Source organism: Fonsecaea nubica, assembly GCF_001646965.1.
Source record: "Fonsecaea nubica strain CBS 269.64 chromosome Unknown Scaff33, whole genome shotgun sequence".
NCBI lineage: Eukaryota > Fungi > Ascomycota > Eurotiomycetes > Chaetothyriales > Herpotrichiellaceae > Fonsecaea > Fonsecaea nubica.
The window spans coordinates 10,555-276,960 of NW_019173706.1; the positions used below are offsets into that span (position 1 = coordinate 10,555).

Genomic DNA, 266,406 nt, shown 5'->3' on the forward strand with positions numbered 1-266,406 from the left:
AAGAAACCAGGTCAGGAGATGTTGATGCTCAGCTTACCTACCTGGCTAGACGGCAATACGGATATCCGGAAACCAATTACTGCGAACTGTCTTGGAGATTCGGTTCTATACTGCTGAGTAGCAAGTCCCTCTTCCCCCGCGGGGGAGGTCGAGATACCGAGGCTGGGTGGGAAAAGGGGTTGATCCCCCATATTATATTTGTGGAGAGGGGAAAACCATTTTGCGGGGGTCAACGCATGTGCCATGTCAATTCGCTCCTCCTTGTGACGCCTCGAAGCAGACGAAAGTTGAGAATATTATTGAGTCAATGACGTTCCATAAGAGCTGAATCCCCCAAGTCCGTTCGGCCTTTATTGCCCCGGTACCGGGACAACTTCCCCCATGTCCATGCCCTTGAATTGCAATCAGTGTGGACTCACAGGTCCCTGGCGTCCTCCATCTCCAGACCGCCAGCTTACTCGTACAGATCAACCTGCCTCGTCCTGGGCGTGCGGAGAGAGATCAACATGCATTTCCCTGAAAGAGGAGGATCAGAACAACCCTCCCACGCGCTGCGCAAATCGCTTCATCATTTCGTGCTTGGCCGTCTCCTCGCGACCTGCATGATACTCCTTTGCGACTCTGTTTTCCGGCGGATCATCACCCGGGACGACGGAACTCGCTCCCTATCCAGACGTGAGATAATGCGCCAAGCCAGGGAGTGGTTGCCATGGGGAGGCACAGGGTACTTGTCCAACCCATCGGTCGACAAACCCCATGTGCCCGCCGGGGTCTACGCCGATCCGGCAGACAGGATGGCAAGTTGGAGCTTTATGAGAGGGAGAGATATTCAAATACCGACAGTGTTTGCGCAAGGAGACGAGGGTCGTGAATCTTGACGCCTTTCCTCTTTTTCTTCTCTTGTTTTGCTCGATACTGTGAAGAGACACCTCTGGCCTTGTCGAGCATTTCTTTTTCGAGCAGGATCACCTATACACGATAGACGGCCGGCTGAGGACATTATCACACCATGGCGAGCACCACTACAACCCTCCCAGAGCCCATCACCATGTCAAAAGAGGTGGGCGTCGAGACCAGCGGCGTCCATGTCGAAAAGGTCTCGGAGCACGAGCAACTCGTCGCGAGACTAAACAACCTCGACCCTCCGATAACGCCAGACGAAGTCAAACGGGTGAGGAGGAAGATTGACCTGCGCCTCCCACCCTTCTTGATGGTCCTGTATATCTTCACCTGGCTGGACCGTGGAGCATTGGGTAGGTGATTGTCCTTCCCTCTGACGTTCCCCGAAATTCATATGCGTGCACGATCGGCACTAACACAGTCGGGATTCTAGGTAATGCTGCCCTGATGGACATCAAGACGGACCTCAACCTCTCAGGAGCTCAGTTTAGTCTCGCTGTCAGCATGTTCTTCGTGGGCACCTGCGTCGCTGACCTCTTCACCAACGTCGGAATGCGATATATTCGTCCGAGTCTCTATCTCTCTGGGGCAATGGTAGGTCCATCCGTGCCTTGGGACAGATCTCTGGACGAGTGTTCACGCTGACTTGACTCACATGTAGATCATCTGGGGTATCATGGCGACACTCCAGGCAGTCGCCGGTGGAGCTGCCGGGTTATATGCCATCAGGTTCTTCTTGGGCATCTTTGAGGCCGCGTTCATCTCAGGGGCGCCATATTTGACAACAGTGGTGAGTACATAAGTCTATGTCTGCGAGAGAGACAGACCTGCACCACTCGCTCAGCAATGGTCTATGTATCCATACTAATAGTGACCTACAGATGTATCCTCGAGCGGTAAGCACTCGTCTTCTACCAAGTCCACCTGACAAGACAGGCTTAAGAATCACCTACTTACTTCGAATACACACGTATAGGAATGGGGCAAGCGCATCTGCGTGTACCTCTCAGCAACGCCCATCGCCGGGGCCTTTGGCGGCTGGATCGCCTGGGGCGTGGCGCACATCTCCAACCCGCGCATTGAAAATTGGCAGGTCCTGTTCATCCTCGAGGGTCTGCTGACCATCGCCTTTGGTATCCTCTGCATCTGGGTGCTGCCGGACCGCCCACACAACACGCGGTGGCTCAGCCCGCGCGAACGCGACGTGGCCGACTGGCGGATGATGAACGACGGCAACCGCACGCACGGCAAGGTGCACTGGGCCGTGGTGGCGCGGCAGCTGCAGGACTGGCGCATGTGGGCCAACATCGCCATCTACATGTGCCAGGTGATTTCGACGTACACGATCGCAACGTTTACGCCCATCATCGTCAACACGATGGGGTTCGACAAGGTCAAGGCGCAGCTGATGGTCGCGCCGCCCTACTGCGTCGCCTTCGTCATGGTCTTCGTCGTCGGGTACCTGTCCGACCGGCTCAAGTCGTGCTCGGGCCTGCTGGTGATCAACTCCCTCGTCGCCGCCACGGGGGACCTGATGCTCGTGCTGCTGCCCTCGCGGTACAACCACGCCCGCTACGGCGCCACCTTCCTCACCCTCACGGGCATCCTCTCCGGCGTGACCCTCTCGGTCGGCAACGTCACGGGCAACTGCTGCGGCGACATCAAAAAGGCCATCGCCTCGGGCCTGTTCCAGGCCTTTGGCTCCACCATGGGCGTCGCCACGGGCTACCTCTTCCCCCAGAAGGACGGGCCCGAGTACAAGACAGGCTTCTGGGTCCTATTCGCCTGCACCTGTTTCACCGGCACGGGCGCCGCCATCGTCACCGTCCTCAACGTCCGCGAGAATCGCAGGCGCGACGCCCTGTACGGCCCGCCGCCCACGGACCGCGTCATCGACTTTGACGAGGATGGCTTGATGGAGAAACATCCTTATTGGAGGTATTACAGGTGATCGAACGAGAGTGTGAGCGGGCTTGCGAGGTGGTGAGCTGGTGAGCTGGTGAGCTAGAGGGCAAGTCAGCCACGCAGCAAAGCAGACGAAGAACCGAGGAGGGTTGAGTTGTGTGATGGTATAGGTGATGGATCCTCTCGCACAGGATTGTGTTGAGTTTGACGCGGCACGCGAGACGATGAAAGGGTAATTGCAGTAGACCCCCATCAATCAGTCAGTCTGTCTGTCTGTCTGGTACCTAGTACTCATCGGTCATCGGGTACGGACCTCGTGTGTGTGGTAGTGTAGACCATGGAATGAACAAGTCGGAATCAACCGATTAAACATGTCCCAGGATACCTGTATCACGGCCTCTCGACCTCTCGACCTCTCGACGAGACTTTGTTCGTCCAAGTTTGCACCGCTCAACTCTCGTTTTAATATTGATATCACTCTGGGTCGGAGACATACAATTCTTCTCGGGAGGTATGGACAGCCAGTCCCATATAATTCAATTCTTGTCCAGAGGTATGCATAGTCTCATCATATCGATACTACCGCAATGAAAAGAGGAAGACATGAGCCCAATAGCAACATAACCCGAGTCACGCTGGATCAATGGGAACAGCTGTTGTGATAATGGATAGATAAATAGATTGCCGGGCTTTACTGGATGAAATCGTGCCCTGGTCAGCGTCTCCATTCCTTCCTTACTGATGGTATATATGCATCACTTGAACTGGTCTTTACCTAACCCAAAATGCCACCACGACGATGCGATGAGCTGGTTGACATGCACACCTCTCAAACGCCATGATTGAACCCCTTCCCCCCTTTTATTCGTCTTGAGTCCCCCTAACCGAGTGACCGCCTCCGTGCATGCCTAATATAACTCCCCGAAATCTTCACTTGTGCGTGGAATAATGCTACATGGCACATTCGTGGATTCCGCCAGGACCGAGTTCGTTATACTCGCTCCGGCTCAGGAATCCCTTGCTGTTACCCTGGTCCACAATGAACACCACTTTAGCAGCCACTTGAGCCCCCAAGAACCCAGCTTCTTCCATGCCGGACATGGCTGGGGTCTTCCACTCGGGGAAATATTCGGGCGGTTTGACGACTTTGATGGAGATGGGCGTCTGGGAGAATCCCCTATGTTGGTGGGAGATTGTCGACATGGGGTTGTTTGGATCGGACCCGCCCATTGGCGTTGGTGTCCCTACCAGAGAAGGATTCATGCCAGGCACTTGAAGATGGTGCGGTTGCGTGTGAGGCTGCATCATGTTCTTGGTTGCGGCAACAAGCAAAGGGTTAACACCATGACCCCCCGGATTATGGAAGGCGTGGTTTCCCTGGCCGGGAATGGGTGTGTTTGTGCCGGGCGTGGCGACCGGAGTTGTGAAATTCGAGGGGAGCTCAGAGGTAAAAATGGTGGCAGTTGACGGAGACAACACATATCGTGAGTTGAGCACCGAGAGAAGGTTTGACGTGAAGCCTGTTGTCACGGCACAAGGCATGGTTAGCAACAGCGCTTTCTCTCAATCCCAAATCAAACCTACCTCTGATTCGACTTCCATTTCCCAATATGATCAGATTGTCCCAGAGTGTCGCCCGCTGGGGAATGTCTGGAACACTCGAGATGGTATGATGGATCGCCTCGGCAATTATGTCGATGATGCCCTCAGAAGCTCCTGGAGCGGGAGTTGTTGCCATGAATCGTTCCACCCCAACTTCAATCTCCCGTTTTCGTTTTCGACTCAAGGGCAGACCTCCTTCCGTCGACTCCTCCACCGGGACAAAGTCCACATAGGTGAAAGAAGCGTGTTCTCGTTCTGAGTTGCGTAGTCGGACTTGTCTGGCAGCATCAACGGCGCCACCTTTCTTCGCCGCGGCTTTTTCGGCCTTTTCCCGTTCGCGCTTTGCGAGCAACTCGGCAGCGTTGTCGCGCGCAACGATGGCCGCGACATCAAGAACACCTTCATTGTCCTCTTCATCGCCATTAGGACCTTCTTCACCAACCATGGTTCCCATCCCTGGACCTCGAGGTGCCTGTCCCGGTCTCAGTCCCTCGCCATCCTTTGCGTTCATGCCAGAATCCAACGCTCCTGTAGATGCCGCGGCAGCAGGATTGGGGGCAACAACAGCTGTGCTGCTGGTGATAGACTTTGGATAGGGCGTTCCAACAGGCAAAATCTCGCAGATCGGGCTCTTTTTCAATTGCTCTGCCATATCTTCGTCGAACCCTTGGCTCTCCAACAACTGCTGGAGCCGAAGTGTCATCGCGCGTCCGCCACAACCAGAAAGCGCCATGCCCCGTCCAAGTTCGTTCACCTGAAAATCTGTAACTGCACTAACATCACATTTCTCGTGCCCGACATCCAACACCAGCGCAGTCGGCACGCCATATGCATAGCACGCCGTCAACGCGGCGTCCATTAGACAGAAGGCTGGAATCTTCCAATGTTCAAAGACGTATTGGGTAATCATTTCATGATCTCTGGCGCTCCAACACGGCTGTGCAACGAAGAGGACCGGCATATGGAAGGGTGGGGAGATCATGTTGTAGATGTGCGAAAGAAGGGCAAAGAAACATGGCCAATTCTCAATGTGTCCTTCCTTGATCGGGTAGACAGCGCCTTCGGTAGACCAATGGTCGTCCTCGAAAACTTCTGTGGTTTCCTCTTCAACTTCGGCCGTGGCTTCTCCTCCTTCTTGGGGTGCTGCGGGTTGTGCTTCCTGGTCCGGCTGCGGAGCCATCTCAGTGTCCCCAGTCTCGGGTTTAGAGGCTTCCTCAGCTGCAGGAGCCTCTTTCATCTCGACATCCTCCAACGGAGCAGGTTCTTGTTTTGGCTCTTCAGCTTTAGCTTGCTCATCGGCTGGCGGTTCTTCCACCTTGGGTTGGGGTTCTGGTTCTCCATTTGGCTGCGTGGTTTGGGGAACTTCGCCATTGGTTTGCTCAGCCTCAGCCGCTCCCCCATTTATCTGGTCGCCATTTGCTTGTTCAGCCTTTTTCTCCTCGCCATCTGTAAGAGGAATATCTGGTTTGGCCTCGACCTCAATCGGTTCCGGCTCAGCAGGCGCAGGAGCGGGCGCGGGTTCCGGTCCGACCACTTTCGGCTTCGTCGTGATCTTGGTTCTGATCTTGATGGGTTCCCATTCTCCAGGGTTCGCGCCCGCGAACATGCGCGTGGGAAAGCGATACCTCGGAGGGGTAAAAGATTCGGGCAACCCGAGCTGCGCGGCGGTGATTTGCGAGCCAGGCGCAATGATCTAGGAGAGGGTCAGCAAAAGCGGTTCTTTGGTGTTGTCCTTTGCGCGCGGCAGTGACGCTTACGAGCACATGCTCATCTTTAAAAGGAGGCATCGCGGGGTTACGCGGTCACATTTATCTATCCTTGTCAATGAGGCTGGCGCGGCGGATCGCAAATCATGAGGGACATTTTTCTGTCGCGCCGCAAGACGAACTGCGCATTGCGACGCGAGGCTCTGCCAAGAATCAAGGCTGCGCTCAGGGTTGAAATGCTCTGCGGTATTATGTACATATGGTACAATTGATCCACCGGACCTGCGGAGCAGTCAGGCAACGTCGAGTTTGGTTGTCTGCAGGACATCCAAAACGCGTATTATTACTATCCTGTGTTCTAGCGGAGATGAACTATGGTAATCAGATACCTAAGGATGGGCCATGTCTCAATCATCACCAACCCATCAAGTTCAAAGGTACCCCTCCGTGACCTCCGTGTGCTTCGGACATGTGTGCATAGCAAGATGTGCGGTCCTTGAAGACTGCCATACACACCCAGCACAGGTGCGCCTTGCAACCCCCACATGTTATATGATTGCATCCATCTGTCTTCTCGATCGGTGTCGTACATTTAGGGCAGTCTTTGATGTTCAGCTTCTTCTTCAGCTGTTCGAGTGCTTCGTAGCCACCCGAGGCGATGTCTTTATATTGGGCACACGTGAGATCGTCGTGTCTTGCGTGGCAGGATGTGCACCCTGACTCAAGACAATTCGGACACCTGTAAGCCGGTGGCCTCAAGTTTGAAGCGGCCGTGCAGCGGTACACATAGTCGCAGTCTGGCGTGGAGCAATAGTGGAACGCCTCGGGATGACGTTGGAGATACTCTTCAAAGGATGATCTGAGCACACTTTCAAAGACAGAAGACGATAGTTGTTCTTTCAACTCTTGGAGCGTGAATATGGTCGAGCAAGTACCGCCGTTCCCTTGGCACTTGACTCGAAAATCGTTTTTGCTGGTCGATGCCGCGGATTTGCAGCTAGCCTCAAAACACTCGAGGCAGTAAGTGTGCTTGCACGAGGTCTGAACCGGGGTTTCCGCCTCACAGAAGCAGATCGGGCAGTCTCCTTCAGTCAGGGATTGACTGGCTGCGACGTCACGAATTTCCACAGCGTCTGCGCCATTAACGACTGCCAAAGCTATATCGTATTGTTGCCTTGTGCCACCGACTGTAAGACGCTTCGATATCACGTCGAAAACGGCCACATTCCTACCCAGAGCTTTTTCAACGGACTTGAAACCGCCTCGGACCATGCGTGAAAATTGTTCGGGACTGAGGTCGATGTGAGAGCTGAAAGAGGATTCATCTTTGAGCGCTTCTCTGATATGGGCAATAGCTTGTTGATATTTGGCAAAGGGTCCATAAAAATAAAGGTGACTTTTCGATTTGTCCCTGCGGATCAATATACCGAGTTCTTTCTCAATCGCCTTGACTTTCTTGTATGGGCTTCCATTAGTCTTGAGTGCGGATGCCCAGACGGGATTTTCGCCGTCTCGTAAGATATCTCCCTGCGATATTTCATCGAGGGCTTTGCGAGCTCGGACCACATCATTCGCATTGGCACCCTCAACCTTGATTGCTGTAAACCCTGGCACGGTATCCACGTACACACGCGAGGTGAGATGTTGCCCCGCCCAGATCTTCATTTCCTCCTCAATCCTGCTCTTGGATGCGAAGTAGACTGGCGTTTGGATCTTAACCTTGACAGACTGTACAAGTGTTAGAGTCAGCTTCCCCTGCTGCAGGATAGATATCTGCTTGTTGTGGAGCGAGCACGCGGATATCGCGTCTGCCTCGTCCTCAAACCAAGCGACAGCCTTCACTCGCCTGCCCTTGGATGTCGGCGGGAGATAGAAACTCTCCAGTCGGCCGTGTTCTTCCAAGAGGGAACGCACTTGGAGACCAACTTGTGTGTCTGAAGCGTAGTAGCTAACGGGCGATGGCTCGATGTGTCGTGGTCTGTCATATGGCGTGTGGATGCCATCTTGGACATCTTTGTTTGTTGCATCGCCAGGTACATCGCATAACATAACTGTCCAAGCGACAGGATTGTGCGAAAACCCACCTTTTGGCCCTCGAGGAGCACCTCCCTTCACATCGGAACATGTGACGGATTGACCTAGAACTTTGTAATAACCTTCGGCGAATTTCTGTGCAACGCGGTTCGCAATATCGCTACGGCCAAAGTTTAGCCAAAAGCTTCGGGTAGCTTTGTGCCAGGATATGTAGACTTTTCTGCAATTCGACCTCCTGCTATCAATTGGAAGTGGCACCGCGCTGACTTCAGTCTTTTGCTGCCTAAGCTTGTCGCTGAGCTCTTTCGCAAATGACGGGTTTTCCGCTTTTACTAGAGCTTTTGTCTTTGGCGGTGCGGTATCTCTCAAGATTCGAACACACTCAATGTCTATATTGAAGCCGAAGCCAAGAAGCATCTGAACCACTGTTTCGGTTTGGATCGTGGGTGAAAGACCGGTTATACATGCACGAGAGAAGTCGGTTGGGAGAGAAACTCTGCGAATTTGACCGATTTCGTTGAAGGAGACCAGGGCACCCGACAGAACTCGCGTAAAGTCGTCCTCACCCTTTTTTTCCTGTGTTACTTCGTTCTCATTCACCTCAGGAATAGCTGTCCTCCCAACTTCATAACCATCTGGCGCATGGAGGTACGGACATGGGTCATTTCGACAACCACTGGGGGCCCGAAGAAACTGGCAAGGAATTGTTGCGCGAGAGTCTTGAGGTATTTGAGCAAGGGGGTTGCTACGAGTCACCGCTGCTCCAGTAGTATCGAAGTGTTCAACCGCGGTGCGTGAAGTGTATGCGCCCGCCTTGACATGTTGCTCGCTGTTTATGGTCCGCTCATGAGAGAAAGTGCAATTGTTGCCCTTCATACATCGTCCCTTCGCAAAGTAAGTGCACAGTCTTTGTGGTGCCATGGAGTTTTGAATTTATTGGCGGTAGTTGCCTTGGACGATCATGGCTAGAGCTGGTGGGGATGAGAGTTCAATCACCCACAATTGTTATTACTGAAACTGCGCCCGCGCCGTTTTTAAGCCTCCAGTCTCACGTGACCGCAGTAACAACTCCATGCCAGGAGCGCGTTGTATCGTTCCACAGCTTCATGGATTATAGATTTTTTAAGAAGTTTAGGGGTTAAGAAGTTTAGGGGCAGACTAAACTTCCAGGGCTACAATGGCAAAATAAGTCATGGTCGTATCAAAGCTTTTCGGTTGATCTCATCTATGGAAGTTCGTTATCAATCTCAGTGGACCTCCTGTGCTGGCAACCAGCTCCCGCCATCATCCCTAGTAATCGTACAGTTGGAGCTCGCTCCTTGCCAGAGCTGTGAATTTCTGGCAACGGCTCCATAATCGACGCCCGCCATGACCTTTAACTCCGAAACTCCATTCTGAACAGCAGCACCTTTCTTATCCATCCAAACTCGACGACGGATTTTGCGATGCTCTCTCTCCAACCTCAGAATAACCCACTTGATCGTCATCAGACTCGACCACGTCCACCGACGGTCAGGGTCTTCGGCAAAACCTTCCTCGCTAACCACTTGCTGCAAAGCCCGGTCTGTCGCTGCCAGTAAGAGGCGCGCCATGTGTGGGCTGCAAGCGAGTAGTCGGCTCAGAAGCTTCATGCGAAAGACCGCTGGCCTGGTCGGTGTCGAAGGCATCGAAATCAAAGAATGAATTAGTGGGAAGTTGGTCAGGATGGAGGAGAAATCCTGTTCCGTCGAGGTCATTGACAATCGCTGTGCCAAAATCTGGAAAAGATTGCACATTGGCAAGAGCGTTGTCGTCGAGAAGGAGTGAAATATCGTCAAGGTCTGGAAGACCTGAAGCAGGTAACTGATCCCAAGGTTGTGCTTGAGACTCAATGGGAATGCAGGCAGGCTCATAGCCCAGGTCTCCGGCTGACACTGCAGGTCACACAATACCACAGCAGGATATTGTGTCATACCGGAGACCGAGGGGAAGCTTGAGAGCGTTGCCATCGAGTCAGAAGTGGTCTGTTCACCTTCGGGATGTTCATGGATGAGGTTGAGTTGGGGAGCGAGGACCGGGGATTCGTGTTTTAGAGGGGTGGAATCCTCGGATAGCACCAAGGTTGGATGGCTGGACTCAGAGTCCGAGCAGTCGTTGAATGACGATGGAGTGAATGGCGGTTGAGCGGAAGATGCGCGCAAGTCTTGACACGTTGCTGCATCGTCCATATCGTCAAGGTCTATCTTGGGGGGTTCAGCCGGGACTGGTAGAGGGAAGTCCTCCTGGACACCGAATCTCGACTGATAGCGACCAAGGAGTTCCCGAAGAGCGGCATTTTCTTTCTCAATCCGGATCTGCCGTGCTTCAAGTTCTGCCACGGCAGCCTTTTGCCGTTGTCGAGATTTGTCCGCTGCTCTGCGGTTTCTGAGAATTCTCTCATTCTTTCTCTGTTCCTTCTCCTCCGCGGTCTTGGCTCGTTTCCGAGGTGGGAGTATTTGTTTGATTTCAGGAACAGGTTGTCCCCAAGCCTTCCTCTTCTTCTTTTGAGGTTGCTCTTGGGGAGGTTGGCTGGCCTCCTTGTTGTCGTCTGACAATGGGGGTGGCGTTGGGTAGCTGCGACTGTAGCCCGCTACAGTAAGAGAAGCAGGGTCGACGATATCTGCCGGGCCAGCCATATTGGTGTGATAGGCGGGGTACTTTTCGTGCGAAAAATGGCAGGATTGATTAGGATAGATGGCAAGTTCGTCAAGTGGGATTAGGTGGCTGTTTATTATGGTGATGCCAAAGTGACCACGTATCCTCTAAGGCGGACTCATGGTTGCTCAGGCTGAGCCATGCCAGTATAAAGTGGAGTGAACCATCAAAGGACAAATTAACCAAGGAAATTCATTCACGAGTAGAAGAGGTGTGAAGAGGAGGGTTGGTGATGAGATCGAGTTGGATGGTTGAGGAACAGGCACCTGGAATTAAATAAGGCCAGAGTGTCGATTTCGGTGGACGCAGGGGGTATGGTAACCAAGACTCCACACCGCAGCCGCAGCAAGGGGGTTTCGGATCCAAGCCTTTGCGCGAGCCAGTCGCATCACGTCTTCCCACACATGATCCTATTTCTGGCCTCCACTCATGTCGCCATCATCGCGCCTTGAGCGCATCCCTTGCCTCAATCCTCCTCCATGTTGCCTCCTACGCGAAGTTCCCCCGTCCTCAGCTCAGCCTTAGACTCGCCAGCCGCACCTCCTTGTCCCACTCTCGTGCGCCGATGCTCATCCGATCATGCTGTTTTGGTCTATCCGTGGCTTCAGGAGACGCGGCAGCCTGTTCCAGTTCTACCAGGTACATAAGAGAAATGTCTCTCAGGACGCAGGGGAAGTTCTCCACCGGGGCAAGAAAGAGAAAGAGTCAGAAAGAAACCCGAAACTTGTTACCCCATGAGGATCTCCTACGTGTTGCTAGACCTCAGCACAATATCCCATCACAGCAGTATCATATTGCCGCAACTGTCGCGTTGCCATAGTGCTGACTGCAGCTTTTCGCTTCCTGTACCTCGTATAATCTCTATAAGCTTACTCAGTATTGCAGACGTCCCTTAGGGCTCGGACTATACACAACCAATCAAAAAATCGCAAGGTTTCCTCAATCCTCTTGTTGAGTGTTTGTCATGCTATTGCTATTTCCTATCTTCTACCTGGAGGGCTGATGCAGAATGGGGTATCACTGTAATCGACTTTTTCCCTTCCCTGACCGCCTATCAATCATGATTTGCCTTTCCGTTACACCTGCCCTGTATTTGCCTCTTTTTCTTCGAAGCTGCGAGCATGCCGTATCCTCCTAGATTTAGGGGCAATCGTCACCTCATGATCGTACACCTCAATGCGCGCCTCAACAGCCGTTTTGATCGTTCCAGATAGGGCCACGCCATTCTTTGCGCATATCCGTCAGACGAAATATTCCGAATGGTGTCCATGCCTAGTCTGTATCAGTTGTGCGAAAGACTGACAGGCGCATCCAAGACCCGCTTCTTCATCCAATCCCGGTCCTTGTAAAGCTTCTCCTGGTAAATCTCATCGACGAGGTCGTTGACCATGTCTTCAACGATCTGTTCTTGGTACCGCTCACCGATTGGGCGGGCGTCGGGGTGTGCAGGGCCGTCCTTCTCATAGCCGTACCACCAGGGCCCATCGAACTTGCACTCAATCGCTCCGCCAGTGTAGTGACTAATCGCTGGATAGTATCCTAGCAAGCCATCATCCACGTCGCCATGGCCCCCAGTGACGGCTCTGGAGCCCTTCTCGATATAAGAAGCTGGTGGGAGGAACGCGAAGAGATGTTCCCAGACCACGCCATGGTATTTCCCATTTACCCAAAGTTCAATCTTACTGCCAGGAAGGGTGCGCAGGTGAGGTAGGTCGTGGTTGGGATGGGGCTCGGTGAGGAGATCGTACTTTTTGCCGGTTTCAGGATTGACGGACTTGTTCTTTGTGTTCAACGTGGGCCGGCTGAGGTCGTGGTTGGGCGTGTATTCTGGACATTCGAAGTAGGTCATACCCTTGTGGAGGAATGGATTGCGGTCGCGGATGATGTCGTGATCCGAGGGCGCGGTGCACCCCAACATCGGTGTCAAGGCGGACCGGATAGCAGCTCGAGCGTTGTGCGGTCTGACAGACTCGTCCTTGCTCTTAGCCACGTCGCCATCCTTGGATTTTGGTCCGCTCTTAGCAGACTTTTTCCCCGCGCCTTGTTTTTTCTTCATGACCGCCGGACCGCATCTGAGATGCGGGTACTCAGCCGGGTTGTACGTGCCCTCGACGACCTTTTGGTGTACCTCCAGCGGCGGCAATGTGATCATGAGCCCTACAACATCACCTGGAGACAAGTCGTCGGGATCTTGTGCATCTTCACCCTGCATATGGTACATCATTGTGTTGAACCGCACGCTGCCATACTCTTTAGATCTTCCGCTCCTCAAAATAACGGCATACGAGTAGGCATTGCCTCCCAAATTCTCACTCCAGTGGTGTTCACGTCTGCAGAAGCCCACTCTCAGGCCACCTCGGCTCGTTGATGTTCTGTCGGAGTTCTGGGTGTCCGCAAGCGCGCGATCTGGGGCCTCTCGACCTGGCGGAGCAATGCTGATGACTTTGGCTTCGAAGAAAAATTGCCCTTCCCGAGCAAAGACATTGGCTCTCGTGGTGTAGCTACCGAACTCCCCACTCTTGCCCAGCATGTCCTTGGTGAAGACATTCTTGAGACTCTCGACGCCACATTGGGGGTGATTCTCGTCGCTCAGGCGGGCGTAACGCGGAGGAGGCTCGTCGGCGTGGAAATAAAAGGTGGTAGGATCTCGCTTCGCACGAATGTAGTAACGTTTCTCCTTACTCTCGACGCTGTTGCTCCAGGTTAGCAATTCCGCTTTCTCCACGAGAGATGAAGGAGTCTGTACTGTGTTCCGAGCGTGTAGAAGTCGGTCTTGTCACCGTTCGGGGCAGTTTTGGAGTGGTCAAAGAATTTTGGAACCTCCTTCTGGTCTTGGAGAAATTTGGGATCGTTGGGCGCAATGTAAGTGGGAAGGGCAACAGGTTTCTCGTCGTCAAGCCGGTCAACCTTGGCCGTAACCTGTTCCTTGAGCTTTTCGCTAGGTTTTTTCTCCCGATGGCCACGGCCTGAAGACTCATCCATGCCGAACTCAGACCTGGGCTGAGGCTTTACGTCTGGTTCAGGCGTTGCTCTCTTTCTACGGAGACAGGGAATGTTGAAGGTGACCTTGTCGCGTGTCGGCATTGTGTCGCTATTGTTGAATGGGGCACTAGTGGTTGAACGGATAAACTTCGGGCCGAAGTAATTTACAAGGAATATGGACAGGGCGAGAAAGGGTGGTCGAGAGAAGAGATGGGCTGGGTGCACATTTGGCTTCAAGCGCGATATCCACCAACACATTTACACCACTGCACGAGATTGAGAATGAATACCGTTAAGAGTCCAGAGTAGTGTCATAGAGTCTCATCCGTAGTGTATCCTGATCTATTCGCTCCCTTTCAACCATTCTCCCAGAAAGCGATACGCGGCCAGGACATCTCCTACAGGACCAGTATCTCGTGCCAACCCAATGAAGCTCAAAAACCAGCCTTCCACCATCCACCTCGCGACAAAACCAGAAATTGCCAAGCCAGTCGCAATCATATACCCGCAGTTGAGTAAAATCAGCAGTGCTTCGATATTGTTGAGAAGGACTGCCCATCCCACATAGTTTGTCGCGCGAAATGCAAAACCGAATGAGTCGCTTTCCTTTGTCTCTGTCGGCCAGATGACCAACAGGATGGGAAATAACTTGGTGCAGCTGGAGACTAGCAAGGCTGTGCTGATGGCGCTAGAGCTGGCATGGCTTGGGGCAATGGTCGGGCGAGTATAGGGGGTCGAGAAGGAGGCCGTTGTGGGCTTCGCATCTACGAGAGCCTGGTCTTTCTTTTCCTGATGGGAGACAAGCATTCGGACCATTGTCCGAATAATGCCGTGCTGGGCAAACGTCGCCAGGACATTCATGGTCAAAAAGAAAAGATACTGTGCTAGAATGGGCATCTCGCTAAGCCGGGAACCCACAGCAAGGCCACCATTTGTTACATTTGATTTCTCGATCCTTGCCCAGGTGATATAGACGTCGAAGAGGACAAGCAAGGTGCCCAGGCGCAAGATGCTGGGATCGAACTTGTCATCGGAGCGTCCCAACCTGTTGAATAAAAGATGGCGGTAGACCTACCCTCTGGTCAAACGAAGCATGAGATTTATAGACAATCTACTTACCTGTGGTTTGATCAATACCAGATCGATAAAGAGGACGACAAAGTCATGTTCGACATATTTGTCGGCGAACCGTTTGCAGTTGGGGCATTGTGTCAAGCGCACACCTTTACCCAGAGTTCGGTCATCTGCTTTGCTGTAAACAGTGTATAGCTCCTTGACCGGAGTACTGCATGTGATGCATATGGGCATGCCTGCCTTCAACGGGATTGAGAGATTGTTGGTGACGTTGCATCAGGGGAATGATGGGCAGAAAGGTTTGGGATGGATTGGCACCTGCACATAGTGCTGCGCTAGCGACTAGGTGCTTGGCACTGACGCTTTAGTGAACTGCGAAGGCAATTCTGCCGGCAGCAAGCGAAAAAGTCAAAATCCCCCAACATCAACTTTCTCACTCACTCTCATCGATCAATTTCTATTTTGTCTGCTGCCAGGAACTTCGCATAACGTATTCGCACAACGTGCTTGATGCGGTTTAGAGATGTCCGGCCCCTTGCTACCTTTAAACCTTCCACTACCCTCAGCCAAGAATGCGTTGAAGCGAACCTCTTATGCCCACTCATTCCAAGATTGGCTCAAATGATTGGCTCGAAGAATGTTCCTCTCTGGGAATAGTAGTAAAGCCTTTTTTCGCCTATACCTCTCTGGGCAGGTCGCGCGAGAGAGCCTCGCCGAATCGCAGTCAAAACGCAAAACGGGAAGAGGCGCGGGAGGCTGTGGTGCGGCGTGAAGGGAGGTATCGTATTCGCGTTCATTATAGTAGGTGTTCCAGGATTGTTTTCTCTCATATCACTGGATATAAGTGTTCTTGAAGATACTTTCTGCTGCCCAGATGTCTCGAGTTTCGTCTTCGATATACCTTGCTCTGAGATAGACCTCACATCACATCATGGTTTTCATATACACTTATCGCAAAATCAGAGCCTATCGTGCTCGCAAAACCCTTGAAGCCCAAGGGCAAACCCAAACATCAACGACACTGAGCTCCTCCGATGGCTCTGCAATCCAGCCGACTAACCTCAAGTCTCCATCGAATGACCCCAAGAAGAAAAGGCCATGCCCGCAATGTGCTCAGGAAAAGAGCAAAGCCCGCAAGTACAGATGGAAACTTCTTTTCTGCCTGCTCCCGGCATTCTTCGTGGCCAGCCTAGACTTGACCATTGTTGCGACAGCATTACCACAAATAGCCTCTCATTTCGGTCAGCAAGGTCCCCTTTCTCCCGGTTTCCCCATTGCAAGACACTGATGGAAATGGGCTGGCAGACAAGTTTAACCAGCTGAATTGGATCGTTACCGCCTTTACTCTTACGTCGACCGCCTTTATCCCCGTCTTTGGCCAATTAGCAGATACCTTTGGCCGTCATGCGACCCTACAATTCGCGGTGATCATATTGACAATTGGGAGCGTTCTATGCGCTGCGGCCCCGAACTGGGCCGTCCTTCTCCTCGGTCGCGCACTGCAAGGCATCGGCACCGCAGGAGTTTCGAATGTCAGCATGATCGTTCTGGCGGATTCGGTGTCCTTGAAGGAGCAGGCTATCAACACGAGTATCTTCCAATTGTTGAATGGGATTGGCTACAGTACGTATATTATCCCGTGCTCCATGACTGTGCCTCCGATTTGAGCCCCAAGAAAAGTGCCCTTCGTAACCTGTCTGACCCCCTCTCCTACCAGGCGTTGGTCCCGTTATCGGCGGGTATCTGACAAACACGGACTGGCGGTACTGCTTTGTTTTGGGTGCGGGCATTGCCGTAATAAGCATTGCCACTCTCTTCATCCTTAGAAACGACCTCCGAAAAGGGAAAGTCTCAATCTCGCTCCCTTCACCAAATACCAGCCGCCTCCAAGCTCTAGCAGGCGGCCTTTCTACGCTCGACTTTGGTGGCATCATCCTCTTCATTTTCGGGGTCGGTCTCATCATCTTGGGAACCGCCTGGGGCGGTTCGACATATCCCTGGTCCTCCTCTGCGGTGCTGGCGCCGCTGATCATCGGCGCCGTTCTCATCGTACTATTCGTCTTCTATGAACTGCTCATTTCCTCTCCCACCAGCTTCCTCTCGCGCCACCTACCCAAAGGCACAGTGCCGATGGTCCCCTCCATTATCCTCTCCTCGAAGGACGTGGGTCTAGTCTGCTTCATCGCGTCCGGCACTGGCGCCGCTCTCTACAGCGTCTTCTACTTCATCGGCATCTATTTCACCCTGGTTGAAGGGTACGAAGCTTCTCACGCCGGCACTCAGCTCTTGTACTACGTTCCCGGAATCGGAGTCGGTGTGTACCTCGCGATATTCATCTGCAACGTATACCCACGACAGACATTTCCGCCCCTCCTCATCGGCACTATCGTCGAAACCGCAGGGATCGCCGTGCTCGCTTACGCGGTGAAGGTCAAGCACGAGACCTTGGTCAACGTCATGATGGGGATCGCTGGCGCGGGCACCGGCATGCGCTTCATGCCTTCAAACCTGCACCTCGCCGGGATGTTCCGTGACAAGTTGGCGCCGGTATACTCACTGCTGAGATTCGCAATGCCGTTCGGCGGCACCCTCTCCCTCACGATCATGGGCTCCGTGTTTCAAAACCAGATGAGTCTGTACTTTGGCTCCAACGCCGTCAACTCCGGCAACAACAACGGAACAGACTCCACAGGAGGCTTCAACCTGCACAACCAAGCGTCGCTCGACCTGGTCAAAAACCTACCGCCGGAGGAGCAACAAGCTATCCGTTCGCAAGGCGCCACCGCGACCATGTGGGCATTCATTTCCATCCTGCCCATCCTAGGGTTGAGTCTAGTAGCCGGTTTGTTCTTGGGCAACGTGTGGATCTCGAAGAAGAAGAATGATAACAAGAAGAACAAGAATAACGTGGCTAGTGGTGACTCAGGAGAGGCTGAAAAGGCTCAAGGTGAAAGCGTCCAAGGCACTGAGGATGTGCGCGAGGACGGCTTATGTCACGACCACGCTGCTGCTGCTGCTGCCGTAGCGGCAACCTCCATCGCAGATGGCTCACAGGCGCAGGTGGCTCAGGCCGCACAGAAAGAGAAGCAGAAAGAGGCGCAGGAAAACGAAGTCGAATACCTCAGCGAGGTATACCTGCTTGCGCTGCTGCGCGGCGACGTACGCAGGCTGAAGAGGAAGGGCGCCTCAGAAGAGGCTAACGTTACCAGCCCGTCGATCATTAACACCGCGACAGACACGGATGGGAGGAAGTAAACAGCCAGAAGAGAGGAGACAACGTTAACATTGACACTGGATGAAAATGTGTAAAATAGCTGTTCGTGAGCGGGAATCGGTCTGGGTCTGGGTCTGGGTCTGGATCTCGCATTGAATGGATGGAGCGATTACAGTACTGAATATGTCTAAGTACGACTCTTTATTACTTTTCTGGAAGCACAGGTTCACGCGTTCACGAACGATAGCAGGCCATACCACACCATTGCATACCATAGCATGTCTGTCGGGGGCGGTGAGGTTGGCTGGCCTGCGCGCCTTAGAATTCTGTATCCGTAGAGAATCTAGATTGGCTGTATACATATCCAATCATATATACAGTGCCAAACTCTTCTGAAGGATGATTCCTGTTCCACATGATTCCTGTTTCACAAATCTAATCGGCAATCCTCTTCCCATCCGCCCAGGTGGGCTTCACGGACCGACAGACACTCTCGTAGTCGAGAAAGACGCGTGTCTTGTGGCCGTCATCATCGAAAACGCCCGGCGTCGTCCAGAACATGGTCCAGTTGGTCTCGGGGATCTTCCACGTGCCCCTCGACCGTTCAAAGTACCACTTGTTGACAGGGTTGTCCTTTCGACTGCGCCAGCACACGCCATTGGGGAAGCACGTGCGCACCATGGCGTTGAACACAATGTCGGCGACGCCGCCTGCGCCTTGGGATTTCTTGAGGACCGCAAACTTGTCAAGGTACGGCACTAGGCGGTCGGTGTCATCGTCAGAACAGCCCGGTGGGGTTTCCCACGTAAGGATCGCTCCGCCTTCGTATTCACCTGCAATGATCACGCCGGCGATCCGATCATTGACGCGCCTCAGATATGCTTCCACGTCGAGCTTCCGATTGAACGAGTCGTCAATGAGGTATGTAAGACGATCCAAGTCGATCCTGGGGTCGGTCAATTGTAGACGAGGCTTCGACGTAGCAGTCCAAGTTTGTGCGTGAGGATTTGGCAAGATAGTAAGTGGCATACCCCGTTTCACAAAAGTCGAGGTCGTCACTGGTGTTGAGGACGCATCGTGTGCCAGTCTGCTTGTAGGCAGCGATGATGAATATGCCGGCTTATCTGTCAAGAGGTTGTGGATTAAAGGGTTCTTTTGCCTCCTCGTCCCGACACCCGACCCTCTGGTGTCGTTCAACCTGGTACTGTTTGCAGCTTCAAGCGGCGTAGTCAGTAATCCGGACGAAGAAGGGGGAAGCATTTTCAAAGCATCTCGAAATAATTTCAGGTTCGAGGCATGTTTCTGAGAAACGTTTCCTTCAGTTGAGCTTCTCAGTTCTTCCTGCATGGCGGCATATTCCTGCTCCAGGTTGACGAACACATGCCGTTTGTCAATGGATTTTGTGCTTGGGATCGACCCAGTCTCATCGACAACGATAATTCTGTCCAAGGATATCTGCTTGCGCGCCGTCTCGAGCTGTTGGCCCTCTCGAGGGTTAGACTTGTATCCAGAAAGTTCTCTGGTCAAGGCCAGCACGGCTTCGTCCGCTGTGATCGATACAGCTTGTGACCATTCTGTGGAATAAGCTACTGGAAGGACGATAGGTATCCTCCCTCGCCTGAGAGGGCGGGTCAAAAGCTTTCGGAGGAAGACTTGTGGCCTGCCGTCAGTAGCGAAACTCAAGACATTGTCAAGTATTCTCGCTCCCGAGGGATGAACCGAGTCAATAGCAGCCACAAGTTTATCTGCAGCCTGAGCGAGAGTTGCTCGCGTCGCTTGCGGACTTTCATGTTGCGATTCCTCCAAGACAACGCAGGGTGCCATGCTCAGGCGGGAAAGAGAAGACAAGGTCTGCGCAATGCCCTTTACTACCTCGTCAGCCATGGCATTAATGTTGCTGATCTTGACGAGGGCCACATGCAAGGTCTCTAGCTCTTCAAGTGTCGAGTGTTTCCCATTTTCATACTGCTTGAAGACTGGACTTTCCTCAGAGGCTCTCGTTCGACCGAGCAGCTCTCCCGCATTGACCTGAGGTTGTGATCTTGGTGGAGCATCCTTCTGCTCCGGGGGTGCCTTTTCCGGGCTCTTAAGCCGGGATATATACGCCTTTGCATCTCTTTTGGTCGCCGCCGAGCTCAACAGGCTCGTGAAGAATTCTCTGTTTGCCAGACGCTGTTTGGCAGTGTCGGTAAAGGAGGCTTTCTGATCCCGCTCCTGGATGTCTGGGACCTTGTGTGAAGCAGAGTCATCTGTCCATGGTGCAGGTTGCGTAGAGTAGGGACGAGAGCTAGATCGGAGGAGGAGCGATGGGGAGCACGAGTGGGAGGTGAGGTAGGCCTTCAAGGCCTCAGCAGCGACGTTTCTGCCAGGGAATGGCAAGGTGCAATGACTCCGAACTGAACTCAGGGCGGTGTGGTTCATGTTTTCACACGACGGTCAACAAGAATGAGGCACCAAAAGACCAAACAAGTGCATGAGAACGTCACCTAGGGAGATATGCTGCCACAAGGCATATATTAAACCACCCTGCGCAGATTTTCATCACGCCTCTATTCATGGATCGAGGGAAAATTTGTGACGCTGTTGGTATGAGCAAAGCAAAGATACTGCCGCGTCGAGCCAACCGCAGGTCTTCACCGCCCTGATAAGCTGCAAATATGAATGGTCAGTCGCCTGACTCTACCCCTCGGTGCAGCCACAGCCACAGAGCCACACTGGCTTCCGGTGGGCTTCTTTCTCCAACATTTTCTCCCTGCGCTCCATGCCTCGACGCGTACGTACGCACCCTTTCTCATGCCTCAAGGGGATGGAGGATAGGTTCTGTTTGCCCATATATCATCGTAAATGCCTATCAGATTATATCTACACACCGGGGACCCGTGTTTTCCCGATGCTCAGAAGAAAACCAGCCTGATTTACGCGCTGTGCGAACCACTCGACGCGGTGATTGAACTTTTGTCAGCCTCCGGAAAGTCTCCGCATGTTCCAGGTACGATTTACGACGACCCTCGTCATAAGGGACAACGGAGAGAAACGGCAAAGGCTGGCTTCTTGTACGGTCCGCGTCAGTTGGGGTAGGTCTCAAAGATATAAATGCGAACAAACCCCTGTTGGTAGCAGGTGAATGAAATACGTGAGGACGTCTAAGCACACTGCGTTGCCCACCCAGAGCCCCTCACTCCTTGTACCCTCCAGCTCCAATTCCACGTTGATCATTTCGACAAGATGGCGCCCCAATTGGCCTGGCTAGGTCTGGGGAATATGGGTAGGGTCAGTATAACTAACTCAATGACCTGCCATGACAAGATACTAACACCCAAATCAAGGGCATGTGCAAGAACTTGGTGGAGAAAGGGAACCTAGCTAAACCTCTGATCATTTTCAACCGCACCCCGCAACGAGCGCATGACCTCGCCGCAAAGATAGGGCACGCGACCGTCGCTTCCTCCGTACAAGACGCCTCCTCAAAAGCAGACATTATATTCTACTGTCTGGGCGACGACCCAGCCGTGCTCTCGACACTTGAAGAGGTCCTCAAACCCGACGTCACGGGCAAGCTGATTGTGGACTGCAGCACAGTTCACCCCGAGACAACGGCCAAGGAAGCAAAAATGGTTGAAGAAAAGGGAGCCAGCTTCGTGGCGTGTCCCGTGTTTGGTGCTCCAGCCATGGCCGACGCCGGCCTATTGATATGCGTTCCGGCAGGAAAACCTGAAGCGGTGCAAAGGATGCTTCCATACTGCAAGGGGGTGATGGGCCGGGCCAATGTTGATTTCTCGGGTCAAGAGCCAAGCAAGGCGACACTCCTGAAGATCATTGGCAACACGTTTGTGTTGGGCATGGTCAACGCCTTGTCCGAGGGACATGTCCTGGCCGAGAAATCGGGTTTGGGTGTCGGTGAGCTCCACAAATTCATCGAGGTCATGTTCCCAGGGCCATACACGGGCTACTCGAGCAGGATGACGACCGGTGACTATTACAAGCGCGAAGAGCCGCTGTTCGCGGTGGACCTGGCACGAAAAGACGCAAGGCATGCCATGGATCTGGCCCAGAAGAGCGGGTGTCGTATGCGACAAGTCGAACTTGGAGACGAGTATTTGAAGACAGTCAAAGCGACGGTAGGTGAAAAGGGCGACATTGCTGGTATCTATGGTGCGGCGAGGTTGCAAGGGGGATTGAAGTTTGAGAACCAAGACTAGTTTGAGGGTCACAAGAGACAGAGGTATATGCGTCTTAGGGAAGGTCTGTATAGCAAGCTACTTCTGCAGGCAGGGAACTAGCTCCTACAGGAGGTGCAAATGATCTGCATCAGAGGTGCAACTAGTCGTGGTGCGCCGTCCTGCAAAGTACGAAAAGTGCAGCTTCCATTGCATTGCATTGCACTGCATCTCAACGTATCACGCCGCAATGGCACGTTTCACAACGTCAATTCGGCGTGACTCTGTATCCGATGCTGTCCAGCCGCCTGCAGCCATTTCTCTTGGTGTGTTGTTGACAACTGCGACGTACCTGACAACCACGAATTAGATTGTTACCCTCGATATCTTGATATGGTGGGTATGTTGATGTGGGAGAAGACGCAGCAAGTAAAATTCACCTTCTTCTCCTTGGCCACGGCATGTTATTGCGTATGTGTCAGGAGACATTTCCTGCCAGCAAAGATCTACTTACCCTTGTACTTGCACTTGTATCTATAGTTGTACTTCTATGTATACTGATGGAGTGATAGCCACAACTTACAAGGTGGCACCGTGGTGTGTATACTTCTCCCTATACACCCGCTGATTCGTCCATCCGGCTCGCTTAAAGATAGCGTCGACTATTCTCTCCCTTGACCTACCGAGTGCAGAACTTTCAGTTACAGTTCCGCCTAGAAGAGGATGGATCGAGACCTATTTGGACGGCTGGGCAAAGACACCATGGGGAGTGGCTATGCTTAGCATGCCTGATCGGGACCATCCATGCGAGAGTTACCTCCTACTCAAACTCCCCACGTAGTCGTCTTCCCTTTTTCTCGATACTCCAGCCGAAGCGAGGAGCTAAAGACGGGTTTCCATCAGTGGCTCAAGCCATTTTCTCCCTCTTGGTACCTAAGTGTCGACTTCTTGTGACGCACATCCTTCAACTCTATCGTTCTTGTCATGGCTGTGCCCGAATCCCCGTATTTGGGTTTGGAAACTCCCATACCTGTAAACTCTTATTGAGAGGCAGAAGGTAGGTCGCATCTCTATATATGGCTGATTCGAGACACGGTCGGAATCTCTAGAGAATCTTTTTCCAACCACCTACAAGCACAGTCTCTGTGAGAACATACCAAACAATTCACTGGTACAGACCAACCCAAGCGGAAAAACCATGAAAGTCATCGTCGTCGGAAGTGGGCTGGCAGGACCAGCAATGGCCCTCGCGCTCAAACGACACAACATATCCTGCAAAGTTTTTGATTTGCGCGACGAGGCTGCATTTGACGGCGGCTTCGTGGCCCTGGCGCCCAATGCGCTCCGCGCCCTCGACCGGATCGGAGTGTACGACCGAATCAGGACTCAGGGCTGGAACTATGAGGAGTTCCGCTTCCTGTCGTCCAGGAACCTGAGCCGCATCGGCACAGTGCTGAACGGCAGTCAGAGCCGATACGGGTACAAGGCGCTGCGCGTGTCCCGGGGCATCGTGCGGCAGACGCTGATGGACGTTCTTCGCGAGCGCGACATCGAGCTACACCTCAACGCCCGATGCGTGCAGATTGAAGAGACGGATCACGCGACCGTCCTTGTCACGTTTGCCGACGGACACACCGAGGAGGCCGACTTCCTGATCGGCGCCGACGGCATCCATTCGTGCGTCCGCACGTACGTCGCTCCCGACGCCGTGCCCACGTTCAGCGGCCAGATCGGCGTCGGCGGGTCGCTTCCCAAGGCCAAGCTGCTGATGCGGCCTGGCGAGGACATGTACATGCCGTGCTTGATCCTGGGGAAGTTGAACTCGTTCATGTTCATGCCCACATCCTACACGGGGGATCGGGTGAGCTGTTTCGCGACGGTCGAGGCCAAGGACCGGAGTCGCCAGGAGTGGGCGAAGCTGCAAAACGACCATGCCGCGCTGTACAAGATGCTGCAGTCGCATCACGAGAACGAGACGTGGCCCGAGATTGTCCGCGTCGCCTCGCAAGGTGTCGAACTGTCCTCGCTCTCCTTGTGGCCGTGAGTGAACTCCCGCTTCTCTCTCTCTCTCTCTCTCAACGTGTCAACTTTTGTAGGAAATACTGACGTTTCGTGTGGTGAGTAGGTACTACAAACTCCCCGAACTCACCTCGTGGACCAGCACCTCCGGCCGAGTCATCATCATCGGCGACGCCGCCCACGCCATGCCCCCCACCGGCGGCCAAGGTGCCGCAATGGCATTCGAAGACGCCCTGACCCTCGCCGACACTCTCGCCTCGCTAAATAAACCCGAGTCATCACGCGACCAAGACAATCAACACCAGCAAGTCCTTCGCGAGTGGCAAACGGCCCGCAGAGCGCGTGTCAAGAAGATCCTCGCCTTCACGTCCCGGGGCGGCGACATGAGGAAGTCCTCGACCAGCACGTTCCGCCAACTGCTCAAGGAGTGGGTCATGTGGGCGTACTTCCTGTTCGTGGGCAAGGACGCCGGGTTGTCGTGGATTTACGAGTTTGACCCCCAAAAAGGTGCGGGTGCGGGCGCGGGCAGGGGTGGTCGTACCTAGGACCTAGGACGTTAGTATGGGGGTTTTCTGGGTCTTTCTTTTTCATTGCCTCGTGTTTTCCTTTTTTTCTTTGGGGGTTTCGTCTGGCTTGTCTGGTTCCTCAGGGCCAGTATCAGGATCTTGGTCTGGGCCTGGGTCTGGGCCTGGAGTAGACTATCTTTCAGGTCAGGGCATTGTATTCATTGTGTACAAACACCAAAGGCTGGCGGGATGTCTGGATTGCATATTCATGGATCAATACCTAATTTCCTCGTTACCACCCTCCTAATCCAACCTAACCTAATCCAGGATCTTTATGTGTACATACATACATACCTACCTGCCTACCTTGGTGATGTACTTTATTCTTATTCCGTTCCAAGTTGCGAACCATATATCAATAACCATGAACCACATCACTCTATCCTGTCCTCTGTGGCGCCAACGCACACTTCGCGAAAGAGGTCTGTTGACAAAGGACATGGGCAAGGGATGGATTGACGAATCAACCACTGGAGGGAGAGAGAGATGAAAATGGCCAAGTAAAGCAAGCAAGCAAGGAGGGCTTTGATCTTCGATCTTCGATCTTCGCTCTGGCTTCATGTAGATAAGTACAGGGCATTCATGCATTATGCACCATGCACCATGCACGCACAAAGGCACGAAAGGCATTGCAGCAAATGAACGCAGCAAACGAATGCAGTGTACCTCTCTCTGGGTGTCTATGCACGGTACTTGCAGTAGTTTGAACCCCCTCGTCTCTCCTTGGACGCAAGGTACCTTTCCACACCAGACGCCGGAAGGTAGAAGCCGAAATCCGGTACTTTGTGCCTTAGTACGGCGATGCAGCGTGTAGCGACACAAGTGGCGATGGAAGCGATGGTAGGTAGTGGTAGCGAGAGTGGCGGAGTGGTTACTGCAGGTGTGTATACCTCGTACTGTCGGTAGGTTGGTAGGTAGGTTCTGTCTCTTGTCTAGCCGTGCCGTGCTCCCTGCCGCCATACATACGTGACTGAACGTAGGTCATGCGGTCGGTAGGTGGGAAACAGGCCATGAGTGATCGTACTGTGCTATACTCGGTATGTGCCGTACGTTCAACAGTCGACCACCTCCTTCCCTATCACCTGTTCTACTAACCTACCTACATACGCTGTCCATACCTACCTACTGTGTCCTTGTCCTCCCCTCGTCACGTTCGTCACACTCATTGAGATATCGACTCGTTGATCTTCGAGGTACATGCCGATCCACAACGTTGATCTCCACGTCGATCTCCACGTCGATCTCCACGTCTACACGGACGGTATCGCACTACACGAGTGAACCAGTCACCAGTCACCAGTCACCCAGCACGCCAGTTAACGCCGTCCGAGAGATAGAGATCTACAAGGCGACTTTACACTACTCGCAAGCTCGGTAGTGGGCGCCCTGTTCACCCTGCCCTACCAGCCTACTTCTCAAAACGCGCCCTACTTTCCCTCTATATGTATGGAGGTATGGACGGATGTATGTAGATCACCAGATCAACAGATCGCTAGTCCGTATCCCATACCTACCTACCAGTGCACCTATGTACCTGCCTATCGAACTGTCGAGCTGTGTAATCTCCTTCGCTACCTAGCCGCTAGCCTATGGTGCCTTTTCTACTCGCACAAGTACAAATCCGTCCAACCCACGACCCGGACCCCACAAAATGCCACGGATTGACACCAAGTACCTCGCACTTGTAGTCGGAAAGAGAAAGAAAAGAAAGCACAAAAAAAGACATGGGTGTCATGTGCCCAGGCACCACAGGAATACCTAGTACTACAAGTATTTGGTCACGCTGTTCTGTCACGCTGCCATGCTTCATACCTAGATAGGTAGGCACTTTTGGTAGAAGACAGATGCCTCACTTGACGCCTCACATCTCAGACTTGACACCACAAACCAAACACCACACACCACAGACTCTCAAACGACATCGATCGATTCAATCTATTCGCTCATTGAACCTCTCGTTAAGCCAACTCATTCGACCATCCATCCATCCACCAAAGTCTCTCATGTCACATCTACCTATCTACCTACCTATCTACCTACCTATCTACCTACCTACCCACCCACCACCCAGGTACAAGTACACACGAGTACTCGATACCTATGTATGCGGGTACTATAGGTAGGCCCTCAATGGTGAGTTGGTAGGGACTCGATAGGTGCATGGTGCACGGTATACGATATATCCACCACCTCACCACCTCCCTTCACCTCGTCACCTCGTCACGTCTTCCCCCGTCCCAGTCCTGGTCCCGGTCCTAATACCGGTCCTGACTTGGTGATACTCCAGATGCGACGTGATGCGATGTGATGCCCCCTCCCCGCGCCACCGACGTTGTCTGTGCTCCCAAGGCTCCCTACCGGCCTGTGCCACTGGTGTCACAGTGACTTTCCTCTTACCATTCTCAGCCTGCCTGACGACGTCGGTGGCGTTTTACTGTCTCTCCTCCCTCTTCGCTCGCATTCCCACGTCCATGTTTACACCCACGAGGCTCGTATAGGTATTTCTTCTTGTTCACGTTGTTTCTGTAGGTCAGTAGGCAGGCAAGTAGGTAGCAAGGGTATCTAAGATTGGTAGATAGGTGGGTTAAAAGCCCCTGCATCTCCAGTGGTAAATCCCCTGGGATGGTAGGTACCGGGTAATTCTTACTTACTAGCTCGTCACCGGCCGCTGGTCGGTCAAACACTCCGTCTCCATCATATAGAACAAAGCCTCTTTTTTCCTCTTCCTTCTTTGTCATCTTTCCTCCTCGAATAATAATCAGTCCAGGCCATGAAAAATAGATACCTAACAAAAAAAGAACGCTCAGAATGCCGCATGTTCACTCCCCGTCTCACTTTCGCCCTCGCTCCTCGTGTCGTCCCATTGCTCGTGTGCATCCCACTCAAAAAGGTCTTGTAGACGTAACTGCGAACTACTTTCGCTAGCCACAACCTCCACGGACCCATCGGGCTTGATGATCTTTTGCTCGATGGTCCATTTCCCCCTCTCCTGGAGGAACTGCTCTAGGTCGCGCTTCATCCCCTGCGTAAACGTGTGGTTCTTGCCCAGCATCTTGACCCGGCCGTCGACCACTTGCCAGTACAATTCCTCCGTCAGGTCGAGGTAGCCCTTTCGTTGGTACAGCAGCGCGAGTAGCCGTAAACTCTCCAGCCGTCGCGGGTGGTTGTCGCCCAGGGTATCCTGCGAGTCTCGCACCGCGCAACGCAGCACCGCGATTGCCTCGTCGAGCCGGTTCTGTCGCTCCAGGGCGCGGTGCAAATTCGTCAAAGCCGAGATGGACTGCAGGTGTTTGGGACCTAGAACTGTCGAGGAAATCTTGTAGACTTGACGCAAGACCTGTTCGGCCTCCTGAAGCTTCCGCTCGACATTCAACATAAACCCGTGGCAATACTGCGACGCGATCGAACGCGAATCTTCGGGCCCGTACCGCTGGACCATCTCCTCGTAGACCTCGCCGAGGGTGTCGCTGGTGATGTCGCAATTGCGCATCTGTCCATTCGCCACGTAAACCATCCACCGCACAATGGTCGTGATCGGGTGACTCGGCCCCAACGACCGCTCCGCCACCAGATACGCGCTCTGCATAATCGTCTTGGTGATGTCGCCCTGGTCGTGCATCTGTAGGATCTGTAACGTCTGGTTGAGGGCCAACAACACTTTGGGATCCTGGCGGGGGACGAGCATCTGTTTGAACTCGGCGTCCGCGTCGGCCAGACTCCGTTGCGATAACGTATGGTCGCCCCTCCGCAGATAGATGCACGCGGCGAAGCACCGCGCCACCCACTTCCATGAATGCTCATGGCCTCGTGAGCTGGCGGGGACGGACATGGTGCTCGCCGCCGACGAGTCCTGGCTGGCGTTGAGAATGTTACGAGGTAATTGAGGCATCTCCAGATTCGGCAGACTGATAAAGTGTTCGCGGGTGGACTCATGGCACGTGGGACAGATCTGTTCGTAGTCCATCGAGTCCTCGGATGAGCTGTCGTTGAATAATAGCGACCAGCTGCGAATGTCATCATGGCCGCAAAGAGACTTCAACGAAGGGGCATCCACCATCTGCAGCGCCATGTATTCTACATCTCGACCCAGTTGATTGCAAGACATGAGGGGGCTAGTGTCATATAGTGTGCCCGCATGACGCACCTGGTCTTCGATGGTGGCTAGCGGTTCATGGGGGGCAAGATAAGTATATGACAGAGCTGCCGACAGAGGGGCATCTTGGGGAGAAGAGACGGTACGGGCACGTGATGATGATGGTGAAGCATCCGATGAGTAGTTAGTATTAGTGGTGCTGTCCTTGGATGGAAAATAAGGACCGTGCCTTTGAGGCGGTGACACAGTCAGAGGGAAATATGGCGAGGCTGCATGGTGGGGTGACCATCTGTGCGAAGAAGGACTTCTCGTAGTAGGCGAGTGTTGGTGGGCGACAGCGGAGCTGTGGGGGGCGGTGGAACGCGAGGCTGGGGCCGGGACACTGGAGACTGATTCTGACACGGCTTCCCTCGGCGAAGGCAAATCCTTGGTTAGAGGGACATTTGCAGCGATCTCGGGGGGCCGTGCTCTAGTGGGAGCGGATGATGTCTGATGATGTAGAGGCGGTCCTTCTTCGGCCTCAGTCTCAGGCTCGGGGGTGTAGGCTCGGACATGAGGATATTGCTCCTGTTGTTGGTCGGCGTTGGCAAGGGCAGACGCGAGGAAATCCTCCTCGGTCATCTTTCGCCCTTTGATGTATTTGTGAAGGTCCTTGAGAGAACGTTTGTGGCCATGTATCACAAACGCCGTCAATCGTTTACCGCTTTTTTGCCGTGTGTGGTGTAGCACCGCACCTACGACGAGGTTGTTAGCATTGCATCACCACTTGTTGTGGTTGTCTTTGATCAGGCGTTAACGGCGAGACCATGGGGCTACATGATCAGAGGATACTTACATATTTGATAGTCCTTGTCCGAGTAGTTCTTACTGATTCCCCACTGCGACAGTCGGGCTTTATACATGCGCTCCCTGGATTTGTTTCGAGACCGGAAATCAGTAACAATGCACGGGACGATTTGAACCCTCGAGTGGCTGGGGAATTTCGGCAGGTCTTGCCAATACAAAAAGGACACACAGGACTCACGTTGCGCGGAAATTGTGCCGATCTAATAGTATTTTCCTGACATCCCGCAAGGGATGCTTCTCATAAAGGATTCGGATTTCCTCCTTCACCGCTTGCCACTGAGCGGGAGCGGGGCCTTCACGCGCCTCAAGGTGAGTAGAGGAGGCGGGCGCCTGGGTCGAAGTGGTCGTAACAGGAGGTGGTTGAGCAACATTCTCGACGGTCCATCCATGAGGATTGCCCAGGCTCAGGGCCATTGACTTGTTCTTGTCCTGCTGTGCTCAGCGGTCATCACTGCCTAAAGCGAAGTTAGGATTAAAATCCAGGAGAGAAAAAGGCCGAACCGAGTCAGCTTTCGAGGGCAGGGAGAAAGAGGGAAAAAGACGGGCTGGACAATTAACGAGGGGAGCCTTTTTTTTGTTGGCCTGGCCCTGTTCCCGGCTGGTAAACTCGGGTTGGTTCCAAGGGGCAAAAAAGAGAGAGGAAAATGGTAAAAAAGGGTAATTGTTTGCCTTGCGAGAAGCAGCCTGTCACAAAGGAAGTTCGACGGTCGACGAGGAGGAGGAGGACGAGGAGGGGTAATTTGGGATCTGGCTTTGGCTGGGGTGGCCCGTGGGCGCAGTGGCTCGTCTTCATGTGTCGTGGCCCTGGTTTTTCCCTGGTGGTGCTGGTCAGTTGGTGGTGCCCTGGAATGAGGGTATGAATGGGGGAATGAGAGACCATGCATCTCAACGCTACAGGCCACCAGGCCCCAGGTGGCTCAGGTGGCCCAGTTCCAAGGGCCCGTTGCATATGCAAAGTCCCTTCTGTAACCCAATCACCGCCCATTCCGGTGACAGCGGCGTGGTTTTAGCTTGACACGTAGCCGACAAAGTAAGATTGCGGCCAAAAAACAAAGGCTGAAACCCTGGGCCCCCCCTTGACCTTGGGACGGGAAAGCGGTAGGTGCCAGTGCCTCCAGCCTCGGGACGAGTGGGGGAGGATCATCATGACCAGTACGGGAGTAGAAGAAGATTGACAAGGTCAGAGAAGATGGACAGAGTGTGTGGAACTTGAAGAAAAAGCGCAGCCTCTCAGAGGGAACAAGGTGAGTTTTTAAATACTTGGAGGCTGCGTCACTGCGTCACTTGCTTCACTACTTCAGTACGAGTCCTTCACCATCATCGGGCAACCTCTATTACAGTTCTAGAGACTAAGGCCATGAGCCATGGCTTGACCGGCAATCTCTCTACAGGCGGCAATCACCAATAACGAGCTACCCCCCATCAACCTCGCCTACAACCAACGACACTTGGCAGCCCTCCGATAATTAAATATTCCTGTGGCTGAGAGCAAACAAATACCTCTTAAACTCTCAGAGAAGAGAGATCAATTGCAGGTACGTATATACAACGAACATGCTAACGAAGATTCGCAATTGCGGCAATGATACCACAGCTGTCACCAAGCTTGATTCTCCCCTCGAGCAGCTTCGCCCTTGGTTGACACCGTTACCATTCACTAACCACTGACCAAAGCCCCTTGGCTGTCCCCATCATATCGGTCATATCAAGACTTGCACAAACAATACGATGCACACGTGATGGCGTTTGAAGGATCCCAGCTTCATTGGCCGCCATCATATAATCAACCCCAAGGTTTGGCTTAATGAATGGGTAAGGCTCGGACCGAGATCTGACACGCACCAGCTGACCAAGCCATCCATGTTGTGATGTCCCATAAACGAAAAGCCTGATCTGTCTCGGCATTATATTTCTTCCAATCTGTCACACCCACGGGATGAGAGACGAGGACGACAGAAACCAGCCCAAACAATGGCCGCTAAGATATTGGCCGCCATATCAAAGGGGAGCCCCACGACCAAAAAGGTAAGGAGGACGAAGAAGAAAAAAGGATACAGCAGTCGAGCAAGATCGATCAACGGTAACAGGCAGCAAGGGGTAAGATTTCCCCCACTCTGGAAAGGCGATCAGCATGATAAAGGTCGATGAGAAACGTAGGTTTCTGTTGGTGGCATTTGCCGCTGAGAAGGCTAAAGCCTTTCTGCCGCCTTGTTCGGTCGAGACAATAGGCAGGGGACTGTTTGGCGTCCTCCTCGTCCTTGGTCTCTAGCAGTATCGAATCTATAGGATAAGCAAATCGCCTCTAGTGCGCTATCATCAATGCTAACGTCCAGATCTCCGTCCCGACGGGTCAAGCGTTGACGGTCGACGGTCTTGGGCACTCTGGGATCGAGGAAAGTCCTCTTTGGAGTCGGTCGAGCCTTGTCGCGTTGCCTGTGCAGGGAAATTTCGGCTCGTCCCCCCCGCCTTGGCCGCGTCAAAGGTGTCGGGCCCGGGATGTGACGGCGGTTGCGGGTTTGAAGGACCACGACTGATCATAGACTGCTGGTAGGCGGGCGGCGGGTCAGATTCGTGCTGGGGGGTATGTGCATATCCCGTGGTTTGATATGCAGTCGGCATGTATTGTCCAGGTTGTCCAGGTCTCGGCGCAAACGTGGCCGTGTTCACCGTGATGTTGAGACTCGGCGAGGCTTGGTCGGGTCTTGATTGACCTTGATAGTACGGACTGGGGTTCGGTTGCATGTTATGCGGCTGGGAATAACCAGAATATTGGCCGTATTGAGGTTGAGGTTGGTGGTACGCAGGTTGAGGAGAGCTGGCCGCCACATTTGATGTCGCTGTCACTCTCTCTTGTCGCCCGCCGTCAGCAGGCTCATTTGTTACGTCTCGTTTGACCCGAGGTTGCTGCGGTCGATTGGTGCCGCCTTCTGAGGGACCCTTTTTCGCCCGACGCCTGGCTGTATCCGATTCTCTATAATCGTACGGATCTTTTCTATATTCTCCTGCGACACAGAAATTTGGTCAACTTTTTGGCTTGTCATCTCTTGCTTCCCCAAGCGGAATGAGCCTACTGCTTTGTGTTTCCAAGTCCCAGTCTCTCGAGTCATTGATGAGATCGCGAATGCTAACCTAGACCATTCTCAGTATGGATATGGAGGGGTATCGCACGGTGGGAGAGAAGGCTCTTACGGCATTGAGTGCTCTTTTCGCTAGGACGCTGAAACCAGTCCGTGATTTATCCTGATAATGGGGTCAGTTAAAGAGGAACCACCAAACGTGGACCAGGTTGGTCCTCACCGTGGGATGTTGAGCCGATGTAATCTTTGCTGTGCGATCGACCCATCGTGTGATGTAATCAACCAGGACTGCGGCATTGATGTTTTCGCCGGGGACGAAAAAATGTATGGGTTGAAGGTCTTCGTCGCTATCGTCAGAGTCATGGTCGTCGTCCCGCTTCAGCCTCTTGCCCGACTTCGCGGGTTGTTTAGGCATGATGGATGGTAGGTCAGAGAGGGACGTGGGCTAGAGGGACACGGATCACGGGAGAGGCTGTTCGCAGCGACACTCCGGGTCGTGATGAACCTCGGTCGCAACTCAGGCTAGCGGTACAAGGGAGAGGCACAATGGGAAATCGAATGAGCATGCTTGAAGAGATGAGGCGGATCCAGACTTCGATGGAAGGGCCAGAGAGAGATTAACCTGCAACACTCAAGAGGTGACGAGATGATGCCTGGTTTGGTTTGCGGCAGTTCAAAAATGCAGCCGCAGCCGATACATTCGCTGGCAGGTTGTCAGTTGGCCGGACGGGGGGGCGATTGAGTGAGCACAGGCATGTGCAGTAGTAATGGGATGAGTTGTCAAGTAGATTAAGTAAGAGCCCACTGGGTTCAGAGGTTCAGAGGTTTAGCCAACACGGGACAGGACCTGATTGCATGGGAGAGCAGAGCAAATGAAAAGGCGAGACGCAAAGGCGGCGACTGAGACTGCGCACTGCGAGAGCACCTGATGCCTAGTAGTGGGCAAGTCAGTGGCAGTCAGTGGCAGGCAGCGGTAGGCCAGGGCCACAGGTCCAACTTTTTACCCCGCCGTCGTGCATCATCGTATTGTCTTTGCTGTTGCTCTGATGACTTGCCCTCCTGATGTTATTCTTGCTCCCGAGCAAAGTGTCCACTTCTCGAGTCCCTCCCAAGCTCCAAGCACCAAAATGGTTTCCAAGAACGTCACCCTCGGAGCGAGGTCCTCCGTGATTTACCGCGGCGTCATGATTGATGGCAGGAACGAAGTGGGAACTCTGAAATCTTTGGCGGGTGGTTTTAGCGATATCTCAGGAACCAATGTGGCAGCCGGTCGTTGGACGATGGAAGTTTGCAGACCAACCGTGAGGGGCAGTCAATCCCCAGTCCAGCAGTCAGAGACAAGAAGCAATCGGCCGATGGGGGTCCCAGGAGAAATAACCCGATGCAGTCAGTCACAGCATATATAAGCCGAGACGCAAAGCTCTGACAGCCATTCTCTCGCGTGTAGAGATGCAGCGACCCAGGATTCTGGTTCGCAGATTGGGAGAGACCTTTAGATGATCGAGCAGACGAGAACTCGGAAAGTCTCAAAGTTTGGGGTCAAGTTCTCTCAATGCGACGCCGTGGGATGGTCGCCTTCCTGCCGAGTGTGGGGCCGGATAAACGACCGAGCAAGTGGAGGACAGATTGAAACTAGGGAGAGATTAGGGAAGGGATGGAAGAGGGGTGTCACGGGGGTGCCCAACAAGAGCCCGCAGTGGTAACAGTGTCTGGGCGAGGCGCTGTTGAGATAGAAACGATGTATATATGTATGTCACAGGTACGCACTTGTTCATGGCCGTTGTCGAAACAAGGTTGTCGCCATGTCAACGGCCCGACAGGCACTACCATGATCGATCTCTGACTGACACACTGCAGCCAGCTACTAGTAGAAGCACTGAGCCTGTAACGTCTGGCTCACCGCCTCTTCTCGGCCGCAGGGCTTGTCCCAGAAATCTTGACTGGTTCGGCCGGAGTGTGACTGACAAGGTATTGACATAAATTGACACTAGCAATACGTGGATAGATATAGATGGAAAGGAGTGAGACTCATAACGTCGTGGTCCCTGAAAGGAGAGCCAGCCTCGTCCGCATCCCGAATACTAACCACCCACGCCACCTCTGTCTCCTGTGCCTCACCTCACATCCTCCTCGGCATGAAATTAGACCTGGGATGCCGGTAGCTGGAAGCTAACGTCCTGGGTCAAAGGGATACTGGTGTTGATTGTGACGGCCATCGTTGCCTTATCATACGAAAAAGTCGAGTTCGGAGCGCCAGCGATGTTGAGGCTCTGTGGTGCAGACCCAACATTACAAACGGTGATCCGCTCGATACTGACATTGACTGGATAGGCATAGTCGCCGGACATGGAGAAAGCCCCGTTGGTGTATGTGAAGTTGACAAATGTGGTGCTAGGTTGTTCAATCTTGAGCCCGTCATCAATGTAGAGCGATCCCTTAGCCGCCCCGTCCGTACCAGGTGCGATCAGGAGATGGAACCCTTTCTTCCGCAGCTCTGCTGTCGTGTTCGCACTCTCCACCCGAAGAGGGAGGATTGCGCCGCCGCGAACATGGAGCGGGATGGTCGTGTAGCTGACGTTGTTCAAGGTAATCATCGACTCATTACCTCGCACTGGGGTGAAACCATGGTTCCAGTCGTAGAACACATCATCAGGCAAATAAATACGCACAGTCGTCTTGTTCTCCGCCGTTACGGGAGACACCAACAACGAATCCCCAAAGAAGAATTGGGCGTCGACTCCAAAAGTCTTTGCATCTTCAGGATAGAGGTAGAACATGGGGTTCAAAACAGGTTTGCCGGTCTGTGTCTGGGTCCAGAAGGCAGTATAAAGGTAGTCGAGAGCACGATAGCGAATGTCAATCGCGTTTCTCGATGCCTGAGCACTCAGCGGCCAGCGATATGCTTCTTGAGGTCGGTTGCCGAGCTCATTGTGATTGCGATAAAAGGTCTGGAAAGCCCCCAACATCATCCAGCGCGCGAGGAGCGTCTCGGTTGTGTTTAATGAGAAGCCCCCGACGTCGCTTCCGACCATTGGCACTTGAAAGATGGTTGCAAAGTTCAGCATGCTTGAGATACTGATCTCGTACTCAGCCCAGGTGGCTTGGTTGTCCCCTGTCCAGTGGCCGACATGAGCACCGGCGCCAAGGAAGGTGCTGCGAGTGATAACCAGGGGTCGCTCATCTGGACGCCGATGGAGAAGTGCATTGCGGGAAGTCGACGACATCATGGTCCCATATATGTTGTGGGTGTCGTACTCCACCAGGCCATTGAAGTGAACGAGGTCCGTGTCCAATGTCTTGTTTGACAGACTACCGGCAGCATTCTGGATCATGTAAGGAGGATTGATGAGCTTCCTGCCGGGAAGGCCTAGCTTGTTACCCGTCGACGGTGCTTGTCGCTTTGAATTTGATGGTGGCTGCGGGAAATCAGCTGGAAATCCCGGAAGGGCGATTGCTGGACCAGTTCGCAGTGCCGCTGGCTTTGGAGGGAACCCCATCTCTTTGGCAAATGCGCTGGGGTCGGAACATGGATAGTTGCAAAAGCTGGGAAATAGTTAGCACACGCCCAAGCAAAATGACGGAACGACTCATACTTTGAGGCTTCGTTCATATCGATCCAGAGTCCCGAGATATCGACCCCAGTCTCCGGGCTGAAGAACGACGCAAACTCCGCGTTCCAGTAGTCTTGGGTATCTGGATGAAACCAATCTGGAAACACCGTTGGGCCGGGCCACACAACGCCCTCAAATGGAGACCCGTCGGCTCTTTTCATGAAGACGCCCGAGTTGTTGCCGTTATTGAACGCCGAGTAGTTCTGATATGCGACTGCGGGGTCGACCATGACGATATAATGTTGCTGATGTGCGTGGAGGTAAGAAACCAATTCGCGCATCTTGCGCAGAGGGAAGCGTTGTGGATCCAAAGTGAAGACTTTTCGCGCATCCTATCTCCCCGTCAGTGTCTTTCTGGTATGAGTCTGGCGACACTACCTACCATATAATCAATGTCCGTCCACATGGTCTGCAGCTGTTAGCACAAATCCTTGTCCACAGAAGGGTGTGCCTACCTCCAAGGGAATGTTGGCGGCGCTGTAGTTGTGCACAACTTCTGCAACCTCCCAGACGTCTTTGTACCCATATCTGCATTGGTGGAATCCAAAGGTCCAATACGCCATCATTGCGGGTTTACCCACAACTTCGGAGATTTGCTGGGAGACTTCAATCGGGGAAGGCCCTGCTAGGAAGTAGAAGTCCAGGACACCCCCGAGGGTGTTGTATTCAAGGTATTGGCCAGCAGTGTCATTGATCTTGATGTCCATACCATTGGAGTTTACGAATAACACCCCATGTGTGCCATTTGACCCTCGGTGATCAATGTACACTGGATGATTCCCGTACAAATTGGTGCCTTGGGGGATGCCATAGGCATCGCGAGACCAGAGAGTCCTGGTGTAATTGGACGTATTCAGCTTGAAGTGATCCGAGTGTTCACCAAGTCCGTACAGATTTGGGTGGCTGGGTAAAGAGGTCCGCAGTCTCAGATACTGCGACTCAAAGACGATTGGGGATCCGGACGTGTTGAACAGAACCTCTCCCGAAGGCCGAGACACAGAGAAGGTGAAAGGGTTCTCCGTGTAGTCAAACACAAGCTGAGCATTGGCAGCCGTCGTGCCTTCTGTGGCATTGGGACGGGGAAGAACGGATTCAGGAACTTGATAGACAGTCTGGTTCTGATCCTCGATGATGACATGAAGCCTCGAAGCTTTCCCAGTTGATCAGAAGCCATACTTGTATCGCTCACAGGACAACAGACATACCGGATTGATACTCCACAGTCAGGGTGAGGTTTCGCAGATCGGTGCCGTAAAGGTTACAAGCAGGGCCAGCGAGGTTGAGATCAGCTGTCAAGCCATTCGCAGTCTGTTGGACATTGCTGGCTCGGTAGCCTGGGCAGGCTTTCTGAGCAACAGCCACCCCAGACGCACACAAGGCCAACAGGACGGGAGTCACCTTCATCTTTCGCAGGAGGGGATTCCGTGCAATGGATAGATAGGCAAAGTCCAAGAGACGACTGAGCTCGAGCGAGTGCCCTGTTTAAGAGGCACAGAAAATTCTCCTCCGACCAACTGACCCCGTGGGCATTGTTCTTTTATGGGAGCTGCATGAGCTGCTGCATCGACCATCACCACTTGCCGACCACAACGTCAGAGCTCGAGTCAAAAACCGTGGAGCCCCAGAGGCAAAAGACTCTCGAGTCCATCCAGTCAAGCTCCAGCTTTACCCCACAGAGTCACATTTCGACCAACGTGGCGCGGAGTCGCGGACTGGGAAGGGCGGGTTGTAGATGATGGTATTCTAGGTGAGTGGCATCTTCAGAGTCCAATGGCAAGAATGCGGTGCCTGACTAGAAGCTCCCGAAGCTCCCATGGTCTTGTCAAAGGTGCAAAAATGGTTAAATTGCGGAGGAAGAGGGACAAAGTGACATTGGGGAGAGCTCGAGTGCTACATTGCCAAGCGGTGACATTGGACCAAAATTCCCCCGAGTATTTTAACCAGGCGAGTGGAAGGATTGGGGGATGCTGATCACCAGGCCAAGTGTTTCAAATGAGGAGGGGTCAGTGGAAGTGTGTGATCACAAAACATGAGACGAAAGTGTTGCTCCATGTGTTAAATCCTCCGCAAGCCACCTTTGATCGGTGATATCATGCCTTGACAGCCTTGTGAGCCTCGGGCAAGGCTGCTGTTCTTTATACCCGCAACTCTCATTTTATCTCCGTATTCAATCTATCTTCAGTACGAGCCCAGCACAGGAGATGTCCTCGCGCCAACATGGTCAAGACTGTGCCTAGTGACTAACTTGGGACATTTATCATAATCTCGTTGGCGATAAGGTGGGCATCTCCTCTTGTTAATTTGAGCTACCAGCCCGGCAGTTGGCCGGAAACAACAGACCCTTGACCGCAGTTTCGACTACATCCCACAGATCTACCGCCATATATAGTCTAACGGAGCTCCAACAACCATGAGCTATGATGATGAGAAGACACGCAGCACGTCCAAGTGCTGACGACGAGACCTGAACGATGCTACACCCCCTCAACCTCCTAGCGCTCTCTCTCCTTCCAACTCCCTCCATCGCGCAGACAGCCCCGATCGATGTCCGCGAAGCTACCATCTCGAGCATCCACAGCTCTCTGTTCTCTGGCTTCACAACCTGCCGAGATGTGGTCAGCGCCTTCATCGCCCGGATCGAACACTTCAACCCGGACATTAACGCGATCATCACCCTGAATCCGGATGCTCTCTCGATCGCCGACTCGCTGGACCAGTCCCTGTCGCAAGGGAATGCCACGGGGCCACTCTTCTGCATCCCCATCCTTCTCAAGGACAACTACGATGCCCTTCCGATGCCGTCGACAGGTGGTTGTTTGGCTCTCAATGCTTCGAAACCGACCCAAGACGCGCCCGCCGTGCGGGCCTTCCGCAACGCAGGGGCCGTGATCTTGGGCAAATCGAATCTCCATGAACTGGCGCTCGAGGGCCTGTCGGTATCCAGCCTGGGTGGCCAAACCATCAATCCGTACGACTTCACCCGCACGCCCGGCGGGAGCTCAGGTGGTACGGGCGCAGCAGTCGCAGCCTCGTTCGCCGTGTTCGGCACGGGCACCGATACCGTGAACTCGCTACGAAGCCCCGCGAGCGCCAACAGCCTGTTCAGCTTCCGGCCGACGAGGGGCCTGATTTCTCGCACGGGCGTCATCCCCATCTCCTACACCCAGGATACGATCGGTGCGATAGGACGTTCCCTGCCGGACATCGCGACGGCGCTGACTGTCATGGCCTCGATCGGCTACGACCCGGCCGACAACGTCACGTCGGCGATCCCATCCTCGGTCCTGGGCACCGACTATACGACGTTCGTCTCGCCGGGCCGACGGGCCAACCTCACGGGGATGCGGATTGGGGTGATCGAAGGGTTCTTCAACCGCGCATCGAGCAACGAGACCACGCCGGTCAACGAGGCCATGGACCACGCCATCGCGGTCCTGCAGGGCCTGGGGGCCAGCGTGATCGTCATCAATGACACGACGACGTACAACGCGACGGCCATCTCGGCGCAGATGGACGTGCAGACGTCCGAGTACCGCGAACTGCTCACGCACTACCTATCGAGCGACAACCTGACGGGGCCTCACCCGTTGACCATGCCCGCGCTCTACACGCCCAACCAAACCACGCCCGAGTTCCTGGTGATCCCGTCGCAGTACTCGTACGTGGAGACAGCCCTGGTCTCGTCGACGGGTAACGCGTCCTACTTCCGCAAGCAGGCGCTGATCGCCAACCTGACGCGGTCCCTGCAGGCCACCATCCTCTCCAACCAGCTCACCTGCCTCATCTACCCGGAGCAGAAGAACCTGGTCGTCCCCATCGGCTCGCCCAGCCAGTCCGGCCGCAACGGCATCTTGGCCGCCCTGACGGGCTCGCCTGTAATCACCGTCCCAATTGGCTTCTCACCAGCGTCGGCCACCGCCCCGATCGGCATCCCCATTGGCATGGAGCTACTGGGCCTGCCCTGGTCCGAAGGCACCCTGCTGCACGTCGCCAAGGCCCTCGACGACGTCCTGCACGCCCGCAAGATGCCCGTGACGGCGGGACTGAACGCCACCGTCGAGCTCACAAAGGCCTACACCCAAGTGCCGCGGGTCGTGCCGCTCGGGGCCAAGAATATCGACAAGGCCGCCTATCCGCTCGGCGTGTACTGAGTCACAAGAAAGGTCCATCCATGTACATACACACACGTAGTGACAATAGAACATAGTCTCGTTCTGTACAGAGAAAAGCAATTCAAAACAGCCGTGTCCTCGCACAAGATTCCGCGCATAAGAACGTGTGCATATGTGGGTTCCTCTCTCTTGTGTATATCGGGTGGGATTTAAAAAGCAAAGATTCTTTCGAATTGTCCAGACGCTTCATTGCTTGTCGTTCATCATCTATGTATGGATGCTCTCGTCATTGCCATGTGGTATCTCAAATTGCCATCAATCATGAAGAATGCCATCATCTGCCCGCTTAGCCCATGTATTTATTACCATAGTCCAGCATTTGTAAACCGCCAGGTATTCCATTCCGTATGTCGTTAACTCATCAACAGAGGGGAAATAAGGGAAGGTCATGGTCTGTCTTATCTCTCTCTAATCCCCTCACCCATCGTCTGTTAGCCTGCTACTCGGCTGCCACCGCGGTTCTATCACCCTCCCTTTGTTGCCTCAGTTGCTCCTCGATGAGGCTCTGCTTCTTGACATACTCAATCACAATCTCTTCTTCTGTTCTTTCTTTCGTAAGTTCTTCCTGTCGCTTCCTGTCGTCCTCCTCAGATGCGGTTATTGCCCGCTGCAGCTCCTTGTCATTCTCATAGCCGTCGGCTGTTGCTCCCGTATCGGCCGTAGCTGGCTCCTCATGTCCATTCGTAGCTGTAAGCGCGGCCTCACGTTCTGCAAGCGCTTTCTTCTTCAGTTCATTCTCTGTATGTAGTTTCTTGGTCTCCTCAAGTTTGCGCACGAAATCTTCGTCGTAGTCGGTGTCAATCCCTGAATCACTGTAATCCAAATGGTGGTGATCCTCAGAGGCTAAATCTCTTGTAGTTTTAGTCTGATTGTGCTCTTCCAGACTCTGCGCGAGTGCCCTTTCGAGTTCTGCGTCATGCTCTGCCTCCGGCTTCTCTGTGCTCTTGGACGAGGCATCGCGCTGTCGGGCATGCTCTTCTTGGGCCTTCTTGAATTCTCGAATGCTAGCTTGGATGGCTTGCTGATACGCTGCATCAGAATACTTGTTCGGGTCATGACCTGAACTGTGCAGCTCCCGGAGACTCGCTCGCAGCGCCCTTTCGATGACTGCATCTTCCAAAGGATTGCCTTTGCTCGTCGAACTCACGGAATGCTTAATTGCGTGCTCATAGTCGGCCAGGATGTTGTCTTGCGACTGCGACGGCGTACTCTCATGGCTAAGCGAAGATCCCAGACTGGAGAGAGAGTGGCTGTGCTTGAGATGGTGACTGGTGTCATGGTCGAAGGGACAAAATTTGCACCGGCTTTTGATCTTGCCATTCCTCCTCTCTTCCCTTTGAATCTCTCTTTCACGGCGTTGTAATTCCTTCTCTTCCTTTCTCAGCTGGTCCCTTCGCTCGGCAAGAGCCTTTCTTTCGTCCCAACTAAGATGTCTAGTATTTCGGAATCCGTGAATCAATTCAACGGAATTCGTGTTGGTCCTCGTGATAATGTGGCTTTCAATCGCCACCTTGCGATCATTCCCGTACAATTGTCCATGTTTCCGGGTTTCCAGCCTGCCATCTTTCCAGGCGGTAACAATTCGTTGTCGTTCCTCGGGAGAACTGTTTTTCCAGTCCTCGAATCCTTGCGCTGTTCGAGCCGCAATGATATAATTCTGTACGGAGCTTCCAAAGTGCTTGGAAATCTCGCTGTAGATGCCTTTTGCGGTGTATCCAGGGAGGCCCCAAATGCCCGCGGCCGGCTTGAGAACCAGACCACCGAGACCTTTGGCCGCCCCCTTGAAGAAACCAGCTGCGCCCTCTTTCTTCGCCCCTGCCAATGGCTGGGTGACGAGTCCGGTGATGCCGTCATAGAAGCCATAGCTGAACTCTTTGCGCGCCACTCGCAAGCCGGAATGAAGTCCCACGATTTTTTCGTTCTGTCGTACCGTGTCGTCTCCATACAGCTTCGGTGCATTGTGGAATCCTTTTGCCAGGGACAATGTGAAGTCCATGGGTGATTTGACGCCAGCTGAAATGATTTTACCCGCAGCTTTGGCTCCAGAGATTGCGGTGTCCAGTGAGACTTGCCCAACCTCTTCACCAACACAGGATTCGCGACTGTCATTGGCTGCTGGCGAACCAGAGCGAGATCGGGATCGATGGTGAGTCAGGCTATGGTGCCGGTGATGGTGGGGAACTTTGGCCGATCCATCTGCGCTTAAGACTGTCGACAAGGATGAAGGCGCCGGCACTGCTGTGGTTCCTGACGAAAGTGACGGTTCAGACTGGACAGGCGTGATCGCCCCAGAGGTCGAACTAGCGACTTCAGAAGAGCGTTCCAAGGGCGCAATAGGCGTGGATGTGCCACTATTTGAGCGTCTTTCGTGGATTTCTTTCAATTCTCCCGACGCTGTCTTCAAAGACTTGAGGATTTCGACGGGGAAGTCTGCGATACCCATGGAAAGGTTTCCCAGAGTCCCAATCAAGGCGGCTGCACCACCAGATATCGGCTCCCAGGGGCCGTCTTCTGTCTCATACTCTCGAGGTCGGTAAAGCTTAAGGTCCGAGAAGTCCAGCAGACCTTCGGTTCCTAGAACAGTGGCTGCAAGTGGTGACAGCCGGATATCTGTTCGTTTTACACGCCAGACTGCAATGCGTGATGGATCCAATGAGCATCGGAGATTCGACATGTGCAACTGCTTATGAAACGACTGTGCGCCAGCTTCACAACCATCTTCTGCCTTAATCTTCGTGCTCAGCTCCTTTGCGCGCTCAAGCGACTCAGGCTTTAATGCTTCCAAGATCGAGTGTGCGAGCTTGTCGGCATTCAAATTCTTGTATGCAATGGGCATGGGACCTGCTCCAGCTCTGGCGGTCATTGAGCCCCAGAACGGTTGATCACCAAAGAATGGGACCACCACCGTCGGCCGACCGGCTAATATACCAGCGGCAGTTGTACCTGCACCACCGTGATGCACGACGCACGACACATGTTGAAACAGCCAATCGTGAGGACAGTTGCCAATCATGAAGACGCCTTCAGGTATTCCCAACTCATTGGCCCCGAGCCCGCCCCAGCCTTTCGAGACTATCGCTCGCTGGCCCGTCTTCTTGATGGCATCAAATATCATCTTGGTCATGGCATTTGGATCGTCCACCACAATCGAGCCGAATCCAATGTAGACAGGAGGTGGCCCAGCAGCTAGGAAATCTGCCAAATCCTGTGGCGGTGTATAATTCGTGGACAGATTTAGGAAGAAGAACCCCGAAATGTCGATATAGCTGCCCCAGTCTGCTGGTTTTGGAATCAAAGCCGGCGACCAACAATACGTCCATGGGATGCGCAGTCGACTGACCATACCGGGTGCCCACATGATACTCACGGGTTCCAAGCCGAGACTCCTTTCTCGAAACCTGTTGATAACATCTCCTAAACCCTGCCAGGTCAACATATCTACCAAGGCGTAGGTGACAAAGTTTGTGATACTGGCGTCAGTATTTGAAGAGATGATGTTGGCGAGGGGGTGTGGGAAAGACTGCGTTGGCGACCAAGGCATGGTGAACATAAGATGAAGTGGAATGCCCAACTTCTCTGCAATATGCACATGGGCGAAACTTGGGGGGTTGGCAATGATTGCATCTGCGACGAAGGGCTTCAAAGTCGGATCTATGCCGAAAGACACGGCACTGTCAAAGCTGCGCGTATCCATATTGTCATCGCTGACCGGCATGCCCATGCCGTCCCCAGCTTCGATACAGGATCTCCAACAACCCGTGACGATTTCGTAGATTCCTTTTCTTCGCTTGCCCACATCTCCGCTTTTGAGCGAGTCCATGCCCGGCATCAGACCCGGATTCTTGACCATGAATGCCATGAGTTCGGCCGGGTCGCCCCCTATGCTGAAGAATTCCAGACCATTCTCAGTGACAAATTGTTTGAACGTGGGATGGGTGGCGATTCTGACGCGGTGCTTGTACTTGTTCTTCAGCACCTGGCCCAATGCCACAAATGGCTGCACATCTCCTCTGCTACCCACGATTTGAATCACAATGTTCATCGGTGGCGGAGGTAGGCCATCCACATCTCCCAATCCCTCGGGAACTGGGGGCTCTGGTGGCGGTTTCTGCCTCGACAACTCCAACTGACGGCGCAGCGCAGGCAAAAGCAAGCTCGTGAGCTTCCCCTTGTGCTGGTTGATATTGATATTGACTCGGCCATCACTGGCTATCCTCGCGCCCGTGTCAAGGCCGTTCTGACTGATGTCTAGTTGTCCATACTCAGCGCCATTATATGCTGGTGGAGGGACATCCTCCAGATGAGGAGAGACGCCGCCATGATGTCGTACATGCCCTTCCGGCGACGAATTGGACACATTTGATTGTCTTGCACCATCAGACGCCTCCTCTTGAGCAGCTGCAGCTGCAGCTTCCGCCTCTTCCAGGATGATGGGAGGGATAGGTTCGCCTTGTCGCGGCGGAGTAGCAGGTGGATCTGAGTTAGACATTATCGCACCTAACGAGACATTAAGGATGTGTTGGGAAGATACGAAGAGGTAGAGATACCACTTTGGGCACAACGAAGAGGAAAGGACAGCAGCAATCAGAGGACGCAAGAAATAGGCAGCCGGTGACGGTGAGAGAGACTGGGTCGTTGTTAGGGTCACTTGAGTCAGGTGGGCATGGGCGGTGACAGAGACGTAATCACTGCTATGGATGATGGCACAGGAAGGGGAAGATAGATCTTGAAGGTCGCCAGGTTAAAGAGTATATCATCATTTTTCCCTGTCTGTGTCCAGCGTGCAGGCGACATCATTGTCAGGGTTCTGCAACTTTGAAGCGCGAACCACCGCAGGAGGGATGTTGAACTAACGCCGGTTCGTAACTGGCCTGGAAGATACTTGACCGGAGCCAGTCACTGCAGGCTTTCAGCTAAGCTAGAACAGGGCCCTAGAAGGTTTAGTTTAGGTGGTTGAGTGGTCGAGTCTAGGGGGGTTCTTTACCCGTACGTAAAGGCGTCGGGACGTCGGGCCAGCCTATTACAAGTAGGGCAGCCCGAGCCAGGAATGGCCAAAGGGTTCATCCCCTCATCCCCTCATCTTTACTGTGGATTGCTGAATCAGCCACGATAAGAGTCAGCATCGTGTTTCTTATTCCTCTTCCAGCAATTAGTAGATGACTTTCCCCTACCGTCCCACACTTTTTGCGCACATCTATTCCGAGCTGCGTTTGTTCTTCTCCTCTGCCAATGCAAGTAACTCACATAAGGCTGAGAGAACTACTGGACGCCACCATCTACTCGCAGCCCGTCGCAGCCACTTGATCACCGCCCAGAGCTGAGGTAATGCTAGGTAATCGACACCTATACTCGGTATATTGACTTCAATATCCTGTCTAGGTTCCCTACGAGCGCTTCTGTTGCCAACTCTGGGCGACCCCTTCCATCGTCTCGAACGTGATCTCGCCGTCCCCTGCCGCCTTTTGCCGTTGCACGAGCTTTCCAATGAATCGGTCAATCATGCCCACGATATGTGCCCGACCCGCACTTTCAGGATGCCAGATCATGCTACAAAAGGTCGATCCTGTGATTAGCAAATTGCCTCTAGGGGGTTGGATCGCTTATGGAAGCAGCATTAGTGTCACTTACGGATACACCGCGCCGTAGCCTTTCCCAGGCCCTTCATCCAACCAACTTTCATTCTCCCATAGCCATTCGAACCTGTCCCACCACATCTTTTCGACTAGGTCGACTCCAACGTATCCTTGTGTGTTGGCAGCATAAGGGTAAAATCCAAGCTGATGAGAGTCAGGACAAGATTCATTACATGGGACGCAAGGCACTTACAGGCGTCATGTCCTCCGTATACCAGCTCGAGGGTATCTCCACTAGAGCCTTGTTGGCTTCAGCGGTGCCTGGCTGTGGCTGTTCGGGTATTTTGGTGGGGACCATCCAAGTGCTGGCCTCTTTCTTATAGTCCGGGACATGCGGTGGTTCTTGTGGAAAGGGGTTCACCAGGAAGTAAGGCAAAGAGTCGTGGGCGTTCATGCTACTGTCGTAAAGAAAGTCGTGGTCTTGGAGGAGCTTGACAGTCGTCTCACGGATTTGGTAAAGCGGTGCTCGATATCCAACTGGTCTCTTACCTTGTCTGAGCTCGCTTATCAGGCCGATGCATTTCTGCAAAACATCCTTCTCCTGTTGAACAGTCATTGCATATGCCCCCTCGTGGCTATATCCATGTATTCCGATCTCCGCTCCACTCTCAGCGATCTCCCGCGCTTGCAATGGGAACGTCTCAAGACTGTGACCGGGGACAAACCAGGTGAGTTTATCGGAGATGCCGTGTTTCTTGAACAGGCGCAGCAGTCTGCCCACCCCCACGTTGGCGCTGAAAATGCCGGCCGAGTAGTCGGAGAGGGTATTTTGGGGATCATGGCCTGTGCCTAGATAACCTGAAATGGCGTCAAAATCAACAGAGAGACAAATGCGGATTCGTCGTTTTCTTGTCGCTGGAGTCAAGGAGGCGGGTATGGTGGCCATCTGGAGCGTAGATTCCTTTTTATTGTTTCCCAAGACTTGCTCCTCTCGCCAGATGATCCGGCCTTCCATCCCACCGTCGACGGAAATGCATTCTCCGGAGATATGGCCAGCTGCACGGTGGCTAGCCAAGAATGCCATAGCTCGTGCTACGTCTTCGGGCTGTGCGATCTTCTTCAGCGCAACCGTCGCCTGACATTCTGCCCACATCTCCCGAGGATCGTCCAAGCGATCACCAATGAGAGAGGTATTCACCCATCCGGGTGCCACGGCATTGATCCGGGCTTTGGAGTTCAGGCGAACAATTTCGTTCTTCACTGTACGAACGAGACCGTATTGGAGGCCCGCCTTGCCAGATGCATATCTGCCAAAAGTTTAGCATCTTCTGGAGGAGCTTCTTGAAATACCTGTCGACTCACTCTGCATGTCCTTCTTGGCCAAACTTCCCGGTCTCGGAGCCAGTGATGACAATGGAAACATTGTCAATTTCAGCTCCCTTTGCCTCTTGTGCCGTCTTCACCGAGAGTAAGAAATGCTTGACCGTCAGAAATGTGCCCTTGACGTTATTGCCATTGACCTATCGTGACATGAGCAAAAGGTTCTAGGCCATACCCCCTCGAGAAAAATTCCAGACCTTGTCCCACAGACTCTCCTTTATTTCCCATATCGGCGGATGAGAGCTTTCATCCGTGATACCCGCGTTGGCTATCAAGATGTTGAGTGCGCCAAAGTGGTCGGTCGCAGCTTGGAATGCTTCAGCGACAGACTTTTCAGACGTCAGGTCACCTTGAGTCGTGAAGAGCCTGGACAACTGCTCCGGAGATGAGCAAAGCGTTGATTTATCGATCGATCTGCGGTCAAAGGCCGTGACACGACATCCAAGAGCTGAGAATGACTATCAACACGCCGTTTTCGAAGCATATACTTCTGGGGAGAGCTACCTACCGAGAAATTCTTTTACCGCAGCACCTCCAATTCCACCAGCTGATCCGGTGACGAAAACATGAAGACCCTCGAGTCCAAGAAACGAGCTCGAGCCTTCAGCCATGTTGGATTTGGACGTTTACAGCAGCCTGGATGATGATCCTCGTCCTCAGGCGCACAAAGGGCATGCGTGAATTTGACGCATATCCCATCAATGTCTCAAGCGGATATGTGCGTCTGGCACTCGAGGCTGAGAATGTGGAGATGACAAAGACGTCTTAGTCGTGGTCGTTGCCCCCCAATAATAACCTAAGATACCGCCATGGACGCCCATTTGATACGGCCCAATATCGAACGCCTTGTCGTCCACTCGGCGGGGAAAGTTTCTTCTAAGGTCATACCACAGCTGGTAGTGGTGGAGGCCAAATAGTCGGTGCTTGGCCTCGTGGATGTCCAGGATTAGGGCTTTTCCTCCTGCCTCATCAAATTTAGCTGGTGTCGAGAAAGAAAAAAAAATGGAGATGGAGTGCCTGACGATCGATTTCTTACTTGACATTATTTGGTGTCAGCTATCTCTCTCCGCACGATTCCCTATCTCGACTCCTGGTTCGAATTATCGCTTGTTTCCAATTTTGCCAATCGAATCCTGGAAGTCGTCGCCCTCGTGGCTCGGCTGGCGATTAAGAGACAAAGCACCTGGTCAGGCCAAGGATCGCGGACATGAGCTCCCTAGTGGCTATCATCCGGTATCTGTCCCCATGCGCAGATCCGAGTTCCCTTGCCATGTTTTGATGGCAGATGTGCTGGGCGAGATGCGCCTATCAGACTGACAATCTCCCAAGGATGCCGATAGAGTAGTCGAGTACCAGGTAATATATATCAGCCGGGAGTTTCTTGTTTCCTTTCTCTTTCTCTGTTATTTTGGCCCCCAAAGAGCCTTTCCAGTAAGTGACAAGCACCAACAATGGCGACCGTGGATGAAAAGAAAGACGCCGTTCCAAACGAGGTCGCGACTAGCCCTCCATCCGACAATACAGATCACCCAGAAGCGGGTGTTTCTGAACTTATCAATGCATCTGGTCATGTACAGGAACTTGAACGAAACTTCAGCCTTCTCGCCGCTGCTGGTGTGGGACTCGTCGTTGGCACTGTCTGGCCCGCTGTCGGAGGGTCAATCCTGGTCGCTATCTTCAATGGCGGGCCTCCCGGAGTCATCTACGAGTTCATCGCAGTTTCGGTCTTCTATTGGATAGTAGCGGCATCTTTGGCAGAGTTGGCTTCAGCTATACCTTCCAGTGCCGGGGTTTATCATTGGGCTTCAGTCACTCCAGGCAAGACATGGGGTCGCGTGGTTGGGTATGCTCCATCTTTAAAGAGTTGGTTGAACCAATGAGCTGACCGTCTGGGTGAACAGGTTCTATGCTGGATTCTGGAACTGGCTGGCCTGGGTGTTTGGTGCAGCCTCAATGAGTTCTATCCTTGGTTTGTGGTCCCTCCTGTTGTTGAACGGCATAAATGCTCATGCTCTCCAGCGAACACATTTGTGCAGATGTATGCTCTGGAACATCCCGACTTCATTGCGAAACGATGGCATGTCTTTGTGACATACCTCGTAAGTCAATTACTGCCACCAAAGCAAAGCCCTTTCAAGGCCAGCATCGGCTAATGATGGTTTAGATTGTAACGTGGATTGCATGCTCCTGCGTGTGTCTATTTAACAAGGCGATGCCGTATTTGAACACCGTCGGCATCGTCCTTCTCTTATGCGGTTTCCTAGTCACGATTATTGTCGTGTGAGTCTCGCTATCGATCTGAGAGAAGGGATCAAACTGACCATTTCCAGCGCTGCAATACCGGGATCGGGCAACCACCCACCACACGCCTCGTCTAGCTTCGTCTGGAGCGAGTGGACTGCAGATATAGGATATCCCAATGGATTTGTCTTTGTCGCTGGAATGTTGAATGGCGCATACTCTGTCGGCACTCCGGATGCTGTGAGGTTCGTTCAATCAGCATAGAGTACGACCATGAGAAATATGGGAAACTAATCTTACGCTGCAGTCATATCGCCGAGGAGGTCCCATATCCTAGCAAGAACATCCCAATCGCCATCGGTTTACAAATGAGCATTGGATTCGTCACTGGAATCTGCTACATTATCGCGATCGTGAGTTCTCGATCTACTTGGCAGTCTGTCGTCTGTTGTTGCTGACAGATCAATTGCAGATGTACGCAATAAGCGACTACGATGCTCTGTTCAATGCACAATTCCCACTTGCCGAGATTTATCGACAGGCCACTGGTTCGGCTGGCGGTGCCATTGGGCTGTTGTGTCCCTTCCTCTTCTGCATCGCAACCTGCTTGGTGGGAGTATACATCACGGCCGGTAGAACACTATGGACGCTCGGCCGAGACAATGCCACTCCCTTCCCTCAATACATTGGAAAGGTATCCAAGAGGTTAGAAATGCCTCTGAACGCAACTCTTGTGTGTGGTTGTCTGGTTACCGTGCTGGGCTGGTGAGTGTTTTTGTCCGCATTTCGTGATCCTAGCTAACGATGGACGATGCAGCATCTACGTCGGGAGTGCTACGGCCTTCAATGCATTCGTGGGGAGTTTCGTTCTGATGTCGTCGGGAAGGTACTTCAAGAAATCTACCAAATGCGATATGCGCGACCAGATTCACTAACACGAAAATAGTTACATCGCAGCAATCCTGCCTCACCTCCTGACTGGCCGCAAGAACATCAAATTCGGCCCGTTCCACCTGGGAAAATTCGGCGTCGCGATGAATACGATTGCGTGCGGGTACATGATCGTGTGGTTCGTGATCTACTGCTTCCCCTTTGCTCTGCCCACGGATGCGGAAACCATGAACTATGCCTGTTTGATCTGGGGAGGTCTGACGACTTTTGTCACGGCGTGGTGGTTGCTTGGTGCCAGAAAAGACTATGTTGGACCCAAGCCCGCTGGAGGTGTCGAACACGAAGTTGAGCACATGAGAAGACCTAGCAGCGTAGAGAAGCGAGCCTCAGTCTAGATGTTGGTATTGGTATAGATGGTCTTTAATCTTGTTGCATTACCAAAACGAGTTGCGTGATAAGATTTTGATCGTGGTTCTGAATGCTGTGAAGCACATAAGCAGGTGTGTGCAGCCACAGCCACCCAACAGCAGTGGCCTAACGATGCGTATCGTGCTATCCCACTTTCGACAAAGTGCAGATATGTCCATTTTTCACGTGACTAAGACATCTTGGCAAGAATTTATCCCACAACTAAAAATCGAGCCTCCACAAGATCGCAGCAGCACGAGTGATCCGTCTCAAACTCGACAAGTCCACACAAAATCAGCTCGTCAACATGTCCGACAACGGCGAGGTTGAAGTCGAAAACCCAACCTCAGGTTGGCCCGTCCTGCCCAAAGATGTCATGCAAGAGATTGGGAGCGTGAAGCTCTTCGGGCGCTGGAGTTATGAGGATGTCGAAGTCAGAGACATCTCATTGACGTACGAAAAGCCCATTTCCGGACACTGATGACAGCGCAGGAAAGAAGAGTGACTGACAAGATCATCTGTTGAACAGCGACTACATCCAAATCCGATCCCCTGTCTACATCTCCCACTCCGCGGGTCGATATGCCGCAAAGCGTTTCCGAAAGGCACAATGCCCCATCATCGAACGACTGACCAACTCCCTGATGATGAACGGTCGAAACAACGGCAAGAAGCTGATGGCTATCAGAATCGTGGCACACTCGTTTGAGATCGTACGTGTTCTTCTACAATTCCAGAAAAATATCTATACAGGAACGACATCTGACTCGAATTTTTTCGTCTCTTTAGATCCACATCATGACCGACCAGAACCCCATCCAAATCGCCGTCGATGCCATCGTCAACTGTGGCCCTCGTGAAGACAGCACCAGAATTGGCAGCGCCGGTACAGTCCGAAGACAAGCCGTCGATGTGTCCCCTCTCCGCCGTGTCAACCAGGCCATCGCCCTGCTCACCATTGGCGCCCGCGAAGCCGCATTCCGGAACGTCAAGAGCATTGCCGAGTGCCTTGCCGAAGAGCTGATCAACGCTGCCAAGGGAAGCAGCAACTCGTACGCCATCAAGAAGAAGGACGAGTTGGAGCGTGTGGCCAAGAGCAATCGGTAAAGCGGTTAATGGGATATGGATGGTTGTTACCTCAGAGATCCGGAGATCACACATGGTCCTACGACTTGCATTTCATGGCAGTCACTTCAAGCATGTCGATGATACTGTAGTCATCGTCCGCTTTTGGGGAAGGGAGGGGAGCATCAATCGAAAGTTTAGCACACGCGCGGCTATCCCATGGGATTAGCAGACTTGCAGATTCAGCGCATAGATGATGCCGAATGTCCACAAAAATTTCGAAATGGCATGAACGTTTTGACGATGTGGAGCTCATTTCTGTTTTACTGTTCGGCCCTCCTTTTTATTCGAGTAAACGATGACTAACTGTGCAGCTCTGTCCGTCTTTTCAGCTTTGCACGTGTTACAGCCACGTCGGGATTACAGCCTGGATTTCAATAAGGCGAGTGGAGGTGAGTTTTAAGACAGAAAGTACGACCGGCGATATGATGAAGACCCAAGTTCAGATCGCTGGAATTTCGCTATAAAAAAACCTATCTTTCGCCATGTACCCATTTGCTCTCAACACCATGCACGCATTCTTCCACCAGGTCAGAGGGTATTTCTGACAAGGTATATGGATTCTCTGAAACCGAGCAGGTTTCCTTGACTTGTTCGTTGCCGTTGTTGTCTATATTTTGACTTGTCCCTTCTCTATGCCGGTCGATCTTCCTTGTTTTGCTTATCACCTGGCACGAGTCGTCCAGGTGTTCTGCGTTGGCAAACGCGGGCTGGCGCTGAGGGGTGACCATCAGTTTGGAAACCCGTATGGACTTGAGGAGCTTGTTCATTATTATCCCAAATGTCCCATTTCTTGATCCTTTTCTCTAACGTCCCCGCTTCTTTCTGCTGCAAAGCCTCAAAGAAGTATCGGAAGGGGCCTGCCCTCGTGGTGTTGTACCGACCGGGTGGGGGTTTCATATCTCTCGAGGATGGCGATGTGAAGGTCTGACTTCCCCAAAGAGCTGCATCATGTTTCTGGAGCGCACCTCCCTCATATACGCTTCCTGCTCGGGTAGCTTGACGTTGAATTTCCCTTCGTTCGGATCTTGCCCACCGAACAGCCTCTGGAAGGCAAAGCCCATGGTGACGAAAGCCGCAGCGCCTATGATGACCAATAGGACGACAATCTGATCCGGGATACCCATGGTGAGTTTATTGGTTAGATAGATCGCGAGTCGAACAAAGAGGAAATAGGAGCAGAGTTGATTGCTTGTGATGTTGTGTTGGGCGGACTTTGGTCTTTGATCTCAGCTTTGCGCGAGTGAATGGTTTTGGGCTAGCGACAGGAGGTTTGTCCACGTATAAGTACAGAAAGAGATGGACTTGACAACTGGAGCGAGTGGAAGTATGCAACTGCAGAAAGAGAGAGAGAAAAAGAAGCCTGTTATTTGGACACCGCAGGTGTACCCATAGGATATCTCTCCTTCATATATACCGCTCGCAAGCGCAATTTCAATACGCGGTACCATGGCGAGTGCCATCAAGCGCACTGTCTCAGAGGGCGGCAACCACGTCCTTTTGCGGTCCATGCATTGACAGCCTGCAAAACAAGGTTGGTCACTTTCCATCTTCCATTACCATTCTTGCTGAACCAAGGCCCTAGAAGCCAGGGCCCGTTGATATCGAAAGCCTAAAACGGGAAAGCGCCTGTCCACGCACTAACCTGGTTTGATCGAGAACCCGAGCGAGTCGAATCGTCAAAGGTGCTGGAGATCCACTGAAGTCTCGGATATCCCACACGACCCCCCTTGGGAGCACAAGGTTGGAGGACCGCAAGTTCCAGCGCAGGTTCGTACAACCGGACCAACTGCGGATTTATTTTGGTCTGACCAGCAGTTTCGGCCGATTTCAAAGACGTTCAGGGGAAATTCATTCATGTCAGACTCTCCATTGAACGGGCTTGTGTGTTCCCACGTTTGGCGTTTGGGTTCTTTGTTCTCGTTCCTTTGACACCACAGCCATTCTACCATGCTGCTGAGCCAGCTGTTTCTCCTGTGATTAATTGGTCGATTGTTGTCCAGACTACGCACGCCACCCCGATGAGCTCTCGTCGAAACGGTCAATCAAAATCCAAGACTGGATGCTTGACCTGCAAGTAAGTTGTCATGATTGTAGTGTCGCGTACAATTTTTCTCGGCCAGGGTACTGATCCATCATCTAGGATCCGTATGTCTCCCTTTTCCATGACCAGTCGGCATATGGCGTGCAATCTTGCCGCTAGGACTATCAACAGCCGTGCAGACTAACAGTCGAGTTCCAGGTAAGATTAAGTGCGACGAGTCGCAACCATACTGCAGAAAATGTACCGAGACAGGTCGAAAGTGCGAAGGTCCTGTCGGTCGCCACATTCGCTTTGCTGAGGATCAGCTATCGCCTCCGAAATATCACGCCCTGCTAGCTGAGCTCTCCCTGCACACACCGCAGCGGAGCCATGCTGAACGGTGGGCCTTCAATTATTTCATCTGGCGAGCGGCTCCATTATTTGCTGGAATCGTCGATGGGCCATTTTGGCTCGAGTTGATCCCTCGGCTTGCCCAGTCGTATACCTTTGTCTGGGACATGGTCATCACGATTAGTTGGGCCTTTGAGCACGTCGAATATCGAGACCTGAGGCCTGTTTTCGACACAGGCGGCTTAACTACTACTATTCTCAACGCCGAACACCGCCGCGCTTTAAAGTGGTATTCTAAAGCTCTTGTAGGTTTTCGTCGCATGCTCGAGCAAGGCGAGGCGGATAATGTACATGGTCTTTTGAGCTGCATCCTGTTTGGCGCCTTTGAGTTCCAGCAGAGGAACATTGGTAACGCGCTACTCTTAATGGACAATGCGTACAAGATACTAGGCGAGAACCTCTCGAATTCTCCGGCCAAGCAGATTACCGGAGACACTCACCTCGACGAGTCATTGACGGCATTTACCTCGCGAAAGGCGATACTCATGGCCACCCTCGCTACCCCAGAATGGACGTTGCTTTCCGGACAACATATCTCAGGACGTACCAATGTCAGGACTTTATCTGTCCTCGATAAATTCAGAGAGCATCTATACATGCTCATGTTCAAGGCCTACGAGGTTATCCGGGTGACAGATATATTAGCCTACGATGATTATGAGATGCGGAAGTTGAGGCCGGCACAGCAGCGATATCTCCAAGAATTGCAACAATGGAAGGATGCCTTCGTACCCATCTTGGCTAGCTTGCGAGACACTGAGACAAGGTGGATGTGGATTTCTTCCTATCTCCTGATGTATTGGGGTGTCAGTCATGTTTGGCTATCCAGCTGCCTGAGTCCACATGAGGTGTCTTTTGACGAATACATGGACGAATTTGCGGCCATTATTCAAAACGCGGAAGACGTTATCGACCACCGCGCAGCAGACGAGATCAACGGCGCAATATTCACAGGAGAAGTCCAAGTCCTCCTACCACTGTATTTTGCAGCTACTAAATGCCGTAATGCGCTTCTACGCAGGAAGGCTTTACGTCTGATACGGAAGGTCCCTCCCCGAGAAAGTGTCTGGGCGGCCCTCGCATCCCCGCGAGTGGTCGAAAAGATGATAGCTGTAGAAGAAGGCCACGACGATTTCCTCGAACATCCTTTAACAACCTCGATCCTTTCTCTGCCACCGGAGGAGCGCCGAATACACTACGTGGCTATTATCGAGGGAAACGTGAACGAGGGCCGGCGGCACGTCAAATTGCAGTGGCATAAAGCTGTATTCGGCGTCGACGGATCATTAAGAATGGTAGACGAGAGTGTCTGGCTAGAAGACGTCGTCGAGAATCCTCAGGATCTGGCACTATCGGGCTCAGTGTGAAGATATGGTCGACAAAGAACATCCTCGCAGGGACTTCCTGTTCGAGGATCCAATTGCGCAACATGTCCTGCTCAGGGGACTTGCCCTCTCAGGCGTACGCTATGCGCCTCGGCCAGCTAACACATAGTCGTGCGCGATAGTGCGCCATTGGTGGCTTGCCCATTGCACACGTGTTTGTCATATGAGAATGGCCTGATAGTTGCATCGCTGGCGACTATGTGGGAGTTTGCTACCCTTTGTATCATCACTGGGAACCAATCTCCACAACAATTAGGAATATGGCGAGGCCTTACCGACACTGGCACGGGCACTGGCACCGGGTATACCCTCAGAGTGATGTGGATCATCATTGTATACCCTGCAGAGTGACCTGCCTCCCTTTCTGTCGACCGCACGCACAACGAAGTATGACGGGACAGGTCCCTTTTCCAGCAACACATTCGGGTCTGTATTTCTGATCTGCTGGAGGAAATGATGGTTCAAGGAATGTGTTTTTTGTTTTTGGGTAACGGCGATGAAACTTGTACATACGATTTGGCAAGACAGATATCTTTTCAGAGAATCAAGTGGCGTTTTTCGTGGGAGAGGAGGTTCTATTCTATGCCTAGAAGAAAGGAGGTATCAGGTTCTGTGCTACACCTGCCATTCGAGACAGTGGTATTTTTTGTTCTTGTTGGCTGTATTGACTATGTGACTACTACCTACATCAATGTCATCGGTGTCCAATGGCTGTCTCATTAAATAGTATGGTGGACGTATATTTTGTGTCAGACTGCACTGCCTAGCGCAGTTCGCATTTGAAATAGGCGTGACTTGAAGGGAGCTGTCATTGTCAGACGATATGATATGACTTATCGTTGAAAACTTGATCTAATCAAGATTAGATCTTCCCCAAAAAAAAGTCCGCAGACGAAAACCCCATGGGTTTGGGCGAGATTTTACCAGGTTTCATTCACTTCCCAATTGACTACCTACAGGCCGCAAGAAAGAGGGAATCAGGCAGGGAGAACATGGGCAAGCGAAAACTCGGTGCGCTCGAAAAGGTCGACGCAGACCTCGCAAACCTGCAGAACAAGATCAAACGGGACCCGAAATCCTACCACACCGACTTCCTGCACCAGTACATCCAGTATGAGAACCAGCGACAGATCTTCATGCAGGCGCCAACGTCGGCCACGGCCAGCAGCGGCGGCGTCATCTCATTCCGCGACCTGATCGAGTTCGTGGCGCACGTGGCCGATTGCTACAAGGAAGAGACGAGAGATTTTCCCAAACAATTGATCGAGATGCTGTCGACGCAGCATGCGACGCTGGAGCCCGAACTGCGGGAGAAGATTGTGGGCAGCCTGGTGCTGCTACGTAAGAAGGAGATTATCGACTCACACACCCTACTGCAGTGTTTCTTCCCAGTCCTCACTACCACGCCCAGCAAGTCGCTGCGGGCGCTGCTGTTCACGAAGATTCTGAGCGACCTGCGCTCGGCTAACTCTAAGACGACGAATCACAAACTCAACCGCAGCGTGCAGACGACGCTACATAACCTGGTCACGGACGACCGGTCGTCGCCCAAGGCCCTCTGGGCCGTCAAGATCACGCGAGAGATGTGGAAGCGCCAGATCTGGACGGACGCAAAAGCCGTCGAGATCATGAAAGAGGCGGCGCTCGCCGACAACGAGAAATGCGTCGTGGGGGGCCTACGCTTCTTTCTAGGCGGTGACAAGGAGCGAGAAGAGTTGGAAGACGAGAGCTCTGACGAGGAAACGGTCGACATTAGTAAGCTACGGCATCAGATCGGCGTCAATAAGAAGAGCAAGAAGACGGAGAGAAAACTAGAAAAGGCCGCCGCTACCGTCCGCCGCAAGGAGAAGAAGAAAGGCCAGCCTCATCCCTTGAACTTCTCAGCGCTGCATCTCTTACACGATCCGCAAGGGTTTGCTGAGAGCTTGTTCTCAAAGCATCTACAGAGCGCAAAGTCAAAGCTGAACCTCGAACAAAAGCTGCTGGCGTTACAGCTAGTGTCGCGACTAATCGGACTGCACAAGTTGACCGTTATTAGCTTCTACTCCTACTTTCTCAAATATTTGACTCCTGGACAGCCCTCGGTCACATCGTTTTTGGCATCGCTAGCGCAGTCCACGCATAATCTTGTGCCGCCGGATATTGTGGAGCCCTTAATACAGAAGATCGCTAACGAATTTGTATCTGAGGCCGCTGCTGGAGAGGTAGCCGCGGCAGGATTGAACGCCATTCGCGAGATTTGTGTGCGGCAACCATTAGCTATGAATGATACCCTGCTACAAGATCTGGTCATGTATCGGAAAAGCAAGGATAAAGGGGTGATGATGGCAGCGAAAGGTCTTTTGAGCCTCTACAGACAAGTAGGCGCCGAAATGCTTCGAAAAAGAGACCGTGGGCGAGACGCAACCCTAGGCTTGAAGTCTGGGGAACAGAAACAGCCGAGATTTGGTGAAGAGGCTGTTGGTGAGATTGAAGGGTTGGAGCTCCTGGAAAAGTGGAAGGAGCAGGAGAGGCAGAGAAGGAGACTGGAAAAGGGTCTTCCCGCAGCCGCTGGCTCTGACGACGAGGAAGAAGAACAAGAAAGCGACGAGGAAGACTGGAATGCTTGGAACATCGAAGAAGACGCAGACAGCGATGATTCAGGAGGGTGGATCAACGTCGAGAGTGACGACGAGATCAACATCAGTGATAGCGAGGACGAGCAACCCTCAGCGAAGAAAGTACGGTTTGCTCCGCCAGCGTCTGCCAGCGACGACAAAGAGAACGAAGGCGACGAAGCTGCTGACCTAACGACAGCACAGCAGAAGTCGAAACTGGCCACGACTCGAATATTGACGCCCGCAGATCTGGCCAAGTTGCAAGAACTTCGAACGACTGCCTCAGTCTCGTCGCTCATGAAGCACAAATCACATCACGCATCAACCACATCGTTACAGACTAATTCGCAACGACACATGGACGACCCTCTCACGGCCGCCGAGATCGAAGGTCTGGCTTCGCTCTCTCGCGGCAAAGCGACTCGAGCACAGAAGCTGGCCTTACTGCAGGAACATAAAGATGACCGCGAGGCACACAAATCTAAAGCCGCCCGCAAGAAGGAACGTAAAGAGTCTGAGGGCAAGAGCACAACAAACAAGGAGAAGGCTCGTAAAAAGAATTTCTTGATGACATTGGGAAAGGCGAAGTCCAAGGGGAAGAGGAGTTTAGTCGAGCACCGGAAGATCTTGAGAGCGCATGCTGAACGAGGGAAGAAGGGAGGGAGACGAGGCAATAGAGGATAGACACAACAAATGTCTGGCCTTGCAAATAATGAAGCCATCGAATCCTTCGTTCTGCATACCAAGAACCTCGTACAGCGCCCATTGTCAGCAAGGAAAAGGCCAGGCAGGTAAACGTGCCAGGCATATACATTGTGCTGGGAATATGGAGCACGAGTAATCTCATCCCAACCCTTTTTTCTCTCTCCTCCTCTTCCTCGTTGGATGGCTCAGCCCACTTTTTTCCATGAGAGCAAACTGTCAAACGTCGAAATTGTCCAGCCACGATGATGTGCCATCCAATGAAAAAGTGGTCGCGTAAAGTGCTTGAGTGGGCAGTGGGAAGTTTCGCGTCTGGTGGCGTCAGTTTCGTGTCAGCAACTTCGGGCGCAGGGATTTTCAGGCAGGGGACAACAACAACCAATCAACCGTCGGCCAACTGTCAACCATGCCAAAAACCATGCCAAAACCAGGGGAACACGAGTTCGGTCATGGAGGGGACAAGGGCAGAAAGAGTTGACTGCCCTGGTGTGCAACATCCAATGGCTGCTGCGCAAAATGCCCAGCCCTGCCCAGCCCCGGACTTTTGCTCTGGCGAGTCCGCACGCTAGGCCTGAAACTCGGTGGTTAGCGGCGGGAGCGCAGCCACTATTAATATCGCCATGCATGACAATTTTAGGGGGCAATCAAGCCCCCCAGCCTCCCAGCCTCCTTCAGCCGCCTCTCTCGCTGGAGGGGAAGGGGGCAGGCCTGACTGTTTAGGCCACAATTTCACCAGGGAAAAGGCAAAAAGAAAGAGGCTTGAGTGGGCAAAACGGGGAGACCCATGCGAACATTCTAACATTCTAACAGGGACCCCTGGTGGCCCTGGTCAGTGCTGGTTGCCTCGCACTGAGTTTCTCGCCTCCTCATAGGATACTGTAGGTTACCTACGCCCTCTCGCTCTCCTCCTCTCGCTTGAGTGCTTGACGATCCAGTCGCTCCGGAAACATCGATAAGCCGCCGATAAAATCCATCCCCTCTTACAGTAGTGGCAGTCGTACAAAGATCCAATTGCTGCACGGCACTGTTGCCGGACTCCAGAGTTGGTTGCGCATTCGCCCTCATTTTAGTTTTTAACTTTGACACCTGCATCTCCCTCATCTCCTTCTTCAATCAAGCTCTTTGCTCCTTTTCCTTTACTTTCTCAACTCTCACTGTCTCTCTCAACCATCTCTCACTCTCATTCTTCACACTTATTCTTGACCTTCAATCTTGCCCACCAGCATCAGCTGCCTTGATTCACATCGTTAATACCTAGTCCACCCCCCTCATCCCTTCGACGCCTTGCTATTCACTTAGTAGGGAGGGACCCTTTCGTCGAGCAATCCACACTCTCCATTCGCTTTCAATCTCACCGTTGACCAAGATCGACACACCACTTTATACCTGCACCTGTACCTGCACCCGTTAGCCTTGAGCTCACTTGTCAGCTCAGCTCCCCCTTCCACAGTCGTTTCTCGTTGGTGTCCTCATCACCACATCCCCATAACCACAAAATGGGTCTGCCGCAAGACTTTTCCATCCCGGTGCCTTCCATTGAGTCGGACTCACCCCTCTCTAAGCGTCGTCGCTTCATCCCCAACTCGCTGCCACCGATCATCCCTGTTACGGACAACTCGGATATTGAGCAACACACCTTTGACTCTCCATTGCTCTTGCAGCTTTGCGAACAAGCCCCTGATCAGGAGGAAATCGAGGCAGGTCTTCTCCAGGTCGGTATGCGCGTCAGGAAGGCCGTTGCTGAAGGATACAAGACCCAAAAGAAATTCACCCCTCGGCCCTTCTTCAACATGCACCGGCTTTCCCCCGAGACCCAAGCTGCCCTGTCCGCTGGCAACGCCGATACCACCAACGAGATCTCCCCTTATGCGGCGGGACAGGTCCAACCAATCAGCACGGCCACTTTTTGTGGCATCAGCCTGGCTTACCTCTCCCACTGCAGCGAGGACTGGTCGGAACCCTCGATTGCCCAACAGAGTCTCTGGTCTTATTCCACCAGCCACAAGCGTTCCTACGAGGCCGATTCCGACAGCGACGAGAGTCAAGACTGGCAACCCCAAACCCCGAGCTTGATGGGCGATGCGGGCATGCACATGCCGGTTGATTACTTTGCCATTGATGTTGACAACATGACCGATGTCAACCACGTGACGGAGATTGGTGACCGTGCCAGGCAACATTTCAATGGTCGCCGTATGGCTCTGCCAAAGAGTCGCAGCCGATTCTTCCAGCAACCCGAGACACCAATGCCGCCTTCCGCGGCTGCCAATCCATTCGCCAACATGATGGGTCAACTCCCCGAAACCAAATCCGCCCATCCTCATGGTCACAAGAGAATGGTGAGCTGTGGTATGGAGGCTGCCATGGATTTTGGTGAGGCTTCCTTCCTGCAACGACGAGAGGATGTTGAAATGGACTGCTCTTGAAACGCCCAAGAAAAGAGATTGCCTTTTTTTAAACCAGCATTTGATGATTGTGTTATTTTATGTTTTGCATTGTTTTATGAACTTTTGTCCTTTTTAAAAAACGAGCAGAGATGCGTCGACGGAAATGCATTCGGACGGCCGCAACTTGATATGGCCAGGACATGCGAATCGGACGAGCATGAGGAGGACAAGGCTTGAATGATGGTTGGGGACCGTCTTAACCATCCTGGCCAACGTTGTAACATATTGCGAACTGTTATCAATATTTGGGTGGGGATATGGGAATGAAAACACTGTATATACGGACAGGTATGGGGCTCATAACTCAACGTGGGTCGAGCCATTTAAGAGATAGAGGGGAGTGCGAAGGAGGGCCATGACCTCTTATCGCTGGGAGAGTGCTGGATTTTGCAGGAGTCGGCGCACACTGCAACAAGAAGTCTTGCATGCCTCGTGCCATACATGATGACACGATGGAAAATCGATTTAGCTAGATAATCAAGAATAAAAACATGATCGGAACTGACAGCAGAGTTGTTTCTTGTCTTCACCGCAGTTTAGAATCATCGCAGGTGTTGGCACGTGATGATGGGAAAAAGTGGAAAAGGTGGGAAAAACCCACAGGCGACGAACTGGCGGATCTCTTGGATTTACTTGGCTTTTGATGGTTTCTCATCACATCATCACATATAAATTCGCTCGTAGACTTGAGTGGGAAGTCTCGTCTTCAAATGTGGCGGCGAGGTCGACTCGCTCAGACGATCAGAGGACGCACTATGGGCTCAGAAACTTGGGAAAGAGGTCGGAATCCGTCCCACTCGTCTGCTCATCACGTTGCTTCGCTGGAATGACAGCCTTGGAGGTCAGGTGAGTGACAACAACAGGCAACAACACCAGTGGCGTTTCCAGGAATCGAAAGATGCAGGCATACCTTGGTCGAGAGACATGGTCGCTCGCAGGCACCCTGGCAGTGTGAATCACCATGGTGAGACAGGGGCTGGCCAGACGCCTTCAGACTGACCCTTTTCTATTGGCTGTATGCGGCAAACACTCTCGCCAAACAGGCCGTGAGCGATAAAGATAACAGGACTCCTGAATTCACGACTGAGTCGAGGTAGCACGAAAGGGAGCCAATTTCAAAGTCGTCGCCTTTCGCTTATCACCTATTTATCACGATGAGGTCGAACCTTTGTCGTCGTCGGTTTTTTTCTTTTAAGGTGTGTGTTTTCATGGGTTCGCTCAGGCTGCGCTCTCTTGATTTCCTAGCCGGCCATCAAACCATCCGGTCCAGACTGGGCTATTCTGCGTTGGCGAGATAGTCCTACGATGTCTACGATCACCCTGCCCGACTTCTCGCTTATTCTTCGAATGAGGGGGTCGCCCGCTCTTGACCCGGTGTACAAGTACACACCCTTACCCGTCGAAGGCTGGACGAGGATCTTGGTACTGCGCCCTGGATTCGCCGGTGATGATCTCTCGTGCAGTCTTCAAGTCTGGAAAATCGAGGACGCTGCCAGGGTAGGGTTCGACGCTCTATCTTACGTCTGGGGAGATGACAAGGGACCTCAAGGGGGACAAAAAATCCAATGCGACGGTGCTACTCTCCATATTCGGGATAATCTGGCCTGTGCACTGAATCATCTTCGTCATGATCGGAATGCAAGGTTCCTTTGGGTAGATGCCATGTGTATCAATCAGGAAGATCGAAAGGAGAGGTCAGAGCAGGTAAGTCAACTCGGTCGGAGTGATTGAGGTTTTACTGTCCTGGCCGCTTTCCTCCTGACACCAAGCGGTAGGTTCAACAAATGGGTCAAATCTACGCGAGCGCATCGAGAGTTCTCGTCTGGATAGGCCCCGACGTCAATCAAGAAGCAAGGGAGTGCTTTTCTCTGATACAAGCCACTGCTACCCTTCTCTCCAACATGGTTTCTGAACATGGCGACGTCAATTTGTTCCCACCTATTACCCGCGAGAGCCAAAAGATCTGCTCAGACACTCCCAAGTGGGATATGGTCCGACGGTTGATGGACTCGGAGTGGTTCTCCCGGGTTTGGGTGCTCCAGGAAGTCGGCTTGGCTCGATCCGCTGTTCTGCTCTGTGGCAACGCATCTATGAATTGGGCTTACCTGGTGGAATTGATGCTTATCGTCGCCTCGCGTGTCGATGTCGGCTCGTTGATGGGAAATGTCAAATCGGGCATGTTCTGGGACTTGTTTGATGACCTCTGGCGGACATATGGAAACGAGCTGTCCTGGAGAAAAGAATTGCCGATGTGCAAATCCTTGAGTTGCAACGAGGCTCACGTGAGCTTCATCAACATTCTGAACGACGGACGGCCCTACATGGCTACCGATCAACGGGATCGTGTATATGCCTTCCTCAGTCATCCTAGTACAGCATGCGGTGCTGCAAAAGAGAAAAGACTAGTGGTCGCCAACTACAATTTGTCCGTTGACGAAGTCTACTTTCACACCGCGGAGGCAATTCTTCACAACGACCCATATCCATGGACGGTTCTCACTTGTATTGATCATACTGCAGATTCTGCCTCACTCGGTGGTCTGCGCTCGTCCTGGGTTCCGCGCTGGGATGAGGGGTGGCGGGTGTATTGGCTGGGCTATCCGGAGATGTGGTATCGAGCTGGTGGATCCAAGTCGGCGCCGTTTCAATTCGTCGTTTCCCAGTCCGACTCGTCCCTACGTGTGACAGGCGTGATCTTGGATTCTATCAAGTGGACATCGAGGGTATTCGACTCGCAGGAACTTCTACTGGAGAACCAGAAGGACAATAAGCTCCTGCAGAAGCTGTGGCAGGACTTGGAGTCTGACAGAGGTGACAGCGTTTACGGTAGCAGTCATTACGAGCGAGAATACGCCTACAGCCTCGCCATCGCGGCTGGGCGGGCAGCCGACGAAGGCCCAGCTGAAGACAATCCCAGTCATCACCGTGCCATTTATCGGGCGTACAAGGAAATGGTGCTCGGTAAGGGCGGTAGTGACCCCGAGATATTACCATTGTCATCGACAGATGAAGAGGTTACGGTCCAAAGCGGGCAGGAGTCTCCAAAATCCCTCGAACTCGAAGCTATGACCTACATCAGCAGCAACCAGCGCAGAGCCTTACACAACCGGCGATTTTTCCGAACCTCAAAGGGATACTATGGAGTCGGACATCTGACTGTCAAGATAGGCGATGAATGCTGCGTATTCAAGGGCGCAAATGTGCCATTTGTTGTTCGGAGAATGTCAGCCGACAGTGGCCCGCGGGGCCCTACCTCGAGTCGACACTTGGTCGTGGGTGAATCTTATATCCAAGGAATAATGAAGGGGGAAATTTTTGAGATGATAGATGGCGGCAGGCGTGATGATCTTGTTGAACAGACAATTATCCTTGTGTAAACTAGAGAGAAAGGATGGTCACGCTGACAAGGCTGCGACATGCTCAAGGCTACCAGTTGCGGGGCCAGCAGCGAACATTTTGACTAAGCATTTCACGTGCCGATAGCCAAGATTGGCTTCTCCGTTTTGGGATGTAAACAAAAGAATCCCAGGACATGGGGCTTCTCGTAATCTACCTGCAGCGCATCTTCACACAGCTCAGGCAATAACCCTTGCGGTGGTACTACGCTACGTCGAATTGAAACCATGAAAGCTTTATGACAGTGATTCATTCCCTGAGACGGCTTTCTTAAAACCATGGACGCCGCTATCCTTGTCGATGACAATAATATGGAAAACCACAACCCTCACATCAGTCCCAACCCGCTCAAATGCCCGCCCGCTGCACCGCTGCACCAGCTCTCGCCAGAGCGGATCAATCAGCAACGCATCCCGCAGTCGCCCTCCCTACACAGCTACCTGGTCGAACATGACCGACCCGGAACGCGTGACTCCTTTACGTCGGACGTGCAGTCGAAAGTCGCCTTTCTGAACAGTCTGGCCGCAACCACCAGTCTCCAATCGTCGCCCACTCGACCCAGAAGACTCGGGGCTAGCCTGCAGGATAGCTGTAACGCCACCACCACACCTAATCAGAATCTGAGTACCAGCAATTCTCTCCAGCAGGCGGTCATGGGATACGAGGAGGCACAGGCGAGCCTGGCCACTTTGAACGCCGAGCTCGAGCGGGCCAGGGAGGAACTGGCGTCCAAGAAGAAACGGGAGAGAATGCTCTCGCAACGTGTCGAGGATCTGTTGGAAGAGGTGCAAGCGGAGAAGGAGAAACGGGGTCGGGACCAAGAGTCGTACACGAAGGAGATCAAGAGATGTCGCAAGGAGACATACCGTGCTGAGCTGGCCGTCGTGGAGGCGAGACAGGATCTGCAGGAAGTAAGGGCAGAACTGAAGAGATGCCAGGCTGAGATACAGCACGAGAAGGCGGAGAAGGAGAAGAGCCGTCAAGAAAGTTTTGAGAGGGCGTACGCGTTGGCGGGCATGGTGGGTGAGATGGATCAACTGAAAGACCGGCTAAAAGCCGTGGAAAAGGAGAGGGATGCAGCACTCTTGGAGGCAAAAACAAATGCCGTTGAAAAGAAACTAACTGTAGAGAAATGCGTCCAAACTGAAGCGCTTGACGTCCCTAACGAAGATTCGAGGAATCGAGATCACGAAGACCTTGATCAGAGGAATGTCGTTCGACAAGGCGAGAACATTCAGTCTACAAAGCATTCGGATAACGAGAACCACAGACAGCCCGCCTCTCAGCCGAGAATGGTGCCAGCGTCCGTGTCGACAAGTCACATTATCTCTGAAGCGCCTGTTCGACTGCTTCCACAGAAACTGCCAGATTTCGCCTCTGCCATATCCCGCCTAGATTTTTACGACAAGCAGTTGGGAGGAGAGAAGATCACTCCCGAGGAAGAAGTCGAGTTTCTGAAGCAAGAGCTTGCTTGGGCACGGAAAAAACATGAGGAAGATTCGGAGTTGATCCATTTCATGCATATGCAATGCCAGTTCAAAGCTTGTCCATGTCGACTGGCTGAATCGAACGGCGATCGCTTTGTTCATGATCAAGTTTATGATGCAAAGATGCAGCACCATCGCGCATCGAAGAAGAGGAAGATTTCAGATTATCCCGAGGAGAACAGGCCAGCTCTAGAGGAAAGCTACGAGAGATGTTCGCAGCAGCCACCCGCAAGCAAAGACATGCCTCCTCAGGAGAAACCGGAAGCTGGGACCACCTCGACAGAAGACAGTGAGCCAGCTTCACTCCCACCTGACCCCACGCCAGGATTAATGGGTTGGGCATCAGAGGAACCCATGGTCCTCGAACAAGCCATCGAAGTTCCTCTTCCGGAACCAGATCCCATGGAATTGGACTCGAGTAACAACACACTAGAGGCGACGGCGCAATTGGAGGATATCACACAAGTTTTGGTTGAGCCAGCAACAGGCTCGCAAGCGTTCCTGTTCTCTACGTCTGTTACAAGCAATGCTGGCGTTGCGACAACGGCTCCAGCACTTCGCTACGCTGAGAGTACATCGGCAATTCTTGACCAAGATCTCTTCGATCTCTCGCCGCCAAAACAAGCACCTCCGCGGCGACCTTCGACCGCGCTGGGTATCTTGACTGTCGACTCGCCTGTCCGACTCGTGCCAGACTCACCACGGTCGGTCAGGTCCTTTCAGCGTGAAACCGTGCGATCTGCCGCAAAGGGACGAAAGCACGCCGCTACACCATCAGTCACCACAACAACCACGACGAAAATTGCACTTAAAGATTCACCATCCCAGGCTAGTCTGCACAGGCGAGCACAGTCGAAACCCAATCTCCGAAGCCACTCACCTCTGGTGACCTCGGTCATGTCTCACTACGATGACGATACCGACGTGCGGTTGATGTACGAAAAGGACTCGTCAGCGTCGCCTGCAGCGAGCACTATATTTCCTGTGACACCTGTGCACAAACATTCGAGGTCAATGCATAATCTGGCTCAGCATGCACAGATGCAGGCTCAACAGGCTGTTATCCAGAGCCAAGCTCCGGCGCAAGACGCAGGGTCTGAGAGAAGTCTGCAGTCAATTTCTGCCACCACCACCACAACGACTACGACGCGAGTACCACTTCGAGAAGCCGTGGATGCCGATGATGGGATGAGTCCGGAGCACCACATGAGTCGAAATGGATACGATCACGCTCACACCGAGGTCTTGAATATCAGAATAGACCCCCATACAAGTAGAGAAGGTGTCCCGCAGGTCCAGTCCAGGGTGAACTCACTCGCGAGTTCGACCATGCTCTCTAATGTGCCGGGCACTCCGATCTCACGGGAGGCAGCCCTCGCACAGATTCGGGCACGGAGAGATCGAGCCAGGAGCGTCAATCTCAAGCGCACTGTCGAAGGCCACGGCAAGGGAGTTAACGGCACACGAAGCCCGACGAAGGGTCGGCCAGGGGTGTTGAATGGAAGTGGTGGATTGTTCCAAGTAGTCGGAAAGGAGAATGCGCGACGGGAGATCAGTCAAGCGAGTGCACCTGGACGGCTTGCTTTTTGAGCCCAGGACAAAGTGAGGTCTCTGGTCACATTGTGAGGCTATCTCAGGCTGTCTCGGCCAGTGTGTAAACAAGCAGGACATACAGACAGGAAGACAGACTTTATTAATCAATGTCTTTTTTGCGGCATTCTTGGATTCATTACCTTGTTTTTCTCGATATCGTCCTTCTTGTGTAAGGATTACAATTGACAGTGTGTGTTCTATATTGTATGGATTCGTCCCCAGTCTCCCTCTTCTCTCTCTCCCTTTCTCGCGGACCCCTCCATACACAGGAGACAACGAAACCAATCATATCAGCCCGTTTCCCTTTTCCAGCAACCAGAGCCTCGCGTCTCTACATCTCTTTATGTCATTAGCCGAAACAGACCTCGTCGTTCCCTATTTCCTCATCTAGTCCGAGCAACCACCACCAACCGCCTAGCCGGACATCTCCATTTCCGTCTCCCTCTCGCTCTCCTTCCTTTTTCGCTATTTTGGCTGTTTTGTTTGCTCGCGTTTCACTCTTCTCGTTGCTAATTATTCATTAGCCACTTTCGCTCTGCTTCGTTAAACACTGACTATTGACCATTAGATTCTATTCAACTAGATCTACGATGTTTTCTTAGAAGGACAACCTACCGATCCCTCATCAATTACGTATTTTCCTCAGCTCTATCATCTTTGTTTCTTTTTCTGGATTAGAAAACCCCCCCTCCCCCCCTCCAGAGATCCTCCACATCACTTTGCGTGAAGATATCCATTCCATTTGGCAACTGCTACAAGAGTCCTACAGAGGTACCACAAAAAAGGTACTACACTACAGTGGTGAATAACGTTACACTAGACAATACACCACGAGACATCTTATATACTGTATTGAAGTCACATTAAATTTCTGTTCCCGCGACAGATCGAATGAAAAAAGAAGTGGCGGCGGACACCAAAGCGATCAATCAGCAACCGTCAATCACTAACTCGGATATTGATCCGCTCGACGAAACTACCAACAACGTTGTCGATCTTGACGAAGTCACGCGGAGTATATGTGACCTCTGAAGAACCACGGGGGTCGGGTTATTACAGCACTCTTCGTCGATATACCAGCAACGAGTCTCGGGACTGCTTTTCGGTCAAGCTAGCTGTTGAGAGATTGTGAGTGAACGGGCCTAGAATATCCAAGCGGAAAACAGCGACGACGCCGGTGTCGGGTTGAGACGGGCAATAAGATTGAAAACTCCCCTGGTCAAGAAAGGAGGTGTGAAGGGAGGATATCGACACGCCTCATTCATTGTCTATCCTTCCAATTATCGATCGATATATCTGGGTCACCCTCACACATATCACGGGGACGAGAAAAAAGGCAATAAAACGTTACTACCTATCCAGGGTACTATTATTCTAGGCATACACCTGACGAACCCAACTCAACCCACTCCAACCTGATCAAAGAACAGACCAACCCCCCACCCCGACAACAATGTCTCCGTTACAGTCTCAAGATCAATCGCAATCGCAATGCTCGACCTCGTCAAAAACCGGCACTCTCTACTTCGCCTACGGCTCCAACCTCTCGGCATACCAGATGTCTCTTCGACTCCAGCACTCGCCCGCGTCGAGCGAACCAGTCGCAATCGCCCGGCTGGACTCGTATGCCTGGATAATCTGCGAACGCGGGTATGCCAATGTGGTCGCACTGCCCAGATCCAACGCGGCGTCGGCGTCGTCGTCGTCGTCGGACGACGATGAGAATACAGTCTGGGGCGTCCTGTATAATATGGACCCGGCGGACGAGGCCCGGTTGGACATGTACGAGGGCCACAATCATGCGAGAAACCCGCACCCAACAATTAACCCGGACCCGGAGACGCAGATGGTCAAGCGGTACTTGCAGGACGGGTGGGACTATAACAAGCATTACCTCCCCATGACGGTGACGAAGTGGCTGAAAGATCCGGCCGAGCTGGGCATCGACGTGCCACCATCATCTTCTCCACCACCTACCAACATGACAAACGGCGTCACGAAATCGCACAACGAAACGACCGTCCGCGCGCTCGTCTACGTTGACGAATTCCGCACGACGCCCGGAAAAATCGTCCAGGAATACATCGGCCGGATGAACAGAGCCATCGACGAGTCTGTCCAGCTGGGCATCCCGCAGCGCTGGGTCGACACGGTCATGAGGAAGTTCATCCCCCCGGGGATTTATGTCGATGAGGAAGGCTACGTCGGCACGGATGAGGGGTATGTCGAGGCCGAGGCGACAGAGGCGGAGGATCATGTCAAGGAGAATGAGCTCAAGAATAGAGACAAGGATTGGGACAGGGAATTGGATACCCAGGGGGAGGTGTGATATGATATGATATACTATGACTGCAGAAGACGTCAAATTTGAGCGAGCATTAAATCAGGTAGATCACGTACATCAATTGGGGCGAGAGAGAGAGAGAGAGAGAGAGAGAGAAGCGCATTTGACATGTGAGTGAATGACTGAACAAATGAATGAAAGATCCAGCCTGAGATCGGTTTCTGGCAATGAAACATTTGCCTCTCTGTATGATACGATATGACATGGGCTCTACGGGATCAACACTCCCCGTCATCTCTCAACATTCCCCAACCACGTCTTTTATGCGGGATTTTTGTTTTGAAGAGAAGACTCATCCCACATACACGGCACATCGCATAAACCCTTCGTCCCCCTTCAACCTCGCCAGATCATCCTCCCTCAGACACAACGCGACTGCGACCTCCCCGTCCGGCGCCTTGGGCATCAGATAGAACAGGCTCTCGACGGGCACGAACCGCGGCCTGCGCACGGCCTCGGGCCTGCCCAACCCCAGTTTATAGTCCAGGTCGTAGCAATCGTATTTGGCCCAGGAACTCAGCATGATGTCCGCGACCGGGTCCAGCCGCGCGGTGATGTTGAGGCTGGTGTCCCCTGGTGCGCGGTGCAGGCGCGTGGCTAGTACGCGCGTCGTATGCGCCAGGTTCGACGTCGTGGGGTCGACGGCTTCGCGGAGTTTCGAGGCGATGTGGCCCAGGTGTGTGTCGAGGAGTTCCTCCAGAGGAAATGTCGTGTAGGTCATGTTCTGAATCAGGCCTGGGTACGTGGCGGGAATGCCTAGGTATCGGCGCGGATCGATCGCTCGGGCGAAGGTCACCTCCCGCAGAGGGTCTAGGCGAGGACGACGGGCCCGGGACACACCCAGCCAGATGAAGGCGGATAGGACGTCGTCGGTCGAGACGAAGCTTGAACTGTTAGTGAGAGATTGCAGTGCGACCGATTTCAGGCTGGCGAGCGACGAGGCAGAGAATACAAAGTAGGACCAGCTGCATTTTGGAGGTGGAGGTGGAGGAGGTCGAGATTCAGCCTGAGCCTGAGCCAGAGGTTGTGGTGCAGGTATATCGACCACGGCATCAGACGCAGCCTGATCTGCAGAATGCTTCCCCGTCTGATTCTGATCCGGCCCTGGCGGAATATCAATCTCATCCAGGAGCGGGATGAGATTGCGTAGGTTCCCCGTGGCGATTTCCTCGGCGGTGAACACCTCCCCATCGTGACACGCCTTCGAGAGGAGGCGCATGATCTCAACCATGCCCGTCATGTCCATCGTGTTATGCTGTGTCACAAAGGTGAGCAACAAGCCGCCCGAGATGAAATTGGTCTGCACCGCGAAAACCGGCGCGGGTCCGTCGGTGCCCGCAGCGAGGGTGTCGATCGGTGCGACGACGGACTCGTCCAGGAGGGTGAATGGGAAGTTGGCCTGCCGCAGGGTATCCATCGTCAATGTCGGATGGCCTTCTCGCAGGTCCTTGACGACCAGACGAGGAGTCTTCTCAAAGGGTCGAATCTTGTAGAGTGTTGGAGTGTCATCACCTACAGCGGTGGTGCTCTGGCGAACAACCTGGCCGGCCACCCATGGAAAGCTAGCAGTCAGTCTCTCAAGTCCCTTGGTCAACGTGGCGACAATGTCTGCCTGTGAAGGTCCTTCGTCGCTCATCTGAAAGCACAGACATAGCTGTGTGTATAGCTTGTACAGGCTTTGTTGTTGCCCGAAGATGTCGAGATCGCTTTCGAAGTCATCCATGATTTACCACTTCGTTGACCACGAGACTTGTGGTTCTCGCACTTACTTGCAAACATTGCAACAGAGCAGACGGGGACGGGGACGAAGATTGTATTTGTACTCGATGTCAAAGTGGCCTTGAACATGCGTGTGCAACAACACTTGGGCGATCCTGCGCCTTTCAAAGTTCGGGCCATTCCAGCCGCGGAAAGTGGAAGTTTTTCTGGCCGATCGGACGGACAAAGTCTGTAATTGAGTCACTTGTACAAGAATCAATTCTCAACGAGTTATATTCCAGAGACGCCTTTTGTTTAGCCACTGTCATCGACACCCTATGTTACATGTGTCCATTTGTTATGCTCACGCCGTATACACTGTTCATACATTGGTCGTCCTGTATCGTTGCACCCCCCTTAACACTCAAAGCGATATTTCCGCATACCTATCTGGATGCGCAATCAGGGGCACGATCCCGCCCTTTCTCAGTGGTACATTGATTCCACACCGTGCCAGAACGTTTGTCACGGCACACACTTTGACCGAAGACAGCGTGATACCGTGCTGATTGGGTTGCCTGTCCGTCAGGAGGATCAGTACGTTGATTAGCTCTTGTATCTCATTCATGTCCAGAATCACTCGCCGCCGCCCGGGAGTAAGCCGACGTTCCTTTGCGAACATGCCCATTTCCTCGTCCAGCCATTCGGCGATTTTGGATCGGAGATGGGTCATTTCTCCAACGGATTGCCATACTTTGACATCTTTGCGGAGATGGGGTGCCGAGATAGATGCGTGCGTGAACTTTTGCTCGGATGTGCGATATCGTTCGTCAAAGAGGCGCGAAAAGATGGTGAGGTGGACGTCGCCCTCCACCTCGACACCTTGCGAGGGGCGTGGCGAAGAGGGATCAGGCTCAGTCGTGTCGTCGATGCATTCTGATATGGTCGCTGCGATCACGGCCATTCCCCAGACAAAGTTATACGCCAAAGAGCCAGGGGATAGCTCGCGCAACCGCCCGTCAATGCGCCAGGTCCAAGACATGCCCGAGGAGGGATTCAATGGGCCACTGTCCTTCAGCTGCAGCCACTCTGCCGCCTCGACTGCATACATCCTGTTTGGCGCGCCGTCGGATACCAGCTCGTCGTATCTCTCCGACTGCAGGGGCCAGATGGTGTGGATGTCTGTCCGCACCAGATCCCCGCGTACAAGACTGAGGTAGTAGTAGGCGTAGTAAAGCATCCGCGCCGTATCGCAGGACTGTGTGGTCCCTGTGCCAGGAGGAAAAGCAGGAGCGGGAAATGGTACGGCGTTCCAAAGCTGGCAGGTGTTGAGTGGCGCAAGGAGAGACTTGACTCTGCCTTGTAGACTTGCAAGGAGGACCTGTATCTCACGGTCAGTTTGGAGAGTGGTAATATGACGCATCCCCGGCAGAAGTCAAACTCACCTGCAAACTTCGATATATTGTTTCTAGCGACACCAAAGCCGAAGAAATGAGGTTACTCTTCTCCTTCAGCGCCTTTCGCTTCTTGGGGCTGTGAGAGGCGATGTAGGCCAGCACCGTCTCCTTGAACTCTTCATCCTTTTTGCGGATATCGATTTTGAGCTGCTCTAAGGCCCCTTTGACCTCGAAGATCTGCCGGAAGATGATCCTTTGCTCCTCTTGGCTGTTGCTTCCCGCGGCCTGCACGGCGCCTACCATGGCCATGCTGGTCTTGGCCTGCTCCTCTGCTATGGCTTTTCTGGTGTCGGCGGTTTGTGACTGGAGTGCCCGTTGCAGGATGTGCCGGTCGTTGATCATGGCGTCGACAATGATTTTGGTGTTGTCGCGCTGGAGGTCAGAGAGGCATAGCTGCTGGAGGGCGAGAAGGTCAACTCGTTCTCTGTACAAACCGGTCGAGAAAAGAGTCAGATACATGTCTACCATAAGAAAGGGGAACCGAGATCCGCAGCGGTGTCAGTGTCGGAACAGCTCTGGACCTACCTAAGGTCTGCAATCAGCCGGAGGTTGATCTCGTCTCGATACGTGTTCAGCCGCTTCTCAATGGCATATATCTTCTCTTTGCTCCATACACTTCGGAGGGCCTTTCTCGTGCTCTTCCATTTGCTGCTCTTCCCTTCCACCGTCACCTTGGATAGTGCCTCGAGAAGCTCCTGTGCGACGTCCCTGCAGCCCTGGCAGATGGTTTCAAGGGCTGGATCGTGTGATGCCCGTGGCTGCTCGTTCTCGTCCGGAGGTTTATTCTGCTGAAGTTTGCCCGTCAGTTCCCTGAGGTCCTTTGTCGTCGCCTCAATGTCCACGGTCTCGTTGTCTGCCCCGAATTGATGGACTTCTCGCGCCTTGGAGACCACGTTGATGCTGTGGTTGATCAGGTCAAAGACGTTCACCACCAGACTCACAGCACTGAGGGGGTCGAGCACCATGGTGCTCAACGCAAAACGCAGGATGTACAGCAACCAAGAGCATGATGGGCGGACAAGCCCTAATTAGAGACAGAGAGCTGCTCTTCGATTTGGGGCCCCTGTGGCGTCCGTATGCGCCCGCGGCAAGTGGCTTGCTTGTTACATGGCAGGGCAAGCCAGGTCATTGGTGCCATTGGCGTGTCCTGGTGGCCAGAACCCCAGAGGTACCATCTTCATACGATTCAGGGGTCAGGCTGAGATTCAACGAAACACATGGTCTAGAGGGGTTTTGACGTTGCCCCTGCTTGTTGGTTGCTGAAAAGCGACACATTCGACCAGTTCCACGCGAACGGCTTTGGCCAGACCTGGCTGGCAGCCTTGGCAGGGAACAGCTGCCATGACGTGCAGGAAAAAGAAATTATGTGGTATAACAAATCAGGACATTGTCTTCTTATCCTCACAGACCGTTCCAAGTACTGCATATTTGTCTACCACCGAGCGATGACTTTGGATCGGACCACCGAAATCAAACCCTGGGGGACAGCTACTGGGACGGATAGGCTCGGGCGGCTGGGCCTAGTAATGCGCAACCCAAAAGCCTTAGGGTCCAAGCAATTAATCTGCGGGAGGAAGGAATTCCGTCTATTGCCAGCCTTGCCAGCAGCTGGGGAAACCTGAAGTCTTTTGCTCAACCGAGGGATATACATACTGAGAAAGGTTTCGGGGAGTCCAAGAAAGTATATGTTAGGTAACGTAGCTGGTGGAGCTAGCTCGTTGATGATATCACATCATATACCAATCTCTACCGTCGTTTGCATTAAATAAAAATATAAAATGTGTATGGTTGTTTGAAAATTGTCAAAAGGTGACGCGGGCGATTCCTTGACTGCCGACGTGTCCATCAGCCCACCATCATATTTTGCGAGTATACAGTACATTCTCCAGGCGTCATCACAAAGCACCGCGCGTCGAAAACTCGGCGACAATACCATCGTTGTCGTCGTCTTCTACCAGCAGTTATCATGACCGGAGACCAACCACCACCACCAACAACCTCCTCAAAGTCCAGCATGCCTCCCCTACAACTGCCACCCAATCTGAAATTCGGCCCCTTTTCAGTAGCTGCACAGGTCTTCCACCTTTCGCCTTCTCGCCTGTCTTACGGCCTGGTCAACCTCAAACCCCTGCTGCCGGGCCACATCTTGATCTGCCCGGTACGCTGTGTCCCCCGGCTCACGCAGCTCACGGCGCCCGAAACCGCCGATCTGTTCAACACGGTCCGGCTGGTCACGTTGACCCTTCAACGGGTGTACCACGCCACCTCTTTCAACGTCGCGGTCCAGGACGGCGTCGATGCAGGCCAGTCCGTGCCGCATGTCCACGTCCATGTGATTCCGCGCCAGAGAGGAGATTACGACCACAAGGGTGGTGGCGACAGGGTTTACGACGATATGGACGGAGAGGAAGGGGACCTGGGCAAAGCTTTCCTCGAGATGCAGAGGTTTAGAGACGAAAGGGTCAAGTCCGGAAGGGAGGCGTTGGGTGGGCCAGACAGTACGAGGGAACCCAGAAGTGAGGAGGAGATGAGGAGGGAGGCCGAGTGGCTGAGGGAGGAGATCTGGAAGGATCGTGCTCAAGCACAAGATGGGGAATGATGGCCATGGCCACGGCCACTTGGGGTTTCTGCCGCCATCGATTCTTGTATCAACAATCCAACTGCTTGTGTATAGAGATAGAAACGCTGTGCCAGAGACGGGAGGCCAGCGTCGACACCAACCGCGGCAAAAGAGTAAAGGTCCAAACACGCCATCTATTGTTTTCTGGGTATCTCTGGTCTTCAATCTTCATGGCTCTCGACGCGCTGTCGAGCAGATCGCACTCTGTTGCAACATACATCGCTTCTCTCATTCTCATCGTCATTTCACATGTCCATTCATCTCGCTCACTCCGTTGCCGAACACCTTGCCATCGCCATTGCTGTAGTATTCGGCCTGTTGCTCCTTGATTGTCGCCGCCTGTGTGGGCTCTCGAGGTGCCATATCTTTGCTCTTCCACAACTCGGCTCTTTCATCCAAGATCTCCTGTGCCCATGCTTTCATCTCTTCCAGACTGATCCTCCTGGCCACCCAGCTGAACTCACTCAGGTCAATGGTGCAATTGTTGGCCCGCTCGTACTCTACCATCTGCAGTATTAGCTCCAACTTGTCCACATCATGAACAAATTTCGACTCCAGAGTCTCGCTGTCTTCGTATTCTTGCCAGATTGAGCGGAGATCCTTTCCTGGAATGCCGCCGTGGACCTTCCCAAGTAATGACTGAGCTACCCAATCCATCGTCTCGGCCTCCCTTCGGCTCTTTTCCACTTTCGGCACACCATCAACGGGCGTCAAGTCTCCAACGAGCCCTTCAGCCATGTCGTGAACCAACGCCATCTTGGTACACCTCGGGATGTCCAATCGTGAGCTCAGTTCTGGTGGGGCGAGCATGGTGATCATGGACATGCGATACATGTGGTCTGCTATTGACTCTCCGGTGGAGATACCAAACCTCCGCCATCCTTCTCGCTTCTCAATCTTTAGACGCTCAAGGTAGTGGAAGAATGGGACGGGAGAAGAGGAGCCTTCGGGCGGTGGATTCGGGAGATCGTTCAAGACAGCGCGCACGGACCAAGGGTTCGGTTTGGGTAGCAGAGATGTGTGAGAATTTCGGAGGGTGAATGAAGGTTGAGTTGGTGGTACTAGCGGGCATCAGCGTTGAACACAGCAATCAGGCGGGGCTCTTACATTCAGGTCTGTCTGAGGCCATTTTGCTGCAGTGTAGAGAAATGTGGTTGGGTGATGAGCAAGGCAGGAGATGCGACGACGAAAAGATGAAGAAAATGAGAGTAAAATCTAGAGATACCACCCAGTTTATGTTGCTGCGCCTCTAGTGCTTGAATGTATAAAGCAAACTTGCGCGATACAGGCAGTGCTTCAGTATAGTGACATGTTTGTTGGGCAAACACCGAATGAGGCTGATTTGTTTACCAAGCGACGCTCCCCGCCAAACAAAGGGGGTTTGGCTGCCCGTCCCGCCTCGCCCGCCTCGGCCGCAAGTGCCAAGCCAGATGAACAAGCACACAAGGCAGTTGACGAACTCACCTCAAGAGGCAGGTCTGCCGAGGGGAACTGCCTTGCCGGTGGTGCCGATAAGGCTGGCGTTATTTTTCTTGACCAAAACTTCAATTGCTTGGTCCAACGTCTCTTTCGACCCCCCAGCAGAACACAATGAGCGTTATCGAGACACAACCGCAGAGGCATTGCTACAAAGGCCACCAGTGAGCTTTGAAGGCACTAGTTTCCACGGTCAAAAAGTTCGACATGAGGGGTCACAGCACTGCGCGAGGAAATCTTCCCTGATTGCCGACCCGATCAATGCTGGTCCACTAACCCATGGGAAGCTTGAATAATGCCAAGTTGGAGAGCATGCATCTTGTTCTATATATAATCTTATCATGCACACTGAAAACCATGCAGAACACCTCCTTGGTTTTGTGCATGAGCGCATGTTCGGTCCTATACCAGGTACATATTATTTCTGAAACCCCTAATTCGTCGTCTCTTCTCTCAACCTCTCTTGACCGTGGATTTGATGCAAGTGGCAGAAAACCCGGGTCATATTCGTGCTCGGTTTGATGACGCCTTCTGTGTTTGTCTAGAAGGTGGGTGGTCCTTCGGCGAAAGGCCGAGGAGAATGCTCGGAGGCTGGCACGGCTAGGTCAGCGCTACAACTGAGGATACCTTATCTCATTTTCTAGGCTGGAAACTGTCCAATCTAATCAGATGCTATTCCATCATCTAATCTGATAAGTCCCCGACGACTCCATTGAGCTCCGCTCCCAGCTGCTCCTGCTCGAACAGTGGCATGCCTCGATGCAAACCTGCTATCCCACTTCCGATACCGCTTGCGGCGTGTGACCAATTGCTTGAGGGCTGAAGAAGGAGGAGGATTTTTGCTACTCGAAAGGGTCTCTCTGATTGACTGAGGAACATCGTCTATGCTTGCTTGGGAAATATTACCAATGCCCACTCGGGCAGCCAGACCCATGGGTTCTGAAAAATATACTCCTGCGCTGCCGTGGAACTCTACAACGGGTGGAATCTGCTTGACTCCATCATGGGTGTTGCAATTTTCTTCTGGACTTGAGTCTGGGAGCACAAAAGGAACAGCATCGTCCTTCTGATCCTTGTTTTCTTTCTGGCCAACCTCTCCCAAAATTTCACATTTCTGGACGTTCCCGTTGGCATTTCGAGTTGGAGAACTTCGTCCTATCCCACACCATGCAGTGGCACCAGAGGTCATTCTCTCTGCTTCTCGTTCTATTGGCTGGGGCTTGTCATGTCTTTGCAGCGTCAGGTTCTGAGATAGCTGCCCTGCAGGAAGGCTCCCTCCTGCCACGGGCTGCAGCACCGGCAACAAAACATCGCTCTGACAAGGTCCACGGCATCGTTATGGGAGTGACGGTCATCATTCTTTTCCCTTTCGCCTCGATCTCCTGGAGGCTGCTCGACCGTCTTGTTGGTGGGAGAACGCTCTTCAAAATCCACGTATGCTCCCAGCTCCTGGCTCTGGCGATGCTCATCGTCGGCTTCGGAACCGGCGTCTGGGTCTGTATTCTCCACAACGAGGTGCGTATGGGAAGCCGTGATTGGTGGGGATTCTACCCTGCGGCACCATCCTTCCAATATCTTCCCACGTCGTCCTATTTCTTGTCATGAAAGTAACCGACACGCGGCTACAGGTCTACAACGATGAATGGGGCCATGTCATCCTCGGCACCATCCTCACGGCCCTCTTCCTCCTCCAGCCTCTCATCGGGCAGTGGCATCACTACCTGTACAAATCGCCCAGTCGGAAGGTCAGGCCTGGGATACGTCGCGTCCACATCTGGCTGGGACGACTGTTGATGGCTGCGGCCATCATCAACGGCGCGACAGGCATCGTGCTGGGCAACAACAGCCCCGGTGGCGAAAAAGGCTACAGCGCCGCGGCCGGAATCGTCGGCGTGGCGTACATCGTGATCCTGGTGCTGTGGTACTGGAACAGAAGCAAGCAGAATCGTGAAGACGATGCTCAAGACATGGCGAGGGCGGGAGGTGCGGATGTCGAAAGAAAATCCGTCCCCGACGTCGCAGTCGACAGGATGTAGAACAGCTATAGTCGAAGCCGGCGTACGACACGAGTCTTCTCGGGCCGACGAGCAGAACGGGCTTGCGGACCATCTACGTCGGCACCGAGTCGGTGTGGTTCCTAACACAGAGGAGAATTATCAGTCACCTGTGCTGCCAGATCTGGGCTGTATTGCGAGAAAGTCAGTCAGTCATATCACCCATGAATGAGCCAGACACACGATACATAGATAGAAGGACATGAGAAGGGGGATAAAGATTGGTTGGAATGTGGAGAGGAACATTTACTCACAGGAAACCTTTAGAAGAACTGGTACATAAAATGTCGAAGATATATACATAGCTCTCGGACACTTGTACTCTACGTACTCTACGTATTCTGTGTACTTTATGTCTAGGTTTCGGTTTGTTACGTGGTAGATTGGTAATTGATGGCGTAGGATTGGTGACTGATTGAATCAAAGCCCAGCCCTGCTAGTCCAGCTAGATGGACGAGCATTTATCTAGTCAATTACGCCAAATCGTGCATACATGTTATATGGCCGGACTTGCAACTTGTAAGATGTGCCGCTCCATTATACAGACAGCTCTTGATGTACCTTTATCTATGCATACACGACACGGAAGCGTCCCCAAGGTCCGACAGTGTGAAGAAAGGTACAAGATACAAGATCGACGACGTATACGACATCTCATACGTCTCCCCCTCGAGGATAGGGAATTAGACGATGCGCATTGCAACCATCGTATCGGGCGCAACTCCGAGGGCCTTGTCCGATGCCGTTTCAGGCAAAAACGCCTCGCCTACCAGCACATACTCATCCTGTGGCTGCTCAGACATGTCTCCGTGCCTGCTGGGCACGGCGGGAGCCTTTCGCAGGACGTAGGGGAACGTGGCGCCTCTGAAGACGGCGATCGCGTCGCCCGGTTCGGCGTCTCCGGGCAGTAGGACGAGGGTTTTGTGTTTCGCGCAGATGCCCAGTCGTCGACCGACGCCGTATTTCTTCAGTGCGGCGCGGATGGGCCGCAGCGGATGCAGACTCTTCTCGGACGACGCAGGGAGGAGGTAGCTCTGGGCCAGTTTCAGATTCAGGCCGAGGTATTGCATTTGCAATCCCTCTTCGCGCTCGGAGAGGAGAGTGGCGCCACCGGGAGCGGTGTTGTCATTGTCCTGCGAGTACCGCAGATACCCGCTAGCCGTTCGGTCTGTAGAGAGGAAGTTGACCCAGAATGTGTCTTTTTGCCCTCGGAAGCCGTGTCTGATCCCATATTGACTTCCACCGACGTCAATCTGTCCGGCGGCTTCTGCCTCCTCGGCATAATGTTGCCACGCGCGGTATACTTGGTCAATCTCCCCCGTTGTGGCGCCGCGTGGGACGACGGTGTCGCACAGTGCGGTCACAGAGTCGAAGATAAACCCCTTCACCAGCATTGTGTCTTGGTCGAATGCGACGCTCTGCTCCCCCATGGAGATGTAGTGGCTCGCGTCGTCTGCCTGCAAGGGGCGATACTTCCAGTCATCAATCAGGTTCGGCACCCACGACGGCAGATCGTGGCGACGTTCATGGTTCTGGCACGCGCCCAAGAGGCGCAACCCCTTTTTCTGAGGCAGGATTGAACGGGCAGCTTCCTTAAGCACTTCGGTAAGAGGAAGTCGATAGTCTGCTCGGAGCAGGTATATCTCCGGGTCTGCAAGGCCCAGCATTGAATAGACCTTGTCTCTCAGGTCCGTGGCCTTGCAGTGGCGCGAGTGAAGGAGTAGGTCGTGGAGGGGCAAAAACATATGGCCTGCGTACGAGGCTTTCCTCAAGGCGCGGAGACTTTGTGCTTGGTGGTAGAAACTGAAAGCAGCTTTGTTATCCGCTGTCTCGTTGTCCTCGATACTGGAATGTTGACTGGGTATTTGGTGGCCGAGGCTGTCAACGTACTCGATCGCCATGACAGCTTGCGATACCACATCGAAGCTGACACTGTGGTCACCCCAGCTGACCTGTGTGCGAGATCCAAGGGACACTTCCTGACGGATCCCTACGACGAACCATCAGTTCTGAATACCATCGCAATTTTGCAAACGGGAGGGACTTACAACTTCGTTCCCACCAAGGTTGATCCAGCATCAAGCGAAGAGCCTGCCAGTGTTTGCGCACATCCTCCTCTGAGAGCGCTGGGTATTCGACTTCCTTCTCCCCCGGACCCCGGGTGGGAGGTTGACCAATCTTGCCTACGACATCTACGGCGAGGGCGGACCCCTCGATGGCATCGCCCAGCCAGACATGTACGGACTGCGCACCCCTATAGATGCGGCGCATCAACGCAACTTGATTGCCTCGTTCTTCAATATCCTCTTGATTAATGCCTCGAACAAGTCAGCGGGTGCACACGAGCATCATGTGAAAGCAAAGCGACATGGCTTACAGATCTGGTCGATCCACCAGAATGTGCTTGGAGAGGGTGTCCTCGCTGTGGCTGCTTCTTTTGTGGCTCTCTTCCTCATTTGGCGCAGCGCACTCTCCAGATTTCGTGTGATGGGAAAGAGGTGACCGTTGACGACAACACGTCCGTCCATCTTTGGCTCCCCCCAGCAGTATGACAATGCGTTGTACCGCTTTGATCGCGCCGCTTGACTGTCCTCGAGACTCAGAGGCACCAGAGAACAGCGGATTTCTTCCGAGTCATCGTCCGCGTTGTGTACAGCGAGCAGACGGATCTCGGCCTTTTCGAGGCTGAGCGCTTCGTACACATACGGCGAGTCAGAGATATGAGTTTTTGACGAGCCGTTAGGCTGGGGAGTAGAGGAAACAGGACTGGCATCTCCAGTCAATGGATTCAGACCGCCGGGTGGTGGGATGTTCAAGTGCTTCAGTATAGTATTGACTGCGAGGTTGAGCTGGTCTAGCTGTTGTTCGATGTCCTGTAGACGGTCCCAGATGGGCGCCACCATTGGGTGCTTTTCGAAGTTGGCCCCGAAACTGTGTGCCATGATGGAGCTAACAGTTAAAAGGCTGTTGATTCCGGGTAGAAAATTACGATATGATGTTCGGGAATTTCGTGGTCAACGAGAGTTGCGAGACCTGGCCAAAGCAGTGCGTGAAAGGGGAGGGGGGATGGGAGAACGAGAAGGACAAGGGCAGTTATATCGTTGCAGTGTCGAATCTATTTCTACCTCTTGAAACGAAAGCCTCGTATTCGTATCAGTCCTGAAGCTCCTAGCAAGCCAATGGTTCGTATTTTCGTCTCCCTGGGCAAGCCAGAATGTGAGAAAGCGTAGGGGATGGCCAGGTATATACGAGGTACTAGGGATCGTGGCCTCTTTAGAGCAGGAAAAAGGGGTTCTGGGCAAGGCTCGCCTAAACACGGGGTCGACTGGACAGGCGAGGCTGCCCTAAGGCCATGCCCAGGCCACAGCTGCCCAGCACCAAATCCCTGCAACAGATGCACTACCAATCACCTCCAACAAAGCCATTGCCCCTCAGTGTTTGAACTACCGACTGAATTCGACATGGATACATCGTCACAAGCCCAATGGCACCCTCGAACCAACACTGCAATCTTCGTCCGTGCCTTGCACCTCCTCAACCTCGACCTCCTCCCGGACTGGCCGCACATTTCAGAGTCGACATTTCTCCCCCCTTCAAAGGCCTCCTCTAATCCAACCACACCGGGAGCCCAACCTCAGAACCGCACAAAGTCCCTAGAATGGGCACTCTACCACCTCTTCCGCGTGTATTCGCCTTCCGAAGCGGTCTCGAGACTCTCGACGTGTTTCCCCCCTACCACACCCATACAGTCGAGGGATTTGAGGGCCGGGATCTACAAATGGCTCGCGGAACTGAAGCAGAGTGGCGTGTTGCCAAGGGAAACGGTGCTGCGGAAGACAATGCTGGATGAATGCAAAGGTGACAAGTTTGAGGAGTTGATTGCGAGGTTTGCAATGCTTGTGCTTAGGAAGACGCTGTCGCAAGATCACACCAACGCCAGCAGCAATAGACAACAAGTCAAGCAGAAGACGCGTGATGTTGTTGGGCGCCAGCAGAAGTACTCTTCCGAGATAACAGGCAAGCACCAGGATCCAGACTCGTTGGTTCCCCTGATCCTCGCCTATCGCGTTTCTCTGCAGCACTCTCTTCGCCAGCGCCAGGATCTGAGGGATAAGGCCACGGCCTATTCGCGTGCGCTGGCTCAGATACGCAAGGACGTCGCCAGCGGACTGGATGATAGCTCTCAAACCACGTCCAGCTCTGAAATCTCTCAAATCGCACTATCGGCAGCGGAATACAAGTCACTCAGTGAGCGAATCAATCTTGCCTTTGCAAGAGATCGTCGCTGGGCAAGATATATTCTCGAGGGTTACCCTCCTTCCTCGAAACCAGCTTCTGGCCGAGACCTGCCAGAATGGCCTTTTCAAGCAGCCGTGCCACCCACACTACAAACCGGGACCACCGATGCAGAAGACGACGTTGATCAACCGATCCAGCAACTGCAGACTTTGATCTCTCGGCACCAGGGACGAATCTCACGACTCGCAGCCGTACGCGACTCTCTGCTTTCTGCTTCTGGATCAATAAACAGTCCAGAAAAGCCACAAATTTTGCCTACGCTGTCTACGGCGGAGGCGGTGCCGAGCAACTTGCCGAATCGCCCAAAGCCACGGTTCAACCGGCATCAAGATCTCGTAATGGCCTAGAATTCCAGCCTCGACCCCCTAATCACATCTCACACAGCCTTCTACCGGCCACAGCATGTATGGCTTCATGGTTTATCGGTCGACGAATAACAGCTCCATTCAGACGAGGGGGAGTGCCCAACGATGAATGAATGGTTTCGTCAGACGGCAAGGCTCGACACTATTCCACCTGGCTATTGCTGGCCTGTCATTAGGCCATGGCTGAGACTGGCCCGTTGAGCACCCAACACAGCTCTGAGAAACATATCGAGACTCTACCCCAGTTGAACAAATCATGGATCTGCCACGCCAGTCTACCACCAGACGTCGACTCTTCTATGACATCTGTAAAGCCGCCCAAGATGTATATGCCCACGAGATGAGAGAAACTCTGTGGTACGGTTTACTTTATGAAATATGAAATTCGTTCAATTGGAGATTTGCCGTTAGGGGTATCATGTCTGACACTTCTCAAGAAAGGAAAAGAGATGGCACTCGAGGCAATATAAACAAGGAAAGTGGAAGGGGCAGGGACTGACCTCTCTGCCTCCATCCCTCCTAGCATAGGCACCGGATGTTGTGAGCTGCCCGTGCTCGTGTCAGTCCGTCCCCTCTGCACGGGTTCGAGATTCCTGGGCAAGATTCGTGCTCGCAACATCCTTCGACCCCAATGATGTAACAGCTCCACGATTCGGCAGGTTCATCAGTTAGGCCACATCAACAGCCGACACCTCACACCACTCCTCACCGTCAGACTCGTAACCACCTTGTCCCTCGTCCTCGCTCGCAGTCTCAGGAAGTGAGTCGCACTACGACCAAGCTCCTGGACCAGGCGTCATCCTATCATCTCGACTGTCCCAACCCCTTGACTCTTTCGACATGTCTCTCTCCAGGATTCCGTTGTCGAAGTACCCTTCATCGACATTCCGATCGTTCTGGTAATCTTCAACTTCAATCCGACTTCCCAAGGCTGCCTGCCCTTCCTTGATCATGGCCTGCAACTGCATGTTGAATCGGTTCATCGTCGCATCTTGCTTGGCCTCTTTCCGACGAAGTTTCTGTTCGAATTTGCGGATTTCGGGCGACTGTTTTGGTGATGTGGTAGCTGAGGCGGATGACTGCCGACGAGAGGTGGAGAGCGAGGCCCTGTGGGCACTGGGAATACCACTCGGGCGCCTTGAAAGTTTGTCTGAGCTCTGGCGTTGGTCTATCGCAGATGCAGTGGGGACCGGGATCCATGATTGATGTTGTGTTGGACCAGCGCTGCTGGTGCTTGCGCACATAGAAACCCGTGGTGACGCATATGACGCCGACGACCTGTGTGTCGATGATCGAGGTGTCAAGCGAGGACGAGAGACAGTGTGGCTTGGGTGGCGCAGAGCAGATGATGGTCGAGAAGCATAGAGATTCGCCGTGCTTGCCCTCGATTTCTTGCGTACAGGACTAGATTCTGTCAAGGGTGACCCTGGGTTGGCGCCATCAACCACTACCCAGCTATTGTAGCGGGAGATAGATGGAGAATCTTGATCTGGGATGGCACTTGGGGTTGAAGTGTTCTCCTGCCTGGGTTGAACGGACAGTCTGGACATATAGTCCTCGATAAATTCAGGACTGTTCCCAGGAAACCCCCCAGGAACTGGAGTCCGCTCTCGGACAAGTCGCATCGCGTCGTTAGAGGCATCGGCATTACGAAACACATCATTTTTGGCATCAATCTCTGTCCACATGCCGGAGGTACCAGCATCTGCAGGTCCCATGTCGAACGTATACCCACCGCCCCCACCAGCGTAGAAGCCCTTGAAGGTGGTGTTCCAGCAGAAATTGAAGACCTTGCCCGCTAAGCCACCGGTCAAAGCCCAGACTGTCTTTCCCCAAGTCTTCGTTGGCGGCGCTGGGGGTGACAGCCTCCGTTTGTTTCGTCTGCACCGATCTGGGGCTGGTGTTTGTGGGAAGTAGGATTCTGCCGGGTGGAGTGATTTTTGATTGGTATACCTGTTTGGTCTGCAGTCGGCCTCGTAGTCGAACTCATGGGCGTCTTCCTCTTTCTGCATGTCTAGCGCGGTGGGCGTGTCCAAGCCGCCCGCGATGCGGTAGTTTGTGTTGACAAGCGGGGGAGGACTGAGGGCTTCTCGCCAGGACGGATCTGATGTGGTGGTGGAATCGTCATTGTAGACTGACTTTGTGTCAAGGCGCGGTCGTTTGCGGCTGTGTGGCAGTTGATCGTCTTCTGACGGGTAAAGCGCGGCTCCTGTGACTAGTGGCTTGAGAGGTCGTGGTTGTGACCAGGCAGACGATGAGATGGACGTAGGATTGCTGTCGGAGGGAGGCAGAAACGGAGAGGCTTTGAATCGCGCGCAGTGGAGGGTGTATGAGCCTGGCACTGAGCCTGACGAGTCCATGACCGCGGTCATTCTTTAGTTTTATAGAGGGCGGCCTTGATAACGGTCTTTGATCACACGCGCGAGATCGTCGGCGTGATCGATTCAGCAGAGGTAATGGACTGACTAGACGTCGCTGGAGCACTTGAGATGTGAAGATGACATTGTCAGCGCGAAGGACGATGTGAAGATGGGGAGCGCAGGTGACGAGGGTTTTCAGGCTGCGCGGGATGAGCTGGCAAAGATGCTGCCGTGGTACGAGTGCAATCAGACCTCCAGGCTCCAGCTTGTCTGGCAGAATACGATACGAGAAAACAGCAGCGACTCAGAGCGACGGAGTGAGGGCAGCCAGTGAAAATTGTGGATCTGGGGTGGTTGAGCGTCATTGTTTACGCCTCACGGTTGGCGCGGCAATCAGCCAGTCAGTCAGTCACACGGACAGAAATGCCCCCCATCTACCCAGTGCCACCTCTGTTACGCGATTATTGCCTGCGCCCTGGCCCTCTCCCAACCCTGTAGTGGTGCCGAGCACTGACACATTCATGTCGCCCAACTATCCAAGGATGGTTGCTACCAGTCTTGTAACATGCGAATCGACCATGTCCCTCAGACTAACCTGCAGTCACAGATCCCTCTCAACTCTTGTCCAAAAATCACGAAATTGCAGGCTGGAAATATACCTGCAAAGTAGCCTACGCGGATCAACACACCTCGTGGTCAAACGGACAAGGAAGAAAGAGACAGGGAAGTACTGAGCACTACAAGTAAAAGCAGGCCCAGCAGCTCGAGACTTATCCATCCAGGACTTAGATAAAATATAACGCCGAAAAACATCTCAGCGGTCTCATTGACCTTGCCCATCCGATCAAGATAGAGGAGGAGCATATGCAAAGAGATGAAATCCCGACATTGACTTGTTCAAACTCTCCGAATCGGACAATCTTGAACTCCGATGATCTGGTTCGATGTGAAGCACAAGATCCTTATTCTATCAAGTAGACTACCAGAAGTGTCTCAAACACGAACGCGACACAGAACATCTGACTAGAGAGGTGCTGGATGAATGGTGTCGGATAAGAGATCCAGTGCATCCCAGTACAGCAGGATAAGACACTCTTGGCCTAGCGATAGCATCTCCTCGGCACCAAAGGCATACTTGTACCAAAGATGAGCCGGCCTCAAGTCCAACGAGCAGAAAATTATGCAATCAGTACAAGTATATGCAAAGCGATACCTTGAAGCAGGACTATTCAGATACCACCGAGTACTTCGCCCTTATTGTACCGAGTTCTTGGAGTTGTTCATGTTCCAGATGCAATTCCGAATCGAATTGTACCCAAAGCCTGTTTTGTGGGGTGACAAGGCCAGCAGCAGCGCGTGAGCTGTGGCGTGACCTGACATTGGCAAACTCGCTCCCAGCCAACGCTCTCTGATACCCGATCATGGCTTAACGTTCTTTGAATAGGAAATCTGACACCTGAATTCGCAATATAAGGTTCGTTGACACCCTCCTATGAACCGGTACTGGAACAATAGACTTGGCCTAGTCCTCGTATTTTCAATCCTTGCAGTCCTTGTCTCTATGCTCGCTGGTCGTCTTCGGATGTCGTCGTCCATTACGCGGAACACAGCCACGGCGCCTTCGCAGGTCATTGTTGTTGGTTCGGGTCTCGCGGGGCTCAGTGCCTCTTCCGAGCTCGTCGCCAGGGGTGTTCCGGTACAAATTCTCGAGCGCCAGCAGAAGCCTGGCGGGAACTCGATCAAGGCGTCGAGCGGCATCAATGGCGTCCCGACCCGGTTTCAAGTCCCTGGCTCGGACACTGTGGCGGACTTTTACAACGACACGCTGAGATCCGCTGGTGCGAGCTTCAGAGCCGCCAGGACAGAGGCGAGGCAGAAGCTCATCACCGAGCTTACCGATTCCTCCGCGTCGGCGATCAACTGGCTCGTGGAAGAAAAAGGGGTGGACCTGTCACATGTCGCTCTGTTGGGTGGCCATAGCCATGCGCGGACGCATCGAGGAGCAGGGCCAACTCCGCCCGGAGCCAGCATTGTCTTGACACTGCTAAAACAACTCCAAGCGAGTCCTCTTGTGACTCTCCAGACAGCTACTACCGTGACCAAGATCCTGAAATCGGATGGGGAAGTTGTAGGGGTGCAGGTCTCTCGCGATGGCAAGCCGGAGACCCTCGAAGGCCCTGTGGTTTTCACCGCTGGTGGATTCGCTGGCGACTCGACAGGTCTCCTCGCGCAATACCGACCAGACCTTGAGGGGTTCCCGTCCACCAACGAAGCGCTCCCCGGGTCGCAGACTTTGCTAACTGACGTTGGTGCGCATCTGGTCGATATGGAACAAGTCCAAATCCACCCGACGGGGTTCGTGGATCCAAAGGACCCTTTCAAGCAGACAAAGTTCCTCGCAGCCGAAGCCCTCAGGGGCGAAGGCGGAATCCTCGTCAGACAGGGCAAGAGGTTCATCAATGAACTGAGAACGAGAAAGCAAGTAACAGAGGCCATCCTGGCACAGGCCCCGAAAGACTCACAACCGACCAAGCAGTGGGATATCCAGATCTTGATGGACGAGGGCGCATATCAGGCCGCAAAATCACACGTCGACTTTTACATGTGGAAAGGGCTGATGCGGAAGACGACAATATCCGAGCTCGACCATGCCGACGAGGCTCTCGAGACGATGAAAGAATATGGTGCCACCGTTCAAGGTACGAGTGCCGATTCTCTGGGTCGCTCGTCATTTGGACAGTGGGCATTACAAGATCCAAAGCCCGACTCGACCGTCTATGTCGGCTCCGTCACTCCCGTCGTGCACTATACCATGGGCGGAGCTATCTTCTCGCCCGAGGCAGAAGTTCTTGACAGCGCCGGACAGCCGATCAAGGGCCTCTGGGCGGCTGGGGAGTCCACGGGTGGCATCCATGGCGACAACCGGCTGGGTGGAAGCAGTCTGCTCGAGTGTGTGGTGTTTGGACGCATCGCGGGTCAGAATGCTGCAAAGTTCTTGGGTGCATAGGACTTTGCCAACGCGCTTGTGGGTTTGACATTCGCGTCTGAGCGTGTATCTGGATCGACTTGACGGTGAAAGAATCCATGTGCTTGATTAGACAGAGAATGCTCGGTTTCTGGTCGAGTAGCCTAGATCGCCGCCGCACTGTGTCGAGTTACAAGACGTTATCGAGAGGATCCATATCTAGGTACGTAGCTACTGGAAGAAATACGAACCAACTCATAAACACTACCTGTGTACCTCGTGTTTCTGAATCAAGCAAATGCAGCCCTGGGCTCTCGCTCGAGCAGGGGGAGAGAAATTCGTACGAATTACCGGGTAGAGCACGTAATTGATAAGGATTAACTAGCTAATGATTGCGACCCTGTTGCGGAAATAGACAGAGATCTTGTCTTGGTTCGTGAAAGGCCGCACCGTTGAGCAGGATCAGATTCGGCCCCGGCACACAAAAGACGTTCGTTCCATCCGTCCCGTCCGGCTTGGATTCAGATTCCTGCGGTCTAGATCAAATTCAAGCCCAATACATACGTCACAAGCATGTATATGCTCCATATACTAGGTATCACTTGAGAATTCTCTGGAGCGGTATCCTGTAACGGAAATCCGGGGCTCCGTCGAGACACGGTGGAGTCAAATAACGGACGGGGTCGACCGGGCGGAGCGAAGAAATAATAATAATAATGGAGAATCCACGACGGGTGACTGAACCTCCGTAATCTACAGTACATACATAGTCACTACAGTAGCTTGTTCTCGGGGGCCCATGTCAGCGTCTCGTTGTATATTCTTAGTCAAAGGTAGATATACACATATGGTATGCAGTAATCAACTCCTCCGGAGAGAGATTTCGGGTGTGGCTGATCCTCCAAGGGGTTGAAATGCACCGTCGGGTCGTGACTAAAGCTGCGGAATCGTCGAAGTTGTTGGTTGTGAGTGTCTGTCTGTCTATTTATGGTACCTGTACAGCTGAAAGATGCTCGCGCGCGGGGATCCAGAATCCAGATAGCGTCGGTACTCTAGATCAGTGGGACGGGATTCAAGTGTTGTCTAGATAAGGCGTTGGGATCCTCAGAGGCGAAGCATGGATGCGTAGCAAACCCGCCCCATCCCCTCGGGGCTCCTCTTTCTGCTTAGGTCCCTTCGACTTGAGCCTAACTTTAGTTTGGAGGATTTCTTTTTTTTTCAGATTCTGGTTACGAGTACTCCGTCAACGGGTGTATATTTCAAGCATGACTGTATGTAGCGTTGCTTAGCCGGTTGGGGGCAATACCTAATTGAGCGATTCGAGTCTAGCGAGCTCATCCACAGATCGGTGGATCTGATCTGCCCTCTGTCTGGAACATCGTTTTGGCCCCCCATCAAACGAACAAAAAGAGCTTAATCTCACGGCCATCGAAAACACCCACACCCCAAACGTGAACGCCCCTGCAGAGTCCCACTGCCCAGTGTAGGTGTGGGGAGTTTAGTTAACCACGTCGTTATCCGCTTCTGAAGGTGAAATATCAGCATTAGTGCACAACTGAAGAAGACGAGCAAACCAAAGATAGATCAGTGCAGTCAGTTCCCGTGTGTAATCTGAAAAGCAGTAAACACCGTGGCTTGCATGTGTACCTGAAACTATGAACGAGTGTTGAGCCATGTAAAGTGTGATAAGTTTGAAATCTACGAAATACCCGGTTATTGTGTGCCCCATCGGGTAATATTCCCAATAGGGTTAGGGCAACACGCAAAAGCTAGCTATGTATGGAGGAGTATGTAATTGCAAAAGCCCCAAGTGCTACGAGCAAGTGCGAGGCTCGACAAGGGTCCAAGACGGGCAAGGCAGACACATGCGATGCGTATATGAGTAATCGATCAAAATACTTGTCGAACAGAAACATTCGTCTGCATCCTCCCTCGTATCCGCCCGCCACCTGGTAAACCCCAATTGTCCGCCCCCACCGTTGAGCTAAGTATCTCCCTCCAATCCGTCCCACCCCCGCCTTGCTGACCTCCTCATCCGTGCTAGGAAAGAGTTCCAAGCTGCGGTCCCTGCGTATACGTATCAGGTGCGATAGTTCCCACAGGTGCGGGAGCGTCACCAGGTGCTGTAGTTCCGTCAGGTAGAGTAACATATCCATCGGGGGGTGCATTGCCATCGGGAGGAGTAGTTCCACCAATAGCGCCAGTTCCACCAATGGCGGGATCTGCACCAAGGCCGTCAGTTCCATCAGGGGGTGCGCTTCCATAAGGAGGAGTAGTTCCATCAGGGCCAGCACTGCCAGCAGCGCCAGCACTTCCGCTAGGGGGTGCGCTTCCATAAGGAGGAGTATTTCCACCAAGGGCGGCAGTTCCACCAATGGCGGGATCTAGAAGGGGGCCAGTTCCATCAGGCGCTGCGCTTCCATAACGAGGAGTATTTCCATGAGGGCCAGCACTGCCAGGAGGACCAGCACTGCCAGGAGGACCAGCACTGCCAGGAGGACCAGCACTGCCAGGAGGACCAGCACTGCCAGGAGGACCAGCACTGCCAGGAGGACCAGCACTGCCAGGAGGACCAGCACTTCCACCAGGGGCGGCACCTCCACCAGGAGTGGGATTTAGAACAGAAGTGGGATAGTGATTTCCAGCAACAGGGACACCTGGATGAACGGTGGCACCCCCAGCAAGGTTGGGATCGTAATTAGAAGCCCCGGGTCCACCGAGGACGGTTTCCCCCATTGGCCTTGGCGGCGGCGTAGGCGTTGACGATGCGTTGTCCTGGATATTCCCTCTCATTGTACTCTGGGGGGCGATCGGGTGACCCGTTGAAGGGCCGGTGGGTTGTTGCACCATCGACACAAACCCCCCTTTGCTCATTGCTGCATTCCCTGACTGCCCATCGGTTACCGGTGGTCCTCCTATGCTCTGGCTCTAGAATCACAAGTTCAGCAGAGTGTTCTGATGGTTCATCCCCATGCGGAACCACCTACGGGGATCGGGATCTTGGACAATGCCATTGCAGGATCGGGAAACACGGATAGCTTCGACGGTGCGGTCGTCATGATTCTTCCTCGAGCGATATCTCGGATCACAGCCTTTTTGCAAATAAAATGTCGATATTCAAGGTCGTGACTCGTGAGGGGACGGCGGTTGCTGCTCTCGATGGTTTGGTTCCCTCTGATGGTCCTGCAGACGGACAATATATATCTCCTCCCCATACGTAAAGATAGAAGAGGAAGATCCATGCAGCCATGTTACCGCTGTAAGCTTACCATTAGTAACCGGGGGGGATTTTCCCTTTTGCATCTTTTGATGTCGGTTACGGCACTATATTGCGCGCAGCCCGTCCATTCCTCGATCACAAAGGAACTTGTGTTACTGTCAACTTATTCTTAGCGCAGACCAACAGTAGGAGTCAGCCACGTGGTTTTTGGTTACGCAGAGAAGAGAGAGGCGCGTGCACCTCTAAACGAGGAATATCAGCAAGTAGTAAATGGCATAAGAGAACGAGTTGACTAAAGATAGAAAGAGTGGAGTAGCATATGTAATCTGAAAAGCAGTGATTACCCAGTTGCAATGCATGCACCTAAAATTATGAAAGAGTGTTCGTAAAAGAAAGGAACTGATCGATGAGGTACCTACATATAAAGAGTAAAACTTAGACTTCCATTCCCCATACCCCCATCCCCATCCCCTATTGACCAAGAAACTGGAGTTTGGCCTGTGAGGGAAAGCACCGTATGCCACGCCCAATATTCCCTTTCCCCTTCCACTCCAGCTTTTCGGTCTCCTGATCCGGGGCTACTGGGAAGGTCCCGCTTGCGGTTGCGGCGGCGTTGGCAGTGGCCTGGTCGGCGCGCTCTGGCCGGGAGTTCCCGCGGGCGGCGTCGGCAGTGGCCTGGGCGGCGCGATCTGGCCGCGAGCTTTAGTGTCCGGCGGGTGAGTACCGGGAGTTCCATCGGGCGGCGTTGGCAGTGGCCTAGGACCCGGTTCCCGTAGTTTTGGGTTCAGTCTTCCACCACTCGACGCTGCGGGCGGCGGCCGCGGGAAAGATTCCATTTGCCGTGGCAAGGCTTCCGCAACACCTTCTTCTGGGAAGACTCTCGGCGGCGGCGGTGGCTTTCCAGCATCGAGGAATGCTTGGACATATGCAGGTGTCTCCGCCCCGCCTGTCCCAGTGTTCATTTGCGGTGGCAGAGATTCCGCGAAGCCCTCTCCGCCTGGACGGCCAAAAACCTTAGGGGGTTGGTGCGCCGGGACCGGTGCTGGACGGTTCGTCGATGCTTGTCCAGGCTCTGGCGTCTCTTGGAGTGTTGGGAGTGATGAGAGTGTTGGAGGTTGAGGGGGAGTTTGCATGCTGGGTGGAAGGTTACTGCCGAATGGATTGTTATTGCTGGTTGGAACATTATTGGGGGCTGGCTGCCCTTCGGCCCATCTGATCGCCTCAGCTTTGCTCATCGCCTTCTAAAATTGCATATTAGCAAAGCGGGATTTGATGTTCATCCAGACAGACAACCTACTGGGGGAGATTTCGACTTGTTCAACGCGTTCAACGCGGCGGAAGGGCTGGGGAAGACGGAGGGTCTTTTGGACGACATTCTGTTCCCACGGACTTTTCAGATCACAAACTTGAACAGACAAAACTTGAAAAGCAAGATCTCGATATGCAGGTGTAAGGGGCTGTGGTTGATGTTCGTAATGATCAAGTCCTCCTGACAGTCCCGCAGTGGACAATATATACCTAGTAGTGCCGGTAGAGACTCCAAAATAGGCACAGGATCTAATGTATTAGAAGGTAGTATTTATCTAGGCTATTCCTCTTCAAGGCCCCGCCTTTTTTTTTCTTTCTATACGTAAAGATAGACGAAAATGCCAAGTTAAACAAAATGCCCCGTGGTGGATTCCTACAGAGCAGTGCCACTACTGTAAGCTTACGGTTAACCAGACGATGCTTTCCCTTTTTGTATCTTTTGAATATTAGTCGCCCTATATTGCGCGCGATGAATATATAAATAAAAAAACTCTATGCGGGTGCTTTAGATCCATCTAAGCCTCGATTGAAGGAACTGGGGTTGCACGGTGCTTATGGTCAGCCGATTACCAGTGGCTACATATTCAACGTGACTCAGCGGTTCGATCATGATCAATCGAGTAGGATCAACTAGGTCTGAACCCAAATTAACACAAGCGGCCGTATAAGAAGACCGGTGTCTGGTATCTAGCTTGGAACCAGACAGAACCATCATCATCAGACACACCGAACCAGTCTTTGTTTTCACATCACACAACTTTCACATAACCTTGTCGAAATGGGAGACATCTCGGATCTCACTCACTCCTTACAAGACCACAGTCTTGGGGGTATGGGAGCGAGTGGACTTGGACAACACGGAATGCCTGGTTTGCCCGGGCACGATTCACTTGGACTTGGCTCGTCTGGACATGATCCCCTTGGAGGACTGGATATGCACGACCCTATGAGCCAGCTCGGGCACGGGCTTCCCGGCGGACTCGGAGACCCCGTCTCACAGTTGAAACAACATCTCCACGATGCCGTGCAACAATACTCACAGGACCATGACGACCCCAGTAAGTTGGAGCCTGTTTGACGCCGTCGTTGGTGCTCTCGACCAAAAGCTGATACTCTTTGTTTAGGCATGGATGAGGACGATCAACAGGAGAAGCTCCATCAGCACGCACATGTCATCGTGTCCATCACCGAGCAAATTCTCGTGTATGAGCCCAATGACCCAGATGTCTGTGACCTTCACAGCTGGTTCTCGCAATGTGCAAAGGGGAAATTTCGGGGCCACCCTGAATTACCTCCTGACAGTCACAAAGTCAAGCACCCGAGAGAAGATGATGAGCCGGATTCCGACGACGAAGATCCGGCCATGGACGATCCGAGCAGCCATGATATGGACCCGAGCAGCCACGATATGGATCCGAGCAGCCATGAGGATATGGACCCGAGCAGTCATGAGGATATGGACCCGAGCAGCCACGATATGGACCCGAGCAGCCACCATGATATGCCCAACCACGATGACCCGAGCAGCCATCACCACTCGAACAACCATCACGACCCAAGTGCCGATGAAGATCAGGGCTGCTGTGGTGACGACGACCAGCCTGGTGGCGATGACCAGTACGATGAGGATGATTATGGACAGTACGACCACCACAATCACCACCACCACAACCACCACGGTCATCAAGACTACAGCGGACAACACGACGATTACGGCCATGATCATCAACAAGGCCAGGATGAGAGCTATGGAGACGGAGACGGGGACGACTATGACGATGGCGAGAACTACGACGACGACGATGGAATGCAACATGAAGACGATGACGACCAGGGTCACGAGCACCACGGAGGTCACGGAGGTGGTCACTGGTGAACAGAACAACAAGTGTGATTCAGTGGAACAGGACGGGGTGTGCGACCGCGGCGCTTTTTTGCTCGAGAACAATGCGATGACTATTACAACAACAACAACAACAACAACAACAACAACAACAACAACAACAACAACAACAACAACAAGCTCTCTGCTATTTCTTGCACCTTGAAATTGAAAATGAAAGGGAAAGGAGCGACGGAGTTGACAAAGTGGTGGTCGAACGAATGGGCTTTTCTTTCTTCTTCTCCTTTTTAGGCAAAACTAAGAGAAGAGTACATATAACTATACATTTACACACACATTATATCTTCCCGGACGTGAGAAGGGGCGGCACCGTCGTCTCGAGAGTGTCTCCCGAGTGACAGCATGTCCTTCAATCCATCCCGGAGCTGGACCTCGCTGTGTCGGACCGCATCTATCTTGCTTGGTGACGTCCGCGAAGATACCAGCGCCTTATACCCTGTGGACACGCCTTCGCTCGACGCCCTTCAATCGGGCCAGCCATGCGCTCTCCTGGGGCAGTAGTCCTGCGACCTAGCCTTGCTGGGCGACAGGCGTCCCGGTGTCTCTTGTGGTCTGCCATGTACCGCCTGGACGAGATACCACTGCTGTCGATTGCGTTCGTGGCCAAGTGCCGCGACGACGACGTGAAGACTGTCCCATGTCCCGTCCCAGTCGAGGACTATACGAAGACTTTTCATCTCTGGATTTGTGAGCGTGGATAGCCTTTGCAAATGCTGCATCATACGAGTGAAAGCTTTTGCGCATTCCTCGTTGATGCATGATACATCCCATCCGATGCAACGCCGGCTCTTCTGTCCGATCACCCAGTTACGCCTTATAATAGGCGGCAATCCACCTGCGATAGAACGAGCTCGGCTCCCGGCCAGTGATACGCTGTTCTCGTCTGCCAGACGCTCGTGGGGGAGGTTCCACGGGCTCGCCATCGAGACCCGTGTTCGTGACGGCGTTTTGTTGCTTCCCGAGGTAGTAATCGGGCATGAAGAGCGTCGCGACCAAAGGCACGGCAGCCAGGACAAGGGCCGTGATGGCGATGTGGCCATTGACGTAGGCATAAGCGCGGATGGCGCCCTGCCTGATGGGATCTTCAAACTCGTAGCCGGTGCGTAGGCTTCTGATGCTACCGTAGAGCTTCCGAAGCGTTGCCTCGTCGACCCCAGGCATGTCTCGGCGCATGCGGTCGAGCATCTCATTCGTCCAGATGGCCGACGAGATGGCACTGCCAATGGATGACCCCAAGGTTGACCATAGCGTCAGAACAGAGATCATCGTGGCCATGTCCTCATGTGGTACCGAAGCCTGACTGCCCACACGGACGCCGACGACGTTGAACGATCCCAAGCAGAATATCAACTGGGCGGCGACCAATCGGGCCGTGCCTTGTATCATCAGACCATCAGCCCGAACCAGCAGGCCATACGCGATGAGTCTCGCCCCAGCCCCGAACAACATCATGGTCTTGTACCGATGTGTCCTTCGTTGGATGAGACCCACAACAGGGCCCAGCAGACTGAGTCCCATCGTAGTGATGCCCAAGAATATAGTCCACTGGTACGTCGTCCATTCCTTGATAACGTATATATACGACGAAAAGTAGGTATTTCGAACCGACGAGGCCATCTGGTTGAAGGTGTAGATGGCGACCGCGGCTCCAAACGTCCGGTTCTTTAGAATGCGCTTCGTCATGAGCGGCTTTGGGGCCAGGTATATTTCGAAGAGTATAAAGGTAATAAGGAGGACGAACCCGATTACCAGCATGGCGATCATGCTGGCGTTACCCCAGCCACCATCGGCGTCCTCTGCTAGGGTAAAGGGCAGCAGGATGAGCGCAAACGCAAACCCGAGGATAATGAGTCCGATCATATCGATTTCGTTGAGTCCTTCGAGCATAAGCTTCATCCAGTAGGTTGGGCTCGTCGAGGTTATCGACTCCTTCGAGTTCCCGATCCTCTCGCGCCTTGAAGCAGCCATTGTCACCATACCCAGTTTTTCTCCGCGTCGTTGCATCGAGTATAGCGTAAAGATGGCGGGGAGAAGTAGAACAGGTACAACGATTGTAAACATACCGAGACCCCATCGCCAGTCATCAACAAAGGCCTCAGCTATAAAGCCGTTGATAGGTACAGTGACAACAAAGGGTAATGATATAACCGCACCGAAGAAACCTCGCCACTGGAGCGGTGTCAAGTCTCCAACAATAATATCGCTCAATAAATCGAGGCCCGATTTCCCAACGGCGGTAAAGGAAATCCCAATCGTATAGGCCGCAAAAGTGCTCGAGCTAGCCGCGACGATAAAGCCGATCACGTAGAAGAAGAGGATAACGACGTAGGTGGTGGGACGAGAGGTAATGTCTGCTAGTTTACCGATAAAAGGCTTGCTAATGGCGCGGATGATCTGGCTGGCGGTACTGACGGCCGCGATCGAGGCGTGCACTCCGAATGTCGAACTGGCCATGGTCGTAAAGATGCTCGAGGTGATGCCCTGGTCGAGGGCGTAGGCAAACATGGTCAGGCCAATGGAGATGCCCAGCAGCCAGAGCAGTATCTTCCCCGACCTGCCCGACTCATACAGGACCTTGTTGAAAGCCTCGACCTTACTCACTCCGATTACAGGTTCACCAGTTGGCGCTTCCAAGTCGGAGGCGTAGATGCCTGTGTCTTTGGGAGGGGCGGTGGACTTGGATGGACCATGAGATTTTCCACGCGCATCAACGCTTTCTTGAGCTGATGGTGATAAAGATGGTTCCAGGTCTTTGTCGTCAGTTCCGACGGGATGCAAGTCTGAAGTTCCATTTGGCTTTGACATGCTGCTGGCTGTGGGAGGACGGCTCCAAAATGTGTTTACCAGGAAAGATGAGGCTGAAAGCGAAAGGGAGAAATGCTGGCAGAGGACTTGGCTTTAAACTGACCTGCTCGTTGCTGTAAAATTTGGTCTGATAGAATATAGCTCCTGTGACCATCAAGATGGACCCTGGTCGCAGCAGCGTGACAAACAAAGGGTCCTTAGCCTCGTCTTGGTACCAGCTAATGAGAACAGACCGTTGCATTGTATTCCAGTCAAACCGGACAGAGAGAGGCTCATTGGAACATAGGCTTCTCCTCCACTTTTCCACGCTCGTTGTCGCATGTCGGGTAGTGTCTTGGGCAATAGCTCCGATGTCGGGCACGTGCACACAAAATGAATAGATGTGTGAAGATGAAGCAGGGATGCTGAGAAGGCGAGAACGAAGAGCAGCTTCCAATTCATCACACAGGTATGGAGCAGATGGAAAATTCTGCTGGGAGTACATGTCGACATCAGCTAGTCAGGGTTGTCTTATCAGATCTTTCTCCAAAAGGGCAATGATCCAACATTGTCGTGGAGAATACCAAGACATCATGGGAGAATGTGAGGTCTTGGTGCCATGGCTCGGGCCCTGATTGACCCGGGAGCACCGCGCCAATGGAGGGTAGCAGGACCTGATGCTACCATGGGCTTCGATCGAGGCATTGTGGCTTCATCCCGACCACAGAGGAAGCAATTCAATTGCCATCCCAGTCGACAGCGAACTGGTGGGCGAGTACATCCGTGGGTGACGGTGGTAGCGTCGCGGGCCCCCGCGCACCTATAGCGCGCCTAGATATTCAGACTTGGAAACATTGACTATTTGCCAATGAAAATCAAATGTGTACGCGTCATAAAGAAGTAAAGGCCAAGAATACCAAGTCTGGGCTCTTTCTCCTGAGCCCCATTAACAGGTGATGGCTTGACCTTTTGAACTGGTAGCTCCTGTCATTATGACAGTAAATTATAGTACTCAAGTGTCAGGGAAAAGTGATAGGCCGCTCCATAGATGGGTATGCTAGTCCAAATTGTACAGCTTTCTGCAATAACAAGCCAAGGGGGAAAGTTGTGCCCATCCCTCAACAGTTTGGTTAGCACACGTCGAAGGCCAAGTAGGTCGTTGGCAGTTCAGTGCCTATGAAAACTCCTCGGGAAGTGTCCCAAGCACATCATGGGGTACTCACCCAGGGACACTGGCTGACCGTTGGTAGATCGCCGCCCCACACAATAACGCTACCTCGAAATCAGCTTAGTGCAAGCCAATCTCCACGACTTGAGCCGTCATCTAATCAGATCATCTGATACCCTGCCCTGTATTACATCTTATAAGTAGAGTGCCCATCAGCATGTGAGGCGTCTGAATAGCTTCCAAGGTTCCGATATCGGGAAGCATTGTTGGCAACAAAAAGCTCACCAAGTGTCCTGAAGCCCAACGTGGGAGCTCATTTTTGCCTCCTGTCTGAGTGATGACTGGGGACATGCCTTGCAGTCTGTGACTACAGGCCAAGACCCCAAGTCAATCAGGGGACAGGCATCATACACATGGCTCAAAGACTCTCGAGTCTTATGGTCTCACTGTGGTAGTTGAGAACAACAGCGGTCGAGGGAGAGAAGGATTGTCCTACAGAACTGGGGGATTCAGTTGACCCCGTCCAACGAAGGAGCAGGGAAGCTTCTCAGGGATCCTACCTTGCATCAGGGCCGAAACAGGCCGCCATAAATCTGATCAGGTGAAGTTACCACGAGGCTGGACATGCGCCATGTTGGAGACTGGAGCCTGAACGAGAGCCTACTGGCAGGTGAACGAACACCACAGGAGCGGGCCAAAGCCGTGAGAGAGCAGAAGCGAGTTGAAGGGGATGACGGGAGAGAGGTAGGGAGCGGAAGAGAGCCGCCGAGGGAGCGAATCAACCAAGTAGAGGTGACGACAATTCTGGGGATTATGTATATATTTCGAGTATATATATGTCTTCTGGCCTCCAACTCAATGTGGACCCAAAGCGTTCAAGCTAACCGAAGTAGGTATCTATACTCGGTGGTGCACCTCGTAGGTAATTAATTATATCCCCTACGTTGATGGCCGTAGTCAAAGAATGTCACTGCAAGTATTGTCTTGGCATCGCATACTCGACCCCGGACCAATTATCGAAAAACCAACATTTATTTCCATGCGGCGATCGCGGCCGAGGACGCACAGGGCCAGGCCTGTGCTTTGCTGACTCGGCGCCCCCCGCCCCATCCCAAGAATCCTTTCTCCGTACGCGAGTACGAGAATTGAATTATTCTCGTATTTGCTTTGACAGCCCCATATCGTCTTTGTATTACTCGTGTTACCTGGTGTGGTTTTTTCTCCACGCTGATTCTGACTTACATGGGATTTTAATTCCAAGAGATTCGGGCTTTCTTGTTGGCCTTAAGCTTTTCGTTTCTCGCCTCGCTCTTGGCGGCCCCCCCCCTCCTCCCTATCAGGGCCGTGGCCAGAAATACGGGTATTTTAGCTGTCATGCCTGTCTGTAAGATGTAACGTCCCTACCAGCACAATCTAGTCCAACGGTCTGGCCTGCTTGGGTGGCACTCTCTCGCGCAGGGCAGAATGAACCTCAAGTAACCCGCTCCCCACCCCGCAATGCCCCCCGTCACGCTTTCTTCTGTGCTCGAATAGTGTCCCGCTCTGTCGTCTAATCTTAGACCTATCTCACATATTGCGGTCATTTTTCTCCATTGACACCATTCAGGCGTTCTTAGGGTCAAGTCTGGTCCTTATCTCCTACGGCCCTCCATGGTCCATCACCTCGGCATCCCTGCTCCTGGCCCCCAGAGTCAAAAAAGAAGGAATGATGGAGGCCCATCTTGCCAGTTACTGAAGCTAACTTTATCCAAGAGGATCGATGCTTTGGCGGTTCGCAGGACTCGTGTAAACTGATCATGGTGAGGCTTCAGAGGCCCGCCTAAACGAGAAACCCGGGATGCATGCACGTTCAAAGTTTGAAGCACCGTCGTCGGGACGCGCTATACACGCTTCGGTTTGGGTCGTTGTTCGCCTTTCCAATTGAACAAGTCTCTGATATCGGCTGTACTTGTATATTTTCTCTCACTATAGCCGATATAAAGAACTCTAAGATGGAGACTTTTAATACTCATCGTTCGTCGTAGGATCAGGTATCCCAAGATCAGGGTGGACTTGTGCATCTGATGAGCGAGCAAGAGAGCGAACTTGACTTCAGCACCCCGTCTCCTTTAGGACACTTTGCCATGTCTGATCATTCAACTTCAAGACAGCTCTCATTCCCTCTTCCGCACGTTCTTTTAGTCCCTCCCCTCCAGCGAGGGACTCTTGGTCCGCGGTCTTCTGCTCCGCCTGCTCTTCCCTCTGCTGAACCAGACCCAGCAGATCCGTCAACGCGCTCGCTTCCACCCTCGTTCGCAAGTCCGCGCAGATCCTCCGACGCCAGTACATGACCTCGCCCTTTCCCAAACCCCGACTCGACAGGTTCTGCAGCGCCTTGTCGACCTTGTCGCCGGCGATTGCCGCCGAAGTCGAGAATCCCAGCAATACATCGAAGATGTCCAGCATGAGGAAGACGGTGTATATGTGGGTGGGGTTGTGTCGACCGACGAAGCGCGACGGGTTGACGAGGAAAAACACGCGGAGCACGTTCATCAGCGCTTCATCGAGGGCTCGGTACTTGAGCGCTTCGAGGATGAGTCGCATGGCCATTTCGGGGAATTTGCCCGTGGTGTACAATGAGGGTTGGTCGAGGAAGCGGTCGGATTTGTCCATGGCGGTGGCGGCCCGGCGGAAGGCTTCGAGGCTGCGCTTCTCGGGCGACAGATGGCGCGCGACCGACTCGGTCCACTTGTCAAACTGCTCTGGGAGACGCGGCTGCTCTGCGGCCAGGTCGGCGGCGGCCTTGATGTCCGCGAGGCACTTGGGGCACTTGCATGTGAAGAAGTAGTCTTCCATTAGCTTTGCTCTCCTGGCGCTCACCGATGCCGTGGGCACGATGTAGCAATTGAACAGCTCCTCGTCTGGTTGGATGTCTCGGAGCGGAATGACGTGGATGAATGCTCGCCGCTGGTCGTCCGAGAGCTGCGAGGAGGTCATCCAGCCACCCGTCATGGTGTGTTGGGGTCTATGGACCGCCAGGTTCGGTTCGCAGCTGTGGTTGAATTTCGCCACCAGAGGCTCCAGCATGACGCCGATCCCGCCCTGGATTGGGGTCGGCAGCTCGGTCGCGTTGGATTTCATGATGAAGATCAGCCGCTGGATCATCTCAGTCGCCATGCTGGACGCGGCCAGGTGTTTGATCCCCTCGGCCATGTCGGTCAGGTTCGACCGGCCGCGCGCAGCGAGGATCTGCTCATGCGAAGTCAGCTGTGTGATGCGGCCCCATTCGTCGCTCGGCAGCTTGTCGCGGTCTTTGAGGAGCACCGCCCGCAGCACGGCCCGGAGGATGGCAGGTGGCAGGTTGTTCTGCACCTTCTTGAAGATCTTGCATTCGTACTTGTGGTATGCGTGCCAGGCGTCGACCTGACAGCTCCTGCTGCAGAAGCGCGCGGCGTGACAGCCGTTGCAGATCTTGAGCTGGACAGAGGCGTGTCCGTACCCGGGAATGGGCAGTGGACTCTCGCTGACGACGAGGCAGTGGTAGCACGTCGTGTGTAAAAAATCCGAGTCGATCGCCATCATGGTTGGACAAGGTAATGAACAGATCGGGTCCTTTACAGACAAGAACTGCTTTGCAAATACCCCTTGGCCCTGTCCCGGTACCTGTTCGATCTTGAGGGTCTTTTCATGGTTACTGTCAATATACGACGCCTCTGGAGCCTTGCGTTGTTCAATGAGCGAGTCGAGGAGGGCATCCAGCTCATCCATGGCCGTATTCCTGCTCCACGGCCTGGGTTTGATATGCGGCACGCCAACTCACAAAAATCGATCAAGGCCGAAGGGGTGTGCCGAGGACACCACAACAATTATTCCCGCTGCTCGTTAGACTGGTTCCTGCATGCGCGTACCATGGATCCACCGATGTCAGCTTTGATCGACCCCGGCTATGCGATTGAATCATGCAGCATTTGATACAGTGGTGGGCATTCCGATAGATGTCGATACTTGCGGGATGCTGGAGAATTGTGACGAGGGATCTTGTCTGCAGGAAAGAAATGTGCGGCACTCCACACGGCACGCGCTTAGGATGAACATGGTTTGGCCCTATCACTGACCATTATTATGTACAAGGATCCTTTGGTACCCGCGGCAGGCGGGAAGTGGCAAGACGCGGCGACGGCGAAATCCACCCATTGAGAGTTCAGCTGCCCACAAAATCAGAACCTCAACCACATGAACTGATGCGGCTTCATATGGATTCCCGCATCCCGTAAGTTGATCACATAGCCACTCACCAGATCCGTCGTCTCTGCAGGCATCCCCAAGAACCTGTCCCGGCCGATCCACTGGGCTTCATCCGAGAAGTTGCAGAGACACAAAACGCTCGAGTTGACCCCTAGACGCTGATAGCCAAGGATGGCAGGATTGCCCGTGTAGAACCCAATCGCCCTCCCTCCTGCGAGTTCGTCTGTGGTTTTGCGCAAATGGATGAGATGTTTCATGCCCGCATATATCGCCCCTGAGATGGTGCTGCTGTCGTGTCGGTCGGCGTACCGCGATTCTGGATACCAGGGCCGATTCACCCATCTGCTGTCGTCTATTTTCGCGGGATCGTTGAGGTAGCTATAATCGTTGAGTTGGCCGACTTCATCCCCCAGGTAGATGAGTGGGATTCCACCCGTGCTCATGGCGATGGAATATGCGAGTAATATTCGCTCAATGGCATGATCCTGCATCGACTCTAACCCTGCCAATGAAGCCGTGGTGCCAGATATTCTACAGTCCCCTGTTTTGGGATTATCCTGAAACGGGACGCCTCGAGCAAAGCTTCCCGGATGGCGGTTGACGAAGAACGCGTTGAGGAACTTCCGATGGTTTCGACCCTCCTTACCAAGTTCAGTCGCATCCTCGTCAGAAAAGGTCCAGCCGATGTCATCATGGGATCGGACGTAATTGACCCAAGCACAGCCTCGCGCTATATTGTGTCTGCGCTCTATCGCCTGGGACAGCATTGATGCATCTCGAGTGGCCAATGCCTCCCACGTCAGGGCCATCTGAAGGGGGTTATAAGACAGTTGGCACTCGTACCGGTCAATGTATTGCACCACAAAGTCCGGATGGACAATTGCCTCGGATTTGAACAGGACCGATGGTGCCGCAATTCGACAGAGAGCATTGAACGCTCGGAGCAGTTTGTGGACCTCTGGAAGATTCTCACAGTCGGTGTTCATTTGTTTCCACATAAAGGCGACGGCATCCATCCGGAAGAAGTCGACACCCACGTTGGCCAGGTACAGCATCTCGCCAGCCATGGCTCTGAACACGGCCGGATTCGAGTAGTTGAGATCCCACTGGAAGTGATAAAAGGTCGACCATACGAACCGACCATCTGGCAGTTGGATAAAAGAACCAGGGTGATCATCGGGAAAGATTTCCCGCGTCGACCGTTCAAACGATGAGGGAACGTTTCGGTCTGGGAAGATCCAATACATGGCGGAATGCTCAGGATCGCCCTCGGCTGCTTTCTTTGCCCATCGATGCTCATTGGAGGTATGATTGAACACCAGATCAAGCACCAAGCTGATGCCAGCCTTTCTCAGCTCCGTCGCCAGATCTCTAAGCTCCTCGATGGTCCCCAGTTGGGGCTGTACGTCTCGATAGCTTGACACAGCATAACCTCCATCATTGAGTGGTTGAGGTGCCAGGAACAAAGGCATCAAATGGAGATAAGTCAACCCCAGCTCTTTGAAGTAGGGGATGCGCTTCTTGATACCGGCCAGATTGCCAGCGTAGCGGTCGACATAGCAGACCCCTCCCACCATCTGGTTCGAGAGATACCACTCGGGATCGACTTCCCGTTGCCTGTCAACCTTTTGTAGGTCGGGAGATCTTTCTTGCCAGCTTTTCCCACACGTTCTTATCAAATCGACAAGTTGGTCAAGGCAATCATGTCGGTAGCCGTATAGCTCTGCAAAGATGGCAAAGATGGTAATGAAGTTCGTGTCGAGCCTGGCACCAAAATCTTGGTCCTCGAGTATCGAATTACCATCGGCGGTCTTCTTTAGTTCCTGGAGTATGTAGGCTTTGGCGGCGCGAGCCTGTTGCTCAACAGATAGACTATTCATGGTCCGAGATGATCTGAAGAGGAGACAGCCGAGAGAAGCGACGTGCCAAATCCCTTTCGTAGGTCTTTATCCATTTCAAGGTCTGGAATGATCCAGTCCCCAGGACCGGCTCTTCTCTCGGTCAAATTGTGTCTGTTCCAATTACGCCGAGCGAGCGAGCGAGTGAGTTTTGTTCTTTGTATTTGCTCGAGCCATCAGGCCCTTGTAGATACTGGGAGCTCAATAAAATATTTGCAGAAATTAAAAAAGGGAACACGGGCTTGTATCCTGTCGACTGTTCCTATTCACTTAATTTGCTTATAGTCTCGTATAGTCTCGTATATACCGGTTCCGAGTATAGGCGGCAGCATCACGTCTACCTAGTCACCCAGTGTCTCAAGAGCCTCACTTTGCCAGACAGTCTACGAAATGATCGAGTTAGAATTGGATTCTGTGTTCAAAACAATACAAGAGATCTATTATGTCTCATGCTGATGATCAGCCCTGAGGCTCGTGGTTACACAACTGCCTTTTCCCTCAATACTAACAGGCCATCGCCTATTCCATCAACTTCCAGCGCCAGAATGAACCAAAACCCAAGGAAATGGGAACTCCAGCCCCACAGTCCCACGCTTGCGCCATTTTCAATCACCCGCCAAATGCGTACAATCAGAAAGCTGAATATATTCTGGTCCCTCAAAACGCCGACACAGCGACGGCAATCGCCTGGCTATCACTGTGGCTAATACTGACATTCACCGTTTTGACACCCACTTGCTTCGCTGCCTCGAGCGCCGCGCCGTGGAGGGCGACTTTGGGTGCTCCCTTCTCATCGACCAGGATCTCAATGTCCGACAAAGGGGCTCCGGCACCCTTGCTCGGCACGCCCAGCGACTTGAATACTGCTTCCTTTGCGCTCCATCGTCCCGCATACGAAGCTTGAGGAGACGGTGCCTTGTTGCAGTAAGCTCGCTCCTGTTCGGTGAAGTTTCTCTTCACAAAAGTCTCATTCTCAATGTTGATGGCTCGAATGTCCTCGACATCCACGCCGATTTTTGATCCTTCCGTGGCATTAGCTTGCGTCAGCGACTCAAGCATAGCCTTTGTCTCCAGGGCATTAGGGCTTGGTGTCTTCTTGGGCTGGGTAGGGTGGTAGATGAGCTCTCCGGACTTCTTATCGGCCACTACGCGCTGCTCGGGATTGAGGAAGACCTTCTGCATGATCTCGTCCGGATACGGTGCCTTGGTCTTGGCCACGAACACAGTGTTATTGATCATACCATTGTGGAGGTATCTGTAGGCCTTCTTCTGCCTCGCCTCGACCTTAACCTTATAGCGCTGGAACTCCGCTTCGTCCAAGGCAGCATAGAGGTATTTGGGGTGGATGCCGATTGCTTGGGCGCCCTTTTGACCGAAACCGAAGGATGTGACGGAGAATGCTTTGATGCCATCTGTCTGCAGTGATCGGCTGGGGTAAACAATGTAGTCGAATTTCTCCATCACCTGGTCAACATTGTCGGCATTCCGGTTCCCGGGAACAAGGCCGCTGTTGAGGACTTGCAAGCAGCCATTGAACATCCAGGCACCGGCTGCACCCTTGGGATGACCGGTTAGGTACTTCTGGAAGATACCAAGCATGGCATTGCCCTTCTTGCGGCCGAGATGTGCCATTTGCTTGCAGAGAACCTCGGATTCGTTCTTGTCGTTCGCAACGGTCGAGGTTCCGTGGAAGGAAGCAACATCAAGGTCATCAATGGTGAGACCCCAAGTAGCCAGGGCTCCACGAAGGGGCGCAATGGTGGGATCTTGCTTCCAGAAATTGTTGCCCAAGCTGAACTGTGCTTCCTTTTCTTGACGGATTGCTTCACGTTCAATGTGCTCGGCACGTTCCTGCATGTACTCGGCCTCATTGAAACCGAAGCCGGCCTGGGCCTTCATCGCTGCAACCTCCTCGTGGAGGTACAGAAGTTCAGACTCTTGCCAGTTCTTGATGGCACGGCGCCTGAGTTCGAGCTGTCGCCGACGGTAGTTGATGTCAAGCAGAGGCGAGGGGAATTTGCCGGGGTTTTCACGAGCCGTGGTCAAGACACCTTGACCAGGGGCGGGCACGGAGCGACCGATCTTGTCTGTGGCAGTAGAGACGAGGCCGAGAATACCATAGATGGGTGTTCCCATGTCCAGAGCAAGACGAGCCGACATGATAATTTGCATGCCACAGCCTTGAGATTCCATGAATCCATTTCGAGTAGTGGTAGTCGGACGAGACATCTCCTTGGGCGTCCGACCATGCGCAAATTCGTCTTCAGCGTTGCTGGTGGCTTTCATGTTCGCGAACTCGTAGGAACCCTCTTCTTGGAAGTCATCAAAACCACCGACAAAGCAAACACGGGCCTTTCCTTCGACAATGGTCTCGTAACCAATATCGACTGACTCGACAGCAGTAGCACATGCACCCACAGGGGTCTTGATCGGACCGGTCGATGACAAGAGTAACATGTTGACCCATGCGGCCATGGTGTTGATGAAGGACTCTTGGAGAATGTCCTTCTGAACGGGTTTATCCATGAAGCGATCCTTGTACATGCCACGAAGTGCAGTGGTGCCACCAATACCGGAACCGACACAGTTACCCACCTCAGACAGATGCACGTACTTGTAGAACTCATACGGATCTGTAACACCAGCTGACAGGAGAGCTTCAGCAGTGCAGACAAGGACAAACAGCGTGACCTGATCGACTTGGGAGATGATATCGTCTGGAACACCATAGGTCTTCGCATTCCAGCCCGTGGGGATTTGACCAGCAACAAGACGATCAAATCGAAGAGCTTTGGGAATCAAAAGAGTCGCGCCTTTCTTCAAGCGGACACTGTACTCTCCGGATTCGAGTTCGAAAACCTCAACCTTATCGCCATGCTGTCGCTTGAACTCCTCAGCAGTTTCCTTGGAGGACTCGAATTGGTCGAGATCTTCTTCGATCTGGATTTCCTGGAGCAACTGCTTCTTCTTTGGGTCATAACCATTGAACAACTCGGGCTCAATGAGACGAATACCAGAGTGTTCGAGGATGTGTTTCTCATATTTGGCTTTGACATCCTTGTCGTCGACAGGTTCGCCGGTCTTTGCATCAACCCAGCCAGAGTATGATTTGCCCTTAAGTGGTCCGTTGTGGTTCTTGATCAAACCCATCATCCAGGCCATCTCAACGCAGCCTTCCAAGGAGAACTCACCGTAGGCTTCCATTTCCCACCGGGTACGAGAATTGCCCCAAGGCCCAATCTCGGAGAAGCCAGTGACGACAACCACCTTGTCGAGGTCAACCATGCCCTTGAGCTTGGCATTAAGTGGCTCGACTTCCTTCTGCCAGTCAGGCAGCTCGGGGAAGTCAAATTTCAGGTTGGCTCTGGGCTCGATGGTAACCTTCTTGTAAAGAGCCTCGCTGTCCTCACCATTAACAACCTTGTTCTCCAGGGCGGTCTCCTTGGTAACTGCTTGTCGGATGGCGCTTGTCTCCATGATTTCTGCTCGAAGCTTCGTCATGAGGTCCTTGAGATCTGGCAAGAACTGAAGACCTCCGTTCAAGTCGGCGAAGACGGGCTCTTGTTGACATAGGTCGATAATCGCAGGGGACATCAGACCAAGTAGGTTGAATGCCATCTCCTGTTGGGAGAAGGTTCGGACGCCGTATTTCTCGACGCCGTCAGCCACAATGTTGTTGCCACTCATCAACCCGGTTCCACGAGTCCACCCAATGACGGCGCCGCAAATTGTGAGGTAGTCGCCCCAGCTCTCGGAAGACCAACGGTTGAAAAGAGTCTCGAGCGCAAGCTTGGACTCGGAGTAAAGACCATCATTGCCAAAGGTACCGTGGTTCGGCGAGAGAGGAAGCATGACTTGGGCTGGTCGAGTGTTGAACCCGTTCTCAAATTTCTTCGACTTGACATATCCAAGCAGACGAATCAGGTTAGTCAACATGATACGATGAGCAAGCTCGGACTTGGAGTCGATGCTGTCAATTTCGCGGCCGTTCTCAGGGATAGCGGCGAAGGGCACAATGAAGTCCAGATCCCAACCAAGGCCCCTTTTGGTGTCGTAGATGTAGTCAACCAGGGCTTCCACGTCCTGTTTGCTTCCTTGATTGAATGGCACTACGACAAGCTGAGAGCCACGGCCACCGAACCGAGCATACATTGACTGGTAGTACTCGGTAACCTCACGTGAGTAGCGGCTGGTCGTGACAACGACTTTGGCGCCACCACTGATCAGACCTTGTAAAACTTCCGCTCCAATGGAGCCGGCACCGGCGCCGGTCATCAGCGCCATTTTGCCCTGGAAAGTTAGGCCTGACTTAGCTGCGTTCTCAAGCCCTTCAAGGTAGACACCCGTCAACTTCTTGCTGTACTCCCAACCGTGTTGTTCTTTCTTCTTCAGATGAAGGAACGGGATTGTCTCCGTCTTGCCTTGCTTAACGTTTCCGTTCATGGTAGCTCGTGGCAGTCCATTGCGACCAGGTTTCTTGACATCACCATTCTCCTGTGGCATGATTTGTGACTCGTTCATTGCCAAAGCACGGACAACATCCTTGTACAAGGTGTTGAATTGCAACTGGGAAGCTTTTGATAGCTTGTGCTGTTTTCGAATCAACTTGTAAACGTTGCGCAGGTCATTCTGCACTTTTGTCCGATTGCTGTATTCAGAGATCTTCCCACCCTCGGCCATCTCACGCACGTAGTGCTCAAGCTTGCGGGCACTTTGTCGGGGGACTTCTTTGTAGTCGAGGTTGCCTCGCGCATCGATCGTGGTCTGAGGACCGGTCGGGACCATGACATCCTTGTAAACCGGCGCTTCATTTAGAACATCCTTGCAGTTCTCAATAAGTTGCTCTCCGAGCTCCTTGGCCAGTTTATAAGTCTCGCCTCGCTCAGTGGGGCAGTTGTCAATGTGATATTGCATGTAGGCGATCAGGGTTGGATTCGATCGGTTCATGATCCGAATGCACTGGCTGACGATTTCTCGGTCCACTGCCTTGAGACGGCCGAAAATGATGTCATAGTACATGCTGAGGGCATCTTGTCGGGCCCAGTTCCACGAAGAGTCGTAAACACGAGCTTTCAAAGGGCTGAAGGAAGGTTCAATTCCTGAAGCATAGAACTCGCCATGTTCGGTGTTCCAAAGATCGAGCTGGGCTTGGAGGGCCTTGTTGGCCTCCTGAGAGCCAACGAACGCTTTATCACCAGCACGTAGATCCATCTTGAGGTAACGGGCTAACAGCTCGAGTTGCTGTTTGAACAGTGCTCGTTGATCCTTGGTCAGAGCATCGATAGCAGCCGGATCCATCATCATGCCAGCGGCGGCACCACCGGCTGCGGCACCACCAGCTGAGGCGGAGGAAAGGCTGATTCCAGCTGCTGCTGCATATTTCTGGGCAACATCACTGAGATAAGCCTTGGCATCGCTTTCCGAGCCTAGACGTGACGCTGGCTCCATGGTCAGAGCGAGCAGAAGAACTCCATCCTGTCTACCAGGCCCGAGTCCGAAGCTGGTCTCGAGGTGTTTTCTGACAGCCGTAATATTAAAGCCACCAGGCATTTTGGAGGCAACCAAGCGGGCAATCAGTGACTGCGACTGTTTGCCGAGCTGGCCGTTGAAAGTTGATTGCATTGAAGCACCGAGTTCGTCCAAGGGGGTGTCTTCTGGTTTCTCCGGTGTCGAGCCAAACTCCTTGCCCAAATCTCCTAGAATCTCGTTTTGTAGGGTCGATTTTCCACCGACCAAGTCTTTGATTGCCTTGCTGAGGGGGATATCTGCAAGTGGTTTCTTCAACTTCTGAGCCACCAACGCCCGCAAGATGTCGACTGCTCCAATTGGAGCATCCGGCACTGCAGCCGCAGGGCCAGCGCCGGCTGCTGGCGGAGGAGCTGCGGCTGTGGCGGAGGGAGCAGCAGCAGGAGCAGGTGTCGATGATGCTGCAGCGGACGATGAAGCTTGAGCAGCTGCTGGAGCAGGCTCTTCCTCCACCGGATCGACATCATAGTAAATCTCTTTCAAATCCTTGTTGTACGCGAGCACCTGTCGCGATAATGAGGTGGCAGCATCGTAGGTCTCGTATTTGGAGGCAAGGGTTCTCTTGGCCATACCGCCCAGGGTGTCTGCAGGACCAATTTCAACGATTCTTTCTGTTCTGTTCTTTTCAAGGATAACATCTTGTGTCTCAATCCACCTGACTGGTGAGGCAAATTGATATGCTAGAAGCTCAACAAGGAGCGTATGAGCGAGCTCTTGCTCGACTTCGGGACGCATTTCGGCGGTTTCGAGGCTTCGAGGTTTCGAGGTACAATTATGAAGGATGAAGGCTTCTCTTTCTAGAGTCTGAGGTCGGATTGACCAGATCCGATTGCCTGGTGCTGGATGAAGTTAATCAGAGCAGGGCAATGGCGAGCACAGGTTGTGCAGTGAAGGTACTTGTGCTTGGTCAAACAAGCCAAATTGGTGGTTACAATGGGATGAAGGAAAGGATGTATAGGAGGAAGGAACGCGGAGGAGCTGGGAGGTTGGAAAGTGATGAAGTTGTTTCGAACCTCGACGTTCAGGTGTCCTGTGGCTTCGGGAAAGAAAAAGTAATCCGCAACAAGATGACAATCAGCCCACGGACGAGAGGGTTGAATTGAATATGGAGACGGAAGAGGTCAAGCGGCGAGCAAGATGAGTTTTTGCGACGTCGCTTTGGTTTTGGTTGGGAAGGGATCTGTCAAGCTGCGGATGGATGCTGTAACCAACTGCGGGCGGAGATGTTGAAAAAATTGGCCGCCGCCCTGTACATGCACGCATCAGCCTGATAGGCTTGAACCACCAACACCTGCAGTGTTTGTTGGAGACAACGAGAATGGGAAGGTTGAGAAAGGAGTGGGGACAGAGTGGGCACTGTGGATAAGCCGAAGTTGGCCGGCTGTGAGTCTGGCTCCCCCACGAAAAATTTTGGGGAGGCAAAAAATCCTTTAGGCAGGGTTTTTCCGTCGCCGGGTACCGCAAAACTTGCAGGGACCGAGCTAGGCACCTAGGGAGGTACCTATCTAAGGGGCCTTCTTCGTAAAGCGAAGCCCAGAATTGGAGAAGTATCTGCACAGCGACGTAAAGCTGAGGTCACTCACGAGCTCACTGGCGGTTCTAGTAGGTGCTTAGAGAGAACACAGTATCCTTTTTTTCTTGTTGGAGACAAGAACAATTAATCTGTTAGCGCAAAAGCTCATTCACTGAATCTTGCTGCCTACTCTGCCTAGCCACCCAGCCCAAGTTGATTTGATTAGTATGACCACTGTTGCGAGTGTTTTCCTTTCTTCCGTCAAGAGGGTTGAGGAAGAAGCGATGACGCCGTTGTACCTGTCCCTGCAGAAGCGCTCTGCCCACCAAAATTTTAGCGTGGCCTAGTCGTCTGAGGGGCCGTCGTCCGGGGATTACCATTGGCGCATATCTGCTGAGGACCGCCGGAACCAGGGATCCACAACGCCCCGGCCGGCGTGAGGCTGGGCTTGGATGGCCTGGAATGGTTGCGTTTTGGGGTTGCTGAGGTCTGAGTGATGGTTTGGGAGCGGCGAAGCGGGAAAAACTTTGTGCTTCACTCAACAGACATTCACAGCTTCGGCCATATTCGTATCGCAAGATCATCAGATCCATCCAACATTGGAAGACCACCCCCAATACATACTGCTCTTGAGTGCCTTCCATTGCTCCAGTGGCCACCTTGCCAGTTCCTCAATAACTAATCCTATCTGTTATCAGCTGTGTCTGTTCCTACTCCAACATAATTCTCAACTGACACTCCTTTCTATCTTCCTCACCCATTCCCTCAGGAACGCGCAAATTTTCAAGTGGCATTAGCTTGCTCACTTTGATAATACACACTACCTTTCACTATCGCACGACATAAGAAACATTCCATCTACACGGCAGCAACCATGTACTCCGGCGGTGCGACCGGCACTCACACTCCTCGATCATCCCAGAACCTCCGTCCTCTTATCCTCACTCATGGCTCTTTGGAGTATTCCTTCCTGATACCTACCGGCCTCCATTTCCAGGCATCTCAGCTAAAAGATGCGTTCAATGCATCACTCCCAGAACCCACAGATGAGCTTGCTCAAGATGACGAGCCTTCATCAAGTGCCGAGCTAGTTGCCCGCTACATTGGCTTCATTGCCGCTGAAGTCGATGATGATGAGGAGGCCGCTGGATTTGTTGAAGTGCTCAAGGTGGCTCTGAACGAGTTTGAGCGAGCTTTCATGCATGCGAATGATGTACATGCTTTGGCTGCAACCCTGCCCGGGATTACGGCGAAGAAAAATCTTTTGGTTCAGTGTTACTACGCTGGTCGTGCGGCAGTGGCACGGCCCATCAAACCCCACGACTCGGCTCTGCTTCGGGCAGCAGATGATGAGGAGGCCAGCATTTTTACCGTCTTTGGCGGCCAGGGAAACATTGAAGAATATTTTGAGGAGCTCCGCGAGGTCTATACCACATATCCATCATTCACCAAAGACCTGATTGAATCCTCGGCCGAGCTGCTGCAGACATTGGCCAGAAGTCCAAAGGCGGACAAGTTTTACACAAAAGGCCTCGACATACTAAGCTGGCTCGCCGACAAGGAAACACAACCTGACACCGATTACTTGGTCTCCGCGCCAGTCAGCTTGCCATTGATCGGACTGGTCCAGCTTGCCCACTATCAGGTGACCTGCAAAGTCCTTGGGAAGACGCCTGGTGAGGTCAATGAACGGCTCAATGGCACCACAGGCCACTCTCAGGGTGTAGTTACCGCTGCGGCTATTGCCACTGCAACTTCGTGGGAAAGCTTTGCAAGAGCGGCCAGAGATGCCATCACCATGCTCTTCTGGATCGGTATGCGGAGTCAGCAAGCCTACCCTCGCACAAGTATTGCGCCCTCGATCCTGCAAGATTCACTGGAAGCCGGGGAAGGCAATCCCACACCTATGCTTTCGGTGCGAGACCTGTCCAAGAAGCAACTCCAAGAGCACATCGACGCCACCAACGAGCATTTGCCCAAAGATCGACATATCGCCATTTCTCTGGTAAACAGTGCCCGTAACTTCGTCGTGACTGGTGCTCCAATCTCTCTGCATGGTCTCAATCTTCGACTACGGAAGGTCAAGGCTCCGACTGGTCTAGACCAAAACCGCATTCCCTTCACAGAGCGTAAAGTGCGCTTTGTCAACCGGTTCCTGCCAATTACGGCTCCTTTCCACAGCCCCCTGTTAAGTGAGGCATACAAGCAGATCCTCGAAGACTTGGCCGACACCAGGATTCCCGCGTCTCGTTTGACTATTCCCGTGTACGACACAAACACTGGTGAGGATCTTCGCGCCCAGCAAGACAAGGATGTGGTCCCGGATCTTGTGCGTATGATCACCCAGGATCCAGTTCACTGGGAGCAGGCTACAGTCTTTGAAGGCGCCTCCCACATCATCGATTTTGGCCCGGGAGGTATTTCAGGCCTTGGAGTTCTCACCAACCGCAACAAAGATGGCACCGGAGTGCGCGTGATTTTGGCTGGTGCCATGGATGGGACCAACACGGAAGTTGGCTACAAGCCCGAACTCTTCGACCGCGACGAGGAACATGCCGTGAAATATGCGACCAACTGGGTCAAGGAACATGGACCCAGACTTGTTAAAACTTCCGTTGGCCAAACCTACGTAGACACCAAGATGTCGCGCTTGCTGGGTGTGCCGCCTTTGATGGTTGCTGGCATGACTCCCTGCACTGTGCCGTGGGACTTCGTTGCCGCAACCATGAATGCCGGCTACCACATTGAATTGGCTGGTGGGGGTTACTACAATGCAAAGAGTATGACTGAAGCATTGAACAAGATTGAGAAGGCAATTCCACCTGGCCGAGGCATTACAGTCAACTTGATCTATGTCAATCCCCGTGCCATGGGTTGGCAAATCCCGCTTCTCGCCCAGCTCCGTGCTGACGGTGTCCCCATTGAAGGCTTGACTATCGGTGCAGGTGTGCCATCGATCGAGGTTGCTCAAGAATACATCGACACCCTCGGGATCAAGCACATTGCTTTCAAGCCTGGGTCCATGGACGCCATCCAGCAAGTCATTAACATCGCCAAAGCCAACCCAACATTCCCTGTCATTCTGCAATGGACTGGTGGACGCGGTGGTGGCCATCACTCTTTCGAAGATTTCCATCAGCCAATCATCCAGATGTACGGCCGTATTCGAAAATGCCAGAATATTATCCTGGTGGCAGGTAGCGGTTTTGGCGGATCTGAAGACACTTATCCGTATCTGACCGGTACATGGTCGCGCAAATTCGGCTATCCGCCGATGCCTTTTGATGGTATCCTCTTTGGCAGTCGCATGATGACGGCGAAGGAGGCCCATACTTCTTTCAATGCAAAGAAGGCCATTGCTGAAGCCGAAGGTGTTGATGATACCGACTGGGAGAAGACATACAAAGGAGCCGCCGGCGGCGTTATCACTGTTCGATCGGAGATGGGCGAGCCAATCCACAAGCTTGCGACTCGTGGTGTCAAATTCTGGGCGGAGATGGATCAGAAGATCTTCAGCCTGGATAAAAAGAAGCGCGTCGCAGAGCTTAAGAAGCAACGCGAGTACATCATCAAGAAGCTGAACGACGACTTCCAGAAAGTTTGGTTCGGCAAAAATTCTGCAGGTGAGACAGTCGACCTTGAGGACATGACCTATGCCGAAGTGATTCGACGTATGGTCGAACTTATGTATGTGAAGCATCAATCCCGGTGGATCGAGGTCACGCTTCGTAATCTCACTGTCGATTTCATCCGGCGAGTCGAGGAACGCTTTACTGTCGGCTCGGGAAAGCCCTCCCTCATCCAGAGCTACGCAGAATTCGAGAATCCGTTCCCTGTTGTGGACAAGGTTCTAGCCACATATCCCGACGCTGAAGCTCAGTTGATCAATGCGCAGGACGTCCAGCACTTCCTGCTCTTGTGCCAGCGACGCGGTCAAAAGCCTGTGCCTTTTGTTCCCTCTCTCGACGAAAACTTCGAGTTCTGGTTCAAGAAGGATTCTCTCTGGCAATCCGAGGATCTTGATGCTGTGGTTGATCAGGATGTTGGCAGGACATGCATCTTACAAGGACCCATGGCTGCTAAATACTCGACTAAGGTCGATGAGCCCATCAAAGAAATTTTGGACGGCATTCACCATGACCACATCAGAGGACTGATCCAAGATTTCTATGGTGGACGTGATTCTGCCGTTCCTGTCATCGAGTATTTTGGTGGGAAGATCATCACTTCTGCGGAGAGCGTGGTGGAGCTGGATGGTGTCACTGTCATCCCTGATGGCTCACGGACCACGTACAGGCTCTCAACATCGCCATCTGCTACACTGCCCGATGCTGAGGCTTGGATTCAGCTTCTCGCTGGGAAAAACTACTCATGGCGACATGCCTTCTTTACAGCCGATGTTTTTGTACAAGGTGCTCGCTATCAGAACAATCCTATCAGACGCATCTTAGCTCCCACCCGTGGCATGACCGTTGAAATCGCTCATCCAAAGGACCCTTACAAGACCACGATCGTCGTCAAGGAGCCCAGCCAATCTGGAAAGTTGGTCAGGACGCTCGACATTAGTCTGTTCGGCAAGAATGAGATCCTCATGAATATGTGGGAAGAAAGGACAGCAGAAGGAGAGCCCGTTGCCCTTCCTTTCAAATTTATTTACCATCCGGAAACTGGCTATGCGCCAATTCATGAAGTTATGGATGGTCGCAACGACCGCATCAAGGAATTCTACTACCGGGTTTGGTTTGGCGAGAAGGATGTGCCATTTGACACCCCTACCACGAACGTCTTCGATGGAGGCAGGGCGACTATTGTAACTCAAGACGTTGCCGACTTTGTCCACGCAGTTGGAAATACTGGTGAAGCCTTCGTCGACCGCCCTGGTAAGGAAGTCTTTGCACCCATGGACTTTGCCATTGTGGTTGGGTGGAAGGCTATCACGAAACCAATCTTCCCTCGCGCGATTGACGGTGACCTTCTCAAGCTCGTTCACCTGTCGAATGGCTTCCGCATGCTTCCTGGCGCTGAACCCTTGAAGGTCGGCGATGAGCTTCACACCTCTGCCCGCATCAATGCGGTGCTCAACCAAGACTCTGGCAAAATGGTAGAGGTTTGCGGCACCATCACCCGCAGAGGACAGCCGGTGATGGAAGTTACCAGTCAATTCCTGTACAGGGGCACCTACGAGGATTACGAGAACACCTTCCAACGCAAACAAGAGACGCCAATGCAAGTCACTCTGGCCACGTCAAAAGACATTGCCGTTCTTCGATCCAAGGAATGGTTTCACCTTGATGAGCCGGATATCGACCTGCTGGGACAAACTCTGACATTCCGTCTGTCAAGCCTCGTCCGCTTCAAGAACAAGTCTGTCTTCTCCAGCGTAGAGACTATGGGTCAGGTCGAACTGGAACTACCTACCAAGGAAATCATTCAAGTCGCATCCGTCGAGTATGAAGCGGGAGTCTCTCATGGCAATCCAGTGATTGACTACCTTCAGCGAAACGGCCAAACTATTGACCAACCTGTCAATTTCGAGAACGCGATCCCTCTCAGCGGCAAGACTCCTTTGACTCTGAGGGCCCCAGCTTCTAATGAGACCTATGCTCGTGTATCAGGCGACTACAATCCTATTCACGTGTCGCGGATATTTGCCAGCTACGCAAACCTTCCTGGTACCATCACTCATGGCATGTATTCCAGCGCTGCCGTCCGAAGCCTGGTCGAGACTTGGGCCGCAGAGAACCATATTGGACGTGTTCGAAGCTACCATGTCTCCTTGGTTGGCATGGTCCTCCCCAACGATGACTTGGAGGTCAAACTCGAGCACGTTGGCATGGTAGCTGGTCGAAAGATAATCAAGATTGAGACGACCAATAAAGAAACTGGCGACAAAGTTCTCCTTGCTGAAGCTGAAGTTGAGCAACCTGTCTCGTCGTATGTGTTCACGGGTCAAGGCTCACAAGAACAAGGCATGGGCATGGACCTCTACGCTCGCAGTCCCGTGGCCAAGGAAGTGTGGGACCGCGCCGATCGTCACTTCATGGACAACTACGGTCTGTCCATCATTAATATTGTCAAGAACAATCCCAAAGAATTGACCATCCATTTTGGTGGGCCACGCGGCAAAGCCATTCGTCAAAACTACATGGCAATGACATTCGAATCCATCAATGCTGACGGCTCTGTCAAATCCGAGAAGATTTTCAAGGAGATCAATGACAACACCTCGTCTTACACCTACCGCTCACCTACCGGTCTGTTGTCTGCCACACAGTTCACGCAGCCAGCCTTGACATTGATGGAGAAGGCTGCATTCGAAGACATGCGCTCCAAGGGCCTTGTCCAGCGTGACAGCAGCTTTGCTGGCCACTCGCTGGGAGAGTACTCCGCCCTCGCCTCGATCGCCGAAGTCATGCCCATTGAGAGCTTGGTGTCAGTCGTGTTTTACCGCGGGTTGACCATGCAAGTTGCCGTGGAGCGTGACGAGCAGGGACGAAGCAACTACTCGATGTGCGCCGTAAACCCGAGCCGTATCTCCAAGACGTTCAATGAACAGGCTTTGCAATATGTCGTGGAGAACATTGCCGAGACCACTGACTGGCTGGTGGAGATCGTCAACTACAACGTTGCCAACATGCAATATGTGTGCGCTGGTGATCTGCGCGCGCTTGACTGCTTGACAAATGTGCTCAACGTCCTCAAGATGCAAAAGATTGACATCCAAGCCTTGATGCAACAGATGTCTTTGGACGATGTGAAGGCTCACCTGGTTGAGATCATTGGTGAATGTCGCAAGCGGACGGAGGCCAAGCCGCAGCCGATCGAGCTCGAACGAGGCTTTGCCGTTATTCCACTCAAGGGCATTGACGTTCCTTTCCACAGCACCTTTTTGCGATCTGGCGTCAAACCGTTCCGTTCTTTCTTGCTGAAGAAGATCAACAAGACAAGCATAGACCCGGCCAAACTGGTTGGGAAATATATCCCCAATGTGACGGCGAGACCCTTTGAGATCTCCAAGGAATATTTTGAGGAGGTGTATCGACTAACAAACTCACCTCGTTTAGCGAAGATCTTAGAAGACTGGGATTCATATGAAAATGCAGGAGATTCAGGGGTGAGGCGCCTTTCTTCGGTGGCATAAGCATTCCAGCATGTATCTGTGCTCCTCGAAGGGGGGGCGTTATCTGCATTTGCGGAGGTGTTTCCAAAATTGGAGCGAGGATAGAAACATCAGGCGCCTGGTAAAGGGTTGACAAGATTTGATATGGGACAGCATGGTCGAACTACAGCAGCATTAGATTTCCCTTTCTTTTCCCGTGTACAGATAGTAGCAGGGACGACAGGTCCAATGCAACCTTTAGAGATAATGAAAGCGGCATTCATTTCTCTCAATCAATTCTAGTATTATTGTGTGAATTCTTTCACCTTCCGCTATAATTTTGCACCTATAATCGACAAGCCGCAGCTGGTTGAGGATTTGAATATATGTCGTGACAAATAGGCCAGCAACCGGTGCCGCGTATTGTACGAGGCACCGTGGAGGTATCTCGAACGGACCAACGAGTACTTGTAGGGAGGGGGGGATTGTTCTGTGGCCTCATTTGACGATTGATATGTCTGTTTGTTCGAACACAAGGGGTCGATGACTCGAGAATCTGAGGCTGAGATCGTGTCATCTCAGATTATGAGTTCTAATCTTCACCTGTTGAAGCGACAAGCAGAATCCCCTGGACCTGCGACGTTGGGAGAGGAGATAGTTTCGATGAGTGGTCTGATGATGGGCTGTCTCAACCCCTTTCTGAATCCTTACTATGTGAGTATTTGTGGTAAGTGGCGGCTCTTTGACTGGCACCCTCACCTCTCGGATCCCTCACTCAAATCTCATCCCAGAGTTCGAAGCGTTGGTCAGAGTGTGTCATGGATGAAAGAAGACAAACAATACTCGTAGGTTGCATAGAGGTGGACGGAAGGCCTGTATCCCAGTGGAGACGATTGAGGCTCTCCCAAGCATCAGTGCCGTGCCGTCGACGGCGAGTCGGGTACCTACATTACTCGTAGACCTGGAGCGCAGGGTGGGCAGCGGGCGAGGAGTGGCCGCCTATCAAATGACCCTATCCGCCTGTTCTCGGTAAGCAGGAGGTCCCCCGCCTACCTACAGGTCCTTGCTAGGCTGAGCCCTGGGCAGTGGGATCCACGAAACCCTTTAAGTGGGTGCCTGACGTCCCTCCACAACTTTGCCATCGTGGCCCCCGAGTTCAATCACAGCTTCGATTCGACCACACATTTCTTCTGAATCTCCTTGCTCAGTCACAACGTCCGCTAATGCAGGCCGATTCCGGTCCTGGCATTTGATCCACGTCTCTTCTCCCGCATGGCCCAACCAGATCCCCCTTCCTGGCTTCGAATTGGCTCTTTGCAACCGTTACAATCACTGCTCCGGCTGCTCAACATTGTCTGGAGGCAACACTGCGTTGTCGAATGGTAAGGCTACCATGGGAGGCCATCAAACGCGCCTGCGCCTGATCAACCGCAAAGTGGTAATGAACCTGACCCTGGCTATGGACTGTTTTCTGTTTCGCTCATTGCTTCTGCACCCTTCTCTCAAAGTCTCCGTCTTGGGGACGCGCTTCTCGAATGCATTGCGCTGTAGTAGAAATGCCCGCGCAGGTACTTGCGCCATGAGTTGACATCCTAACCCACTCCAGCCAGCATTTGCTCAGAACCCTCGTCTGAGAGTAATCAGGCTCAGATGGATATCTCATTACTCGTTCGAGCTGGTACGTCTTTTCTACCCCTTGGGGGGATGCCGTCTCTAACCTCAGCTACTAGTCATCACCGCTTTTGACGACGCCACGAAACTGGTACAGCGCATTCGTGACCAAAGAACGAAGAACAATGGCACGCGATTACCGGAAGAAGCAACTCGAGACCTCTTGGAATCTCTTGCCCTGGGGCCTGTTATCGTCCGTGGCCACTATGAACATGATCTTAAACGATTCGGGGAGCCTTATGCCTGCGGTGATATACAAGCACGAGAACAGCTGAAAGATGTCTTGATCAATTTACAAATGTCCCTGATCATCACCTTGAGGGCGGTGTACATGGACGGGATCGAACTTGACTTTGTTGCCCTCCAAACTGCGTCAGACGACTGCCGAGTCAATGCTGGTGTTTGTCTGGGTCAACTGTCTCAGCGACTTTCGGATGCTATGAAAGCGCAGGCATTCTACCCTCAAACGCTGTCTTACTCGTCATCCTCTGGCTTAATGCCTCCTCTATCTCCATCGCTGGGCTATTCAAGCAGCCGCAGCACCCACTCGTCTACCGCCTTTCCAGCTCCAGGGACTCCTGACGCTTTGGCGGAGCAGCTTGGTCAGCTTCGCGTGTCGTCCTTGTCACATCATCCATCAGGAGAACATACAATGTCGATTAGTTCTGGTGGCTCTCAAGAGAACTATCCATATTCTAAGTCCAAGACAGTTTATCGGCCAGCCGTCGCCAGATTTCATGTAAACGTACCGTCTATGGGAGTTCACAGGATTGACGAAGCCGATGACAGGAGTCTGCGACGGAGGTCATCCCAGGCTCTGCCGTCGGATGACAACATCCTCTTGATGTTCCCTCAACCCGGTGGCCAGCCTGTATTGAACCCTCCAACAAGTGCCCAAGAAATCGATCGAGACTCATATATCTCGACTGGGAGAAACAACCACACGCCCTCGTTACCTGATTTCTCTCAACCACCTAGCGATCGTCAAAGTCAGGGTTCTAGAGTTCGCTTTGGCCCAGATGACTACGGTGACTATGCTGCCCGAGGGGATGGTAGGCAGTTCAGCAATAGTACCATTTACGATATGTACCACCCAACGACTCCAGAAAAACAGGTTTCTACCTCTCATTCCTTGAGAGCACGATCTTCCACCCACAGCAGTCTTGGCCATGTGCAATACCTGCAAGAAAATAGCCGGCCGCCAGCTCGAGAACCGAGATCGCTTGGTGTTGGAAAGAAAGTAAACCGAAAAATCCTCTCACAACGACCATTTCGTTCTCAAACAGGCATTTCAACGGTATCGCGAGAATTGCGGTCCCGCTCGTCTGTCTCTGCACCCATTTCAATTGAGCCAGCTCGAACACCACCACCCACCGGACCTCTCCCGCAGCCCCCGATCTCATCCCATTCTCAAACCGTGGCTCCGATATCTCCTTTGCCCGTTCCTGGTCGTGCCCCTTTGGTTCATACCGTGCCCTCGTCCACTGTTCCCTTGCTCGCTCCCCTGATAAATTCCATGCCCATCATCCTTCCGTCTGACAAAAACCTCCTCGGTTTTTGCAAGGGAGCATTTCGACTTCAAGCCGGCATGGAGCGCAAGGCGTTCACCATTGCCAACCGTCCTCACGGCTTGTCTGGAATGACCGCATACTGGCGCTGCGAGAAGTGCAGTTTCGAGGGACCTGTTTATCACACTGTCAACACCTCCAATGACAAAAAGAAGAAGGGAAAGCCTGAGAGAGTCTTTGATCCTAGAATTCGTGTTTCGGATGGTGGCGGTATAAGGTATCGTTGGACGTTCCTGGCCAGATGCCATGTGTCTTTGAAGGGAATGCTACTTGTCGATACGCCGTCTGGTAGGGACGGAAGTTTCGGGAGTTTTGGGTGCATCTTTTGTTGCGCCGAGGGCATGTCTCGAGGATGGCTGGACTTATCGGGCAAAGGGAACAATCCTGCGGCAAAGACCAGGGACGTGGCACAGGCAACGACACCTATCTTTGGCAACGTGCAAAGCTTTATGCAACACCTCGAGGGCGTTCATCGGCACCAGGATGGCTGGCCGAACGCCGAGATGGTTGGTCGCTTCCACGTTGTGGTGGGCAGAACGGCACTGGCTGAAGAGACTGACTGGGAGTTGAATTTTGTTCCACCGTGAACAGGAGTGTTGTAAGTGGATGCGCCTGGTTCTCGATCTGGCCAAGCAGGCTTCATCTTAAAAACTCGTTATACCCGACAGTCTCTCAGCTGTGTACCTCATTCGTGGCGTTCCAGGACACTTGGAATCAGTGGAAAGTGTCTGTTTCCGATCCTATTCCTATCTTGAGAGACTTATATACTGGCTTGAATCTTTTGCCTAGCAGTCAAAACGCAAGGCAATGCTTGGTAGATCACAGCCTCGCCATATTGGTTCTACTGCTCCGAGTCTGCCTTGTGAGGTGGCAAGGCGCAAGCACGGCGCTTATGCAAAGAGTTGGCGAATGGGCCGCAATTGTTCTAGGCACGAGGGCAGGTCTTCCCGATCTCATGTTGTTCTATCGCAACAACCAAGTCATATCCTCGACCCTCCGACATCCTTTTAATATTTCATATCGCAGCAATCAACCGAACATCTTTTTATGTACATCCAGTCTGTCTAGCGAACCAGCAGCCTGCCGTTCCCGTCCCAGGAAACATCGCTAGAGTCCATCGTCTGCTTCACCCGCACAATTGTCCAACATCGCTTCGGCCCTCACCATGGAGGCTGTGGCCACACTAAGTCTCGTATGCAATATCCTTCAAGTGGTAGACTCATCGGTCAAGGCAGTGGAGATATGCAGCCAGTTCTACAAGTACGGTGCGACCATTGACATCGAAAACTTGAGTTACATCTGTGATCAGCTGTCCCAAACCTCTGCTGCTCTTGGCAAGGCTCAGACGGTCTCTCAACTGTCCAGCAGTGACACCGGGCTGGTCGAAGTTGGCAAGAAGGTCCACGATGCGGCAGAGTCTCTTGGTAAAGAGCTCAACCATCTCAAAAGTGCTCCTGGGGCAGGCCGGAGAGTCGCAGTTAAGAAAACACTGACCCTGAAATGGCGAGCTACCCGCATCGATGGGCTAAAGGGGAGGCTTGAAGGACTTGTTCAGGTTCTGAACACCAAGATCCTTGTGCATTTGAGGTCTGCCACAATATCTAAAACTGAATGGAAGCTCACCGCTAATGACTCTTTCACAGCGCAAAACTGAGTGTCACCATTCGCGACAATGGAGAAATCTTGAAGAAGTTAGACGATAGGCAAGAGAAGATCGCTCGAAGGATCGCAGAGGGGACCACGACTGTGGAGCAGCTTGTCTCATCAATGGGCGACCAGACAAGAGCTCACGTCACTGAGGAGCATATTGTCACCAGAACCCGCATACATGTAGTCGATGAGAAACTAGACAAACTTGTGGGCATTCAACATGACAAGGCCGGGTTTGACAAGTTTATGGAAAGCCTTCATTTTCCGGAGATCAATCTGCGACGGGACACTATCAAAGACGTTCATGAGAAGACGTTCGAATGGATATTCGAGAGACGCGATGATACACAGCAACGTTGGCACAATTTTCCCGAGTGGTTACAAAATGACCAACCGTTGTACTGGGTACTGGGGAAGCCCGGCAGTGGCAAATCCACATTCATGAACTTTCTCGTGCAAGATGGCAGGACGCTGGGTGCACTGGAATCTTCAGGCCAATCAACGACTGTGCTATCTTTCTTCTTCTGGGAAGCCGGCGTGGAGTTGCAGAAAAGCCGCGTTGGTCTTCTACGCTCTTTGATATATCAACTCCTCGAGGCTATCGACCAGCAAAAGGCACTCCGGGTGTGGTGCGATATTGTCCAGCCTCACGTCCCAGCGCTGCCCACCATATGGACCAGTAAGCAGCTACTTCGTCTCCTACAACTGATTGTCCAGGCCGTGGATCAACGCTTCTGTTTCTTTCTTGACGGGCTCGACGAATTCCGAGACGATGTTGACGGGACTACGGCTATCAGGGCCATACAAGATGTCTTGAAGGATCAAAACCGCACAAAGCTGTGCATCTCTAGTCGACCACAGACCAGTCTGGATGCACTATATCAAGGATGCCCGAAGATTATCATGCAGGATCTCACAGAAACAGACATCAGAAGTTATATCGAAGATAACCTCACTGGGAGTCCGTTGATCAGTCAGCTTGGTGGTACAAGCTCAATGCAGGCGTCTCAACTTGTGGATGAGGTCGTTGTAAAGGCTGATGGTGTGTTCCTTTGGGTCACTCTTGTTGTCAAATCATTGTTACGCGGCATCAAGAACGAGGACAACTGGGAGACCTTAATGGAACGTCTTGACCAGCTGCCGTCCGAGATCTTCGACCTCTACACACACATGTGGAAAAGGATGGCAGACGATTATCCAATATACGCCAAGGAAGCTGCTCTTTATCTGAAAATTATCCAGCGTTTCGGGCAACAGGACCTCTTCCAAATGACCATCATGGCTGACGACCATCTGCGCGCCCACTTCTCCAAGTCAACAGCCACCTGGGGGATGGAACAATTTGAGATGGAGGTGGATCACAACAAAACAGAAAAAAGAATTGCCGTGTGTTGTGCTGGGTTCCTGGAGGTGTCATACAAGCCACCCGATCACAATCTCGAGAGAGAATTAGAAGTGCGAAAGACACGGCTTGAACAGAGCGCCCTTAAGCTACAGCCTCAAGTTCTTCAGCGCTTGTTGCAATACTATCGCTTGGAAATAACAACAACCGTTGACTTCGTGCACAGGACGGCTGCCGAATTTCTGCGTACCCCTACTGGCAAAGGATTGCTGCAAGTTCGGCTGTGTACGGAAGAAGAGCTAGTTGAGCGGTATCTCAGCTCAGCTCTCATCCTACATTTTCTTTCTCCGCCGGAGTCGCCCACGGTGACTGTGGACCAGAAGTGGCCCTATTATCTGTCGCAAATGAGGTCTGATGCAGCCTCCGAATTCTTCTCGGAGCTGGAAGACGTCTTTAAGAAACTCTCCCACTGGCGTTGGTGGAATTTGGAGGACTTGGACAGTGGACCGTTCAGCCTTTTAAGTCGAAACTCCCGCAGCGACCCAGACTACATCAAGATCTTCATTAAATTCTGTCCCCCTCAGTACGTGTTGAAGAAGCTTACTGAAGGAGGGCTCGCAGAAGACCGGGATTATCTCACCGAGTTACTTGAAATGTGGACTACCGTTGATCAGTATGGATATGAAGATGATCTTTCTTTCCGGAACGCCCTACTTCTACTTCAACGTGGAGCTGACCCCAACAAGACGTGCCACTGGGATGTTGTAGTCAACCCGCCGCCCCTATGGTCAGTTGTCCTGTTGAAACTTGCATGGAAATACCAACCCCCAAGGTTGACAGACGTTATGACGGAGGTGCTGACGGCACTGCTGAGAGCCGGCGTTGATCCCAACGCCAGTGTTATGCGTTGCGTCAACATTTTCATGTGGCTGGAAGGCCGAGCACGAACGATGTCTTCGCCTTTGATTTTGTTCAAATGGAGCGTTTGGGATATCGTCACAAACGGCTTCAGTATCCCTGTCGATAGCATCAGCAGCCTCCTACGCAATGCAGGAGCGGTAAGCTCCGGGAAAAACTTCCTCTATTACAGACCCCGGAGGCTGTCATGGTGCGTGTATCCTACGCGGACTCTAAAAGGACGTCTCAACGACTTTATCGGTTTATTCCAAGCACCCAGCGATTTCAGCTATCGTGCGAATTATTTCAGCCTGGTTAATCTCCTAGATTCAAATGAAGCTGAGCCCTGTTTCTTCGACAGTGGCCTAGAGGTAATCCATGCTGCCGGATGGACCGACGAAGAGATCCGCACAACCCCAGGACTTGAGATGCTATGGAAGAACTTCGACAAAGCCCCAACGAAGGTGAAGAGGCGCAGTTAGCTAGGTTTGTGCCAGGAGACAGTTCCGAGGAGGGGGAAGACTAGAGCAGGGGTCCAACGTCCGGTGTTCAGCGTTCTCCAGTAGCATTCAGCAATCGACGATTGAGAAGCCCTTTATATATGTGTGTGTGTATCACAAAGGCAACCAAGTTCCTTGCGGATTTCCGGTGTGAGCACGAATCGATGGAAGGGGAAGTCCTTACAAGGTCTTGTACTGCTTTGACGAACGAGGGAGAGAGGAAGACATGCTGATTATGATACGATATGATATGTGATGATTATGATGATGAAACCTCTATATCTTTGTATCGTGACCAAGCAGGAAAATCCATCTCTTTGACGCCAGCTTGGGCGACTATACATGAAAACGACGCAGAGCTGTTCAGGGCTTAGTGGAGCATGTTACATATTAATGACCATTCAGCCATTTCAGAGCAAGACCAACGTCTCGCGCCAACGGTCTGCCGTGCTCCACGCCCGGTCCGTCACGCAGAGCACCGTGCTTCGAACCACGTACCCGTCCTTGCGCTCGATCATCATCGTCATGACCAGGACCTGGTTGCTGAGGCGGTGGAAACCCCTGGCGAAACCGAGAAACTCGCGTGGTCCCGGGGACTGGAGCTTTCCGCCCGACGCCGCCTCGGCGGGATAACAATCGGCAAAGAGCCCCGGGGCTGATTCGGCATGTCGTTGTTCGTCGAGGTGCCATGCATTTCCGCTGCTGGGTTTGATGTGCAATAACGCAACCTCGCCCGTGAAGGAGAGGGGTGGGCAGCCGCCAGCCCCGGGTGAGAATGTAGGAGGGAGGCCGGGAGTGGATTCGAGCTCCTCGATCCGCGCAAAGTCGGCTTCGAAGACGTCGAATTCGCGGAAGTAGACGGGCTCGGCGTCCCAGCTGGCCCAGGAGTAACTGGGGAACACGAGGTTCGTGCGCTTCGCGGGCTGCAAGTGTCGCCACATGAGGGCGCCCGCGATACAGCCCCATTGCATGGGCATGCCGTGCCAGCCGGAGATGCCGTGGCTCTCGGCGATGGTGTTGATGCAGCCCTGGACGGCGCGGATCTTGTCACTCTCCCGACTGAGGCGGCGGCGATGGTACAGCCGCATGACGTTGTTGAAGAGGCTCGAGATCCGCGGCTCCTCGAGAATCTGACCGACTCCGGCGGGGAAGCCGAGCTCGTGGGTCTGGAAAACCCGCGTGGCCAGCCCGTTGCGGATGTGAGGACGGCACGAGCGCAGCGACTCGCGACTGGTCGAGTGCGTGCAGCAGAAGAGCACCTCGTCGGCCGTGAAGTTGACGCATCGCGGCGACAGCCAGCCTTCCTGGAACGTCCACGCCCGAGTCCACCAGGCTGACTGTGTGATCAACTGCTTTGGGGGGAGGTGGTTTGTTATAAACTCTATGCCCTGGAGGCGCACAGTTGGTCGGTCATCCGTACGGGTTTCGGGACGCACACCGGGGAGTCCAGCATTCGCGTCGTCCCCGGCCGCGGCGATGATGGTGACCTTGGCGTTCATGTAGATCGTGTGCATCCTGTCGATGAGGAAATCTTTCATGTCTTGATCGTCCTGGTCGATACAGAGAGAGTCAACCCACAGGAAGGGAATACCTAGCCCGCAGCAGAAGTCGATCGCGTCTGAGATGGTAGGGGGGAGGTCCCGGGGGAGATCTGCACCGGGTGTCTGGTTTCCAGCGTTTGACGGGGTAATAATCTCTTTCAAGGATATATACTTGGGTTGAGCATCGCCCCAAACGTAGCTGAGGGTTGCATACTCTGCATTCTGATCGGCGAGGACAATTTTCCTCTCGACGGTGTCGATCAACCAGAAATGCTTCTCCGGAGCTGCGCTGGACTTGAACTCGCGCAACCTGCACTCTTCATGGTTCTGCAAGCACGAATCGAGCCAGGACCTCAACTCAGAGTACTCGACTTGTGGAGGAACGGTTCGTCCCGCCAGCGGTGCTCGCATCCGGTCTCCCAAGCACGGAACAAGGCGGTTTTGGCACGTAATCGCCATGCCCGCGTCGGGGTTTCCGAAGGCAGGTCCACCGCTGTGAACGAGAATTTCGAGCCACGTCGCGGTAGGCTCGTCAAGGTAGTCTTTCCAGGCCATCATGGGCAAGTCCTGGAGGTGTTCCATGTCGCCGCGGAAGCTTCTCAGGCTGACGATAACGTCGTCGGGCCCAAGCGTGTCCGTCCCGTATCTCCAGTGGTCAATCGGCGCGGGCATCCGGTGGGAGTGCTCCTTGTACTCGAAGTGCTCGGGCTTAACCGCCTCGGGGGAGATGACCGGGGGGGTTTGATCGACGATCAGGCTGCAGAAGGGACAGTGGCTGGCACAGTCGCGGAGGTGGGAGAGGGTGCCGAGGTGGACGCCAGGACGCAGTTCTCCTGCGACATCCTTTGTCGCTGGGGCGAGGAGAGCATTCACATCCAGTGACTCGCATACTGAACAGAGAGTGCCAGGGACGAGTTGGTCGTGTCGAGCCCGGCATTTTCGTTCAGGTAAGGTATAGGGGGGAACTGCTTGAGCCTCCTGAGGGGACTTGAGGGTGTAAGACTCCATACTCCGTACGGGATTAGCTGTCGGCAGTTCACCTCTGAACGACCTACCTACCTACCTGCCCGGTAGGTACCTATGTAGAGAATCTAGTAGTATCGACATCTTCTGAAAGACCGCCAGAGGCTCTTATAGCAAGTGCTGGAGGTTGCCTTGTCACCTCCTAGTAGAGCTTCAGCCCCGTTGCCCGAGGAGTTCGAACTCGGCCCAGTTTGCCTAGTGGGTCACCAGTGCGGCTGAGTCTGTCTTTCGGAGCTTGGCTCAATACCGAGTAACTTGTGCGTATCCATACCAAGTACATACCAAGAACCAAGAAGACACTTCCTCGGGCTGCTCGGGGCGACACAAGAAGAGATCCTCTCTCGACCTGTACTGTACATGTTGTTGGGGCGGCGCTAGCTGGCCTCTTGCTTGGGTCTACCGTTCCTATCTCCGCGCTTGATCATGAAAAGGTAGTATCAGGTATACTGATTCACAGAGGGCGCAAAGACACAAAGACACAAAGACGGGTCCGTCCTGGATTTCTCGCCAGCGGACAAAATGGGGGATGGGAATCGCCTGGGTAGTTTTACTCCCTCGCGAGTACTCTCTGTAAAGGCACTGAATGGACAAGTCTCACTTGTAGATTACCTATTCGAGACGTGACCATGATCCGAATTGAAATGACTTTGGCTTCGGTACCGATTCAAGTACTCTTGTAGGAACTTGGTATTTGCCCAAGTAGGTAGGTATGTATCGCTCTCTACGGACGAAATATCTCAAAGCTCGTAGGCGAGCATCGACTGCTTGAGACACTCTCCCCCGTCCTCTCTCTTGGGAGTCTGAGCTCCCGCAATGTTCTCCCAAGCTCGACTCGGCCAGCCGGCAGGCAGGCTGGGTGGGCTTTCTCGATGCTCTGTCACGGCCCTATTGCGACGGCCTCGCTCCCTTTCCCCTTCTTTCCTGAGTGAAATGGTAATCTGGAGGTACAGTTCGGGGTATATCTTTCGCATGGTTTTATGCGTCTTGTCGATCCTGTCGATTGGCGACCTTGCTTTGGGATGGTTGGACTGTGCAGCGTCTGTAATGGCCGGAAGGCTATAATCCAGTAATCCGAGTGAAATGGCCCAAGTCGAATGAACACTGCGTGTACCTCGTACTCGACAGAGACACCATATCTCCCTGGGAGGAAGAAACCGGATACCATGCCCCCGGGCACAAGCACGGGAACAAGACAGTCGGAGACTGCCTGTAACCATTTGATGTTAGGGGCCCGCGACCCACGACTGATGTAGTCGAGGTACACTGTCTTGACGACCGCTTCTTGGAATGGTTGATACTCGGATGCTGTCACCGCCGTCATCCCTCGTCGTCGCCATCTCGACTCTCAGACAGGGTTGCGTTGCAATGATATATGCCTTTTCGGGCAGAGGAGGTTTGACGTCAACCCCTGATTTGATTATAGAAGACCAGATGCCTGACTTTGTCCCGTGGCTCTGCCTTTTGTGATCCCTGGGACAACTTAAAGTTGACGTGGAGGAGTCCTTGACGGAATATCTTTCGCCGTCCGAGTCAACAGCCCTGGAATCGCAGGAGTCGACTTTGGGATCCGGACTGGTTGCTGGACAGGGCGACTTGTGACTGTCAGGCGTGATGTTGTCTGTGATGGCATCTTCGTTGAGTATCACTACCTCGATAGTGTACTGGCCAGCTAGACCGTCACGTCAAGAGCAGAATGGTCTGCGACTCCCGCAGGACGGTGCTCCACGAGACGTGCAACTCTCCCGCATCGCGTCGCCGCCACACTTCCTTCGCCACCATCTCTGCAGCCTCGGCGTTCTGGAACCCCGCCCACGCCGCGTGCCTCATGCAGAGGATGGCCCGGCGACGAAGACTGTCGCCCAGCGCTTCACACGCGGCGATGAAGCTGGGCCACACGGTGACGCCGAGCCGCACGCCGGGGAAGAAGCACTGTTTGCTCTCGTGGTGCATTTCGAGGTTGCTGAGGATGCTCTCGACGTAGTGCTGCAGGATGATGGGGTTGGTGCCGCGCACGAACCGGAAGAAGTAGACCATCAGTGCGTGGTGCATGGCCGTCGCGATGTTGGATTTCATCGTCTGCGAAGGGTCCGGGATGCTCTCGGCAGAGCTGCAGCTGAGCAGGTCAAACGGGTTATTGTTGTTGTTGTCGCCGCTCTCGGCGGGCCGTTGTGGTGTCTCCCAGTGGCAGATGTCTCGCTCCAGGGCCGCGGCCGCGTCGACCAGGCTCGCAGGCATGTAAGGCTGCGACGTGCCGTGGTGTTGTGGCGGGTCGATCTGAGCGACCATGTTGTTCGTCCGGGCGATCAGCTTCAGGATCGACGCCGGCATGCCGTAGAAGTCGTTGAAGGATTCTTCCTCGGGCCCGCTCAGTCCCAGGTCCGACCACGTCTCGTAGTTGGACGCGAGGGTCGTCGAGTAAGGGAAGCTGTCCTCGGGGATCTTCTTGACGAGCTCGACCTCGTTGGCGAGCATGGGCTTCTTGCCCAGCGTGACGAGGTACTGGTCCCGCGTCTGGACGAAGGTGGTCTTTTCAATCACCCTGATGTAGGCGAATATTCGATGTAGTTGGAGTGCTTTCTTGGAAAAGGCCTCCTTCTTCCGACCGATCTTGTTGACAATCTCTTCGCATTGGAGGATGAAAAGTCGCGAGTCCCACGGATCACCACTGACGATCTATTTTCACGACTATTAGCTTTCGAGTGTCTCCTCGAGTCTTGGAACCCCAAATGCAGGACAGAGACGTGAGGACTTACCCCGGTACAGATCAGGTTCATGGCGCTCACAAAGAGCTCTTTGTATTTGATCTGTTCTGGTTGCTCGGTGGACATTGCTTGCAAACATTTGCGAAAGGCGGTCCGCGCAATCTCCCTGAACTTGAGGCCCTGCGAGTTCCAGTATTGCAAGTTCGTCGCCTGGTCGTCGGTCGACAGGAGCTGCGTCGTGTCCGTTCCGCTCACCGTCGAGGCAGGCTTGTAGAGAGTCGCGAGGTGGTAGCAGGTCAACGACAGGAGACTGTACAGGAGCGACACCCTGGCGAAGCCCGACTGGCCCATGATATCCAGTTCTCCATACGCGGTCATGGCGTAGGGCACGTGGATACTCTTCCAGGGGGCTTCGTTCTGCGGTAACCCCGAAAGAGAGGATATGACATGGTTCATGTAGTGAGATAGCAGGAATCGGATATTCGAGGGCACGTAGGGCGATCCATTGGACAGGGACGACGCAGCAGGGTGTCCATATGTAGCGATGCCCGTAAATCGTGGCTGAGAAAGCTGGATATCATCTTGAAAGGGTGTGCCGGTGCCCGGTATATTTGTACCTGTTTGCTGCAGTTCAGCCACGGGCACGGTCTCCACAACCCGATAGGAAGATCCTTCCTTACCTTCAATCAGCGGCGTGTAGGCGGCGTTGGTGAAAGAATAATTGTAACTTGCTCCAGTAGGGGTTTCGGCAAAGAGTGCTTGAGATCCCACACTGTTGTCCGACACGGACAACGACCAGTCAATGCCGTCCAGACAGGCTGTCGCCGCTTCGCGATCGCCGTCGAGAGAAGACATGGACTCGGGCAGTTGAATGGTCATCTCCGACTGCTCGAGAGCTTCGACATTTTCAGCGACGGAGACGGGGACGAGGGCGGGGACGAGTTGCAAGACAGAAAAGGGGCCCTTATGGATTTGCCAGCCTTTCTTATCGACCCGCGAGTTCTTGGACTCCTTGACCTGTTCATCGAGGCGGTCGAGGACTTGGTCGAGGTGCTGTTGTGGGTTTTGGCCGGTTGAGAGATGCCGAACCAAGTCTTCGGAGAAGCGAGACCTCGAATGGGCTGAAAGGGAAGCAATCTTAGCTAGATGGACACGGGTATTGTGTTCCAGGCCACATAACACGCACCATCAAAGATCTCGGTTCGAGTGCGACGCCCTTCTCCTCCCGCTGCTGCCGCTGCTCCCTCGGTCGTCGAGTTGCCTGGCGACGTCGAGTCAGGCTGTTCCGGATCCCAGACGGGCAGCCACTGGAGCTGGACTTGATAACCCCGACATTGCAGACCCAGCCGGATACAGTTGTTACAGCTTGGACGATGTAAATCACATTTCACTTTGCGCGTCCGGCACGTCAAGCAGCCTGTAAAGGTACGCGTCCGCGCCTTCGGGGCTGAACGGCGCGCTTGAGCCATTGATGTTTGGGGGGCATCAGACAGAGTGAATGGAAAGAAAGAATGATTTTTGGGTCCCTTGGGAGGAGTTAAATTGGGAAAGGGAAGGCTTCGGCGACGACGAGGACCCTCTGGCTGTGGCTTCATTGGTCGATACTTATCGCGTTGTTCTCCGGAATCCAGATTGTGGCGGCGGCGACCAGAGTTTCGGCAATGCTTCGCTTGGGTCGACGGGCAGCTTGCATTAGCAATGAATCTTATCCAGGCAACCGGGACTCGCAGGACCCTGGCATCTTATTATCAGGTCATAGAAACAACTCCCGTGCCCCTCAGCCGCTCTTAGGATGGCTTGTTACAAGTTGATATGACTGTCCAAAATACATGGCCTCAAACCCTAATGCTAGGACTTTCCCATGGGCTTTCAGACGGCATTCGTGGCCGATTCAGGTCATGGAAGAAGGTTTAACAACGGAACCCAAGTAGTTCCGCTGGTCTGTATCCTGTGATCCCTTTTTGTGTATTGGATTTGTATCTTGGGACGTTCATTTCCTTTTGGTGCAACGGCGACGATGTTGTCCGAACAGGATGCATCCAAGCCACTCAGCCTTCGATCTCAGGGGTACGTATAGACTTGTTGCACGATACGTCGGTGTAGATGGTCTCTGATAAAAAGAACTTACAGTGTCAAGCCCCTCAACTATAATATCCGAATCTTCAATATAGAATTTGGGGGAGAATGGACCTACGAAGGGCGGGTGGTGATCGATGCGGAAGCAACTGCTCCTGCAAACCACGTCGTCATCAATGCCCGTGCCCTTGAGATATCTCGCTCTGAGGTGTCGTTCACTGACCTCAATAAATCTTCCTGTAAGTCTGCAGACTGATTTTGACAATGACACAAGGACTGATCGTCACCTAGCGACATACTCGGCGACGTCAATAGTCCTGGGTGAAGAGACTCAGCAGGCTCGCATATCATTCGAGGAGACCATCCCAAAGGGACCCTTGAGATTAGATGTCTCATTCAAAGGGAGAATCGATCATTCCATGGTCGGCTTTTGTCGTGCCAGATATGAGCCAGAGTCAGATACCAGCGCCGCGGGTGTCAAGGTCGGCAAGTATCACTGGCAATTAACCACCCACTTTGAGCCCTGCGATGCACGCAAGGCCTTTCCCTGTTTCGACGAGCCGCACTTGAAAGCGACCTTTGAGCTTGAGCTGGAGATCCCCGCAGAGTTGACGGCGCTAAGCAACATGCCTGAGACATCGGCGCGACTACTCGAGGGAGCCCAAACCGGCTTGAAGGCAGTGCGTTTCGAGAAGACGCCCGTCATGAGCACCTACGTGAGTGAAGTAACCCTCCAAGATATCTGGATTTCAATGCTGACGGGGCCTATCAGCTCCTGTGCTGGGCCGTAGGTGACTTTGAATACATCGAAGGCCTGACAAAGCGAGAACACGCGGGCAAGAGGCTTCCCGTGAGGATCTACACGACCAAGGGACTGACCCAATACGCCCACTTTGCACTCCAAGATGCCTGCGACGCCCTCGACTTCTTCAGCGAGAGCTTTGGCGTCGACTACCCCCTCCCCAAGTGCGACCAGCTCGTCGTCCACGAGTTCATCGGCGGTGCCATGGAGAATTGGGGATTGATCACCTACAAGCCGACCAAGATCCTGTTTGATCCGGCCACCTCGGACAACCGGCTCATGTCCAAGGCCTCGTATGTCATTGCCCACGAACTGGCCCATCAGTGGTTCGGCAATCTGGTCACCATGAGCGGCTGGAATGAATTGTGGTTGAACGAGGGTTTTGCGACCTGGGCAGGGTACCTTGCCGTGGACCATCTTCATCCTGGTAAGGACGACTGCTTGTCCACAATTTGGTGGCATTTGGACTAATCGACTATGTAATATAGATTGGAATATCTGGGGTCAATTTGTGGTAAGTTTTCCAGTCTACGGGGACGGTTCTGTTGTTCATTGTTGACCACGACACAGGGCGAAGCACTGGAAGAGGCCTTCACGCTGGACTCCCTGAACTCGACACATCCCATCGAGTCACAAATCCAAGGCAGCTCTCAAGTGCACCAGATGTTCGACAGCATTACGTACTGCAAGGGCAGCGCCGTGATCCGCATGCTGACCGCGCACATCGGCCAGGACGCCTTCCTGAACGGCATCGCCGCTTACCTGAAAAGCCGCATGTATCAGAACGCCACCTCCAACGACCTCTGGACAGCTCTGTCTGCGGCGTCGGGAGTGGATGTGGCGACGATCATGGATCCGTGGATCCATGAAGCTGGATTTCCTATTGTCACCGCAACGCCGACTGCTGATGGACTTCACCTGAATCAAAAGCCATTTCCCAGGCACAGCGTGCAGGAGAGGACTACGTGCTGGCATGTCCCTCTGGGACTGGATGGGGAGACTTTGACCACGGCGGATAACACCCTCACGACCGAGTCAGGCATTGTCAAGCAGAACCTCTCTCTGGCAAAGCTCAACAAAGATCACGCCGGCTTCTATCGCACTGACTATCCCCGTAACCATCTTCTGTCGCTGACGCACCTCTCGTCAGGCATGTCCTCTGCCGACAAAGTCGGAATTATCACGGATATCACGTCCTTGGTTTTCGCAGGGGTGAGACCTGCGGGAGAGCTCCTGTCGGTGATGAGCGAGCTCCGGCACGAGAAAGATTGTTTCATGTGGTCACAGATACGAAAGGCTGCGGTCGCGGTTGTCTCCTCCGTGTCTGACGACCCCCAAATCGTCAATGTTCTCAAGGCTCACATCCGACACTTGATGGCGGGAGTCAAGTCGGAAATCACCTGGACCGGCTGTGCGGACAGCTACGTCAAGGGCGAGCTGGAGAAGGCTTTGATCCAGCTCGCCGCTTTCGCCGACGACGACGAGGTCATTGGTGAAGTCCAGCGGCGCTTCTCCCTGTGGCAGAACGGTGACAAGGACGCCATCAACCGCAACCTCCAAACCCCCATCTTCAACGTCTCCGTCGCTCGAGGCGGGGAAGAAGCATACCGCGCCGTCAAGGCCGAGTACCTCCGCAACGAGACCATCGACGGGCGCGAACTCTGCATCGCCGCGCTGGGGCGCACGACCCTCCCAGCCCTGACGCGCGACTACCTCGACATGACATTCCGCACCGAGGACCACGTCACGCTGCAAAACATCCACTTTGTCGGCATGGCCGTGGGCAACGGGCCCTGCGCCGAGGCCCTGTGGGAGTACGTCAAGGAGAACTGGGACGCCGTCTACGCGCGGCTGCGGATCAACAGCATCGTCTTTGAGTGGTTCGTCGACAACGCCCTCTCGGGCCTCGACAGCCTCGCGCTCGAAGCCGACATTGCCCGCTTCTTCGCGGACAAGGATCTGCCCGAGATGGCGCATCCGGTCGCCGTCGTGAGGGACAACATTGCGCGGAATGCGGCGTTTAAAGCGCGCGTGAGGCCCGAGGTCGTGCAGTGGTTGAAGGAGAATGGGCTGTTGGGAGCAGAGAGTTCGCGGTTATAGACGACGAGTATAGATTTCCTTTCGGGAGTTGCAAGCCGTTCCAATCGACGTTGGTTGCACGAACAGACAGAGACGGATTGTCTTTTTGATTTACTTGTGTGTATGTGTGTGTATGTGTATGTGTGATGGACTGCACTTTAGGTACAAGCATAGCATGGTATCGCATAGCATAGCATCGCATAGCTGAGGAAGGTAGCTGGCTAAGCCACTCATTCATCCAATCGTGTCAAGTAACGCTCTGGCATAGCAAACCCCTTTTTCTTCCCCGTCAAAACGCCCTTCGTAATACATCTGACAACCTTGAGCTGGTGAGTTGTGGTTGACGAAACGAAACAAACGAGCATATCACCTGTTTCACATTCGCAGGCAGTTCCTGTGGCGTTGCCCACCGTGCTTGCTCGCTGCGACTTGTTCTCATTCCGCAACGCCTCCGCGAAAGAAGTGATGAGGCTGGACTGGATGACTGTCGCGTGATTTAAATCCCCGACGTACCCAGTATCAGCCCCCGATCACAAGACAGTTGGCGTGAGTCGGGCATCTGCGTCTGCGCACAGGTACAGATGGCGAGCAGGAGACCTCTTTGTACCATTAACCTGTTTGTGGATTGTCGAGTTGAGTCAGGTGTCGAGTCTGTAGTCTGGAAGTATCATATCCCATATCGCGTGTCCCAAGTGTAAAGTGTAACGTGTTCGCGGCAATGGCCACGCCTCGCCCACGCATTCCAGAATCGCGGGTGCGGTTATCTACGGAGCTTGGGAATACTTTTCACTAAAGAAAGAGATATACTTGTACTTGGAAGTATACTTACCTATAGGCCGATATCGCGGGTTGGGCAAGGGCTGATAAGTCCTTCGCTATATGTCCATGTAATGGTGAATGCAAGTATGCATTGCATATTGCATAGATAAAGACATACACACATACAGGCCCGATTGGGTCTTGATAAGGGACGGAGAAACCAGCCTGGGCTGGGCGGGCTAGGCTAGGAATGGCTGGTTCTGGGTCTGGGTTTTGGGTTTGGGTTTGGGTGGGTTAGGCTGGACTGGGCTGTAGTGGGCTCTATGTGAAGGTTTGTGACTCTTGTGATAGATACTCGGTACAAATAATAGATAGATACTAGCACCACTATTTACAAGTAGATAGATAAACCGACCACGTTACCTGCACACTGCACAAGTCGCTTATCTGTGGAAATATCGCCATGAGCCATATCACCTGTATTTGGACTTGGGACTTGATAGTCGGTAAACGTACCTGTCCACATTTGATATCTCTCCACGTACCGAGTACAACTAGCCACGCCCCGGTTCGGTATGGGTCTGGGGGCTTAATCACTTGAGATTAGAACCCACGTGGAAGCCAAAGTGGAAGTGGAAGTGGTCTCGTCTGGTCTCGCTTTCTGACATTATGCACAGTACCTCCTTGTACTTCCGTATCTACATCTTTCTGTGGCGAGCTCAATTCCGCTTCATTTTGTAGATATGTGGCAACTCCTCTTCATCATGGACATGGGATGGCAGATGGCTTTCTGTTTTATTGATCGTTGAGATCTCGCTGGTTCTATCCCGCAATGGCCAGTATGGTGACGGAATAGGCATGTCGGAGCAGTTGTTGGTAGTATTTGTGGTCATCTCATACAGAACCTGGAGGAGAGATCAAACGCCTCTTTCGTTCGGCGATAGCGTACTCGGTACTGTAGAATACGACAAATGGGAATCTTGATCGGCAGGGAGCAGTCATTGATCGATCCATCGCATTGCTTGCATAATTACTTGTACACATGAATTGCAAATGCACATCATTTGTATCTTGTCGTCGCATCTTTCAATCTATACCCCGATTACCCTATCCGGTCGAATTTAGCTTGGTCCGATGTTCAGTCTGTCAAAGGCCTCTTCTCCACCATCCCTTCCTTCACCAGCTCGGGTAGATTTTCCATCCCTCAAGCCTCAGAGGTCGCCTTGTCAGAAGTAGCCTTGGACTCTGTGACAAGCACGGTCTCGACGTTCTTGTCACTCGTCTCCGAGCCGGCATTCTCGTCCTCTTGACCATCGATAAGCGACTCGAGGAGGGTGGTCTGGGGATATTCATAGGGGAAAATCCAATGGAGCACGTAGGACAGGACCGAGGCTATAATAATCCCACAAATCAGCCAGAGGTTCGGACTGGTATACACAGACAGCGAGACTTACCAATGACAAAGCCTAGGACAAAAGACAGCGAGAAGATGCGAGTAGCGCCAGTCCCGACCTTGAGCGACGGGTTGACGGCGTGCACGAAACCGGGCATGCTGGGCACGACGGCGCAGACCCACGATACGCAGGTGCGCCAGTTGATCCCATACTTGTACCAGTACACCGACTTCTTCGAACCCTCGTACAGGTCCGGGATGTGGAATAGGCGCCGTTGGATGATCCAGTAGTGCACGCACAGCAAGCCGATCATGGGGCCGAGGAAAACCGCATAGGCCGAGAGGACGGACAAGAACCTGTAGTGCCAATCAGTGAGAGAATGGACATTGTGGCGGAACAACCAAGAACTCACGTCGAGCCGGAGGCCAATTGCTTCCACGGCACGGGGGCCACGCTGAGAACGGCGAGGATGTACGCCCCGCGGCGCAGGTTGATGTATTGCGGGAAAACGCTGGCGACATCGAGGCCACCGGCCAGCACGTTGCCAACGACGTTGATCGACAGCTGCGACACGATGAAGACGACGCCGAGGAAGAAGGCGGCCGCCCGACCGCGAGAGCCATGTTTGTCCTGGATCGCCACGAACAACGTCGAGGGGTCCCAGAGAGGTGTGCCGTTGCCGTATTCTATAAGAACAATATTAGCCTGGCTGGGTCTTTCCATGGCAATCCTGTAAGGCACTCACGGTTCTGTGTCGCTGCAGTCACCACCACACCCACGATGGCCATGACGGAACTTGTGAGCATGAATGAAAAGGCCTGCGTGTAGGTGACGTGGCTGGGTCGCTTTGCAAATCTGGTGAAGTCGTTCTGGTTCAAGATTCCCGAGGCAATACTTCCAATGACCGACATGACACCAGCGGCCATCTGCCACCCCAACTCGGTCGACGAGATGGTGGTCTTGGAGTTGAACACGCTCCCGTACCCTTTGCTGGTTCCCACAGCCCAGCCGAGAAGGACGAACAGGGTGATGCCCACCACGACAGAGCCAATGTGGAAATACGGCCGGAGTTGGCCGGGTCGGAACCAGATGAAGATGCAGCACAGCAAGTTGAAGAGGAAGTACCCCAGAAACTGGGCCGAAGTGATGCCCTGCGACAAGGGGATTTTGTTGGGAATGCGCTCGTCGAGGTCCAGCCAGATCGAGCGCAGGCAGACATAGATCATCTTGCCGCCAATGACGGCTTGCACGCCATACCAGGTGATGGATGTCAGGATGCGGTTGAGGACGGGGAAGTATGCCCCCCACATACCTGCACGGGCACGAGGTCAGTGATACGTTTGTTAAGCGGTCGAGCGGCAGAAGCACGAACCCCAGACACTGCGCGAGACGATGGGAAAGCCCAAGTGGCTGGCAGCGCCCGAAACCGAGTTGAGAACTGCAAAGGTACTGGCGAGGGCATTTCCAACCAAGATGACGATGATGGCTTGCCAGTAAGTCATGCCAGTCGCGATCAGTGAGGAACCGGTTTGATAGGTGCTGATGTTCAGGTTGACGAGGAACCACAGTTCGACGAACTGGAGTGGACCTGGACGTGAAGACTTAGCAACGTGCATGGACATAGCTGGCATCGACGCATTTCCATACCCCAGGTCTGGCGCTCAGGAGGCACTGGACGGATGTCCTCATTGCTCCAGCGATTACCCTGTTCTTCCTCAGGAAGCTCAATCACCCTCAAGGCTCGTTTGATGACAGACATTGTTGGTAGGTCGGGTCAGGACTTCAACTTGGGACAAGATCCGATGCTGGTACTGGATGAAATGTCCACCTCAGACCGCGTGGTATCCCTATATACCATATACCTCCCCTTTGGGCTGGGGGAAACGTTGATAACGATATCGAGGGTCTGGGAAGCCCAGAGTCTCGAACTTTGAGAGTTATCAGAGCCATCAAGATTCGCCTCCAACAACCTAAGGCACTTGGGAAAGCCTGGCCGATCCCGGATGGATATCCCCGCCACCGCCATGTGGATACTGGGGGGCCTTTTAATGCTCGGAAACAGACCGGCACAGTAGTCGAGATGATAAGTTGCTGAAGCAGGAAGCCCTCGCCGACTGGATCCACAATTCAGAGGGTCCTGGGATTCCGTCGACCAGCATTAAGGGCATGGCGAGTCTCGGCGGGCGGGAAGACTAACCATGAGTCCATGCCGTTGTCCATGGGTGGAAACTGGTTGTTATCTGCTCCACAGTAATATCGGGACGACCGCGGCAAAGTTGTCGTTGCCGATCGCCAAATAACTGTAGTAACATATCTCCAGTACCTAATGGCACGACCATGTTTTTAAAGTGACTTATCACAAGTCCTGTTCGTTTTGCTTTGAGACAACAGACCCTGTAGACCAGCAGCTTGTGCAACAGAGGATTCACCTGGCCGCAACAATGGCAATTCAAAAGGTCTACAGGATTGGCGTCGACGTCGGTAAGGCTCCCTTTCAGCCAATCAGATGGTATCCAGGACGACTCTGTTAACTGTGACCAGGCGGGACGAATACGGACTGTGTTATTCTTCGTAAGTCGACGGATTCTTGCTGTGGTCGAAGGCGGCGTGCCCTGACAAGGACACATGATAGACCCCGGCGAGGCGCATTTGCCCGATCGTGGGATTCGCAGTGCGTTCAAGACGCCAACCACCGCAAATGTCACCTTGGGCATCACCAAAGCCATCGAAGGGGCCATAGCGAAATGCGGCATCCCCTTGGAGGCTGTGGCGGCGGTCATGATCGGGACAACAGTGAGTCAGGCGGTCAGGATCAGACTTCTCCTTCCTCAAAGACTAACACTCCCTTCCCAGCACTTCATCAATGCTGTTGTCCAGGCAGACGACCGGAATCTCAGGAAGGTTGCCGTTCTGAGAGTCTGTGGGCCATACACGAAAGAGAATCCTCCTTTTATGGATTTCCCACCGATCCTGGAGCGCATCATGAACGGTCATGTCGGTTACTTGGACGGTGGCCTCGAATGTGAGTCGACATGGTAGAAGTATGGAGACAGTAGCTTATCGTGACCAGTCGATACTCGTGAAATCATGCCCCTCGACGAGGCTCAAGTGCGAAAGGAATGCCAGGCCGTCAAGGCAAAAGGGCTCTCTGACGTTGCCGTTATCGGAGTCTTTTCACCTCTCGATATTTCCGGTAAACAAGAGGCGAGAGTCAAGAAGATCATCCAGGAGGAGCTCCCAGAAGCAGATATCGTCTTGTCCCGAGACAGTAAGCCCGTGATCCAGCCCCAGGTCCTGCCCCTTGTGCATCTTCCATTGCGTGCTAATACATGGGACAGTCGGTCAACTTGGCTACCTCGAGAGAGAAAATGCCACCATTTTAAACACGTCCATTTTGAAGTTTGCTCGCAAGACGATTCGCGGCTTCAAAACGGCTATTCGAACATTGGGTCTTTCGTGTCCGCTCTTCCTGACGCAGAACGACGGCACCATCATCGATGCCGATGCTGCTGAGAAATGCCCCATCAAGACCTTCTCCAGTGGTCCGACCAACTCCATGTCTGGAGCGGCATATCTGGCTGGTCTCGATACTGAAGAGAAGAAGATCCGAAACGCCCAAGTAATCGTTGCAGATGTTGGTGGAACCACTACCGACGTGTGTGCCCTGTAAGTTTCAATTCATGTCTTGTCCAATCGACAGCATCTGACTACTTCCTCGCAGGTTGCCTTCAGGCTTTCCCCGCCAGGCTGGCACTTGGGTAGAGATTGGTGGTGTTCGGAGCGCCTTCTCAATGCCCGAAGTGCTGTCTGTCGCTCTCGGTGGTGGTACGAAAGTCGAAGAGCGGGATGGCAAAGTCCACGTTGGACCAGAGTCTGTCGGTCACAGACTTCTCACCGAAGGTCTTGTCTTTGGTGGCAATACATTGACCACCACGGGTATGCTCTTCGACTCCTTTCCAACTAGTCGACTCGCTAACACAGTCTCCCAGATATTGTTGTTGCCAGTGGCCACGCAGATATCGGCGACAAGTCCAGGGTCAAAGATGTCCCCAAGGATATCATCACAAAGGCGCGCCTTCGCGTCAAGAAGATCCTGGAAAACGCCGTTGATGCTATGAAACTGAGTGCAGATGACGCCGTCGTGATCCTCGTTGGTGGTGGCAGCATCGTGCACATGGAAGACCTGGATGGCGTGGGAAAGATCATCCGTCCACCGTAAGTGTGCCGCTGTTCTTATTGTGTACCATTTTCTGACCTTGTTAGATTCCACGACTGCGCCAACGCTGTCGGAGCGGCAATTGCAAAGATCTCAGGACAGGTCGACGTTGTCAAGGTGCTAGAAGGCCTTGATGAGGACAAGGTGGTCGAAGAAGTCTGCACGGATGCGAAGAACATTGCCATCGCGTCTGGTGCGGATCCAGAGTCGGTCACGATTGTCGCGATCGAGAACATGCCCTTGCAATACGTCCAGATGCGTGCATCTCGGATTGTCGTTAGAGCTGTACGTTGGCGAAACCCCTTCCTTTACAGACCTTGGACTAACTCCTTGGTGATCAGGCTGGAACTTTGAACCAGAAAGCCCTCCTCCATTATGTTCCGACCGAAAGCTCCGAAGACATTGTGGCACTCCAGGAAGTCCTCGAGGAGCGTGTCTCCGCTAAGACGAACGCTGAGAAAGACCCCAAGGACTTCCTGGTGAGTCCCTCAGCTTCGATCGACATTCGCCAATACAAGCCCGAGGTTGACAAGAACGGCGTATGGTGGGTGTCCGAGATCGACTGCGAGTTTTTGGCCACGGGTTGTAGTACCCTCGCATGTGGCGGTGGAGGACCCGGCTATATGTGCTACATGGCGGCCAGAGCAGCAATCAAAGCCGGCGAGCGCTTGCCGGTAGTTGACGCTGAGGCCTTACCTGATGACATTTATGTCCTCGGTAGTATTTCATACGGGTATGTTTCCGTCATTCTCTTTGCGGTTATCAAGGCTCACACAACGCTCTAGTGCCCCGACTGTTACCCTGGAGCGTATCCCCAGCGGTACAGAGTCCGTGGACGCCACCGACGCTCTCCTGAGCTGTTTCCCCGGAATCAAGATGGGAGCCCAGATTGCGGTATGAGCATAAATCTTGTATCGAAAATTCCCCTGGCTGACCAACGGCACAGCTCGAAATCGGAGGAATGAACGGCATTCGTCCACTTCTTGTCGCAAATAGCTACGGGGGTATCCCAACCATAGACGGCGATTACATGGGAAGAGCCTATCCACGGCTCGGCCTGGACACTCCTGCCCGTAAGCACCATATCAACTGCCTTTTGGACCATGACTGATCAGAGATAGTATTTGACTTCCCCCTTTCGCCCTGCACGCAGAGTGACGGCATGGGCAACGTCGTCACCGTCCACAAGGCGGCGTCAACGGAGAAGCTCGAGAAGATCCACCGCAAGGCAGGCCAGGAACTGGGTCTGTTCTCGCAGATGGTCTGGCCGCCCATGTCGGTCAAAGACACCAAGATAATGGGCACATTAGGCACCACCTCTTTGGCATGGTATATCGGCCGAGCCGTGTACCTCGCCAAGCAAGAGAAGACGGATATCATGAAAGCCATTGTAAGAAACATTGTCCTCGTCCGTGCATGAGGAGCAAAGAAGACTAACAGCGATGCTCAGATCGAAGCAAATCCTTCCGGACGTGTCTTGTACACGGGCAAAATCGTGTCCGTCAACCGATACGTCTCAGCGGGTGGCTACACGGAAGGTACCGTGCGTCTCAAGCCCATTGCCAGCGACGAGATGGAATACGGAGACACGGCCTCGGCAGAGACGCGCGACATGATCCTACCGTTCCAGAACGAGTATCTCTACGCCGAGCTTGTCGAGCCGGATGCGCCAAAGGGCACCAAGGGCGAGATTCTGTGCACCGTTCCCGACTTGATATCGCTTATTGGCACGGACGGATATGCGCTGGGAACCCAGGATCTACGATACGGTGTGCGAGTTAGTGTGGTAGCGTTCGTTGCTCACCGGCATTGGTAAGTCATGTCGTCCCGGATAGATCTTGTCTTGAAAATGGGAATTGCTGACACCATGACAGGTATACACCAAGAGGTATTGAAACCGGAGGCCCGAAAGCATTTGGTTACGATATGGACTTTGTCCCGCTCGGTACGCCATATTACGAGCCCAAGCGGGTGACCAAGGAGTTCCGCCCTACGTCATGAGCGAGACGCTTCGATAAAGCGGCTATTGTCACTCAGCAGCACCCCAGGTGATTATGTGAATTCGCGTCGACGAGGCACCTGGTGTGGACGAGCGATAAACAACATCGTAACCTCCGCTCACAACTTGTTGTTGCTCGGCCCGAAATTGCTCGGCATTCCCTTGGACAGAATCCAGCATAACCTTTCGGCCCGAGAAGGATGCTTCACAAGACACTTTCAACCATTGCTACGCATGTCGTGGGAATCGTTTCAAGAAACGGCGTTATCAGCTGCCCCTATCTATCCAGATTACGAGTAGATGTGCGAAACCAGAACGACAGCACGAGATTTATACACCCAGGGAAGGGGGATGGGGAGGATAAACTAGATGAAATATCAATAAACATATACATAAGTTATATATTATATACATAGTCTTAGCATAGATTCAAGAAGATGTCACATTATTAGCTTTTGTATGCTACAGCATGAACGTCTCGTGAATACACAATCGAAGGCCTCAAGAGGTCCGGGTGCGCCTCAAGAAGCGTGGTGGCTCTGCTCGCTATACGAGGTATACCTTACCAAATACGAATATATTAGGAGAAGAGAATATCTGCTCCAGCCTATCAGCGGCACGTAGACCAAAGTCCAGAACCACGAACCTTTAGTTGGATGCTTGCATTTCGTTGCACAAAAGTCAGGGAAGGAAAGGAGGATGTTGGTTAAGGATGCTGATAAATCTCATGGAAGGTCGGGGCTTGAACTGCTCCGCTGGAAAACAACAAAAGGCTCGTACACGACTTGGCTTTGTGGGCGTATAAGAGATGTCGAGTCCTGGGAGATGCTCGAGGTCCGATAGTATCGTGATCAGTCGATTCCTAGGAGGATACTTGTGGAGGTATTCCCCTCGAGGTATCATATAGAGAAAGCATGGCTTCCACAGCAATCATCAACGTCCGCGTTTTCGACGGCGAAAATGTCCTTCCAGCCACGACGGTGGTTGTATCCGGTGCGACGATAAATGCCGTGGGAGGAACCGTCCCGGACGGAGCGACAGTGATCAACGGCGAAGGCTGCACGTTATTGCCCGGCCTCATTGACTCTCACGTCCACACCGGCATTCCGCAGCTGGAACTCGCCCTCAAGTTCGGGGTCACGACCGAGCTGGAGATGATGGGCTACTGGGACGCGGAGTCGCGACGACAAATCGCTGAGCGCGACGACCTCGCGGACCTGCGCACAGCAAGTTATGGCTTGACAGCCCCAGATGGCCATCCGAACCAGTTGACCAAGCGCCTCGATGCGTCGGTGCCGCTGCCGCATCACCACCATCATGAGACCCCGACGGGTGAAGCGGTGCTCACGACCGCGACCACTCCCGACGAGGCGGTCGCTTTCGTCAGACAACGCGTCGACGAAGGGGCGGATTACATCAAGATCATGATCGAAGACGGCACGGTCTTTGCGTCGCCGGGGCTGCCTATGTTATCTCGAGAGACGCTATCGGCCGCGGTGACCGAGGCACACAAGCACGACAAGTTGGTAATAGCCCATGCGATGACTTATGAAGCCGCAGAAGTTGCCGCCGAGGTCGGCGTCGACGGTCTCTCTCACCTCTTTCTCGACCGGGTCGCGGATTCGAACATCCTGGAGAAACTGAAGAGCAAATTCGTCATACCGTGTCTCTGCCTCGACGCTTCCATCCTGGGCATCAAACCCACTGCATTCGCCAGCGATCCCCGCGTATCTGCTTCGCTTCCGCCAGCCTGGCTCACCCACCTCGAGGGCAGCATGGACACCTTCCCCAGCGGCGACTTCACCACCGTGCTCAAGACCGTAGCGGCCCTGCGTGCAACGGGGACCATCGACGTTCTCGTCGGCACGGACAGCTCCTTTCCCGTCCCCCATCTCGCGGGCATCGCCCACGGCGCCAGTGTTCACTACGAACTGCAGCTTTTGGTAGAATCCGGGTTCACGCCCGTCGAGGCATTGCGTGCCGCGACGAGCGTTCCTGCCCGGTGCTTTGGGCTCGGTGATCGGGGATTGATCAGAGAGGGGATGCGTGCGGATTTGGTCCTTGTCCAGGGGGATCCGACGGGGCATATTCGCGATACGCTCTCCGTGAAATCTGTTTGGAGGAGAGGGAAGATGTTGGCTTCCTCCGCTGGTTGATAATATACCTGCGTTTGCAGGTCTGACGGTGTAGAATAGGCTGAGGAGATCGGAAAGGGGATAGTGAATCCGGGTTGGATCCCTCATCAAAATATTTAAGTAAGACTGTCTGATGCTTAATCACTGCTTTGACGTCCATAAAGCGAGGTCTAGGAGTAAATCTTTGCTCAGACGTAAGTGATATCCCTCTCAACTAATACCTTTCACATTCATCGAGTGCATGGCATCCCGATGTTCGACTACCCCGTCATCATATCTGAGTGCGATCCAGCCAGAAAGCTCACTGTCGCAAGGCCGTTGGAGACGCCGCGCGCGTCGTCGAGTTGTTCGTACATCTGGGTGGCATCTTAGTTCGAGGTAACAAGTGACAGGGGAATGGGGGATGACTTACATCTGTGGGCACAGGTCCGGGGCCGCTGTGGGTGACCACTGTAGTCCGTACCATAAATCCCGGTGATCCAAAAACGCCCAAAACAGGAGAAGGTTAGAAGTTGCTTCGTTCCTCTGCCTGATCGCTTCAAATGATATCATCCACGTTGTCCAGATATTGCGATCGTACGCCGGAAGTGGGATGCCATCCTTCTTGTGAAATTGCATAAGATCTTTCCACCGGGTATTATATAGTCTGATATGCTCTTTGAAATCGATACCGGTCTGCTGCATGTACGCGGCGGCTTGAGTCAAGGCTAGTGGTAAGCCATCTAACAACTTTAACAAGTAAGTAGCATTGTCCTCGTCCTGCATTTCCAAGTCACAATGGGAGACTGCTGAGGATCGAGAGACATGGAGACATACCAAACTTGTTGTCCAAGCTGGCCTAGTCGAGTCGTAATCCAAATGGAACTGTGGTCCGCCCACGGGAAGTACCGTGCGACATCGTAGGCGCCTGGCTGGGTGTTTGGTGCACGGTATTCCCGATTGATATTGTCAATTACCATCAGCCAGCAATCGTTGTCGGATTGACTTCTTCGAATCCCGAGGTATAAGGCACGTGACAGTGATTTGCTTGTCACGTGCATGTCCAAGTGGAATCTAGTGTGTCAGGCAGATTGGAGCACTCCGTACGAGGTACTGTGGTGAACAGCCACAGGTGGATTCCTCTGGTTGCCTAGCCACTTCACACACCGCTTGGGATAAAATAGTTTGCCGTCTCATTCTGCTTTTTTGTAACGCCTACAGCAGGCACCGAAATTCATCCCTTACCCCGTACATTGCGGTTGGCGTTCAATTCTTCGTCAGGCAACGACTGCCCCCTGAACATTCTCTGGCTTGTACGAGGTATTTCGGGCAGTCATCTGGCTTCTGCAAGTCATACCACCCGCAATGGCCTCCGCAGCTCCGAATAGGAAGTCCATCGAGATCTTTGCTCGATGGCGACGGCTGACTCAGTCGGAATCTGCGCAGGACGAGGTCGTTCGGGAGATAGGTTCTGGAGATGGCCGTTCCCTGTTGTCAATCTCCGTAAGTCGGCAGGGTCAGACAGGAAACCAGTCGTGGACGAGCCCTGCAGCCTTCAAAGCCATATTCAATCCAGAACACGACAACGGCGCGATATTTGACTCCATCGTTGCGCCTGCTATCCCGCGAGTTCTACAGGGTGGGAACTGCAACTTTTTTGCATACGGACATACCGGCAGCGGCAAGACACATACAATCCTGGGTTATAATTATGACGATGAGAAAGAGCTCGGATTGACTCTCGCGGCTGCTCGCCAACTTTTTGAGGCAATCCACGTCTTAAATGAGGACAATCCTGCCGAAGAGAAGCTGGGAATTGGCTTCAGCTTGTTCGAAATGCGAAAGAAGTCGGCCTTTGATCTTCTCAATCGACGTGTAGAGTGCCACATCAGAGAAGGCGCCGATGGCAAGGTTTACATCCGCGGGGAAACTGAGATACTCCAGGGCGGCAAAGTCAGGGTCTGCCCAATCGTCAAGCAACCCTGCTGGACCTATGAATCTTTCCGCCGAGAGCTAACTCAGGCCCTTGGCCGCCGAGCTGTAGGCTCATCGACTCTTCACGACCAGAGCTCCAGGACTCACGCGATCTTGGAATTAGAAATTATCTGCCAATCGCTAGTAGATGCACGTCAGGCTGTAATAGAGCGGCAGTCAGAGTTGGTCCCCGTGGGAAAGCGTGCGACCGACGTCCACCTGGAGGAGCAGTACAAGGGCCTCATCGCCCGTCCGGAGGGTGGATGGGCATACAACCCAGATTATAAGATCAATCAAGAGCGCATTGACGCAGCCGAAGCCGAGAAGGCTGTCTGCGAGGAAAGGGTTGCTGCTGCAGAAGAGCTGGTGGATAAGATTCTCGAGTCGTGTGCATCTCGCTGCCTGGGTGCCAAGATGGTATTTGTCGACCTTGCTGGTGCTGAGTATCAACAAGAACAGGAGAGCGTTCGACCACAACTGGCCAAGCAGACCCCTCAAGAGCGCCAGGAAGGTCGTCAGATCAACACGGACCTGCTAGCACTGAAGGAGGTGATGAGGGCCTGGTCCAAAAATCAGCAGAGAATACCATTCCGGTCGTCGGCACTGACCATGGTGCTCCGCGAGCATTTCTTGAGTTCGGAAAAAGGAAATTCCGCCATGATCGTCACCGTCTCACCTGCGAGGGAACAGTACTCAGCCACACTGAATTCTTTGAAATACGGAAGTCTGGTTGGCGTTGCAGGCAACACCAGGTAGTGGCGGGTCGACATAGGGGGCCACGGAAGAGCCGACAGCCAAGGTAAGTCAAGGTAGGCGTTATGCTTAGAATGGGCTGTTAAATGAGTGTATGAACCCAGAACGACAGACGAAAATTAGAGGTTCTAGCTATACGACAGGCGCGGGCACGGTCACTACTGTACATCGCCACCCCATGTCACTTGCCTCGGAAACCACCTAGAATACCAAGTATGTCGCTGGGTGTTCAGCCATCGGTCTCGTCGCCGCACACCAGCCTTCTTTGATTTCCTGGGTCGGACTGATAAAGCTGATGGATCAACTGCTCATGAGTCAATTTCAGAGTCGTGTTGAGAAACGACCTGGCCTGGCAAAGCAAACGACATCTTCTGCGGTGAGCTTCAAATATCAACTTGAATTAATCAGTCTGGCCTAAAATTGGTTTCCGAAAGCCTCACCTCTGATTTGAATATATCGACCCCAGCTACCGAAGTCACGGAGGACAAATCGAAGAAGACTGGGACCTCGTCCAGCAGCGCCGATATTGGTCAAGGTTCCCAGCCCCTGGCCGCCCCTAGCCTTCCTCCCTGGGCCCGATACACACCTGATCCTTCACCTTCCTACTGCTTCGAGGGCGTCTCATCCGAATGGACCCAGTGTGCCGTGACAGTAATGGGATCCGTTGTTTTCACACTCCAGGGTTTTCAGTGAGTTCATCCTTTTCACCTGACATCGTCTTTTCACGGCGGGACGATCTAGCATGCTGATCCCGCAACCTAGACGGTGCTCTCATAGGTCTAGTGACCCAATATCGACGTGGTGAAGTGCCGCTCTCGTTGGAACGGGGAGAGTGACGTGATCTGACGGCGCCGACTGTCCCATCCGTGTTGATCGACTCGCTAACTTCTCTCTTTCGAAGCGGCCTCGAAAGCGCATTCTGACTCTGCACACGACAAGCCCTGCTTGACGCTTTGCCATTCGAGCTCAACGACTCCTTAGATGCCCTGAAGTGTTTCAGTGGAGCTCATTCCAGCGATGTTATTATATGCAGTGACCACCGTTGGGGTCTTGGGTCCCGGTGTGCCTTGTTATATTAGTGCTGGCCACGTGGCGGAAATGGGAAGGGGGATAATGCAAGGAGAGCTACAAACAAGGAGGATGGTCGGCATAACTCTGGTAGGGTGAGCATCGGCGAAATAAGGCGCCAATTGTAGGGATGTCATACCTGAAGAAGAAAAGCCTAGTGAAGCCTTCATTGATACCATCCATCAGCAGGCAAGTTATAATATTCGAGACTAGATGGGCAGATTTTCTTGCTTCTTATCGAACTCCACATTCAGGAGCCAGGCCATACCATCAAGAGTCATCTCTTTAATTTTGCGAGAATGGCTAGCTGGCCACGGTGGCGATACCCAAGCTGTGTGCCCCTCTCCCTCGAGCACGGTCGACTTGACTTGCACCCCTACCGACTCTGACAGCCACTTGGCGTAGATCACAGAATCGTCACGAAATTGGTCGAATTGTCCGCCATAAACGAAGACTTTTGGTGAATGATCCTGAGTGATCTTTGGATCAGTCAAGTCCAGATTGACCGGCGAGAACCAGGGAGAGTCGAGAGTAAGACGAGACTCGAGATCCAAACGTAGCGCTTCGTTAGCGGCCTTGTATTCGAAGTTGTCTTCTCTAGATCTAAATAGGTCTCGATATCGTAAAGGAACGATGTCTTTAGTGATTAAGAAGGGTAAACCTGAGAAAATTCCGGTGATGGGGCTTCGAAGAGAAGACAGTCCGACAAAGTCTTTGACGCCTGCTCGGGCTGCCCCAGGTATGCTTCCAATGACCGCAGCCGCCGTGCCGCCCGAACTGAGGCCGCCAACCACAAAGCCGCGACCTAGATTGACCTGAGCTCCAGCGTCTTTCAAGACACTATTGTTCAGGTTATCGCCATCAGACAACCACACGCACACATCCCAAGCTATCTGCACGGGTGCAGGAAACGGCTGCTCAGGGAGCTGATTCAGGGTTGGACATGCCACCACACAGTTAAATAGCTCTGCAAAGCCGCGAGCAGGGGCTAAAACTAGATCGGGGCTGCACACTGACAGCCCGCCACCGTGAAAGTAGACGATGAGCGGACACTGGATGGGCAACTTTGCCGGCGGGCTGGGCCACACCACTTTGGTTCTGTTCGCTTGGGCACCTGCCACGGGGATATCAATCCATGCCTCATGCAGGTGAGCTGGACATGGACCAATGTACTCGAGGCCAGCAGCCTCAGCTTCGGCCATAGCCTGACGCTGCTCGTCTACTGACAAAGATTTGTTAGACGCCATTATTAAAGCAATGAGAACAGCGTTTCCGAGATGGTAGATAGAAGAAGTGTATGAAAATGGACAGAATTTGGCTCTCTTGTTAATGTAAGAGAAGCCCGCGGAGGCTGTTAGAGAGGTCGATAGAAGGAATAAACTAAAGCTAGGTAGCGACGGCCTCCAAGGCACTTCCCCAGATCACGTGAGGGATCCCAGGCAAGGCTTGGCAGACCGTGACACTGCGGCTCTCACTCTCGTCTGGGAAGACGGATAGGCCAGACCGGGTATGGTTCCTTTAGTTCTACAAGAGCCTATAGAGCCAAGGCTGTAGCCCTGGAGACGATGACAATCATTTTATGAATGCACTCGTTATCAGTCAGCTGCGGCCACTTTCCGGTGTAGTTGCCACCAGCCGCCTGCGGTTCTGCGGTTCTTTTGCTGGCCACAGTGAACGCCGTTGGAACGCCGAAGTCCCACCCCACAACGTGCGTATCCAGAATGCTACGGCGACGATTAAGCGCGGAGATCCTAGTCCTAGACACTGATTAACGCTTTTCACGCGTTCGAGGTGCGGAGAGATTGCTCACTGGATATGGCAGGCTTCCTATTCGCTGAGGCCGCCTCCGCCAATATCGCAGTGTCTTTGCATTGATTGATGGCCATCCCCGTCGCGCTCACCTGCGAGAGATAAAGGTTCATAATGCCAGGCTAAGAGGGTGGGTGTCGTCGCCTTGTCGCCAGCATTCACGGTCGACCTTCAGATACTTACTCCTTCTACCATGACTACCATTGTGCCAGTCCCGAAAGATTATCCCAAGGAAATCATTGGTTATGCGCAACCTTGGATCGTGAGCCCAGGGGATAACGTCGACATCAAGGTCTCTTGTACCGAAGCCAGGTACAATTACCGCACCGTCCGCGTCATCCAGGGCCACGAGGGAGAGAAAAGCCCACGGCACAAGGAAGAGGAAATCACAGAGATCCCCCGCGGTTCTCGCGATGGTCGATACCAAGTGGCTCACATCGGCTCGTATGGCAAAGTCAAGGATATTGGTCTGACCGCAGGAGACGACGGGCTGAAGATCTCCGTCTACGTGCAACCATGGCTGATCCCATGCAACCACGTCCAGGCAATCGTCTCTACTTTGGACGTCTCGAGCAAGACTGGAATTGACGTGGTCCTCGATCAGCAAGGGCAGGTTGAGTTTTGGGTCGGATGTGGCGCTGACGTCCAAGTTGTTCGTTCCGGCTTCACTCCCGTCAAGCGGAGGTGGTTCAAACTCGACCTGACCGTTCGTGGAACGCAACTGGAGGCGGTCTTGACACCGAAATCTCGCATTACCGAACCGGCAGCAAAGCAGAGTGTGTTCACCGCTGATTTGAAAGGCGCATTCAAAGTCGCCGCGTGTACGCCATTGCTCGTGGCGGCCAGTCGACAGGCGTCTCCTCAAGACAAGTTGCAGACGGCCGTTCCGACAAACAAGTACAACGGCCGACTCGACTCACTCGAGCTGAGAGCAACGGGGGCACGTGAGCGTGTCCTCGCCAAATATGATTTCGCCATCGAAATCTCGAGTGATCGTTTCTTCGATGTCTCTCAAGCCAAGCGGCATGGTGACTTGGTCAACGCGCCCACCCGAGCGATGAAGGGCCACGACTGGGATGGATCGGAAACGGATTGGACAAAGGCAAAGTATGGTTACGGAGCCATTCATTTCCACGAAGACGATTTGGACGATGCCGAGTGGGACACGGATTTCACGATTCAAATCCCCAAGGACGCCAGATCGGGCGTGTACAGTGTCGTGATCCGCGGCACTGACGACGATGTTGGCGAGAACGTGGTCTTTTACGTGAGACCGACTCCAGAAACTACGGCCAAGGTGAGATACCGTTCGAAAGAATGATGCAAGACGTGGGAAAACCGAGGGCGCTAACAAGATTCTCATAGGTAGGGGCTAAGGTCGCCATAGTCATGTCCACCTTTACCTATCTCGCCTACGCCAATGACCACATGTTTGACCCCGACACACCCGCTCGTGCTGAAATCCCTGCTGGTCTCGACAACCTGGAATTCTACAAGGACGAGACGTTCTACAAGCAAGATCGACGCAGAGACCTCGGTCTTTCCCAGTATGACGTCCACAAGGACCACAGCGGCGTCGTCTTCTCTTCCGCCAAACGTCCATTGCTCAACAACCGACCCGACTATATCAACTGGTCGGGCCACCGTCCTCGCGAGCTCAGTGCCGAGTTGATCATGGTCGGATTCCTCGACCAGTCGGGCGTGCCGTACGATGTGGTCACTGACCACGACCTTCACACCTACGGCGCCTCCATGCTCGCGCCCTACACGACGGTCATTACCGGGTGTCACCCAGAGTATCCTACTCTACAGTCATATGCGGCCTACGAAGGATTTGTGCAGCAAGGAGGAAACATGATGTATCTCGGTGGAAATGGTTTCTACTGGGTTTCGGTGACAGACCCAAAACGACCATGGCGGTCAGAGGTCCGCCGTGGAGGCCAGGGAGTGCGCACTTCGTGGCAGGAGCCTGGCGAGCGGCATCACTCTCTCAACGGCCAGCAAGGGGGCCTTTGGCGGGATTATGGCAAGGCGGCGAATTACTTGGTGGGTATCGGATGCTGTGGAGAGGGACATGGCGCAGGTAAGTGTTTTTATCTTCAACATCCCTCTTTTCTTCAACAGTCTATCTAACACGAAGCCCTAGGTGTCGCATATCGTCAGACCGAGGATCTTCGCAAATCCCATCCCGAACTGACCTCGTGGCTGTTCCGTGACATTCCCGAAGACCAACTGATCGGTGAGAATTCTCTGGGCGAGTACGGTGGCGGCGCCAGTGCCGACGAGATTGACCGCGTCGACTTTGCCTATGGCAGTCCCGCCAACGTGGTCGTGGTCGCGTCCAGCGTCGGCCACTCTGACGATTTTGGCCTCTTCCCAGAAGACGTCAGCTTCCCCATCCAGGGCACGCTGGGGACCCAGACCAACCTGATTCGCTCGGACATGACATACTACGAGACGAGTGGTGGAGGGGCAGTCTTTTCCGTGGGCAGCATCAGCTGGTACTGCGGACTGGGATATAACGGGTACGACAACACGGCTGCGCTGGTGACGAGGAACGTGTTGCTAGAATTTGCAAAGGGGCCCAAAGGAACTATTATCCAGCAGTAGAAAAGATGTGACAGAGCTTAGAGAGGTGAATACTCGGTACAGCTTTTTCTCATTCCTGTGTCATGATTTGTCTATAGAGCTCTCCCACCCTCTGGGTTCTGTACCTCGGAAGCCAATCGTGCTCTCTCAAATTCGTATTATATTCATTTGATGCCCTCATGACAATGTCTATGCATTCCTACCACATCCTCCGCTCGTACTAACTAGGTGTACTTGTTCTTTTTGTGCGCGACGCGCTCGGCCTCGGGGTCGATCGTACTGCGGGGATCTTTGAACTCGAGCCATCCGAGCATGGGCTGGCGGGGGGGTTAGCAGGAGAAAATGGAATCAGGGAAAACTGAGGGGAAAAGGCGGGCTCACATCACTCAGGGCGTAGCCCATGATCTTCTGGATCCTGACGGGAAGGGTTCTGGCAATCTCGGGCGGCACCGCGAGGTACTGGTTCTCCTCCTGGCGCAGCCACCCGCGGGTCATGAAGCAGCTGAACAGCAACCGTTCCTCGTCGGCGGTGGTGTTGGCGCTGCCGCCGTGGTAGCAGCTCGAGAGCATGATGAAGCCGTCGCCGGGGTTGAGTTCGGCGTAGTGGGCGAAGCGTTCGTCAGGCGGGTGTTCGGTCGCCTCGAGGTGGCTGGCCGGGATGAACCTGGTGGCACCGTTGGCCTTGGACGTCTTTGTGCCGGCCACGAAGAAGCCGATGCCGTACTCGCGCGAATTGGTGCGCGGGTACACGTCGACCCGCGGCCGGTCGGCGTAGTGGATGTCGTCGTCGCGGTGTAGCGGTTGGTCGTAGCTGTTGCCTGGCCGCACGGAAAAGGCAATCGTGTTGTTGAGCTGCGGTGGCGACACGTTGAGTGTGTCACGGTCCCCATACCACGGGTAGCTCTTGGTCGTCAGGAAGCGCTCGCACACGGCCTGGTAGAGGTCGTTGCCGACCAGGTCGATGGCGAAGGTGCGCGATTTGGCGCACAGCCCAAACGCCCGCCGCGTGGATGGCGGGAAGAAGTTGTTGTCGGCCTCCCAGGGCACGTCAGCCTCAAGATACGGCCGCACATCCCGTTCAATCTGCGCAAGCGACTCCGGCGACAGGATTCTGCGCACCACGACGCCGCCCACGGCCCTCAGCCCTTCGACCACGTCATCCACCTGCGCATTGGCTGCGTCGAATTCGGGAACCGCGACATGTTTGCGGGCCGGCCATGCCTTTAGATCGCTCCCAGCCACCATGCGCTCGTACGAGATGAAAGCCTCTTCATGGCGCACCGTCGGAGGCGCAAAGGACGACTTCGTCCCGTAAGAAGGAGCCGCCGCCGGTGCGGTCTTCTCCAACACGGCCACCTGTGTGATCTCTTCCGTCCCGAGGCTACCCATGATGTGAGATAATCAGCAAATACTGGCCAGATAAGAGAGAAGCACTCGTGTTGTGTATCAACAACTATCAGTCCGACTAGACGCTTTTCCTTTTTATCTCACCCAGCGATAACGCGGATGATGCCAAAAAGGGAGTCAGCAAGTTGCCCATCGGCATGAGGAAGCAAAAGACAAATCAGCGAGGCAGATCATGTCTCTTTCATTGGTGCACGCAGTTTGTTCCTGCAGCAACGAACACGTCCAGCGACATGTGCCACGTCTGCCACGTCTGCCACGTCTATCAGTCTGCCCTGTATCAGGCTCGCTGAGTTGCTGGGACTTTGCTGGATAGTGGCAATTTGTCCGCTCCGAGACCGCGTCCTTGTCAATTCGCCGTCGAAACGCCCTCGAAACACCGAGGAAGATCGACTTCCCCACGACCTAAAAGTGTCTAGCGGTATTATAGAGAGTCTTCTTGCCACCTTTGGTCATCATCTATTCCCGTTTCATCATTGGATTCTCTCATCTTCGACCCAAGTACCATGTTGACCATGCTCCCCACCCCAACGTGGCGCTTCCGCTCAGTCGCCGATCCAGAGCCAGAGATTGCAATCCCGGCCGCAAGCCTTGCTCGCGCTTGTCGACAGCTAGATTGATGCCCCAGAAAGGAATCGCGTGGCTATCTCCCCGAGGATAGGCAAGTGGTCCGCCATCTAATTCAACTGACATATCGCGGCTGGGCAACTCTTGATCAAAAGATGCATATATATGGAGTCGGGGGATACATGAGAGCCAACCCTTACCAACCTCACCTGACCGTTCTGTTCAAGATTCATCCAGGAGGACGACAATTCTCGGTCACATACACTTTGGAGAGATGGCCAACTCGAGCGCCCTCAAGGGCAAGCTGCGGTTGAACCGCCCCTTCAACCAAAATTTTCTCATGGGATGTATCCTCGCTTGTCTGCCTGGGATATACCTGGCCTTGACGGGTCTGGGGGCTGGTGGAGGTCAACCCACTTCGCAGCACGTTGCATCCATCACAAACTCGTATGTGTCAGGGCTGCTTGTGAGAGGGGGTGTCGAGATCTGACGTTGGTATAGCATTCTTTATGGCGTCTACACCTTCTTTGGATGGTGTGCCGGCACGTTCCTGAACTACTTTGGCCCAAGCATCACCGTCTGTATTGGCGGTCTTGGCTATCCGTGAGTTCTTGTATCTGTTGTTGGAATGACAAAAGTACTGAGTTCTCTTGCCAGTCTATACGCCGGTTCCCTATGGGCTTTTGGAAATGGTGTTGACCAAGCGTTTCCACTGTTTGGTTTGTCACTTCCCCCTTTCGAGAAGAGAAACCCTTGCTAAGAATTATAGCCGGTGCCTTTCTCGGATTCTCTGCCGCCCTGCTCTGGACAGGTGCCGGATTCATCCAGTTCGCCTATGCAGAGGAGAAGGACAAGGCCAAGGTGAGAGATTGGGAGAACGAACCACGACGAGCTGCAGAACTAACGGACTCACACAGTACATTACGTATCAATGGTCTTTGTCGGCCGTCGGCGGCACCATCGGATCGCTCATTGCCTTTGCGGCCAACTTCCACAAGACCAGTGTCGATGGCGCCTCCGCCGCGGTCTATATCGTTTTCATCATCATCATGTGCATGTAAGGAATGCCACGAGCCAAAGCTGCAAGAAGCACTGTCTGATCTGTCTAGTGCCATTGTCGGTGCCTTGCTGCTGTTGGTCAAGCCCAAGAACGTGGTCCGCGACGACGGGCGTCACATCGCCGTGTTCAAACAGCCCAACATCAAAACCGAGATTGTGGGCGTGTGGAAGGTCATGTCAGACCCCAAGATCATCATTCTCCTGCCGGCCATGTTTGCCGGTGAGATGATTCTCGCTCCGGCGAGTAGTATCAATGGTGAGTTTACTTTACACACCCGCTTCTGCAGGGAGCACCAGTCAGATTGACAAAAGACCTGGGTTAACACTTTTTGGACAGGCTACTTCTTCAACCTCCGAACACGATCCCTGGCCAACTTGCTGTTCAACTTCATCATGATTCCGGCACCCCTGTTGCTCGCCTGGGTCATGGACAGCCCGAAAATCAAGTCGCGGAAGATGCGCGGCGTGGTCGGGGTGACGGCGATCGGGACCATCACCATGGCGTCGCTGGCGGGCGTGCTGGGCTGGATCTGCGTGCACGACATCGACCGACACAAGACGCCGCCAGGGGCGGACTGGACCGACGGCAGCGCGGCGGTCGGCTACATCTTCCTGTACCTGTTCTTCGGCATCGTCGACGCGTGCTTCCAGATCGTGGTGCAGTGGACGCTGTCGGCGCTGACCAACGACCCCGTGCTGTGCGCTCGCTACGCCGGCGCCTTCCGCGGCACCGTCAGCCTGGGCATGTGCATCGCCTTCACCCTCGACGCCCGCACCGTCAGCTACAAGAACCAGATCATCATCCAGCTGTGCGTCTACGCCCTGGCCCTGGCCTCGCTGTACTACGTCATCTTGACCTACGTCAAGGAGACAAACTACTTTGCCGAGGAGAACGTCATCGTCCCCGTCGCGTTCGAGGAAAAGGCCATCGTCGAGGGCCTCGTCGCCGACGATGTCATCCGCCGCGAACGCGAGCTCGAAAAGATCGCCCGTGGCCTCGCGCTTGACGAGGAGTCCAACGAGTCCAACGAGGCCGTGGCCGAGGCGGAGACCGTCCACGTCAAGGGGTAAACAGGTTGCAGTGTGGACGAGAGGTCGGGGGCCAGCAAGACGAGGTGGGCGAGGACGAGCACGATGTGAAAATAGAATATAGCGATAGTTCCAATGAGCTTCACGAGGCTATCATAAAAGACTTCTCAGTGGCTACACTCAGATATCGTCCCGGTTACCGAGTACATAGAGAGAGATGTGACCCAAATCAACCGCGTCCTAACCTCGTGGAATATGGTAAAAGTCAAGCTTGGCTTCTCATACATCTGAATCAATCAATTAAATCCTCTCGCGCATACTGTAGCACGTTACTGCCTGTCTATCTATCTATCCTTGGATCAGAAGAGAGGGACTGGGTTCCCCGGGTGCGTGATAAACACACATGCATCCATCCATCCATACATACATACATACCCTTCTCATAAGTAAAGTATCCATCCTGCATCATCGAAATTGCTGTTGATGTTGAAACTGCGCCTGGTCGTAATACATGTCCCAGCCCCAGCCCGCATTGTCGTCGTGGGCCATCATCTGCGCCTGGAAGAGAGGGTCGGTAAAGTACATTTCGGGGGCCCAGTCGGTGTGGGCGCCGTTGGATCCGGCCAAAGATTGCACGGTGGCGTCTTCGAACGGTTCTCCTACCTCACCGGCGGCGGCTACGGTGGCACGACCAGTAGGGGTTGGGATGGAGGGCCTTTGGCCGTGATCTGAGCCGTCCACGCCATCGTCGTGTCTTATCGTTGTTGTCGCAGTTGCCGATACCGGACGTCTTCCTGTCCGAGAACGCTTATTCATCTTCTTGACCAAGTCCTCGTAAAACATTTGAGCCTGCTGGGCCACGGACGAACGGCTCCCCAGCTTGCGAGCCCACGGAAGACCGCGCTGCAGGTTGCGCACGCCGGTACGCGAGGTGGCCGGATCGGAGCTGTTGGCCTGACGCGCGTGGAGCACCATGGCCAGGTCGAATTCGTGGATGCCAAAGTTCCACAGCGACCCCAGCAGGTCCTGCCGGTCGAGATCTTCACAGACATGTGAGATGTCTGCGGCCGCGCGGAACATGGTGTCAGTCCCCTCGGGAAGCAATGTGCAGAACCGCAGCAACGCCGCTTGGTAGGTGATGTGCAAAGTGGCTGTCCACAGAGTGAACCCCGTGCCTAAGGCACCCCCGCCCCCGCCGCCACCACCAGCAGAGCTTCGAGGTGGTTGTAGAGTCGTCGGTATGCCCTTGTGCCACTGTTGCAGCTCGGTGAGGAGCGCCAGGGCTCGAGAGTTGCGGTCGAGATTGTTGCCTCGTCCACCGCCCTGGTGGTCACGGTATCGGCAGGGTCGGAGTAGGTCCAACCAGCTAGATATTATAAGACAGAGGTTGACTAATTCCAAAAAGAACCGCGTGTGTTCGGCCGACGGTAGTGATCCAGGATATTCGGGCTGAAAGTCGGCCTCTGTCAGGTATTCGACGTCGCAATCAGCGAGGTTTCTGCAGAAAGATTAGACAAGAACTCTCAAAGGGACAAGGGCCGCGATCTCTCACATGGCTCTTGGACGACCCCACTCGAAAGAACACAACGTCTATATTGTCAGCACATATGGTCATGATCGCGGATCAGCACCTACATCGTGGACAAAAAGCGACCACCAGATACGCTTCCACTGTCTTCGCATCGGTTCGCTTGCATTGGCTTTGCCCAATGCACGGTGCATCCCTAGGCCCTGCGGAGGAGAGTCAACACAGATCACCCTGGTGAACGACGGGAACCACCTTACCTGTGCTATCCTCACGGCGGTGCCGAGACACAGCCACATGTTTTGCAGCGTGTCGTCACAGCTGTCCGAGACAAATGTGCTAAAGAGGAGGTGAGACTGGACCAGCACCAGACGGTCTTGTTCAAATCTGTTCTCGACCAAGGCCTTGGCTCGGCCGTACAGTCTCCAGGACACCTCCCCGTGAGGAAGTTTGAGATTGGGATGCTCGAATGTCGTTGATCCGGAGAGTAAGACGCTGTGTAGGAGGAGAAGGGACACGTTGGACGGCTTCGGCGCGGCCGAGTATCCTTTGAGAAAGGCGGACCTGTCGAGGATGGGCAGCGTGGCGTGGACGCGGTCGAAAAAGGCCGCAATGAAGCTGTCGGCCACCTCAGGGCTGGGGAGGGTAAATGAGCCGTACAGGTCGAGGACGGCGAGTTCGGACAGGCCCATGCTTCGGGGAATTCCCCCGTGGGCGCGTTTGAAAAAGGGGGCATCACGATAGTGGTAGACGTCGGTCTGGAAGCCGCGGCCGAATTCGTTGGCCAGCAGCCTTGCGACCGTCGTGTAGTTGTCGTTGAACGTGACCTGGTAGTCACTGATGGCACCGAGGGAGAAATCTTGGGCCACAAAGTCCACCAGGATCGAGGTCTCCTTGGAAATGTCGCCAAACCCGCCGGGAGACACCTCGATCCTTCGTGGGCTATCTCCTTCCCCCAAACTGCCAAACCGTGCTCGGATCTCGTCCAGCGCCGAGGGGACTGTGATGCGGTCGACCTGTTCGACCGCCTCCGCAGGACTCGACGGGTTTGTGGCGCTGGCGGTCTCGTTAGTTCTAACATCGCTCAATATCGGCGGCGTGCAGTGCCAGTTGTATACCTCGGCGCGCCCAACGTGGCTGCTTCTACAGCACGAATAGGCCGTCTCCGACGTTGAAGCCGGTCGCAGGACAGACCGGAATCTTCACACCGCGTACACGGGTGGCCTCGCGTGGACAGGTCACATCTCACCTTGCGGAGATGGCAGCTCGTACATGCCGCCGCCGCGGACTTGGAACCTGGATCGCAGTGAGTCAATCTTCCATGAGGCAACAAGCGCACAAATACCTGTCCGGCCGGACCGCTGCGGAGTGGTCATTGAGCGATTGTCAGGGAGGAGCAAGCGATGCCATGGATTTCAGGCTGGTAGATTGTCTCGATTACATCCCTCGTACGTTTTAGTATAGTGCATTGGGGGAAAGAGAAGTGAGGCAAAAGGGCGCAGGGTGGCACAGTGCTTCGTAGTAGGTCTTAATGGGGGCATTGGGGTTGTATCGGGTTGGTTTTTGGGGGTGAAGCTAATAACTAGTGGTGACTAAGGGAGACGCCCAGTGGCACCCAATGGATTACCGAGCGCCCAAGTCCTCCATTGGGTAGGCGGGGTTTCCTGGTGCGGGCAGCACCCTGGCAGTGTCACATGACTTCGCGTACTTGGCGTGCGACGCGGGTTTCTCGAGGACTTCGAATTCCATCTCTCATCCCTCCATTTGTAGCCTCCAGTCATTTCCTCTTGCACCCTCCCTCCCCACTCCCTCTCTGCTCACAATGTCGCCTCGGCCTGAATCTCGACAATCATTTCAGGAAAGCACAGCTTCGATGAGCCGACACACGTCCAGGTTGGCCGGTGACCAGGGCACCGCTCGCGCCAGATCTTCATCATGACGGGTTCAAGGTCGGTGTCAAGCATGAATGTCAGGAACTTGTGAACGCCCAGCAGGCCCTTTTCGACGCCGGCCTTTTTCAGCGCCGCCTCGACGCAGTCAAACGCCGCCGAGATCTGGGCCTCCGCAGACGTTGTCACCACCTTGCCCGTCTTCAGGTCGCACCCTGCTTGACCGGCCGTGATGACGATCTTGGCCGACGCAGGCAGTACAACAGCCTGGGAGAAGCCGTGGTTCTGGGAGAACTCGCCTGCGGGTCCGTCGTATTGATAGAAGCTCATCCTGAACGCGTTTAAAGCTTCTCGAGTTGTGTTGTTTGTGTGGTCTCCTGTATGTCATGTCAGTGAAGGGAGACGTGTATAGGAAAGCCTGAGAACGACATGCCTGATTGTATTTTGCGCGGCAACCTAGATCGACTTGAATCGAGCAACAGCAATCAACCCTGCAACTTTGGATGTGGACGAAAATCAAACAACGATCGGGAAGGTGGTATCATCTCGGGTTCCTTATAGCATCTCCAAGTGGAATAGTCTTCACATGGCTCTAATCTTCGATAATCTTCGACAAACAGCTTCCGATTCCCGCCAGGGACCCTCTTCAGAGTTCCACAATCCTGGGCACTTGAACTTTGGTCGGCCACCCTCCGCTAGAACATCGCTTCCAGTACCATTAGGACAAGCCCGCCGTCTACGCCACACCCGTCCGACCGATTTAATATCGGTGTTCCACACGGTAACTTGGCCGTTGAAACGCCGTGACGCCGCCGAAGCCTTATCGACGAGAACCCGACTCTTAGTTACGTGCGATGCGAGGCTGGAAGGCACGAAGACCTGGATTGTCCTGCAAGGCTAAGGACACATCTATCAGCACGTGGATAAATCGGGATACATGGCGGCTGAATAGGGATATGTCTACAATATACTTCAACTGGCTCCACCACGAACGCGAAATCAAATTCGATAGTTTATGGGATATGAAAAGTGACACTATCAACTTCCATAATGGTCAATCTTCTCCTTGGCCTGACCGCCGTTCAACAACAAGTTTCGCGGGTCGTCAAAGTCAACCCATCCAAGCCAGGGCATCGACACGGAATAGCCAATGATCTTCTGCAGCCGGGCGTCGTACTGCCTGACGCTGTCGAGCGAGTTTGCCAGGAACTGGTTCTCCTCCTGCCGCAAGGTGCCCTTGATCATGAAACAACTGAACACAAGCCGTTCTTCGTCGGTGGTGGTGTTGGCGCTCCCTCCGTGATAGGCGGACGCCAGCATTATGAAGGCATCACCGGGCTCTAGCTCGGCATAGTAACAGAGGTCCTCATTAGGCGGCTGCGTCTTAGCCCAGAGGTGACTGCGCGGGATGAAGCGTGTAGCGCCATTGGCCCTGGTCGTCTTCTTACCGGCGACAAACAGTCCCACGGCACAATCGCGGCCGATCGTGTAGTCGGTATGCGAGGCGAGCGCCGGTAGCTCGTTGTGGTAGTTCATGTCATCGCGGTGTAGCTCCTGGCGCTTGGCACCTGGTGCGATGGAGAAGACGATGGTGTTGTTGACCTGTGGTGGCGCGACCGACCGCTCAAGTTTTTGACCCAGCCAGGCATCGTGTGTCGAGGAGATGAGTCGATTGCAGACCTCTTGGTACAGCTCATTGCCGAGTACCTTGCGCGTGAACGTGGGCGACTTTTCCACCAGGCCCGTCACCCGGCGCGTCTCGGGCGGGAAGAAGTCGCCTTGCCACGGTTGATCTTTGAGGATGTACGGACGCACGTCGGCATCGATGTTCTTGATGTCGTCCCGGCTGACGAGGTTGCGCACGATACAGCCTCCGGTGCGGATGAGCGACTCGACGACGTCGTCAACGGTGGCACTGCTCGCGTCAAATGCGTCGACCTTGGCCGCCCTCGAGTCCTCGGCCAGGTGCTTGGGAAAGCCTCCCGCCGGCGCGTTGGGGAGTGGTTCTTCGAGACGAGACGGCGACATATCGAAGCTCGTTAGGATATCTTCAGGTTCAATCACCGAGCGATTCAGATGCTCAAGCAATGCCGCCTGACCTTTTTATGTCCGCGGCCTTGTCTCTTGATCCCACGTTGTAGGATTTTCAAAGTCAGGGTCAACGGCTGTGCCGCTTAGCTAATGAAATGAGACAGTATCGTGGTATGACACCCACCACCCAAGGGTGCCCGGACACGCCCCAGTCCGCCTTTTAGGTGGCAGAGACCACGAACATGGTAAAAAGCCGACATATGCGCGGGAGGAATACTTCGTTCCGTATGAGGCAGTTGAGATTGTGGGGTCAAGATGGGGAGAACGGAGAGTCGCCTCTCGAAAACATTGGCTGTGATGGTACCAACACTGAACCGTGCTGCCGGCGATTCAGCGGACAATGCGCGGCGCACAGGGGCACGAGTGGATCTTGGAGATACACACAGCATTTCCACTCAATCCCCAACGACAATCATGATGCCGCAGACAGGTCGGCTTCAAGTCCGTTGTTAGAGCGAACTGTTGTCCAGGTCCAGCCAGGTATGGAGAACGACCCTGGGCCCTAGCAGTCTGCGCAGTCTGAACATCACATTCCTGCCCATGAGACTGGGCATGCTTGGCTAGGATGATATCTACGGCTGAAATGATCTTGGCCGCGTCGAATCGCCGTCACTGCCGACCAACCTCCACAAACACGTGGCAAGAGAAGGACAAAGAGACATCGAAATTCCGACAAAATAAATGCCATGTAGATGTCAGATACTGAAGCGTCACGATCTATCAATCATCTAGACCATCTCCACGGTCTACACAGCCACAGAACATCAACATAGTCCCTTTCTCCCTGAACGAGGCCGTTGAATGGCCGGGGCACCGAGCAAGTCAAGGTGTTGGCCTATGGGCAAACTAGCAATGAGTGACCTGCTGCCCCAGGCAGGCCGAGATCGAGACCAGGACACCACAGACCGGCCGCGAAGCCAACCATCATGCGAGAGCAGATCGAAAGATGCTCATCCGAGATTGAGAGATGGAAATTCCGCCGTGCAGCCGAGAATCCCATAGTGCGTGTCGTGATATCGGCAGTCCACCAGCGCCAGCTCTTCTCGGCCACTCAACGGTCAGGACGAATTCAGGTCATACTGCGTACGAACAGGCACAGTGTCCTGTAAGAAACAGCAGAGTGTCGCCTCGTCCACGATTGAACCCTGTGTTCCTGCCTTGTAACCACTTATCCCACCACCGGAGGAAATCTTGTAAGAACCCGATCTGCGGACCAGATGTGGCGAAGTTGGGATACACATGCGTCCATGGTCCTGTCGAGCCCGTGCACGGGACATTCGAGGCGTTATAACATGAGGAACACCGCGTTCGAGTATCCCGCAAACCATGCACCGACGAGATAGACGCAGCGTTGGATGGCAGAGTAGTCTTCGCGGACTGAAGCGTGGTTTGCGGAACTCGTCGCGTCGCTGGTGCTCATGCCATTCGACCATCCAGTTCCAGCTGGCTTCCAGACAATTCATCCACAGGTCCCGCCACTTGTCACCGACTAGGGCCGGATCAGGAGGTGTCGAGGCGATGCTGAACATCGTCGCGCATTAGTCGAAGTCGTCGACCAGGAGACAGCCGTCCCCATAATGCACGTCGTCTACATAGCGGTCATCGGTTGAGCAGAGAGGATGGACCCCTTCAATGCAGGAGGGCGTCGAGCTGCCACTTGCAACCCGTTAAACGCACCCCACGAGACCCTGATCATGCCAATCGACCCGGAACGTCACTCTTGAGCGGCGATCCACTGTGATACCTCGAAGGGGATCGTCCTGTTCCTTCTGGAGATATTCGCCAGGGAAGATGCCATCGGAGCCACCACCGCCTCTCGCATGCCGACGCGACCACAGGCATATCCATACGAGGCGACTTAGGAGTGATTAACAACGTCTCGTTCTGCCTTTCCATCGCGCCTTCGGTAAGGTATGTACTAGAGCATGGCTGGCCCTAGGTTTAGTATGGTATCTTCTGGCTGACAGATCATGGCGGACAGGACAATGTTGTCGAACAGATGGATCTGAAGGACGATATCGTGGTCATGTTGCCCTATCGGACCTTCAAGAACCACGAACGGGTGTCCTTGTTGGACGCAATAAGAAAGCAATGGTAGAGAGGGTGTGGATTGAAGTTAAGACAACAATACCAGGAAGATACATCAGTCTCGTTGCACACAATGCCACATACGATAAGAGCAGGGACCTGCCACCACTGTCAGAAGAGACGTAAACAATATTCTCTCCCTTATCTGCAATGATCACTCCAGATCCTCAGCCCGCGGTGCCGCGACAGTAGCTCACATGTGTAGTATATCTACCGTTGTGCGATCTAGCGACCATCTCGCATCATTTCTCATCTCGCTGAAGCTTTCGTCCAAGATCCGACAAGTCTTTTGCCAGCCAAAGACCAAGGCTGGTTGGGTGGAGGGCCAATCTTATTCCCCTTCAATCCTCAGATCCAGGGACGGCGTTGGTACCTCCCAAATATTCCCCCTTTGGTCGTTGGTGGGCTGTTCGTAAATCTTGATAGGAATCGTCCTCCTCCACCAGACGCATGATACCCGTTCGAGTATCAAAAGGGAGATCGTGGAGTGATCCGCTCTAATCAGTCAGTCTGATCCTCACCCTCACCCCGCCCTTTCTCCTTTTCCATGTGCCATGCCCGGACCCATGCATGCCTTACAAGGACATGCGAAGTGTGCCGTCTCCTCGGTATCCTCGCGTCATTGGATCATCGAGCGGCGTCTAACCCGAGGTGTTGAAGTTCTGGAGCGCAAGCGTGTAGAGCCGAGGAGGGGGGTATGTGTCGCTCTGCTCGCATTGCTAACTACATTCAGGCATGGTGACCAAACTCTCGTTTTCTCCCTGCCTCCTTCCTACCTCCTAGTTCGATCGGATTCGAGGTCAATACGAGTGGTAGATAACAAACTATTAGTTAGTCTCGGGATTTCTTATCAGTGGCCAAGCGGCGAGGCTGTTCGAAGCACCAGTCAAGAGCCAAGAATGCCACGAATGCATATATTTACCGTAAATGGAACAGTGTGGTCGGTACAGTTCGACATCCAGGCGCTGGGAAGCATTTTGCAGAATTTGGCTTGGTTCCGGGCCTGGAACTTGTGACCCAAATCTTCCTCGCGGGGGGAGATGGATGGATCAATCTGCCTGTCTCGTACTGACTGGGGTACAACAACGATATCAAATTCTCCATGAATATACCTGATCGAGATAGATAACCATGCCGCTATCTGTAGATCCCCCTCTCCCGTCTAGTCTAGGCCTTCAGTGACACAGGAGACGGAGACGTGAATGTACCACTACTTCAAGGTCCAGTGTCAGAGATAAAGAATGTAACAAGCCCTTCGACGACACCAACTGCTCACACCATACCAATAAGTGAAGCCCATACAACCAACTCCTCATCTCAGTGACTACCCGAAATGGCAGCCGACATCGCAACTCCCCTGACTGCCATCCCCACGGCGACGGCGGCAGACGCAGCAACACTTCTCAATGACCTCGATGACCTCGACCTCCCCGACTTCGACCCAGCAATCCACCTTGCGTTCCAACCACCCGCCCAACGCCACACGTTTGGCGAAGTTGGCCTCCCCAAGCCGCCGCACAATGTCCCCGATCTGTGCTACACGGACCCGTTCCCCCTGTTTTCCGCCGAAGGGGTGCGCATCCTCCGACGAGAGATGCTCAGTAAGCCGATCTTGGACAGGTACCTCAAGTCGTGGGAGCGGGCTCCGGCGTATGTAGCTGGTCATGAAAAGGTTGGTTTTGATTCTCTGTTTCTAACGAGCGCACTCGAGAGAGATAGAGTTATAGAGAAACGGGGGTTTGAGGCTGATTCTGAGAGCGATAGTCGGCAAAGTTCACGCTTCAGGCATGGCAACATCCCGCCACTCAGGCTGCCATCGACAGAGCCGCTGGATTTCCGCTCCGTCGACTCTACAAGACCGGCGACATCGGCATGCTCAACATCCAACTCGGCCCCGAAGGGTTGGCGGGCGTCTATAAGCTCACGGAGACGCCCCTGCCACCACAATCGCCGCTGGATTTGGAAAAGTCCGTGTACGACAACGTCCCGATCGACTCGTGGCACAAAGACCAGGTCCCCGTCGTGTGTGTGGTCATGCTGAGCGACACGAGCGCGATGCAGGGCGGCGAGACAGCGATCAAGACCGGCGACGGGTCCATCGTCAGAGTCAAAAGCCCAACCATCGGCGGAGCTGTCATCATGCAAGGCGGGTGCACCGAGCACGCGGCCCTGCGAGCGACCAATGTCCCCGAACGAATCAGCATGGTGACCAGCTACACGTATGCGGATCCCAATATGGACGACCGGTACTCTTCCCTGCGGAGCGTCGACCCGGCAAACGACGACATGGCCCTGATGATCAACCTGTTCCTTAAGGACAAGCTCACCCGTCTTCGGGGTCGCATTGATCTGGTTTTGGCAGGCCTGGCCGAGAAGGAGAACACGGGAGAAATGATTCAACGGGACGAGGTTGAGCGATGGATCAAAGACCAAACGGAATTTCTGCGGCGCAGTGCATGGGAAATGTTTGAACGGGTCCCAAATTTCCTGCATAAGGATCCGCCAGAGGACGTTATCCAGGATTATCTCAAATAGAGTCAACAGTTGTAGATTGCGGGCGGAATTCTCCTGCCCAAACATGATTGATCAAGCAACGATTCCTCATGGTGTCTTCAACAAATTGTTTTCTGTTCGTTGACACGACACACAGACCAAACCAGCACATTGGGTCAGACGGCGATGATCGGAGTGCCTTTCTGTTCCCATTGACGAGCAAGGAGTGTCCAGTCAGAATTCGAACTTTGCCAGAGCTCCTGGAGAAAGATTGAGATGTTGGTATAGTGTTCAAATCGCGTGTTCGCCGATAACCTCTGGCAAATCCCACTAATGAACCCCATGCGGTTTTCGTCCCCTCGGCAAGAGGTTCCAGCGATAAACAGAGGCCATGCTAAGTTATGCAAAGCCTCGTTCATGTCCTCAAACTGGTCTAGCACTTTGAAAAGCTCATCCGTGTGAAGTACCATCTGTCGTTCCCCGTCGTTCTCGGAGGATGTACTCAGACGAGTCAACGCGTAGAGGATTCCAGCATGGTGGTACGCTTGGACGAGTCGAATAAAGTCCCTTCTGTGCAATGCGGTCAGCGTCTGTGTGAGCGTCCCTGCAGCCAATAAAGTCGAGCCGCTTGCAAGCTTGAATTCCGCTTCAAGATTTTCCACCTGTCGCGCATGCTTGGCACTATGGAAAGACGTTACGGTGATTTGGTGTAAGATCTTGAGGAAATCACCAAAAGGGACGTCCGGTTGTGATAGATGTGGCAAAATAGCGTGCTGAACGTGCTCGTAGTTGAACAATGTTGTGCAGCACAGAACATCGTAAATGGCCAACTGGTTTTTCAGAAAGATGGTGAGGTCATCATCAGGAGGTCGTTTCAGTGCCAGTGAATTCATCAGAATCCGGGCGGCTTGCCGGTGAGATTGTGCATGAGACAATTCAGACTTCACCAGCGAATGGTTTGAGAGGATGAGCATCGCGGCCAGAACGTTCGCAGTGACTCCTCCGTTGACGTCAATTTGTGGATCGTCCACATTGCGTTCTGTCATCTGACGCACTCGTTCGGTGATCATGAGAATCGCAGCTTCGCCCGTGGAATGGGAGAATCCAGGTGGCAGGGAGTCTTCATCTTGCATGTGTTCTGCGGAGATGGTAAGAAGTGCCAGACGGAGGATCACATCCTTCTCTGCCAGAGGAATGACCAAACGCTTATACTCATTCTTGTCCGAATCAAGCCAGACCATCAGTGGTGCAATGTTGGCGGCGTAGTATTCAAGTAGACGTTGTGCTGTGGAGGGTGGCAGCTGCTGAGCCAAGGCAAGACCGAACTGATAGTTTGGGGTACAGATTGCTTCATCATTGACTCTCTGTAGAGGTCGAGCATCCAGGTTCAGAGACTGAGTATTCTGTACATCAGGCGCGCCACGGCCTTTGAAACGACCACGGACAGCAATGGCATTCGTCCAACGGAATCTTGGTCCGTAGCCAGGGCATTCAACACCTTTTCGTGCACATTTCGTGCAGAATGGCAGGGTACGGTCGCAATGTATTCGCCTTCTGTTGCACACACGACAGTCTGATGAGGTTAGGCTCAGATAAAGCTCCAATGCCTCTAAGTCCTTTCGTACCTTTGGTTGCCAGTGTGTTTGATGGTGGGCTTGACTCTCCGGCCACCATCGTGGTGATTACGGCTCCATATTGCACTTGATCACACAGGGAGCCTTGGATGAGCTTCGAGTACCATTGGAAGGTCTATACGCTGGTCGATAAGGTATCCATGGCAGATTGGAAGGGTTCTCCTGTCTAGAACGAAAGCACGACATCGTGGATTGTGACAAGGCGACTGATAAGAACCGAAAGTGGAGCCTGGCACGTGCCTGGCAAAACAAAATGCCAAGGTATGGAAAGAAGCCCTTGGACGCCGAGACCACCTTGGCATCTGCACTCACGTAAGCAAGCGAGAAAATATCTGAGTATATATATCTCTTTGCAAATATGTCCTTCAACAATTGTCCTGTTGCGCAGTCAGTTGTATCAAACCATTCATTCGGAGAGATGGCCGAGTTGGTTATGGCGTCAGGTTAAGGCTTCAGTCTTGACACCACGTTTCCTGATGGGGCAACCCGCGTGGGTTCGAATCCCACTCTCTTCATTTTTGTTTTTTGGGGTCCTCAATCTACGACGATCGATGGACCTGTTTCAAGGGTCGAATTACTCTCTTCTTTGTTTGGTTGGACCTTTGTATTCTTTTTGGCTCCTGTAAGTAATTACAATGACTTCGAGCATCCTGTTGTCGAAGGAGTCCGTCACTTCTGTGCCTATCGAAATGGTTGTTTTCTTTGCTCTCCGAGGCTTCATTTAGCAACACCAAGCATCAAGTACAGTGTCTGAGGGTGCCTTGGGCTTCATTCAGTTCTGCAAGGCTTGCCGATGATGTTGTTAACAGACATACACGGCAGCGGGCCTGCCCCTAATCACTCTAACACTCTCATCGATCATCATGAAGCGACAGCTCTAGCAATGACCGCCAAAAACCTTTGCTTTCCTGCAGTAGTGGATGATACAGAATCCCAGATCTCTATCGACCTTGCGCTGAACCCTTGTTCGTGTTCGCCCAACTGAGGTGTAAGTCGCATCGGAAGGTCATGTCCCAGTAAGGATACTTTTTCCAGCCCTGACTGGAGCGACATGTTCACTGTCGCATGTTCCCAGCCGACGTTGCAACGTTGGCAATTCTTGAAGGGACTCCGCGATAACCAGTGGTGAGGAATGATTCGCTGAGCGCGAGATACGCCGCCCTTCAACAAGAAGCACCGATCTACGCACTTGTGGTTGACGGCGTCTCCTTTTCTTGCCCTCATCAGGCTTAGCTTGGACTCGACAGGGCGTGGACCCCATTTGCCGAACAAAGCACCGAGTGAATATGAACTCACGATCGCGCCATCTATTTGGTGGCCATCCATACTTACTCACAAGATCACGGCGTGCAAGATTGGGATATACTGTACCTCGTATGGGAAGATATCCAGCTCCTCTTGACGCTATCAGTGTTAACGGTCTTCTAGATTTAGCCTGACCTTCGGCAACGCCACAATCAAAGGGGTGATTTTATACCTGTGTGGGCGTTCCTACTGTACTTTTGGAGAGGCGCGGCATGGGCTCTATCAAGGACGCTCTGACTGGAGAATGCGCTTACAGCGTCTCCGGAGCCAATGGACTCGGACAGAGCAATCTTCCACTCCGAGACCTTGGTACACTGACAAGGACTCTGGCCCCAATCACAACAGCAGACCTGTTCAAAGCTGAATGCTATAGCAAGAGGCCAAAGTCGAGTATTGATGTCAGAAAGTTTCTCAGCCGCGAAGGGCGCGTCCGACAGCCATCGTCTCTGAAAGCCAGCGTGGCCGAGATGGGCGAAGACATGATCAGCTTGGGCACGGGCCGCCCATCGCCAGACACATATCCTTTCGAGAAGATGGAATTTGCATATTCACTGCCCGACGCTAGTGCCTGGAGTGGTCAGGCTATGAATGGAAATGGACCCCGAATCAAGCAAGAAACAGCGGTGGTATACAAGCAAGACGTGTCGGCTTCAATCGATCTATCAATTGCATTGTCCTACGGCTATTCGCTTGGGCACGAACAGCTCATTCAGTACCTTACCACTCACGTCTCCCATCTCCACAATCCACCCTATTCAGACTGGGAGATATGTCTTACGGGAGGAAACACATCGGCAATGGAGACTGCCTTTCGCAACTTTGCAGATCCCGGTGATTTTGTCCTGGTGGAAGAATACACGTATTCTGGGATGATAGAGGCGGCCACAGCATTGAACCTGATCCTGGTCCCTGTTGCCATGGACGAAGACGGTCTGTCTCCTCAATCCCTGGATAACATTCTGTCGACCTGGGACGAAGTCCATTTGGGAACGCGGGCACCGAGGCTGTTGTACACGATACCCACCGGACACAATCCCACAGGCATAACCCAGCCGCAGCATCGCCGGCAGGAGATTATGGTAGTTGCCGAGAAACACGACATTATGATTCTCGAAGACGACCCTTACTATTATCTGCACTTTCCACGAGGCCTTGGAGGGTCAGATACTGTCGCGCTGCCGTCCTACCTATCGCTCGACACCGCAGGACGTGTCATGAGACTCGACAGCACGTCCAAGATTCTCGCGCCAGGGTTGAGACTGGGTTGGCTGACAGCGCCAAAGGCCATTGTCGAGACATTCCAAGCCGCACATGACCTCGGTTTGGTCCATCCAAGCGGCCTCAGTCAGCTGGCTGTGTATAAGCTGTTGTCGGAGACATGGGGTCACGAGGGATTCCTGAATTGGCTCAAGGTTTTGGCGGGCAACTACCAGGAAAAAGCTACAGGGATGCTCCAAGCTTTGGGAATGGAACTTAGAAGGGGAGTATTGGCGGATATATGTTCTTGGGGCGACATCTCTGCGGGCATGTTCATCTGGTTGAAGGTTGACTGCAGCAAGCTGATAGACGTATCACGAACACAAATGGACGCCGAAGCAAGACACCAAGCACTGTTGGACATTGAGAACAGGATCTATGTGGAGGGCTTGAAGGAGGGGGTGCTCGTCTGCAAGGGCAGCCTTTTCCGAGCGCCCCTGTTGAAATCCACTGGTGTTGTCAATGGCAAGGGCCAGATGTCAAGTGAATATGAAAGGACTCTTGCGCAGGAGGAGGACGCTGTGTACTTCCGCCTGACCTTTGCATCTGCTGAGGAGGCAGCTCTTGCGAAAGCAGTTGGACGTCTTGGGACAGCACTCGGTAGGGTATTCACTGATGTCACCAGCAAAATAAGCCCAGAGACAGCCTCTCTCTGAGGGAGCGAGCATTATAATTTATCGACTTCTAATTTGTTACCGAGATTCTAGTGCCATCTGAACAGCTTCGCGTGCGCGGTACAAAAGTCCGCTACTGACATGCATCCACAGACACGGTAAACCCATGTGGGAGGACCATACAAGCGACAGAATGCCAAGTTAACCAACTTCGGGAGGAAGAAGTAAAGACGCAGGGCCAAGATATGCCGAAGCCTTTATCTTCGAGGGCTTGGGTTCGGCTGCTGATCTAGGCCCAGCACGACTGATAAGAAGTCTCCATTTATCAACCAGTTTTGGGCTGGACGGTGTTTCCTGGTTTCAAAGGTACGAATTCGCTCTGACCTATCGTATGGATTTACCTTGTCAGGAAGCTGGATCATTTTGGCCACGGTCTTAATCACGTCCGCAATCCTGCCCGTCTTACCATGGTCAATCGGCAGTAAGCATTGTTGGCCATGGTGTTCTATAAGATATTCTGGTGCCCCAGGGAGGGCCGATCCCATGTCTGTTACCACAGCTGAACATCCCCATCTCCCATGGCGTCCATCAAATCTTTACCCTCACAATCGATAGACAAGATGAGCGAGAAGCGTGGCTATGAGGTGCAAGAGGGCGAGGCGGCGGCGGTGATCGAAAACGTCGACTCCCTCAAGCGACGATTGTCAAACCGGCAGATGCAGCTCATAGCGATTGGTGGCTCGATTGGAACTGCGCTCTTCGTCAGCATCGGATATGGACTCATCGAAGGCGGCCCCGGCAGCCTGTTCATCGCCTTCACCCTGTACTCGTGCGTCCTCGGCCTCGTCAACAGCTGTATGGCCGAGATGGCCGTCTTCATGCCCGTCAGCGGCTCCTTCATTCGAATGGGATCTAAATGGGTCGACGAGGCCTTCGGGTTCATGGTTGGCTGGAACTTTTTCATCTACGAGGCTGTCTTGATCCCATGGGAGATTGCGGCGCTGAACTTGGTCCTGACCTACTGGTCCGACAACATCCCCAAGGTCGCCATTTGCCTTGGGTGTATTGTTCTCTACGGGTAAGCTGAGTCTTGCAGCTGGTCCTCCTCGATTGGTGCTAATATCCCAGATTGATCAATCTCTTTGCAGTCAAGTGGTACGGCGAGTCCGAGTTTTGGCTGTCGGGCGGCAAAGTAATCCTGGTCTTTATCGTCTTTGGCTTCACCTTTGTCACTATGGTATGCACAAGCCCTGGGTCTTAGATGCCGTCGCATTTGGATTAACAGAGTCTAGGTGGGAGGGAACCCGCAGCACGATGCATACGGATTTCGATACTGGAACAACCCTGGGGTGAGACATTCTCAACATCCACTACATCGGACTCTTACTTACCCATCGCAGGCTTTTGCAGAGTATGTCACAACTGGCGCCCTCGGCCGCTTCGAAGGGTTCCTGGGAGCCCTGTTCATGGCTGCATTCACCATTGTGGGCCCAGAGTATGTGGCCATGGTCAGCGGCGAGGCCATGTATCCACGGAAGCACCTCAAACAGGCCTTCAAGACAGTCTACTGGCGGTTCGGCATCTTCTTCATTGTCGGCGCTCTCTGCGTCGGCATCGTCGTTCCCTACAACGATCCGACTCTGAATGACGTTCTCAATGGAGGTTCCGCCGGCACCGCAGGCGCATCGGCCTATGTGATTGCGATGCAGAACATGGGCATCAGCGTGCTCCCGGACATCGTGAACGCTCTTCTCGTTACGAGTATCTTCTCGGCGGGAAACACCTACGTGTACGTTGTGTTCAAATTTCCGGTGACAGTTCCCAAGACTGATGACGCTCTTCTCTTCATAGGTACTGCGCTTCCAGGACGCTCTACGGTCTCTCGCTCGACGGGCATGCTCCGAAATTCTTGCAGAAATGCACAAAGGCCGGAGTGCCCATCTACTGCTTCTTGGTCACCATGCTATTTCCGCTCTTGTCGCTGCTCACGCTGGGCACGAGCAGTACGCAAGTCATTACCTGGTGTGCACCGTCCATACCCATGGTTTCAACGAGAAGCGGCTCTAACTTCAGACACCAGGTTGACCAATCTCACCGAGGCGTCTCAAATCATCGACTTTATCGTGATGGTAAAGAACCCCCTTGTGCATGCGTTTGATACTAGCCATATCGGATCAGCTAACAATCCGGATGTGGTGAACAGTGCATCATCTACCTCTTCTTCTACCGCGCGCTCAAGGCGCAGGGCTACGACCGCAACACCCTGCCATACAAGGGCTGGGGCCAACCATACGTGGCCTGGGCGGCCATGATCTTCATGATCTTCATCGTCGGCACGTACGGGTACACGACCTTCCTGCCCGGGTGGTGGGACGTCGGCGTCTTCTTCTCCTACTACACCATGTGCTTCGTCTGTCCGCTGCTGTACGTGGGGTGGAAGGTCGTCAAGAAGACCAAGATCGTCAGGCCCGAGGAGGCAGATCTCGTCTGGGAGCGTCCCGTGATTGACGCGTACGAGGCGAGCTTTGTCGACAAGCCGCTCGGCTTCTGGCAGGAGATTAGGCTGCATCTGCCCAAGCTGGGGAAGAAGGGGCGGGCAGCAGCTTGAAAATTGATATGGAGGGTTCGCCGTCGCTTCTCATGAGGAGCATCGTTCTCTGATCTCTACCTCTAACCAGATGGGGGCTACGTTAGTACATATGGTTCAAAATGGCAATATATGTGTGCAATATGCATTATACTGCGTATAGTTTGAATCCTAGGATCACAAGACTAAATAAATGCCCGAGTTTCTTGCTCAGAGTGTATATACACATGTGATACGCCAAGGTCCGTTCCCTTCCTCGAATGAACAGGAACGAGTTCATTCTCCTCCATTCCTAACAGTCTAAATGAAAAACCTTCGAGATAGACAGCTAGGAATCGAACAAAAAAAAATCGTATCAGAGTACCCTTTTATCGAGTGAGGTCTTACTATTCACTCGCTCCGCCCAAGGCAACTTTCCTCTCCTCCTGCAACAAATCCAGCAAAGGCCCCTCGAGCACATCCTCACGATCGAGAACAATCTCCACCATCCTCAACCCTCTCCCACTCGTCATCTCCTTCGACGCCAGCACCCGCTGCAAATCCCCCCAGTCGCGCACCGTAGCCGTAAAGACGTCGTCGTCCTCAGCCCCCAAGAAAGACGGCGCCTGTAGATACCGCCACGGGGCGACGTCATTGTAGCTCTTCCGCAACCCGTGGATGCAGCGCTCGATCGTGTACCCGTCGTTATTGAGGAGGAAGATGACCACGTCGAGCTTCTCGCGGATGATGGTACTCAGTTCCTGCACCGTCATTTGGAAGCTGCCGTCGCCGATGAACAGCACGGTGCGCGGGTGCGCCTGCTTGATGTGGCCGTTGGATCTGGAAGAGGCGGAGAGGAGAAGGTCCCTCTGCGCCAGGGCCGCGCCTTGCGCCGCGGGCAGCATGTACCCGATCGAGAGCCAGGTGACCGGCGCGAATGCCCTTGTGTCCTGTGGGAGGGACATCTCTTGCACACCGTAGCCGGCAGTGCCAGTCTCGCCGAGGACAATGTCCCCCGGGCGGATGGAGTTGGCGAGCACGCGCCACATTCGGTCCTGGGTGACTTTCTGTTTGCTGGTAAGTAGCGAATGGCACACCATCGGACGTTTCTCTGGCAATTCAGGCCCTGGTACCACGGGCAGCGTCGGGGCCAGGGCACTCAGCTCCTCACGCAGACGGGAAACGGCGGCCCTGGCCCGGACGTCGCGAAATATCTGATCGCCTATCCGAACCTCATTGTCTGTGTAGGTGACAGTGACGGCCTGTGGGGGGATGCTTGTCGAGTCGAAGGTGTTGGTAGTGCTGAAGTGGGGCCCAAAACATAACACGAGATCAGAGCTGTCCACGAATGCCTTTGCCTTGGGGTCATAGCTGCCCCGGTAGACTCCATGGACGTTGGGAACCGTCTCGTCCACAAGACCCTTTGCAAACACGGTGACCCAGGTAGGCCACCTTGTGAGTCGGACGATGTGCTGTACGTCCCCGGTGATTCCGAGGGCTCTGCTCTCCCCGTCAACCAGGATGGTCGGTCGCTTTGCCGTCTTGATCTTCTCCAGCACAAGCGACAGCACCGCGTCGTGGGCAGGTGTGATGGTGTTGTTCATCGAAGTGACAGCCGCAGATAGACACTGTGAGTATAATCTGTCCGCTCCGACAGGTGCATCCACCAAATCCACCGGCACCTGGATATAGACCGGCCTGCTATGTGAGAGACACTGTCTTAGCACCGCATCAATCTGCTCCGGCGCCGTGAGAGGATCCCAGAGACTCGCCTGCGCGACCGTAATCTGGGCGTGCATCTGAGCAAAACGGTCAAAATTCCCGTCCGCAAACGTGTGGTGGACCTTCAGACGGGAATCCTGGACAGATCTCTCGGGTGTGCCAACGACATGCACCACCGCTGAGCGTTCGCAGTATGCGCCAGCGATGGCGTTGATAGCAGAGAGCTCCCCGACGCCGAATGTGGTGATCAGTGCTCCGAGGCCGTTGATCCGCGCATATCCATCGACAGCGTATCCCGCGTTCAGCTCATTGCAGTTGCCCACCCAGTGCAGTCCCGACGGCTCGATGTGATCCAGGAGAGTCAAGTTGTAATCACCTGGGACACCGTGGATCGAGCGCACTCCAAGCTGATGAAGACGTGTGAACAGATACTCTGCGAGCTTAACCGTGGAAGAAGGCATTTCGGGTTCGGTTACGTCTCAGAGAACAGTCTGTTGCAAAAGTTTGGGATATTTTAGAGATTTACTGCAAGCCACCGCACATAAGGATGCAATGCCTTGACACAACTCCGCAAAAGAGGGTACAAGTAAGTCGGCATCTTTTGGAGGGGTAACAATTGTATCGCAAGAACTTGCTCAATCAAGAACAGAGATGAATAGACGGGTTTGCACTGGCTCCGGTGGCTCCATAGGACCAAGGCGACACACCACACATTACATTATAGAATTATCTGGGGCTCTGTCTACACCATGTGGAAGGATTCGCTCAACGTGCCATCGAGATTACTCTGCGTTGTGGCAAACATCCCCGTCAGTCTGAGCGTCTCCACATTTAACCCGTATTGGGTTTAGCTCTCCATTCTATGCCCATTTCTGGTCATTTTCCCCACGCCCTAGTCCGGAATAGGAAGACAATGTCAAGTTTTCATGCCCTCCAGAATTCTAGAACGAATCCCACGAGCCCACCTCGTTGGGACAGACACATGGCCTCAATTACAAATTGATACGCACACAGTGATCTCTTCTAGATCTTCCCTCTTTCCAGGAACGCTGTCGGGATCTCAACATGCTTGGCCCGCAGATACTCGGCGACGTTCTTGCCGAGAATGTCGTATGTGCTGCTACTCGCGACGCCACGGTCCAGGTGATCCAGCAACAGGAAATGAACAGCCCAGATATTTGGCAGCTCGAACCTCTCGACTAGTCCGCCCTTGTAATCTTCCCCGAGAAGCTCCTTGACCCTGGCGATGGTCAGCGTCGACCTGAGCCACTCGTACTCGTCCGCGTGGCGGACGTAGAAGCCGACATTGCAATTGGACGACTTGTCTCCAGACCGGGCATGCACGATATATCCCAGCGGAGCCGTGGTCGTGGGACCCCAGGACGTCAATGGGCGTGGATTTTCAGGATCATACGAAGGCTGGTGACGTGGGTAGGTTTGGGTTTTGGTCGGGGTGGGAATGTCGATCGTCTTGTCTGGCAAGTGGAGCTGGTGGGAGACGACTCCCTGAGGGATCAATGCCACCCAGAATTCCTGAACAACAGAAGTCTCAGTCAGTCGGGTGATTCTTTCATCACATACACATTTCACAAAGGGATATCCTCACATAATACACCTTCGGCGTGCCTTGGCGCATATCCAGGCTGAACTGCGCGCCAGGGTACGTCTGCATCACCGTGTCCACGACGGGCTGCAAGAAGACCGAAGTCGCCAGATCGTCGGCGTTCCGGGCTTGGGCAAAGACTCGGAGGTCGCACGTGGCGGACTCTTGACTTCGTGGGTTGTCAGGGCTCCTCCCATTCAGAGATACCCTGAAACAATGGTATTTGTCGATTGGAAGGACGTCTCGGATCTGCGTCTCGAACATGGCTGCTTTCTCCTCAACGTCTAGACCGACCACATAGAAGTGAGTCTCGGCCTGGTAGCCGCCAATTGCAGTGACGCCGACCTTGGTCGTGGGTGGTGGCGGGAGGCCTTTGACGCCCGAGACCCTGACACGGTTTGGACCGAGCTGCTCCATGCTGATATTCGAGAGCTCGGCGACAACATCCTAAAGGAAGGCCGTCAGCCCACATGCCCAAGTGCAGATACTGCAGGGCTCAAAGCTAAGACTTACCGAGTTGAAATACCACGGGCCCTGGATCTCATACAGAAGCTGGCTCTTGCAGGTTTCGATCGACACAACGCCGTTGGACCCCTGCTCCTTGGAAATGATGCACGTTCCATCCTGTGCAAGCTCTGCAATCGGGTAGCCCAGGTTGAGAATGCTTTTGCCAGTTCCGAGCGACTTGAATCCCGACCAGTTTGCTCCGCAGACGTATGCGCCGCATTCGATCAGATGGCCACAGACCAGGGCCCCGGCGAGTTCATCCAGCTGGTTCTCATCCCAGCCGTGCCACCAGATGCCAGCGGCAATGACGGGAGCTGGATCAGAGACTCGACCGGTAAGGACGATATCAGCGCCCTCGGCCCAAGCCTTTGCAATGCCACGTCCACCGAGGTAGCATTGGGCATAGATTGGGTCAAACTCCCAAGTCGAAAAGTCCTTGTCCGTGGTAAGTCTTTGCAACTTGTCTCCCTTTGTATGAAGGGCCTTGAGGTCCTCGATTGGGATTTCGTCCCCAGACACCCACGCGACTTTCAGGTTCAAACCCTTACTCGCGATCATTTCTCTGACATGTTTGGTGAGGAGTTCCGTACCAGAGGCCCCCGCGTTGGCTGCGAGCTTGATCTTTTTGGCCGCTAAGTGCTCCAGGGCCGGTTCCAGTGATTGAAGGAAAACCGATTCGTAGCCCAGTGCTGCCGGGTCTTGTAACTTCTCCGCGCCCCGAGTGGTCATGTTGTACTCGCTCATCCAGTCGCCGAAGATGACGTCGACGTCTTCGTTCTGAGCCATGCGTGCCAGAACTCCATGGTGGTCTGTGATGCCCCCTTCGCAACCTCCGATCCGCACAGCACGATTCTGGATGGACGGCATTGTGTGCTAAGAGGTGAATTGAAGAGATGATGCTGTTTTGGATCTTGAGAAAAGGAGATGAAAGGAAGGGGTGTCTCGTAATACACGTCACAACCTTTTTATATGCTACCTCACAAACTTCGAATGACAATGGTCCTATATGATGCGGCAAACCGGCCTGGAGGATTGTGAACCGAGAATTCAGCACCAACGGCACGAACCTGGTCTTATGTCTTCCAGAGACTTCCCCGCTGTAGGAATCTTGCGGTATATCATCTCCCTGTCCGTGAACCTTGCGTGGCAAGAAGTCGAGAGCTCGGAGGTCGCGATCTCCGAGCTTGGGAGCATCCACCCCAGCTGGCAAGAGTCTGTCCAATCAACTTGATTGATAGACACCTACTAGCAGATAGAGAGGAGGGACGCGTAGTGGGGGAGAACCTGGAGTATTACGAGTACTTCTGTGCATGGTAGCAGAAGTATATAAAAAGATGTGGGACCAGTGGGGATTTTACGGGTCGGTAATCCCCCGCACAAGCAGCCGAGGGTGTCAACATCAGTTCTTCTGGGACTCAGGACCGCTGTGAATCTCATTTCAGAACAGGTGCGGTCTTGGTGGTGTATCATAAGATCTGGAGCGTTCATGTTCGTGGAAAGATCCTGGCCCGACCTAGACTTGTCTGATAGCCTCCTTGAACAGTGTGGCAGATCAAGTGAATAGAGTAAGGTTCCTATGTTGGACCCAGCGTATCCTGGAGAACAAAGCAGCCTTGGGGCTATAAGAAGACAATACAGCCTGTCGCTCCTTCGACATTGCGAGAGTTGAACAGTTCATATCAGAATGAGCTGTACTTTTTTCAATTGGTTATGGGCATTACACGAACTTATATAACGACATCCAGTATGATATTTTCGTCTAACTCTTGAAGCAGATCAATAGCTCGTATTCTGGACCCATAGGCTCATGACAATAGTAGGATATTAGGAGTGCAAAGTAGAGATGTGAGATATAGACTATAGACGCTCATCTATCCTTCATAGCCATCAAGGAGACTGAGGTAGCTCCATCTCCCGCTTAATGCTTGCGGTCCAAACCTCCAACCCTGCGGCTTTCCAGGCATCAATTCTCCATGTTTGTGGATAATGCCAGTGGGGAAGGAGAATGAATACCGAGTCTGGGGAGTGGCAGAGCCGGGTGGAAAGCCAAAGGTCACCACATACACCTCTGAACAACTTGGAGAACCGAAGATGGCAAAGCATATCTCCGCTTTCATCGAGGGCCCTTCCCAATGAATATCCTTTTCTCAGTCGAATAATTTCGTCCGTCATTTTGTTCACGAAACCAACACAGTCTGTTGACATCTTCCACACTTGACCATGATTGTCAAAGAATCAAGATGGGACCAGCGAGGCAAGCGTCCGGCCAGAATCGCCAACGTGTCAGGCGCCAGAAGTTCGTGTTCCGAAAATATTCATATCACCCTGGCACCGAGGCTAACGTTCTTCAGCCGACCCCGGGTACCATATGCGTCGACAAGCAGAATGGGGTGACGTTGATTTCTTGACAGGCGACTATCTCGCGGGTAAGTGCTGAGCCCATGTTGTGAGATTCCGGCATTGTCAAGACTAGCACTGATGGATTCGCGCATGAATGCGGAAACAGAGATCAATCTCCCAGAAAACAAAAAGGGAATGGATGCCGGCCTGCATGACGGCTGGGAACCGACCTGCTGGGACGGCTTCATGCAAACCATTGATCTGATCGCTCAGAAGGAGCTGAAGGTCATTGTCAACGGAGGAGCTCTAAACCCTGGAGGCCTCGCAGCCAAAGTCCAGCAACTGGTAAGACTTTCCTACGTCCATGATGGCCTTCTTTTCTCCGAGACCATAGGAGCTCTCTCTGACCAAGACTAGGTCAACGAAAAAGGCTACTCCCTCAAAGTCGCCTACCTGTCCGGCGACGATCTGACCGAGGAAACAAAGGACCAAATCGCCCGCACGGGTCAAATCCCCGCTCATCTGGATTCTAACAATCCCGACGTCAAGGTCGAAAAGCTAGCTGTTGCCCTCCAGGACTACCAATCCAGACCCGTGATCACTTCGCACGCGTATCTTGGGGCGAGGGGGATTGTTGGGGCACTAGACGGCGGCGCGGATATCGTCATTGCCGGCCGAGTCGCCGACGCTTCTCCAGTGATTGCTGCCGCCTGGTACTGGCATCAATGGAAGCCGACAGACTACGACCAACTCGCGAGCGCCCTCATCGCGGGCCACTTGATCGAATGCTCGGCATACACGACAGGCGCCAATTTCGCCGGATTCGACCAGTTCGACTTGGACCTGTTGGTAGACCTTCCCTTCGGCATCGCCGAGGTGGCCAAAGACGGAACTGCGGTCATCACCAAGCATGAAAACACCGAAAAGGGCGTCGTCAACGCAGACACCATCAAATGCCAGTTCCTCTACGAGATCCAGGGCGCCATCTACCTGAACAGCGATGTTTCGGCCGACACGACCAACATCGTCATCAGGGACGTGGGCAAGAACCGTGTCGAAATGTCGGGTATCAAGGGCTACCCGCCGCCTCCGACGACGAAGCTCGCTGTCTTCTACGACGCAGGGTATCAATGCCAGCTTTTGGCCAACGCGGCTGGATACGCGACGGACAAGAAGTGGCAGTTGTTCGAGAAGCAGATGCGGTTTTTCCTCAACGAGAAGGGTGTGTTGGATCAGTTTGACCACCTCGAATTCCAGATGTGAGTGGGCTTCATTCCTGTCTTCGAGGCTCTTCGAACCTCTCCTGGGTGCCGAGTTTGTTTCTTCCAATCCTCGACGCTAACCATTCAACACCCTCTGCTAGTGTGGGCGTTCCGGAACACAATCCGCGAAGCCAACTCCGCAGCACGACGTATTGTCGTGTCTTTGCACAGGCTCCGACAGAGGAGCCAGTAGCCCAAATATTCTCTGCCTGGGCAGATCATGTAATGCAGCATTTTCATGGCAAGTATTCCCCCAAACCCCTCGGGATAGACCCTCTTTCCAACCATCATCATTGTCCGATCCATTCTGATATCAAATCCAGGACTACACTGGTCGCTCGACTACCGCACGGCGCACCCCAAGCCGTATATCTCCTTCTACCCGGGCCTCTACGACCAGACCGCTCTCAAAGAAGCCGCGCACATTCTCGGCCCCGACGGCAAAGTCACCCAGACCATCCCCGCGAAGCTCCCCGCCGAGTTCTACCACCTCGAGCGCCGGATCAACTTCGACGCCACGCCATACACCCCGCGGAACCCGGCCGGTCCCACGCGCACCGTCATGCTGGGCGACATCGCCTACGGCCGCTCCGGCGACAAGGGCGCCAACTGCAACTTCGGCATCTACCCGCGCAACCCGGCGCACTGGGACTGGTTCCGCGGGTACATGTCGCGGGCGAAGCTGCAGGAGCTGATCGGCGACGACTGGCGCGACTCGTACTTTATCGAGCGGATGGAATTTCCCGAGATCAAGGCCGTGCATTTTGTCGTCTACGGCATCCTCGGGCGGGGCGTGTTGGCCAGCACCTTGCTCGATTCCCTGGGGAAAGCGTTTGCCGACTATATCCGGGCGAAAACGGTGGATGTCCCTGTGGAGATTTTGGAGCTGTAGAAGAAAAGGGCGGAAAAAAGAAAAAAAAAAAGAAGCATTCTGGCTGATCTATTAGGGTTTTGCCATGGTCAGAGAGTGTCTGATCTATCTGTCTCGCTGGCTGGCTGTTTAGTCACGTCTCGTTGCGAGGTAATGCCTCCAGTAACAGGTCCAGGCTCTTGATCTTGGTCCAAGAGTTCAGCCATTGAAGCCATCCACTCTGCAATATCTCCTCTTCCGTGGAGGAACCTTTTCTTTGTTTTTAGGGTTACCCTCTTTTGCCCCTTAATCGTATCCTTCGTTTTGAGAAGACCGTTCGAAAGCATACGGACTCAGACCCCTGAGCGTTCTGTCCCAGCGCAACCTGTTATTGATGCCTGATCCTCTCCTTCAGCGACTGTACAGACGTGAGAACTACCAACTACCACAGACTGAGTGAGCATCACGGCGTAACTCAGCCTTGTACGCGAGCCTTGTGTGGGGTTAAATCAACTGGTTCTGACATGCTTTGAACGCCCAATGCCACCGTGTGTGATAGTATTGGGATCGAGATCGAGATGAGGACCTTTCTCTCGGGCGTCCGGGATATTTCGGAGAGTTGAGACTCCGGCGGTGTTGTAAAAGCGTGCAGGCTCGGAGATCAATCACCGAGTGGGACGGACCGGACTCGGAAGCGGATGGTGGAAGGTGGAAAGGGAGGGAGGGGATGCTCAAAGGGGCGGAAGAGGGTGTGGATTGGCTAAAAGGGTGTCCAGTGGCAGTGAGATAGTCAAGTGGCCCAAGAACTCCAAAATCCGAACACGCTGCGCACAAAGCCCCAGTAGACTTCTAAATACCCTTTTCCATGGTAGCCTGTCAGGTACAAATTGTCATTCCTCTGTTCCTCCTTGCCTTCGAGAAGTCCGTGCGAGCGCGAAAAGCATCCCTGACCAGTGATCACAAAGGTGATGGTTCAGTTGAGGGACAAAAATAACGGATGAGGAAGTAACGGGTCTTTGGTCACACATCCAACCCTCCTGTTCGCTCAACATCATCTTTGGGATCAAATTTCAGCATCAACCCTCGACGCTGTCACATTACGGCCGCTAAGCACCCAGTCCGAGACCGATCAGAGCAAGATATCCAATCAACTAGTCACACAGTATATAGATACCCCTTTGGAGCCCTGATATTTCTCTTTAAGAAGGACGCGTCCAGGGTTCCCGTCTCGACTTTGTCGAGGTGTAATGTCTCAGGAAGAGGAGGTACGGCCGCGGTCCAGCTTGGAGCTTCTTCACGGTTGAAATTGGTGTGTCTGTGCTCGGATTCATCCATCGATTTATCCCGCCGAAGTCCAAGTTCCAGACGCCAGTTGAACGCGTCAACCAGAGCCTCGACCATACTCGCAAGGATGGCATAGGTGATCGGATCTGGCTCTTTTGGATCCGGCATTTGGCAGAGTCGCCAGGAATGTTCGTTGTGGAAGAAAAAGTAATCGCACTCGTATCCCATCATGATCAGCTCAGCCGAGCAGAGATCTTCATAGAGACGATAGAGTGAGCGTAGCGGTGTGTCTCGCATTCGGAAGAGGGGGATGCGGCGGAGTTGCATGATGCCTGGCTGCTGTGAATCTTGTAGCATTCCCCCATCTCGCTCGAGCTCTGCCACAGTGGGTCGAGCTTCTAATCGAAAGTGCCATGGGAGCGGCCATAATAGACGCAGCAAGAGTCTCCATGGCCTACGACAGGTCGACAAGCGGCCGATGGAGGTGCGTACTTGGAGCGGAGATTTGCTGATGGTGAGAATACGTGGAACCATTATGCTGGGCTCAGGATCGAAAGATGCGATAAAAGAGGGTGGAGAAGGTTTGGGAAGTAGAGACTTGATTGCCCCTGTGAGTTGAGATGTCGGTCAAATATTCAGAGTGTTTGTAAGCTTTGGTGACACTGTGTAACAACTGACAGCGCGGTCGTGGAACAAAGGACGCCTGTGTGCCAAGGCGCTAAGTCGCTTGGGAGCGTTGATTCGTTAGGCTCTGACGCCAAGTAGCAGGTGTTGGTCAGGCTGGCTTTGATCAGGTGCGTCATGAAAGCCCTACAGCGGTTGCAGCCTATCATATTGAAGGTATGGCATGTTGAAGCGTTTGTTCTTGAATAGATTGATGAATGAACTGTATGTACCGAGTAGCTTGAACGGACGAGAAGCTAGAAGCTCCTTGGTGGGTGCTAAGCTTTGGCCCCCGCGACTTCCGCGACAAAGTTAACGACTCAAGCGGACTCTGCCGAGATCCCACGACGCGCTAGGCTCTTTCGAGAGAGATTCGAATGGCTACTGAACAACCCTTCAGATTTACAGCGGATGACTTTGCTGAAGGTTAGATCACTATTGATTATGTTCTACACATCGATTGATTAAACTCGTCTGACAAGCTCTCAGCGCTTGCTGACCTGGACGGAGAGATTGGGAAGTCCAGAAACTTGGGAAAGATTGTCCCTGTCAGGCTGCTCAGCGCAGGAGGCTTTGTTGCGGTCAGCCACCTGGGGAACCGTTCCGCTACCGAAGATATCGACTATATCATCGATCCAAATATCGAAAATTTAGGAAAGATCAAGGAGAAGCTCCAAAAAGCAATCCGTACCGTTGCCGACAAGAGAAAAATCAGCGAAGAATGGATCAACGCGCACATGGAGGTCTTTGCGGTGGGCGGAACTAAGATGAGACTTTTTCAGGAATCGAATCGATTGAACAGCAAGTGATTCTCTGGCATGGGAAGAATTTGGTCATCTACGCAGTTAAGTGGGAGTGGTCGCTCGCACGGAAATTGAAACGAATAGGATCTGAACGAAGAGAGATCGATATCAACGATGCAGTTGCAATACTGAAAATAATGATGGACCAGAAAGGGGGTCCTCTGGAGCGGGAGATGATGAAGGGTTGGAATACGATCGTACACACCTCGATCGAGGATTCTGTGCTGGACATAGTCGCTGCCGGTTTCTCAGCCAAGTAGGGAGTTCCAGGTATAGTTTGAAAAGTGTGTGGTACGCTAATCAATATCCCATCCTATCGACAATTTAACCTCGTATTCACGGGCAGATGGACCTCGAGTGAAGCAGCAATCCCAGGTACTTTTCGATCAGGCAAGGCAGGGCAAACACAAACACTCTCACATACATTCACGCACACACATCTACATACCGCACCCCCACTGCCTCTGTGTCTTATCATGTACAAACACAAACACAAACACACAATTCCCTGACTTTCTTTTTTCACTTTGTTGTTTTCCTTTCATTAGAGATACCCGGAAACAAAACCACGCCCCTAGCCATCTTTCTCACTTCCAAGAACATTTCAAGAACGCCGCAATGGACTCCACCGACGAGGAAAACAAGGACGTACCGCCGCCACCACCATCCTCACCGGCGACACCAAAGGCCGTCGACAAAAACCCTCCTGCACAAGAAACTGTGGACGGTAACCACGAAGACGACCACGACCAGCACAAGACCAATACGAAGAAGCAAATCCTCTGCCGCGTCGTCCTGAACAAGAGATACGCTGTCGACCCGTTCACCTTCCCCGCCGCAGACGCCACGACCGTCGAAGCGCTGCTCAACAAGGCGTGGCCGGTCGTCACGACGGCAGTCTCGCGCTACAGACTCAAGCTCAAACCCTTCACGACCATGTTCCTCAACCTGCAGGAATCCTGTGCCGAGAAGCCCTACAGCGAGTACCTGTGGACGACGGTCAACACCGAGCGAGATCCCCCGGAACAGTATGCGGAGTGGTATGTGCGTAATGTGGTGAATGGCAAGGGTGACGAAGAGAAGAAAGTCATGGTTGAAATCCACGTGCTGGCAAAGGGCAAGGCAGGGGATAAAAACCACGCCATCTTCGAGGGTGAGATGAGAGAGGGCGGCAAGGGTGGCGAGGGGCCCAGGAGTGTCATGGCGCCGTACATCCGGCTGAGACACTCGGTTTAGTCACTTAACCAAACCAAGAGGTTGACAAGACACGACACGACACGACGAAGAATGCGTCAAAGTATGTCCCAGTTCAGCATAGGCTCGCTACTCTTGGAAGCAGAAAGCTTGGAGGTTCCGTTTTGAACAGGCACAGGGTTATCTCAGGGACAAACTCGCGGGAGTCACACACATCAAGGGCATTCACTCATGTCGATTTCCTTCCTCAGCTTGGACGAGTGTGTGTGTCTGGATCAAGAGATGATGCATCGTCTATGAAAGAGTGCTGGTGGAGGTCAGATGAAGTAGTACCTTGCTGCTAGATAGCATGCAAACCTTCCATGTCAACAGATGATGTCAGGTCGTCAACATAGCTAGTAGGCTTAGCCAGCAAGCCCTTTACTTCCCGACCGTTTCTATTTCTTCTTCAGCAGACTCTCGTCGACATTGACCTCTACCGTCCTAGAACCCTCAGTCTTCTGCGCAATCCGCACAACAACATTCTCCAACCGCCACTCCATACCCGGGTACGCATCGCTCATCACGAGAATATCGACTTTCATTTCCCCCTGCCCACTTCTCAAGTTAAATTCCGGCGCTGGGATCTTGAGCTTGACGTTTGCAGTTCCTACCACCCTGCTTTGAGTTCCCTGTTTGGTGGTAGACCAATTCGCCCTTTTCAACGCCAAGATATCCATTCCTTGGGTGGTTGTCGCTGATCCAGGAGGCAGCACAAGTACAAAGTAGCCCTCTGTCTGTGGTTTGGGGAATTTCGGGGCATATATTCTGCCTTCATGGTCCAGTAGCCGATTGCTGCGTTTCATAGTGAGTTGCAAATTGTCCGTGTCGCCCGTAGCAGACAAAGTAAGGGCAGGAAGCGCATTCACAGCTTTGATGAATGCCGTTCGTGTATTGTGGCCTTTTATTCCGAACATGTTCATCAACCCTTCAATCGTCTTCGCTCCATGCTTTGTGGACAGCACAGCCGTCGTGACCAAATCCTTGGGAACTTTGCCCTCGAGCTTTTCGTCAAACACCTCATCCACACCGGGCAATATGCTCAGTGGATAGTCCTCCGGCCATCGAGCAGACTTGATACATTGCAGTAGTCTCACCATTTGCACCACAGCATCAAACCGGTTGAGCTCCGTCATGACGTCGATTCCGGCTTGGATGATACGAATGCCTTGGTCCAATACCGAAATTTGGTCACCGACATAATCGGAAATAGGGAGGTCGATACGGGCCATGAACGCCTGGATGAGAAGGAATGCTTTGACATGAGGATCCCACATCGGCAGATTCTCCATCAGGCCTTCGGTATCCAGAGGCAAGTTCTTGGCCAGCTCCGCATTGATAAGGTCTTCATTATGCCGTACAGGAAGATCATCAAATTCAGTTGCCAGGCTAATCCAAGCCAGAGCATCTGCGAAGGTTGTAGAGGTGGTCTTGCGGGCTTTTGACAAGAACTTGCGGATCGTCAAGTGGCTGAGATAGTAATACGACATGATTTTGCCAAATGGAGTGCTATCCACGTCTCCGTTGTTGTGTACCAGAACACAGTCGCTTTCTGCGAGGTCGTCGAGTGACTTGTCTACCAATGTGATCATGTAATCTGCCGCAGCTTGTCTTGCGGCAAGCTGATTCTCCTTGTGCTCTTCTGCTGAGATCTCAAGACCGTAGTATGTTGGGTTCTTATGAAGGCGGCGAAAGAAAAAAGTCCAGGTCAAGTAATCGAGGGCGTCTTGCTTGGTTGTTATGACTCCAGCGGAGACCTCGGCGCCCAGATGGTTGTCAAGGACTTTATGCAACGAGCTCTCCACGGGGAATCCAGTATGTAGGAAATGCTTGTAAAAGGCCTTCTTTGAGTCCTGGGTAAAGATCCGAGCGATACCTGAAGTGTCAAACTGTGGTCGTCCTGCTCGGCCCAGCATCTGAAGCACGTCGGTCAAGTCCATATCTTTGTATCCTTCGATCTTGGCATCGAAGAATTGTGTTCCCTTGACAACAACGAGGTGAGCAGGCAAGTTGACACCCCACGCAAGTGTTGAAGTCGCGACGAGGATCTGGATCTTGTTCGCAGCAAAAAGTTGCTCAGAAAGCGTTCGGTCGGACTCGACCAGCCCAGCATGATGCAGTCCGATCCCAAAGCTCAATGCTTCTTTGAGCGCAGCATCCTTGACAGCAGAGAGGGTATGCTGAAGATCATCTTCATTGTCAAAATGCAGGAATCTTCTTGGATTCTCTTCCATGCCACAGAAATTAATGAGATCTTTGGCCGTGAGACGAGTTTGTCTTCTCGATGCCACAAAGACAATGACCGGCTTGTCAGGGCTGTGGTTTTTAATGGCCAGGTAGGTTGGCCGGTTCATGCTCTGCATCAACGGACAGAATCCCCTCTGCTCAGGAAACCCGTCAATATATATCTCGAGTGGGACAGGACGAACACTGTGGCGAAAGTTGAAGAGCCCTTGGTTGTTTCCGGGTTTAACCCCAAGCCAGTTCCCAAGGTCGGTGGCATTTGCGCATGCGGTTGACATCCCCACCAAACGGATAGATCCGCTGTCTGCTTGCGATGCAATGTAGTTCATTCTTGACACGATGATCTCGAGGATTGGTCCGCGGTCACCGCCCAGCAAATGTATCTCATCGATGATGACAAGAGAAACTTGCCGGACATAAGACCTGGTCTGCCATGATCGCGATATACCGTCCCACTTCTCCGGGGTGGTGATGATAATATCTGCATCGCGAATGGTCCGGGTATCTGGTGTATTGTCGCCAGTCAACTCTACCAGTTTCAAGCCCAGTGGAACCGTGAGCCGCTTGCGCCAGTCTTGCACTCTCTCTCGAACAAGCGCCTTCATAGGTGCAATGTACACGACTTTACTCCCCGGTCTCTCACGGAAAGCCCACCACATGGCTAGCTCTGCGGCAACAGTCTTCCCGGAACCAGTTGGCGAGCCTAAGAGGACGTTGTTCGAAGTATGATATAAGGTATGGAAAATCTGAGTCTGCATCGGATTGAAAAACTGGAAGCGTTGTCCATAGAGCTCTTCTAGTGCTGGATTCTTCAGGGCGGTGATCGGAAGCGGCTGCAGATCTAGAAGATCGGTATACACACTCTCAGTGTCTGGTCGTATCAAATGTTGGAAAGAGACTGGATGCACAGTCTCTGCTCCCAGCCAACGATCCGATATGACTCTGACATATATCTGAGAAGGCAAAGGATCGGCTAGCGGGATGGTAAAGTTGAGTTCATGATTATCGTGCATCTTCTTCCGGCTCAGGATGAAATACTCGTGATGGTAAATTTCTGACGTCTCTGAATTTTCAACCCAGACCCAGTATGCCTCAGAGGTGCCGTGGTGGCGGTCATTCCAGACAAACTCTGGGTACAGGTATAACCTCATACGGAGCACATCTCTGTTGAGAGGTGCAGTTTCTGCCTCGACAGATATGGTAGGAAAATTGTCCAGCAACTTCGTCAGGGTATTACCCATTTTTTGATTGTGCACAAGACTTCCAATTTCAGCCGGCTCCATTTCTCGCAGGCTTTCAATATTCGATGAGGGGGCTTTGTCGTCCAAATTCTTCAAAACCGGTACCGGGAGATCAAATTGATGAAATGGATGTTGGAAAGGCCAGATTTGCTTCTCGATGGCCTTGCACATAGATAGCAGCACCTGGCACTGATAACCCCAGCCACGATTCAACGCAATCATGAACAAAGCTCGACAAATCCTGGCCGAGTTCTGTGCCACGTACGCCAGGTCTGATACTAGGGCAAAATCTTCAAGTTTCGCCCTCGATATGTACGATTGGAGCAGGATATTTGTCTTCGCGTGATTTTCAATGACTTTCTGCTCTTTCTCATCTTCGGAGCCCTTGGATGCAATCTTTCGATCTTGGATCTCACATATGACGGCTTCCTGGCGAAGTCGATGGAGCTCTTGCGCTTCATTGTCTCGAGATTGAATGTTATCAAACTCGCCGCTCATGCTGATCATTTTCAGAACATCCGCCTCGCTTGCATGTGGCCGCATCATGGTATTGAATATTTCAATACTGCTTTGGAGGACATAGTATTGGCTAGCAATCCGGCCAACATCTTTCGCCCGGAGTTCGTCCGTCCGTTCATTGAAGATGATCATTTGACTTCGATGCAGCGTTCTAGCAGCATCTATGATGAGCTTGCGCCGCCTCTGGCCCAGTTGAGGATCATCTTGGTGCTCGATCCAGTCTATACCGTAGGCTTGGGGGTTCCGCCGCATGCGAATGAATAAATAGGTGTAACCCAGCCACGTCACTGCCTCTTGGACAGTAGTCACTGTGCCCAGACTGATCTCGGCGTTGAGGTTATCAACCAGCTTCTGCGAGAACTTGGACTCAATCGGTTGTTGCTGAGTGACGGCCGAGAGATAATGCTGTAACTTGTCCTGGGTGGTACAAATGTATCCGACACCACTGTCTTGAAACTGGGGCCGACCAGCACGTCCAAAAATCTGAAGGACGTCTAATATCCCAAGATCCACAAACTTACCAGCTTCAGCACTATAAAGCTGGGTTCCTTTGATGATGACAGCCGCAGCGGGCAAGTTGACACCCCATGCAAGGGTTGCTGTACAGCAAAGTACTTTGATGGCACCGTCGGAGAAGACTCGTTCAACAAAATTCCTGTCTGATCGCGGCATGCCAGCATTGTGGCATCCGAACCCCTTGGGCACAATTTCTCGCAGTTCTCGGCCTCTGGTGGTTTTCAAATCTGCCATTGCTCTAACATAAGCGGGATTGTCGGCATCCGGGGCAAATAACTCCGCACATCCATCGTCGACAGCCATCTGATAAAGAGTGCGAGCAGCCAAGACTGTGTCTTTTCTGGAATGAACAAAGACCATGACTTGCTTGTCCTGTTTCAAAAGCTCCTTAACCTTCACGAAGGTGGTGTGGTCCAGGTTCTCGCGCTGAATCTTGCTTCCCTTACCTTTGACACCAATGAAGTGCTGCTCGAGGGGAACTGGGCGGAAAGAGGCGTCAAAGTAGAAGAGGCCAGAATTTCGATTGACTTTCAGAAAGTCTGAAACATCGATATAATTTGGAAGAGTGGCAGATAGTCCAACAATACGAATCAGTGACTGCGTACTTTCCACTTGGCGCTCTGTCCTAGCCACCAAGGACTCGATGACAGCACCTCGCTCGTCGTGAAGCATGTGGACTTCGTCGATGATGAGAAGCCGGACCTTTTGCACCAGTTCTGTGTCTCCCGTGCTTTTCCGAGTAACCACGTCCCATTTCTCTGGTGTGGTTACGATGATTTGAGTGGCAGCAATCTCCTTCTTGGTCAATTGCATGTCACCAGTCAGCTCTCGCACTTGGATGCCCAGCCAGGCCAGTCGCTTGCCCAGCTTCTCTGTCACCTCGGCAGCTAGAGCTTTCATTGGCGCAACGTAGACGATCTTGAAATCGTCTGCCATTACTATGAATTCTGTGGCGTTGGGCTCTTCAATTGGATTGGGAATGATATTCTTCGAAATCGTTTGCAGGATTGTGAGCATAGCAGCATCGGTCTTACCAGCACCAGTAGGGGCGCAAATCAGCATGTTCTCGGCGGTTGTGTATGCCACTGGGTAAAGGAGACTCTGCATTCGATTCAGGCTCTTATAGCCCTTGAAGGTACGTTGACAAAGACCATCCATCTCGGAGATGTTGACCAGTTTCTGTCCTGCGGCAAGAGAGCCTACCTTTGAAGCCGGGATTGAATACTCCTCATACTTTGGATGGTCATGGCGGGTACTGCCAACAGGGAGGGCATATCTTTTGCCAGCTACATCCAACATATTACCCGTGGCGGCGACATCAGACTTGAAGACATGCGGATACTTGGGTCCAGATCTGTCAAAGGCCGGAGCTAAAGCAGCATGTTTGTGGTCATAGTCTTGTCGTCTGAGTGTCGCTTCCCGCTCTTCACGAGTCTCCAGCGTCCCAAAAAGCCCATCGGTTTGCCGACTGGTTGCACTTTGGGCATTTAGAACTTCTTTGCGATGAGAGATGAGTTCAATAACAAAGTCAAGATCGTCAAATCCAATGATATCTGCGAGTGACATCTGCAATTCCTCGTCCGAACTGTCTGATGCCAACAGAGCAGTGATTTGATGTTCGATCTCGGTGGGATCGATGCCGGAGCTTGATGTGCGAGCCCAGGCAGCACATTTGGAACGCAGCCATGTCTTGTCAAAAACACCATTCGTGGCGCGGTTGGGAGTTTTGAACCCGTTGACCGTGTCGTCGACATCGTCTGTGAAAGGGCTCTCGTCGACGGCGCTCTCAGCATCCCAGATGTCATCATCGATGTCTTCACTCAGTTCTTCATCCAGATCGAGATCGGATCCATACATCTGCGACGCATCGTTGAGGGATGGCAATTTCAAATCGGCAATCGCCTGCCGCATAGCTGCCACTTGGGCGAGCCATTGTTCCTCGGACTGAAAAGTTTTGTCCACCATTTTGCGATCAGCTGGACAAGCGGAACTATGAAGGCTTCTGGGATATGCAGTGAGAGGAAATGTGGCAGCCTGTTCGGAAGGTTATGTTGTTACGAGAGGACAGATGAAGTGAAAATGTGACTTTTATGTTGCGGATGACTCGCACAAAAATCGCAGCCTCGCGCTAAGCAGAAGGCGACATTGATAGGCTCAAAGGTATTCCGGGGGCCTGAGTGAGTGCCTAGGCTGATTGGTTTGGGTGAAGAATGGGGGCCACCAGGCTGAAACTTGAATGAAGCGTGGAGGGGCTTTGGCGGGCTGGCACCTGCGGGCGCCGCCCGCAAAGCACAAAGGAAGACAACGGGGACCTTTCGTCCCGGCGCTACACTTTGTGACGTTCCCCAAGATCCTTTGCATGAACCCATTCGTATCTATCGTTTCTTAACAACAACCTCCCTCCCTCTCGGATTCCTGTCTTTCATAGCAGAATCATACCCGAGGACTCTCTCCTACTGCATTAGTCCTTCAAGCTGCTCTTTTACCTCGAGACACTTGATCCTCCTCGACCACTCACCCCGTGAAGAACAAAGAACACACACCGCCAGAATGAAGATCTTCTACATCGGAGTGAGCAGGCTTTGGCTATAGATCAGGCCGCAGTAGAGAGATGCTAACCTCTCTCCAGATCCTCCGGAACGAATCCGCCCCTGCCATCGAACTTGCCGTTGAGCGAGACTTGTCCTCGTTCTCCCGCTTCACTCGAGATAGGTAGGTTTCCGCACTTCCAACATCCCCTCGCCTCTTCCCGCCTTCGAGCGTGCTGACACGCGGCTTTTCTATCAGTTATGGCGAATTCATGTCGGTGTTTGCCAAAACAGTGGCCGAACGCACCAAGCCCGGTGTCAGAGCAGACATTGAAGAGAAATCCTACACCTTCCACGCCTACAGTACCAGCCTTGGATTGTGTGGTATCATCATATCTGACGGCGAATATCCGGCGCTCGTCGCACACCAGCTCCTCTCCAAGATCATCGACGAATATTCCGCGCAGAATCCGCGATCCTCGTACTCGACGAATCCTCCGAACACGAGGCCATTCCCACCGCTTAAGGAGTATATTGTGAAATACCAAGATCCGGGACAGGCGGATAGCATCATGAAAGTTCAGAGGGAGCTGGATGAGACCAAGATTGTGCTGCACAAGACGATCCAGAGTGTTTTGGAGCGAGGGGAGAAGATTGACTCCCTCGTAGCCAAGAGTGACGGTCTGAGCGCACAGAGTCGGATCTTCTACCAGCAGGCCAAGAAGCAAAACAGTTGTTGTGTGGTTATGTGAGCGCCGGGCTGGAGAGTTGCAAGGGACCAGAGCGTGTGCGGGACTTTCGGGATGTTTGTGGAAATCGATCGACGTTGGTCGGGTTATGAGGACGGAATGCAGCAACAAAGAATTAGCCTGTTGGATCGGACTGCCATGTTGGAAGTCGGAGTTAGATACTTGCGCAGGAATCGGGCAATGCAGGCGTTTAGGAGTTCACCATGGGGTGCGACAAGATTGAGACGAAGTGAAAGACCTGATATCGACCTTAAGGCAACCCAAACATATTATCCTTGGCCTTCTGTGATTGATGCCCCCCATTACACCTTTCTAGTTGCTGCGCCGGTTCTATGCCACATTATATGCCACAGATGCCGTTCTCATGACCGTGTGGTGATAGTTCTAGAACAGCCAAAAGGCCACTCATCCCTACCAGACCAGGACCAGGGCCAGAAACCACACCCATTTGCCTTTTTATCAATTCCCCTCGACCATCTTGCTCAGCCTCTCCAACTGCTCGCCTTCGACCCTCATGCCCACCCACTCCTCCATCCTCGTGGCACCGACGCTCCCGCCCTGGTAGAATTCGATGCTCGGGGTATTCCACTTCAAGACGGACCACTCGAGCCGGCGACAGTTGAGCCGGCGACATTCTCGTGCGAGGGCACGGATCAGCGCGGTGCCGTACCCGCGGCCGCGGTACGTCGGGTGCACGAACAGGTCTTCGAGGTAGATGCCCGGTCGGGCCTGCCAGGTCGAGTAGTTGTGGAAGTACAGGGCCATGCCGGCGACCTCTTCCTGTTGGCTGGCGTTATTGCCGGCGCCTGAAGGTGCAGATGCCGGACAGATGAGCAGCGTCTTCGCGTAGCCCTCTGTAAAGCCCTTGTCCAGATCCTGGGGGTCGACGGGGAACGAGAGCGACTCGCGCAGTGACTGCTCCGTGGCGAGCACCTCGTGCAGCGCCTTCTCGTAGATGGCCAGCTCGCGAATCAAATGGAGAATCACGGGGACGTCGTGCTCGGTGGCGTACCGGATCTTGTACGTTGATGTTGTCTGTTCCGCCATGGCTCTTTTTCGGCCAGCCTTTTCTCACTGTCTTAACGTGTCTGTTGTGTTCGGAAGTCGCCAACGGATAGGGGTTTCTCGGTGAAAAAGTGGGTGTAATTCACTTCGTCCCAAATCATGAAGAGGTGCTGGGTGAGGCGTGGTAATATACTTGGTACTTGTAGGCAAAGACTCTTTTTGAGGCCTGATTTGGCACAAGCACGAGAAAAAGCCCACTTCACGGGCGCCAAGCCGTTTTCGTTTCGCTCAATGACTTATAGTACTTGAAGATATATTGAAGTCCTAGTAGAAGAGTAATCTGAGGTAATGTGGGGGTATATAACATTGGTCGGCACGTCGAGTGGCCAATGTGTAAGTAACTTTATGTCCCGCAAAGCGATGTAACAGCGGCAACCGAGTTTCTAAATGCTCAAAGGGCGTGTCGTGTACCTTAGCCGTATGCATGCATGATATGAGATACTAGGTGTTCAGATCCGAGGGTTGAGATCTTAGCATACTCGTAAGAACCACGTCGAACCATATAGAATGACACCTCTCGATTTTTCCCGACGATTGTATCTCTGCCTGTTACTAATGGTATACATGGGAGAAATCCTTGGACAAAGTACTCTGATGTGAGCGAAGACATCGGGTACTTGTGGTTGATTCATCGGGAAGAGGACTCCTGGCGCAATACGAGGCTGAAGAGAACGCGGATAAGTGGTACACGATAGGTAAAAGACGGACATTATTCGTATGTGACTAACGGTGCTGCTTTCTCCCGCCGAATAACCTGATGTAAGTGAATAAGGAGGTGACTATTCAGAAGGCGCTTCAAAACAGTCGATAGCCTTGTTTTACAACTGCTCGTTCATGTGACCAACAACGAGCTTGAATATGAATATAAGCTTGACGAACAACAAAGAGGTTGCCTTAGACGGAAGTGGCAGCGTCCGATAGCGGTAAGAGGTGGTCAGGTTCTCTATCAATCACCAGCATGACCGAGAGTCACCGTCCGCTGGGCGTATTCGGCTGCACAAAGCCGGAGACAAGTCGAGCTGAGTCCCTGCTTCGACCTCCAGAAAGTACGGACGAGGTCCCTTGGCTCGGTCCTAATTTCTTCTTGAATGTCCTTCCCATTCAGACGGCGGCATCGACCAGATCTGACATAGTCAGACGGTTTTCAACCATATCCAGCAGATACAATCACCGCACGAGTCAGATCAGAGCCAGTGCTCCTTTTGGAGGATTTCTTCGACACTAGGTCTCGTTCCCCCTTATCCCCTCTTTCCTGTGGGTGTTTCCTAGAATGTTCTGATGATCCCTACATCACGTAACCATAACCTCATCACTGAGGACGAAACACAAAATCTCTCTAGACATAGGGAGACCTGCGTCCAACTCTTCGGAATGACGGGGTGCCTCCGACTGGGCTATCCGAGCAATGATGTTTGAGATTCAGGTACGAGGAGAAGCTCGATTTCGGGTGCAATAGCTGTTTGCCAGGTCTGTAGAGTCTGAAATTCTCCAATAGAACGTAGCTCGTTGTTCATTCCATACCCAAGGGTCGACTCAGATCCGGGATTGTCGAGGAGATCATCACCCGTGTCGCGTTTCAGCTGTGTAGGGTCTGAGGATATAATCATGACAAAACAGAATCAAAGACCTCCTTGCCCGGCTTATCATGTAGCAATCCAATCCACATGAAAGATTTCAAGACTGTCCGCATATCGTTCCACGACGTCACTTGACACCGGTCGATATGTTGTCGCAAACACTCCCTCAACCATGAGTGGTCGGATGTCGTGAATGCAGTAACAGCTCCAACCATCAGAAACCAAATCATGGTCTGAGGGGAAGCTGCACTCATGATTTCGGGATCCAGAAGACACTTTTTGAAAAGAGAAGGAAAGTGAAGATAGGGCAACCGCAGATACTGCCACTTTAAGAACATGTGATGGGTCAGTCCCAGGAGGCTGAGCCGCACCGCTTCGTCCACGGAGCCACTGTCAAAGCTCATATAGAGAAGCCGATACATGACCGAAGCTATAGTATCGTAGAGGAGTTGCGGGGAGAGCATTAGTTGTGTTTCAACCGCAAGATTGACAATTGAACAGAATCTCTCCATAACTGTCCAGACTTCATGGAGCCTCTCATCCAGCTTGGGGAGCGATTGTGCCCAGTTCCGCAAAGAGCCAGCCTTGCCGGTGCTGTTTCGAATTGACAGCATCTCCTGGTCGGGAAAAGGCACAAGAGGCTCTGAAACAAGGTCTTTGAAGAAGACGGGCTCTGATCCGCTTTGCATAGCCATGCCTATGTCGCACCTGTACCACCATCAGGTCTTCCCGAGGCCGACGTAGGTAGAAAGCAAAAGGACTGGTTGCTTACCTGAATATTTCTGTGAGAAGCTTGTTCCCTCGAAAGGCAGCAATACCTCCTCTCAAGTCGACCATCTTCCTAAGGCCGACCATATGATGCTTGAAGGATTCCACTTCACCCATGAAAAATGCACTTATGGCCAAGGTCAGAACCACGGCAATTGTAGAATTGGAAATTTTGCCGCTCTCATCTTCTAGAGAAAGCCTCTTGCGAAGGATACTGATCCCTTTCAAAAAATGTACGGTGGCGTATCGGTTAGTGGTGGGATATTGCCGACCTAGTATCCTGTCCATGAAAGCCTCGGCGGCGAACACTGTTACATGAAGATAGGCAGGGTCGAACCTGAGCGGAACGAACCAGGCCATATCCCTGTGGCTAAATCCAGTCACCGACACTAGAGGGAACAATGCCCTGGCTATCATGTCGAAGACTAGTTTCGCATCGGGTCAGTTTCTGGCATAATCGTAGAGCAAGGGTGAGCAGCCCACATCTTCCGATATCAGCAAATGCGGCCGTGTCCAGCTCAGCAGCAAGCGTAATGGAGGACAGCTCTGAGCCCACTCTGCCTGGTATGGAAGACTTCGCTGAGTGGTATGCGTCGATGAACGTGTCCACTGGCTCTGGCGGATCCCGTTTCAAATCGACCACGACGGCCCAGCTGGTCGATCTTCGTTGTTTGGCACGAAGAGACTTGCCCCGGTTTTTCCCCATCATCACCTGGCTACGGATGAGCCGCTGCGTCGCTGCATCCGCCTTCTTGACATTTGTCGACACGATGAAATGCATCCCTGCTCGTTTACGGGAATCCTTGAGAAAGAGATCGAGTTAGACGATGAAATAGCCGAGATCTTTGTAGGTATGCTCCTGGGCCGTGGTCAGAGGCAAGGGTCTCTGGCTGTTTCTGGATATGACAAGCACAGATCAATGGCTTGAGCGAGAATGCACAAGCTACCTCGTACTCGGCAGGTATGACCCCTCAGCCGCATTTTGATGCTTCTGTCTTGATTTGCCGTGGTGAAATCAGGCACCAAGGGAGAGACGAAAGAATCTCGCCTGGTGCCAAGTCTTGGCGGACGACGCGCGTGTGGCAAGCCATGATGCCAACGCGAGAAGACTAGGTCACGTGCAATGACGGCAGGCCCAAAATGGTTGGTACATGTTTATGTACCAACCTAAACACTTCACGGTTGACTGCCACGCTTTTCTTTGGAAGGCGATGTGTCGCCTCGCCCGTTCATCTTGTCCTCTACTTACGAAATAACCTCACTACTGCACGCGGCGAGTTCATTATGTCCTCCGAGCTTGATCGATTGCGTCAGGAGCTTCGGGAAGTGAAGCGCCTGCGGTTGGCAGAGCAACAACGGCGACAAGAGGACCAGTTTCGATTTCAGAGAAGAACAAGAAAGACAAACTTGGCCGAATTTCTCGACGCATGTCACCAGCACTTGTACCATAACTTAGCTATTCAGGACGCGTCTCAGTCGACACAAGGCACTCCCGTCAATGGCGATCGAAAGCTTCGCCCTCGTCGTATCGTGCCCTGGACCGACTTTCCTACGCATCAAGTGAATATATGGAACGTGTTGATGGAGTCGGATTTTGTCCTAGAGAGACACTTTACCTCTCGACATACGTTGGAAGAAAACGGAGAACAGCTACAGCGGCAGCAACTTAGCTCCGAGTTGGACCTTCAATACTTTATTCAATTTGCGATTCACGACCAGGTGACCTCGATCATCGAGCACCTTTCCCAGCATGCAGTTCTCCAGCAATCTCTTAATCTTCAGGGGACCATCAGATTTGAGAATCATGGGAACATGTTAACTCCTGTCGACCCTGCGACGAACCTGACCAATCTGACCATCTCCCAACCGCAGCCGCGACGTCGGTCGCCGCGCCTGCGAGAACAATCTCACCAGACATCATCGGACACGCGATACTCCCCGCCAAGGCCATCTCAGATCGCTATGCCTCGCGCCGATCAATTTTGCGTATATAGCGTATATAGCGTTACCAATGATGCGGGCGACGTGATCCATCGAACCCCGGTGTTAATTATGGAGTACAAGGCGGCACATAAGCTGACACTAGGACATATCTATACCGGGTTGAACGAGATGGATCTGGATGATATAGTACAAGAAAAGCTTGACGAGGATATCCCCCAACGATGTCAAAGGCTCGTGGCCGCAGTTTTAACCCAAGCCTTTGCGTACATGATCGCGGCGCGGTTAGAGTTTAGCTACGTCTTTACCGGAGAAGCTTTGATCTTTCTCCGTGTCCCGGAGGACGACTGCTCGTGCTTGCAGTACGCTCTCGCGGTGCCGCAAGGCGACGTAGGTCCCACGACCGGCTGGACCGAGGGATTGGAACATGATAACCGTTTGCATTTGACCGCTGTGGGCCAGCTTCTCGCTTTCACATTAAGAGCGATTCAAAGCCCGCGTCGCGACCTGCGCTGGCAGCGGGTGGCCGAGGCGCAACTCGAGACGTGGCAGGTCTTTCTGCAGGAACTGCAACAGGATATACCGGACGAAAAAGTTCCCGGGTCGGAATATCGGCCACCCCAAGGGGAATCGGCGCAATATCTGCGGGATTCACCCATTCGTCGTCGACTACGTCCGCGGGAGCCTGTGATAATAAATGACGAAGAGCACATGGCCAGACGAGCAGCTATAAGTGAGGATGACAGTAGCGACAACGACGGCAGGGGTCATGGCCAGACACCTAGCCGCCCTCCTGCAGATCTCCAGCGGGGGAGGGCACAGGGAGGGCTCCGCCGTGGACGCGCGACCACTGATGACGATCCATCATCCTCAACCCACCGGTCTCACCGACAGCGGGAGCTGGGGCCGTATTGCTCGGCTTTGTGTCTCAAAGGACTGGTGGAGAATGGTGATCTGGATTCGTCGTGTCCGAACGTACACCTACATGGCTGCGGTCCAAAGCACCAACTCCGTATGCAAGAATTCCGGCGTCTGGTGCGACAAATACTGCAGAAAGACCTCGAATACTGCGAAGAACTCTATTTGTGGGGTGCGAGAGGTGTCTTGTACCGCCTACGTCTTCCGCACTGGGGTTACACCGTGGTGGCCAAGGGCACACGTCCCGAATTTGTGATGGATCTCCAACACGAAGCAAAGATCTATCGCAAGCTAAGGTCGATACAAGGAATACATGTACCGGTGTATCTCGGGAGCTACACTCTGGATCGGCCGCTCCAGTATGCAGGGTCAGTGCCGATTGTGCACATGATGGTTTTGTCCTTTGGGGGATATTCCTTAAATCATCTTCGCACGACGCCAGCTACCACTGATACGGCCATTGATGGCTTGCTTGCCATTCACAAACTGGGAATTCTGCATCGCGATGTGGCACGACGGAATATGCTGTGGGATTCAATGACGGGACGAATTATATGGCATGACTTCGGCCAGGCCAAGGTCTATCGACCTCGCCTCAGGACTCCAGCTGCAAGATCTGTCGACCGCAGAGGCGTGCCCGACTTTGGCCAGCAGTACCAATGCGATGCTCATAAAAAGCTAGCGAGCGAGATTTCGAAAGCGCTCGCGGAGCTCAGACGGTAGACGATGATCATTACTTGTGCGGCAGTCCTACATATCCTTGGATAAGAAACATTGATAACAATGCTTATTTCAGCCTGATCGTTTGTCGCTGCATGCCGAGCAAGTACACACGCCCAAGACAAGAATGAAGTCTCACTGATGACGGTTTACACGTCTCGAGCACAACGAGTACGTTAAGTATTCTATTATTTTCTCATTTGCCGGTTTGGTTTTCGCTTTTCGAATAGCTGCGAAGTTAACATATTAGGGGTAGATATAGGCTATTACACTAGGCTAGGTTACATTACTAACGATATAGATATAGTACGCTTGGGGCACCGTAATATAAGTTATAACGAACGTATCCTAAAGATCTTTTTGCATAATACCCGAAAATCGACTAATCATCCTTTCCCCTTCCCCGTGGGTGCCCGACGCACGAAGCTTGCGATCTTCAATGACACCAACGAAAATCGCGTGAGTCAGATAATCACCCAATCTACGCAAACACTGACACTCCACGTAGAAGTCTCGACAATCCGAACCCCCCTTTCCGCACCCCTTCCATCACAAGCAGTTCAGGATCAGACTGCATATGACATTTTAGGATACGTGCCGTCAACTGAATTGGTCTTGTCACATCTCGACGGCACAAGGGTGATAGAGAGGGTCGTTGGGCAAGGCGGAACTGGTATTGTCATTGAGCGGGAACATCATGCATTCAAGCTCCTTCACATATCAAGATATACCAAGATTTATGGAGAGCCTGTGGAAGACCTAAGGAAGGTGACTACGATGACCGACCACCTCTTATCCAAGCAATCCAGATTGAGAAGGCGATTTACAAAAGACTGGGTGACCACCATGGAATCGTACGCTGCCACAATCTTGATTCGACCGATATCTCGATTCAGATGGATCGAATGAATGGTGGCGTCCGTCATTATTTAGCGCAAGATAGGCCTGATCGAAAGACACAATTCTCTTGGTTGACGAAACTGGCATATACTCTGGGATACATCCACGAGCATCGCATTATTATCGCCGACGTCCGATATGACAATCTATTACTCGACGACGCTTTAGACGTCAAATTCTGTGACCTCGGGGAATCGGCTATGATGCCTCTCGATTGGCATCTAGAGGGCACTGACGATCTTGGCTTCTCGATTTTGACCGATACTGGACAGTTTGGCAGAGTCATGTATGAAGTTATTGCCGGAGTTAGATGCAAATTCGATCTGACCCTAAACCGGAAAGAACCTGAGGATCTGTACTCTTGTCCGCCACGAGACAGTCTTCCGTCACCCAGAGATATATGGCTAGGCCATATCATTGACAAATGTTGGACTCAGGCATTCAAGTCTGCCAGAGAGCTCGCCCTGGAGCTGGACCAGGAACGACTTCCCTGAGCTATGGTTCGAAACGGGGGAAGTGTTTTGCAATACTGAGGTCGAAGCAGCTCCGTATGTGAAGCGCATGTTAGCCTGAGTACACGCTTTAGCCCCGCAGCCTTGCTATCCAACAGCATTGATCAATTGACATTGAGCATCTCTCAAATTTGAGACACCTTGAGGCTTAGAAATGACCAATGCGATCCGGATAAGTTGATACTTCTACAGGATCATCCACGTATGCGCAGTTGTCAGAAGATGGGAATAATGGTGGCGTTGTCCAAGGTGACTTGAGGTCTAGAAGACGAGCCCGGAAAGATACGACGAGAAATTGGACCGGGCACCCTGATCCATCGCCGAAAGATTTAATCCAGTGAGCGTCGACGTGCGAATGGATGGAGTGCCTTGAAGTGCCACCAGTGCCATGAATAGCTCCGCTCCTGGCCGCCAAGAGATCGATTGTTTTCCCTTTTAGGAAATAGTCCGCAGGGGTCTACAAGGCTCGAAGCACTATCGAGCCAGTCTACCCAGCAATTTGTCCAATGCTCGCGGAGTTACGGGTGCTTTCAACAGGCAACCGGCTTTGTTTTCGACCGCAGACTCCATATCTCCAGGTATAAAGGTCATGCTTCTCCCAGTGGTACCATGGCACACTATCCTGTCTCTCTTTCCCTGTGTGTTCTGGAACGGGAACGACCCTGATAATTCACGCCATCGAAACTCTGAAGAGCATCACGCTATAAATTCCCTGTCTCGCTGCTCCCATGGCTCTAGGTCTCAAGTCAGTCCTCATCACCGGCTGCTCTGCTGGCGGAATCGGTGGAGGTTTGGCAAAGGCCTTCCATGACAACGGCTATCACGTCTTCGCGACGGCACGGACGCCGTCCAAGATCTCACAGTCGCTCGCTCAAGCACCAAACGTCTCGGTCCTGACTCTCGACGTGCTGTCTTCCGAATCGATCGCCGCCGCTGTCGAAAGCGTTTCCTCCGTCACGGGTGGCACGCTCGATGTCCTGGTCAACAACAGCGGCCAGGCCATGGTCATGCCGGCGCTGGACACGTCGATCGCCGAGGCCAAGAAGCTGTTCGATACCAACTACTGGGCCGTTCTGGCTATGATCCAGGCGTTCGCGCCGCTGTTGATCAAGGCCCGGGGCTACGTCGTGAACAACACCTCGGTGAGCGGCGTGGTCCCCTTCGGCGCCTTTGGCAGCATCTACAACAGCTCCAAGGCCGCGGCCCTGCTCGGCAGCGAAACGTGGCGTCTCGAGCTGGCGCCCCTGGGCGTCCGCACCCTGACGCTCGTGACCTCGGCCGTCAAATCCAACGGCTTTGTCAACATGACACCCCCCAAAATCCCCGAGACGTCGTACTACCGCGTGCTGCAGGGGTACGTTGAAGAACTGTGCGACGGCAGACTGCAAAAGGACGGCATCACGGCCGAGGAGTTTGGCAACAAAGTCGTCGCACAGGTCAACAAGGGCAGGACGGGGAAATACTGGGTCGGTGGATCAGCGGCGTCTGCTCGCTTCGCTGCATGGCTGCTGCCGGATTTCCTAATGGTGAGTCTCTTCCCATCCTTTTTCCCGTATTTGTTTCAATCAATCCTTTTTGTCTTCATCGTTGTTTCCAAATTGATTTCCTCCTTACTGATTGCGATGTGATATGATTTGATCAGGACATGTTGATGGCATCCTTGTTCCCCTTTGCCAAATTGCTCAAGGCCCAATCCAGCAAGAAAGAGTGATATCCAGTGGCCGAGGAAGGAGAAGGAGGGAACGTGGTGAGAATTGTCCGTCCTAGCTGTCGAGACGGGTAGGTTCTACATGCTAGGCGCAACATAGGTCTCAGATATTTCAATGAATAAATAAGGCGCAGGGAAAACCCATCACAGACACATAGAGTACTTGTATGCATATGTATATGTATATATGTACAGGAGCGTAAGCTGCGGCCTTGCTGGTCTCCACAAGCACAACATGCTCAAGTTTGCCGCGCACCAGTGAGGCGCATCACGGCATAAAGCGACTGTCGCATGTGTCGCATCTGACCTTCGAATAGCTCACGCTCTCTTTGAGCAACAGGAACAAGGGCAAAGGAGCACAAGCTTAGGACATGAATCCTGAGAGTTCTTATCCGGTAGCGAGGCAAGTCGTTTTGCGAGACCATACGGCCCAGATTCAATCAAGGATGTTTCAAGAGTCCACATTTTGATCAAACCCCAAAGGAAATCCAAGCAGGGTACGCAATGTTGCCCACAATCTTCTCCGCCAGTCCGCTTCCTCAACTCAATACCCAGGAGAAAGAGAACTTTCCTTGAAGCGTCGGCACTTAGCTTGCTGCGCAAGTTATTCCATTGTCCACTTTCCGTCCCAATAAGCAGATCGCCATCCAACACCCCCATCGCTAGACGATATCCAATAGCCAAACACCAATCTGTGACTCGTCCAAACAATCATATACTTTCAGAGTTGAATTCTCTTCTTCTCTGGACTTCTGCTTCGTGCTCGATGCTCTTTACTGGGGCTCCGAGGATATTCCAACTGTTGCTGCCCGACGAAGCCAGGATCACCGTGCCAGCCCACATAAGGCTGTTGTGCATACGATGCAGCCGGGGGAAGTGTAAATTGCCCCATGTGTGCAGGATGTTGCTGTGGATGCACGTATGCTCCAGAGGGTGCTCTATAGACATTCTGGTTCTCTTGCTGGCGTCGATATAGGGTAAACGTCGCATTGTTGACCACCAAGCCCACCACAACCAGTGTGATGGTGAAGATCATGGTTTTTAAGCTGATGGGCTCGACGAAGCTGTTGAAGATTTCGGCGAATGTATGTGCACTCAATCTCGCCCGTTTCACAGCACTAGGATCCCGCTTCATGCACAACTCCCAATTGCTGCACACAGCTTCCAGAGCTGGTAGCCGAGTGTCGGCGGCACATCGATTTTCGATAAAGTTCTTGGAGCAGGCCGCCATTTCCGCTAGCACTTCGGCCATTGCATCCTCGCTGGCGCGGTCTACATCTGCCTGGATGGTAGCGTAGAATGCCCAAAACATATACAGACAACCACCAAGTATTGCAGCATTGAAGAAAACCTGGAGGTACTTGGCGATGATAGAAGGTGCGTCAGGATACGTGTGGATGAAGGTGAACAGGCCAGTGATCCATCCTACTTCTTCCACGGGCGGCTTTTTAGGCTCTGGTTCGGTCGGACTGGGGGCGCTCTCATCGTCACTATCGTCTAAAGAACCCTTTCTCCCGACCACCAGTTGTCTGTCAAATTGCTGAGCACGCCGGCGCTTCTTGTGGATTCGTCTCGCGACAGCATCACTCGTAGGCTTTCTGATCTCTCCTCTTCCCGGACTTGGTGCAAATCTGCCGTATAACCCAAACAATGAGTTTCGCTTGTTCTCCGTTTTTGAGGGGCTGCTTTTGAACTCTATGGGGAGCGGAGTTACATCTGGGGTGTCCTCATTCTCGGTCGCTGCCAGGGGCGAGGAATTCTCAGGAGGGGATGAAAAGTCGATGTCGAATGGTTTTCGCGGGGTTGTAAACGAGGGATTTCGAAAAGGGGACGACTCAGGTGGCGGCGCCGGGGCATCTGAGAAGAAAAAGGGCTGGTTGTTGGGTTCGCGGAGCGTTGGAATTGCTGGTTTCTCAGGGGACCCGAATTCGCTATGAGTTCCTGCAACTATTAGTACAGCAACACCTGGAGAGGACAGCGCAACTTACGCTTTTTGGCCTGCATCTCGACAACACGTTTGTGGTAGGGAGAGGTGGGATCAAGAGGACCGTGGCCTTGCCATTCAAAATCCATGAAACTTTCTGTACCGCGAAACGCCATTTTGGGGGGGGGGGGGAAGAGGCAGGAGAGTGCGAGGCCAAAATAGAGGTGGTCAGAGGTGGTCAGATGATTCTGCCAGTACCACTGGGAAGTGGGAGGCAACACAACACAGACTTCGATTCTGGAGATTTATTTCAGTAGGCCAAACACATGCGCTCCCGAAGAGGGAAAATAAACAAAAGCATCACAGCGCAGCGCAGCGGGATGTTTGCTAGCCTGGACAAGCCTGATTGGCAAGGGTCTGGGATCCATACACGCGGCATCCCCTCTCGCATCTCGGATTTCCAAGTCCCATCTACTCAGAAGAAGCTTTGATTCGTTCGTCCAACAGCCACCCCTACAAGTACTGTCGAACTCTCCTCTACAGTCATGGCTCGAGAGAAATCAGAGGAGGCCCAGTGGTGGTACGAAGCTGTATACTCAGCCATCCAGCAGATTCCCCATGGCAAAGTCACTAGCTACGGACACATTGCCCTGCTCCTCGACTTCCCCAAACGCGCGAGACAGGTTGGCGTATGTCTCAAACACCTCCCCACGTTCGATCGTGCCAATCCAGACTTATACTTCTTCCACGATCAAAATGTCCCCTGGCAGAGAGTCGTGAACTCCAAGGGCGGCATCAGCCCGCGCGGCGATGATGGAGCAGCGGCAAACAGACAGGCAGAAAAACTGCGTGCGGAGGGTGTGGAAGTCAACCCAGCCAGAGGCATTGAAGAAATGACAGTCGATTTTGGGAAATATGGCTGGTTTCCGACAAGACTCCCTGACGAAGAGAGCGAGGATGACATGCAGAGCCGGTAGGACGCAGCGAACAGGAAATAAGCCGTGGGAATAGCACAGCGCATCTGTCTCTTAATAACCGGAGAGACATTGCACAACAACGCGTACGCTCCTCAGCCGGTACCTTGGGGGAGTATTGTGTATCTCCCGTTGCTTGTCCTTTCACAGTTCGACCGCTGTCGAGAACCCTTGGGTGTCGACTAACTCCCGACCACTGAATCCTGCGCTTTGGAGCTGTTACTACCCGTTGCCGAAACACATCTCTGGGGCATCTGTTTTTTCCGGCAGCACTGCTTTCAGGCTAGCGGTGCACTCGAATATTTGCACTTCATGAGGATACCTACGATCCATACGATTCTGACGCCCTCCTGGAGCGCTATGCTTTGAAGAAGTCCGGAAGGCCTATGGTTTCTTTATGGTCGTCGACCCGCTCAGATACAGGGAGAGTTTGAATTCTGCCCACGATACCGTTTGGATCAATGTTTGCGCGGGGCCACGGAAAGAGTTTGGAGTCATATACCCTTCCCAAATTGAGAGAGAAGCATGGCATACGAGGTGCGGCAAGCTTGATAAGTGTGACGGGCCATTGTCCTGGCTGTTCTCCCTGTGTTATCGCTGTGGCCTCGGCATTCTACGAGGCCTATTCCTGGGCAACTGCCATCCTCGACTGTGGAACGAATTAAGGTCGAGGAATGAACCGGCGTTAGGAAGGTAGCTTGGATGTGTAGAATGCCCTGTTGGATACAAGTATGTGCTGGTGTTTGTCGGCGGCAAATTCAAGCTGGCGAGCGCATTCATAAGGTGCTGACAGGAAGTCGAGGAGCAAGACTCGCCCTTCTACGCGTCACAACAGGGCGTGGGCGAGTTTACCTAGCACTCAGCAATTTCCCGCAGACTAAAGCTGAGACGCTACTCACTGTTTACAGTAAGAACTGAGTTATTGGAGGCCTCCTTGGCTGTAGAGATGATTTGGGTTTGAACTGGGTGTACGACCAGTCAGCCATTCACGGGAATGACAGAGGGCAGCGATACGAAGGCTGGAGAGCAACTTGAGTCATTGGCACGGGAGTCATAGCCAGTGCCGTCATCATGGTAGATTGGTGTTGATCTGTGTCAAGGACCAGAGGTTGGAAACAAGAGGTGATGGATCTTGCGAAGCTTACACCGAACATGAGCACCATAGACTCATAGTGGCTGTGAGAATGTATCACATGGCCTGAGGCAAACAAGGAGCGGCAGCTGGTGTGAGGTCATGGTGAGGCTTCTGTCTAGGCGTCATAGGCAAGGTGGCCAGGGGGGTGCCCTCTGAGAGAGGTCCCTCGAGAGCACAAGACCCAAGGGGAATAGGTAATGACACACCTAGGCGGGGGTCCCAAGGGAGGCTGTGAGTCCCTGAGTCCCGAGTAGAATTTCCCTGCTTTGCACCTATCCACCTCTCGGCCTTTGTGATCGAGTGTTGTTGTCCTTGTTTTGGGAAACCCCCCTTCCCTCCCCTCCAGTGCCTCCCACGCTTTCCCCTCCTCCCTCCCTCGGTATCTTGGATCTCCGTCCTTGTGCTCAAGCTCCCGAATCCCCCAAGCCACCGAATAATAACATGCTTCCTGGTTCGTCAAATCGCTGACTGAGATTGTTTTTAGCACCTGGTGGCGTTGCCAAATGACTCCGTTCGAAGCAGCTGTACCAATCCCATGCTTGTTCCTTGACCACATGCATGATCCCCGTTCAACTGCCAGTCCAGCATCCCGCGTCCGGCCTCAAAGGGTCAAGCATGCACTGGCATGTTCATACATCAGCCCCTCTTCACATCACGACTATCGCCTGCTCATCGCCTCCACATCTCAAATCAACACCTGAGGCAGAGATAGCACATCGCGTACTCGGTACAGCCCTCATATCTACGAGTACCAAGCTTCGGGTGGGAGTCAGAAACCCATCATCTCGGTCCCTAACCGCCCCGCGTGCCAGCTTCTGAGCCAGTGGTGACTGCGTGTGACAAAACATCCTCCATCCTCGCTCCCTCATCATCCTCAGCCCTCCGATCGACTCACACGTCCGATTCAAATAGCACAGTACTCTCCTTATCTCCCGAGCCTCCCTCTCTCTTCTTTCATCTCTGTAACACCTTGGTTGTTACTCACTTCTTTGTCCACACTTGCCCACTACATAGTACTCATCACCTGCGATCTCTCTCCTTTGTTCCTTCCACCTACGGTCATCTCTGCACGCGTCATTCTTTGGCTCAGTTGGGACCTGACTAGGTGCCGTCCCTCTTTTGCATCCTCCCACCTCCACGGAACCTACGGCCCTTCTCCAGTACAGCACGCATCATCACTTCTCTTATCTCAACCTACACTAAGCTCCACCACCTTCCAAAGTCCATCCCAAGCCTATATCATGTCTGCCTCGCCTAACAACGACCTTCGTAGCGAAGCCAAACCGTACCTCCGTGAAAAGAACCACAACAAGAAGTGGGCAAGAGGGGCTCAAGAGGCTCCAGACCATCACTGCCACAAGCACACATATCCTGAAGACAACTGCCGCAAATGCATGGGCAGGCCAAATCGTCGAGATCAAGATCGGAGGGTTGGTCGGTCAGAGGCCAAATACAAGCATAACCTCCAGAACAAGCTGAGCGGCCACGCTGCGACCTTGGCTCGCAAGGCTTTCCGCAATGAAGTGGTCGATGCCATGGATGGCCCTCTGGCTCATGTCTCCGACACCTCTGAAGAGGAGGAAGTCCTAGACGCGTCTGAGGCCCCCGTTCCAGCTGAAGGAGACTTCATGTACAGCTATGACCACGCAACTGGCCCACGAGCTAGTGGAGATATTCTCAGTCAGGCTATCATCCAAGCTGTCCGACGATTCGAGAACAACGAGACCGAGAAACTGATCAGTGCGGAATACAACGTCATTGACGACAAGGAGATGGCCGAGGTTTCTACCGAGGACGATGACGACGATTTCGAGCTCGTCCACTACTCTCACTTGAAGTGAACTCCCGATCTTGTGCACAACTCTCTGTGAGGTTGGAGCAGACCTGGGATCGGCGTTGTCGGTTGCTTTTCACACTTGTAATGATTCTCAAACAGGGCAACCGAGTTGCTGTTGTTTATATGATTTTGTTTCGTCAAAGATACCCCAAGGACTCATTAGGGAAGCGAGGCTGTATCAATAGAGCTATCATCATGGGTACTACACGGCGCTTCTTGAGGATATGAATGACCTTGGAGAGGAGGAACACTGCCAACTGTTTATGAGTGTTCCTGCGTTGTTATTGGCGTTTGATTATCATACCACAGCTGGGAATGGGGAGCAACGGAGGATTAAGCAATACTTAGCATTAGAAATCCAGGCAACCAGTCTCATCGTCAGAGCACATGCTCTCACCCAACCTCTCCTCGGATTCTGAACTATGGGTAGCATGTGACGTGTTCGGCTCCAAACAACAATGACGTCTTTTGAAACTAGCAAACCGTGCAAACCTAACAAATATCACAAACACTGGGGAGAAATCACTCTCCAATATTATCGCAACTGCGTCTTTATGTACCTGCGCTCACAACCACGCCGTTTGCGCCCAATAACCAGATCCTGGTAGAGTGCGCGAACCAGAAGAACACAGCAAAGCAAAGTTCCCGGCATAATGCCCAGTGCAAACCTTGCCGCATACCTAGCGAAGAACTATCTCACAGCTTCCACGTCTCAGTCTCCTTCCCAATCTGCCTCGTCAGATTTCCAAGATTCGACTCGCCCAAAGAAGAAGCGGCGCAAGAATAAGGATGAACCCGTCGAAGGTGGACTGGTAATCGCTGACGATGACGAATCCCTGTCCCTCCGAGGCACCGCTTCAAGAGGAAAGTTTGGGGAGGAAGAAGAAGATGGAGACGTACCAATATTTGAAGCTGGCGTCAAGTCTGCAGAGTTCAGGAAAAAGAAAGGTGGAGGAAGCTGGAAGGTTGTCGCGACTGCAGCTTCGACGACTTCCTTGACGTCGGGAAATAGGGATGAGGACCAGGAAGCAGACAGGATCCTTGCTGAAGCCGCGGAAGAATCTCGACTGCGCCGCCAGGAGATCGAGGATGAAGACGCTCCTACGATTGTTGAAGAGAAAGACGGCGGCCCTCGCATGCAGTCTGGCATTCGGGCCGGTCTCCAGACTGCTGCGGACACCGCCGCCCTGGTCGAGAAGGAAGAGCGTGAAAAGCAAAAGGAACTTGAATCACTCAATTCGAGGACCAAATCAACGAAACACAAGGATCGACCAGTTAAGGAAGAGGAAACCATCTACCGTGACGCCACCGGCCGACGCATCGACGTCAGCCTGAAGCGAGCAGAAGCTCGAGCCGCAGCGGAGGAGAAGGCGCGAGCCGAAAGGAAAGCAAAGGAGGATGCCATGGGTGATGTGCAGCGGCGGGAGCGGGAAGAACGTAGGAAAGAATTGGAGGAAGCGAAATTCCTGAGTCTAGCCCGGGGCGTGGACGATGAAGCGATGAACGATGAGCTACGTGCTAAAATCAGGTGGGATGACCCTATGGCTGAGTACATGGCACAACAACAAGCGGAAGAAGCAACAACGGAGCGCGCTGTATCAACGAAAAATTCTGGGAAGGTGGCAGTGAGGAAGAAGGTTTATACAGGTCCTCCAGCCGCCCCGAATCGGTATGGAATCCTCCCGGGCTGGCGGTGGGATGGGGTCGATCGAAGTAATGGCTTTGAAAAAGAATGGTTCCAGGCCCGTTCCAAGAGAGGGAGAGAAGAAGAGTTGCGGTATCAATGGCAGATGGATGAGTGATCTGAGGGTGTTCCCGGGAGACAAGCACGGTGACGAGGAGGGCAACTGAAGTAAGATTGCCATGGGTTCGTCCTCACTGCCTACTCTTCCACGACCCGTTCGATTCAGAATATAATCTGCAGCCACTTTTGATTCTGATCAGTACTATGCATTGCCTCTCATTGCCTTTGATACCTCTACGAGGCATGTGGCGGGTCTATGCTAGTTTGCACGGAGGATCTGGCCAATCATCAGCGCGACTAACTCCAGGGCATGTTCTGGCTAACTATTTTCGGACATACCATAGATACTAAACCGCTGTCTTCTATTCAAAACTTTTTCCACCACAACTCCTTCTCCATTCTTTTCAAATGGAAGAAGCATCAAGTGGAAAAAGATATATAATACAGAAAGCACACCCATCCGTCCCGTGACTGACAACTCTACATGAACTCCTTCAGCAATGCGATCCTCCTAGGACATTGTGTGCCATTGATCCAGATCATCGTTGCTTGTGGTTGATTGACGGTGGGATCCGCCACCACTCCAGTCGACCTTTACCTGGTCATCCTCACTGTTCACCAGCCTCCCTCCGCTTAGCAGGCGGAATTTCAGATCGAAGCTTCCAGGAATGAGCCTGAGACGGAAATGGGCAAGCTCATAACGCTCTCCGAAATTCCACCAGTGCTTGTTTCGCACATGCCGGTCGACCAGTTTAAGATCGACAGTCACCGTGCAGAGTGTCCTCACATGGTCTTTCTCGGCCATGCTCTGTGGGAGGGCGTCTATAGGTCGTGTCGACACCACGAATTGCGCTTGCCATGGTTTTCGGTACTGTGCAGGACTCAACTTCGCCTTGAACATCTTCTCGAGGCCATTATCGGTGACTTTGTCACCCTTCGCTCGAGTCAGTCTACTTGATATTGTTTTTCCAGCAAGAGAATAAGGAGCGACTCACCTTTCGGATCAGCCATTCAATCTGGTCTACTGCCCACCTCTGTCCGTCTCTTTTATCTCGGACGACTCTTTGGCCAAAGTGTCTTTGTTGGCTGTATTTTTGATTGACAACAACGCCATAGCTGACAGGAGCGCAGCGCTGCTCAATTGGTGGACGACCTTTGCTTATTTCTTGGGCACGATAGCTGACGAGTCCTTGGACCACGGCAAGCTGCCTATCAATATTCGTCAGTCTTCATTCGCAAGCGGCATGATGGTCAACTGACAAGTTTTCGGCGAGAAGCATGCGCAGGCCGCGTATATTGGGGATCTCGGCTCCTGCTCCGGACTCAAAATGTGCCTTCACCCTGCGCTGGATGTATTCGGATGCTGACAGGCCTCCAGACATGATCAAATATGAGACTTGCTCTCCGGGGCGGTTTCTCTTGAGTGCATGCAGCTGCTCTTCTATCAGTTCAAGCAGGCCGTCGACTTGCTCGTCAAACAGGTGCTGGATGGTATCCTGATCGATCTCCATGTGAGAGTCTCTGATCCCGGCCTGCGGGTAGTCCAAGCCCGCAGGGAGCCCAACCACTGGTAAGAACAACTTTGGGGCCGTCATGCCTGGGCTTCCGAAACTGCACTTGAATCTCTCGAATCTGCCTAACATCATTCTCTCGGCCGTCTCTGGAGGGTGCAAAATCTCCGGAACCAAGGCCAACCGGCTGGCAAGATGCTGTTGTACCTTGATATCGATGAGTGCTGAGCCGACCTCTCGTCCTTTGCAATGAAATCAGCCAAGTAGCAGACACACAACTTGCAGCACTGACCTTCGACCTGAAGCAACTGCTCCAGTCTGAGTGTCTCTCCCATCTCAGACTTTACTTTCATGATGTTCACGTCCTTGTTCAGCTGTCAGCGGCATGACCACAGCGCGGTCAAGTCACTTCCATACCGTCGTGCCTCCGCCTGCATCGCACACCAAGATCACGTCGTCACGCTATGCGCGGTGTTTCAGCATCAAATTGAACCAGGCGGAAATGAAAACCAACCTTCAACATCTGCTTCGCAACACAAACAGCTGCTGCCTCAGCCTCAGTCAACGTCACCACCGAGGAATGGTACTGGCCATCTCTTCCAAAGCCAGCGAGTTTAAGAATCTCTAAAAGGTCTCGCACCATTCCAGCGTGCTTCCAAGTTGTGGGGACGCTGAAGTTCCACTCGACTCGCATTGTCGCCCATTGTGCATATCGAGTTTGGAAATACCGGGCAATATGGTCATGCACACATCTCATGTAGTCCAGATAATAACGTCGGGCGTCTTGGTGTGAGAGGAGTTTCCATTCTCCATATTCAGGGTCGAGATGGAGCTTGAAATACTCTTTGATGTCGACTGTCTTATCCGCGACGTCGGCGAAGAAGCCCCAAGACTTTATATTCGCCGTCCCATGGTCATATGCCAGACGCGACGGCGCCTTGTTGAAAAGCTCGGATGCAATGGTAGTCCAGCTCTGAAAAGTTGAAGGATTTGTCCATGGTGCAGTGCAGTATGCCACGCCTACATCAAGTCAATTGTTGTTCTACGTCGGGCCCGTTGGAAATACCTGTCTGTGACATGCCAAAGTCAACTCCAATGACAAGCTCGGGTTGGGCGTTGCCGGCCATGATTGATTTTCTGGAGACCTCTTTTCAAGCAAGTTCAGAGAAGTCTCGGGCGGCATAGGTTGGCCTCTTCAGGGAATCAGACCAACGGCAGTCCAACTAGTCTCTCATCCCTCTCGCTCAGCCTAAGAAGCTATCGTCACCCCAGCACGGAGGCTGTGTATGTCCACCGGCATCCTTAAAAGCAGCAAGTGAATGGAGGACCACCCTCTTCATGCACGTCGATGGGTCCAAAATGCATGTCAGTGAGACAAGGTCGTGGTGGGCTTGTTCTGGATCAGGCTGGCGGCCATGGTTGCTTGGTGCATGGGGGCTGTGAACCCACCCACCTCGTATTCATGAATCCCAGCCTCACCGTGTTCGGTGCAAAGGAAGAAAGGACCTTGACCAGGCAAAACAATTTCAAATGAATTAAACGGTTGAGCGTCCTCTTCTTGCACGAATTCGTTCCCGGACGCAGATATTGACCCAAAGAGTCGGCCACCATGTCTGAGAATCCCTCCCCCGATACTCAAGCGTCAACTTCAGACAATGCCTCTAATGCAGCCTCATCGAGCACCACCACCAGCAGTTCTCCAAGCGACTTTTCAGAACCCTCAGCAAGCAGTACACCAGCAGCCTCTACGGAGACTGACACAGACAACATACCGGCTCTCTTTACGAGCACCTCCTCAAGTCTTACAGCAAGCATCCCATCAAGCACTCTCACAACGACAAATGCTTCATCGTCACCTTCCTCCGGGGCGACAGGCACTCCACAGACCCTACAGCCGACGGCTTCAAACCACCTTTCTGACGGAGCAATCGCTGGAGTGGCCATTGGTTGTGCCGCGCTCGGTGCTCTTCTCGCCCTCATACTCATGATCCTCTTACGTCGACGCCAGTCAAAGTCTCCGTCCAGACATCACAAAACACACTCTCGTCTCGCCCACAAATCGTTCAGAAGTGACAAGGACCCAGGCAAGTCTCTGGTCCGCTCGAACATTGCTCCCGTTGCCGCGCAGGCCGACGTCAACATCGATGCTTTCCTCCCGCAGCAAACCGACGATGCCACGGTCAAGCAGAGGGTTCTGCTTCTGTTTGACCAGATTGAACTCCACGTCGACAACTACTACAGCGAGCAGCCCGTGCAACTGACGGCCGAGGAGCAGAACGAGCTCTCCAGGTTTGGAACCCCCGAGTTGCCCATGCCGCTGGGTGCTCTGCTGGAGACATCTCACCGCAAGGTCACCGTCATCAAGCACTGCCTCGCCTATCACGCCGTGCAGCTGGTCACTCCATCGCACTCCTCGGACTGTCTACTACCTTACGAGGTGTCTAACATGCTTCTCCTCGCCACGCCCAAGTCCAATGACCGCAGTACGTCTCCCCTCCCCCCCCACCCCCAAAAGTGTCCTGTACAACAGACAAAAAACTAACCAAAAGTATAGACTTCCACCTAGCCCTCTCTCGCTGGCGCATGCTCACGGCATACCTGCGCCCAGACATATTCGACGGGAAGGAGCTACCCGAGTCTACCGCCAGCGCCGCAACAGCAGACCAGGACGCCCACCTGTACACCCTCGCCCAGGCGTTCTCGGACCGCTTCGCCGCCTTCAGCCAGCCGCACAACGCGGAGCAAAAGGTCAAGCACCTGGCCGAAGTGCTGCGCACCGCGGTGCGAATGGCGCTCTGGCTGTACGCGCAGCCCGCGACGTTCCGGTTCGACTGGGGCCCGGGGCCCGCGCCTCCGCCGGACATGGCGGCGGCGCGGCGCGCGACGACGCCCACGGTCGTGACGGTGCCGTCGCTGGTCAAGACGCATGACGGGATGGGAGGGGAGATCCAGCCCGCCCAGATCATTCAACTCCTCGTCAAGAGGCGCGTGTGAGGGTATTCTCGTCTCCTTTGAGGTCTATTGAGATATGTCTTTTTCCTTTGATTAGTTTCTGACCTGAGGTAATATGACAAGGAACAGTGGCTGGTTCATTCACTTCATTTCATTCCCTGTCTTTGTTTTTTATTTTTCATTTACTTGTACTGTAGGAGGTAAAAAGCAAAACCCTCAACTACATACATGGACACATGCGTTGATATAACGCCTCCGGCCCCCACAGACCGGAGAAACTCTCAAAACTATGAATTTCTAAATCAAGTCAATAATTAATGAATGGCCCCTCCTTCTCGTTTTGGGGAGTGGTCCTGCTTCAGACCCGGTTTACTACCCTGGCCCTTCGCTCCCTGAGAATGCTGGACTTCATGGCCTGGTGCTCCAGCCATGATCTCGGCTGGTACTCGCCCGTCCCCAGTGTGGATCCGGTTATTGACCCGGTCCCTGTCGCCGAACCCGGTGCTGACGCCGTCGCTCTCAAGGGCGCCATTGGTTCGTCCCCACAGGGGGCCTCGACCAGAGTGCTCGATTCACTGCGGACGGGGCTCGGCCAGGGCTCGCTGATCGGACTCCGCTGGATTGGGACGTTGCGGAAGAACTGCGCGGGCACGTCGGCCGGCATCTCTGAGGGGAGTTCTCTCATCGTTGGAAGTGGTGACTGTGACTGTGCGGACGGTGGTGGTGATTGTGGTGATGGGAGAGGTGGTGATAGTGTCGTAGGTGTCGTTGGTTCGAAGTTTGGCGTGGTCTCTGCAAGGGGCTGTTCCCGCAGAGCACGGGCGCGGAGGTTGTCGGTGCTGGGCTTCGGGGTCGACCTGCTCATGTGCTTCCACTGGAGCAGCTGGCTGGTGTTGTAGCTGGGCGGTCTGTCTCTCCTGACACGGGCGGGATCACCCCCCGCCGTGCCGTACGACCGCAGAAGCCGCAGCGTCGAGATGTTCTGGGTGAGCGTGGTGTGGACAATGTTCAACCGCTTCAACGCGGCCGTGACGCTCGAGTTGTCGCTCAGCACCCACATGACCCGCGTCGAGAAGTGGATGCGACAGTCGGCGTCCTGGTCGACCCGGGCGGGCTCGAGGAGGAGAGCGACCTCCTCGGCCGCCCTCTTTGTCTCCTCCAACACGCGCTCATAGTCCCTGCGCTCTGACAGCGGGAGCAGATCTTGCTGGTGGCTCAGTAGCTCGCGGCAGGTCTTGATGTTGGTCCAGGCGTGCTGGGCGGTGATGAGGTATTCTCTCGTCTGTTGATCGACGGCCCTCAGGGCGTAGGTGACCTCGCAGATCTTGAAGACAAAGGTCAAGCCCGAACTGACGCCGGCCGTGATAGCCGACCACGGATTCGCGCTCATGGTTTTTTCTTTGTCTCTTTTTTTGGTGAAAGGTTCAAAGATTCAGGTCAAGAAGGGAATTAGAACCCCTCGCTCCGAATGATAGTCCTAGACTAGAGCGTGAGCGATTTTACCAGTCTTGGACCATCCTATCGCTTCCGATCGAAAAAAAAGGAGTCGAGTGATGAGGCTGAAAGGGGGCACACTTGTTCAGAAAAGAGGGGTTGCTCTCTCGCCAATATTCTCGTTTCCGAGTTTCTGGGCAGACAGAGGAGACTCGGTAGACACAGAGTCAGCCGACCACGAGGCAGAACCAGGCGCAGTTGTGGGTTGCGAAGCAGGGTGGTCTACTGGGCTAGTTGGACAGGAAAAGGCACTCGAGTCGGACAATCATCAGGTTACTCAACGTGCAGACACGAGGACGAGGTCCTGCTGGACCAGTTAGTCCTGCAAGGCAAACGGATCCAAAAAGCCCCAAAAGCCCAAACAGCCCAAAAGCAGCTTGGGAAGGGGGCCAGGTCGGTCTGGGCAATTTCTGGTCATGGATATGCAGCCAATGACGCTGAGGCTCAGCCTGATCGCGCATTGTCGAGGACGGTAAAAGCAGCATGGCACGCGTGGCAGCTGAGAAGTCGAGTTGCTCTAAATCGGCCCCCTGCAGGAGACTATTGGGCGCTATCTCTCGTATACCTTTCACAAATTCTGGCTGTGCATGATGCCATCAAAAGCCACCAAAAGCCAGACTGGGGGGAGGGGGGGTTGGGTGAGGGACTGTGGCGACAGCCGCAAGAGCACCATCAGGCTGCCGGTGGGAAGATGGTTTAATGCTTAAGAGGGGCCGAGGTCAGGGAAGAGATATTCTAGGAATAAGTCCTTTTTTATTTTCTGTCAATCCAAGGAGGGGGAAATTGGAAGGAAAAGAGCTCCTCCCTCGACGAAGAGAATAAGCGTCAAAGGACAAGATACTCACACCGCAAGTAACCACCCAGCACCCAACCAAACCACACAAGCCATGTTCTGTGCTGTCGTTGCCCTTTTCTGCCATGTCCTGGGTCTGGTGTATGCCCTCGACTATGCTGGAGCCATCGAAACTGGTGTTGTCGGCCTCGATCCTCGTGGTTGGTCACCAGTGCCGACTCCGGCGCCATACTATAATGTCTATCGCCGCCGACTGCAGAAGAGAGACCTGACCGACACATGTGCCTTGGTCAATGATGCGCCGTTGACATGTCCCTCAGGTGAATACTGTGCATACAATGCCGACCTGGGCTACATGGGATGTTGCTCTGTCGACGCCCAGGGCAACTTCGTCAGCGATTGCTACTACACGACCAGCTGTGTCGATGTGGCTCAAAGCTCATCCATCTGCGGTGTGACCAGTGGATGCCTGGGTCTACAAACCGGTGTCTGGTATGTTATTTACCGTCTCTTTCCTTGGAGAAGCCTCGCAAGCATGGGAAGGTTGCTGATATTGACGACTTCTGTCTCTATACAGTGGACGAAACACGCTTTATCCCGAATGCTTGACCATCGTCCTCTACTACGGCGCTGTCAACTCATACACGACCTACCGGTGCGGTCCGTCCGCGGCCTTTGTGACGGCAAGTGCAGCGCCCTCGGATACTACGACGACGTCAGTAACGACGACGACAACGACAACACCCAGCCCCCCGCCGACCACAACGCCACCCACCCCAGTTACCACCCCTCCCACCACCTCCTCAGCTCCTTTCTCGTCGACGACGACGACCCCGATAGAGACCGAGAAATCCAGTTCCAACCACACGGGCGCCATCGTGGGCGGCGCGGTCGGTGGCGTGGGAGGCCTCCTCATCATCGCCGGCATCATCGGCTTCATCATCTACCGGATCCGCGTGAAGAGACGCGAGGCAGAGTTTGCCGACGACACGCCCGAGATCCCTGGCACGGCTCACGTACCGAAATGAGATTATTTTCCCACCTCTCCCTTGTCTGTCTACAGTACCTACAACTTCCTTTACCAACATTGTGTTATGAGGTCCAAGCTCAGCTCGAGGGATTTCCATCTAGTCCTAATCCTAGTGTCTAGTGTCTAAGTGCGGTGGCCATCTCTCTCTCTCTCTCTCTCTCTGCATCTCCATCTCTATTTCTCAAAATATAGGTTATATCCACCCTAACCTCAGAGGCTCAGCCTGGGACGCCGTGGGGCCCACCCTGCACATACCGGGTTTGGCTAGCTGCTGGACACCCCAGTGAAACGGCGACTTACGATGATGAGAGCGTGTGTGTGGATGGATCGTGCGGAGTCATGTCTGTCTTGTGTGTCTGTCTGTGGGAACAAAGGATCCTGTTGTGTCTTTTTTCAACTTCAAGCTTTATAGTAGGGAGGGCCTTTTGCCGTTTAGGTGGTGGTGATTATGACTATTACTCGTCAAGATCTAATCAATGCTGCTCCTCTTTTTGACGGATGGATCTCTGCGTTTCATCGTGGGCATACGGAGTACCGATTAGGTCCGGGCGGGTACTCGCGTACGAGTGAGCCCGCCTCGCCGCCTACGGGGGCCCTGGGCCCCAACCCACACGGCCGCGTCTACTCGGAGAATAGATCTGTGGTGGAGCAATCCCGCGAGGCCGCCCGCATAAGTTGATTATTATCCCCCTTGGCGTGCCTGGCTAGAATGTATCTTTTATAGATCCACCCTGCAGTCTACTCGTACAAGTGGCTAGAATATGCCTGCACCGCCCATATGGATCTCGAGACTTTCACAAGGTGATACCTAGTGCGGGCGAATATAAAATTTTGCCTAAATAGCTCGATCAAGAATCAATGTCTACCAGTGGGTGATCAAAGTTAGACGGGTCGGAGCTTCCTGCTTTTACACCTTTGCCTTGGAAAAGCTAAGCTCCCTCAAGATCTTGTCATTGTGCTCTCCCACCGCGGGGATCGGGTCCATCCTTGCGTCCACATCGGCGCTCATCCCCGGTGGCAAGAAGGCTGGGATCGGGCCAACCTCAGTGTCAACCTGCCCGAAGCGTCTGCGCGCCGCGAGCTGCTCGTGCTCCCATACCCCTTGCATGTCGTTGACTTTTGCGTTGGCGATGCCGGCCTTCTCGAGCCGTCTGACGACCTCGTCGGCGCCGCCGCCCCACGAGGCGAAGATGCCGCTGATGATGGCCTCGAGTTCGGCGCGATTGTCACTCCGCGAGGCCGTGTCTTTGAACTTGGGATTGGTGGTCAGGTCCTCGCGCTCGAGGACATCCGCTGCCAGGATCTTCCACTCCCGCTCGTTCTGCACGCCAAGCATGACCTGGGCGCTCAGGCTGCCATCAGGGGAGATTCCGGTTGAGAATGGGCCATAGGGATAGATACTCGCATGAGCAGCTCCAGCTCGCTTGGGGGCTGTCTGGCCTTCAAACGCGTAGTACAGGGGGAATCCCATCCACTCGACCAGCGACTCGAGCATGGACACGTCAATCACACATCCCCTCCCAGTCTTCTGTCTTTGAATGATCGCTCCCAGAATACTGCTGTACGCATAGATTCCCGCGGCGATATCCGCTATCGAGCATCCCACCTTGGCCATCTCATCCTTGGTGCCTGTGATGCTCAACAAGCCCGCCTCCGCCTGAACGAGGAGGTCATACGCCTTCTTGTGTGCGTAGGGACCGTTACCTCCATACCCGCTGATCGATGCGTAGATCAACCTGTCGCCCCTCGCCTCGCCGGGAAACGCGGCGTTCATCATAGCTTTCATGTCTTCGTAACCCAGGCCCATCTTCTCAGCGTCGCCGGGCCTCAAGTTTTGAACAAAGACATCGGCCTTCTCACAAACCAGCTTCCGGAGCACTTCCATATCTTGGGGTTTCTTGATATCCAACGCGAGGGACTCCTTGTTGCGGTTCGTCCATACAAAGTGACTGCAGAGCTTCCCCCGGATGCGCTTGTCGTGGTGCCGGACAAAGTCCCCAGTCCCTGGACGCTCGATCTTGATGACTCGAGCGCCGAGATCAGCAAGATGGCGAGTTGCAAGAGGCATGGAGATGACCTGTTCGAGAGCCACGATTGTTATATCGGAGAGAGGTCGACTGGAGGGTGCATTGAACTGGAACGCTTCGGAGCTGGGAACGTTGAGCGTGCTTTGATGGCGGTGAGACGACACCACTACGCCTCTGTGCGAGGTCGACCTCGGATGGACATCCCAGCGAGAGAGTGGTATCCGGTTGTTCCTTGTTGTCCCTGTCTGGAGCGAGAAGGAGTAGTTCCTGGTACAACGGCCATTCGTCCTCCACCAAGCTTTTCTCAGGGAGCTGACCTGATAGAACAGCCTCGTAAAGTCATGCTGCACGGATCCCATCTTGATTGTCGTTCGTTCGTAGTGCTCCAAATATATCTGTGTGACTCCTCAGCAACTCGATGGGTTTTTTTTTCAAACTTCTCAAGTCCTGATAGCTAGATTGTCACCGCTCACCACCAGAGGGACAATCAGTAACGTGGTTAGATCTGGGGAATCTGCAGTACCTCCGGGCTCGGTCGTGGTTGACACTGGGAGCCTTTCCCCGCACGAGGCTGCTGCGTCGGTGATAGCAACCGGTGATTCGCCGGTGCGGGGAAGCACCGTCACGTGTCAGTCCACTCCCGAGGAGTATCTTGCTTGATTTCCGATTTCGGCCACATATTCTCTCAGCCTCGACGACCCGTAGGTTGTGGTATTGTGAGACTAGCGTTGAGGTGTGCCAGAAAAATAATGGGCAACTCTGTACAGAAAATGCCACTTCTGCTGGGACCACCCTCTGAAAAAGAGCCATGCTTGAATAGCGTCCCAACAGCCCATCGAATGAACCTAGGGGCTGGCCGCTGCGGCATCTCTGGGCAGCCAGTTCTCTGCAAGCCTCAATCAGCGTCCAGAATCACTAGACTACGCACGAGTCCACGGTAACCATGAAGACACCAGAACATCAACCCCTATCTGTCAATAACTCGCAGGAACACAACGTGGAAAGGCCTCGTGTCCTGTCAGAGGGCACGTCCCTGGACCAAAGAAGCTTCCTGCATAATCAATGGCTTCCACTAAGTGGTTAAGGCTGTGGGGGACGGTCCCACCCCCACCACAACCGAGCCGAACTTAAGCCTCGACCATGTCTGCAAGACAGCCAAGTCGCCGAGGCTGGAAGCGGTCTCGAATAATTGGATTCCGGATTGTTGGTATTACGGGGCAAAGCAGCAGCTGGAAGTTCCTCGATACTGGGGAAGGGTCTTGAATGTGACTGAAGGAGCTAAGGACCTCCCCAGCTACCAACAAGCGAGACTGTTAACAGCCGGCACCACCGGTTCTTTTGAAACTGCTCCTTCTCATGTCGTTACTCTACTTGTGTTCTTGGGCCAGCCAACAATTACTCGCCGAAACGTGCACCCACAGTTTAAGCAGAAAGGTATCCATAATCATCCCAACCGGCCCGTGCACCAGAGTGCAGCGGGTGAAGTCTCATGTTATCCACCGGCTCAGCATATCACTGCACCTTATGTCAGCAGAGCTTCTCCAGGAGAGAGCACTTACAGCGACACATGATCAAACGTAGGGCATTGCTCCAAACTCCTGTGACGAGAAGGCTGATTGAATCCTGGGGAAGATACGGAGCTGCGAGCATTCCGCTGTGATATATGCTCGCAAACATTCAGCAGAAGGTAAGTGACCCACTACTTCTCCAAGTTTGGTTTCGAAGGATTCAAAATTGATCCCGTTTGTGCCAGTGACGCTCTGAAGAGGCATGCCTCTATCCACCAGTTTCCGGAAAAGGCGTCTTCGTCCTCAACAACCTCCAGCCAGGGAATTTCAACCCGGTCAAAGCGAGCTTCTGCTGCTTGCGACGCCTGCTCCCGATCAAAGACGAAATGTGATGGGAAGTTCCCTTGTGGTCAGTGTCTTGCGCGGGGAAGACTTTGTACGTTGGACAGACCACATGTCCTCAAGCGGCGATGTGTCCTGCCGGGCCACGAGCTTGCTCGTCAGAATCGTGGCACTAGCACCGAGGCTCGTGAGGAGATCGAGGCGGCCGACGCCCGACCAGAAGATTTAGCCTGGCAAGGTCTGCGAGTAAGTGTTCCCACCATGATAGTCAAGTGCAACCGCTGACTCCTCGTTCTCATCAGTCTACCAACGAAAGCATGGCATGTGCAGCTGGCCAAGGTAAACTGATGCACGATGAAGAGGGAGGCTTGTAACGTCTAACAGTGACATAGACCGTGTTGAAACGAGCAGGCAGTCTGGCGACAATTCTTGCAGTCAAGTGCCCGTAGACGGGGACTTAGAACCCCCTTCTCAACAGCAGTTAACAGAGCCACTGGTAAACCCTGCAGACACGCAACCCCTGCATTCACTTGGTCTGAGTGATGGACCTATCTGGAACGACTTTACTTCACTCGACTGTCACAATCCATTCGAGTACGAGAACCTCACACAACTTTTCTGGTTTCCCGAGACCTTTGTTGTCGACGACCTGGCTCTAGCACAAGGGTCTGGCCAGAGTTCTGCCCATGGAGCACATGGGTCAAGCAGTGCGGACAGTGCGGTGGATCCATATGCGGATTGGGTTCATTCTCATCCTTTGAAAAAGGGACCTACGGTTGATGTGATCCGGATTTGTGACTTCTTGCACGATTCGAAGAGTTGGGCACAGATTAACACGCTCGAGGGCAGACCGGGGTTGAAGCGAACGCTGGGCCCGGTGGTCGCGGACGGACTGCGTGACACTGTTTCTTCTCGGATACACGTCATGGTGTCCAAGGCACTTGATCAAGATCTTGTCAGAAAGATTCCGCATCTATTTCCGCCTCTCCAGACCGTCCAAGGAATACTGGCAGAATACCATCGGAATCTCGCCCTGCTCTACCCGATGGTACATCCGACTACCTTCCTCGAGTCCACCTGGGGCGAAGATGAAGCTTATTCCGACATTGGCCTCTTCTTTTCCACCTTGATGGTCCTTGGCTGTGTCACTATACCTCTGGCAGAGGCTCGATCGTTCGCGATCCAGCTGGCCTTCCTCATCCGCAACATGATCAACGAGACCATGACGAGGGATGAAAATCAAATCAACGATATTTGGACCATGAGCACCGCGCTACTGGTGACGGTGTTCAGCGCTTGGTGTGGTAACAAGAGACATGCGGAGCTTGCAGAAGCGTTTCGGGGCACCTTTTCAACGGTTGGTGAGCCCTTGAGCCGCTGCTTTGAATTAATATCTAACACAAATCCAGGCGTTTCTCCGCCGAGGCTATTTCAAGTCTGCTGCTCCCGTTGATGACGGGGCTATCTTCGCCAATTGGGGAGCCTGGATAAACAGAGAGCGAAAGACTCGGTATGTGAGATCTCCTTCCATTCTCCTGTCTAACAAAGGGAGATTTCTTTCCCCGCAAACCCCACTGACATACAGCCTCTAGTATGGGATATGTCTGGTATATTGTGGAACAAGAAATTGGCCTCTTCCACTGTCTATCCCCTACAATCCACTTCTCGGATATGCGCAGCCCCATTCCCTCGGCGGATGAGCTCTTCTTCGCCGAGACGGAAGAAGAATGGAGTGCGTTGGTACGGAGCTACCGTCAACTCGAAGGTCCAGGAAATATGTCGAGACTACACCCGCCATCCCTTGCGGCGTTCTACGGCATGTTCCTTCGGCACAATTTTCTTGAGCGGCACTGCCACGTCACCCCGTTGCAGTTGAGGCTTTTGCTGTGTGCGATCCAGACTCAAGTCACCCAGTTCGTCCAGAGCAATCGATTCGTTAGTACCGAACAATCCTATGCCGACGACCCACATGTCGAAACCAGCAGTTTCGCATCCCTCCGGCAAGAAGAACTGCAGACCATGCTTGTAAAGTGGTACATTCTGAGACAGAAAGTCCTCGGCACTGACGGCGAGACTGAAATGACCCTTGCATGCAAGCTGATTTACCATCTGGTATGGCTGGAGTTGCTCATCTGTTTCAGTGACATCCAACTTCTGGCCGGCCGGGAGGGACCAGCTGGTGCCAAACCGCTGATACCACAGTTCCAACGCTGGTTTCGGTCGCCATTCTCTTTCAAGGCGCTGGCACACGTAGGCCAAGTCCTGGAAATCTTGCAGTGTCCGAGGCATACGGTCCTGCGGCCGCTCTGGTGGCCGGTCGCGTTATTTCGCGTTTCCTTGATCATGTGGGCTTATAGCGTCGGATTGAAACTCCAACCGAGCCGCGCGCAGCAGGAATACGAGCTGGAGTTCGGGTCTGCCCCGCGGATACCACTGAACGATACCGAACAAGGGACAGGACCCCACGGAAGGGTCATCCGGCAAGGGGAGGGTATCCCGTGTGTGCTTCACCCCACGGGGGCATTGATCCCCGTCACAGAATTCCACGACGCTTCCAAAATGTGTCTGGATCTGCTGGAAGAAGGGAGAGTCCAGAGTACCCCTATATGTGAGGATGTGTACCGCTTCTTGCAAGCCATCAGACAGTACGACTTTGTCGGCACGAAACCGTGATTTGGGCGATTTGCCTTCTGCCATGGTGGTGGTTCACAAATCACAGATGAACTTTGGGATTCCTGTCTTCGTCATGAATAGAGGTAGGACAGCACGGACTCGATCGTCTTGGTCAGTCCGCCAGGAGAAGGGGAGATGCCCACCGTGGTCTGGCTCCAAAGCACCTGGGATCTCGCCTGGTCTGGCCGGCTGGAGACTCCATAGTAATATTCCGTTCTCTTGACTGTCTTCCTCTTGGATGAGGAGTACCTCATATAGCTTACAGAGTAACAAACTTTCTTTGGGCGCATTCCGACCTCTTGGAAAGATTTTCAAGACGTGTGTAGCGTGGTTAAAGGTGTAAATGAAGTATCCTTTTCGGGCCGAAGGTTGTGCTGGGGGAGAATAAGGGGCCCGTCGCCCATCCAGCCATTTTACCCCAGAGCAGATTCGGGCCGAGCGAGAAACCAAGTTGCATGGCTTTTGCGAGCAGCTGTGCTTCGGCACTGCACACCCCATTCAAGCCAGACACAGCTCTAAACAAGTTCACCGCCTGTCATGAGAAGGTCAATATATCTCTCGATTCCTTTCGTTTCGAGGTTTCCTCCTTGACACCGCTAAAGAATACTTGTGTGGGTGTATTCTCGACTCGCCAGGATGTTTCTCTTACCACCAAGCTATCTGTATCTGGGAGCGATTGCCCTTGTGGTATATTTGGCTGGCTGGATCATCTATACGACGTACTTCCACCCCTTGCGACACATTCCTGGACCGTTTCTCGCGCGCGTCAGTCGGGCGTGGATCACATGGCACATACTCCGGGGTGACATGGACCACGAGCAGCGGAGGCTGCACGCGAGGTACGGGCCTTTTGTGCGCATCGCACCGGACGAGGTGGCATGCTCGGACCCCAGGGCCATCCCCGTCATCTACCCTATGAAGGCGGCGCTTCCCAAGAGCGACTTCTACACCATGTGGCAGAACCCCAACATCGGCAACTTCCCGGACCACTTCAGCCAGCGCGACGAAAAGGTGCACGCCGAGCGGAGGAGGATCGTCAGTCACGTCTACTCGCTGAGCAATATCCTGCGCTCGGAACCGTACATCGACCACTGCTCCGAGGTGTTTATGGAGAGGATGGGCGCGTACGCGGACGCCGACGAGGTGGTGGACCTGGGCGAGTGGCTTCAAATGTGCGTACGCAGGTTGTTCAGCTACTCTACACGCGCAAAACCCAAGCGTGGTAAAGGGGGAATCGTCTCATTCTCTAACTGACGGGACGGGCCCTGATAGGTACGCATTTGACGTCGTCGGCGAGCTCTTCTTCGGCAAAATGTTCGGCTTCATGAACGAGGGCCACGACCACGAGAACTGGATCGCCTCTCTGGACCTGCTCATGCCCTTTCTTACCATCACCAGCGTCATCCCCAGCTACCTGCGGACACTCCTGGCCGTCTCGGCGTTGTTGTTCCCCAAGGTGCGCCAGGCGTTTCAGGCCTTGAACACCCTCGAGGCCGCGGCTAAGAGATGCGTCGTGGAGCGTAAGGAGCTTTTGCAGAATCCCAACGCCGCCGCCGACGACAAAGGCCCGGGGCCGCGTCGCGACCTGCTGGCCCAAATGTTTGCCATTCAGCAGAGTAAAGGCGCCGACGTCAATTTTTCGGAGAAGGATATGACCAAGGAATCGTATTCTGCCATGTGAGTGTGCACGAGATCTCTCTCTCTCTCTCATCGCAGCTCCTTCAAATCAGTATTCGTGAGGTCTGACTCCTAGCCTCGCTTTTGGGCCTAAACAAACAGATTCGCAGGTTCCGACACGACCGCCATCGCCATGCGAGCCACGCTGTATTTCCTCATGACACATCCCACAACCTACGACCAAGTCATGTCCGAGATCGACCAGGCGACGGCAAACGGCACCATCCCCACCACCGGCCCGATCGCCTACTCCCAAGCGACCAAGCTGCCCCTGCTGTGCGCGAGCATCAAAGAAGCCATGCGTCTCCACCCGAGCGTGGGCCTGACGCTGCCTCGCGACGTACCTCCCCAGGGCCTGGTGATTGGCGACACGCCGATTCCTGGGGGCGGCACGCGAATCGGAATGAATGCGGCGGTGGTGCACTATGACCGGTCTGTGTTTGGAGAGGACGCCGACACGTTTCGACCAGAGCGGTGGCTCGTGGACAGCACGGCCCAAATGGATCGTTGCATGCTCCATTTCGGGGCGGGGACGAGGACGTGTCTTGGGAAGAATGTGAGTTGCCTTGTCTACCCAGTATTTCCTTTTTCTCTTTGCTTTTTGAGATATTCCTCAATGTCTGGCAATCGAATCTGGGCCCGACCAGCTAGCTCAGCGTGCAAAACGCAACACGCCCCGCGTGGGGGAACATTCATGAAGGGGGACAAGATCTTCTCAGAAAGGAGCACAACACCTGGACTGACTTGTTCTTTTTTTTCCGAGAAAACCAGATCTCCCTGAGCGAACTGCACAAGCTGATCCCGACTCTCCTGCGCGACTTCAAGCTGGACCGCGCCACCGAGGAGCCGTGGAAGACGTATAATTTCTTCTTCACCACGCAGAAAGGCCTGTTGGTCCGGTTGCGACGGCGGACGCCGAAGAGGGCAGAGACCGACACACCAGAGATGGGAGGGAGGCGTCATATTCTATAGTTTCTGCGGGCGAGGGTGGGACGTCTCTCTGCGCATAGTTGGGTTGGAGAGGAAGTGTTGTAAACTACGAAAATTGGAAAAGGATACAAGACAGGGCGGCTATATTGTCTGAGATGTCCTGATTTGTCCTGAATCTCGACAATAAGCAGACCATTCGATACACAGGACACAGAGGGACGGGGGGGGGGGGGGGGGGAAGAGACTCCATGTCTGGTTCTGGTTCTGGTTCAGCAGCAGTGGAAAGTGGCTTTCTGGTAACAGAGCAGAGCAGAGAACAGTTCTCCTGCGACAGGGTATCACTGCGAGGCGTCCATTTTGTTCACCTATCCCTATCTATACCTCTCCCAAGGGGGCCGCGGGTAATGTGTGAACCACGAACTCGAACAGTTCAACCCTGTGAATTCATCCATCAATCGCAATCGTCAAGACCACCAGGTCAAGGCAACACTCCCCGATATGGCCAGACGTGATGTTATCCATTTGACAACATACTGTGATCGAGGATGCCATGATGGCCGTCCATGGCCACACACCTCCACCTGCAATTCACCATTGATGTGATGGGACCTCCTTACCCAGCCGAGGAGACTAGTCATGCATGCATGCACGGTCCTTCTCGCGTAGCCCTCTGTCTTGGTAGAGAAGGTGGGGATCCCACCACACCCGAACCGAGCCTAATACACAACTAGCGAGGGAGAGAGAGAGGCAGTCAACAGGTATCAGGCATCTCTCCAGAGAAACTCGAAACGGTCCAACCCAGACAGTCACGCGGCATGCCTTGAAAATTAAGTTTCCTGTTCCTCTTATATTATTTGTAATTGCGGGATGCGGGATGGGGGGTCATCAAGCACGAGAGGTGAAGTCATGCTGTGATGTGATATACCTTTCCTTGAGCACTAGACACTTGGACAGGTGACAGGTCAGCACAGAAAACAAAGCAATACCGCAGGGTGATATCTAGCATATACCATACTTGACCACACGACGCACCTCACCATCGAGTGTCTAAGAGTCACTAGTGCCGCCATCTCCAGAGCAAAAAAAGTGATAATAGAGGAGATGGGCTCGACGACACGAGAACAACAACGCACCGCACGCGCCGAGATCACGGCAGTCATGCACCGCTACGCGTCTCTCGCGCGCGAAAACGCCGATTGGGACACAATGGCCGCGCTGTTTGCCCCGGACGCGCTGTATCGTCTGCCCAACGGGGTCGCCGTGGACCCCAAGCGCATGGTCGAGGTGGTACAGGGCAACGAAGCCAAATACATCCGCCACCACGTCACGACCGTCGACATCACCTTTGTGGGCGAGGCCGAGGCGCATTCAGAGGCGTTTTACCTGGCGGTCACGGACCGGGCGAGCCCGGATCACTGGGGCATGTGGAAGGATGTGTTTCGACGGAGGGAGGAGGATCACGTCTGGCTCATTCAGGATCGGACCATCTATGTCGATGGCGCCGCGCCGGGAGGGTGGTATGCGACGGTTTACGGCATGCCAGGTGCAACTGTTGATGGTTGAATTAGGGGATGGAGTCCCGTGGAAGAATTCTGTCACTCGACAGGGAGGGAGGGGGGTAGTCATGAAGACAACAATGTGCTCCCTGGGAGCAGAGAACTGCCATCTGTTTGTTTACCTCGAAAATCTGGATTGGATCCGAGAGAAGTAAAGTTGCTGTCTCCAGATCCCAATCAGGCGGGGAGAGGTCTTCCTTGTTTGATAGTGGTAACCCATTAGTCCAAGAATTCTTCTTAAGGATTCATCAGGAGATATTGGAAAAGTTCTGTCTTCCGACCATATCCATCTTTCTGACCTCGAAACATAATTTGAACCATTGGTAAGTAGGTGCGGGTGACGCATTGTGAGCCCGCTGTCAGATCAACAAAATCGGCTGAATCTGGCCCAGCATACCTCGTGCTTGGTGGCATCCGCTTCGTCTAGCCCAGCCAGCTGGTGTTCTGGATGTCACAATGTCTCGAACGAACTCTTGAGCAGTCGGCACGGAAGTGGTGGGTGACTTAGAGGGCAAAAGGCTGACTTTTCTGAGCAGTCGCCAGTAGTGGCAATAACAGTGGCCACGGCACCAGCGAAAGTCGAGGAACAACAGTCAGTCATCGTCCATATGACCAGCCATGGCTCCGTTCAAACCGCATATACTCCGATACATGACGTGTCTGTCAGGGAAGAACTGGGAGATTCCGCTCGATTGCCCATCTATAACTTCTGTCTTTCTGTGAGTTATCAAAGCCATAAAGGAGAGACACGAGAAGAATGGGCTCGTCAACGACGCAGACACCAGTTCTTATTGCAGGAGGGGGTCCCACTGGTCTCTTTCTGGCGTTACGCCTTGCCCGGGCGGGGATCCGGACGGTGGTGTTTGAGCAAGACACCGAGCTCTATCCCACGCCTCGTGCATTGGGGTATTTTGGCCCGTCACAGTTCGCTCTTCAAAACGCAGGGATCTGGGAAGAAGTTCGAGACAAAGGCTACCTGCTCAGGGGCCTCTCGTGGAGGAAGACTACTCAGCAGATATCTCCAGACATCCGAAGCTGGGGTCCTCTGATTGCTTCTTGGGACCTGACCAAAGGATCCGCCTCGAAGGAGGGTGAATGTGGTTACGGCATGACGATCCTCGGACAACATCGGTTGAGGGAGATCATCCTGGCCAATCTAACCGCCTCGGGGCTTTCCCACATCTATTTCGGTCACAAAGTTATCGGTGTTGGCCAGGACCAAAATTCGGAAAATGTGAATGTGACGGTCCTCGACGAGCAAGGTGGCCAGCGTTCCTTTGAGGGATCATATCTGGTGGCGGCCGATGGAGGAAAGTCCACAGTACGCAAACTGCTCGGCTTGTCCCTTGACGGAATCACTTGGCCTCAGGTTCTAGTGGCGACGGACACTTGGGTCGACCTTCCAATGCCCGACGATGGCCCTCCATTTGCGTATATTGTTGATCCAGTGGACTGGGCTCTGTTTAGCCCCATACAACGGCCGTCTGAGCATGGACCCAGCTACTATCGCATCACTGTGGCCATGTCTCACGAGCAGTGTGAACCAGACGTTCTCGACCAGAATCTGAGACAGAAACTGGAAAGGTTGATTCCTGGCCCGCGACCAGCCAAGTATGAGGTGATACGGTCGCAGAGGTACGAGACTCATCAGCGAGTTGTCCCATCCATGCTCTCTGGGAGATGTATGCTGATCGGTGATGCGGCGCACCTGAACAATGTACGTTGACCTCCCATGTTCTATCTCTCTCTTTACAACTTCCTCCCAATGAGCATATGCGTGAGAGAAGTGCTGATGAATTGGATACAGCCCTGGGGAGGACTGGGTCTCAGCACGGGCCTGCTTGACGCGGACTCCCTGGCCGACGCCCTAACACACGTCCTGAGTCAAGGTGTATCGACATCAATACTTCGACGCTGGGCCGATGCGCGAAGAGAAGTGTTTCTGAAACTCGTCAGCCCGATTTCTTCGGCAAACAAGCTTCGCTGTCATGAGACAGATCCAGACAATCCCAACTCCGATCCTTTCTTTGAGATGCTCAGAAAGGAGGATAACGAGCAGGAATTGGCGGCTTTGATGTCGGACATGTCAGAAATGGCTACCGATGTGTCGCAGCTCATAGAAGTTCAAAGTGAAGCTGCAGGGAGATCTGTCTGGAGCTAGCAGTATCGATAGAGAAACAAGCATCTGGCAAAGTTGAGCATTGTGAGAGCGTGGCAAGCTAGAATTACGCGGTTTCAAAGAGTCGATTCTCGGTGCTGACCAGTCAATGAGATCTGAAAACTGCGCACCCACAAGTCTGCATCTTCAGTTCCAATTCTGCCTCGCTCTTCACTTCAACCACTTCCTCGATGTCAATGATTCGCTTGTGGTCGCTTAAACTGTCCTCATTCGAGAAATTTCACTTTCCAAAGTCTAGCAGCCGATTTGTCCCAGCCTCGTATCCGCGGTCTAGAACCGAAGAGCCCGAGCAGCTGAACACAACCCATGGAAACGCTTCCTGGAGGCCGCGGTCCCAACCTCCGCCCTAGGGACAGTCTGACCATGTCTCGTCCTTCGCAGTCTCATTGCGACTGAATCCTGCTATGTCTCCAATGTAGGCCTGCGATCAAACCGCTCTCACAGTCGAGCTGTTGCACTGTCCACGATGCTCTGTGAAATCTGCGACCAGATCCCATTCGGAGAGTTACCATCAGAAGAGCAAGATGCTTTACCGCATCATGCTAGCCTCGACGCATTAGAAGCCTCTAAAGAGTCATGCGCGATATGCAGGCTCATCTGGTGGGCGGCAGGCTGCTCCTTGGTGGATATTGGTGGAATGGTGGCATTCAGACCTGGCGTGGAATACCCTTCGGGCCGCAGAATCATGACACGAGAGACCGAGAGCAATTATAGCTCCCTAGGAAGTTTACGTGCCATGGAGAATGGCGCATCCATGTTTGACAATTCCGACCCAGAACCTGACCTTCGCAAACCAGCCTTTCTGGATCCTCGACAGCGCTTTCCGGCTGAGGAGGAGAGCAGTGGCAAGATTCGACCATGGCTCTTTGGCAGCTGGTACATGTCCCCCTTCACAGATCGACCGCTTCAGTTGATAGGCCTCGGTGTGAGGCTGGGTACAGGACCTAGTGTGGAAGAAGCTGAAGGCAATAGTAACGAGGATGTTCGCATGAGAGGGACATTCCTCAGGATCCGTACAGACGACGGTACCATATCCCCTTACAAAACAAACTAATACTGTTCTAATTTCCTACCAAGATGCCGACCTAGCTATAACAGTCCCAGGCAGGCTTCGAACGAATCATCAAGGTTCTGCGATCGCGCTGCAGCGAATTAAGAAATGGTTGAAAGATTGCAATGACGGCCACGACTGCAATCGAAGTCATTCCTGTTCAGACAAACCTTCGTCACCACCATTACCGACTCGAGTCGTCGACGTCAATGGTCCAGGAGATACTATTCGGCTCGTGGAGACCAATGGCCGACACGGACACTACGTAGCCCTCAGCCATTGCTGGGGGCTCTCGCACCGCATTACAACAACAAAGAAGACATACGCAGACAATTGCAAAGGTATCTCGCTCGATGGACTACCGGCAACTTTTCAACAAGCTGTCACCATTACTCGCGAGCTTGGGGTTCCTTTTCTGTGGATTGATTCCCTATGCATCATACAGGATGACGATGTAAGTCTCTTTCGTGTCTGTTAGAATGTTTCCAGATCTCTACTTCCCACCTCTCCTTTGCCTCGGGCAAACCTAGGTACACTCACCTTCAAAACATGTTTTCATCGCTTACGACGTGCCAGTTTGACTGGGAAATGGAGGCTTCCAGGATGGGCATTGTCTACTTTGCTTCTTACCTGACACTGTCAGCTATGAGCTCAGCAGATGACTCCTCTGGCTGCTTTCGCGATGGGTCGAAGCCAATGGAAGTGACGTACTCCAGACCATACATCTCCGTCGATACTCTGTCCACAGGAAGACGATGCATACCGCTCGCGGCGCCTCTGGTGGTAGACTATACAGGTGATGGGGTTGTCTGCAGGACATTCAATAACATGTTCGGCATGCGTGGCACCCAGAAATCTCGGGTGTACATCACTCCGGAGTGGATGCCATCATCTCTGAAACAGAAACCAAGGATATATGTTGTTGGAAGCTTTGGGGCAACGGTCCAGCCATTGAAGCACGAGCCGTTGAACAAGCGCGGATGGACACTTCAAGAGCGACTGCTTTCTCCGCGAACGTTGCACTTTGGAACCGAGGAGCTCTACTGGGAATGCGAGCAATATGTGCTGGCCGAGGATGGTGCCCTTTTGCGTAGAGAGTTTCCCACGTTATCGAGGGTTGTCAAGTCATTCCCAGGCTCGAATTTCGTTGCTGACGGCTGCGTCTCCAAATCCGGATCGGACGACAAGGAAAACAATGCATCCACCTGGCCCAACGTCTGGCTACGTCTGGTTGAAGAATACACTTCTCGCAACCTGACACGAGACAACGACAAGCTGCCTGCTCTGTCAGGTATCGCGAATACTGTGGGCACTCTGACAGGGGACGAGTACCTCGCTGGTCTCTGGCGCAACGATCTTCTCCAACACCTTTGCTGGTCAATAGAGACGTTCGAGCCAACTCATCAGTGTAGTGACCCAGCACACGATGCGGCAATGCCTCCCCCGACCAAGTCAGAGGTGAGGTATCCGCCGAAATATCGCGCACCATCTTGGTCTTGGGCCAGCCTGGACGGGAAGGTGAATTTCCATCCTCTCAATAGAAAGAATCTGAGGGCTCGGTGTATCTGCGCACATGTTGATATTGCGGGAAAAGATCGATACGGCAGGGTCAAGAAGGGCTGGATCACGCTGGAGGTAAGGTCTCGCCACTGATATCTTTTTTGGGTTCCCCCTTTTCGCGCTCGACCACGTTGAACTGTCTCCAACTATCGTCCATGAGCCCTAATAAAGATCCATACAGGCCCCGCTATACCTCCTCCAAGCCGCCGAATCGGATGCAAAATATCGCAAACTCCACCCAATGTCGACCGAAGTGGACATTCTTGTTGCCGGCGACACCAAGGGAGCAGCAGTGCATGGCCGCGGCTCCGCAACCTTTGACGACAAGCCTCATTTCCCCAGTTTCGCCCTCATGATCGACGGTCAGCAAGGCCTAGTTCTCAAGGCTAGGGAGCTATGGGAGTTTGTCAGGATTGGGACAGTCATGTATGGGCCCATGCAAAGAGGTGGAAGGGCCGCTGATGGTAGTAACACTGTGGAGGATAACGAGTCTGCCGAGCTTGTGAATGGTGGAGGCTACTCGGCAGCGGAAATCACTGCACTATCGATAGCAAAGGGGATGGCGCAGAAGATCACCATCTATTGAGTCGGTTGGTCAGGTCGTATGCAGTGGTCGCGCAGAGCCAGCAACAACAGGCGAGTTGAAGAGATGAGATGGTAGTGGTGCGCACGAGCGATATTAATCTAATGTATAATGCTCTCCAGTAATCTACTCAGGCTTCGATGTGTTTTGTTTTGGGCCGGGAAGGCACCAGTCTGATTTATAACTCCAATTCCTTTCCTTTCCTTTCACAGTACGCCAACCTCTTTATTAACTACAGATTGTGAGAGTCCAAGCTTATTCCTGGCTGTAGGATTCTCAATTCACTCTAGAGAGACATGGCGGAGAGCTTGAGCGAGGGAGCCGCATGAAGACTGGGCCAGCAAAGGAAATTTACGGCCATTGTTGAATTTTCTGCAGGGCTGCAACCTTTCTCCGCGCATGCAGTCTTCGCAAGCATTGTGCAATCACATTGATCGGGTGGATGCATGATCTTGGACCTCCGAGCCAGCAGCGGCGCAAACCGCACACTTCGTGCAAGATTCTGATCATGGTGCTCAGCACAGAACAAGTATGCAATGCGAGGTGGAAAGACGACCTGGTCAATGTCTCCCTTACTCCTTCTCGCACTTCCCACTCCCATGCTTTGGAAAGCATCGCTCACCAGTCAACCGAGTACCTACGCAGGGCAGTGCCGCGAGGGCCGCTCGTCGAATTGTGACAAGCAATCTGCAGGCCGACCAAGATCGACGCCTCCATCTCACGCCAAACCCTTCAAATCCTGTTATTGAAGATATATCCACAAGCGAAATGTGGCTTCGAACCCGTCACCTCCCAGATTCTTTCACAATCACTTGTATACCACACCGCAGCACGCACAATGCAGGGGTCGACTCAAAGAGGAGGTGAACAAGAACCAGGCGTCTCTCGAAAGAAGACAATTTCAAGATCATTTTGATTCCTTTGGGGCAATATCGACGAACACCACCGAACATGCCTCCGTCGAATTCCCCGAAGCGCGCCAATAACAAGCCATGGCCACGCCATGGCCTCAACAATGCCCCAGCGACCGGTGGTCAGCAAAGATCTAGCGAACAGCGGCTCTAGTTGACGTCTTTTTCCCACAGAGTGGGGGAGCATTCGGCATCCTTCCTCCCCAGTAATCCCAGAATAAGGAGCCAGTCACAATCAAGAAGGCGGACTGCGGTCGGAGTCAATCTCTGCAAAGCTTGGAGCATGTGGTGGCGGCCCTTTGCTACGGAGTAGCACTCGGTACACATGTTTGAGGCCCATGTGTTTCAGGGGCAGCCGAGAAATCCGAGCCCAAGACGCCCACAGGTGACGAGATTACAGGACCGGGCACGAACTTGGGTGAGGAATCAAGCCAAACAGTCCGGCGGCAATCTTCGACTACTCTGGGATCACGAGAAAACCGATGAGGACGTCGTCGGCCTTTGACTCTACTTTGCTGCTCGGTACTTTACGACTGAAATAAGATCGATCCTCCTTCATCAGTGCGAGGTCTCTTAGGGGGATGTCTACATCTCGCGCGGCCAAAAGATCAATGGGGTTTTCTAACTCAGAGCCATCCCACCTGTCGGAAGATTTCTGACATGCGAGAGGACGCCACGCGAGAGACTAGGGAGAACCTGAAGCACGCCAGGCCCATAGGTTCCAAGCACCCGTTAGACGGCTGCATCTGTGAGTGGCTCCCTCGAACCTCCGCTCTCCATCTTTTCCCTGACCCTGTCCACTGCGTTTCCATCACCCTCAGGTCTGCAACGGCAGTCGTTCGAAGGATGGTCTCAAGCCTGGTGCCGCCCTCTTACAGACCCCCATCATCAATAATCTCACTGCGCCACAGCCGACTTGGCTGAAAGAAACAATGCTGATTCGGCTATCGAAAAAAGGTCGCATTGACGGCCACCAACGATCGTTGTACCTGCATGCCACCTCATCCATGCAAGTCATGCTCTATCCCGGTCTGTTCTGTGTCCCCTTCTGCAACCTCGTGTCGGGGTGAGCTTCTTTGCCCATTCCCCAGTCCCTGTCTTTGCTGGGCAAACAGTGGCACGGCGGTTGGTCGTTCAAATTTTTGTTGCAGTTTGTGCGTCGGATTTCGTCTTTGCTCTCTCCTACCTACCCACCAAACCCCCAGCCTGGAAACACATCGGACATCGTCAATCATAGTAAGAGTTGCAGGCGACAGACCGCCCGGGCGTGTCACGATGCTCACCTTGTAACTGTTTCATGGTGCCCTGGGTCCCAAACTTTGCTGGGGCGAGTTGCAAGGTCACCCGCCTCTCAGGTATTCCTTTTACAGTCACTCATTTGTCCCTGTTTTGATCGGTTTCCTTTTCCCTACTGGCTGGTCCGGAACTTTGAACATGCCGACGAGGTGGTTGTCCATTCGCAAACGGAATCCTCTTCTTCACAACGCGTCGACCGCTGAACCGACTGCGAAGCAGCAGGACTTTGATTTTGCCTTTGGGGATTCATCTTCGACCGGCCAGAGTGCTGCAGGCAGCGTTGGGCCCAGGCTGGTTCAGATCCGTCCAACGACATCCGGTGGCCCAACCGGGAAGCGGAAACTGCGTGTCGAGGTCCCCTCCATCCGACCGCAGACATCAGAGAATCACCGACCCTCGCCTCTGCAGAACGTGAATGGTGTATCGAAGTCAGAAGACAGCTTGATAGGCCTGGCTTTTGGCAGTCCTAGTCACCCTCCCGCATTCTTCTGTGTTCCTCCCGAACAGCCCGGCGTTTTCGATCAAAATCCTGTCCTCCGCCAGCATCAGGAAACCTCGAGCAATACCGCTCAGATGAACTCTAAGAGATGGAGGAAGCTAGGGACGCTGTTCAGATCTCGACAAGCCGCTATCAGACGAGATGAGGTCCCTTCGGGCCCGACGATAGGCCTTCCGACCGGCTTCGTGGTTTTGGACAAAGACACAGCCTCCGAGGCAACGAAAGCTGATGGAGATAAGCTGCGAACGACGCAACCAGAGCATCCCAGACGTGATGCACCGCCACCCCCATTCGAGAAGGATCAAAGATCCTTGACTGCGAAGACGACGGACTTAGTCATTCAGAAACCTGAAGACGACTCAATCTCAAGACCGTCAACTGCAACCGCGACCGATTCTGGGTCTGTAAGAGAGCCGTATACACGCCCGCCTCTACCGAAGCTCGAACTGGATATTCCTTTCAATCTTCCCGCGGCCAAGCGCTCTTCCTCACTTCTTGCAAGACGAAGTAAGGCGCTGGACAGTCTTAAATCCTTCGACGACAGTCGGCCGACAACGAAGGGAACCGGAAATGGTGAACACGACGACCACAAAGGTCCTGAATCAGAACCTTCCACGCCACTGATGCCACCGAGACGACTGACGACGCCAACCATGACGAGGTCGCCGGCAGCAAGCAAATATTCGCTCTTTCCAACCACTTCCCCTGCCCCTGTGAAGATTGTCGGTCGAGTCCCCGACTCAGGTTATGATTACCTGCCACCTACTCAATTACGAAGATCAGCCACTTCCCCAGCCCGTTTGTCTCCTATGCAAGACCACTTCTCCGTGCCAAAGCCACAACCTCTCAATCCGATCAAGATTGCTTCTCCGAACGATCAGACAATCAACAGCCCTGAGGATAATACGGCGTCGACGGATCGCGAGCCGCCTTGGAGCTCTGCTCACTCGCTCCAATCATCTGTTTCTTCCGCAACCACGGTCGACGAGATATTCTTCGATATCAAGTCATTTCGAGATTCCAAGGGCGTAGAGGACGGCCATTTCGTCATGACGAGACCTGATTCGGTCCAAGTAGAGCTTGCTCGGACACGGTCGAAACGGGCACCTCCCCCCAGCCACTTGCGGCACGTGGAAGCTTCAGCAACAGGCGCAAGTGGTGTCTCTGAGCGGCACACCCCGATTCCACCAGAGCCGCCGACGGCATCTAGCGGTGGCGTTTCTGCATGGACGACAAAGCACACGTCGGTCAACACGGCCTACTTCGACGAAGCAATTGCTGCAGTCGAGAGACTAACAGCACCCACGGGCGGTGGCACCTCTGCCGCTGAGAAAGTCCCCAGCGTCCCTATGCTCAAGATTGCAAACCATGACGAAAAATCGAATCAACCGCCTCCAATCGTTACTGTCCAGTATCAATGGTCGTCCGACCATCAGTCTCGACTGGGCAGCAAGACTCACGAAGCAGTTGGCCGTCTGATCCCTTCGCCCGTGGTTGAAATAAAGGAAGATGACTCTCCTAGATCGAACGCATCGACCGTGAAGGTTGCGAGATCACCATCAGTCCAGCAATCGCAAGCGCCGAAGAGTGTACCTCCTCGCGTGGCCGCGGTCAAGCGCGTGGATCGCCCCATCGACGACTCACCCACAATTCCACAAGGCCCTCCCAGCCCAAAGAGAACAGTAAAGTCGACGACAACATCACCAGCGGACGACAAGCCGCCCCCAGTCCCGAAAAAGGACGCCAAGTTCATCCCTCTCTCGAAATACGCGGCAAAGAGCACTGTGACGGCCATTGAGCAACGTTCGGGTGTCATCCCATCGAGACCTGTGCGTGCTAATACGGAAGACCTGGCTCTGCGGTCGGCGGCTCCTAGGGCGTCAAAAGAACGATCTGCGACGTTGCCTTCATCTCTGCAGCCCCATTCCCATGAAGTGATGCAGAAATCGTCGCTACGTGGCCTCGAAAAGACCGTCCCTCCCCGATCTAATCCGGTCGCCTCGAATCCAGTGACTGCAGAAGTCGCAGTAGCGCGAACTGTCTCGCTTTCTCGGAAGCAGTCCGCGCGCATCCACGTCCCTGGACCCAGACTCGCCGCACGCCGCGCCGAAGCCCAGGCCCAAGCTCAGGCACAGGCTCAGGCCCAAACATCATCGCAATCACATCTCCGAACAGGCTCTGCACAGAAAAAGCATGCGCGCAATCCATCGACCACGTCTCAGAGATCGAACAAATCACAACCCTCATTCCTCGGGGGCGGACACCGGCACAAACGCACGGCGTCTTCTGCTAAGTCAGCCTCGCGCGGCTCCAAAGACCTCTCCGGCGCCAAGAACACTCTTAAGGTCACCAAGCCGCAGCCAGACGGCAAGGCTGGGTCCACGTTCGGCAAGTTGCTGTGGAGCAAGGAGTCAGAAAAGCAGCTCATCAAGGAGGCGCGCAAGTGGGAGATACTCGAGAAGAAGAGCTACAGTCCAATCGTGGTACCAGCCGCGCGAGGACACCGGCCTGGAGTCAGTGTCGGTGTTGTTCTGGAGAATGTGTGACTTCTTTCGAGTCTCCGTGGTTTCTTTACACTTCCGATTCTTGTATATATATATACAATTTTTACATCTCTCCTTTGTCCTTGTGTTTATTTTGGCAGGGGGGTTTTTCATGCATGAACTAGCGCCAGCAAGCGTTGAATGGGGCATCTTTTCCGTCTATCTATCTATCTACCATGGCGGTAGTGCATATCTATCAACCCACATCAACTTATACCTACACACACATGTGCGTGTGCCGAGCATCATCCTCTGGTATGATGCGAGTTGAGAGCGGGTATCTAGGCGTTTTGTATATTTTACCTGCATTGCATATATGCTCATGGCAGGGCAAGGCAAGGCAAGGCAACGCTGCCCTGGGCTGGGCTGGGCTGGACTGGAACTGGGATGGGATGGGCGCATCCTCGCCAAGGGGATTCGAATGGTTATTCCCAGTCCGAGCCGCAACTGGAGGGGCGAAGGGCGGAGGGCGGAGCACTTGATATGGCGACGGTGACGGCGACGTACGGTGACGGCTTTAGGGATGAGGAGGGTGAGCTTGGCTTGGGGACTTCTTTATGAACATTCACAACTACGAAAGTCCGTCCATGCATATCCATACTATATGATATCCACATGGATGCTGGGCGGACCTCTTTTTCACATCAATACTTTGAAGAGTCTGTATTGGATTCACGGGAGCAGGAAGGGGAGAGCGACAGAGAGCGACACAGAGAGAGAGAGAGAGAGAGAGAGTAAAGCACCATGTAAGACTCCTCGGTATTAGACACAGAATTACATGGTCGCGTACAGAGAGTATTCCGGAAATAACATTCTCCCTTTGATGCATTCTCATTGCTGTCACTTGCCTCCGCCGTCCAAATAACCACTGGTCCCCGCCTGGACCGTGAATTCGTTCATCAGTCATCAGAGCTTCGTCTGCAACCCATACTCCCGTACTCCTGTACTCCCGGAGAAGAAAATCGAAGAAAGGAAACCGCGTTCAGTCCAGATGTGTGTGTTCACTCAATAACCCCGCCGACCCACCCTCTCCCAAGCTCACAAGAAATTCAAGTCCCACCGACCGCCGATGACGGTTTTTCCCTCCACGGCAACAGAGTAGCGATGAATCAGTAGACTCGGCGGTAGTGGATGCCTATGCTCGAGAGCGAGGTGCTCGGCGAATTCACGCACGGTGGCGAAGGCGGTCAATCCGCGCTCAAGCTCGTGGCCGGTCGCGAAGCAGAATACACAGCCGTACTTGACCACGCCGTAGCTATCGCGCCGGTTGTGGGTTGTCAAAGAAGTCGAGGTGGACAAGCTGGACGTCTTCTCCGACGGTGGTAGGTATAGATGGCACTTGGCCAGAAAGGAGCTGCGATACTGGATGTCCAAGCCGGGGTGCTCGCGAATCTCGTCCGTGTTGTGGATGTTGGACGACGTGCTGGCGGCGACGTGGTAGCGTACTTTGCAGGCGCAGTGGGAGCATTGCCAGTTCAAGAATGCGCCACCAAAAGCCTTCAGCGTGCGCTTATTATCGTCGTTCAGCTCTTTCTTCTCCACAAACCCTAGTCGGCCTCTGTCACGGTGGTTGCTGATCCCCAAAGCCCCAGGACAGAAATTGCCAAGTTCTGCAGGCCTGAGGTCTTCTGGGGCAGCACGGTGTGGGATGCTAGGACACACCGCAGGCAGCTGCTTGATCTGGTCCTGTCTATAGAGAAGAGTTTCCCAGATGGTCCCAAAAGGCCGACGCTCTTGCAGGTCCCGATCGTAGTGTTCCACGAAGATGGTCTGGACTCCACGCACGGAAGACAGTAGCTGCTCTACAATTTGTAGCAAGTATTGTGAGGCGAGATCGTCTGAGCCGTCGATCAAATAAGGGAGTCGCTGGTAATCGATGGTAGCGAGAGATTTCAATCGCAGCTGTAGGATCTGGAGTCGTGGATCATAGGCTTGAATCGAATTGGGCACAACATCCGGAAATATGTACCAGTCGATCAAGGTGCGAAGTTTACGCCGGATTTGGTTGAGGGTGACTTGTAGGTCGTCGATGGCTTGCCGAATTGTTATGGGTCCAGGTGGAGGTGGCATGAGACCAGGATCGAGAACGTTGGCGGCCATGGTTTCTACATCGGTCGATTGAGGATTGTTGACGTTTTCGCAGCTTTGAGCTTCAGAGCTATAGGATATGGGCGGGCGACACAGACTGTAGCACGCACTGGAGTGAAAGCCGTCGGTGATGAGTGGACACGGACCGAAGCGCTTGGAGGTCAAACGGTCTCGGCATGAATATCGTGCTTTGTGCAACGAAGCTCGCGCGGAGACTTTGACGAACAGATAAATGACTGCGTCAGGAAGAGAAACTACCTTTTGAAACTAGTTGCGGCATCAGGATTGCCTTGATCGAGGGTCATGCGGATTCAATGTTGTGGCCGCCTTTTTGGCCGAATAAGCTTGCGTTTCCCGCCCCAACCACGATCGAACAAGTTGGATGGGGGATAGTTTTACGACAAGGCGAGGAAACAGGGCGACGAAAGGCTGTTTAAGTGCCCAAGAGAGCGGGCGCCTGCATGTGCATCGTGGCGCAAATCAAGGCTGAAGCGCTATGATGCTAAGAGGTTAATGAGGCGAGGTTCGCATGATTTAGCGTGGAGCATGGACTCTGCTGTGGTGTCGATGGCAACGCCGACGAGGGGTGAGAGGGGTGGAGATGGGTTTTTTTGGACAGAAAAGCGTGGGAGACGAAGAGGAGGGTGCGGTTGGCTTTCGGTTGGTGTTGGCTTGCTTACTTGCTTGGTGATGTGGTTGCAGCGCGGGGTGCGCAGTCAGGCAAAATATGTCGTCATTCGTGTCATTCGGTCATTCGGTCATTTGAAAACTAGGCCATTTTCGGACCTCTATCAAACTCATCAAGGTGACAGCGTGCCTGGAATGAGGCTTGTATCTTCAATCGCCTGGACTTCCCCTCAGAAGCACGCTCATCATGCCCACCGAGTTGGAAGAGGTAAGCCCAATCTTTGGAAATTCATGGCTATCACGTCTAAATCGTCCTAGTTGCTCGAGTTTTTACATCATGGAAACACTCAGATTCGACAACTTGGTAAGCAAACCCCTTCGTTTGAGTATCTCTGCCCTCGACTTCCCCTCGACTCCCCTGGGTGTCTCAAAATACAACTAGAGAGTTACATGGCAGGAAGACCCGAACTGACAGAATCCCTCTCATTCAGCCTGTGATCATCTTGTTGGACACTCTTCAGATCCGGCAGTCTTCAAAAAGCCTCAACTCGTCCCTGTGAGAGACCTGAAACTGCTCGTTAAGGACTATACGGTACGTCTAAGTCTATACATATATATCTTTTACACCGTTCTGACGCAGCTTCATGGTTTGGCTCTAGCCCATAGCTAAGAATGCTCTCACAATTTTGATCAACATCAGTCATGACACTGAAATCCTCGAGAACCTGGTGGCAGACGATGAACTTATTGAAACCTTGCTCAGAAAGATAACAGTATGTAGGTTGGAATCCACCTCCAGGCCCTCGGTTTCATGCCCACGTTACCAAGGGGAAGCTGACTGTGATTGAAGGACCCAAAGGAGCAAACTGCTGACGAAATTGCCATGCTCCTCTCTAACCTCGCTAAAAAAGACGACATGGAGAAGTTGATCAATCTCAAACGAGCCTTGCCCGTCAAAACAGTCTCTACATCCCCCTATGCCCTCGATCAACTGCTTGACTGCTTTGTGAAAGGGGCCGATGGGTCTCTCAACAAACACGCAAACTTCGACTATGTGGCATATCTCTTGGCCGACTTGTCAAAACACAAAGTGGGCCGGGATTATTTTCTGAGCAAGAGGGATTATGATGGTGTGGTGCCCATAAGCAAACTAACAGTCTTTACAGAGCACAAAAGCCACATTCGGCGGAGAGGGGTGGCCAGTACAATCAAGAATGTTGCCTTTGAAGTGGACAAGCATCCTTTGCTTCTGGCTGACGACACCGAAACCGTGGACGGAGTTCCTGGCGTCAACATATTACCTTACATCCTGCTACCACTTGCTGGATCAGAAGAGTTCCCAGAAGAAGAGTCAGCAAACATGCTCCCAGATTTGCAACTCCTGCCACCCGATAAGGCTAGGGACAGCGACAACGACATTCTTACAACCCATCTCGAAACCTTGTTGCTGCTAACCACGACGAAGGAAGGACGGGAAAAGTTGAGACAAGTGCAGGTTTATCCGCTGATTAGAGAGACGCATACGCACGTCGAAGATGAGGGCGTTAGGGAGGCTTGTGACCGACTAGTGCAAGTACTCATGAGAGATGAGGAAGAGAGGCCAAAGGTCGAAGAGGTTGACGAAGAAGAAAAGATAGAAGAGATATTTTGAGTAGACGTCGATTACAGCTCGACGGGTTTGCAAGGCTCCGGATGTTATGTTTTTCCGAACATGCACGCCGAGACGCTACGATGCCAAGCACTACGGTGAGTCATAGATCCAAAAATGGCAATAGTCACGGAGAAGTATTCACACCGACGCGTAACATATCAACTCCGCCCTTTTTGCTTTTCATTGACGCGTTTGCGATTCATTCCCACCGACCCATGGATGTTTTGTGTGAGAGCTTATGGCGCCAGTGTCTACTGCACGACAGTCAAATGGCCTTGAGCCTCCGCCATCCTCGATTCTAGCAACGCACGTTGTCCACGGAAATGGAGTCACTGACTTTGATCAAGACAATTTCAATCAACTCTTGGCCGAAGCTCTTGGAACCGATGATCAAGGACAACCCAATCTGGGTGCCGATGTCGCAGTCAATCACAAGTTGATTTGTATCGTCTTCCAAATAGGCATCGAGCGTGTCCTCGAAGAAGATCCTTTTCGCTCCTCCACCGCTGCAGGTAGGGGCAACTCACAATTCAGAACGTGCCTTGAAGTACTTCAAGTCGCAATCAAAAGATCACCACAAGTTCTCTATGTGAAGTCCGATACCCAAGGCAGGCTCTTCAACGGAAATGGATGCCCCCTGTATTCCTGGCTGATCCCGACACTTCTTCCATTGGGCGCTTCAGCCCAGGCATCTGTAGACGGGGATGCTATTCTCGAACTGTTCGGTTCGATGGTGGAAGTTGACAGGAAATGTACAAACCTTTACTCAAGCGATATCATTCTTGACTTTCTCAGGAATTGTGTATCAGGTCCGCCACTCCACCTTCTTGGAATCTTGCCTATCCAACCCTGACTTTGACTAGGTATTCTTACTGTAACCCAATCACTCCCACACAGTCGGCCAAACAAAACCGTCGTCATCGACGGGGAAGACTTTGCTTCTGCACTTGCTAGAGGCACCAATGGCCTCAATATCGACGTTCCCAGTCTCAAATTTCCCTCTCTTCATCAGCTGTTTGTCGGATTGGCCCGGGTTTTGAAGGTAGTGTCAAGATACTCCGAGTCGGCCCAAGCCAAAGTTCAGTTTCGCAAAGTCTTCTCGCGATTTCGACAGTTCGTTCAAGAGAACGACAGTCCACCAAATGACGGTGAACACACCGAGGTAATGTTCTACTGCCCTTGACAGCCGATCACTGCTTACCACTGGCCAGAATCTCAGTGATGAACTCCGCATATTGAGTGTCGCACCCCCTGCGCCACCAAGAAATTTATCCGAAGACAACGACGAGCCGTGGCCTGATAATGATCGCGCGCGGAAGCGACCACGACTGTCGACCGATAACGAAGATGGACTATCGAATGGGACCTTACAACAGAACATCTGCCGGCGGCTGACCTTGGAATTGACTGGGAGCGCTTCACCTGATATTGATGGACTGTGTCAAACATCATCCGAGCACTTCAAGCGCCTGCCCGAGGAGAAACAATGCAATGCACTCGCCTTACTCGGACTGACCGCGTGTCAGCTTTCTTCATCCACCCTGGATAACTATTGTTCAATCTGTGATGAGGATATTGAAACAGCGAGTACTACTTCCGAACCGGTTTCACCTGCGAGCTCAGAGTTACTCAAGACTTTGGTCATTCTCATTCAGACAATCTCACGCCGATCCCGAGCAAGAATAATTGCAATGTCTTCTCTGCGGAGAATCATTATGCACGCAAACTCGACCGAGGACTTACACCTTAGCCAAACACCCGCTGGCGACTGGTGCCTTCAGTCTCTCAAGAGTTCCTCCAGAGACTTGAGAATAGTCGCTGGTAGAACTTTACAGGCCTACGTGATGAGAAGACAACAACACGACTTGTCTTTGGCACGGGAAAACAGAATCACGGCACTGGATTTTCTGGACACTTTATGGCACAAAGAAGACTTTCCCCTGCAGGAGACTACAGTCATGGCTCTGACGCAGGTGGCTAAAGTTGTCGGGGACGAAGAATTAAACATCATTCTGGTCCGACTTGTAGAGTACCTTGGCCACTCGAACCCATATCTTGGTGGTTTGGTATATGCTGAGATTCAGTATCTTGCCCAGTCCTTGCAAATCTCAGTGTGGCTGCTCTTTCGGCCATTCTGGCGGACTCTCGGTGTGGTATTCGCGAAGTCTTTGATGTCTCGGTCAAACATTGCCCATCAATTATCCGATCTACTCGGCATGGACATCACAAGTTTGATGGGGCACACTGCTGAGTTTGCCCTTCCATATCTGGTCCTGCACAAGGCCAAGGATGTGATCAGGAAATTCGCCGATGCAAGTGGGCAATCGACCACCCTCTTCGACCTATGTACACAACGACAAAATCTTATTGCGATTCTGTCGTTCCTGCTCGTACAGCCATTTCCAGAGGCGGAACAGTCCATCATCTCAATCTTGTCAGCGGTATCTGAAGACTTTGGCAAGACTGATCTTGCGGACTGGGTTGCCCTAGACCCCATCCACATCACCTGTGAACTCCTGAAAGCGATCGGGGATAGCGGTCAGGGCAAATCTTCCCGCATTTACCAAGCGCTGCAACTGTTGGCACAACTGGTAGCCCGTCAACAGGGACAGCCATCTGGTACGAGACGCAGTGATAGTATAGGCGCCTTCTTGGAGAATAATGTTCTCGCAATCGTCACACACTTCACCGCTCTCTTGAATGACTGGGAGGCAAAGGAGTCCAAGGTGGACAAAAGACGATGCCTCGCCGCCCTGGGTGAGGTCGTCAAGCTGGGCAAGACCCGAATTGTGCGAGCTCTTCCTCAGATTTGTACTTGTCTCAAATCCGGACTGGAAGACCCCGGTCTCTGTGATGCTGCCTTTACCTCTTGGGCTGCCATGGTCAAGTCACTCAAGAAAGACGATTTGAGGCCCCTCGTTGACCAGACCCTAGCAATTATTGTCCGCACGTGGGATGCACTCGACACTCCATCACAACGGTTAGCATATGACTTTGTTGGAGATCTACTCAAAACCCACACAGATATCGTGCGAGATCAATTTGCCACAATGCCATCATTGGCTTCGATACCGACCATGGCCAAGTTCGAGTCCGAGATAATGGCTCTGAAAAACAAGCTGGATGAGCGTCAGCAACTCAATGCTTATATCCAGAGACTGCAAGACGAAAATATCGCCGTTGTTGAACAAACGTTGATTGAGTTGGCGCCATTCCTATACCACAAACAAGATCTTCTCCAGAGGTCTATCCTCAGGGAACAGCCTGATGAGTTCGTGGCCGAGTTGACTCGTGCATTATTGGATTGTTGCGTGAAGTTCAACACAAGCAACGAGGTCTCAAGGCTGTGTGGGCAGTGCCTGGGCAGTATTGGCTGCATGGATGCCAGCAAGATCGAAAGCCTGAGAGACCGGAAGATCATGGTCGTCAGCGGAAATTTTGCAATCGCTGATGAGGTTATCCAATGGATTTTCTTCTTCTTGGAGCACGTACTGGTCAAAGCCTTCTTATCTGCCAATACAACACGAGCTCAAGGCTTCCTCGGCTGGGCTATACAGCATTTTTTGAACGCTTGCAGGCAGAGTACGTCGTCGGATGAATCCGGCAACCTGGCCTCAACCCTATGGAACCAGCTGCCTGAATCCACCCAAAACGTTTTGACGCCATTCATCAGCTCCAAATATACGGTGCAGGAGGTTCGGGCTCCTGAAAAGAGTCACTACCCTGTTTTCACACCTGGTATGAAGCACCGCGACTGGCTGCGAACCATAACATTGGACTTTCTTCACAGAAGCACGGGAGATAACGTCGAAATTATCTTCCCCATATGTTGCCGCATAATTCATGGTCAAGATGCTTCTATTCCAGCTTTCCTTCTGCCGTATACTATGGTCAATCTCATAATTAGTGGCATAGAGCAAGACACTCAAGACATTATCGCCGAAATCAGTTCAATTCTCAGCCAGTCGCTAGACGATTATGATCGGAAAGTGCAGGACGACATTAAACTATGCAGTCAAACAGTGTTTGAAATCCTTGACTACATGTCTACATGGCAGCAACAAAAGCGCAAACAATATGCCATGCTTCTGGCAAAGTCAGATCGTGGACTCAATGATCTGGTCTTGGGCAAAGCTGCAGAGGAAATCCGCAGTATCGAGCGCGTGCTTGAGCAGATTCCGCCCGATGTGCTGGCTCGACGAGCGTTGGAATGCAAATCTTATTCAAGAGCCCTGTTTCATTGGGAGCAGCATATCCGGAAATGCAAGAAGGACGACGTTGAAGCCGAGCTCCAGAGGTTGCAAGACATTTATGCACAGATTGATGAACCTGACGGGATCGAGGGTATTTCTTCTCGAATGCACGTACTGGATATCGAACAACAAGTCTTGGAGCACAAGAAAGCCGGTCGGTGGACTGCTGCTCAAAGCTGGTATGAGATGCAACTGGTGGCTTGTCCAGACGACAGTGATGCGCAAAAGAACTTGATGGCTTGCCTCAAGGAGTCCGGACAGTATGACGCCCTCCTTCACCACTTCAATGGTATTAAGAGCCGCAGCAGCAGTTCCACAACTTTACTGGCTCCTTACGCTCTTGAGGCCGCTTGGGCAACCAGCCGCTGGGATCTCCTGTCCAGTTATATTCCCCGAGAGATTGGACACGATTTTGCTTCGCACATTGCAGAAATCATACTAGCCGTCAATGCCAACGACGTGGCAAAGGTGACTCAACTGCTTTCAGAGGTATTTCGCACCACCGCCTCTGAACTCAACCTCAACAACATCTCCTCATTCCAGGCTTGCCATGACACGCTCCTACGCTTGCATGTTCTCAATGACATGCAATTGATCGTCCAAAGTCCCAAAGAAGATCGTGCCGCCGTTCTGGGCACCTTACGCGGACATCTTGACGTGCTCGGATCGAACGTCGCCGATAAACAGTATATCCTGGGAATTCGCCGGGCACTGATGTCTCTCAGACCAGATATGTTCAGCTTAAACGATGTTGCGGCCGCATGGCTCTCGAGTGCCCGACTTGCCCGCAAAGCACGTTCAAGCACTCAAGCTTTCAACGCCGTTCTCAAAGCTTCCGTGCTCGGTGACAAGTCTGCAGCAATTGAACAAGCGAAATTGATGTGGTTGGAAGGACAGCACCGAAAAGCTATCCAAACTCTGGAAGGGGCCATTGAGTCAGGGGCATTCGTGGCCCATGATTATGTGGCTGAAAATGGACCAACAACAATGACTGTGGAACAACGCCACTCCCAGAACGAAATCACCGCGAAGGCACATGTTCTTCTTGGGAAGTGGTTAGCACAAGCTGGTCAAACTCAATCGGAAGTCATTAGAAAAACGTTTAGAAAAGCAACAGAAACCTTCAGCAAAGGGGAACAAGGCTGGTACCACCTTGGCCGCTACTACAACAAAGTTCTTGACTCGGAAAGAGCAATGCCTCCTGGCAAGGAGAGCCAGACTTATCTGACGGGAGAAACGGCGAAACATGTTATCGAAAACTATTTACGATCACTCCTCACTGGGAGCAAATACGTTTTCCAAGCCCTTCCGAAAGTGCTCACACTCTGGCTGGAACTAGTAGATGGAGATCTTCCACGAGATGACCGACGAGGTAGCGCCGAGTTTCACTCCAAAGTTGCAGCGCAGCGAAAACGCATCATTGAGGAGACGAATAACCAGATCAAAAAGTACACTGACCGTCTGCAGCCGGTACTACTCTATACCATCCTCCCGCAGATTGTTGCACGTATATGCCATCCCAGCAAAGTCGTCTGCGAGATTCTCAGCAGCATTGTGGTCAAGGTAGTGAGAGCGTTCCCTCAACAATCATTCTGGACGTTGCTGGCCGTGGTTGAATCACAACAGAAGGAGCGGGCACTGAAAGGTTTGAGCATCGTCAACAAGATCGTCGAGGTCGCGAAGAAATCCAGCAAGGACTCATCCGCGGCCGAGCTCAGAAGCATGTTCACCAGCGGCCAGAAATTCGTCAAGGAACTCCTTCGTGTCTCCGAATTTGAAATCAGGAACAAAGTCACGAAAATCAGCCTCGCCAGAGAACTAGGCTTCAACCACAAAATCGCCCCTTCGAAACTGGTGGTCCCCAACCAAACTTGCCTTATTCCCAGCATGCCCACAAGCTTCGAATCGGCACAGCTGAAAGCATTCCGTCCTTTCACGAAAGAACCCATCACCATCAGCGCCTTTATTGACGAAGCCCTTGTGTTGGCGTCTCTCCAGAAGCCCAGGAAGCTCACCATTCGTGGTTCTGATGGCAACCTGTACTCCGTTCTTGCCAAACCGAAAGATGACCTCCGCAAAGACCAACGGCTCATGGAGTTTAACAACATGATCAACCGCTGTCTTAAGCGGGACGTTGATGCTGCTAAACGGAGACTCTATATTCGCACGTACGCCGTTATTCCGATGAACGAAGAATGTGGCTTGATTGAATGGGTGGACAACCTGAAGACTTTCCGGGATATCATTCTCAAGCTGTACAAGGATAAGTCCATCCATCCGAACTACATAGAGATCCGGAATCTACTGGACGAGTCCTGCTCAGGAGATCCCGAGAACGCAAAGATCTTCACGAACAAAGTCCTCAAGAAATTCCCCCCAGTGTTTCACGAGTGGTTCGTTGAGAGTTTCCCCGACCCAAGCGCGTGGTTCAATGCAAGATTGAGATATACGCGGTCGGCGGCGGTGATGTCGATCGTGGGCCACGTCTTAGGCCTGGGCGACCGGCATGGCGAGAACATTCTTTTTGAAGAAGACAATGGCGGGACTTTACACGTGGACTTCAACTGTCTATTCGACAAGGGCCTCACGTTTGAGAAACCCGAGATGGTCCCATTCCGGCTGACCCACAACATGGTCGACGCTATGGGCGCGTACGGTTACGAAGGCCCTTTTCGAAAATGCTGCGAAATCACCTTGACGCTCCTGCGATCCAACGAGGACGCCCTCATGACCATCCTCGAAACCTTCCTGCACGACCCCACCACAGACTTTATCAACGCGGTCGGACGCAAGAAGAAAGTCGTCCCGGGCGTGCCCAGCACCCCGGTCGAAGTGCTCGAGGGTGTCAGCGGCAAGGTCAGGGGCATGTTGCCGGGCGAGTCGGTCCCCCTGAGTGTGGGCGGCTACGTCGACGAGATGATCAGCAGGGCCACAGACCACCGCAACCTGTGCAGGATGTACATCGGGTGGTGTGCTTTCTTTTGATCCCCCTTTTCCCATTGTCCTCGCTGTCAGATTCCAAGGGACAGCCGCGATCTGTTGTTGCTTCGAGGCAGATCTAGCTTTGAGGCTGCCCTCATGTGCCACGCAAGTGATTGGTGACGGCGAGGTCGGAGAGTTGTGGCGAAACACAACCGTCAAAGAGCCGTTTGAACAGTTCAGTCTCAGATATTCGGACATTCTCATGGAAGAGAGGAACTAGCCACAAAGGCTAGTTGTAGCTCGGAGAACAATTGTCGGATTGCGCTTGGTCATTTGAGCATAGCTGTACAGCCACCTTGGCCTAAAGTATATAATGCATAGAAGGACAACAAAATATCGTGTGGTATTTCCACAGCGAGCATTTCAGCATCTCGTTCCTCGTCTCGTGTCTGTCTCCGTGCACTCGCTGTATACCCAAGTTTCCCGCTCTCTAGACAAAACGAGTTCGATTCTGCATAATCACATCTATCCATTGCAACAACCATCATAACCTCGCGATGGGTTTCGAAATCGTCAGGCTACGATCTTGTATCTGCTCATTCGTTTTGCATGGGCGATGACGAGAACATATCGCCGGCGTCGACGCCCTGAGACTCTTCTTTTTCCTCCTCCACCGCTTCGATGCTGGTACCAGCAGCTCTGGATGTGTCCGCCTCGAGGGGGGTGGGGACGTCTCCACTGCCGGACTCCCCAGTCTCTTGGTCTTGAGTTCGCGCAGTGGTGCTTGTGAGGCTTGATCTCCGTGGGGCAGTGTCCAGGTCGGCAAGGCCCTGAGAAAGTCCAAGACCTACTGGTGCTGTACCTTGTAGAGGGGACGAGGAGAACATGTCCGCTCCATAGCTTTCATCCGGCCCATCATCACCAACGGTTGCCTCAGAACGAGGAGGAGTCGCTGCTCTGACCGTGCGTGGAGATCCTGCGGGTTCTCTGTTGGTGGTATGTTGCCGTGCTTCCTGTTCGGCGAGCAAGGCATCCAGGTCATCGTCCTGGTCGATATTCGACTCATAGGCTCTAGAAGTAGCAAGGTCTTTGGACTGCATCGCCGAAGCCTGTATGCTGGGTTGTATCCGTGCCTCCTGCTCTGCTAGCAAGGCATCCAGATCGTCCATGTCATCGTCATCATCGTCGTCGTTCCCGCCGAAGGGCGAGGGATTTAGCTTGGGCGCAAATGTAGGTGCTGACTGGGAGATAGTCTTAGGCGGAGGTGCACGCCTCATTTCTTGCTCGGCTAGTAGGGCATCGAGGTCATCGTCGCCCTCGGAATCGTTGTCGTCTATTGGTTTCGAGACGGACAAGGGACGCGCTGTGCCACGTGTCTCCTGTTCGGCCAGTAGAGCATCAAGCTCGTCATCATCTGGAAGAGCACCATCATCGTTCCCGTTATTGTCCTTGTTGCGGACGTCTGGGACGAATAAAGAGTCATCCTCTGCGCCAATGCCAGCATTCGAAGCCTCCTGGCCTGCAGAAAGTTGATCTGCCGCAAACAGATTATCTGTCTCCTTATCTGCCTCCATCTCTTCCCCTACTGCCTTCTTCGCCTCCCTTTCTCTGATGTATCCTGGCTTGCCCTCATCAATCCACTCTTTCCTCATGACTTGCATGCGTCGACTGTGCCCGGCCTTCTCAATCAGTTGTAGTCCATCAGCAAACTTGGCTCGAGGATATAGATTATCGAGCCATAGCTGATAGTAATTCAACAGCCGTGCGACGTCTGAGAACTCATGGCCCTTTCCTTTCAGTCGCAACTTTTTCGAGAACTTCCCAGAGCGAGCATCGGCGCGTAACTTGGGAATTCCTGGGGCCGAGAGGAGTCTCGCTTCGTCGAGTTTTGAGATGGGTTTCCTCTTTTTGGTGATTTTGACCTCTTCGTCCAAACCCAGAGTTGCGTCGAGCGGGTCTATTGCTTTTCGTTTGGAATTAGGGCTCGACATTGGCTCATCATCACGGTCTCGCCGAGGTGGTCTGTCGTTGAAGCCATCTTCATAGTCAGAGTTGTCAAGGTTCAACAGGCTATCAACGGTTGCTGCGGTCAGAGGATCTGCTGCCATTTTGTGGTGATATGTTTGTGGTTACTCTGTGTTGTAGAGAGGTTGACAGCAGCACCAGCGGTCATTGCACTGAAGACGTGGGGAACGCGTTCACACGAGATTCGGACGCGTCGAGACTTCGCCGTGTAAAATACGTCATTTGAAATAAAAGGCTATTCCACTTTTGATCTAGTCCCTTGGCACCTCCAAAGCTCCGCATGCTCGATGAACCTCACGATTCAATGCTGAGGACTACGTTCGAGTGAGCACTGTCGCTACAACCATGGCTGACGAGCAGAAGGTGTTTATCCCGCCCAAGCGGGTGGACACAGACTACCCGGTAAGGTGGAAGAACAACGGGATGCAGAATCAAGCTAATATCTACCTGTGACAGATTATCGACACAGACCCGTACGTTCCTCGTTCCTCGCACGTTTTAGAAGCTTCCCTCGACCTGTTACTGACACAATGATCCTTCAGTCACTGGAGAAGAGCCTTCGGATATGCAAGAAGAGAAGACTGGTTATACGGAGCCGGAATGGCAGCCGTGGGTCCGGCTTTCATGCTCGTCACGGAACGCTACGCACCCTCGTTTTCCGGCAGAGGCGCATTTCCCATGGCCTTTCGACTTGGGTGTGCCGTTGGCCTGATAGCAGGCGCTGGATTGGTCTATCAAAGAAGTTGCTGTAGGTACCACCCGCGAGAACAAATTCGCGCACCGGAGTCGATGAGCGTGGGCTGATGAAGATGGCGACGGCAGTGAGATTCTACGGCTGGACGGAAAACGAACGAGAAGTCAAGATGGACATGAGGGAGATGGTGGATAAAGTTAAGAGGGGGGAGCCGCTTTATGGCAAGTCAGACCTCACCCCGTACATGCAAGGTGTGGCGGCGCGGAACAGCAGATACTCGGCACTGATGGCAAATGTGGTACCATGGGCGAATTTTGTCAACCACAACCAGGTAAGAGTTGTTCCCTTAGCTGATTGAAGGTGTGACGAGCTGACCCGTTCCAGCACGGTGTGGACACCGCCAAATACTATCAGCAAGCAGAGCGAGAGTTGGAAGCTGAGAGATTATCGAAAGGTGGCAAGTGAGAGATGGAAGTTCCAAAAAGACTTGAAACAGAGACGACAGGTCAAATCAACTGCAAGATCTGACTTGCTCATACTCCCACGGATTGTACATAAGGGCACATCAGGTGACCAAGAAGGAGGCTGGATGCCATTCGGGCTCAACTGATGCGCAACTGAAAAAGACCTTTGAGACTTGACTTTCTTTTCCCTTTCAACTCTTCTTCTTTCCTCCAAGGTCTAGTATATATACATATCCTGCTAATTTGAGTCCAGGATCTCTAAGGCTCGATGGTTGCTTGCACAATTCTTGTCCAATTGCCACATCTTTCAACACCAACTCGTTTTGTCCTGTCCTGTCACTTCACATTCCGGATAAGTTCCCAGGTTTGGCGACTTGTCACTTGTGGAATGATAATATCACCGTGAGCGCGCCAAGGCATTTGCTTCTACCAGCACTGAATCTCGCTGCCCTAAGTCTCGCTGCCTTAACCCTGGCTGTCTGTGAAGATGGACCTTTTGTTGTGTGTGTCTTGTCAAATTGATCAAAGACGACACTTGGAACTCTTCATCTCGCACATACATCATCGTCTATCCAAGATGCGCGCGCAAGCAGAAGAGAACGCTTGGGCAAATGCCGATGTCAGCTACCCTTCAGCCGTGTGGGGAGAAAGTAAGTGATATTGCTCTACATCGTGCGCGCTTTCATTAACCAGACTCCAGATGTTGCCGCCAGCCAAGTGTTCATTCTTCCGACTTTTGCGTCCGGTGAAGGCACGCGCCAACTTCTGTCCATAACAAAGCAAGGCATCAACGACCTCAGTGTCCAAACCTGCGAACTCGCTCACGAGGCCAGGACTGCCGATCATGAACAATTCGCCATCAAGTGCGCCGTAGTTGATGAGCACCGTCGCCAGCAGCGAGCACAGGGATCTGAATCACAGACTTCCGACGTGAAAGTGCTCTCAGCAAAAATCTCCGCCTTGCGAATCATCAAAGATTTCGAATTTTACGCGGTGCTAGTTCAGCAGGCCCATGGTGTCGCAGAGCATTTGGTGGGCAAATTCGAGCAGTTGCAAAAGGTGGCACAGACGGTGCTCACCGAACAAGAGGAAAAAGGCACCAATCTCGCGAAGACGCCCGAGGCTGTCAAAAAGCTCACAATCAGCATGAAATGCGTGGACTCGATCTGGGCCGACATCATCGCATCATGGAAAAAGCTCAAGAGATTGGACAGTGGAATTCAGAAGGGCAAGACGACGTTGCCGCCGCTCCGTGATAACCTGAAGCTCATCGGGATTAACATTACGGGTGCAGAAGAGAGCGATAATCCTGCACTAGAAGGAAAGGATCAAGATATCTCAGCCACCGACAGCGAAGCCAAATTTGTTCACAAAGCTACCCTTGAGGAAAGCCCGATGGAAGAGAAGGGTGACGCCACCGAACCGTCGTCATCTAACGCCAACTCTCTCTTCGATACGGATGCCATGGGAGCGCTGATCGAGAAGTTTGTTGAGAAATGCATGATCAGAGATGCCCGACACTACGCCAGCGAGGATGGCAACGACGCGAATCTTAACGCACCAGCACTGAAGGATTCGGATTCCGACAAAACAAATCCCAGCAGCGAGCTTGTCAACACCAAGGGCACCCAAGGGGAAGTGGAAAACACCACTGTGGCTGATGCCGGGGCAAATGGCGAGGAAATCGCAGTGTCGAGCGAAGGAGATGAGGAGGATGACAGCGATGAGCTCGACATCATCTGCAGCGAGCCGTCATCGCCGGCTAAGCCTGCGTTGGCAGAGCGTTAGGTGAACAAGACCGCAGAATGACGAGAAACTCGAGTGCATGTGGCCATGAATAACGTCAGGCATGAAAGAGCAATGTGGAGTTTAGGCTGGGGCTCGAGACAAACAGGATATTCATTCATGAGTCCAATCCATAGGGAGGATAGGCAGTAATACACAATGAACCAGGAACTATGGATAAATCTGCGTACCAGCCTGCTACCTGACTGCGCCTCCCTTCAACATCTAAGGAGTTCTGTGAGCCTTGCACAGCTACCTACGCACGCTGCCTGGTCGTTTGTTGTTGTCGTTAGTTTCGTGGCGTGGACGAGGCTGTGCGGTTACCTAGTTTAATAAGGCTGCGCTTCGTTCAGTCTCAGGAAACGCTGAACTTCCTCCTTCTTTCTCAACCATGACATCCTCCCAGTCATCTCGCCTTATACCTCCAGCCTCTGGTCCCCAAGTCATGGCAGACAACACCCCTCATGTTATTGTGCATGACCCAGAAAAAGAGCATCAAGAACGGCTGCGTTCCATCCAGAATTATCAGTATGTTTCAGCGGAGCAGAGTCCAAACCATACCTTCTGCGCTCGGTGCAAAGTCATCAACTTTGATGCCATATTCAAATTACTGGAGACCCAGTCAGACTCACAAGAGACTGCGGTCGCTGACACTGGCAACCTCAATCGGATGATGTTAACCGCGACTTGCCCCTGTTGTGTCTTTTGTGCACAAATTGTCTTCCTCAACAAGCCGCAATATCCTTTCGACGAGGTTAGTAGAGCCTACATCGAGGCACGGTCTTGCAGGAAGGATGCAAACAATCAAGATGGAACGAACCAAGGGCCCTATGGCTCCTATCACAAATGTTTGAAGCTCCGTTGGTCTGGCCCAAATTTAGGACCCTTTGACAACTGGAGAACTGGACCTATATCAGAACACCTCATCTTTCCAGCTGGCCAGAAGACAGGTAGTGCATGGGCTTTTGGAAACACCGCAGCAAAGGCACGACATATTGATCCCAACACCATCGAATATGGCCACATTGTTGATTGCCTGCGACAATGTCGGTCTAGCCACACAAGTTGCAAGAAACTAGACCCTGAATTGACTGTCAAGACAAGGTTGATCAATTGCCGAACTAACCCTCCAACCCTTATCGATGGCTCGACGGACATGGACTACTTTGCGTTGAGCTATTGCTGGGGCCTTGCGCAGCCTGGTGTGACAAGAAAAGCGTATACAGCAGTCGGAGCCTTGGAGGTAGCATCGCTGCCCCAGACAATAAAAGACGCCATTGTTGCCACTAATAAACTGCGGTGTAATTATTTATGGGTTGACGCAATCTGTATCAATCAAGACGATGCAATCTCCAAACAGGTCCTTATCAATAAGATGGACTATTTGTACAACAAGGCAGACCTTGTCCTCGTTGCTCTGGGAGACGATTCGCAAACAGGGCTTCCCGGAATCTCGACACCCAGATTTACACAACCTGCTCTCAGAGTCGGTGGCACCAAACTAGTCTCGAACATGTCTGAACTGCGCGGGCTATTACAAGGCTCCAGGTGGAGTAGTCGAGGCTGGACATATCAAGAGGCGCTACTGGCTCGAAGATGTCTTTTCTTCACTTCTGAGCAGTGGCATTTTGTGTGTAAAGCTTCATCAGCTTATGAGACTTTGGTGGAGGATCTGCCAAAGTTTGACGACTGCCGATTGGATCTTTATGCATTACGGTCGACGCTGTTTCGGACGGGAGCAAGCAATGCGCATGATCTCGAGATTACCGAAGATATTCGGGAATATACAATCAGGGACTTATCCTTGGACGCTGACTTTCTCAACGCATTTCGGGGAGTTTTGCGCAGGAGTGGGCTGCATTCTCTGTGTGGAGTCACCGCATTGAAACCAAAGAACTGCCGTTATGTGCACCAGGACCTCGAAAGCGGATTTGCTCTGGGACTCTATTGGGCCGCTCAAGATCGCCATCTAGAGAGGACGGCAGGTCCAGGTCCCCCGCGCACTACCCGTCGCCCTGGCTTTCCCACATGGTCGTGGCTATCGTCACGCGGTGTGATTGAGATGACTTGGAGTAATCCCCAGGATTTCATATCAAATTTCTCAGGGATAGATGTCCATGCCTCGTTCAGCGTGCTGGACAATAGTGGTACCGCGACGCCTTTAGCCACCCTGTGGCAGAACAGTGCCTCAGGAGGTCTACTGGACAAATTTCTGGATTTACAGCCCGGCCAGCATCTTCAAATTACCGGTTATATTGTCAAGGTCCGGTTCATGAAGCCGACTCAGGCCGTCATGTTCCAAGAGTACTGGTTCGTCTTGGACGGTCCACTTGTGCTCTTCCCGGACGATACTTGCAATCCCTCCACCCACAAGCCGTCAGCGTTCTACTCGGCAACCTTGAAAATCCCAACCGGAGAACCTCGAAAGATTCACGATCAGGAAAGCGTTGGCTTTGACGCGGAGGCGTTCTCCGACCCCGGCCTCCGTGGGCGCATCCTTGTGGACGAATTCGAGTTATTGTTATTAGCTTCCCACGGGTATGAAGAGCGACAAGTGAATTATTGGATTATTTTGGACAAAGAGAACGGGAGAAGGAAGAGAATTGGGACTGCCAGCTGCAAAGGTTACAGATACACGGTCGCCGATCCCAGTCAGCAGGGTAAGCCTCGCAAGTCCGCCCACGCTGATCAACCATCCGAATCTCCTAACGACTGCATCTTCCTTCCAAAAAAGACCACTATTACCATGGTGTAGACGTCAGTCAATCGTTGATCCTATCTGCCTTTCGAGCTCTATCTTGAACTGTTCTACAATCTCCCTCAGGGCTCCCACCACCCGCAAGTTTGTGCATGAATTGAACAGTGCTTCTGCTCTGGCGTCTGCCTCAGTCCAATCGCTGTCCAGATAAGCGTCTTGCGCCGTCTTAGACCTCCTTTCTGGACTGTGATAGGGATATATGATGCCAAAGTGTTTCAAGAGCTGAGTGAGGTTCTCCTTGGTGCATCTCTGGAGATCTTCAATGGCACTGCGGAGCAAGTGGTTGGCAGTGTTGCTGGAGTCCAACGAATCCAACGCCAAGGCCGACAAATGATATTGGACAACATTCTCGACCTCCTGGATCGCTTGGAAATAGAGGTCTCCTTTGTGAAAGTGAGGGACCCCTGCTTCACTTAGGTCCGTTGCACTTGACGGGAAGGTCATATCTGCAAAGGAAGTGATATTTGAGCTCATCTCGTCGTGCTCCCTCGAAGCATTACAGTAAGCGCTGCAGATTTCCCTAGACCCTAGGTGCATGACGCAGGCAGGTATACGTCCGTCTCTAGCCTTCTTCAGGCACCTTTCACGCTGCAAGAATCCCCTTCTCAGTTGTGACTTCTGCCAGGCGACGCTGGGAGTGTCGGAGATCCAGGTGGTCATCAGCCCAGCCTCGTGACCGATGACATTATTCCGCGAGAAGACCACCTGCTTGATTTGGCTGTTGAAGCTGACGGCCTTTTTTGTCGAGACCACTTGAGGGACTTGGTCTGATTTGGGACCCCGGCTCGTGCCCAGACTAAGGTGAGCCTCACCAAACCCCGCCATATCACTTGCCTTTAACGCCGACGGCCTTTCCGGCTGAACCCGTGGTCGGTTGTTTACCGTTTTAAGGCCTGGGCAGTAATAGCATACACTACCAAGGCCGTCATGCTCACAGGGCTCAACCCCAAATGCGGCTTGGTGGCTTCTTTTTGTGCCACGAGGTGTCCTATCGGCGATGAAGGTCACGTTGGAACAGGCCACTTCCGTCATTGCTTTGGCAGTGGCGGGATCCTCATCAGGATTTCGGGGAGTGGTGTTGGTATTGGATTTGTCCATGATGGAGGTGCGGGAAGTGGAAACGGAGCCCTTCTCGTAGGTAAAAGGTAGCGGACGATGGTAGTGTGTTGCTTGAGGTGTTCGAGGAGGGAATATGAATGAAGGCAGATGAATATGGAGAGCGCCATGCTGCGAGTAGAGTCGTCGACTTATGTGGGAATATCTGAGGACCTGCCATGCTGGGACCATGTTTCTGGAAGTCCTCTCCAGAGTTCTCCCCGTCAACTATCTGAGCAAATTTGTTCCTCCTTTCCGCAGCCATAGTGTCGATGAGGACTTGCAGTCCAGTGAACAGGTACGCATTACGTGTTGGTTCCAAGAGGCTGTAAGTAGAAGGTCAACAAACAAGGCTAGAAGGACCAGAAAGGAGACGTCGACGTCACAAGGCCGCGGGCCCCTGAAAAAGTTCCAGTTTGTCGAGGAAAGTGGCCCGAGCTCAATTGCGGACAAGTTTCATGTTCGACACGTCTACAAAGAGACAATACAGCATACCTTCAGCCCATGGACTGACTGTTCTCACG

General features: G+C 53.1%; 98 protein-coding genes across 98 annotated transcripts in view; 53 read left to right on the top strand and 45 right to left on the bottom strand.

Annotated features, from left to right (window-relative positions):
• Nucleotides 1-1,009: 1,009 nt before the first annotated feature.
• On the top strand, nt 1,010-2,851 carry AYO20_05543 (hypothetical protein; the record flags this gene model as incomplete). The annotated part of the gene is made up of 5 exons (XM_022643837.1): nt 1,010-1,253; nt 1,322-1,494; nt 1,562-1,690; nt 1,782-1,796; nt 1,877-2,851. 5 exons carry the CDS (start codon nt 1,010-1,012, stop codon nt 2,849-2,851), a joined length of 1,536 nt encoding a protein of 511 aa, XP_022500078.1.
• Nucleotides 2,852-3,756: 905 nt separating this feature from the next.
• AYO20_05544 (hypothetical protein) lies at nt 3,757-6,194 on the bottom strand (the record flags this gene model as incomplete). The annotated part of the gene is made up of 3 exons (XM_022643838.1): nt 3,757-4,325; nt 4,390-6,100; nt 6,165-6,194. 3 exons carry the CDS (start codon nt 6,192-6,194, stop codon nt 3,757-3,759), a joined length of 2,310 nt encoding a protein of 769 aa, XP_022500079.1.
• Nucleotides 6,195-6,527: 333 nt separating this feature from the next.
• AYO20_05545 (hypothetical protein) lies at nt 6,528-8,564 on the bottom strand (the record flags this gene model as incomplete). The annotated part of the gene is made up of 1 exon (XM_022643839.1): nt 6,528-8,564. One exon carries the CDS (start codon nt 8,562-8,564, stop codon nt 6,528-6,530), a length of 2,037 nt encoding a protein of 678 aa, XP_022500080.1.
• Nucleotides 8,565-9,686: 1,122 nt separating this feature from the next.
• Nucleotides 9,687-10,801, bottom strand: AYO20_05546 (hypothetical protein; the record flags this gene model as incomplete). The annotated part of the gene is made up of 2 exons (XM_022643840.1): nt 9,687-10,054; nt 10,102-10,801. 2 exons carry the CDS (start codon nt 10,799-10,801, stop codon nt 9,687-9,689), a joined length of 1,068 nt encoding a protein of 355 aa, XP_022500081.1.
• Nucleotides 10,802-12,102: 1,301 nt separating this feature from the next.
• Nucleotides 12,103-13,904, bottom strand: AYO20_05547 (hypothetical protein; the record flags this gene model as incomplete). The annotated part of the gene is made up of 2 exons (XM_022643841.1): nt 12,103-13,510; nt 13,567-13,904. 2 exons carry the CDS (start codon nt 13,902-13,904, stop codon nt 12,103-12,105), a joined length of 1,746 nt encoding a protein of 581 aa, XP_022500082.1.
• Nucleotides 13,905-14,144: 240 nt separating this feature from the next.
• AYO20_05548 (hypothetical protein) lies at nt 14,145-15,110 on the bottom strand (the record flags this gene model as incomplete). The annotated part of the gene is made up of 2 exons (XM_022643842.1): nt 14,145-14,873; nt 14,922-15,110. The coding sequence occupies 2 exons, from the start codon at nt 15,108-15,110 to the stop codon at nt 14,145-14,147; spliced, it is 918 nt and encodes a 305-aa protein (XP_022500083.1).
• Nucleotides 15,111-15,807: 697 nt separating this feature from the next.
• AYO20_05549 (hypothetical protein) lies at nt 15,808-18,131 on the top strand (the record flags this gene model as incomplete). Its single annotated transcript, XM_022643843.1, has 3 exons — nt 15,808-16,117; nt 16,182-16,499; nt 16,594-18,131. 3 exons carry the CDS (start codon nt 15,808-15,810, stop codon nt 18,129-18,131), a joined length of 2,166 nt encoding a protein of 721 aa, XP_022500084.1.
• A 394-nt stretch (nt 18,132-18,525) lies between these two features.
• On the bottom strand, nt 18,526-20,511 carry AYO20_05550 (hypothetical protein; the record flags this gene model as incomplete). The annotated part of the gene is made up of 1 exon (XM_022643844.1): nt 18,526-20,511. One exon carries the CDS (start codon nt 20,509-20,511, stop codon nt 18,526-18,528), a length of 1,986 nt encoding a protein of 661 aa, XP_022500085.1.
• Nucleotides 20,512-21,315: 804 nt separating this feature from the next.
• AYO20_05551 (hypothetical protein) lies at nt 21,316-22,289 on the top strand (the record flags this gene model as incomplete). Its single annotated transcript, XM_022643845.1, has 2 exons — nt 21,316-21,360; nt 21,417-22,289. 2 exons carry the CDS (start codon nt 21,316-21,318, stop codon nt 22,287-22,289), a joined length of 918 nt encoding a protein of 305 aa, XP_022500086.1.
• A 1,156-nt stretch (nt 22,290-23,445) lies between these two features.
• Nucleotides 23,446-24,811, top strand: AYO20_05552 (hypothetical protein; the record flags this gene model as incomplete). The annotated part of the gene is made up of 2 exons (XM_022643846.1): nt 23,446-24,287; nt 24,409-24,811. 2 exons carry the CDS (start codon nt 23,446-23,448, stop codon nt 24,809-24,811), a joined length of 1,245 nt encoding a protein of 414 aa, XP_022500087.1.
• A 2,824-nt stretch (nt 24,812-27,635) lies between these two features.
• Nucleotides 27,636-30,185, bottom strand: AYO20_05553 (hypothetical protein; the record flags this gene model as incomplete). The annotated part of the gene is made up of 3 exons (XM_022643847.1): nt 27,636-29,659; nt 29,761-29,897; nt 29,950-30,185. 3 exons carry the CDS (start codon nt 30,183-30,185, stop codon nt 27,636-27,638), a joined length of 2,397 nt encoding a protein of 798 aa, XP_022500088.1.
• A 1,908-nt stretch (nt 30,186-32,093) lies between these two features.
• On the bottom strand, nt 32,094-33,263 carry AYO20_05554 (hypothetical protein; the record flags this gene model as incomplete). Its single annotated transcript, XM_022643848.1, has 4 exons — nt 32,094-32,773; nt 32,843-32,900; nt 32,961-33,011; nt 33,069-33,263. The coding sequence occupies 4 exons, from the start codon at nt 33,261-33,263 to the stop codon at nt 32,094-32,096; spliced, it is 984 nt and encodes a 327-aa protein (XP_022500089.1).
• Nucleotides 33,264-34,989: 1,726 nt separating this feature from the next.
• AYO20_05555 (hypothetical protein) lies at nt 34,990-37,863 on the bottom strand (the record flags this gene model as incomplete). Its single annotated transcript, XM_022643849.1, has 5 exons — nt 34,990-36,391; nt 36,442-36,791; nt 36,842-36,868; nt 36,915-37,609; nt 37,665-37,863. The coding sequence occupies 5 exons, from the start codon at nt 37,861-37,863 to the stop codon at nt 34,990-34,992; spliced, it is 2,673 nt and encodes an 890-aa protein (XP_022500090.1).
• Nucleotides 37,864-38,930: 1,067 nt separating this feature from the next.
• AYO20_05556 (hypothetical protein) lies at nt 38,931-40,610 on the top strand (the record flags this gene model as incomplete). Its single annotated transcript, XM_022643850.1, has 1 exon — nt 38,931-40,610. One exon carries the CDS (start codon nt 38,931-38,933, stop codon nt 40,608-40,610), a length of 1,680 nt encoding a protein of 559 aa, XP_022500091.1.
• Nucleotides 40,611-41,070: 460 nt separating this feature from the next.
• AYO20_05557 (hypothetical protein) lies at nt 41,071-45,120 on the bottom strand (the record flags this gene model as incomplete). Its single annotated transcript, XM_022643851.1, has 1 exon — nt 41,071-45,120. The coding sequence occupies one exon, from the start codon at nt 45,118-45,120 to the stop codon at nt 41,071-41,073; it is 4,050 nt and encodes a 1,349-aa protein (XP_022500092.1).
• An 895-nt stretch (nt 45,121-46,015) lies between these two features.
• AYO20_05558 (hypothetical protein) lies at nt 46,016-48,195 on the bottom strand (the record flags this gene model as incomplete). Its single annotated transcript, XM_022643852.1, has 6 exons — nt 46,016-46,178; nt 46,260-46,408; nt 46,458-47,511; nt 47,567-47,724; nt 47,782-48,032; nt 48,093-48,195. The coding sequence occupies 6 exons, from the start codon at nt 48,193-48,195 to the stop codon at nt 46,016-46,018; spliced, it is 1,878 nt and encodes a 625-aa protein (XP_022500093.1).
• An 840-nt stretch (nt 48,196-49,035) lies between these two features.
• On the top strand, nt 49,036-51,111 carry AYO20_05559 (hypothetical protein; the record flags this gene model as incomplete). Its single annotated transcript, XM_022643853.1, has 9 exons — nt 49,036-49,427; nt 49,486-49,553; nt 49,604-49,683; nt 49,749-49,864; nt 49,915-50,070; nt 50,133-50,238; nt 50,298-50,590; nt 50,643-50,711; nt 50,772-51,111. The coding sequence occupies 9 exons, from the start codon at nt 49,036-49,038 to the stop codon at nt 51,109-51,111; spliced, it is 1,620 nt and encodes a 539-aa protein (XP_022500094.1).
• Nucleotides 51,112-51,431: 320 nt separating this feature from the next.
• AYO20_05560 (40S ribosomal protein S5) lies at nt 51,432-52,231 on the top strand (the record flags this gene model as incomplete). Its single annotated transcript, XM_022643854.1, has 3 exons — nt 51,432-51,577; nt 51,654-51,837; nt 51,914-52,231. The coding sequence occupies 3 exons, from the start codon at nt 51,432-51,434 to the stop codon at nt 52,229-52,231; spliced, it is 648 nt and encodes a 215-aa protein (XP_022500095.1).
• Nucleotides 52,232-52,882: 651 nt separating this feature from the next.
• Nucleotides 52,883-53,376, bottom strand: AYO20_05561 (hypothetical protein; the record flags this gene model as incomplete). Its single annotated transcript, XM_022643855.1, has 2 exons — nt 52,883-53,180; nt 53,231-53,376. The coding sequence occupies 2 exons, from the start codon at nt 53,374-53,376 to the stop codon at nt 52,883-52,885; spliced, it is 444 nt and encodes a 147-aa protein (XP_022500096.1).
• A 960-nt stretch (nt 53,377-54,336) lies between these two features.
• Nucleotides 54,337-56,050, top strand: AYO20_05562 (hypothetical protein; the record flags this gene model as incomplete). Its single annotated transcript, XM_022643856.1, has 3 exons — nt 54,337-54,397; nt 54,453-54,491; nt 54,546-56,050. The coding sequence occupies 3 exons, from the start codon at nt 54,337-54,339 to the stop codon at nt 56,048-56,050; spliced, it is 1,605 nt and encodes a 534-aa protein (XP_022500097.1).
• Nucleotides 56,051-57,060: 1,010 nt separating this feature from the next.
• On the top strand, nt 57,061-59,349 carry AYO20_05563 (hypothetical protein; the record flags this gene model as incomplete). Its single annotated transcript, XM_022643857.1, has 1 exon — nt 57,061-59,349. The coding sequence occupies one exon, from the start codon at nt 57,061-57,063 to the stop codon at nt 59,347-59,349; it is 2,289 nt and encodes a 762-aa protein (XP_022500098.1).
• A 1,514-nt stretch (nt 59,350-60,863) lies between these two features.
• AYO20_05564 (hypothetical protein) lies at nt 60,864-61,793 on the top strand (the record flags this gene model as incomplete). The annotated part of the gene is made up of 1 exon (XM_022643858.1): nt 60,864-61,793. One exon carries the CDS (start codon nt 60,864-60,866, stop codon nt 61,791-61,793), a length of 930 nt encoding a protein of 309 aa, XP_022500099.1.
• Nucleotides 61,794-63,119: 1,326 nt separating this feature from the next.
• On the top strand, nt 63,120-65,191 carry AYO20_05565 (hypothetical protein; the record flags this gene model as incomplete). Its single annotated transcript, XM_022643859.1, has 2 exons — nt 63,120-63,518; nt 63,590-65,191. 2 exons carry the CDS (start codon nt 63,120-63,122, stop codon nt 65,189-65,191), a joined length of 2,001 nt encoding a protein of 666 aa, XP_022500100.1.
• A 297-nt stretch (nt 65,192-65,488) lies between these two features.
• On the top strand, nt 65,489-68,287 carry AYO20_05566 (hypothetical protein; the record flags this gene model as incomplete). Its single annotated transcript, XM_022643860.1, has 1 exon — nt 65,489-68,287. The coding sequence occupies one exon, from the start codon at nt 65,489-65,491 to the stop codon at nt 68,285-68,287; it is 2,799 nt and encodes a 932-aa protein (XP_022500101.1).
• Nucleotides 68,288-69,743: 1,456 nt separating this feature from the next.
• On the top strand, nt 69,744-70,619 carry AYO20_05567 (hypothetical protein; the record flags this gene model as incomplete). The annotated part of the gene is made up of 1 exon (XM_022643861.1): nt 69,744-70,619. One exon carries the CDS (start codon nt 69,744-69,746, stop codon nt 70,617-70,619), a length of 876 nt encoding a protein of 291 aa, XP_022500102.1.
• A 307-nt stretch (nt 70,620-70,926) lies between these two features.
• AYO20_05568 (hypothetical protein) lies at nt 70,927-72,357 on the bottom strand (the record flags this gene model as incomplete). Its single annotated transcript, XM_022643862.1, has 1 exon — nt 70,927-72,357. One exon carries the CDS (start codon nt 72,355-72,357, stop codon nt 70,927-70,929), a length of 1,431 nt encoding a protein of 476 aa, XP_022500103.1.
• A 399-nt stretch (nt 72,358-72,756) lies between these two features.
• AYO20_05569 (hypothetical protein) lies at nt 72,757-74,754 on the bottom strand (the record flags this gene model as incomplete). Its single annotated transcript, XM_022643863.1, has 3 exons — nt 72,757-73,713; nt 73,778-74,213; nt 74,315-74,754. 3 exons carry the CDS (start codon nt 74,752-74,754, stop codon nt 72,757-72,759), a joined length of 1,833 nt encoding a protein of 610 aa, XP_022500104.1.
• A 1,049-nt stretch (nt 74,755-75,803) lies between these two features.
• On the top strand, nt 75,804-76,388 carry AYO20_05570 (hypothetical protein; the record flags this gene model as incomplete). The annotated part of the gene is made up of 1 exon (XM_022643864.1): nt 75,804-76,388. One exon carries the CDS (start codon nt 75,804-75,806, stop codon nt 76,386-76,388), a length of 585 nt encoding a protein of 194 aa, XP_022500105.1.
• A 261-nt stretch (nt 76,389-76,649) lies between these two features.
• AYO20_05571 (hypothetical protein) lies at nt 76,650-77,538 on the bottom strand (the record flags this gene model as incomplete). Its single annotated transcript, XM_022643865.1, has 2 exons — nt 76,650-77,470; nt 77,517-77,538. The coding sequence occupies 2 exons, from the start codon at nt 77,536-77,538 to the stop codon at nt 76,650-76,652; spliced, it is 843 nt and encodes a 280-aa protein (XP_022500106.1).
• Nucleotides 77,539-79,052: 1,514 nt separating this feature from the next.
• On the top strand, nt 79,053-79,921 carry AYO20_05572 (hypothetical protein; the record flags this gene model as incomplete). The annotated part of the gene is made up of 2 exons (XM_022643866.1): nt 79,053-79,400; nt 79,514-79,921. The coding sequence occupies 2 exons, from the start codon at nt 79,053-79,055 to the stop codon at nt 79,919-79,921; spliced, it is 756 nt and encodes a 251-aa protein (XP_022500107.1).
• Nucleotides 79,922-80,622: 701 nt separating this feature from the next.
• On the bottom strand, nt 80,623-82,881 carry AYO20_05573 (hypothetical protein; the record flags this gene model as incomplete). The annotated part of the gene is made up of 3 exons (XM_022643867.1): nt 80,623-81,929; nt 81,988-82,257; nt 82,317-82,881. The coding sequence occupies 3 exons, from the start codon at nt 82,879-82,881 to the stop codon at nt 80,623-80,625; spliced, it is 2,142 nt and encodes a 713-aa protein (XP_022500108.1).
• Nucleotides 82,882-83,400: 519 nt separating this feature from the next.
• On the top strand, nt 83,401-84,585 carry AYO20_05574 (hypothetical protein; the record flags this gene model as incomplete). Its single annotated transcript, XM_022643868.1, has 1 exon — nt 83,401-84,585. The coding sequence occupies one exon, from the start codon at nt 83,401-83,403 to the stop codon at nt 84,583-84,585; it is 1,185 nt and encodes a 394-aa protein (XP_022500109.1).
• Nucleotides 84,586-85,373: 788 nt separating this feature from the next.
• AYO20_05575 (hypothetical protein) lies at nt 85,374-86,975 on the bottom strand (the record flags this gene model as incomplete). Its single annotated transcript, XM_022643869.1, has 1 exon — nt 85,374-86,975. The coding sequence occupies one exon, from the start codon at nt 86,973-86,975 to the stop codon at nt 85,374-85,376; it is 1,602 nt and encodes a 533-aa protein (XP_022500110.1).
• A 1,570-nt stretch (nt 86,976-88,545) lies between these two features.
• On the top strand, nt 88,546-89,970 carry AYO20_05576 (hypothetical protein; the record flags this gene model as incomplete). Its single annotated transcript, XM_022643870.1, has 1 exon — nt 88,546-89,970. One exon carries the CDS (start codon nt 88,546-88,548, stop codon nt 89,968-89,970), a length of 1,425 nt encoding a protein of 474 aa, XP_022500111.1.
• A 1,998-nt stretch (nt 89,971-91,968) lies between these two features.
• On the bottom strand, nt 91,969-92,987 carry AYO20_05577 (hypothetical protein; the record flags this gene model as incomplete). Its single annotated transcript, XM_022643871.1, has 2 exons — nt 91,969-92,856; nt 92,916-92,987. 2 exons carry the CDS (start codon nt 92,985-92,987, stop codon nt 91,969-91,971), a joined length of 960 nt encoding a protein of 319 aa, XP_022500112.1.
• Nucleotides 92,988-93,726: 739 nt separating this feature from the next.
• AYO20_05578 (hypothetical protein) lies at nt 93,727-94,523 on the bottom strand (the record flags this gene model as incomplete). Its single annotated transcript, XM_022643872.1, has 2 exons — nt 93,727-94,389; nt 94,446-94,523. 2 exons carry the CDS (start codon nt 94,521-94,523, stop codon nt 93,727-93,729), a joined length of 741 nt encoding a protein of 246 aa, XP_022500113.1.
• Nucleotides 94,524-95,318: 795 nt separating this feature from the next.
• Nucleotides 95,319-96,332, top strand: AYO20_05579 (hypothetical protein; the record flags this gene model as incomplete). The annotated part of the gene is made up of 2 exons (XM_022643873.1): nt 95,319-95,514; nt 95,581-96,332. 2 exons carry the CDS (start codon nt 95,319-95,321, stop codon nt 96,330-96,332), a joined length of 948 nt encoding a protein of 315 aa, XP_022500114.1.
• Nucleotides 96,333-97,166: 834 nt separating this feature from the next.
• Nucleotides 97,167-99,164, bottom strand: AYO20_05580 (hypothetical protein; the record flags this gene model as incomplete). Its single annotated transcript, XM_022643874.1, has 1 exon — nt 97,167-99,164. The coding sequence occupies one exon, from the start codon at nt 99,162-99,164 to the stop codon at nt 97,167-97,169; it is 1,998 nt and encodes a 665-aa protein (XP_022500115.1).
• Nucleotides 99,165-102,402: 3,238 nt separating this feature from the next.
• Nucleotides 102,403-104,058, bottom strand: AYO20_05581 (hypothetical protein; the record flags this gene model as incomplete). The annotated part of the gene is made up of 1 exon (XM_022643875.1): nt 102,403-104,058. One exon carries the CDS (start codon nt 104,056-104,058, stop codon nt 102,403-102,405), a length of 1,656 nt encoding a protein of 551 aa, XP_022500116.1.
• Nucleotides 104,059-104,507: 449 nt separating this feature from the next.
• AYO20_05582 (hypothetical protein) lies at nt 104,508-106,415 on the bottom strand (the record flags this gene model as incomplete). The annotated part of the gene is made up of 1 exon (XM_022643876.1): nt 104,508-106,415. One exon carries the CDS (start codon nt 106,413-106,415, stop codon nt 104,508-104,510), a length of 1,908 nt encoding a protein of 635 aa, XP_022500117.1.
• Nucleotides 106,416-107,090: 675 nt separating this feature from the next.
• AYO20_05583 (fatty acid synthase subunit alpha) lies at nt 107,091-112,694 on the bottom strand (the record flags this gene model as incomplete). Its single annotated transcript, XM_022643877.1, has 1 exon — nt 107,091-112,694. One exon carries the CDS (start codon nt 112,692-112,694, stop codon nt 107,091-107,093), a length of 5,604 nt encoding a protein of 1,867 aa, XP_022500118.1.
• Nucleotides 112,695-114,346: 1,652 nt separating this feature from the next.
• On the top strand, nt 114,347-120,613 carry AYO20_05584 (hypothetical protein; the record flags this gene model as incomplete). The annotated part of the gene is made up of 1 exon (XM_022643878.1): nt 114,347-120,613. One exon carries the CDS (start codon nt 114,347-114,349, stop codon nt 120,611-120,613), a length of 6,267 nt encoding a protein of 2,088 aa, XP_022500119.1.
• A 1,608-nt stretch (nt 120,614-122,221) lies between these two features.
• AYO20_05585 (hypothetical protein) lies at nt 122,222-124,397 on the top strand (the record flags this gene model as incomplete). The annotated part of the gene is made up of 2 exons (XM_022643879.1): nt 122,222-122,249; nt 122,302-124,397. 2 exons carry the CDS (start codon nt 122,222-122,224, stop codon nt 124,395-124,397), a joined length of 2,124 nt encoding a protein of 707 aa, XP_022500120.1.
• A 578-nt stretch (nt 124,398-124,975) lies between these two features.
• AYO20_05586 (hypothetical protein) lies at nt 124,976-128,181 on the top strand (the record flags this gene model as incomplete). Its single annotated transcript, XM_022643880.1, has 2 exons — nt 124,976-125,397; nt 125,454-128,181. 2 exons carry the CDS (start codon nt 124,976-124,978, stop codon nt 128,179-128,181), a joined length of 3,150 nt encoding a protein of 1,049 aa, XP_022500121.1.
• Nucleotides 128,182-128,609: 428 nt separating this feature from the next.
• AYO20_05587 (hypothetical protein) lies at nt 128,610-130,748 on the bottom strand (the record flags this gene model as incomplete). The annotated part of the gene is made up of 1 exon (XM_022643881.1): nt 128,610-130,748. One exon carries the CDS (start codon nt 130,746-130,748, stop codon nt 128,610-128,612), a length of 2,139 nt encoding a protein of 712 aa, XP_022500122.1.
• Nucleotides 130,749-132,440: 1,692 nt separating this feature from the next.
• AYO20_05588 (hypothetical protein) lies at nt 132,441-134,934 on the bottom strand (the record flags this gene model as incomplete). Its single annotated transcript, XM_022643882.1, has 4 exons — nt 132,441-133,436; nt 133,517-134,082; nt 134,146-134,586; nt 134,652-134,934. The coding sequence occupies 4 exons, from the start codon at nt 134,932-134,934 to the stop codon at nt 132,441-132,443; spliced, it is 2,286 nt and encodes a 761-aa protein (XP_022500123.1).
• A 548-nt stretch (nt 134,935-135,482) lies between these two features.
• AYO20_05589 (hypothetical protein) lies at nt 135,483-138,443 on the top strand (the record flags this gene model as incomplete). The annotated part of the gene is made up of 6 exons (XM_022643883.1): nt 135,483-135,532; nt 135,596-135,780; nt 135,833-136,257; nt 136,314-136,770; nt 136,832-136,857; nt 136,914-138,443. 6 exons carry the CDS (start codon nt 135,483-135,485, stop codon nt 138,441-138,443), a joined length of 2,673 nt encoding a protein of 890 aa, XP_022500124.1.
• Nucleotides 138,444-140,385: 1,942 nt separating this feature from the next.
• On the bottom strand, nt 140,386-142,334 carry AYO20_05590 (hypothetical protein; the record flags this gene model as incomplete). Its single annotated transcript, XM_022643884.1, has 6 exons — nt 140,386-140,573; nt 140,636-140,931; nt 140,988-141,261; nt 141,321-141,887; nt 141,948-142,163; nt 142,223-142,334. 6 exons carry the CDS (start codon nt 142,332-142,334, stop codon nt 140,386-140,388), a joined length of 1,653 nt encoding a protein of 550 aa, XP_022500125.1.
• Nucleotides 142,335-143,016: 682 nt separating this feature from the next.
• Nucleotides 143,017-146,792, top strand: AYO20_05591 (hypothetical protein; the record flags this gene model as incomplete). Its single annotated transcript, XM_022643885.1, has 15 exons — nt 143,017-143,056; nt 143,117-143,146; nt 143,208-143,368; nt 143,429-143,597; nt 143,646-143,843; nt 143,914-144,241; nt 144,297-144,511; nt 144,565-144,790; nt 144,839-145,076; nt 145,133-145,524; nt 145,577-145,685; nt 145,738-145,864; nt 145,913-146,181; nt 146,242-146,603; nt 146,666-146,792. 15 exons carry the CDS (start codon nt 143,017-143,019, stop codon nt 146,790-146,792), a joined length of 2,991 nt encoding a protein of 996 aa, XP_022500126.1.
• Nucleotides 146,793-147,704: 912 nt separating this feature from the next.
• AYO20_05592 (hypothetical protein) lies at nt 147,705-148,946 on the top strand (the record flags this gene model as incomplete). Its single annotated transcript, XM_022643886.1, has 1 exon — nt 147,705-148,946. The coding sequence occupies one exon, from the start codon at nt 147,705-147,707 to the stop codon at nt 148,944-148,946; it is 1,242 nt and encodes a 413-aa protein (XP_022500127.1).
• A 280-nt stretch (nt 148,947-149,226) lies between these two features.
• Nucleotides 149,227-149,731, bottom strand: AYO20_05593 (hypothetical protein; the record flags this gene model as incomplete). Its single annotated transcript, XM_022643887.1, has 3 exons — nt 149,227-149,281; nt 149,338-149,654; nt 149,702-149,731. The coding sequence occupies 3 exons, from the start codon at nt 149,729-149,731 to the stop codon at nt 149,227-149,229; spliced, it is 402 nt and encodes a 133-aa protein (XP_022500128.1).
• Nucleotides 149,732-150,269: 538 nt separating this feature from the next.
• AYO20_05594 (hypothetical protein) lies at nt 150,270-151,634 on the top strand (the record flags this gene model as incomplete). The annotated part of the gene is made up of 1 exon (XM_022643888.1): nt 150,270-151,634. The coding sequence occupies one exon, from the start codon at nt 150,270-150,272 to the stop codon at nt 151,632-151,634; it is 1,365 nt and encodes a 454-aa protein (XP_022500129.1).
• Nucleotides 151,635-152,908: 1,274 nt separating this feature from the next.
• AYO20_05595 (hypothetical protein) lies at nt 152,909-153,946 on the bottom strand (the record flags this gene model as incomplete). Its single annotated transcript, XM_022643889.1, has 1 exon — nt 152,909-153,946. One exon carries the CDS (start codon nt 153,944-153,946, stop codon nt 152,909-152,911), a length of 1,038 nt encoding a protein of 345 aa, XP_022500130.1.
• Nucleotides 153,947-154,701: 755 nt separating this feature from the next.
• AYO20_05596 (hypothetical protein) lies at nt 154,702-157,118 on the top strand (the record flags this gene model as incomplete). Its single annotated transcript, XM_022643890.1, has 3 exons — nt 154,702-155,805; nt 155,874-156,591; nt 156,655-157,118. The coding sequence occupies 3 exons, from the start codon at nt 154,702-154,704 to the stop codon at nt 157,116-157,118; spliced, it is 2,286 nt and encodes a 761-aa protein (XP_022500131.1).
• Nucleotides 157,119-157,321: 203 nt separating this feature from the next.
• AYO20_05597 (hypothetical protein) lies at nt 157,322-158,486 on the bottom strand (the record flags this gene model as incomplete). Its single annotated transcript, XM_022643891.1, has 2 exons — nt 157,322-157,414; nt 157,479-158,486. 2 exons carry the CDS (start codon nt 158,484-158,486, stop codon nt 157,322-157,324), a joined length of 1,101 nt encoding a protein of 366 aa, XP_022500132.1.
• Nucleotides 158,487-159,342: 856 nt separating this feature from the next.
• Nucleotides 159,343-161,198, top strand: AYO20_05598 (hypothetical protein; the record flags this gene model as incomplete). Its single annotated transcript, XM_022643892.1, has 7 exons — nt 159,343-159,515; nt 159,570-159,671; nt 159,726-159,787; nt 159,838-159,929; nt 159,986-160,125; nt 160,178-160,383; nt 160,465-161,198. The coding sequence occupies 7 exons, from the start codon at nt 159,343-159,345 to the stop codon at nt 161,196-161,198; spliced, it is 1,509 nt and encodes a 502-aa protein (XP_022500133.1).
• A 423-nt stretch (nt 161,199-161,621) lies between these two features.
• On the bottom strand, nt 161,622-164,900 carry AYO20_05599 (hypothetical protein; the record flags this gene model as incomplete). Its single annotated transcript, XM_022643893.1, has 5 exons — nt 161,622-162,654; nt 162,709-162,746; nt 162,792-162,887; nt 162,942-163,824; nt 164,503-164,900. The coding sequence occupies 5 exons, from the start codon at nt 164,898-164,900 to the stop codon at nt 161,622-161,624; spliced, it is 2,448 nt and encodes an 815-aa protein (XP_022500134.1).
• A 708-nt stretch (nt 164,901-165,608) lies between these two features.
• Nucleotides 165,609-166,598, bottom strand: AYO20_05600 (hypothetical protein; the record flags this gene model as incomplete). The annotated part of the gene is made up of 1 exon (XM_022643894.1): nt 165,609-166,598. One exon carries the CDS (start codon nt 166,596-166,598, stop codon nt 165,609-165,611), a length of 990 nt encoding a protein of 329 aa, XP_022500135.1.
• A 3,484-nt stretch (nt 166,599-170,082) lies between these two features.
• AYO20_05601 (hypothetical protein) lies at nt 170,083-171,284 on the top strand (the record flags this gene model as incomplete). Its single annotated transcript, XM_022643895.1, has 2 exons — nt 170,083-170,421; nt 170,514-171,284. The coding sequence occupies 2 exons, from the start codon at nt 170,083-170,085 to the stop codon at nt 171,282-171,284; spliced, it is 1,110 nt and encodes a 369-aa protein (XP_022500136.1).
• A 134-nt stretch (nt 171,285-171,418) lies between these two features.
• AYO20_05602 (hypothetical protein) lies at nt 171,419-172,916 on the bottom strand (the record flags this gene model as incomplete). Its single annotated transcript, XM_022643896.1, has 2 exons — nt 171,419-172,740; nt 172,868-172,916. 2 exons carry the CDS (start codon nt 172,914-172,916, stop codon nt 171,419-171,421), a joined length of 1,371 nt encoding a protein of 456 aa, XP_022500137.1.
• A 1,477-nt stretch (nt 172,917-174,393) lies between these two features.
• Nucleotides 174,394-176,094, top strand: AYO20_05603 (hypothetical protein; the record flags this gene model as incomplete). The annotated part of the gene is made up of 1 exon (XM_022643897.1): nt 174,394-176,094. The coding sequence occupies one exon, from the start codon at nt 174,394-174,396 to the stop codon at nt 176,092-176,094; it is 1,701 nt and encodes a 566-aa protein (XP_022500138.1).
• A 536-nt stretch (nt 176,095-176,630) lies between these two features.
• AYO20_05604 (hypothetical protein) lies at nt 176,631-178,660 on the top strand (the record flags this gene model as incomplete). The annotated part of the gene is made up of 7 exons (XM_022643898.1): nt 176,631-177,130; nt 177,181-177,289; nt 177,345-177,401; nt 177,453-177,841; nt 177,904-178,074; nt 178,133-178,181; nt 178,256-178,660. The coding sequence occupies 7 exons, from the start codon at nt 176,631-176,633 to the stop codon at nt 178,658-178,660; spliced, it is 1,680 nt and encodes a 559-aa protein (XP_022500139.1).
• A 365-nt stretch (nt 178,661-179,025) lies between these two features.
• AYO20_05605 (hypothetical protein) lies at nt 179,026-180,801 on the bottom strand (the record flags this gene model as incomplete). The annotated part of the gene is made up of 1 exon (XM_022643899.1): nt 179,026-180,801. One exon carries the CDS (start codon nt 180,799-180,801, stop codon nt 179,026-179,028), a length of 1,776 nt encoding a protein of 591 aa, XP_022500140.1.
• A 562-nt stretch (nt 180,802-181,363) lies between these two features.
• Nucleotides 181,364-183,317, bottom strand: AYO20_05606 (hypothetical protein; the record flags this gene model as incomplete). Its single annotated transcript, XM_022643900.1, has 3 exons — nt 181,364-181,873; nt 181,947-182,390; nt 182,457-183,317. 3 exons carry the CDS (start codon nt 183,315-183,317, stop codon nt 181,364-181,366), a joined length of 1,815 nt encoding a protein of 604 aa, XP_022500141.1.
• A 1,353-nt stretch (nt 183,318-184,670) lies between these two features.
• AYO20_05607 (hypothetical protein) lies at nt 184,671-186,944 on the top strand (the record flags this gene model as incomplete). The annotated part of the gene is made up of 6 exons (XM_022643901.1): nt 184,671-184,746; nt 184,802-184,876; nt 184,957-185,135; nt 185,208-186,049; nt 186,154-186,274; nt 186,324-186,944. The coding sequence occupies 6 exons, from the start codon at nt 184,671-184,673 to the stop codon at nt 186,942-186,944; spliced, it is 1,914 nt and encodes a 637-aa protein (XP_022500142.1).
• Nucleotides 186,945-188,057: 1,113 nt separating this feature from the next.
• Nucleotides 188,058-188,720, bottom strand: AYO20_05608 (hypothetical protein; the record flags this gene model as incomplete). The annotated part of the gene is made up of 1 exon (XM_022643902.1): nt 188,058-188,720. The coding sequence occupies one exon, from the start codon at nt 188,718-188,720 to the stop codon at nt 188,058-188,060; it is 663 nt and encodes a 220-aa protein (XP_022500143.1).
• A 506-nt stretch (nt 188,721-189,226) lies between these two features.
• On the top strand, nt 189,227-189,912 carry AYO20_05609 (hypothetical protein; the record flags this gene model as incomplete). The annotated part of the gene is made up of 3 exons (XM_022643903.1): nt 189,227-189,275; nt 189,339-189,601; nt 189,652-189,912. The coding sequence occupies 3 exons, from the start codon at nt 189,227-189,229 to the stop codon at nt 189,910-189,912; spliced, it is 573 nt and encodes a 190-aa protein (XP_022500144.1).
• A 358-nt stretch (nt 189,913-190,270) lies between these two features.
• Nucleotides 190,271-190,888, top strand: AYO20_05610 (hypothetical protein; the record flags this gene model as incomplete). The annotated part of the gene is made up of 1 exon (XM_022643904.1): nt 190,271-190,888. The coding sequence occupies one exon, from the start codon at nt 190,271-190,273 to the stop codon at nt 190,886-190,888; it is 618 nt and encodes a 205-aa protein (XP_022500145.1).
• A 395-nt stretch (nt 190,889-191,283) lies between these two features.
• On the bottom strand, nt 191,284-197,370 carry AYO20_05611 (hypothetical protein; the record flags this gene model as incomplete). Its single annotated transcript, XM_022643905.1, has 1 exon — nt 191,284-197,370. The coding sequence occupies one exon, from the start codon at nt 197,368-197,370 to the stop codon at nt 191,284-191,286; it is 6,087 nt and encodes a 2,028-aa protein (XP_022500146.1).
• Nucleotides 197,371-197,955: 585 nt separating this feature from the next.
• Nucleotides 197,956-198,685, top strand: AYO20_05612 (hypothetical protein; the record flags this gene model as incomplete). The annotated part of the gene is made up of 3 exons (XM_022643906.1): nt 197,956-197,976; nt 198,035-198,117; nt 198,193-198,685. 3 exons carry the CDS (start codon nt 197,956-197,958, stop codon nt 198,683-198,685), a joined length of 597 nt encoding a protein of 198 aa, XP_022500147.1.
• A 456-nt stretch (nt 198,686-199,141) lies between these two features.
• Nucleotides 199,142-199,729, bottom strand: AYO20_05613 (hypothetical protein; the record flags this gene model as incomplete). Its single annotated transcript, XM_022643907.1, has 1 exon — nt 199,142-199,729. One exon carries the CDS (start codon nt 199,727-199,729, stop codon nt 199,142-199,144), a length of 588 nt encoding a protein of 195 aa, XP_022500148.1.
• A 1,621-nt stretch (nt 199,730-201,350) lies between these two features.
• AYO20_05614 (hypothetical protein) lies at nt 201,351-202,873 on the bottom strand (the record flags this gene model as incomplete). The annotated part of the gene is made up of 3 exons (XM_022643908.1): nt 201,351-202,032; nt 202,097-202,517; nt 202,576-202,873. The coding sequence occupies 3 exons, from the start codon at nt 202,871-202,873 to the stop codon at nt 201,351-201,353; spliced, it is 1,401 nt and encodes a 466-aa protein (XP_022500149.1).
• Nucleotides 202,874-203,376: 503 nt separating this feature from the next.
• AYO20_05615 (hypothetical protein) lies at nt 203,377-205,674 on the top strand (the record flags this gene model as incomplete). The annotated part of the gene is made up of 1 exon (XM_022643909.1): nt 203,377-205,674. The coding sequence occupies one exon, from the start codon at nt 203,377-203,379 to the stop codon at nt 205,672-205,674; it is 2,298 nt and encodes a 765-aa protein (XP_022500150.1).
• Nucleotides 205,675-206,567: 893 nt separating this feature from the next.
• Nucleotides 206,568-207,065, top strand: AYO20_05616 (hypothetical protein; the record flags this gene model as incomplete). The annotated part of the gene is made up of 1 exon (XM_022643910.1): nt 206,568-207,065. One exon carries the CDS (start codon nt 206,568-206,570, stop codon nt 207,063-207,065), a length of 498 nt encoding a protein of 165 aa, XP_022500151.1.
• A 746-nt stretch (nt 207,066-207,811) lies between these two features.
• AYO20_05617 (hypothetical protein) lies at nt 207,812-208,794 on the top strand (the record flags this gene model as incomplete). The annotated part of the gene is made up of 2 exons (XM_022643911.1): nt 207,812-208,609; nt 208,726-208,794. The coding sequence occupies 2 exons, from the start codon at nt 207,812-207,814 to the stop codon at nt 208,792-208,794; spliced, it is 867 nt and encodes a 288-aa protein (XP_022500152.1).
• Nucleotides 208,795-209,512: 718 nt separating this feature from the next.
• On the bottom strand, nt 209,513-210,891 carry AYO20_05618 (hypothetical protein; the record flags this gene model as incomplete). The annotated part of the gene is made up of 2 exons (XM_022643912.1): nt 209,513-210,732; nt 210,780-210,891. The coding sequence occupies 2 exons, from the start codon at nt 210,889-210,891 to the stop codon at nt 209,513-209,515; spliced, it is 1,332 nt and encodes a 443-aa protein (XP_022500153.1).
• A 369-nt stretch (nt 210,892-211,260) lies between these two features.
• AYO20_05619 (hypothetical protein) lies at nt 211,261-211,692 on the top strand (the record flags this gene model as incomplete). Its single annotated transcript, XM_022643913.1, has 1 exon — nt 211,261-211,692. The coding sequence occupies one exon, from the start codon at nt 211,261-211,263 to the stop codon at nt 211,690-211,692; it is 432 nt and encodes a 143-aa protein (XP_022500154.1).
• A 2,373-nt stretch (nt 211,693-214,065) lies between these two features.
• Nucleotides 214,066-214,665, top strand: AYO20_05620 (hypothetical protein; the record flags this gene model as incomplete). Its single annotated transcript, XM_022643914.1, has 1 exon — nt 214,066-214,665. The coding sequence occupies one exon, from the start codon at nt 214,066-214,068 to the stop codon at nt 214,663-214,665; it is 600 nt and encodes a 199-aa protein (XP_022500155.1).
• Nucleotides 214,666-215,314: 649 nt separating this feature from the next.
• Nucleotides 215,315-216,463, top strand: AYO20_05621 (hypothetical protein; the record flags this gene model as incomplete). Its single annotated transcript, XM_022643915.1, has 1 exon — nt 215,315-216,463. One exon carries the CDS (start codon nt 215,315-215,317, stop codon nt 216,461-216,463), a length of 1,149 nt encoding a protein of 382 aa, XP_022500156.1.
• A 453-nt stretch (nt 216,464-216,916) lies between these two features.
• On the bottom strand, nt 216,917-219,043 carry AYO20_05622 (hypothetical protein; the record flags this gene model as incomplete). Its single annotated transcript, XM_022643916.1, has 7 exons — nt 216,917-217,339; nt 217,401-217,614; nt 217,666-218,158; nt 218,209-218,281; nt 218,334-218,378; nt 218,431-218,936; nt 218,983-219,043. 7 exons carry the CDS (start codon nt 219,041-219,043, stop codon nt 216,917-216,919), a joined length of 1,815 nt encoding a protein of 604 aa, XP_022500157.1.
• Nucleotides 219,044-219,525: 482 nt separating this feature from the next.
• On the top strand, nt 219,526-220,910 carry AYO20_05623 (hypothetical protein; the record flags this gene model as incomplete). The annotated part of the gene is made up of 2 exons (XM_022643917.1): nt 219,526-220,399; nt 220,471-220,910. 2 exons carry the CDS (start codon nt 219,526-219,528, stop codon nt 220,908-220,910), a joined length of 1,314 nt encoding a protein of 437 aa, XP_022500158.1.
• A 316-nt stretch (nt 220,911-221,226) lies between these two features.
• Nucleotides 221,227-222,258, bottom strand: AYO20_05624 (hypothetical protein; the record flags this gene model as incomplete). Its single annotated transcript, XM_022643918.1, has 1 exon — nt 221,227-222,258. The coding sequence occupies one exon, from the start codon at nt 222,256-222,258 to the stop codon at nt 221,227-221,229; it is 1,032 nt and encodes a 343-aa protein (XP_022500159.1).
• A 991-nt stretch (nt 222,259-223,249) lies between these two features.
• On the top strand, nt 223,250-224,183 carry AYO20_05625 (hypothetical protein; the record flags this gene model as incomplete). Its single annotated transcript, XM_022643919.1, has 2 exons — nt 223,250-223,647; nt 223,733-224,183. 2 exons carry the CDS (start codon nt 223,250-223,252, stop codon nt 224,181-224,183), a joined length of 849 nt encoding a protein of 282 aa, XP_022500160.1.
• A 909-nt stretch (nt 224,184-225,092) lies between these two features.
• Nucleotides 225,093-226,571, bottom strand: AYO20_05626 (hypothetical protein; the record flags this gene model as incomplete). Its single annotated transcript, XM_022643920.1, has 1 exon — nt 225,093-226,571. One exon carries the CDS (start codon nt 226,569-226,571, stop codon nt 225,093-225,095), a length of 1,479 nt encoding a protein of 492 aa, XP_022500161.1.
• A 1,304-nt stretch (nt 226,572-227,875) lies between these two features.
• Nucleotides 227,876-230,735, top strand: AYO20_05627 (hypothetical protein; the record flags this gene model as incomplete). The annotated part of the gene is made up of 7 exons (XM_022643921.1): nt 227,876-227,899; nt 227,981-228,108; nt 228,170-228,308; nt 228,365-228,401; nt 228,455-229,419; nt 229,472-229,572; nt 229,655-230,735. 7 exons carry the CDS (start codon nt 227,876-227,878, stop codon nt 230,733-230,735), a joined length of 2,475 nt encoding a protein of 824 aa, XP_022500162.1.
• Nucleotides 230,736-231,371: 636 nt separating this feature from the next.
• AYO20_05628 (hypothetical protein) lies at nt 231,372-233,384 on the top strand (the record flags this gene model as incomplete). The annotated part of the gene is made up of 4 exons (XM_022643922.1): nt 231,372-231,907; nt 232,008-232,412; nt 232,515-232,968; nt 233,184-233,384. 4 exons carry the CDS (start codon nt 231,372-231,374, stop codon nt 233,382-233,384), a joined length of 1,596 nt encoding a protein of 531 aa, XP_022500163.1.
• A 1,059-nt stretch (nt 233,385-234,443) lies between these two features.
• Nucleotides 234,444-234,905, top strand: AYO20_05629 (hypothetical protein; the record flags this gene model as incomplete). Its single annotated transcript, XM_022643923.1, has 1 exon — nt 234,444-234,905. One exon carries the CDS (start codon nt 234,444-234,446, stop codon nt 234,903-234,905), a length of 462 nt encoding a protein of 153 aa, XP_022500164.1.
• A 750-nt stretch (nt 234,906-235,655) lies between these two features.
• Nucleotides 235,656-240,274, top strand: AYO20_05630 (hypothetical protein; the record flags this gene model as incomplete). The annotated part of the gene is made up of 6 exons (XM_022643924.1): nt 235,656-236,615; nt 236,706-237,027; nt 237,497-238,102; nt 238,155-238,582; nt 238,705-239,763; nt 239,870-240,274. 6 exons carry the CDS (start codon nt 235,656-235,658, stop codon nt 240,272-240,274), a joined length of 3,780 nt encoding a protein of 1,259 aa, XP_022500165.1.
• A 2,342-nt stretch (nt 240,275-242,616) lies between these two features.
• On the top strand, nt 242,617-245,523 carry AYO20_05631 (hypothetical protein; the record flags this gene model as incomplete). The annotated part of the gene is made up of 1 exon (XM_022643925.1): nt 242,617-245,523. The coding sequence occupies one exon, from the start codon at nt 242,617-242,619 to the stop codon at nt 245,521-245,523; it is 2,907 nt and encodes a 968-aa protein (XP_022500166.1).
• A 1,035-nt stretch (nt 245,524-246,558) lies between these two features.
• AYO20_05632 (hypothetical protein) lies at nt 246,559-247,620 on the bottom strand (the record flags this gene model as incomplete). The annotated part of the gene is made up of 1 exon (XM_022643926.1): nt 246,559-247,620. One exon carries the CDS (start codon nt 247,618-247,620, stop codon nt 246,559-246,561), a length of 1,062 nt encoding a protein of 353 aa, XP_022500167.1.
• An 862-nt stretch (nt 247,621-248,482) lies between these two features.
• On the top strand, nt 248,483-249,886 carry AYO20_05633 (hypothetical protein; the record flags this gene model as incomplete). Its single annotated transcript, XM_022643927.1, has 5 exons — nt 248,483-248,503; nt 248,554-248,599; nt 248,757-248,827; nt 248,895-249,008; nt 249,086-249,886. The coding sequence occupies 5 exons, from the start codon at nt 248,483-248,485 to the stop codon at nt 249,884-249,886; spliced, it is 1,053 nt and encodes a 350-aa protein (XP_022500168.1).
• Nucleotides 249,887-250,124: 238 nt separating this feature from the next.
• Nucleotides 250,125-257,124, top strand: AYO20_05634 (hypothetical protein; the record flags this gene model as incomplete). Its single annotated transcript, XM_022643928.1, has 3 exons — nt 250,125-250,398; nt 250,750-251,048; nt 251,098-257,124. 3 exons carry the CDS (start codon nt 250,125-250,127, stop codon nt 257,122-257,124), a joined length of 6,600 nt encoding a protein of 2,199 aa, XP_022500169.1.
• A 533-nt stretch (nt 257,125-257,657) lies between these two features.
• Nucleotides 257,658-259,169, bottom strand: AYO20_05635 (hypothetical protein; the record flags this gene model as incomplete). The annotated part of the gene is made up of 1 exon (XM_022643929.1): nt 257,658-259,169. The coding sequence occupies one exon, from the start codon at nt 259,167-259,169 to the stop codon at nt 257,658-257,660; it is 1,512 nt and encodes a 503-aa protein (XP_022500170.1).
• A 262-nt stretch (nt 259,170-259,431) lies between these two features.
• On the top strand, nt 259,432-260,245 carry AYO20_05636 (hypothetical protein; the record flags this gene model as incomplete). The annotated part of the gene is made up of 5 exons (XM_022643930.1): nt 259,432-259,488; nt 259,543-259,559; nt 259,629-259,788; nt 259,839-260,111; nt 260,165-260,245. 5 exons carry the CDS (start codon nt 259,432-259,434, stop codon nt 260,243-260,245), a joined length of 588 nt encoding a protein of 195 aa, XP_022500171.1.
• Nucleotides 260,246-260,821: 576 nt separating this feature from the next.
• Nucleotides 260,822-262,032, top strand: AYO20_05637 (hypothetical protein; the record flags this gene model as incomplete). Its single annotated transcript, XM_022643931.1, has 2 exons — nt 260,822-260,894; nt 260,945-262,032. 2 exons carry the CDS (start codon nt 260,822-260,824, stop codon nt 262,030-262,032), a joined length of 1,161 nt encoding a protein of 386 aa, XP_022500172.1.
• Nucleotides 262,033-262,420: 388 nt separating this feature from the next.
• Nucleotides 262,421-264,693, top strand: AYO20_05638 (hypothetical protein; the record flags this gene model as incomplete). The annotated part of the gene is made up of 2 exons (XM_022643932.1): nt 262,421-264,567; nt 264,612-264,693. The coding sequence occupies 2 exons, from the start codon at nt 262,421-262,423 to the stop codon at nt 264,691-264,693; spliced, it is 2,229 nt and encodes a 742-aa protein (XP_022500173.1).
• Nucleotides 264,694-264,787: 94 nt separating this feature from the next.
• AYO20_05639 (hypothetical protein) lies at nt 264,788-265,885 on the bottom strand (the record flags this gene model as incomplete). Its single annotated transcript, XM_022643933.1, has 1 exon — nt 264,788-265,885. The coding sequence occupies one exon, from the start codon at nt 265,883-265,885 to the stop codon at nt 264,788-264,790; it is 1,098 nt and encodes a 365-aa protein (XP_022500174.1).
• A 187-nt stretch (nt 265,886-266,072) lies between these two features.
• Nucleotides 266,073-266,406, top strand: part of AYO20_05640 (hypothetical protein) — a gene marked incomplete at both ends in the record, with an annotated part of 2,247 nt that continues 1,913 nt past the window's right edge. Inside the window, one exon of the mRNA XM_022643934.1 lies at nt 266,073-266,180. Coding sequence (XP_022500175.1) covers nt 266,073-266,180 — 108 coding nt within the window. The remainder of the gene's footprint in view (nt 266,181-266,406) is intronic.